Genomic DNA, 284,273 nt, shown 5'->3' with positions numbered 1-284,273 from the left:
ACCCAGTGTATGACCCTGGAAAATGTGAGTCCTAACTGTGGTTCTAACACTCCGCTGACAATGATCCCGGTGGTATAACAGCTGAGTCTGAGCTGTTTCTGAAGGCTATTCGCCTTTCCTCCTCTTCCCCACCACACACACGCGACCCAACAACCTCTTATTCTTCTCTTCATCCTTCCATATTCCTCCTCATCCATTCCTCTCATCCTCCATCCTCATAAAACCTATTTTTATCATTTTCCCTCACCACTTTCAATCACTCTTGACATCATCCCAATCTAATTTTCAGTGTATGCATTATTCATCACGCTATTTCCTACATCCCACCTTCGTCCTAATCACCGTCAAACCTGCTCTTCATCCTTTTATTTCCTCTATGCTTTCTGTTTCTATCTCTAACTATAACATGTCTTCAACTCACCCATCCATTTACTCATCTGCCTGGCCTCCTCCAACCCTCCAGTCTCCCTCCTTTTTGCTCATCGCAGTCCATCTCCTTTTGAGTGATGCTGGCGCATAGGGTATTTCATATTATAAACCATTGAGTGCGTTTTACATGAAAAGGAAAATTACCAATTATATCTTCAAATCTTTCTTTATACCAAGACGCGTGCTATTCCTTCTTATATATATATATATATATATATATATATATATATATATATATATATATATATATATATATATATATATATATATATATATATATATATATATATATATATATATATATATATATATATATATATATATATATATATATATATATATATGACGTATTTGGATTAGAATTATCTCATAGACATCCGGGATCCAGGTTCTTAAAGTTTCTTACAATGAATTTTTTGTCATTACTGTAGACATAAGTGGGTAAATAACTGGTTAGATTAAACTGAAGCATTAAATTAGTTCCCAAGATCCTTCCTGCAGAAAATATTATTGTGATTTTATCTCCAACGTGACACGTTCACTTAGAAACAATGGGTGAGGTGAATTTAATGTGAAAATCGCATTCAAAAGAGATAAATTACGTTTTTCTGATGTTAACCTACATTACGTGCTGAACAATCTTCCTTGTTAACGAGCACTAATGCATTTATCATCAATAACATCCGCTGAGCGACTTAATTTTTTTACTCAGTTTCTTTTTTCGAAAGTGAATTTGACTTGTTGTGGTATTGCTCTAACTGTGGCTAAAATGTGCTTGCTTTCGACACTCAGAATATTTAGTATGCATCCGCCGCGGTATATTTGATATTTTTTTAACGATATGGTTCACAGTGTTGTTTTTTAGTTCAATTTATATTTTATAAATGCGTATTTTCCGCCATATAACAGATATAAAACCACAAAACCTGCAAGCATTGATCTCTTATGGAAAGCAATGATATTGATTGGCCTGAAAGTCAACCAAACCACCAACTTCCTAGAACTTGACGTAAATTGCATTCTACAGTACCGGTAAAAATCAACTTAGAGAACTGGGAAAATAGAAGTTAATGACCAGATACGTGATGCACCTCGACCACAACAACATCGAATATTCACTACTCGATTATCCGAAACTTGAACTGTAACTAACACGGGGAGTTATTTTGACGTAATGAATTAGTGAATCGAGGAGAAACGGCACTCATTAGTGTGTGGACTGGCGATGTATGATGTGAAAAGCCTTCAGAAATCTCACCCGCAGTATGTGGCCTTATACTCGTGTGACTCAACACCATCTCTACGCCCCTGTGTCTTTGGGTAAACGGTGCTACATTCAGCACCAAATTAATATGCTTTCGAAAGCTGGTCGTTGTTACCCTTCTACTTGCCACTTGATTCACAGCCGCTTACTGTCTTTTCTATTCTTCTGTTTACTCACCCGATCCTTCACCACACATAATCAATACATCTATCTATTCTCATGTCTCTTCACTGTTCAACAGCATTATTCATCTTATTTTTCCTCCTCCCACCTACCACCAAGCCACTTTCTCCTATCCACTTTGACTTACCATCCCTTCCACCCCTTCTCCGCCTTCCAGTATTTCTTCTACAGTACACTCCTTTTCCCACCCAATCCGCGGTGATATATCCATCGTCCTTCCACCCACCATCCACCACCGTCCACCTACCATCCACCTACACCGTCACTTTACCATCCTCACACCGTCCTCCCACCATCCATACACCATCCACCCACCATCACACACCGTCCACCTACCATCCACCCACCATCCACACACCAAATCACCTACCATCCTCACACCGTCCTCCCACCATCCACACACCATCCACGCACCGTCCACCTACCATCCACACACCCATTCAACCATTGTCGTCCAACGAGGACGCCATTTTATTTGACTAACGCCTGGTAGTTTGTTAGCACAAAAGAAGTCCCGTAATCAAAAAGTTAATAACTGTCTCCACTAAGGGTTATAATTTATTTCAGTGCGAACAAAACGTTATTTTACATACCGTATACTGACTTTTTCTGTGTATTACAGTTATGTTTTAGGTTTCTCCTGCAAACTTCAGTTATCTATACTCTTATAAAAGATTAGAGCTCAAAACTATATATATAAAAAGGCATTAAAGGTATGGTTCACTCTTTCAGAAAAAGGCTTTTTATGAGCCATGAGTCGAATACTGTCGACATTTGTTTATAAAAAGGACAACAGTTGATATACTAATAAAAAGAAAAAAATGATCCAATATTATTGAAGAAGCAGTAAGTTTGGATGCACGACATGCATTATTAACCAGAAAACATATAGGACTCAATTGAATATATATATATATATTTTTTCATGAAAGTTTATTTGGTTGAAACTTGCAAAAATTACAAAACATGTTACAGACACTGTACAGGAATAATATAGGTGTGGCAAGTCCTTAGGGGTTTTACATCATTCATGGCCAATTTGGTAGCCTCTCTAGACATGATTTTATTGTGGTTCTTAGTCTCCGTAACTGTTATTGGAGGTAATATCTTGGCCGGATTCATAAGGCGTGCCATAGGAGGGTTCAGCCTCACGCTTGTGGATGACATGTCCACTATAGCTGGGGTGGTGTCCGTAATTGTAACCATGTCCGTAAGGCGTGGGTGCATAGCCGTAGCTGCCACAGGAGGTTCAGCCTCACGCTTGTGGATGACATATCCCACCTGGCTGGGGTGGTGTCCGTAATTAACCATGTCCGTAAGGCGTGGGTGCATAGCCGTAACTGCCACCATAGGAGGTTCAGCCTCACGCTTTTGGATGGTGTGTCTACTATAGCTGGGGTGGTGTCATGCATGTAACCCTGTCCGTAGGCGTGGATGCATAGCCGTAGCTGCCATAGGAGGGTTCAGCCTCACGCTTTTTGGATGGTGTGTCTACTATAGCTGGGGTGGTGTCCATAATTGTAATCATGTCCGTAAGGCGTGGGTGCATAGCCGTAGCTGCCATAGGAGGGTTCAGCCTCACGCTTTTGGATGGCGTGTCTACTATAGCTGGGGTGGTGTCCATAATTGTAATCATGTCCGTAAGGCGTGGGTGCATAGCCGTAGCTGCCATAGGGAGGTTCAGCCTCACGCTTTTGGATGGCGTGTCTACTATAGCTGGGGTATCCGTAGCCGTTACCATGTCCGTAAGTCGTGGGTCCATTGCTGTAGTCGCCGTAGGAGGGTTCAGCCTCACGCTTTGGATGGCGATGTCTACTATAGCTGAATTGGTGTCCTGGTGTAATCATGTCCGTAAAGGCGTGGGTGCATAGCCGTAACTGCCATAGGAGGTTCAGCCTCACGCTTTTGGATGGCGTGTCTGCTATAGCTGGGGTATCCGTAGCCGTTACCATGTCCGCTCAAGTCGTGGGTCCGCCTGCTGTAGTCGCCGTAGGAGGGTTCAGCCTCACGCTTATGCTCTGCTGCCACGAAGGCAGCCAACAAGACGATGATCTGAGGAGAAAACGTACATCATTTAGTCTTGCTTAAAACATAGTAAAAAGCCTACAGATATTTGATGCAATAACGAGGTGTACGAATCTTAAATTCTTACTGTGAATCATGGTAACCCACAATACGTGCAAAACGATCTAGCTGGGTTTTTTTATATATATACAGGGAATAACCCACCCGGGCACAGGTCATTGACCCACATCGAGGCCCAGGGGAGGAAAATAAGAATAAAAATAAATAGAAAATAAAAAAGGAAAAGTTTATATTATTCTACACCACGAAGATGCCGGAAAACCATCTTTTTAAAGCAGGACAGATTGTATGAGTATGGAAATACAGAAGATGGCAGAGCATTCCACAATTTGGCTGTGTGAGGAAAGAGAAGAGATGTGCTATAACGGGTTATTCTCGTGTCCGGCATCCTGAGAAATGGTGGGCACCGCGGGCAGGGCGGTAATGTTACAGGCCCACGTCGCCTTGCCGGCAGTACACTGAGATGTAAATCCGCGAACATTCCCCGTTAAAGTACCTATAAAAGAGAGTGAAGCAACATTGCGGCGAAGAAAGGGGAAAAGATTGTCAACTAAAGGAGGAGAGTTAATAAAACGAAATGCCTTTGATTCCACCCTATCTAACAGTTGGACAGAAGAAGAGCCACCCCCAGATATGAGAGCATTTTAACACCAATGCATACGCTGAGTGACTTTTTTTTTTTTACTTTTCATAGTTTCCATTTGTTTTACTTGTTCTTAATTATTACTTTCGTTTTAATTGATCACAATTATGACTTTGTAACTATAGCTAAAATAAATTTTGATCACGACCTTCAGCAAATGCAAATATTTTTAAATACAATCCACTGACATTATTTATAAATACTAATAGACATCACTAGTTAGTAATCAGTTATGTACTCAAAATAGTTTTGCATTGTATATATGGAGTCGTGCTCTCACGATCTGTCGCGTCCACTGCCCAATAGATTATTTACTCTGCATATATTTTTCATAATATTCTGTTGACAGTCCAAGCAGACCAATTAAGGTGTGAAATTAATATAACGTGACATAAATGTCTATTCCCATTTTGATGAAAATGTATAGTGCACTCTACCACAGGAACATCCCTGTTATACACATTGCTTTCTCCTAAGCGAGTTTAACTGATAATTAGAGAGTTAGGGAAGAGACATTCTTTTTGTAAGCCTAGGAGGTGAGAGATTCATCACTCACCAGAGCCCTCATAGCAGTTGGTTGTAGCTCAGCTGGTGGACTAGCGGTGGCTGATGTGTGAACCTTGCAGCCTCCTGTATTTATAGCGCCCTCTCTAGGGCTTCACCACACCCAGTGTATGACCCTGGAAAAGTGTGAGTCAACACCATAGACCTTCCACTCTGCTTACAATGATCCCGGTGGTATCACAGCTGAATCTGAGCTGCTTCTGAAGGCTGGTCGCCATTACCCCCACCACCACACACACGCGACCCAACAACCTCTGATTCTTCTCTTCATCCCTTCCATATTCCTCCTCATCCATCCTTCCCATCCTCCCATCCTCCCATGAAACCTATTTTTATCTTGTTTCCCTCACCACTTTCAATCTCTCACCCAACATCATCCCAATCTAATTTTCAGTCGCCATTATTCATACGCTATTTCCTACATCCCACCTTCGTCCACAATCACCGTCAAACTTGCTCTTCATCCTTTTATTTCCTCTATGCTTTCTGTTTCTGTCTCTAACTATAACGCGTCTTCAACTCACCCATCCCATTACCTCCGCTCCTTACAGCCTCCTCCAACCCTCCAGTCTCCCTCCTTTGCCACTCATCGCAGTCCATCTCCGTTTAAAGGTGATGCTGGGGCGAAAATTGTTTCATTATTGCTCGACCATTGAATGTGTTTTACATGAAAAGAAAAATTACCAATTATATCTTCAAATCATTCTTTGTACCAAGACGTGTGCTATTTCTTCTTATATATATATATATATATATATATATATATATATATATATATATATATATATATATATATATATATATATATATATATACTTGACGTATTTAGTTAAATTATCTCATAGACATCAGGATCCAGGTTCTTAAAGTTTCTTACAATGAATTTTTGTCATTACTGTAGACATAAGTGGGTAAATAACTGGTTGAATTAAACTGAAGCATTAAATTAGTTCCCAAAGATCCTTCAGAAATATTGTGTGATTTTATCTCAACGTGACACGTTCACTTAGAAACAAGTAGGTGGTGAATTTAATGTAGAAAATCGCATTCAAGAGATAAATTACGTTTTCTGATGTTAACCTACATTACGTGCTGAACGATCTTCCTTGTTAACGAGCACTAATGCATTTTATCATCAATAACATCCGCTGAGCGACTTAATTTTTTTACTCAGTTTCTTTTTTCAGTGAATTTGACTTGTTGTGTGTACTCTAACTGTGGCTAAAATGTACTTGCTTTCGACACTCAGAATATTTAAGTATGCATCCGCCGCGGTATATTTGATATTTTTTAACGATATGGTTCACAGTGTTGTTTTTTTAGTTCAATTTATATTTTATAAATACGTAATATTTTCCCGCCATAACAGATATAAAGCCACAAAACCTGCAAGCATTGATCCTATATGGAAAGCAATGATATTGATTGGCCTGAGAAGTCAACCAAACCACCAACTTCCTAGAACTTGACGTAAAAATTGCATTCTACAGTACCGGTAAAATCAACTTAGAGAACTGAAATAGAAGTTAATGACAGATACGTGATGCACCTCGACCACAACAACATCGAATATTCACTACTCGATTATCCGAAACGTGAACTGTAACTAATAATTACGGGAGTTATTTTGACGTAATGAATTAGTGAAATCGAGGAGAAACGGCACTCATTAGTGTGTGGACTGGCGATGTATGATGTGAAGCCTTCAAGTCTCACCCACCCAGTATGTGGCCTTATACTCGTGTGACTCAACACCGTCTCACTGCGCCCCCTGTGTCTTTGAATAAAACGGTGCTACATTAACAATTAATATGCTTTCGAAAGCTGGTCGTTGTTACCGCTTCTAGCATATACACTTGATTCCACAGCCGCTTACTGTCTTTTCTATTCTTCTGTTTACTCACCCGATCCTTCCTACACATAATCCAATACATCTATCTATTCTCATGTCTCTTCACTGTTCAACAGCATTATTCATCTTATTTTTCCTCCTCCACCTACCATAAGCCACTTTCTCCTATCCACTTTGACTTACCATCCCTTCCACCCTTCTCCGCCTTCCAGTGTTTCTTCTACAGTACCTCCTTTTCCCACCCCAATTCATGATATATCCATCGTCCCTTCCACCCTCCATCCACACACCCATTCAACTATTGTCGTCCATCTTTCTTTGAGAATCTTTGAAGCTTTAAATTAAATTGTGTAAATTACTACGTGAGTAATACCCAAGAAGCGTCATTGTTCCTTATTATGTATGCAGGTAGTAGGTAGTAGGCAGCTACCAAACAGGGAGGTACTACCACCTGGGAAGGTATTGGAAGCATAATGTGTTGTCTAATGATAGACCCTGCTGCTATATGGCATCACGAAAATTGTGACCAAGTCCCAGGTTGCTCATCTGACTTTCTGCCTTATTTACACATAATTGCAGGGTCTCAATTGTTTCCCTTACATACTGTATATATCGCTTTTCAATCTTGACTTTTTTTCTTTTTCTGTAATTATTTATGTTTAAATTTATTTTTATTTTTATTGATTCATTTATTTTTTTGCCCCCCTGCTTCGCTGTGAATCGGTGATCCGTGTCCGGGTGGGCTAATTCACATAAGAAAAAACTGCAGTAGTACAACAATATCCATTTCTCTCTTGTTGCCACTCTGGTCACGTGGCCCCGCGTGCCGAAATTATGCAAATGCATTATATATACGATGACGCGGTACTTGTAGATGTTCGACGATACTAGAGTTCGTTAGGGTGACACAGAGAGATGAGTGAGTGACTCGCCTGCCACCAATGCTCTACTCTAGGATTGAATTGTCCTTGTTACAGCCAGAGTAACTGATGACTTAAGATATCAAATAGGTTGTTTGATTTTTGCGACATGACGTGTAGTCTGAGATAATTTATCTATTGCATTCTTGAAACGATTATAACTCAATGAGATATGCATATACTGTACGTTTATAATACAATATTTTGAGTGATCCATAAAGCATGAGAATGGGTTTTCATCTCCAGTGTGTTAGTGAAGTGGAAAAATTAATGAATATGTACGTAAACCTACCCATGCAACCTTAAAGTGATTATTTTTTTTTACATTAATCTTAATAAAAGACCTCCCGGGAACAAAAAAGGGGGTATTAAGATTGACGGAAATTATTTAGTTATGCATGACACACCTCGGCCACGAGATTTTGGCATGAACACTGCTTGGGTATCGTACAGATGAGTACAGAATAGGAAAGTTGCGGAAGCACTGTTGTTGTGACGAAACAATTAACCTGAGAAATCGAGGCACTTACTAGAACCTTCAGCGGTGGATGTTGTTTAGTCTTTAATCTTTTTTTCTTTTTCTTTTTATTTTCGCTCTCACCGCAGGCCTCACTTGACCTGGCTAACAAGATGACCTCCGTGTGACCTTATATGTGACGTTGTGTACAGCCTTACTACACAATAACTGAGGTTAATGAAAACTGATCCACGTCGCCAAAAGGGTGGATGATTTAGTAGTTTGTTAAGCGTCAGTAACCCGCCATAGCCCTAACCATAGCAGGGGTGGCCGTAGCCGTAAGATGTATATCCATGACCATATCCCATAGCCGTATCTATAAACACTATATCCCTAAGTCCTGGGCCCATAGTTGCCAAGAAAACGGTTATCTTAGGAGAAAATAAGAGGGGAGACACAGAATATGTGATACTATTTCCTACAACATTATTTCATCTCTTCAGTGTTGTTATTGTCTGTCTCTCCTACGATAAAGGCTGAGGGAGTCGATATATAATGAGTAGCGCCTCTTACACAACGGCGTCACAGTTGTTTATCATCAGGTCACTCTGCCAACATATTACTGGCCACAATTTTCTCTACGGTACTTCTAAAGAAAAATTGCATAACGTGAAGATTAGGCACCCTAACTTATTTCACCTCATGATTAAACAGACTTGTCTAGTTTAGTTAGGTTAATTTAGTATTAGGGTGTCTAATCACCAGGTGAAATAAGCTGAGTGCCTAATCTTCACGCGATCCATTTTTCTTCCATTTTTTTTCTTGTCTGTGTAACTTGTTCTGTATAGTATATAACTATGACTTAAAATTATCGACGTAGTTATAATCTTACTTTTCACATAAATTCCAGGTCGTCGCAGCATATAAAAACAGAGCAGTCTTGTGGTCACGTAAAAATCACTATTTCACCACAAATTTTTACATAATATGAATTAGATACTAATACAAAAAAATAATGATTCATACTTTTAAAATACAAAACAATACACAGAAGTACATTTAGATGAACACTATGGAGGGGTCAGTACCTGTAATTAGTAGGAAAATCTATATGAAGATTGACGGGGTTGCACAGGTGACACAAGACTGAACGATGAATAATTATCAGATTGAACACTAATGATAGTATAGCAATTAATAGTGATGTGATTAATCATTTGGATGATATACCTTCTTAAATGAGCTCTACTTAGGGTATCGAGTGACGGGTTTTTCATCAGCTGTCTTGTGGATGTGGAAGGTAGAGGAAATATTATTTGGATTTAATGTACAATAAATCCGTTGAGAGAATTAAGTTTACAACTCTAAACCCTAATAAATAACTCAATTAATCACTTTAACCCCATAAGTATACGATGCCAACCACAAGACTACAGGGAACTGGCCCATTGAGTACGATTCTTTCATCTCTTGACTACGATTTTTTAGCCTTTTGATTACACTGGCTTATACCTTGATGACGATAACACCATAACACGAAAGGGAGTTAAGTCATCGTGGTGAATTGGTTAATATTAACAATGAATACATCAATAAGATTACAACCTCCCACTGATGTAATTTCTACAAATCTTAAATTACACTCAGTTGGTCAGAATATTCAGACACAATTAAACAAGTTATGAATCTAATTTTACGAACATAGGTTTTCCAGAGATAAAGTATAACACAGTCGCTTTCTCTCTCAGATTATATATATATATATATATATAAAATATATATATATATATATATATATATATATATATATATATATATATATATATATATATATATATATATATATATATATATATATATATATTCGACTCGTGAGATGTATTTGTATTCAAGTGATCTCTCTCTCTCTCTCTCTCTGTTAATTCTTCTCTCAAGTTAACAATAGCGACACAAGGACATTTAAACATGCACTTCCGTTCACACACTACAAATACTGCACACGCCTCTACCTTGTTGGGTGTGGCTGATGATGGCAGGAAGCTCGTGTGCACATAAAACTATATATATTTTTATTTAATGTTTGAAACCTCGTGAATGAGGTTATCTTCAAGGCGGTCGAAAAGTCTCTGTGCACCTGTATTTGTTGACGATGTAGTTCTTCCTTGTTATACCCATATTTTCATAAGTAGAATAAGGTAAATAACTACATTCCAAAGTATTACAGCTGCACAGGGACTTTTTGATCACCTTGTGTTATCTAGTTTCTTGTGCCTATACAATATCACTTACGTTCTTAAACCATTAACCTCCCACCCCCCACCCCCCACCCCACCCCCACACCCCCAAAAATACGATTATCATTGGTTTCTTTTAATCGTTGTTCAGGTTAATGGTTTCTCCTCGTATAATGTTTGTATAGGTGATTTCCATAGAAGGTAATTGATAAATGGCGACCAGTAACAAGTTTATGGAGAAATTACTTTGAACACTTAACCTTTAGGTGACACTGTTATTAAAGGTCAAAGATCAAGGGTCACTCAATTGAGATTTTAGTGTGTATGATATTTTACATGTTATAAAAAATAAACCTTTTACAGTAGTTGCTGTTATTTTTTTGAAGTTATATTTACTGAATTTGTAGCATAGCAGTTTCACTTCTTGTTGAGAGTTAAACGGCTCAAAGTGTCGACCCTGAGGTGTCATAAGAGCTTTTAAATGACAAGGATTATTATTATTATCATTATTATTATTAGTAGTAGTAGTAGTAGTAGTACAACATCAAGATCAAGTGTCCTAGCTTTGCGATGTATGTTGAAAATTCGTATAGGAATCCTTCAGACCTCTACATAGTAAACAACAAGGCTCTACGAGGTGATACCATCCTACAGTCGACCGAGGGAACAACACAGGGGGACCCCGTTGCAATGGCAATGTATGCAATTGGCCTATCAGTGCTCCAACAAGAAATAAAATTTGAAACAACTGGGGTCAAACAAGTGGCATAAGCTGATGACCTTACAGGAGCAGGAAAAGTGGAGTGCATCAAAAAGTGGAGGGCATCAAAAAGTGGTGGGACCTGGTAACATCGCGAGGTCCTCAAATAGGGTACCTCCCAAACGCCAGCAAGTCCTTCCTCATCGTGAAGCCAGAACATTATGAACGGGCATTGGAGGTTTTTGGCGGAAGTGAGGTCAAAATAACTAAGGACGGCCAAAGACATCTAGGCGCAGTAATTGGCACTACGGACTTCAAGACCGAGTACGTAGCGGGAAAGGTGAATGAGTGGGTTAGCGAAATCCAAGCTCTATCTGAGATTGCTAACACAGAGCCACATGGGGCCTTTGCAGCATTCACCCATGGAGTCAAGCATCGCTGGAACTACCTGATGCGTACCATCCCTGAGATCGGACCCCTCCTCCACCCTCTGGAAGAAGCTATCAGTGTCAAGTTCATTCCCAAACTAGTGAAACACCCTGACTTAACCCCAGCAGAAAGAACACTTCTTGCACTTCCACCAAGACTGGGAGGGATGGGACTAACTAATCCAGAGGAGATTGCTGACACTGAACATCAAAATTCACTTAAGCTCACGGCAGCCCTCACTGACCACATAATAGCCCAGAATGCAACAGGGGAAGTGGACACCAGCGAAGTAAATAAGATCCGTAGGTCCATTACAACAGATCGGCAGCACTGCCAAAATGACATGTTGCAGCAACTATTGCTGCAGGTTCCAGAAAATTTGACAAAAAAAGTAGCTATAGCGCAGGAGGTGGGCGCCTCGAACTGGTTAACTACGTTACCGATAAGGGCAAATGGTTTCAGCCTTAACAAACAAGAATTTACAGATGCCATTGCTCTAAGGTACGGTTGGCCAGTAGATGGTTTGCCCTCCCAATGCGTGTGTGGCTCTTCCTATAATGGCGATCACGCCATGGTCTGCAAGAAGGGGGGCTTCATATGCATGAGGCATGAAGAGGTAAGGGATCTCACAGCAAATATGTTGAAGGAAATCTGCCGGGACGTCATGGTAGAACCGACCCTCCTTCCACTGGATGGCGAGATCTTCCAACACAGACTTCAAACACATCTAACGAAGCCCGTGTGGACGTCAGTGCTCGAGGATTCTGGACGCGGGAACAGCGAGCTTTCTTCGACATCAGGATTTTTGATCCCATGGCCGCTTGTCACCGTAACCTAGCTCTCGATGCTGCACATAGGAGGAACGAGAACGACAAGAGAAGGGCATATGGGGAGAGAATTCAAAACGTTGATCAAGGCAGCTTCACTCCTCTAGTGTTCACAACCTCTGGTGGGATGGGCCCAAGTGCAAGATGTTTCTATGCCAGACTCGCGGAGTTGATCTCCGAACAGAAGCAGCAGCCCAGAAGTTATGTTACAGCCTGGATGAGATGTCGACTGTCCTTCTCTCTCCTTCGGTCGGCTTTGCTCTGCCTCAGGGGAACGAGAGCTTCTGCCCCAACTCCGACAACTGCTGCAGATATTGACTATGAGGCTACAGTCACTGCATGCCGCATAGATCTGCGGCTCAACTAATTTAACACAGATAGGATAGCTTCTTATGTATTAGGATATTTAATATTAAGGTAAATAAATTGTGGCGAAGGTGTGGCTATTGGGGGAGGCTGGAGGCCAAAAAAAAAAAAAAGTAGTAGTAGTAGTAGTACGGCTTTGCTCTGCCTCAGAGGAACAAGAGCATCGGCCCCAAAGCCGACAACAGCTGCAGATATTGACTCTGAGGCTACAGTCACTGAATGCTGCATAGATCTGCGGCTCAACTAACTCAACACAGCTAGGATTGCTACTTATGTATTAGGATATTTAATATTAAGGTCATAAAATGGTGGCGAAGGTATGGTTATTGGGGGAGGCTGGAGGTCATTTAAAAAAAAAAGAGTAGCAGTAGTAATAGTAGTATCTTAAAGATCTACAACTGTACCTAGTTACAGTAAAGGCTTCCAGGACCGTGAGCTGTTTCTGTTAAGTCTGTTATTATGTCAGTTCTGTGATGACAATAACTCGGGCCATTCGTCTCCTCTCAGACAGCAAAAGGTAATAGAACTTTTAAGGTGATTACTTGGAGAATATTATGTGTACCTTATTTACTAAGTGATCAGCTGCCCCTAATCAGTAGTGTGAGAGGTGGAAACTGAAACTCCTACAGGGCCTGAAGTTTGGTCTTCCGTAAAATACGATTATTAAAAGAAATTAATTCTTCCGTTAGTGGAATATATAAATTGATTATATTCTAAATCCCAAGAAATATTTATATCATGAGAACCAAAAAGAAATAAAGAATATGGTTTATGTTGTGTATCGTTATTTTTAGTAAATTCACCTTGTGGGGCAAATGATTCCGACGTGAGTAACATCAATACTTCTCGTGGAATAAAAGAATCGGGGAAAAACTGTTCAGTGGTTCTTAGGCTGGATCGAGACAACTGTTTATCTCCTCGCTATATTTTATGCCCGACTAACAACACAAAAGTTTGTTCAGTCAACCAAAATATTATCTCAATAAATTCCTGATGACAACAAACCAACTTGGATGATAGTTATATATCTGATGCAGTTGACAGCTGTTTGGAGGACATCTGTCAACATGAAGGCCAAAATAAGAGAGTTTCATAACAGCAGTCTTACCATCCGTGGTAGGACCTGGTTGGGTGTGGCTCTATACAAGCAAGTTGTCGTGTGTGTGTGTGTATATATATTTTACTGTAACGGGAGGAGGTGGTGGTAATCAAGGAAAAATACACGTTGAATTTTGTTTGTTGTTTTACATATATCTATAAACGTCAATGTATAGATATTACATTATTATCATTATTTTCCTTCTGTAATAAACAACAACACTTTTTTTTTCCAGTTGGTATTGTTGGCCTTCTACCTGTTCAGTTTCCTTATTTGTTGTGGTGAGTCAATGACCCTCGTGTTCTGTTTTTTTTTTTTTGTTCTCCTTTCTACTTGTAAAAATTTCTCTTCGCCGCTTTAGTTGTTTAAGGTCGGTATTTATTTATTTATTTATTTATTTATTTATTTTATTTTTTTACTTTCCATTTACAGTATATCTTCCCGGGGACGGATTGTGACTACTGATACCGTATTTACAAGAAAATTCGGGCGGTCCTAAGGGTAAAGGAACCTAACTAGTGGTGAAATGAAACACATATTACAGTAGTTCTTTTGAAACTTATTTTCATCAGATCAATATATTGCAATGTTATGTAGGTTACTGTAAGTTAGTAGAAAAAAAATCGAAATATAATACTCCAAATATAATGTATAGTACAACACATACGACGTTCCTTAAACGAATTGGGTGAATTAACGCATTTACGAAAACTGATGGAAATTGTGCATTCATATATACGTGACACATCAAAACAGTTTATCGGATAATACCAACACTAGATTGCAGCAGACATCTCAGACATCATTTACCGAAGAAGAAAAAAAACTTCCACGTTGAAATAAGATCATTTATTAACACCGTAAACCGTAACACTCTCCAAAAATAAAAATAAATGTAATCGGAAATTTCACTAAAAACTTTGTTACGACAAGAACTACAATGTTGGGACACTGTGTGAAGTCTGATACAAACAGAAGAAATTGTCTGAGTACTTAGTAATGTAGAGTACTCATGTTATTTTGTTTTTAGATGTTAAGCCCGTTGGTGTGTGTGTGTGTGTGTGTGTAGATTTTCACAGGTCACACACACACAAGGTGAAAACAAACACACAACCTTCAGGCATGCAGCGTATCTCGTGTAAAAACATTACCGTGATAAGAGTTAGTTGCTTCATACTTAGCGGGAATTACCAAATTTCTCCTCATGTAAAGTATAAATGGGTTTATTTTAGTCACAGCCTCAAGGTTTTTCCTCTTACAGCTGAGTGAATGAAGTGACTTTGTGTTATCGTTAGCTATAGATTATCTTCCAAAGGCTTATTGATAACAGTAATGATGACATCAGTGGCATTGTTACTGGATATAATGATAATAACAGTAGTGGTAGTCGTAGTAGTTGTAGTAGTAATAATAGTCGTAGTAATAGTCTTCATAATACTAACACTCTTATTCTCTTAGGCGAATAATCTCACGTTTCTGAATACAAATACCATTGGAGTATGTTAAAAAAATATAAGGTGATCAAATGTTTATTATTATGATTCCTGGTGATCAAGTCATTCTTTTTCAACTAAACCATTCAAAACTTTATTCCAGCCTCCAATAAAGATATAAAACACATCTTTTAAAAACTTTCCTGCACGTATTCCATAAATCCAAGAGTTTTTAGCGCAAGAACTTTTTATCCCTGCTTGTGTGGACTTGAAGCGTCGTTTGTAAGTCTTTGAATCTTTCTGTGGGTTTATCTTTGTTTGTCTGTGAATATCTGTGTATTATTTTAGTCTGTGAATTTCCCGGTGAGTCTGTCTTTCTGTGAGAGTTTATCTATGAATCTCTCTATATCTCTGTTCATGAGTCTGTGAGTTTTCTGTAAGTAAACTTGTAGATAAAATACTGTAGGCACGACAGGTTATCTAAGTTGAACTCATCTTTTATGTAACTCGATAAAAAAAAACCGCTTGGGTAAGATCTCTGAAGAAATTATACAGGTTTAGGTTAGTCAGTGACATAGCCTGACATACCTAAAGTGATCAGAGCATTACAACAAATAATTCAGATGATGTGAATATTAAGCACCCCCAGTCTTACGATACCTAGGGAGTGTTAGGGTTAGGTTAGGATCGTTTCTGTTAGCATTACGGTGATTATTTTATTTATTTTTTATCAGGTGAATTAAGCTGGGGTGCCTAATCTTCACATTATCCATGATTTAATTCTGATGCTGTCTTGATAATCACCTTCAGGCACAAACACACCAACAGTCTCTAATTTCACTTATTGTTTCAGATATTCTAAATAAGTCACTTCATCTCTCTTGTTTCTCTCTACAGTATATCAATAAACAGCTATCATGTTACAGGTATTCATGAAACACAAATGATGCTGCCAATACTTTAATATTTGATAGGGGACAATATCATGCTTAAGGGGAGTTCTTTACTGTGTCCATGAGGGGGATTGTACTGTTTGGTTGGGTACACATGGTGGTAGTCATGGTTGTCCTAGGATTTACTGCCACTTAGCCGTAAAGACTTTTCCTGTAACCGTAGCTGTAGTAAGGCAGACCGTAACTATAGCTGTAGTAGGGCAGACGGTAGCCATGGCTATAATAAGGGACTCCATAGCCGTAGCCGTACAGAGGTCGGCCATAGCTTAAGCCGCCACCGTAGCCGTAACCATAACCAGGGTCTGCTGCGGGGTCTGGGTCTGCTGCCGGGTCTGGGTCTGCTGCGGGATCTGGGTGTGCTGCGGGGTCTGGGTCTGCTGCGGGGTTTGGCATTGCTGCAACAACATTAAGCAGGACGACGAGGATCTGTCGGTACAAAGAATGATAAGTTAACTCATGTACAGTACATCTCTCTCTCTATATATAACTGTACCATGTGCTCGGGTGTGGGGCCGAATGTGGACATTTTTAATACTAGTTGTGTTATTTTTATGGAAACAGGAACAGGTGGAGACAGTTTTGTAGGTACATTATATATGATTTCAACTTAGCGTAATTTAACCAACCTAATCTGACCTAAACTAAGTCATTACTGCTTCTTTAAAGTACTAAATTACGTCTTAAATTAATCACAATTGATATTATTTCTCAAATAGTCATTCACGTTCTTAGAGTTATAACAATAAAAAAAACCTGCAGTGTTTTTAGGTTTAATGGGAGGGTTTATTTTCGAAAATTCCTTTTTGTGTGTGTGTGTGTGTGTGTGTGTGTGTGTGTGTGTGTGTGTGTGTGTGTGTGTGTGTGTGTGTGTGTGTGTGTGTGTGTGTGTGTGTAATAATAATAATAATAATAATAATAATAATAATAAACGGTTTATTGAAAAAGTTTGCAGCCCGAAGGCTGAAAATATACATTGGACATAAATGACTTATTACATACATTGGTGGTTTAACAAAAGCCTTCATTAGAGAAAGGTGAAGGAACATACAGTGAACATACAGATTAATGTTTACACACGTAGATCATGTGAGCTGAGGTGTTGAACAGCAGACACGTAGTGTAGTAACTCCCTCACAGATGGCGTTATGAGGGGCATCACGTGGAGTACTAGTTCCCTCACAGGTGGTGTTATGAGGGGCTTGACGTGGTGTAGTAATTCCCTCACAGATGGTGTTACGAGGGGCCTGATGATGTAGTAATGTGTGTGTGTGTGTGTGTTGGGGGGGGGATAATTCCACCAAAGGGACTTGTTGTCAGCTAAAACTGTGTTGAGACACAAGAAACTGTTGTGCATAATATAGAAATTCTACACTTGGGACTCACCAAGACCTTCATGGTTACGATGTATCACTCTTCTGGTGAACGAGGAGATGACTGAGTGTGTGTGAAGAGGCCCTCTACTCTTTTATACCCGGCCACTTCACCACCCAGATCACCTGGCTGAGGAACTTGTCACACTCCAGGTATTATGCGTCTCGGTGTGGTGATGGAGCTGAACAAGGCTGCCAGGACAACTGTAGTATGAGTTGGTTCATCTCTCTAACCTTAAGTCCATAAAGAATAAAATATGTCCCCAAATTTTAAAACAAAATATTATAAGTAACGGACAATGGCCACGTGTGTCCCTTAAACGACGCCGTGTGAAGAGACAGACAGCTGATGAGGCTCAAGTTATTGGAGCAGCTAAGTTACCACAGCTGATGATGTTTATTAAAGCCTAATAATTGCATAGTTGTTTTTGCTGTCGTATTTCTTTTCTGCATGATCTATAAGTGACACCTCCGGGACAGTGGCATCCAGCTGCCAGTCGACCCCAGTGAGGGTTCACGAGGACGCCGGGAGCCAGGAGAGGGTGCCGCCGCTCCTTGTTTGTCCTCAGATGAATAATATCCGTTTCCAGTCTGTGAATAATTGTTATTCCTCATTTATTTTGTTGTTTCCCGGAATTTTAAGTAAAAATATTTCATCGGGTAAAAATAATTAATAAATTTATCTGAAAGTTTTCACTGTTATGAAAAATAGATGTATAGTATAATATTTCCCACCTGCCACAGAGGACGAGGTTCTTGACCGCCTCAAACCTGTGGCCACGTGTTGTGTACAGTGTCAGGAGAACTTCACGATAAACAACTTGTGGGTTGATGAAAACTTTTGATAGATGAAACATAAACAAATTTCTCATGTAATATAATAAATACATTAACGTCAGTTTTAGATACAACAGATCTAAAAAATGGAATTCTTAATGCAACAAAAATATTTATAGTACATGTTATAGCTTTTTATAAAATCTGAGCTTGTTAGGCGAAAAATACGACAAAAAACGGAGCTGAACAACTACATGAAACGTGTAGTTATTTTCCTACAATGTAAACTTATCCTGTGACTTAGTTCTTTAACCCGAACAAGAATATATATTGATATGTTTTAAAGAAAGCCGGAACGCCCGTAGCCTGCATTTGTCAGTCTGAGGCCTCTACCCTCAACCTCTCCTGACACGTAACATTACTTGACCTGAGCATTCTACCTCGTATGTGATTACCATTATGACATTACTCTTTGGGTGAGGCGGATAGTATTTTTGCGATAGTTGGAGGCTGCCTTAGGAATCGTTATCTGACAACAAGCACTTTCGGAATTTTATCGTCACGATGAGCTAGCAACCACTTGAAGGACAGTTGTCAACAGCCAAGGTTGTCATGATTATGCTTAGAGAAGGTGTGGCGTCCTGTTGTTATGTATGGATGGAGGTGCCTGGGTGAATGCTTACTTGTGAGTTTTCTGTACAAAAATGTTGCAGAAGTTATAAATAAAATGATGAAGATGATTGTTGATCCTATAAAGTAAATCATAAAATTACAATTACTCGAATCGTCACTTCAACTCAATAGATATGTCATATACTTAGACGACAAAGACACTCAATTCTACGCAGACACATGAAAAAGAAAACACGCACACACGCGAGATCCCTCGTCCGAGAATTGCTGTTCGACACCACAACCGCATCCAGCCCATACGAGCACGAACTGATCGCTAGAAGAACAGCCCAGTCCCAACCATTGTAAAAATTATCAATAACTTGTAATCAATCAGTGTATTCACTCCCAGTCAATCTCACTTTTTGTACTGTCACTGTGTTGAAATGCCCTGCAGTATAACCTTCTCCCCACCTAGTTATTATATATCATATTTGTATCACTTATATTACATGTATATTATTTGTAAATCAAGTGACCCATTCCCCAATTATGTAACTGTATATTTTCAGCCTTCCGGCTGCCATGCTCTTTCAATAAACCGTTAATTATTATTATTATTATTATTATTATTATTATTATTATTATTATTATTATTATTATTATTATTATTATTATTATTTATTACAACGACAAATACACGCAAGTACACTCGCTCATATGCGAACGCAAGCACAAACACACTCACTTATGCATGTTTAACCACACTAAGGAGCAGTAAAGTAACACACACCAACTTATACATATAACAATCAAATTCACTATAAAAACATTTTGAACCTGGGTAAGTCTCGTGGAGGACAGTGATTATACCAGATTGTGTTCTAATAGGCGTCCTTGTCATTGAATCTTGAAGGACTTCCCAAGGCCACACGTCAAGGTGCCTTGAGTGAGAGATATATCAGCTTAAACTGTTGTCACGTCCTTATTCCCCCTTGAATATTTTACAGTTTAAGTCATATCGAACTCCGAGCGTCATTATTGCCTCTCTCTATATACCTGGCCAGCCCATACATGATTCATCTTCCCACATTATAAACTTTATTAAGATTTGTTTTCATCTTTTGGTTTCATCTTGTTGTTTCTCTTATGGTAGTGTTAGACATGTAAACGTAAACATCACTTCACTGCTGTCTTTAGTCCTCACAGTCACATATCTTTTTACACCCACGACCATTAAAGTCTTCCCACACTATAGGCCTAAATATATACACTTGTCTTATTCATTAATTCTTCTTCTTCTCCTTCTCCTTCTCCTTCTCCTTCTCCTTCTTCTCTTCCTTCTCCTCCTCCTCCTCCTCCTCCTCCTCCTCCTCTTTTCATGGTAAAGATTTTGGCCGACATTAACATCCGTGTCTCCCTTTACGGTAAATCCCATCTTGAATCACAAATCAAGGTCTAGTGTGGCACTGTTCATCTTGTGTGTCTACTGCTCACCAAAACATACCATTACTACAGTTCTTTTCACTTTCCCTTCACCAAAAATGATCAGATTTTCACTACTTTCCACCTGAGCGTATCATTAATACATTTCTATTCACTTTTCCTTCACCAGAAATTATTAAAGTTTTCACTACTTTTCAATTTAATAACAATAATTGCTTATTAAATGAATCATCGCTCTCAGTCCCTGGAAAACAGAGGCATCGACTTGATTCATCTTCTAAGTCAAACAGCTAGTGCATTAAACCCTTGTATTTCTTTCCTTCACCAATAGATAGGTGGTCACTGCTCACTACCATTTCCTCACCACGTACTCTGGGCTTCAGTTTTTCTTTGTGTTGGATATCTTATTTACGGCTTTTGTTATTAACGACGACGATTCTGCTTCATTATAAAATCAATGATGATGATGAGTGGTGAACCAGGGATGTTGTCGGCGGTGCCACTGGATGAGGCTGTGGAGTCCGATCCTTGACCCGCAGGCTCTATCGCACATTGGTCAGGACAGCTTGTGGGTTGGGTGGAAGGTCTCTAGGAGCGCGATTGTCTCCTTTCCCTCCGTACACATCTGGCCCTATTACGCTCGTTCTCTTAGATGTTTGACGCCTTGGGTACAATACGAGCGCTATAGACTACGGTCGGATGCATTGGTTTCAAGATCCGTTGGAAGAATGTTTTACTCTCTCTCTCTCTCTCTCTCAGGACACCACACCCTCGCCAAGAATTATCCTCACAACCTTGAGTCTTACTAGTGTCTGGCCTTCACAATAGTAAGGACGCTCGACCACAACAACATTCCATAATACATTATGATTTTTCTTTCAAATATATTTGCATAAAATTTTTTTCTATGAAATTTATTTCTAACGCAAACTCCAACTATAGTATGATATACTACTACTATTTTGCTGTCAGTCGGAATCGAGTATGACGATCATGCAACTATGGTACAATAATATGAGTTATTTGAAATGTCAACTTCGTTGGTTTGCTCTGGGGTGACTCGAGAGGCCAATACGAGACCGGCAGGACCGTCAACAGATATTGCATGTATGGAGGGGTACATCTAGTGCGGGAGGGGCGGCGGCAGCGTCTTTCCAGCGTTGGTGCTTGCCCGCCTCGGTCTGCAGTCGGGCTAACTCGAAAGTATTGACACCTTCTTATGTGGTGCTCCTCCAAGCGTTACGGTGTGGAGTAATCGTCTCCAAGGTAAAGGGGTCGATTTGGCACTTTTTCAGGTTTGTCTAAAGGCTATCCTTATACCTTTTCCGTTGTCCGCCAGCGTTACGTTTACTATTCATTAAGTGACTGAAAAGTAGCTGCTTTGGCAGTCTACTGTTGTCCATGCGGGTAACATGGCCAGTCCAATGTAGTTATCCATGGATAATGGCAGCCTCGATGCTCCTACAGTTGGTGTCAGCGAGAATACTGACATTCGTTCTCTTGTCTTCCCAGCGAACTCGGAGGATGGAACGTAGACTACGATGGTGAAAGTTTTCAAGTGCCTTAAGGTGTCTCCTGTATGTGACCCATGTCTCACTGCCATATAGCAGGGTGAGGAAGACCACATGGATATATGTGCAGCTTGTAGATAATTTCAACTCCCTACAGCTGAAGACTACCATGTTCGCCAATATGGGCTACCTTTTGCCCACAGCCTTGGGTCACTTTCCAATAGCCATCTTTACGGGAGCATCTACAGATAGAAGGAATGGATGTGGATGGTATCGCCTTATTTCGGGCAATTTTCCTCAGACAATAAATGTATTCAGAATGATCCAAGTATGTGATTGTCCTGATCTAACCTTATATACCTACTTGTCTACATAATCACCACTCCATCTATCTATCTCTGCCATAACCCCTGCACACCAACTCTCCAAGAACTTCATGCAAGAACAGACTTAACACGAATTTTTTACTCTAATTAAAATTTGTTCTGGTAAGAGTTTGGACTGATGACATTAGCACTCCATAATGTTAAGTCGTGTCCATGAGTCCTAGAAAGAAACTGACCACTTTTCCTTAAGTTTTGTTTATCTGTCGTAACTTACCGACAGACCCGGCCAATTTCATGAAAAAGTTTAAAAATCTCTCTCTCTCTCTCTCTCTCTCTCTCTCTCTCTCTCTCTCTCTCTCTCTCTCTCTCTCTCTCTCCGGGAATCAAAATACGATAGAAAATAGATAAACTGTAGAGAGGGAAAGAAATGCGCTATAATTTTTATAACCAATTTATAGTTCTATAATTATCAAACTTCATATTTACTTCATCGTGTGTGAGGTTAACTTGTGATGCGTAGGTGTTAAATGTGTGTGTTTCTTAATGTGCTGTAGTATTCCCATGTGTTCTCGTGTTCTTGCTTTTATTGCACGTGAATGAGTTTCTGTGCACTATTAATAATAATAATAATAATAATAATAAACGGTTTATTGAAAGAGCTTGGCAGCCAGAAGGCTGAAAATATACAGTTACATATTTGGGGAATGGGTTACGAGTTACAAATAATATACAAGTAACATAAGTGACACAAATAAGACATATAATAACTAGATGGGGATCAGCTCAAACTACAGTTCATTTCAACATAGTGACAGTGTAAGGAGCAGTGTTTACCGGGAGTGAATACACTGATTTATTACAAGTTATTGATAATTTTTACAATGGTTGGGACTGGGCTGTTCTTATAGCGATCAGTTCGTGCACGTATGGGCTGGATGCGGTTGTGGTGTCGAACAGCAATTCTCGGACAGGGGATGTCAGGTGGTAGTAGGAGCCGGTGTCGGGATGGTGTAGAAGCTTCTTACCAAATTTGCAGATAAGGTCGTGGTGATGGTCAGTGAGAGTCGAAAGGGTCAGTGTGTTGAGCGCTTCTTGATATGTGGAGTAGGAAGAGGAGAGAATAATTTTGCATGCCCTCTTTTGCACTTTTTCTAGGTGTTTACGTTGTGTGGCATTTAGGGAGGAAGACCAGGTATTGTGTGTGTGTGTGTGTGTGTGTGTGTTGCCATAAATGCAGTCTTGGGGTGGCTCGCTGCTAACATCCGGCCCAGGTGAAATAAACTGAGGTGGTGGCTAATCTCCACGTGATCACATGAATTCCAGTTGAAAAAAAAAAAGTCTCACTTAGAAGGAAAAAACATGTCAGGGAAGGCATCTGTTTACGTCTGTTGACCGTCAGTTGGGAGGAAATTACCCCGTGTAACCGGTTGGTAAATGGTTGGGAAGATATTTTGGAGTAATCATCGTGACCGTGAATCCGAGAAAAGAATGTTCAAGGTTCTTATTATTGTGTTGATCTTGTCTCACCCCGACGGAAGTGTGTGTGTGTGTGTATGTGTGTGTGTGTGTGTGTGTGTGTGTGTGTGTGTGTGTGTGTGTGATGAAGATTGGTTTATAAATTGCCCCTTGAATTGATTTTAAAATGTCAAATGACGAATGATGTATTTTGAGTATCAATATAAAAGGGATGTTATATAAAGCAGAGAAGCTGAGAGAGGAGAAGGACAAACACTGGGCATTGAGGTTCACAGACCATCAAAAATTTGCTTCCTCCCTCTTCCCTTCCTGCCTCGTGTTCCCCCCCCCCCTCCTCCACTTCTTCATGTGTGTTTCCTCTTACTTTCCTGTCTCATGTACCCTTCCTCTTCTCTCCCGTTGCCTCCACCTCTACCGCCCACTTCCCCTAGCCTCCATTTCCGCCAACCACTCTTCTACCACCACTCTCCCACTTCCTCCACCTCCGTCACCGACTCTCCCACTTACTCCACCTCCGCCACCCATTCTCCCACCGCCTTCACCCATTCTCTCACCGTCTTCACCTCCGCCACCCATTCTCTCACCGCCCCCACCTCCGCCACCCATTCTCCCACCGCCTCCACCCATTCTCTCACCGCCTTTACCTCCGCCACCCACTCTCCCGTCACCTTCACCTCTGCCACCCACTCTCCCACAGCCTTAACCTCTGCCACCCAAATTTCACCTCCCCATCCTCCTCTTCCTCCTTTTCTTTCCCACAAACCCTTACCCCTCCACCCTACAGCTCCTTCCCCACCACCCATTCTCCAACCACAAACACCCCTGTCTCCTTATCTTACTCCTCCACACTTCCAACCACTTTCAATTCCTACCACAAACACGCGCCCCGCTTATCCCTTAAATACACCCCGACCTCTCACCCTCTCAGCTCTCTCTCCCTTCACCACCCACACCTAGACTCTTCCTCTCACCCCCCCCTCCCCCACCCCCTCACCACTGCCCCACATCAAGCTCTCCACCACCACTTCCCCCACATCTCCTTTGTGTGCTAAGACCGGATATTGTAAGACGTAGAAGCAGCAACAGGTATCCGCTCCAGTTCACCAGGCGTATCAAGGTCTCTCGTCAGATACCCGGGTCCACTCCCATGACACAACCCTGAGCTGTTATTGTCTCCTGGCTGGAATGAGACGTACTGTTGGGTGATATTGGTTGAGTTGCTGGGCGTGGTGTGTGTGTGGGCGTGGGCGTGGTGAAGGCGTCCGGCCCCGCTATCTGGCGCTGTGGCGTATCGTATATGTCCTACTTTGCACAGCAGAGCGTAGAGAAGAGAACGTTGATCGTGGCTCTTAAATAGTGACAGATAGTTGATAATTCTACGAACTTTTTTTTTAACTCGTAATATTTCTCAGAACATCCTTGTCGAAATGTCTATTTGGATTTGGTTGCTTCCTCTGTGTATTTCCGATATATTAATTTTGTGCATGTTCTTATATGTTATTTTCACGCACTAAACTCAGCGTGAACATGTCTATAACTGTGTATGATTATTGGAAGGTTCGTGTTATTTATATGTACAATAAGTCGGTTTCACATAATTCTGTTCCCTTTATAATGTGTACACCTGTTTCAGATACGCACTCATGCACACTCATTGGGGGATAAGATAAACACCTTCAGAGTTTAATCGTGATGTATACGTATCAAGGGTTTGGATTTATCTAAGGTTCATCTTCAGCCATTTACGACTCCTCAAACACTTTTAAGACCTTTTCTTCCTGGTCTTGGATGTTGTAATATAACTTATGAATCCATCTGTTCTGACTGTACAGGCTGACGAGCTCATACATTCCTAACTTTCAACAATCTAGCCTCTGAACTTATTAGTGACTCTCCTCCCACTGTGAGTAAACTGTGTGAGTCCTGCGAGCTTAAATGATAACTCCACCTAATAAGGCAACATTTCAAGATGATAATCAAACATTGTAATGAAACTGATCTTCAGATATTAGGATCACTTCACGCAGAGGAGTCGAGACCAGAGCTAAACTACACTGAGATATATATCTCTTCCTTTTATGAGAATACAGACTTGTTTTATAAGATAAGTTCGTTTCAACTGAGACTTTGAACATCTATTCGAACTTTAATGAATCCTGTTAATATGTTTATTTATATTACATCAAACTGCTTTATTAGTAACAAGTCATAACATTAAAATATAACTCTAGTTCACATTACTTCAAGCGTGTATTTAATTATAAATTACATAATGTATCATGAAAATAATTATTTACCAAGACTGAAAATTGTGTCACAGGACTTGTCGATTTTTTGCTGCATTTTAAACCGGTGTTAGTCAGTAGCGGCCGGAGTTACCGCACTCAGACTTTGTGAAGATTAGTGCCAGGAATACCCTTTGCCCTTAACTACTATTGTGACATCACTACTAATAAGGGAGATATTATTCTTTAGGTTTATACATATAGTATAAATTTGCAATGTGTTTTAAAGTAAGATAATACTTAACTTTACTATTGTTTTGGTCAAATTTCATATTATACAATGTTTTGCCTCCGGTCATCCGTTTTAATTCAAGAAATATTATGGTTTAATGAGATGTTCATAAACTAAACCCGAGACAGTGAGTCCTATAAACAAACTCCCTAACTACTGAATATATCTGTGTTTACATTTACAGCTCTTTAATAAGCAAACTACCACAACACAACCTTCAGCAGTGTCTTCCTTACTCAATGCCGAAAAAAGAAAACTCTAAACCCTTCGACATTAAGTATAGTCTCCTCTCGGCGCTAAGCTAGGACCGGAGTGTTAAACTGAGAGTGAAATGAATATTACGAGGCGCTTGTTCTCCTGTCATAATTCTCACGGGTTTTTGAGACGTTTTACATGTTGTTGCCTAAACGTCGTGTTGATTATGTCATTAAATACATATTTTACAACCCTAAACATATGCATACACACGAGAATATATCTTGTTAGTTTACTATTATAAGACTAAACTCATTATCTCCATTATAAACCTCTATGCATTTTATATCACTTTACATCTGAACATTTAAATAGAATACAGATGAAGTAAAGAGAAAAACTTGAGGTTATTTTAACAGTAGACAAGAGTAATGTTATAATTAATCCCGGGATACATTAACCATTGGTCACAAAATATGGTAAAATATACAGAGCATGTGGTTGGATCAAGGTTTTCCAGCACCATACTAGCAAGGTTCTGTATAATAGTATCAGAAAGGCTTACTGTTTTATGCATATTTTAGGAACCGAGTATTCGTGTGGGTGTGGTAGTGTTTTTTTTGTTTTTTTTTTATTCTCTCTCCCCGGGTTATATTTACCTACCAACCACAAGCCTAACAGTGTAGAAACTACGTGAGAGTTCTACGTAATGATACTCCCACACCACTGAGAAACACGCATCACTTCCACCCACCCAACCACGCCACCACCCAACCCGCCCGAGGTCAGGGTTGCTTTGTACACTTAACTATAATTAGAGGGATTTAATGGAAAAGATAATATATAATATTTACATCAAAATCACATTAAAATATGTTGAAATATTGTAACCAAGATTCTATAATTAGCTTTGTTAAATCGTCGTACTCAAGGGGCGAATTCATAGTGCTCAGGAGCAAGGCATTGTGATCAAGGGGATAACGTAACAACAGTCATTTTTTGGGGCCCATAAATACACTGTTACCATTTCCTATACATAAAACTGCCTCCAGAAACAGTATCGAACCACTCTAAACCTTGAACCAACTCTCCAAATGCATTCCGCTGGTATTACGAACAAAACGTTAAGCTTCACCCTAACAGTGATCCTCTTACAGGTTATTTGTCTACATCCGGTTTCCCTTTCCTCCTAATCTCTGGTGCGTTACTAGTCTAAACCATAACGTAGGCTGCCGCAGTGTCTGATTTGTAACTGCGGCATCGAGGCACTGTCCTTCTATGGCAATATTCAGAATACCACCACAAAAGCGAAAAAAAGACGATTTATTTATTTTATTTTTTTTTTTTTTTTAGGAATTAGCATAAAGGCGATTCAAGAGCTCGTAGATTATTGTACCGGGTGAGGGTGGTGGCGCAGTTTTATTTTATTGTGAAAAAAAAAAAGTTATTTCAGAATTTACGTACAGTGGGTGTGATAGTGGTAAGTCTCTCTCTCTCTCTCTCTCTAATCTCTCTCTCTCTCTCTCTCCGCCCTCAACTCAATACCACCACAGGGCTCACAAGCTTATCGACTTTTGCAGTCCTGTCAATCAATCTCCAAAGTCCTCAAATCCAACCGCTTTCATCTGCCAGCTCTCTCTCTCTCTCTCTCTCTCTCTATACATTAAAGGGTTTACAAAAGCTTATCGACTTACCGGCAACTTTTCCACACTACACACTATGTAAATATATTTCACTAACAAGTATATTTTGTTTTACTACAGTGCACTTAATATACACTCGGCTCACTACACAGCATATTCATCTCACTGCACACTTAAAAAATATATCGGACTTTATACTTAGAAAAACAATATTACTACACACTTAAGGAATAAAATATAATTACATACTTATACACTTTTTAATACACACTTAAAAATTATAATAGCACACTTATTCATTTTACATGTCCTCAAATCCTTTCTGAAATCTTTACTATTTCCCTTTAGAATCGTAAACATATAATTTTTTTTTTAGCGACGATCATAGTTCATTGAGTTTTTATACGCTAAATAATTTGATAATTATTTGGCAATTTTTATTCATTTGTGTATATTACATTTCATTATTCCCGTTGTGTATATTATGTATTATTCATTTAGCACCACATGTTGAGTCGTTAGATGTTTTATTATAAGAATGTAATTATTATTGAAAACTATATCGACGGGAAGTAATGGAAGGACGTTTTGATTTTGTTTTTGTTTTTACGGGAGAATTATATAGTTCTTTTGGTTATCGTGATCTATTTCATAAGTTTAATTATTTCGTATCATTTTTGTTCCTGAATTATGGCACAGCTCGACTCAATAGCTTAGAGGATTTATCTTAATATGGGAAGATAAATAGAAATACAGTTATCATTGGAATAAAATTTACCGGGATAGGGATTTTGTTACTTTTATTAATATTATTTTTATTTTTATTTTTTTTTTTTTACTTTTTTTTACAGAAGAGAATAAGCTTGACTTTAATCACTCACCCCACCAGTCGCTGGATGAAACTCCCCACACCACTATCAATACAGATCCTATCAGTCCCCCCTCAAAAAGAAAAAGAGAACGAAAGAAAACGAGAATTTTTTTGGCTGTCATACTGAGATACTTGGGGTGGTCAAGGGGAGGGAGGGAGGGAGACGGTAGGAGAAAGATTTAGTAGGCAATAAACATAGTTAAAGCAGTGGTTAAGACTTCAGTATACGCGTGTCCCTCCAACTGTGCCATGAAGAATGAGCCGCCCTGATTCTGTGTTCCATGATGCTTAACCGTTCTGGTATTATCGCGAACCATTGCTGTATTAGTGTCGTGTGGGGAGGAATGCTGGTGGTAGTAAAATTAACTCTTGTTGATGATACTCTTGGTGAATATATGTCTAGTTGTTGGAATTCTTGTCTCTCGCTGGTCAAAATAGCTCTTGTAAGTGATACATTGTTTCTGTTGTTGGAAATATATCTTGTTGTTTGTTCACTGTTTTTGCTGATGGATAGTCCTTTTATTGTTAAGTTTCCTCAATCAGTTTGTGCCGTGAAAGGTTGGAATTTCACTTCACCATCACTACACGTTAAATAATTAAATGCAAGTGTAACAGCTTCCTAAATAACCGGGATAGGAATGTTTTCATAAATCAGTAAGGGTTCAGGTAATGGGTTCGAATCACTCTCCTTGCAGGGGTCGTTTATGCAGTGAACCTTTAACCATCTGGAGGTTAAATATTTCAATACAAATCACAGAGTGACGCTTACATGGGATTCATTTACATTCAACTGGAGTAAAATATCAAGCAACACTTTCCTTTAAATTAATCTACATCTTTGCTCGTATGTTTTTAGCAAGGTTTTCCTCAGTCGCTGATGAAGCGACACGGAGCGTGGTAAGTTACTGCTGCAGGCGGCGTGGCTTAACCCGACTTAACTCTGCTAGACTTAATTGTACAGTTGTATGCCTTTAGTGACTGCCTGACTCGCTGCCCCAACCTCATTCCAGGTTAAGTTCTCCTTTATAATATTTACTTCCCGGGTCACATGAAGATAATTCCCCTAGCTTATTACACGTATTCATTAAGCAACCTAACCTAACTCCCAGGTGACCTAAGGAAATTTAACCAAGTGAAGTAAATTATGGGGGGTGGGGGAGGGTTTTGTTCATGTTATTCAATACTTATTATAATCCACATCTTCCAAAACGAATCACAATTTTGTTGAACATCAGTGACTGTTGTTAAAGATTCTTCCATGATCACCCTTAAGTGAACCAAGTGTGTTGAACTCATTCTGACGTCTAAATTAAAAAAAAAGAAGAATGAATGAAATAAAAGAGAGGATCTCCGGTAATACAAACTGAAATAACAAGATCTATTAATAAACATAAGCCATTCATCAGAGGAGGAGAGACGAGGGTAAAAGTAAGGGTGAGTGATGGAGTGGGGGAGAGAGAGAGAGAGAGACAGACAGAGAGAGAGAGAGAGAGTGAGGAGAGCATTGGAAGGGTCAGATACTCATTCTCATGCCACGTTTAGAGAAATATATACACAGAAATTTTGGAATATAAAGAACAAGAACAGATCCACAAAACTAAGGGATAGGGAATTTAAATATATTGTGTTATGGGTGTGTAGAGCCTCAACAAGACCATCAGGTGTGAAGACTAACATTAAAGGTTAAATATATTCAACTAGAGACTATGTATTTACTAAACAAACTTTTTTTTTTTTTTTTTTAAGAATCATTTATACCCCAAGAAGATGAATTTATATGTTTTCTTTGTTAACATCCGTTTTCTGTTGACCAAAAGACATAAAAATATTGACTTACATCTCCAGTGAATCCAGGTATTGTAGGACAGGTGAGGTAAGAGACCAAATTACTTCATGACTTGATTGACTTGGCTGAATATACGGTTCTCAAGAGGGATATCATATGACTGAGGTTCTAGAGAGTTGTTATAGTCATATGTTAGCTGGGTAAATAAACTCTGTGAAGGAAGATCAAAGTTTAGGTTTGGTTAGGTTAGGTTAAGACATATTTTGTTGGGATGGGTTAGGTTATGTTGTGTTTGATCGGGAGAGCTTTGATTGAATTGGGGTATGTTAGCTTAGGTCAGGTTAGGTTAGGTTAGGTTAGATTAGGTTAGATTAGGTTAGGTTAGGTTAGGTTAGATTAGGTTAGGTTAGGTTAGGTTAGGTTAGGTTAGGTTAGGTTAGGTTAGTGTTGCACATCCTCTGGACACGAGAAAAACAGAAATTTTCGCCGCTTGATATATCCAACATCTTAAGTCTTTTCAGAAGAGAATAAGCAGGTTTTTATCATCCCTCCTTATAACTGTTAGCGTTGTGGTTCTTTTTAACATTACTGCATAACATCACCTGAAGAATAGACACCCCACCATAGTGAAAGTTGTTGTTGTCGAAATACTAAAAGTTATTAACAAATGAATCGTAAACAGTCCGGGAAGTGTAGTCTGTTGGTTGCCTTTGATCGTCCCTGCAGTAGCATTTAATCCCATAAATAAACACGAAATACTCAAAGCAAACTCTTCGCCTTTCCACACATTGCTTTTCCAGTTATAGAAAATGGGAATTTTTCTGTTTTCAACATTTCAGCACAGACGACATTACACTATGACGCTTAAGCTCTCTGTGTTGTTGTAACCTTAATCACTATCTTGTACCGAACTCTAAAAATTATACGGGAAGTTTCCAAGAAAATGTTTGACGAATATGTAACCTCTAATTAATGTAACGATTTGAGTCAATTCATTGCTGATTATCGTCTTTGTCATACCTATTTCTCCTTAAATAAGTCTAGACAGCTGTGTGAAAACCTCTAAAAAAAAGTTTATATACAGAGTAATTCCATACAAATTAAGTGTTTTAATGGTATCTGTGTTATACGGGAATGTTCAGGAGTAGCGAAGGACAAATATAGGGAGAATGCCTACAATTCGATGCATATACGGAACACAAGTCCTTCCATATTGTACTGCGGGTATCCGAAATATTTCACATATGCAATTTCCACCAATGTTCACAACGGTGTGCGAATTTTGGGAACGGCGCGCGGTAGTAGAGCAAAAAAAAAAGTTAGTGAAACGTGAGATACAGTGTAGCAATCTTGTATAAATGAACTTGACTGCTGCTTTAATTTAATGTGTTATATGTGTTCAGTGGGAGAGACAACTTGTACTGGTTCTCGGTTTTTTCATTCATTCTCTTTTTCGGTAAAATATTCTCGAATTTAATCTCTTTTTTCATTTAAATACCAATCGTGTTGAAATTTGTAAGGCAGTTGTGTTTATTGAATGGACTGAAAAAAAATGGCATTCATTGTATAGAAACTCCCACTCAATGTGTAGGGTGAAGAGGTGTGATATTATATAAAAAAAAACATAAATTGGTCTGGCTGTTCGTTGGTACCATAATAAACTAGGTTGATTACAGGTGACTCCAGTCGTGTCAAAAGGTAAATATGACGACCTGGAGTATTAATCTATGTTTATTCTCATTTTCTTACTAAATAATAATAAATTTCTGAAAAGGATTATATATTTAGATTCAAAATATGGACGTCGGTGGTGAATGAAAAAATAAATACGTAGGAAAAGGTTTAAAAATTATCATCGAAAAAAATAAATATACATATACAGCGCTCGACAAAGATCTCTGGAAGTCATTTTGTGGTTTATGATCATGGGTTTAAAGGGAACGTGTGTGTGTGTCTGTGTGTGTCTGTCTGTCTGTCTGTTTTAATGGCTGGTGATACTCAAGGTGTTTCTGGGAGAGATGTGTACAGGTGTGTTGTCACGACCCATCTCCCCCTCGTTATCCTTCGTCGCCCTCCCTCCATCACCATTACCCCCTTCATTCTTCACCCACCACCACTTCTCCACTCCTCCTCCCCTCTCCAACACCTCCTCTCCCCAACACCTTCCCTCCATCACCACCCTATCACCACTTCCTCCCCTCCTCCCACCACCATCACCTTTCTTCCTCTCCCCAACACCTCCCCTCCATCACCACCCCATCACCACTTCCTCCCCTCCTCCCACCACCATCACCTTTCTTCCTCTCCCCAACACCTCCCCTCCATCACCACCCCTCCATCATCACACACATCCCTTCCTCCTCGGGATTTACAATAGGCCCTTGCATCATAATTCTGTCCTTCTCTCATGATTGGCAAGGCGTCTCACCAGTGCCATCCTGTCATCCAATCTCCTTTATCTTACCTCCAGCTGGTGATGTGTGTGTCTGGTAGTTCCAGCGGGGCTCTCAATCCTGTCTTGATCACATATCACTAAGTTCATACATATATTATTTACTCTGATACCCTTACATGTTAATGCCTCGGAGAACTTCCATTAGCATTTCTTTCTTTTATGTCTACATTCTTTTAAATACTATGGCTTTGTCTCGCCTCCGGGGTGTGTGTGTGTGTGTGTGTGTGTGTGTGTGTGTGTGTGTGTGTGTGTGTGTGTGTGTGTGTGTGTGTGTGTGTGTGTGTGTGTGTGTGTGTGTGTGTGTGTGTGTGTGTGTGTGTGTGTGTGTGTGTGTGTGTGTGTGTGTGTGTGTGTGTGTGTGTGTGTGTGTGTGTGTGTGTGTGTGTGTGTGTGTGTGTGTGTGTGTGTGTGTTATACCCACAATACTCCACCTTTTTCCTACACAGTTATATAATAAGGTTCACTGCCTTCCTCCTCACCTGGGAAAGAGTCTTCATCACCCCGGAATGACCTGTAGTAATAATACAGTGTGTTGTCTGCTGGGTCTGCCTCCCTTGCCACTATGACACCTTTTTTTCATTATTTTTTCTCTGCTGGACACACACACGTACACACTTTTTTGTGAACGTGGATGATAAGTGATCGGTGAGTCGTGTTCCAGGATAATGGTTAACCAGTGCAATCGGCGAGTTGTTTGGTTATCTTTAGTTATTTCTTGACATGTGGTGATGAACTTATAATCTAGATGTTGTGGTGGTGACAGCTTTTACACCTGAAACAAATTTACGTTTAGGCAACCACGAGAGGCAACCATTATTGACGTTAGTATCACACACACACACACACACACACACACACACACACACATCTTGAAAACACAAGAGGCAAACAACATTACACCTTAAAAGAAAATGATGAAATGTGTGTGAAAGTTGTGGAGGTTGAGTGAAAGAAAACAAGAGCTAGAGGTAAGGACGGGAAGAGAAGAAACTAAAATATTGGTGAAAGGTGAGACTTCACATATTCATTATAGTAAAGCTGCTTTGGCCAGGAGGGAGGAAAGAATGACGAAACACGCAAGAGAGAATATTGAAAATGTATTGGATGTTAGCAATGTTAAAATACACTGAATGTTACCAGAAAAAATAAAGAAAACAGACAGAACTCGGGTAGATAGATAGATAGATAGATAGATAGATGTATGTCAAGAGATGGTACATCCTGATAGACCAAATACATACCGTCAATATAAAATGAAAGAAATGGATGATATGAAGATTAACCCCAAGCTTATTTTACCTTCAGATTAACCACCCAAACGTTAACCTAACCTTACCTACTCAAATTTAACCTAACATAACACACTTAAATTTAACCTAACCTAACCTAACCTAACCCAAACTTCAGGGCAATAGGGAGGGGTAAGACGCAAGAAGAGCCATAGTCAGACACGAATTGTATTGATCCTCTCCAAGGTCGACTAAGTTCTCCTCCCAACAGCACTTTACACTACTAGAGGAGCTGATAACCTCCAGTTGCGTCAGATCACAGCTTCAACTTGTATTAATTAACGTTTGTGAGCCTTTGATCAATCCTTTACCCTGTGCCAGATCTCCGGTTACCGACTCACAGCCCTCGGGAGCTCTTGACTGTCCTGCTCGATCTCATGTGTTTCATTGTCTGCATATGTAGTAACCTGTGTTCTGTCGCACCTGGATTTGTGAGTCACTTCTCTTTATCTGGTTTATTGAATACGCCACTTCTTGTTCGACCATTTAGGTGACCTTTGGGTACAGTGGTACTAATTCTCACGCTGGGAGTCCGGGTTTTCAGCCTTAATGGTGTAGATTGAGTTTCGTGTGTAATAATAATAATAATAATGTGTGTGTGTGTGTGTGTGTGTGTGTGTACCATTATACCTACAGTTGTATTCTTATGTCAACAGTATCTTGAAAAGCCAGTTCTAGTTCACCTGTACGATGTCGTCCGTCCCGATGTGTTATGGTCGTTAACGTTATTGTCGTTGACGATAACAAACCTCAACCACTTAAGTTATAACCTGAAGATTATCTCCCACAGTTTATTTCACCTGATTTTTAAACACCATAACGCTACCTGTGGACAAGGTTAGGTTAGATTAGATTAGGATATTTAATCTGAGGGGGAAATAAGCTCAGAACTAATCTTCGGATGAGCTTATATATATAGAAACACCCAATTGATTTTTCTCTTGCTTTCTCTCTTTTTATTATATTTTGGTCATATATTTTCCCTAATCGCCGCGTCTCCCCACCTGCTCCAGCCTGCCAGCGACGGCCTGCAAATTATGACAACGACAATTTCCACATGCAAATAAGAATACCCACGGGACCAGTAGCGTTTAAACATGTAGGCAAATATTTTATTGTTTGATTTATTGAACGATGAAACTGCAACGAATTGAAAAACGATAATTAGAATACTCTTGAAATAGTGGAATAATCCTTCAATTATATTAATGACGCCAGGTTATTACAATATCTCAGTTGTGGGTCTGTTTTCATTATTGCTCTACACAGTGTTGATGGACTGCGTCGTATTAGTGTTTGTAATTAGATTCCTGGTGTCTAATTTATTATCTTCGTACCTGTACCTGGCCATTAGACATATGAGGTAAAGACGATAATTAAAGAACATTAGTCAAAGTCTCATCACACGGAGCCTCCAACAGGGAACGGGTGGCTGGGTGGGTGGGTAGGGGTTGCCGCTGGTTGAAGATGGATGTGGCGCCATTAATTGATGCTTCCCCAGGCGCGGTACACGCCAGAGTTTGACATGTGATACACGCCTTGGCTCAGCCTCTTCCTCCTTCCTACTATCATTGTTTCCTCTTCTTCTTCCTACATTCTTCCCTTATTTTTGTATTTATCTCATTGCTTTATTCTTTCATTCGTGGCAAGAATATACGTGTGTCTGATATCATTTGTACATGGCCTGCAATTTTAAGCTTGGCAGAGTGAGTTAATCAATATATTCTAAAAGTAATTAAATCAGAGTGGGAGAGTGTGTGTGGTGTTAGTGTGTATGAATGAGTGTGTGAGTTAGTGTGTTTATGTGTGTGTGTGAGCGCGCGTGTGTAGTAGAGTGATTGAATGACTTGAGTGAATAAAATTACCATGTGAATGCGTGAGTTGAATAAGTAAGTGACGTGAGTAAGTGAATGGCTTACTCACTCACTCACTCACTCGCTCGCTCGCTCACTCGCTTGCTCAGTCATTCATTATTAATATTCATGGTACCTATCTGACGCCGGTAAAATTATTAACTAGATTACAACCTCTGGACGACGCGGCAGACGTGATGAGAAGCTGTGGATGGCTGGGATCGATAAAGTCATACCAGGTGTTGGGAGGAAGGTACAAGAGATTGGATGAAAGGAAGAACACTGTTGTGGGTCCTTGGGTGGCAGCTGTAGAGGAACTAGTGAAGATGTGTGGTTATCTGGGAGGCTGTAGTGGTGAGGGAGTGTTGGTGATGGGTGGAGTGGTGTATAGTGGTGAAGGTGATGGAGTAGTATGAGTGAGGGAGTTGTGGTGGTGAGAGTGAAGGAGTGGTGATGGGTGGGAAGTGATGGAGGTGGTGGCGATGAAGAAGTGTTGGAGTCGTAAGAATGAGGAAGTGGTGGAGGGAGGGAGTGAATGGTGGTGACGATGGAGTAGTGGTGATGAGAGTGGGAGTGGTTATAAAGAGGCTTCTCCGTCATTTCATACATATACATCCAATTCATCTTCTCTAATATTCAAGGATTAAAAGAGGGTGGGTGAGTACTACCATCTGTGGGAGAAATAGATAACTAGCGCCAGTGTATTCTACTTTCTCTCCTCATAATCAATGGTCTGGTGCTTCTACGTATACACCAGACTGCTGATTATGTAAAGTGACTTTTATTTTACTCACCCTGACAAATTTTGGTATGATATTTACTTGCCCGATTGTTATAAGAGAAAAAATTAATAAACATTTTAAAACTCCAATTTATTGTGTGTATCGACTCACAGATCACTTGTCTGCCTAAATGTCTTTGACCCCCACCCCTCTCTATCCAGTGGACAATTGCAGCTTGCGGCGGTAACCTTTATCACGTGATGTCGTAACTCCTGTCACCTCACCTCACACCTGCAGGGAGATGGCACCTATGATCACCTACCCTAAATTCCACTCACCCTAAAACCTGGCGCCAATGATGATAACACTAGTCATGTGAGGTCAATTCATGTTTACAGCCTCTCAGCTTGGTGGTTCCTCTGAAATGTTAACAAGTTGACCTCGACTGACTAGAGGCGTGTTGACGGCTTATTGTAGAGATAAATTACATACACCTGACATGGATCACTAATCCCGGTACACTGATGACAAGCGATCCATTGACGGACATCCCTAGTTAAACGTGTGCGGTGAGGTGGTGTCAGCCAGGCACTGCTAATCTACACATCCTGGTATAAACTGATACAGATATTCATACATATTCTTCCTGATCTGTCTTGTCCCTTCAGCCATCATCACCACTAACGTTTAAACTCATCATTACCCAAAAATGTCACCACTACCCCAGTCTCGCCAACACCCGTCCACAGTTGTTCCGCTTACAATTGACGCTGATGGCCGCCACAGTTCTTCGTATCTTATTGTCCACTTTTATCACTTTAATATTTATCCCCTTTACCTCATTTCTTTCTTCCCTTTCCCACATGCCTGGACATTCAATAAGGCAGAACACAAGTATCAATCTGCGTGCCAGACATACTACACCACTCACCACAGATTCTCCTCCTCCTCCTCCTCCTCCCTCCTCCTTCTCCTCACCTCCTCCTCCTCCTCCTCCTCCTCCTCCTCACCCCTCCTCCTCACCCTCCCTAAGCCCTTACTTTCTCTACTCACTTACCACACGAACATTCCCACCGACAAAATCCTTCCATCATTTATCACTGAGTCTTCTTCATCGCCCCTCCCGTTCACCGGTGGCTCTCCATAGTTCCCCAGTCATCCCTTATACTAGATTCCTATCTCGACTTATTGTTCTGGTTGCCTAGAGGCTCTAGCTAGACGATTAAGCGCTATACAGTAATCGCCATTTAAATTCCGTTGTACCAGAAACTCCTTGATGGCAGAGGGAAGGCGAGTTCGTCCGTGTTGGATTTACAATAGCAATCCCGAGCCTTGGTTAAGTACACGTCCCTGGTGATTGGAATGATCAAGTGTGATTAGATTCTGGTGTGTGAGAGTGTGAGAGGATTGGGCGTCGATAAATGTTGCTGTGTTGGCCGCGGGGAAAGTACGGAGAATGAGGTCAATATATTCTGCTGACTGTGAAGACGATGACCTGGAGCGTGCTGCAGTGTAAATCTGGGGGTTATGTGAGAGTGAGTGGAAGTTGATGTTTACAAACTTAATCTCTCTCTCTCTCTCTCTCTCTCTCTCTCTCTCTCTCGTCTTCCACAACACTGGAGACGTCAAAGGCGTTAAAGTTAGCCACAAGGGAGTGAAAGGAAGCATCTTAGCCTGGCCTGGCTGAGTCACAGGAGGGGAAGTGATCACCAACAGAAGTCTGAAGGCGAGAAATGGTGGTGCCTCATCCATCCCCAGCCAAGCGTTGGAAATTGTTGTATTGAGAACTCTTCACAACTGTTTCGAAGAGCGATTTAATTGATAGAAAGCATTTGCAGTTTAATGGATTCAATCGTGTGATAGAGGAGAAAATCTGTTCTCAATTGGGCTTTGCTTAGTTACGAAACTGTTGAATGGTGCAGCAGGTGGAAGAAAGAGCACAGTCGGGAATGTTGGAATCTATTCATCAGTTGCTTGTAATGATTCTCAAAGGCGGAGAAACGAGAACATAAGAGACATAATACTTAAGAAATATAAAGGTACTATTATTGTAGGTTTTTATTAAGCGCATTTAAATCTACTTTGAAGCTTCTATACTATAAAATAATTATAATTAGGATATATTTCCCATTTATATATTATTTGTTCTCTTAGTCTTTCATACCCTACTCTTCCATCCCCCACTCATCCATCCCCCACTCTTCCAACCCCCACTCATCCATCCCCCACTCATCCATCCCCTACTCATCCATCCCCCACTCATCCATCCCCCACTCATCCATCCCCCACCTCCACTCCATCCACTCATCCATCCACTCTTCCATCCCCCACTCATCCATCCCCCACTCATCCATCCCCCAGCGTCCGTGTATTTATTTGTCTTCAATGGATGGGTTTCGACTGGCCATTGGAGTGGGGCGCCTCCTCTACGCGTCCATCACTGTATATAAGTGGACAACCCTGATCTCACTCACACGTCCCCCTCCTTCCCTCTCTCCCTCTCAGTAGCACGATTCCTTCCACCCTCCTCCTCCTCCTCCTCTTCCTCTACCCCTCTCTCGCTCCCACATTCCCTCCCTCCCTCTTTCTCACTCGCTCACACTCTCCCTCTGTCCCCTCTCCTCCACCTCCACACTCTCATTCTCAGTCAACAGTTACGTATCGTACAATTATATTCAGTGCAGGTTAGGTCAGGTTAGGTTAGGTTAGGTTATTGTGAAATAAGCTGGGGGACTAATCTTCATGTGATCCAAACATTTCTATGGAGTTTTTATGCTCACCGCTGATGACGTCATCCTTTCACTCCTTCACTACTTCCCATATCTCCGGTTTACATCATTTACACGGTCTTAACTCTTAAAGAAGGTCACTGAGTCGTAGTTCAGTCCAAGGGTCAAGTAGTGAGTTACTCTTACAACTCAATCACCCAGACCAGAGTCAGTGAAGAATGGTAACAAACAAACTCACTCAGAGAAGCTCGTCGTAGGGAAGATTATCCCCGGAGGAGAGACCCATTTAGACTGAGTAGTCCTTAAGTCGAGGACATCCTACTGGCGATCCCTGACTCCTTTTTTTGTCCTCACCATATCCCACAAGGCCCGCGTACTGGTATAAATCTTCGTCTTATTACCCTCACCACACTCTGCTTCAGTGGATCAACGTCACCCTCATGCTCTCAGTTGTGTGTCTATAGGGGTAATACACATGGCAATATCAAAAGAAGCCTCGCTAGCGCTCATTGTCCAACACAAAGGGAAGTCCAGCTCCTCTGACCTGAGGAGTCGCACAACTGCACTTATGAGGACTCCATGTGGCTCTGGTTGGTTTACAGACGCTTGGTGTGAGATTGGAAGTGTGTTGCCACCCCTCCACCTACACTCTGTTTTCTACAGTGCAGACGAGGGGGGGGTGATAAACTTAGCCTCTAGACGTCTGTTTTTGCTCTAATATGTTCTAATATGGTTTCCAATTAAAACAACATATTCAATATATACATAAAATGTATTAGTGTACACAACGCAAAATTTTTAAAGTGAAACTCAATATTCTATTACATCAATATTCCCCCGTTCCTGTCCCTTGCACTTCTATATTTGAGAATAATAATAATTCTACATGTAGGTTATGTCCTCTGTAGAGAAAAAGTAACACGTATGTGGTTATTGTGTGGTCGGTGAGGGCGGAAAATGTTTATATTTTTCAACAATCTCGACGCTATGAACGCTGCAAGATTGTGTTCACACTTCATGCATACAATATGAACCTCAGTATTTTTTGTCCATTTTCTTTAAGTTTCATGAAAAACGCAATATTCTCTGTATTCATTTGTTTACAAGCTAGCTTTTATCAGATCATTTTCTTCCTATATCTTCCCTTTTCTTTTAAAATAATGTTTATGAAAAGTTGTCCAGTTGGCCAAAAAATGATGACGAGAGAGAGAGAGAGAAAATAGTGGTTGTAGAGGTGAGACGAATAAAAAAGACATACAGAAAAATGATAGATAGCCTGACAGATACACAAACGAATAGAGTGGGATATAGATAGACAGAGAGAGAGACAAAGATGGACCAAAAAAAATGATGACCGGAAGAAAAACGAGAGAGAAAGAGAAGGATTTGGCGCATGTGGAGAGGAATTTACGTTTAGTGAACGTGTGCAGGTTGTGACAGTTGTCTCTCTCTCTCTCTCTCTCTCTCTCTCTCTCTCTTACACCTGGCTGCTGTTGGCTGGGTTAAAACAATCGTCCCGAACACCAGATCGATAGGACCCAGGCGTTAATACGCGTCATTAATCACACACTGACGTAAATGTTGTGTCGTCAGAAATTGTGTTGTTGTTTTAAACTTGTATATGACGTCATTGTACTGAATTTTGAAGAAGGTCTGTTTTTAGATTAATAATTAGACTCGCCAATCACCTGAAAATTTACAAATATTTTTTTTTCGGGGGGGAAGATGTTGCTTTATGTAATGAAAAATATATTCGTTTAAAATTCATTATTAATTTTTTCATGGTTTTTGTTTTTATTTCGAGGTTTTATTTACATTATGGAAAAAATGAATATATCTTAGAATTCAACTCGAGGATTTTCTTTATTTGTTTATTCTGGTTTATTAAGGTGATTGATATTAAACTAAGTGATGGATTTTAAAGGTTTATTTTAACAGCAATGAGTTAAGTTTTAATTAAATTTATGTATTTTTTTTCTCTTTCGTATTTGTTTTAGTGAAGTTTGATTTATTATCGAAAATGACAGACTTGAGACTTTAAATGACTTTGAAATAAACTTTACACTGTTTAGTTTTTTCACTATTATTCAGATCTCAGTTTATCCTCAGCACTCGATATTAACCTAACCTGACCTGACCTGACCTGACCTAACCAGAGCAGAACACCATCTGGACTTCTCTCTTATCATTAATACCTCGGCCCTCAGCACCCTCCAGATTTGTCAACTACGTGATGTACGAATCTTTCCTCCCAGCGGTATAGCCAATTTGGTTATGCGATGATTAATGATGGCTATAGCAGTGAATTTTAGGAGCCCCTCGATGGACAAGCACTGTTGCCAACTCTTACCACCTAAAAATCACCAAAGTGGTCAAACTCACTAAATTTCACACTTTAAATTTACTCGATAAAAATGATCTAAAATCAAACCAGAATTAACTTTTTACCATAGTCTTAGAAATTCTTTATATTTACTAAGTTCAACCATCATAGTTCCTGAAGAGACTCCGAAGTTCGCTAGATTTGGTGTTTTTTTTAGTATTGAGTTGGTAACACTACGGACGGGGAAAGGCACGGTGAAAACAACTGACTCAAAACCCGAGTCTTGAATCACAAAGATCGATTACCTTAATTTTGTCGGATTACCTGAAGAATAGACACTTAAGCTTATTTTGCCTGATGATTAAACACTCTAACCTAACCTAACCTAACTTCCAAAACTTCACTTTAATGTGAATAAAATAATGACATGAAGTGTACCCGTAAAAATCTAGTACTTGTTAACATTTAACAACTGTATTCGCTTCAAAACAAACCTCATATTTTTGTTACATTTACCACATTTTCGTAAGTTTCATTTCGTTTTCGCCTGTGCATAAATTCCAGCATTTTCTGTTATGTTCTCAGGTTTTTCCTCAACGTAGGAGTTGGACAGTACTTTTAATTACCTTCATTTCCAGACCACGTACTGTATGAGTATTATAACTGTCTAGCTATTGTCATCTAAAACCTTTATGATAGAGGTATAGTTTGTGTGCGTTGTTTCGACGGAGAATGTGGCAGGAGAAGGAATGAAGATCAAATGAAGAAAGAGGAAGAAGAGAAGGAAAAGATGAAAAGGGAAAAAGGAAACGAGGAAACGAAAGAGTTTGATTATGGTGAAGAAGAGAAGGACCAAAAAAAAGGAAATACACGGTAAGGAAGAAACAGTTTTGGTTTGTATTATTTTACTTCACATTATCTGCTCAGGACATACACAGCGCTTTGTTTATCTATGACTCAAACACTCATTCAAAAACCTGAAATTACCAAGAGGAAAAAATTACACAGAGATGAATGTTGAGGAAAACTTAGGTAAAGATTCGATCAAGTACAACATCGGAAATCACAAACATAAGTAGTGATTTTTTTTATGTTTTTTATGGTGATTGAAAAGAATATGACCTTTTTATTTTCGGAGCCAGTGAATATTTTCTGAGCAACGACAATATAGTTTTGTGTTCTGTGCTAAACGACTACAGGTGTACGAAGCGACTAGTGTACGAATTGGTTTGAGGGTGAAACGACTAGTACCTATTCGTAATAGTGGTGTAAGTATTCAAGGAATCCCTGTGATAGTTGTCCATACACTAACGGTCGACGAAATGAACAAAGTAAAATGTGTCTGGAAGTCAAACATAATTTCTGCGTCTATATGCAAATATATATCACATATTTTATCATGCGAAATTAATGCATATATTTAAACACACAAATGCATTCAAAAGTAAATGCAAGCGTAAAAGTTACACACATTTCATTTTCCTGAAAGTTGTATCTAAAAATTTCTTTTCGCTTACGCAAACATGAAAGTAATATTCATTTCTGCTCGTGTGCTTTTTTTCAATTATTTGTTTGTCTTTTTTTTCTCCACTGAAGTGGATTCCCTGGAGAGTTAGAATTAATTGGCAAAAAATCTTACACCACGTAAAGATTAGGCACCCCGTGATGGTTAAACACCGTAACGCTAACCTAACCTAAACCCCCTCCTCTAATTAACGTGTGTGGGGGGGAGGGGTTTAATCACCAAGTAAAATAAACTGGGGTGTCTAATCTTCACATGATCTAAAATACCCACCTGTAACACATCACAAATTAAAGGTAACAAAAAAGATTTCAAGTCCCCACTACACATTTTTTTCTAATCCTGTGTGAGCTGACCTGAAGTGATATTAAAGCACACGTAATGATAGATGGTGATTCCCAGCCTCCCTGCATGGCCAATAATGCAGGTGTCACTCAGGTATTTGATTCAATATAAAACTTAACACGTGACTCACCTCCCTCGTGTCTCATTAGTCGTGGTCTGAGTTTTAATGTCTTCGTGTGTATGTTATTGTTTTGAGTCTGAAGGTATTGGATGGTACTTTGTGTCAAATTGTGTCACTGTTTAAAGTATCTACTGAAGTCCTATACATTATTTCTTAATTACGTTTGTCCCCTTGATAAAAAAAAACTGTCTCGAATATAATTTTTATTATCATTGTATTTAATGCTGTCCGTGTTATACCTTACAGAAATATTTTTTAGTACAGTGAGTGGATAATTCTTTATCCTGGTGTGCCGTTTATTCATCATATTCACTGTAAGTACTATACCTTTACACTATCACTATACAGTTCACATATCCATAGAACCTACCTCACCATAGAACCTACCTCACCATAGAACCTACCTCACCATAGAACCTACCTCACCATAATGTATCTTCTCTAGTCCACAATAACAATATACACTGTCACTACACCCTCGTACTTATAACCTCACACAGTACTACACCTTGACACACACGGTACAAAGTCTACACCTCACCCAGCAACCCGGTCTCTGATCCCAGCGTCGCGAGGTTCCTTGCTGAGGCAGTTATAATGTTGTTGAGAAACTGAGGGAATATGATCTTTATTGTCGTCTCACAGGGTAGGGAAGGGGCTTATCTGTCAAGCGTCGTCGACTCCAGTGTTGGCTTAGAAATTGGTTTAAAACGTCATTTCTTGTTGTGTGTTATTGTGTTTTGTTTTATTATTCGGGTCTTTTATTCGTGTTTTATTCTCTCTCTCTCTCTCTCTCTCTCTCTCTCTCTCTCTCTCTCTCTCTCTCTCTCTCTCTCTCTCTCTCTCTCTCTCTCATATCTACCCCAAGAAAAAAAAGTATCCTAAATCCAATGCTACACACCACTTCTTCCAAGAGCTTTAGTGAGGGTCGCTTCATCTGATATTCTGTCTCCCAGCTGAAAGCATCTGGCAGAAACTTCCCTCATTAGCTCCCACAAGTTCCTGCCAATGCCTCCCTCGTTTCTCCCTAATATTTCTTATCGCGAGGCGGGAATTACCATCATTACAATTTATTATTTCCCATGATAAGCTAACAATTTTTCTCAGCTTCGGATTGTCTCAGAACCGTTCGACTCTCCGATTGAGGTAATAATTTCTCTCAGCTCAGTATTGTCTCAGCGCTATTCAACTTTCATTCTTTTGAGATTAGGTGATCCGTTGAGGGATTCATTGGCTATTCATCAGTGTATTCTTGTGGTCTTTGTTTGATTTTCTTAAAGTTTCGGAAAGTTTATTGACTCCTCTTAAAGTTTGCTGAGGATAACTAGTTAAGAGATTCGTAGAGGTTATGGTCGTTTGTGAATTAACATTACTATTCAGTCCTTTTGAGTTCTGTTTGATTCTCATAAGTAAAATTATCGCAAGCTGGAAATTAGTGTTCTGATTAGTGAATAGTCGGATATAATCGTCTCCAAATTAGCTATGTTAAGTGTCTCAGTAATGAAAGTCTTCACACACACACACACACACACACACACATACACACACATACACACACACACACCAGGGAAAATTAACACCTTTAAGACATAAATTCAATTTCCTTTTTTATTTGATTCTAAAAGTTCAAAATATCAATTACAAAATACAAACTACAGTACTATATCCCTTAAGACAGAGCAACACTAACTGATCTTAAACTCAGGTAACAAAATCTACAGTGTAATTAATCCCGAAGTAATAATTGATGTAATTCTGTATAATGGCTCAGGTAATGACTAAATTAACCTGATCAAAAATGTTCCTTTACTTAGACTGTTGTTATTAATCATCCGTGATACTGATTGATTGATTTATTGTTTCTCATGTTATACAAAAATTCCTTTATGAGATTGCTATAAATTCTTTTTATTATATGATGGTTGCGTATTTATGATTTAGCTTTCTAAATACATGTCAAACACACAATAATATCTCAGGAAACTATTACCTTGAAATTAACCTAACCTAAACCCCCCCCCCCCCAGGTTAGTTTCATTAAATTAAATCATCAGGTAAAATAATCTGGTTGGTAGGGGAGCTAATCTTTACGTGATTCCACACAACATATATCATAGACTGTAAACGGAATATATACATTGGTTGTCCTCACACACACTCACGTATACAGAGAGATAAACCAATCTGATAGCGTTCTGTACCGAAGTCAAAGTTATAATCAGACGTATATATTATTACTTCTTCCCAAGGAGACGAGACAAGCATATACTGTACTAGGCGCCGTGGCAACAGTCTCTCTCTCCGTCAGCTGTAGTCACGTTGCTCCGGCATTTGTGGACGAACTATATTCCAGACCGACCCCAAAACCCGGTGCCGGATTCAAAACAAGACCCGGATTCGATCTTTTTATCATGAGGATGTTATGTTATGTTATGAGTAGAAATTAAGACTAATAATAACAGAATTTCATATAGGAAAAGCCACACGAAAACTCAAACTATTATTCAAAATAAAATTCACTTCACATAAGGTCTTTGGTGATTATTTAAATACCAATGAACCATAGTAAGTAATTCATTATTTTTTCTTCATAATATGTATACAAAAAGAGGCACCTGGCAGCTACCATTATCGCGTTGAGGTGGGGGGGGTGATGTTAGGCAGGTATTGGGCAGCTGTCATAGAGGCTACACAAATGAGGTTAAATTATTATTATTCTCTTTTAGATTATTATTTCCAGGTTGTAATGTACTGTTTTAAGTATCAATAGATTTTACGTCGTATAAAGTTGAGACAAAACCTTAAGGACTGGCTATTTGTCGCGTCCGGGTTAGTTTTATTAAGTCCTAGCTCCTATTTTACCGAGTACTAGCTATTCGTTTTAATGAGTACTAAATATTCGTTTAGCTATTCGTTTTACTGAGTACTAAATATTCGTTTTACTGAGTACTAAATATTCGTTTTACCGAGTACTAGATATTCGTTTTACCGAGTCCTAACTATTCATTTTACTGAGTCCTAGCAACTATTTACCGAGTCCTAGCTATTCGTTTTGCGGAATCCTAGTAACTAGTTTTTAGGAGATCGTAGCCCCTAAAATCCGGCGCTTAAATTCAAACCTCTTCCTCCTAGATGCAATGCACAAATGTTGCCTGAACGACTTAATGGAGACGAGAAAAGTTAGTCACAGGTCCGTTTATCAGAGGTATGTGTGTGTTCAATCTGTTCCTTGGTACTACCCTTCCAATTTTTGTTCCTGTTTGTCTGTCTCTAAAATAAGAAAGGATTTACAGATTGGCGCCAAAAGTGACCAAGTATTGCCATGGTAATAAGATTTTTCGGGAATTAGAGAAAACGGCGGAAGGTTTTATAGTGTTAAAGAAAACAAAATGATGAGACAGTCTCCAGCGGTGACTATATTCATTTATATTAGCAGCATCATTATATAGATTTTGCCCTGGTATGGTAAAGGCTAGCGAGAAGTGTTGGCATTCACTCGATTGATTTTTTATTTCAATTCTTTTCTTACAAATCTCTTAGTACTTCACCTTTACAGTCCCCAACACCTTTCAAGTTAACTTAATTCCTTCAGATATAGCGTTAGAGTGGTTAATCACCAGGTGGCATAGAGTGTTTAATCTTCACGTGATCCATTTCGACTTGGAGAGGGAGAATCTACAGTCTTCAAATAAAATTAAACTACAGTCGCAGGTACTACCAAATTAAAATTAACTTTACACATCATTAACATAAACTTTCCCAGGTAAAAAAGGGTTATGTACAGGTTTCTATTACCCTGTGGCCAGTTGGTGCTACTCTGACTAAAATGAATCCTTGTTTCAGTAGCCCAGCGTCCAAGCACAGGAATTCATGAATATATTATGCAAATGAGATAGATTGTTATTGCTTTACCTGAACGTTGATGCGTATTCCACAGATTAGTTCACTTATTATCACCATCGTTGTGTAGGAGGACCACAACCTATCCTAACCTAACAAATGATACCGAGCGGTTTGTGAGTCTATATTACGCTTGATAGTAAAACGTTAGTAAAAAAATAGAAAAACAATTATATATTTTTTTTTCAACTGACGAATGTGCATTTTTTACCTCTTCCGTACACACACACACACACACACACACACACACGGACCACAAGATAAACACCACTGTTATTAAGTGCTCATAAAGAGCCTCGTCCTGCACAGCGTCTTCCCCAGGACGTGTCCAGAATCCACCTCCCACTTGAGACTCTAAACCATTGGCCATAATAAACTGGCTCACAAATCCTGGAGTTTTCTGTGTAGGTGCCGGCAAGCTACGATAAATTACTTACCACCTTTACCACTATATTGGGTACGCTTGTATATTTTACCAAGCTCATAAAATACCCGTATTAAATGTTTCCTTTGCCTATAAACCAAAAGAAGACTAATTAACTTTTGGATTACCTGAAAATTAGACGACACACTGCTTATTTCACCTGATCTATAACGTAATCTAATCTAACCTAACTTGACCTAACCTGACCTAACCTAAGCTAACCTAACCCAACTCAAGCTTATTTCACCTGATCTATAACCTAATCTAACCTACAGTAACCTGACTTGACCTGACTTGACCTGACCTGACCTAACCTAACCAAGCTAGGTACTTAATTGTGTATAAGTAACCTCTGCATAGTGATGATCGTATGAAAAAAAAACATATTAAGTTCTTTCAAAATCAACTTCATGAATAAAACGATAAAACAATACTTATGGATGGGCCAATATCTTAAAAAAAAAACTTGTAAATGGTTAAAGAATGATTGAGTGTCTGTCTTAACTTATCGATTTATCTTAAGTTCCCTGAATTGTTATTATTTTTTTTACACATTTTAAGGAAATATATCAGTTTGTGTTCTCTTTTTTATGTTAACTTTTCTATCTCCCGTTCGTGTTAGTGTTTCCTCTTTCTTCACCTGATGTTCTTTTTATTATTCTCCATTCTTCTAATTTGTACTCTCGTCTCTCCCCCCCCTCTTGGTCTCCTTATCTCTCTCTCTCTTTCGGCTTGTCACTTCCCTCTTTCTCTCTCTCTCTCTATTTGTCTGTATCTCTCGTCTCTTCACATCCCTTCCTCCAATCTCTATATATCTCTCAGCAGCTGTTCACATATCTTCACTCATCCCCCCCTTTCCTCCCTCTCTGTCTCTATCTCCATCTCCATCTCTCTCTCTCCCCTCTCTCCTCATTCTCTTTATCTCATTTTCACATGGGGGTATACAGGTTCCCGAGGGGTCGATAGCCCCGAGGTGGTCCCAACATAAATATCGATAAGCGATACTGTTGGCCACTTCAGTTCCTGCAGTCATATCGTTACTGCTCGCACACTCACCATTCTCATCAGTTTTTTTTTTTTTAACAATTTTATCGCGGTTTTGGTTATGTTTTTGTATATATTTGTATATATTCATTGAGAAGAATTTTTTTAGACTTTAAGCCACTTACACTAATGTGTGTGTGTGTGTGTGTGTGTGTGTGTGTGTGTGTGTGTGTGTGTGTGTGTGTGTGTGACATAAGAACATAAGAAAATAAGGAGTCTGCAATAGGCTGGTTGGCCTGTGCATGGCAGCTCCTGTCGAGAGTTACTACCACTCTCTATCATCCATGAATCTATCTAGCCTCCTTTGAAACTTTCCAGAGTTCCGCACTTACTACAAAGTTGCTAAGCTTGTTCCACTCGTCCACCACCCTATTTGTGAACCAGTTTCTTCCTATCTCCCTCCTAAACCTAAACTTATCCAACTTGAATCCGTTGCTCCGAGTCCTATCCTGCTCGGATATTATAAGAACTTTATCTATATCCCTTTATTGATTCCTTTCACCCACTTAAATACTTCTATCATATCTCCCCGCACTCTTCGTCTTTCTAGGGAATGCAAGTTAAGTTTCTTTAACCTATCCTGATATGGAAGGTTTCTAAGTCCCGGAATCATTTTTGTCATTCTTCGCTGCACCGACTCTAGTGAATTTATATCCATTCTATAATAGGGGCACCAGAACTGAACCGCATAATCGAGGTGCGGCCTGACTAGCGCAAGATATAGTTGCAATAAGACCTCTGCACTCTTGTTACTTACACTTCTAGATATAAAACCCAATACTCTGTTTGCCTTATTTCGAACATTAACGCACTGTTTTCTAGGCCGTAGGTCCGGGCTTACAAGTACCCCTAGGTCTCTTTCACAAGTCGACTTCTCTAGGTTGATGTTGTTAAGGCTGTATACATTATAAGTATTTGTGTGTGTGGTATTCTGCTTAAAGCTCCGTTTACATGTCATGTAGAGGTAGTTCATCTTTTGTGACCACTCCTCCGCCAGTACAAAAAAATCGTGTAAAATACCGTTCCTTTCAATCAACTGTTAAACGTATTTGATCGATGTGAAATTTGGTCTTCTAATTTCATTGGAATTATTATATTTAGACTGAATATACTAAAGGAACGAGAGAGAGAGAGAGAGAGAGAGAGAGAGAGAGAGAGAGAGAGAGAGAGAGAGCAATATCCTCGGTCTTTACATTATCCTGATGATTTAAAGATCGATATACACAAAATCACACTTACACCATACACTTACACCATACACTTACACCATACACTTAACCCATGCACTTACTCCATAGGCACTTGAAATAAAACACACATTTCTTCTCCCGAACATATAAGTAATAAAATGTAAGATCACCTGTAGATTAGCTCCTCCATCTTATTTCACCTGATTATTAAACACCTTAATACTATCTGCAAGGGTTCGGTTAGATTAGGTTAGATTGGATTAGGTTATGTCACATTAATTTAACGTTAGATTAGCGTAAGGGTGATTAATCTCGAGGTGAACTTAAGCTGGGTGATTAGATCTTCAGGTGATATTAAGCTGTGGGGTTAATCTTCGGGTGATATTTAAGCTGTGGAGTTAATTTTCAGGTGATACTTAAGCTGTGGTGTTGATCTTCAGATGATATTAAGCTGTGGAGTTAATCTTCAGGTGATACTAAGCTGTGGGGTTCATCTTCAGGTGATCCAAAGCGTATAAACCCAGGCGTGATTTCAGCAAGATATTGAACCTGGCATTCTCAGTGAGTCATAACAATGTCAAGAATTTGCCGCCCCGTGGAGTAAACGCTCTTGGTCTTTGGGAATCACAGCACTCGGGAAGGCTTGCGTACAGGGTCCAAACCTTCGTAGATTCGTAGCTCAGTTGTCATCTTCCAATCCGGGATAAGAGAATTATTTTAGTTTTGTTATTTATAGCTTTTATTGGCCAGTTATAGGCTTTTGTTTATAGCTTAAGTAGGCTTGTTTATAGTTTAAGTGAGCCAGATGGAGGCTTTTTTTTAGTTTAAAGGAACCAATTAGGTGCTTTTGTTTTGTAGCTTAAGTGAGCCAGTTAGATGCTTCTGTTTGTAGCTTAAGTGAGCCAGTTAGTTGCTTTTGTTTATAGCTTAAGTGAGCCAGTTAGTTCCTTTAATCAATACCTTAAGAGAGCCAGTTGGATAATGACTACGGACCTATTGACAACGAAACTGAAAATACTTAAAAATATATATATATATATATATATATATATATAAATCGAGCAAAACAAATAGATACATTACGCACAAATAACAAGAAAGAAGAACTTGTAAGGTGAAAGGACAAAAGAACACAAACTTAACAATTGGAAAAGAAAGGAAGATGAAGGGAAATATTCTGAGAGCATCATCTGGGATACCATAATTAAGACACAGGTGGTGATGGTTCGTGGTGGTTCATTCACGTGATGAGAAGAATTCACACGCCAAATAAACTTCATTACTTCCATTCAACAAATCTTTTAAATCTTTTTTTTTCTTTCTTTCTTTCATTTCAATCAGTTTTCTTTCTTTTGGTGCTTAATTTGGTGTTATGGTTTATGTGGACGAACGGAATATAGACAGTTTTGAGGCGTTCGCTTGTTTGGTCAGGTACAGACTCCATGGTCGAGACATAAAAAAAAATTACATGAATTATTCTTTTTTTTATCTACTTTTTTGTAGCTTTATCGGGTAATTTTTCTTTTGTGTTTTTGTTTGTTCTTCACACACACACACACACACACACACACACACACACACACACACACACACACACACACACTGCCGCAAATGTTACTCGACACAACAGGGAAGAAAATTATATCGAGCGTTAACACTTAAAACAGGTCACAAATTTGTCAGGCGGATACATTCACAGGAGGTCGCGAGCACTCAGGGAAATTAACTTCTTGAAATAAAAGAAAAGAAATTATGTAACGTCGAAAAGAAGTTAATGATTTACTATGTTAAGACTGTAACTAAGTTTAATGCAGGAGAAAATGGACTTGGGATATTTGTATTATTTACTTTTTTGTTTTGTTTTTACTTTTTCAAGTCGTTTATTTATATTTTATCTCTCTCTCTCTCTCTCTCTCTCTCTCTCATCGGTACTACTCAACAATTCACCAAACAGTATCAAATCCACACGTTTTGGGGGGAACTGTGGCTGTCATATTTCATTTCAACAAACAGTGAGGGAAATATAACTTTCCACATAGACAGATTTCACTTCCAAAACATCGACTTGATATGAATTTTTTTTTTTTGGGGGTTGCAATTGATACTGCAATATCCTGCACCATGGCCAATGTATAAGTGCTCCAGTAGTGTGTAAAGTGACAGTTCAGTAAGAAACAGTGTACAATATAACAATCCTTATAGTTGATAGAACATTAAACAAGAACAGTACAACAGGGAACACTATAGTTATTGTTCATACTTTTTTTTTACGCTTGGTTAGGTTAGGTTTCCACACCCTCCTGATACTGTGCCTCTTACCTCATCGTGTTTGAATCCCTTATTACACCGTATTTGAACCTCTTGTCACACCTCCCAAATAACCTGAGACACTTTACTCAGCCATTTTAATTGCTTAACACGTTCCTCGAAAGGGTTACTTATTTTAAAATTATTTTTTGTATATAATAACAAAATCACGGTTTTTATCAGCCAATTGAAGTAATAACATGAACCTTAAATTCACTTATGGACATTTTTTGAGGTGGCTAAAAGTCATGTTGTCTCCTCGTGAAAATGTTATCAAAGTGTTCTTGATATAATCCTGGAGCCACCATTCACCCCACTTGTACTACGTGTTTTCACTGCATTTTTCTCGCTGTTCTGCCACATCGAACGGACAGTGGGGCTTTTTCTTTCACGGCGTTTTATTTTCATCCTGATTTACATTTTTGCACTGAGTACATCTTCTCTCAGTTATATAAAAAAAATGTAAAAAGGGGACTTGACCTGAAAACGCTAATGTATGTTTTTTAAAGGAATGTTTTCTTGACTGAAATACACAGATTTTGGGGGAATATGATATTTTTTTTCTTATATTTCTCAGTAAAATCTAGATTAGTGAAGTCTTGTTTAATGCACTTTTAGGGGGCGTTTAACTACCATATTTAAGCTTTTGTACCTTAAGTATTTTGTCTTAGTGATAGGCATTTTACCACCAATGGAAATTAATTTATTTTAAAGCATTACCGATGTCTATTTTTAGTAAATATTTTAGTTAATCTTCTATTTTTCCTAATATAATAATCCCGTGTTTGTCCCTTAGTAAAGTAACATGTGTCATATGAAAGTAAATATGACTCGACAAAAAATAAAGAATAGTTTTAAAATTAATGAGAAAAATTTGTGGTCAGTGAGACAGAGAGGTCAAGCGTACCAGCAATTTGTTCGAGACGTGGTGGTATTTTGAGAGTGACCACCACACCGCCCCTCACAAGGCTGCAGGAGGAGGAGGGGTAGGGAGGGAGGGAGGGAGTTACCGAGTTATTGGAACACTTCGTCACGAGAGACAGTGGTAAGGACCCTGTAATAAGAAGAGGCCACTGACCTGACCCCCCCCCCCTCCCCGACCACTAACCCTGAGAAAAGATATTATGACCTATTTACCGGTAGAGGACGGTGACCCCTCTCACCTAGGAATAATTAGATTGTTTTTCCCCAGGTAACACTAATAGAAACCTTTGACCTCCCTACGACTCCACTGACCTCTGACCTGACCTTTCCCATGGTTGAAAATAGAGAGACAGTGATAAATAAGAGTAAATGCTGAGATATAGGACTAAGTAATTATGGTATTGTGGATGTACTGGATAATACCGTGAGAATATAATTAAGCTCACAGGTATATAGAGAAATATTTCATAAGCATTTATTCGAATTCTTTTGACCTCGTTTTTGATCAAATAGAAAATGTACAAGGTTCGTGCGTTTTATTTCACTCATGATACACACACACACACACACACACACACCATTATATCCAAAAGGGCACAAAACTTCTACAACAAGAGTCAAATGCCAATGAAATTATATACCCGACAAACATACATACATACATACATACATACATACATACATACATACATACATACATACATACATGGTTGGCTATAATTCTCCTATTTAGTATTCCCAGGTTTAATGCGCTTGTTAGTGAAAATTGTTGGTCTATGTAACTTTTTGTCATATATTAATGAATTATACGAGTTATTTATGCCTGAGTTTTACATGTAGTTATCTCAATGATTACTAAAATATCAAATTTGCATACCGTCGCAAAGGGTTGGCTTGGTTAGGTTAGGTTTGGCTTGCTTTGGTTAGGCTTGGTTAGGTTAGGTTTGGTTAGGTGAAATTTGGCTCGATTACGTTACGTTACGTTACATTGCGTTAGGTGCGGAAATGAGGGGTAAGATTACGTTACGTTAGAATACGGTACGTTAGGTTAGGTTAGGTTTCATGTACATAAATGACATAATTCTGTACTTCCATCATAATCACATCTTTTCTCAAGTGCATAATATATAAGGAAAGTGATTTATTACAACTCATAAGAATTAAAAGACCGTCAAATACTTACACACAGACACACACACACACACACACACACACACACACACACACACACACTTATTCATCATACAGCATGGTTATTAACTCCTTTATCTTATATATTTACTCTCTACACCTCACATTCATCCTACATTATTTTCAGAGCGTATTTTTACTTGCATTTTATTCATTCTGTGTGTGTGTGGAGGGGGGTGGTGGTATTTGCATATGAATTCTGTATGATTTAGCGTCACTGAGGTCCTTGGTGTGTATACGTAGTGGGAGTGAAGCCAACACGGGAGGACACGGGAAGAAAATTATGGATGCTTATTGTGGAAAGACGAAAACAAGTAAGATTTATTTTATTTTTTTTAATATTTTTGTCCATTTTTTTGTTTTTGTTTGTGATGCATTTGACTGCTTAGTGTTTCTTATTTTGTTTTTGTTATTTTATTATTATTATTATTATTGTGTGTTTGTTTTGCTTTTTTAGTTTTTGTCATTTTTTTATTTCTTTATTTATTATTTTGCTAGTTTGTGTAATTTTTGTGTTTGTGTTGTTATTTTGTTTTTGTCTTAGGTTTTCTTCTTCACTTTCTCCTTTTTTATAAATGTAATTCTCTCTCTCTCTCTCAATAATCATTACTCCTCAATCCTTAAAACTTTATCAATTTAAGAGATATTTCACTCTACAGTTTTTTCATTAATTAAAAGCGAAAATCTATGATAAAAATATTGCCAGGATTTAATCAACACTTAACAAATTATACTCCAAAAAAAAATTACATAATGAGATTTAAGATGTTGTACCGACTGTGATAATTGTATTCAAAATTAACAGCCCAGCATTAATGGCCTCAATTAATGGCTCTAGAATATTAAATTACCCTAATGAACAGTGTGTCTGGTTCTCGGAACTTTTTTAGATCAGCCAAAATCGCATTATGTAAATACTTAGTCCATGTATACAAAGAATATATAAATATATGTGTGTTTTTACAAGATTCTGTAGAGATAGGAGATACATGGTCGTACATACAAGACACATGGTCGTACATACAAGACACATGGTCGTACATACAAGATACATGGTCGTACATACAAGATACATGCACGTGCACTATATAAGACACCTTCACATACATGTAACATGGAACTACGTACACAAATTAAACATGCCCGTACATAAAAGACACATAAAAATAATGGTTGCCCCTCGAGTGTCGAGGATGGCCGGCCCAAGGGCCACCTAGGCGTGAATTTATTTAAAGTGTAGAAGCTGTCGCCAACACAACAACCACACCCTAAGTTAACAAGTTGCATGACCCAGTGTCAGGGAATAGTCCGAGAATACCGGACAACTTGCCAACTGCACTGGCTAACCATTACCCCGGAACACGATCCGCAAATCGATTAACATCATAGTTCCCAATTACTGCTGGGTAGACAGAGGCAAATGGCGTAAAGAAACTTGCTATAGTTTCACCCTGCCCGGGGATCGAACTCGGGTCCGTTGGCTTGCGAGGCGAGCATGCTGACCACAGGTTCCCATACAATTTACACTACAAAGCACACAGGTGTATAAAACATTACTCAAAGATCTGGAACGAAAATGGAAGTTCTATTTTTTTTATTATGGAATGATTTTCTTTTATTTATTGTTATTGACATTATTCATTTGTATTTATGTTTGCATTATTTATTTTAGTGAGAAAGACTAAAAAAAAAAAAAAATCTCTCTCTCTCTCTCTCTCTCTCTCTCTCTCTCTCTCTCTCTCTCTCTCTCTCTCTCTCCAGTTAACACACTCTGCCGTAATCCCTTCTTCAGTGTGTTACGTATCTACCCAACCAATCACCCAGTGCTCTTCACACGACAACACCCAGCTTTTACCACTGAAATAACCCACACCGGTTGCCTATCCTTAAGAGTAAAAACTACCTCCTAATGGTTAATAATTGCTTCCTGCTCTAGCTCTTTGAACAAATTATTAGCCTTTTTAAGAACCAGTCTATGTATACCTCGGGCTCTGATGAGGACTGTGTGAAAGTCATGGAAGCAGTTTTCAGGCGGTGGAAATATAATTAGAATCAAAGGAAGTGCGAGAGTTTGTGTTGCCCCAGACTATAAGAAGAGAGGAAGAGTCGGGGTGGTTTCGGTGTGTGTGTGTGTGTGTGTGTGTGTGTGTGTGTTGCTGGAATAACAGAAGTAAGTTGGGGGGGAGAGGGGGAGGGGAGGGGGGGAGTTTGTGTTGTGAGCAAATAGCCAACATGAAAGGGAAGGGTAGGGTTGGGTTGGGAGTCTTTTACTAGGGGTGAAGGTATAGCCAGCGCTTCAACAATAGCTAGCCAAGGATGGTTACACTGCGGTATATATATATCGAAATGGAACGGCACTCTATGGTGACTTATGGGTAAGCAGATAGTATGGTGTGTTGATAGTGACATTATTGCCAACGTCAGGAAAAATGCGAGTTTTTGTGGTGAAAATATAGGAAAATATAGAAGAAATTTGTCTATATAGTAACAATATAGCCAAATACAAAGGAATATTGTCTAAATATGGATAAAAAAAACGAATATATCAACTATATATTGTCTTCTTGAGCACCAGAGGGTATAGACCTTGTATAGTGTTAAGAAATAGATAGACACCGTAAAATATATTGTCAGGAAAACAGCAATATTTCTTTACAATTCCCTTCAGTAATTCACTATAACCCTGACTATTATTCCTCAACACCATACAATTCCCACACCATCACCGCCAACGCTACCGTCCCCACCACCTCCTTTATCATCACCACCACCACCACCACTACATCACCACCACCACATCACCACCACCACCTCCGCTATTGCCACCACCACCACCACACAAAACAGAGAGAGGACACGAAGCCCCATTCACACACACACACACACACACACAGAGTACTACCGGGTCGTTCTGTGTATTCAAATGAGATCCACTCAACCTTGTTCCCAACCTTCTCCATTATACTCTCCCACTCACTCCATATAACGTCCTTCCCACTCACTCCACATAACGTACTTCCCTCTCACTTCACATAACGTACTTCCCTCTCATTTCACATAACGTACTTCCCTCTCATTCCACATAACGTACTTCCCACTCACTCCACATTACGTACTTCCCTCTCGCTCCGCATAACTTACTTCCCTCTCACTTCACATAACGTACTTCCCTCTCACTCCACATAACGTACTTCCCACTCCTAGCAGTGCCCTTCCCACAAGAATACCACAAACCTTATAAAGTTCAGGTAAGGTAACAGTTTTTGTATAATTTAACCTGTCAAAGTAGAACCTCAGCAGAACACAAAGGTTAAATATTCAGTTCAAAGACGTAACGTGAACACATAAGATGAAAGCTTTTGTTTTATTGTCAAGACGCTTTATGATCTCATTAACCTTAAAACTATCCTTAGACAGATATGCTGAGCAACTTATTTTTTTTTGTTTCAAGATTTTTTGTGCTTGTCGAATTCTTCCAACGCCCTTTTATTTCTTTATTTATAGCGTCTATTTATAACAATTATTCGAAATCAGTTTTGATCTGCTCACATTATCGTTTTCAAGAAATAACATGAAAATATATAAACTCTTGCTTCTCTTCTCACAAAAAAAATCATATTTTTGGTAAACAAACGTGAGATTTTGTTTTCTTTGTGCCTCCTCGTCCTCGTGCCGTCATACACTGAAGACATGTTGAGGTAAACAGCAGCTCTAGCGACGCAGTAAGTGAAGCGTTAAGCCTGGCTCACAGCTCTCCTGGGATCACGATATATTCTGCGACTCCACTCTACTGGGGCCTTTGGAGAGCGCCCAACACCTCCCCTGGGCTAAATATTTCCTGAAATTCTTTTCTGCACCGAAGAGTTTATGTTTATCTTGTGTGCGGGAGTAGATATGTACATAAATTTAACCCGACAAATGGTGAATTATGGGTGGACGACTTTCGCGTGTTGGAATCGGGGTTGTGGAGATCAGGAGAAACCCTGACGCTCGTAAATTTTATTGGCGGTAATACCAGCTGATTGCATGGAGCTGCTGGCGTTTGTTACAACCTCTCTGAAGGAGAAAGTGAGCGTTAGACTGTCCCATCCCTCGTGTACGTCAACAAAAGTACTCAACAACATAAGGAAGAGCATCATGAACTTTGGTGTGTAAGTCATTTTTCAACCAAGAAGAGTAGCATGATTATGTTTAACTTTTTTTTTTGGCTTCAGTTATAAATACATTACGAGATTCGGACTTTTGAGCACCCTGACAATTCCTGCTGCTAATGAAAAATGTACTAAATATAGAAAGGAATTAATTTGTTTACATCAAAAGGCGGTCATCATTACCACAAACTCCCATCTGGCGCAGTACAGTGTAAGAACAGTTAACGTGATTACTGACTTATTTTCCTGGTATTTAAATTCCATAAAGATAATAATAAATGTGACAAGTTTCATCGGGATTACTCATCTCTCGTGTCACACACACACACACACCAAAGACCAACCAATTTGTCCTTGTAAATTTGATAGCTCCTCACGCTAGTTATAAACACATGTGTACACTCAATAAAAACACCATTTAAATGTTCTAATAACTTAACAAACAGACTCACGTTAAAGTCCGTCTTCGAACAAAAAAAAAATATTCAAAAGATAAATTTCAAACCTTATACAGTAAACGGACAGGCAGCCACTTAGCCCGTCTGTGAAAGTCATCCGAGTCTGGAGATTCTACGCGACAATCACGTTCCAATCAAACTGTTGGCTAAGTATTTTCACCTGCCAATATCACAAGTTTTCGGGGAGAGAGACAGTCTGACGAAACCTGTCGCCCGTGCGGAGTTGGTGCAGGACTTGACGACCTGGTCCGTCCGTCTGCCAGCACCAGCCAACCCCCTTGAAAACACACACACACACACACACACACGTACATTGCCATCGTCCACCTCCTACTTGGAACAGTATTATTGGCTAAAAGTACTATGTATATCCTTAGTTGGAATCTGAGTATTCGTGTATTCATAGATTCAAACCAACGATTAACCATGAACGCAGACGCTTGAATACACACACACATACATGTCCACAAACACCCTCTTACACAAAAAAGCATATATGTGTGTGTGTGTGTGTGTGTGTGTGTGTGTGTGTGTGTTCCTGGAACTGTCAGCATATAAGGTGTGAGAGAAAGACAAAAATATATCGACGAAAGGTGAATTGTGGCTAGAATTCAGGGGGAAAAATTATGTAAAAAAAATGAAAATGTCCCCCCTCCCTCCCTCAACTCCACCAAGAACAACATAAAAAATGACACAGTAAAAAAGATGCGCATACGACAGAAGAAAAAAGAAAGAAAAGCGGAGAGAGAGAGAGAGAGAGCAAAAGATGGAAGCAGATTGGACACAGGCGGAATAGAAGCGTCAGGAGTCTATTTTCCTCCTGGGTGACGCTGGATAATACCGGGAGTATAGACTGGACCTTGGTGGCCCCTTGTACACGAGAACACCTCCATCAATAGCAGCACTACCACCATCACCACTCATGTCACCTACCACCACTCACGTCACCTACCACGACCACCACCACCACTCACGCCGCCTACCACCACCACCACCACCACTCATGTCACCTACCACCACTCGCGTCACCTACCACGACCACCACCACTCACGCCGCCTACCACCACCACCCAACTTCAGCAGCGATATAGGCAACTCTTGTTGAAAAAGTGGCGGTAGTGGAGAGACTTTTTAGAAAATGTTGGTAGTGGAGAAGCTTGTTGAAAAGAAAGGCTACAGGCAAAGCTTTTGTTGAGAGTGGCCAGCACGGTGCCTCATTAGTGGCCTCGGTTGAAGATGTGGCCAGGACGGTGCTTTAAAGGTGGCCCTGGTTGTAGATGTAGCTAGGACGGTGCTTTAAAAATGGCCCTGGCTGTAGATGTGGCCAGGACGGTGTTTTATAGGTTAGCTCTGGTGGAATTTGTGGCCAGGATAGTGCTTCGGTTGTGGCCTGGTGGTGAAGGAAGGTATGGCCACTCGGGTCTCTCTCACACTGGGTTTGTGGTTCTTTATCCGAAGGAAGTCCCGACAGAAAATGGTCCTGAAGGAAGTTTATGTTGCCGGGGCTGGCTGGCGCGTGTTGCCTGAGACGGTGCTGCGATATGCATGTGTGTGTGTGTGTGTGTGTTTCTGTGTCTGTCTGTCTGTCTGTCTTTGCTTTTTTCTATATTTATATTAGTGTGTGTATACATATTTTTCTGTGTGTGTGTGTGTGTGTGTGTGTGTGTGTGTGCTTGATTGATTTTCATAGGACTCGTGATTCGGAAAAGAATAGAAACAGCAATAGCAACACCAAGAGAGAGAGAGCAACAGTAACAACAGGGCGGGTACAGCAGGTGACAAACAGCCCCCCACCCCACTGGTCTAGCAGGCCTCCCCACCAGCCAGCACCTCACCTCGCCTGGCAACACCGCCATCAACCAGACACCAGACATAGGATTACTGAACAACTCCTCTGGTCACCTTTACTAAATTATTTACTCTGTGAAACGCAATGGAACTCGACATTTATTCTGGTTTGTAGTGATAATGATTTTATTTACAGGTACATTATTAATTCATTTACGATGCGTTTGGATATATACTGAAGTGGATAATTAAGAAAAACAGAAATAAGAAAGGAGGAAGAGAGAGAGAGAGGGAGGGAAGAGAATGAAATACAGTAGAAAAAAACAAGACAGAAATTACTTTATAGCACTGATTACCTGTTACCAAAATTACCTGTCCGTTAACACCTGTACGACATGACAGCTGTTATTATTATTGTTGTTGTTGTTATTATCTCACAGCGATAGCAATGACAATAACAATAAAGTAAAGTAACAAAAACAAAATTAGCCAGAACACAAGAACCACGAGACGTAGAAACATAAACAGAACAAAGAGTAAGGTAGGCGGGCGGAAACTCTTGACACACGGAGCTATGAATATCACTGCCTCTAGAGATCCAATCCAATAAACGTCTAGAGAATCCAATAAAGGCGGTGGCTGAGGTGAGGATGTATGTACGTATGACCGCACAGCTGACACACACACACACACACACACACACACACACACACACACATACATACATTTGTTAAGATTCGACGGATATGAAAAGACTTAAGTGTGAAGAGGTACACGCGGAATTTCTGAATGAGAAGCTGTGTGTGTGTGTGTGTGTGTGTGTGTGTGTGTGTGTGTGTGTGTGTGTGTGTACCTTGACGACGTTTCCTATGAATATTATTTACCCAGCTGAAGTGATATCCTAGATCTAGAAATATTTTCATCTTTTATTTTATTTAATATGAATATCTCTCTTCAGTGTTGATTAAATTCTTTACTCTTCTGGCCTCATATAAGCTCTTCATGCTAGCTCATTTAATTCATAGTAAATAGAATAATTATACAATTTTGAATATTTCAAGAAAGAACTCTATAAGAATTTATTTTTTCGTATATTACACCAATTCTTCAGTTTGTTTTGGAATATATAATACCTTTCACCAAATGATATGAACAATGCTTTAAGACTTTACCTATTGAAACCCATTAGAACAACGCACACTAATACTCCCACTACATTCACCGCTGAGGTAGATCTGGTCCTCATTATCTATACTGACGAAACAAATGATCTTTACTACTTTCATAAAAAACAAACCACAAAGTTTTTTTTACGTATTATAAATAAGTAAAGTAAGTAAGTAAGTAAGTAAGTACTGTAAGTAAGTGACATTGAGTTCTGTATTTAGGCCCAAAACCGAGAGGCTAAGTAATATTCCCACATACCATCTAAGGAAAGAATAGTATTTCAGTTCATATATGGTGTTTGGGCAGCGGTATTTGAGTGGAGAGTAGAGTGGATGCAGAGCTTGCCTCCTCACTAGCGATTAACTGATATCTAAGCCGTTATCTGGTACCGAATTTTACAGTTGAGTTAATAAAAGAAGTCGAATACAGTGCCGATAAAATTACCTCAATATGTACGAGTACAGGAGGTTTATACTTCAGTGTTGCATCGTCACTACTCCTTAAAAAACTGGTATAGATCTATTGTATGTAGCTTTCTCTTGTCAATGTAGAGTTCAATGTTTACGGTTTAAAAGGCAAAAATAAAAATACCAAAAATACCGTGAGGACTGAGGGGCACGCTGTCTAGGTTCCCCACAAAGTATTTCTTCGGGTAGAAACTGGGACAAGAAAAACGTCTCAAATCCACTTCACGAAATTAACTTTTTACAAGGCGTGTTCATAAGCCCCAGTGAACATCGGCTTATACTGGGGGAAGAGTGAGAGGGGGAATGATGCTGGATAGATAGATAGATAGATAGATGGGCATAGGGATAGATAGATAGGTAGGTATACATACATACATACATACATACATACATGTTACTTGTATGTTATTTGTCAATGAAGTGACCCATTCCCCAATTATGTAACTGTATATTTTCAGCCTTCCGGCTGCCATGGTCTTTCAATAAACCGTTAATAATTATTATTATTATTATTATTATTATTATTATTATTATTATTATTATTATTATTATTATTATTATTATTATTATAATTATACATACATACATACCTGTACATACACACATACATACAGAAAAAATCGTATATGAATTGATAGATGTGGAAATACAAATAAAAAAGTGGACGAGAAATAGTGGTAGAAAGACGAATAAATAGAGATGGAGAGAGAAGAAAAAAGAAAAAAAGAATAGTATGAAGTTGGAGAGAGAGAGAGAGAGAGAGAGAGAGAGAGAGAGAGAGAGAGCACAAGGATTAATTTCACTAGTGGCACCACAGCACCACAGCCTCCAGTATTACCATCCCCACCTGCAATCTTCAGTGTGAGCATTTCCACATTCAGCCTTGAGGATTGACATGAAAAAAAATGCAAGCGATCGTGTTTATGATTGAACTACGATGTAACTAAACACACACACAAACACACACACACACACACCCTGTAGGATTATTTATATCCTTGTGCTTTCCCTAATTTATTGTTGCATATACAGGTGTAATATTTTCCTGTTTATACTAATTACTCAACTGAATACCTGAGAAATAAACTTTATTTTACAACAACTTTTCGCCACATTTATAAAAGACAAATAACAAAACCCTTCACAGCCGCCTGTTAAAACTTCTTACGAAACAAAATAACAATATCTTTCTCAGAACCTCCAGAGCCACATAGCTTGGAAGTTTTAGAAGCTGTTGTTTGAAACCCCGTGAGGGTAGGAGCCAGATGGATATCACGTTCCAACAACGATTCGGGCAGGACGTGATAGCTCGATTTTCCACCCTTGTTCCACCCGATTCTCAAAGTCTCGTTAGGTAACATTATCCCCCAATTACGGTAAAGTCTCAATGTAAATCCAACGCCATTTTGATGTGTCTTATGCCTTAGTTTAAGAGATAATTTAGGGTTGAGATATACTGTGTAGGGGAGGAAAGGGAAGAATCTAGCAGAGGATCCCCTTCAATTTGTTCTGGTTTTCTGTTGTTGTTTATCCTCATGTCCTAGAACCAAAGCTAATTAATTATGCCCAGTTCCCCGTTACTTGTTTCCTGTTTATAAATTTCCAGTTATCAGTTCCTAGTAGAGAGTCTCCTTAAAGAATAATTCAGTTACATTCAGTCTTTAACACTCCCAGTCTTAGGTAAACAGTTACAATATGATAACTAACAACTGTACAGTCAATAGTCCTCTCCAGCAGAAGGTTCCTAGGAAGACATTATTTAATATTCCGTGACCTCGTGTAAGTTTGTTTCTCCTCGTATGTCAGTAACTATAACCCCTAAAATAACACCACAGTCTCTTGGGCCACGATTCTCAAAGGCTCTTACGTTCAAATATTTCCTCAGAACTGAAGGTTTGTGAACGTAATTGACTTGACTGATATGTGACCCTTTAATCGTCTATAATCTATATGGAGTTTCTATATTTGACTAAGGTTCTCAGTAGTGTGTAAATGTGTATAGTATTTTGATGTTTTGGTATTCCTATGTGGTATCAAAATTCAGGAATCCATTAACTAATATCTCATGTAAATAAAGTAGTTTAGAAAGGTAAATATTATATAGAGAATGTAAACATGACCTCCCTCTTCCCCTCTCCTACCTCTCCTTATTCTCTTCCCCTCTTCTTCCTCGTCATCCTCCATCCTCCTCCTCTCCTTCCTCATCCTCTACCCTCCTGCTCTTTCCCCTCCTCCATTCGTACTCTCCTTCCACTTTCCCTTCCCCTCCCCCCTTTCCCTTTCTACCTGCCCCTTTACCTCCACCCTCCTCTTCCCCTTTCCTTACCTCTCACTCTACCCCCACCTTCCCCTCCTTCCCCCTCTTCTTTCTCATTCTCTCCTCCACATTACCTCATTCTCCCCTTCTCCACCCCTCCCCCCACAGTTTTTAGTTCCGGTGGTTCGTTCCTCTGGCAAGCGCAATTCCACTAAGAAGTAAAAACACACAGAAAAAAGACTTGACGTTGCTGCAACTGAAATACAACCAGGAAGAAACTAGAAAAAGGAAAAGATAAGAGAAAATTGAAAGTTAAATAGAAAGTTTAAATGTTGAGAAATATGAAACGCCACTTCTTGAATAAATTGTTTTGAGTGTGACAAGGTGTGACGGACATGATGTTAATTATTGTGTGTGGTTACATACATACATACTTACATACATACATACTTACATACATACATACATACATGAACAGACAAAGACAAACAGGGAGAGAGAGAATCGGACAGAGAGGATATACGTATAGCTTAAGTAATATAGGATAGTAACTCTCCAGAAACACACACACACACACTAACGAGTCATATAGGTACAGTACACGACACCTCAAGAGCCTCGTTAGTTTCTCATGATTGTTTATAAATTCTTGGTTTATCTTGTCAGTAGATTTGAGAGATTAGTTTGTTTTATAAAGTATTGCTTAATGACGTAGGAATTACAAATGGAGGACTGATTAATTAGGGCTTCAGTGGGATTGTGTGGTGATTAGTCCCTACCTAGTTCAATTTACCTAATGATTAAGCATCCAAGCCTAATCAAACGTGGCCTAACGCTAACCTAACCTAACCTAGCCTAGCCTAACCTATTCATCTGCCCCCCTCCCCCACCCCACGTATCATTAATCACCAGGTGAAATAAACATGGGTGCTTATTTTCATGTGAAGTTTAAACAATATGAAAAAATATAAGAGGAGGAATTAAAGTAGTTTAAGTTAAGCCAGCTAGATTAGTGTGTAAAGTGAGGCCATTGAATTAATAAACGTACTGTCTGGAATAAATATACAACAGTTGACAGAAATGACGGCTGAGTAAACGTAGATGGACAGGACATTACACTGAAGCCTTTAAGTCATTCGTAATATAAGTAAAAAATCAATTGTCGAAAAAACACAGACGAACTCAAGAACTATATCACTCAAGTGTCTTCATTATAACACAGCGGGTAGTCATCAGAAATCACCGCTGTGTGTGTGTGTGTGTGTGTGTGTGTGTGTGTGTGTGTGTGTGTGTGTGCAGTTCTCGAAGCAGCAATAGTGTAGAGTAACTCTCGTCCGGGCCGTCAAACGTCCAGCATCTACTGTACCCTGACAGGAGGAATACCATCACCATCCCTTGACCTCCCAGTACTCAAACTCGCCTCTCTGCCCCGGTCGTGTAAGGTTTACTGCCATCCTTCAGTGAATCGCTTCTGAAGTTCCATTTTCGTCGTTCGTAGTTTTGTTGGTGAATCTGCATACAAAGTGTCGGCATTAAAATGGGTTGACGAGACAGGGCAGCGTGCGAGGGAGCTCCGTTGGGATTAGTTTTCCAGTAAATACACCTTGAGGGAGTTAACTTTAAGGGGGGAGGGAGGGTGAGGGAGCTGAACCGAAAATCACTTACTGGTGAGGGTTGACACAGCTCGCTTCTTCTTCCTCTTCCTCCTCTGACTGGTGGAAAAGTGGCTGATGTGAGAGACGAAAATATTGGCTCGACGTCTGGTGTGTGAGAGGAGGAGGTACTGATTAAGATCCACTGGGACAGGACACTTTGATTAAGAATTCTTAGCAACGGAGACTGACAGCTCAAAGGACGACACATCTCTGACTCTTGATCACGTACTCGAGGGAACTAAAAGACGATTTCATTGAGAGTTCTTGTGATTAGAAATCCTTGAATTCAAAACTACTGTGAGGAGAAAAAGATAAATGAAGGATGAATGACCAGATGTAGTTTTTCATTTTAAGACTTGGTGTGGCTAGAAAATATCCAACTGGAGACTTAAGTACATGAAATCATATCAACTGGGGACTAATGTGGGAGCAAATATTAGATCAAAGAAAATATGAAAGAAAACGGTGATATGAATCTTGAGTTAATGTGAAAGTGTGTAAATGTGTAAGCGTTCTTGTCTAATTATTAAAAATATAGTACTGTACATGTTAACTGATCCTTATGAAAGTTAATATGTAAAAGTGTCATAGCTAATTATTTCATCTTCACTTGCTATCTGTTTATGTAATTTACCGTTGTGATGTTTCCTTGTTTAATTAATCACCCTTTTTACTGCTTTATATATCTTTTCTTCATTTATTTTATTACCCGGTAAAATGTATGTAGTAATTATTTTTTTCATCTGTCAATCTCCACACTTAACTATGCTTACCCACCTATTATCCTCCTCACTGATCTATGCTTACCCACCTACCAGGCCTCCTCACTGATCTATGCTTACCCACCTACCAGGCCTCCTCACTGAACTATGCTTACCCACCTACCAGGCCTCCTCACTGAACTATGCCTCCTCACTGAACTATTTACACCTACCATCACTGAACCTTACCCACCTACCAGGCCTCCTCATTGAACTATGCTTACCCACCTACCAGGCACTGAACCTACCCACCTACAGGCCTCCTCACTGACTATGCTTACCCACCTACCCACCTACCCAGGACTCTATGCTTACCCACCTACCAGGCCTCCTCACTGAACTATGCTTACCCACCTAGGCAGCCTCACTGAACTATGAACACCTACCACCTCCTCCTCACTGCTATGCTTACCCACCTACCAGGCCTCCTCACTGAACTATGCTTACCCACCTACCAGGCCTCCTCATTGAACTATGCTTACCCACCTACCAGGCCTCTACACTGAACTATGCTTACCCACCTACAAGGCCTCCTCACTGATCTATGCTTACCCACCTACCAGGCCTCCTCACTGATCTATGCTTACCCACCTACAAGGCCTCCTCACTGAACTATGCTTACCCACCTACCAGGCCTCCTCACTGAACTATGCTTACCCACCTACAAGGCCTCCTCACTGAACTATGCTTACCCACCTACCAGGCTTCCTCACTGATCTATGCTTACCCACCTACACTACTCTACTTCTCTGGCTGACTGCTTGGAAGCCGCGACCTCAGCTCCGCTCTGTAACTGACCATTTCGGAGAATAATGCAGCCATCTGACCACTACGCGTCCTTGCAAAGTTAAATTGAGTTTCCGGCGGCAGGGAGCTATGGAAAGGGCAGCCAGCTGACAGGTGGTGACCGCGTATGGACGGTCACACCAGCTGGTTCATAATATCATTACACCAGCTACCCGATTAGGATTTCAGAAAAGAGTAATAATATATAAGAGTATACTATAGGCCACAATATATTGATCACCGAGCATATTAGACTATAAGCATTACTTGGAATATCTTAAAAAGTATTAAGTTACGGCAACAGTAATTTAGAGTTTGGTCATTAATTCTACGGGATAATGCCAAGGAAAGGATATATAAGTATTGGTTGGGTTATATTATACGACTGTAGAAGACTTGGGAGGAGGCTCATGGGATACCTTAGTGGTCATTACGTCATGTGGGGTCATTCACCTAATCCGGACACTGGCGCTCAACTTACATGCTATTATGGTCGATGTGAAGCAGTGTTGGTGAAATACTGTTATGGCTGCTACTAACTTGTGTGTGTGTGTCTGTGTGTGTGTGTGTGTGTGTGTGTGTGTGTGTGTGTCTATCTGTGTGTCTATTTCTTGTTAAATTATCGTTGTCTGTCTATCGAATTATGTCTGTCTGTCTCACTTTAAGGAGAAAATTCCCCTGTCAGGTTCAAGGAAATCTCTTCATAATTTAAACAAGAATTATTACGGTGACAAGAAGGATAAATGGCGATGTGTATTATTCTATTATCTCTCCCAACACCTCGTCTAGGGATTTAAATAATATGATGATAAATACCACACTGAGTAATTCACCATAACCACTACCATTAACCACTACAATAAGCCACTACCCCAACCACAACCACTACCATTAACCATTACCCCCACCACAACCACTACCCCCACCACTACCACTACCCCCACCACTACCACAACCACTCCCATTAACCACTACCACTATTACCCTCACCACCACCACAAACACTCCCATTACCACTAACCCCACCACCACCACCACTACCACCATCACCATTGAATTTATACCACACAAAACCTCACCATGTTAAAACAGTGTCAAGATCCAGGTGTTATATTAGTTAGCAAGTATCAGTTAATATAGGTAGTGTTAAGTTCTTCGTCAGGCAGGTCATGAGGGTGAAGGTGCTAGGGTAGCCGTGTCCCCCAGCGTGATAGGTAACATTTAGCTGTTTTAAAGGGCAGAGCAACGAGCGCCAGGAGCAACCTTCACCCAAGGAGACTGAGGCAAGCACCTGACCTATTACACTCAAGGTTTAATGTTGTTTGCTTTTAGTTCCCCCTTTATCTTTGAAATATTGAAATTGTTTGCTTATTATTGTCAATTTTACCTCGTGTGTGTGTGTGTGTGTGTGTGTGTGTGTGTGTGTGTGTGTGTGTGTTGTTGTTGTTGTTGTTGATTGACTCATTGTTTTTTTTACTGGTTTAGTTTGTTTTTCTTGGGTTTAATGTTCACTATTGTTTACTTATATTACTGGTTTAGGTTACCATGCATCTCTACTCCCTTTTGTTTATCTATTTGTTTATTTTGTTTTCTCTGTAAACAATAAAAAAACATTCAGTGGAAAAAATTTCAACTGGATTATCTGAAGATTAACCTAACCTAACCACCCTTAACCTAACCCCCCCAGGTATTGTTAGGGAGGTTAATCTTCAGGTAAAATAAGCTAGAATGCCTAATCTTCAGGTGATCTCTACAACTTAAGACATAACTTACCAAATACATATCATTGACCGTAAATCCTGAACGTATGATGTTGCCTACGGGTACAAAACTGTGTGGCAGGAATCTATCTACAAGACAGGAAAAAATTTTTGAGGCACTGGAAACTAGACAAACCAAGACATAAGACAGACACTGCACACGAGACAGAAACAGACACTAGACAGACACAAAGACATTGGACAGACACACAGTCACGAAACAGACACAGGCACTAAATAGACACACAGACATACAGACACTAGACGGACACAAACACACAGACATACACAGACTAGACAAACACACAGATATTAGGCAGACACAGATAACATGGGTAACCTCAATACCTCTCCAGATTACTATGTTAACTGACTACAGACAGAGAACCATTTCTAAATTCAACACTAAACTCGGTACAGTAGTAACTCCAAAGGTAGGGCTTGTGCAGATAAAGGTCACAGGTAAATATTACGATATAAGGTCATACACTAAGGTCACAATGCGATTTAGAGCTTAGGTTAATTATGCTTCGGGTCACGGTGCTGTGGATGAATGGATACAATGCTCACCTCTCGTCCTTAGGGTCACTGGTTCACACCCAGGGAAATAACTCCTAGTTTATTTAGGTTGTGGTTATGTAATGAATTTAATGTTGGGGAAATGAAGGTTAGGTTAAGTTGGGTTGGGTTTATTGGGTTGGGTTATGTTGGGTTGGGTTATGTTGGGTTGGGTTATGTTGGGTTGGGTTATGTTGGGTTGGGTTATATTGGGTTGGGTTATTTTGGGTTCGGTTATGTTGGGTTCGGTTATTTAGAGTTAGGTTTGGCTATGTTTGGTTGGGTTAGGATAGGTTAAGGTAGGTTAGGTTAAGCTAGGTTAGGTTAAGTTCACTCTGGTTCTTTGTGTACGGGAGACTCAAGGCTCGGATTACGTATGCCCTATCTTCACTACTGTAAAACGTCATCAAAAACTCATTAGACGGCTGGAAGGTACAGGTGGAAGGTGCTGTTCATCCTTGACGGTTCTGAGGGAGGAAACCTTCATAAAAGCGACGGTGGAAAAAAGTTTGTATGTCGGCCGTGTTCAGTATGTGTGTCACGATATAGGATTGTGTTACCAGGGATAAATAAATAAGAGTCCTGTAACGAGATGAACACACACACACACACACACACACACACACACACACACACACACACACATAAACACATGCATGTATGGTCTCATTTTAATACGGTGTCTGGTATAAGAAAAAAAAACATACCCTAAAACAAGTAAACCGGCCCAGGAAAAATTTTCAGAATAGCAGAAATGTAAAACGGAGAAGAACAACACTGGAATATATTTGCGTTATCAATTTCACTCGACCAGCGTCACGACAAAACAAACTTTTTCACGTTGGTCAACAATTGTTTTATCCATTGCCGATGAGTTAGAAATATATTTTTGAAAACGTTTCCTATATTCAATTACTACTAATACGAATTCCTACAGGGGGATAAAAATTTAGCTTGGTAGGTCGTGTATATATGAGGTGAGAATTTAAAACCTAGAGAAAAAGTTTAGTGATGTAGGGAAAGAATGAGAATATATCTAGTACACACACGTTACTGAAAATGTATTATACACAAGAAAAAATACAAATATATCATGTATTACTGTAGGATAAATAATATGTGCTTTTTGTAACTTCCTCCATGTATCTGATGGCGTTCTTAATCGCCTGTCAGACAAGGGGGCGATATTGCTGACAGCGCTAAGATGATAACAGATGAGGAACACCGGAAGAAGAACTAGAGGAATGGATTATCGTCCTTCTATGTCAGCTAAATCTTCTTAGATCTGACACAGCAACAATAGTGGGATTAACTTTACCACAACAAGAAGTCTTATCTGAGTGTCGACTATCCTTGTGTGGTCATTTGTTTTTCCTTCTCCTTCATCCCCTCCTTCAGTCGTCCAATCTTCATCCCCTCCTTCAGTCCTCTAATATTCTGTACCTTACCGCATATACGTCACTAAGCTACCATTACAACGTTATATTGACTTATCTGTGCAATCAGTGACTTACGATACACTTTTACTCAACTTAATCTTATCGATGTGCCGTTGCTGAATCTACCCTATGACTTGAGTAAGTTCACACAGTCAGACCATTATCTCACCCTCCCGTCCCCATAAGATCTTCTAAGTATGGTATTCTGATTAAATAACTCTATCTCTCTCTTCTACCTCATAGTAACTTAAAAAGACAAAAGTGAACGATTGATAAGCGTAGACTAATATAAAAACGAACGAGAAATTTTTTAGAATCTTAATAATTGTCACGGGGAGTAAAACTTAAGCCCTGTACTTTGAAGCGGAGCGGCACAAGAGCATCGAGGGCATCATCATAAAAGCAAGGTGAAATAAAAAAAAAATGTGGTCTTCTAACGAGCCGTAGAAAATGGCCCGAAAATTTAAAAGAAAAGGAGGTATAAACTCGTGCCAAAATCAGGTCAGTTAAAACTCTTGGTGAAACGACAGGTAAAGAAGACTGAAACAAAAGTCTATTGTAACACCGTCAACTACTGAAATATTGTTCAGTGACCGAATAGCAGTTATTAAGACGTGATTTATTGAGCAGTGACCGAGGAATAACAAAAGCCAAGACTAAAAGAGGTTATACAATGGAGCGCTTTTAACAACACAAATGGTAAACTGTTGTGTATTACTTAAACCTGTGTCGTGAGATTTTTATTTTGGGATATTTTGTTCCGGGGTTTTAGGATATATTTTTCTGGGATTTCATATTAGAACGTCATTAAATATGGTCAGATTATTAGTTTTATTAGTACCTGGTATTATTTTTATTATTATTATTGTTGTTGTTGTTATTATTATTTTAATATTATTTATATCGTTATTTGATTTTTAATATTATGTATTTATTCTTATCATATTATTATTATTATTTTATTATTAGTTATTATTATTATTATTATTATTCTTAGTATTATCAGTGTAGTTAGTCAGTACTTTACACACCCCCCCAACATAACATCAGACAAGTAGCCTTTCCTCTTAAACGAATTTGTTGAAGCACAATATCATAAAACCAAGACTGAAGTATTATGTACTATCTCCCTTCCTCTTCGCCGCCATTAAGATTTATTGGTTTCCGTTACTGTTTTTATTTTCTTTAGGAAGAAATATTCGGAACACATCAAGAGAAAAGTTTGGGAATTGGCAAGAGACTCGATACTGCAATTCCTTGGAGATAAGAAGCGAGTCTCAACTATGTCCGTAAATGGAATTAGCCAGCCTGAATGAACTCCTCACCAGCGTTTAAGTTAGTACACTGTGTTGAGGCGAGACGAGCTTGTGTTGTAGTAATGGAAAGGGGAAAAATAATTAATTACAGGCCCATCTGACGAAAATTAATATGCTCCAGCCAGTCTATAGGGAAAAAATACATTAACCTTCAAAGATTCTGGGGGAAAAGTCTCTAACACCCAGGAATGAAAAAAGAATATTTTATATTTTTTTGAACAAAGGATCCATTATAAATACCCTGGTAAGAAGCTCAGGTTCCCCCCTCACACCAGGGAGACAGGAACGAGGTGGCGGCCATTAGCCAGGATGGACGGGTCCCTGTAGGGTGAGGGACTGAGGGAAGGTCCTCACTGCGCTACTGTGGCCGTAAACTTCTCTCATATAACCGCCCAAAGTGACGCCAAACTTTTTTCATCTTTGGTGTTGTATCCGATGAAGAATATCTCTCGGCTCTCCTCCCCGCGCCTCGTCTAGTAAGCTGGCCAGATACAAACACGGGAACTTATCTGCCTTTATTAGAAACAGACTACCAGAAGGCTTTCCTCTCTCTGGATGCATATTTATGAGGAACAGTGCATGTGGCTGTAAGGATGCGGTGGCAGAGTGGATACAACGCTCGCCTCCTGTCATGAACGTCACTGACTTGATCCCTCCTGGGGCATTCTCAGTCCACTCAGCTGTTAATAGCTGCCGAAATTTACAAGTTGGGGAAGTGAAGGCGGCCGAGAGTACTACCGACCACTCTGCCTCCTTGAGTACCGGTGTGCTGTATCCACACTGTCCCTCACGGCCAGTCAGGAGTACGGGACCCACACTGTCACTCACGGCCAGTCAGGAGTACGGAACCCACACTGTCACTTTCCACCTGTGAGTATGTCATATTCTCAACCACTCAAAACATTTTTTTTCTCACCATCAAATTAAGAGTCAAATAATATCAACTAACCATCACTATACTAATAAACCTCCCCCCTCCCTCCCCTCCCCTCTCTCTCCCTCCCTCCCTCCCTCCCTCCTCTTACTTTTTCCATACTCATACAAAATGTTTTAAGACTCTCTGTAGCTTCTTGTAGGAGAAATGGTTCAAAATATGACCAATACAGACGGAAAATCAACGTGGTGTCCCCTCCCTCCCTCCCCCCCTTTTTTTTTTACAATTTCTAGTGGGATGTGTCGGGTTTACGAGGCCAGGTTAGTTGGTCTTCCCCGGAGCGAATTTCGGAAAATTCCAGACTCAAGTATTGGATTTGGAGGAACACTCGAATATATTGTCTTTATAAGAGAGAAAGAAAATAAAAAAGTGAGGGAGATACAATAGAAGGATAGAAAGAAACAAAGAGAAAAGGTGAGGAAGTGAGAGAAAAGATAAAAAAATAATAATAAGATAGAGGAATCAAGATAAGGTGGTATTAGTGTTGGAAAGTCTCTCTCTCGGCAGTGACACATACAGTCAACCCTGGGAGCTGCTCTTTTTACTTCCGATGACAACATTCGTAACAGAGACAAACTTTTATTCTAGCATTACACTTCCTCTTTAAGTGATGTTTAAGACAATATTATTATCATTATATTTAATATTTTATTACTATTATTATTATTATTATTATTATTATTATTATTATTATTATTATTATTATTATTATTATTAATTTTATTATTATTATTATTCGTTTTATTTGTATTATTATTATTAAACCTTCGTCAAAATCATAAATGTCCGGGAACACCTGTCAGTGAAACACAACAATACACTATTAGTCAAAAAGAAGACATGACTTAGGAGTGAATTGACACTGCTGAGTGATTCCCCAAGTCTCTCTCTCTCTCTCTCTCTCTCTCTCTCTCTCTCTCTCTCTCTCTCTCACCCCGGCCTCAGTTCCCCCTCCATAGTGTCAGTAACAAGAGAGAGGAGAGAAAACTTTTATACTGTATAGCTAAAAGAGTGTTTTTGTCTCCCTGTAATAGTATTGCTGGGCCTGGGAAGTGACTCAATGGTGTTATACCTTATAGTGAACTTTACTTGTGATGCAACATTGTTTGTTTTCTTTTAATTTGCATATTCCAGTAGATGGATAGATAGATAGATAGATTTTATTCAGTTAAATCGTCTTATAAATTCACAATGAGTCAGTGCACGTATACTATATGCATAAACAATGTAGATATATAAACAATGCTAAACAGTCAATCAAATCAACACCAACCTAACATAACCATTACATACCACCTCAAATACCTGTACACATCACTACACATTAACCTTATCAAAACATACGTATCCTTAAACTTCCTATCAATGGCGAGTATATATTCCACCTTAAGGATATTATTGTATTTCTTCCTTCTTCCCATATTATTGTATTTCTTCCTTCTTCCCATATTATTGTATTTCTTCCTTCTTCCCATATTATTGTATTTCTTCCTTCTTCCCATATTATTGTATTTCTTCCTTCTTCCCATATTATTGTATTTCTTCCTTCTTCCCATATTATTGTATTTCTTCCTTCTTCCCAAACTCCAAAATGCGGGAGACTTGGTGAGAGGAATGACGTCACGGGCTGTATACCATAATTAACACGGCTGATGGAGAAGTCTTGTTCACGTCGATCAACGGAGGTAGATTATGAGGGTTAAGATGGGGAAGGAATCTTATGGGGGCGTGGGGATGGGGGGGTTAGTGTATAGGTGGGGGGGAGCGGGAGGTAGTGGGAGGGGAGGAGGGAGGTGGTGTGTGGTTATGGTGGGGGGAAGAGAAAGGAAGGTATCTGGCTATGTAGGGTGAGGGAACTGACAGACACATCAATTATACTGTATGTCTGTCAGGTATATAATGACAGATCAATGTAGAGAGACAATGAAAACATCTATTTCACGGATTATATGAAAAGGAAAGTCCGCTATATCGAGGGTCCGGTAGATGTGAAACCTCCATGTAACGAACTGTATAGAGATGAAAGTCCGTTATATCGAGGGTCCATTAGATGTGATTAAATGGAGAGAGAAGTTCGTTATATGGAGGTATCACTGTATGAATGACAATGAAAAGCAAAATCAATATAAAATAAATTTGGGAATATAATATAGAAATTTAATTTGATATTGTCGGAAAATATAAATAAATTCGAAAATAAAAGTTAAAACTCAATTTACACAGTTAACGTATGTAAATAAAGAATTAAGGTCAATTTACAGTCAATTTTTGTTACAGTGTATTAGATTTATAGTATCACTTGAATATATTAGCCCCTTCCCCAGATTATTTCACCTGATGATTAAACACTCTAACGCTACCTGAGTGATTTGGTTAAGTTAGGTTAGATTATGTTAAGTTAGCGTTAAGGTGGTTAGGTTAGGTTAGGTTAGGTTAGGTGATTCGGCTTTTCGTATTTCCGTCACTTTTTTAATCTTATTTTGGAGAGAAATTCTGGAGAGGACACGAGCTGAATATGGGAGTCGGCAGGAGATTCAGATCTAGTCCTTGTGGAGCTGAATCACGCTAGAGGCAAATATACCGACGGAGGGAAGAGTCACTCCAGAATATTTATGGACGAGGAACGGTCAAGCCCGAATTCTTGAGGGAGACAGCCAGGGCCCCAGGATTCTCTTTCATTGGTGAGGCAGAGCGAGAGTTATTCTCCCGATACATTTTTTTGCCATGGAGAAAGTTGTGTTTTGAGATTACCTAATTGACAAAAAAAAACATAGTTGAAGAAAAATATCCCAAATAAGAAAATTATCCCCACGTATATTAGATGATCTTTAAGACACATTCTGGTATTTCTTCAGATATTTCTCGTTTATCTCCAGAGAGGAACAGATTTAGACGCAACGCCTCGCTAAAAGAGAGATGCATCAGAAACCGTTTTTCTTGGAAGGGAAAAAAAAACAAGCTGGAACATTTATATAAGATGTAGAGCCATGATGGTGAAGGTCCTCCCCACACTAGGGAGACTGAAACGAGGTGGCCGCCATTGGTCAGCGTGGGCGGGTCCCTGCTGGGTGAAGGAAGGTCTCTGTGCCGCAGCCTCCGTAAACTTCTCTCATATAACTAACCAAAGTGACGCCAAACTTTTCCATCTTTTGTGTTGTATCCACACGGCAAAGATTCTTGGGTCCCTTGCCTGTCTCGCATGGTGACAAAATCGCTGGTGTGAAGTGTGGCGGTATGGCTGGCTGCTCGTCTGTTTTAGGAACCAGAAAGAATAAGACTAGACTTCCAATTCCATTCCGCAAGTTATCATTTTCTATTGTTTTCGCTCTGTCTGTCGGCACCTGGAGATATTAGTCCACCGTATTATACTGTACGACGCTCTCCCTCTTTGAACGCTACAGTAACAACCTTCGTATTATTTGCAGTACATCACATCCTTCCATTGTATAGTTTTAATATTTTCACCGTACGATTCATTTTTATTTCTCTCTTTTTTATATTAAAGTTCATTAATATTTCACTATTGTTAGAAAGTGTTATATATATACTCATGTCGCTTCCATCTGTCCCTACTCCGCCCACCTGCACGAACCTCACTGTCTATAACCACACCCTCAGTGACCTTGAGACAGAGCGTGACTGAGACACTAAGTGGAAGTCTAAGTCACGATATAAGGTGACCTTGAATGATGTCCCTGATTATCTTACGTAACCAAGAACAATGTGTGGCACTCAGAGAAGGATTTAAGAACAATGGTGCTGATTGATTATTACTTTACGATTTTAATGTGGTGTTAAGGTCGCCAATGTGTTAAAAAGGCGATAATGGTCTGATATGGCTGCTTAAACACTAATAACTCCAGGATTTGAAAACCTTAAGGTGTCTCTAATTATTTAATATTTATCCATCAAACTAAACATAGTAAAATAATCATAATTGGTCACACTACAACAAATGTCATATCTATATTTTCGACTGTAATTTATTAACATTTTTAGCGTTTATTACACAGAGACATTGTTATTTGTTTTAACTGACAGTTGTATTAATGAAAAGCTACAGTGTGGAGATACAGTATTCATTGTGTAGTGGAACTCCAGGAAAGCTCTTTACCTAATATATACTTTTTTTGTTAATCAAGAGACGTCCTTCGTTAATGTATTGATGTCTTTCTCACATATGAGGTAAGCTTGTGTAATAATAATAATTAAAGGTTTATTGAAAGAGCATGGCAGCCGGTTGGGTGAAAATATACAGTTACATAATTGGGGAATGGGTCTCTTGATTTGCAAATAATGTACAAGTAACAAAAGTTATACAAATATGATATATAATAACTAGGTGGGGAGAAGGTTATACTGCAGGGCATTTCAACACAGTGACAGTACAAAAAGTGATATTGACTGGGAGTGAATACACTAATTGATTACAAGTTATTGATAATTTTTACAATGGTTGGGACTGGGCTGTTCTTATAGCGATCTGCTCGAGCTCGTATGGGCTAGATGCAGTTATGTGTGAGTGAGTGAGTGTGTGTGTGTGTGTGTGTGTGTGTGTGTGTGTGTGTGTGTGTGTGTGTGTGTGTGTGTGTGTGTGTGTGCGCGCGCGCTTATGTGTTTGTTCTGTTTTTCATAATTTTGTATTATCATCAGCTTCTTTGTGTGTACGTCTGTCCAAAATAGGTTTGAAAAAGGATATGATTTTTAGTTTAATTATTTCAGTAATGGGAATAGTGTTAGGTAACGCAAAACTCTTTTGAAATATATCACCATTATTTATGGAAATATTACAATATATTATTTATACAATTCTACAGTATATTTTCATCCAAAAATATTATGACTGCTATTATGCAGCGTAAATCTCCATTCGTTCTGCATTTATTCAGCTTTCATTAATAATGCTATATTTTTAAAACATATATATATATATATATATATATATATATATATATATATATATATCGAAAACCTCCAATTCATTGGGATTTCGAAGAAAATCGATTTGTGTTGCCCCGAACAATAAGGACACAACCAGAGGTACACTCGGTAAGATAAAAGAAACTATCTTTACAATTCTTGTGCGAAACAAAATAACACCACGATTGATGGTTTTTTGATAAAGGCCCATGAGACATACTGTACCTCACGTTGGTAGCGAGTTAACATGATTGTTCAGTTGGACCTCTCTTGAAAGACACTCTGTACCGAGTGTACAGCACGGGGGAGTGTCACTCTCCCGCCCGGCAAGTTTACCATAATTAATCCCAGACACGTTACAAAATATATCAAAGGACATGTTGTATGGTTTAACGAGTACAATAATGAACAAAGTGCTTCGTTATTCAAAACTGTTTAATAAAAATAATTATTTGTGAATATATATCACCATCAATTACACAATTATACTATATAATGTTTCATTTTTCGAAAATATTGTTCCTGTTATCATGTCGGGCAAACCCAACCTGTTTGCATTCATTAAGCTTTCATTGTTAATTCGGTACATTAAAAATTTAATGGACTTATTTTAATGATACTCACACATACGTTTTATATATATATATATATATATATATATATATATATATATATATATATATATATATATATATATATATATATATATATATATAATGTGTGTAGGCGCGCGTGCGTATGTATGTAGACACTGCTCAGAAATTCAAGCAAAATTGTTTGCTAAGCAACTAATGACCAATATACACATTCAACCCATTTACGACACATTCCAGTTGTGATGCAATATTGAGATCAATATTCATACAACACGCTGTGTAGGTGCATTACCGCCTAAGATATTGTGTGAAAAAAAAAGCTGGATATATTTATATTCTCTCTCTCTCTCTCTCTCTCTCTCTCCACACAACAACAACCACTGCACGACTGGTAACATTTACCCCAGAAGCCATAGTGCTGGGGTGTGGTGTTGAGTGCTGGGGTGTGGGGTGAGTCCTGGGGTATGGGGGTGAGTCCAGTGTGTGTGGGTGAGTTCCAGGGTGTAGGGGTGAGTCCAGTGTGTGTGGGGTGAGTCCAGGGGTGTGGGGTGAGTCGGGGTGTAGGGGTGAGTCCAGGGTGTGTGGGTGAGTCCAGGGTGTAGGGGTGAGTCCAGGTGTGTGAGGGTGAGTCCAGGGTGTAGGGGTGAGTCCAGGTGTGGGGGGTGAGTCCAGGGGTGTGGGGATTGTGCAGGGTGTTGGGATGAGTGCTGGGGTGTGGGGTGAGTCCATGGGTGTGGGGTGAGTGCAGGGGTGTGGGATGAGTCCAGGATGTGTGAGTGTGTGGGGGTGATGCTGTGGGGGAGTCTGGGGGTGTGTGTGGGTGTGGTGGGTGTAGGGGTGTGGGGTGAGGGGTGGGGGTGGTGTAGGGTGTGGGGTGAGTGCAGGGGTGTGGGGGGTGGCAGGTGGGGGTGGGTGGGGTGAGCTGGGGGTGGAGTGGGGGGTGAGTGCAGGGGTATGGTGGTGAGTGTAGGGTCTGGTGGTGAGTGGGGGGTGAATGCAGGGGTGTGGGGTGAGTGGGTGTGGGGGGAGTGCAGGGTGGGGTGGAGTGCAGGAGTGTGGGGGTGAGAGAGCTGGGGTGTAGGGGTGAGTGCAGGGGTATGGTGGTGAGTGTAGGGGTGTGGTGGTGAGTGTGGGGGTGAATGCAGGGGTGTGGGGTGAGTGCAGGGGTGTGGTGGTGAGCCCAGATGTGTGGGGGGGTGAGTGCCATTTTTTGTTTTCGTCCCTCTGCTACCGTTAATCGCATATAAGGCAATTGTTGCCATTTTTTGTTTTCCCCCACTGCTGCCATTAATCCTTTATTCCCTACTTCCATCCTTTCTTGTCTGTTCTTGCCTATCTATCTACGTCTATTTTTAATTTTCCTTCTTCCGGGTCTGTTTTCTCTCTCTCTCTCCCCTTTATCAAACCCTTAATCCTCCTTTTATTCCTTAACCTTTACCTCTTTATTCCTTTCTTCGCTCCTTTCCTGCCACCCATCCTGTCACGCCCGTCACATCACGTAACAGTAGAATGGTAATGGTGTGACGCTCTAGTGGGTTCATCGTAACACCCTCGCGTCACCACCTCCCAAGGCCCTGCTGTTCACTCATGCTGTACACATCTAAAGTTCTCGTGTGTTTGTTCCAGCATAAATCGATTCTGGAATGCTGTTAATATCATCTTTTAGTACTATCACACTCGGGGGTTAGGTTAGATTAGGTTGTAGGTTAGGTTTGATATGGTTAGCGTTAGATTTGGTTAGGTTAGGGTAACGTTAGGTTAGCGTTAGGTTAGGTTCGGCTCGGGTAGCTTAGCGTTATATTTGGTTCGATTCGGGTAGGTTAGGTTAGCGTTATATTTGGTTAGGTCAGGTCAGGTTAGGTTAGGTTAGGTTGGGTTAGCGTTAGATTTGGTTAGGTTAGGTTAGGTTAGGTTAGGTTAGGTTAGTGTTAGAATGTTTGATCATCAGGTGAGATAAGCTATAAGGTACGTAATTTTCACTTGATCTCTTTTCTTCTCTTTCTTTTTCAGTAACTAATAAATAACAAAGACTCCCCTTCAATATATCTCACCCTCCCTTCCTTCCCTCTTCTTCCTATTTATCTTTCCTTCTATCCCTCTTCTCCTTTCTTCCTTATTTCTTTCCAGTCAAAATTCTCCCTTCTCTTTCACCTCTCCTTTCTCCCCTATCCCCACCACACCTCTCCATTCTCCCTCATTTCTCCCCTATCCCCACCACACCTCTCCATTCTCCCTCATTTCTCCCCTATCCCCACCACACCTCTCCATTCTCCCTCATTTCTCCCCTACTTCCCCCTTCACTGTCTATTCTTCCTGTTCTCCACATTGCTCCCCTTCCATTCCTCCTTCCGGCGCCCGTTTCCCCAGACAGATGGAATGAGTGAGTAGGATATCCGGCCCTGGCAGTAGGAGACGCCTTTTAAGTCCTGGAGTCTGTCAACCCTCCGGCAGAATACACAGACAGTCGCTTCCTTCTTCTTTGACTCAGTTTTTCTTGGGGGGGGAAAATTTTGACAACTGGATCTGTCTTTGATTTACGTTAGGCATAGTGTCTCTCTCTCTCTCTCTCTCTCTCTCTCTCTCTCTCTCTCCGCCAGTATGGGATTGATTCAATGTTCGGTACTAGATGGCGCTGAGGTGTGGGTGAAGGGATGTACTGTATGGGTGTGGTGGGGTGATGGGGGAGTTGATGAGGTGATAGGGAAGGGTTGGTGGTGATGGGGCGGGATGGTTGGGTGATAGGTCGAGACATACGTGGCTGTGGATGTGTAAACTGCTATCGGTTAAAACCTTTGAGAACGATGGTTTAAGAAGATGATGTTTTAATCTTTAGAGAATGATGGACTAACCATATATTGACAATGGTTTAACTCTCTAAGGACAATAGTTTAACCTACTTAGGAAGATGTTTTAACTATCTGAAGACGATGATTTAACCCTCAAAGGACGATGTTTTAACCCTCTTACGAACAAGGATTTAACCTACTTACGAGGATAATTCAACCCTTTCAAATTAATAACTCTAAACCAACATCCTCTGCTAAACACTTAAACCAAACGAAGTAAATATAAACCAAATCTAAACCCTAAAAAAAATATATATATATAAAAAATCTTACCTAAATTTCCACATCAACTCGCATGATCTTTTCCTCATAGTAAGTGAACTACCCCGCCATCTCTATATATAACCCTTATAATATCGTGTTCCAAGAGCCAATTTACCATTAACCTCTCACTTTTCGCCGCTTTATCCATGATGGGATATTGAAGTCTTTATCACCCAAGGGTCTTTTTTTTATAACTTGGGAGATTGAAAGACCCTAAGGTGTCCTGGTATTAGTAGTGGTGGTGGTGGTAGAGGGTGTTTATGAAGTGATGCAAGATATAGTATTTGATAATTGGATGACCTAAAGATTAACAACCCTAACGCTAACTTAACCTAACCAAACTTAATCTAAGCTAATCTGACCTGACCTGACCTGATCCCCCAAATTGTGTTATGATGGTTAATCTTTAGGTGAAATAGGTTAGGGTAGAGATTTTTCGTGTGATCCTAATAATTTTAAGCTTATTGATGTAATTGAAAGAGAATTATCAGCTTGATCCATTGTTGTGTATTTTGAGAGATCCGTTACCTATAATTCATCTAGTAATTTGTATCAATAAAAGTAATATCCACAAATAAAAAAAAAGTTAATATTCAGTAGATATATTCAAGAAAGCTTCGGTATTGTTAAGGATATAATATTATCCATTCACCTTTTAATATCAAAATAGTAAATGAAAACTTACGATTTAATCAATCTTTACAAAACCTGTCTTGGGTACAGATTATCCGCTTAATTACCCGGGATAATTGGCAAACTTTTCTTCGAAGACACAAACACGTTATACCTTGAAGATCTTGACCAACATTTTTTTTCCACAGTGATGTAGGTGAAGGAAGTGAGCGTTATTCAGGTAGTACTCGTAGTAGATAATATACGGAACACCTCCATCATCTCACCTTTATGAGTCCAGGTAATGACGACCAAAGGAGAGGGTTCTTTTTCACGTACACTCTTGATCAATGTTGTTTTCATGAGTTAATTATGCTTTTGGGGAGAAAGGAAGATGGCTAATTGGGGTCATAAGTAGGGGGAGTGTTGGGTAGAGGGGGGGAGAAAGAGGAGGCCTTGGGTACATAATTATGAGCTGGGAGAGGGGTATTTATAGCGTCTTTTGTCACCTCATCCTCTCATCGACCTCATTACACCCTGAGGATCCTCCGCCGGTGTATTGACAAGTGTTAATATGGCCACCACCTTCACTAGCGGACTATACCTCTCTTCACCCTGAACCAAGCTGGTCTACTGCCCTCCTTTGTCAAGATGGAGTAATTACTTGTGAACGAGGGATGGAGGAGACTCAGGCGCCATACTTGACTGTGAATGGCAGAGTCTTGATGAGAAGCGAGTGACCCTTCCTCCCCTCTACCTATCGTCATTATATATCAAGGGGTGTCCATCAAGGTGTCGTCTATTTAACATGAAAATAATTTGTTACAGTTCCCCCTTAATGTCTTGATGATCTTGATTTTTATTTTTTTTAATAAATTTAATTTTTAGTTTTTAGGTCTTCATTTACATAGGGACAGCAGTCCTATATGCACAGGGAAACCGGCCGTCAAACTGAATTACACGGACTCTCGCCTCGTAAGGCAGCTGCACCCCAAGTTTTAGTCAAAGTTGACCGCTAGTGGGTGTAGGTAGTAGGTAGGTATCAAAAGGGGAGGTGTTGTCTAATGGTAAACCCTGCTGCCATATGGCATCAGAAAAATTGTGACTTTCTGCTTCATTTACACACAATTGCTGGGTTTCAATTCTCATAATTTGACTTTACAACATACGTATAGTTTCTCACTCTTGATTTGTTTTCCATTTCTGTATTTATTTATGGTTCAATTTTGTTTTGCTCCCCCTCCCCCCCTCAGGTCGAGATGCGAATCCGTGAACTGTGCCCGGGTGGACTGCTCCTCCCCGTAAAAAAAGGAATGAGACGGTGGAGCTCGCACCTCATAGAGTGCGCTAAGACAGGTGCGTAAAGTGGAGGTTTTCTAGAGTAGCATTTTATAAGGAACACAATTTTGGATATAACGGTAAAATAGTGTCCAAGACATTGATAGTTAGGATGAATTTACAGAGTTCGTCAAAGGTTTTGTTAAGTGTCAGCAAGAAGCGAATTAGTCTGCACTCTGAGCTGTAATGCTGAAGGCATTGTTTTCTATTTTCGTCACAAATTCGACACTGAGTAAGTGCACCGGAAGGATTTCTCATCAGTTCCCAACATGGCCTATAGCCAAGTCTGATTCTGCCGGCAACTACATCATTGAGCCGAGTCAGACATTTATTCCGGCCTTATTTATATATTGTCTCACAATGTTTATCATGGTGGCGAACACTAACACCGGCACCTCGATGTTTACTTCTGAAGAGCGGCTTTCTTGAGGAGTGTCTTGACTCGACCAGGAGTTATGGTTGAAGCGTCATCAGTTTGTCTACATAGTCGTGTTTGTGGAGGCCAATATAGGAAGGGCTTCATATAAAGTGAATAAGGAGGGCGTCCGTCTTCGCCCTTATGACGCAATGTTGGATTTGTCTCACTAGATCCTGACAGACGGGACGGGGTGAGGTGATCGACTCTAGTCCATAGCGAGGATCACTGATCACCAGTACACTCCGCTCCTCCTCCAGCAAGCAGTTGATGGCTCCCAGGATGACCAGTAGTCCATACCTTGTTGTGCTCACCCAATCCGGTAGGCGACGCATTGCTTCAGGCGACACACGTCATTCCGGAATAAACCGTATAGGCCTAAGCATAGCCTGCTGCACCCGTGTCCTGTAGTGGGCCGTCGGTGTAGAGTCGACACCGACGGCCCACTACACTGTAGACGATGATTTGAGTCTTCTGGGATGACTTTTGTGACTTCACTGATCTTCTGTAGTGTTGCTTGTCGTATTGGATAGTCATCTGTCTTAGTGCAGTGTAAAAGGACGGCGGAGTGATGGCCCATGGTGCTGGTGTTCGCCCGTCATCTATCTCAGAAATATGGGTGTTAAGATCTAGGAACACATCAGAGAAGGTCTAGAGTCGAATTTTGTTTTAATAAGAAAATTATATTTCTCATATCATATTTATCTAAACATAATTACTCTCAGGATAATTTAGACCAATCAGCTCTCTAATGTCTTAGGCGAAACTTACTGCCAGTAGATTCAGTTTACTCTGCTTATGAATAGTCAGGTCCAAATTTATTGTTTAGTATATTTGGGTTGGTTTAGATTAGGTCCGGTTATGTTAGATTAACTTAGTTTACGTTAGGTCCGATTATGATCAGATACGTTCAGTTAAGTTGAGATTTGTCGTCAAAACAACTTTGACAAGTTTCAGGAATACGTTCACGAATGATTAAATCCAATAACACATGATATTTACAACTACTGCTGTTATCCCTACATTAATAACCTTTTGATTATATAAGACTTCATTACAAGCTGTTATATTATTACTGATTATAAGACTTTAAGATAAGATATTATAATAAAATCTTTGAAACAAACATTTAGATACGAGCTTAATAAATCCAACTGAAATCTTCGTGGCTAATGTAAGGAATCTGTCAGCAACATTCCCTCACCCTGACATTTACATCATCTTTCAACGTGATGTTCCTCGTCTACTCTCTCAACGAATTAAGATAAATTAAAAGAGAAATTAACGGAACGAGGGGAGGAGAACAAAGATAGTTGACTCCCCTCTTCTGCCTCGGGTAAAACCAGAGGAGCTGTGGAAAAATGACAGTGAAGGCATTTAATCTAAGTTGTTGACGTAATACTATGAAATTTGAATGGTGTTGTATGTGGTTATTAGATTCAAGTATAATTTCTCGTAATAACTTCTTCGATTGATGTGTGAATTTGGTTTTGGAGTTTATAAAAGGAAGTGGTTAGTACACTTGCCTAGATGGATTTCCTTTCGTTAAACTTATCATCTAATGCAATTTTTTTGATGGTTTTGATTTTAATTGATCAGTGTGATAAAGTTCCGAGGGATAGTGTTAGTGAGTATGACATAGAGTTATCCTATCAGCCTCGAGTATGATAGAGACTTGACCTATCAGCCTCGAGTATGATAGAGACTTGACCTACCAGCCTCGAGTATGATAAGAGACTTGACCTATCAGCCTCGAGTATGATAGAGACTTGACCTATCAGCCTCGAGTATGATAAGAGACTTGACCTATCAGCCTCGAGTATGATAAGAGACTTGACCTATCAGCCTCGAGTATGATAGAAGATTATACTCGCCTCAATGACTTACATCTATGGTTTTTGTCTTCACTCCAGCATCTATATACCTTAACGACCGGACCCTCTCTATTACAAAGATTAACTTACGTATGTCAACAGAGATTATCACCACTAAAATGGTAATCTCCAGCAAACTTCAAAATTTATGATCATTTAACTCAAAACACCCGATCATTCCTCTCTCTCTCTCTCTCTCTCTCTCTCTCTCTCTCTCTCTCTCTCTCTCTCTCTGTGTCTCCATTATCTCCCGTAACCCCTCCACCTTTCACCATCTCACTAGGACTTTCTACTCACGTCAGGTCATCCCCCTCCCCTGCCTTCACCGGGTAGCTGATGGGTCCTATATTTCATTTAGGTCTCCTCAAAGCCCTCCTAAGCCTCCCCTCCCCAAGTTGCGCCGCCTGACAAAGATTCTCCATAACTCGAGGGTATGGTCCCTGTGTCAGCATCTTGAGGTGGCTGGAAGGTTCCTCGGGGTGGCAGTCTGGGAGGCAAAGTATAGTGAAGCTTTGTCAGCGTACACCCTTTTGGCTGAGTTCCAGGTGGATGCTCTCTCTCTCTCTCTCTCTCTCTCTCTCAGCCATAAGATCAGTGGCTGAATGGATACTATACTCACCTCCAGGCCTAAAGGTCACTGGTTCGCGCAAGGGGTACCCAACTTTAAATGGGTGCCTAACTTTACAGTTGGGAAGTAATGACAGTCAAGTGAAGTGCCGGCCACACACTTCTCGAGAATGTGTCCTGGCTAAGGTGATGTCGATTCTATAAATAGTATCACTCTTTCCCCACCAAGATGCAATTTATAAAGGAAGTTTAAACCAATGACTTGATTAAAGTTTTCTAAAATAAAGAAAAGAGTCTAATAAATCCTTCTATGCACTTAATTATTCTCTGAGTAAACGCTCACACGCTTCCAGAAAGCATTAGGAACTTTGAGTACAGAGACAGACTACAGTTACTGAATTTGTACTCCCTCGAGAGACGTAGAGTGGGGGCGATATGATCGAAGTATATAAACAGAAGTCAGGGTTAAACAAAGGTACTTAAACTATCCAACCAGGAGCGAACTCGTAGCAATGGTTTTAAATTGGACAAATTTAGATTTAGGCGTGAGACAGGTAAATATTGGTTTGGAACAAGAGTAGTGGATGAGTGAAACAAGTTAACAAGAACACATATTTAGGTTGGATGGATATATGAGCGATAGGGGTTGGGTGACTGACTGCCTATGGGTATAGGTCCACTGCAGTTTCCTCCATTCTATGTTTCTATGCTCACATATTTGTACACAAATGAATTCACAAATGCACAAATATCCGTACATATAAACACACACATACATATAAAAAAATACCAAGCCCATGTATAAGTATAACGGTCACACACACACACACACACACACACACACACACACACAAAGTACAGGCATGCATGTACACACTCACTCATACACACGCAAATACACACGAACGTTATTAACTCATTCCAAAACAACTTCTTCACAACAAACCTTTAATAAACCACTACACAGAATTCTCATAATTAATTTCTTACCTTCATATACCATCATATCCTCCACTCACTCAGGTCTGGTTACTTATTACGTAATAGACTCGGAGATTACACACTAATTTAATAACATTCTTTAGTGAACGAGTGGAGAGACTCATACCAGCACTCGATAATGTAATGTTGAATTTGAATCTTGCAACATACAGCGACTAGTTTATTGTGCACCCTATACTCACCTAATGTAGGTAACGAACCTTTTATATATTACTTCATATACAGGAAATGATGTATTGTGTAGATTTTTTTACCATTCCATTATACGAGGATTTTGAGATTAGTGTTTATCTTATTGTCAAATCCAGCATAAAAACTAAACATACTTTTAAAAAAAATTATGATCCATATAGTTTTTTAATTAGTTTCACCGTGAATATAATGCGAAGAGCAATAGTCAATATATAAAGACAAGTTCCATTTTTCATTTATCTAAGGAATTTTCTTCTTAAAATAACACGTAAGTTCTCAGGATCTGTTGAGCCTTAGTTACCGAAAACCCTCAAAAAGTTTATTAAAGTATCTATAATTTTTCATAAAATTTTTCAATGAGTGTTTGGATTTTCAACACCTATTTGGGGGAGTTTTTTGTGTGTAATTGAAGCTGATAAGAGACTGTCGTTCTACCACCATGAGTCTTATCTCTGTATTGACGACGTTTTGGGCGGCCATTTTGATGATGTACCCGTAGTTAAGGACAGACAGTTTAGTGTTTCTTCATATCTATATTTAAGGATTTACTTTTAAGGGTAAACGATACAAGAGCTTGATACCTTAATGAATAGGAGTCGCCTTGACCTTGATGCCTTAGTGAATTATATAAAAAAAAGTAGCTACTTGATTCAACAGCAAAGGAAGAAGATCACTGAGAAAATAATGAATGTGAACTCCATAATAAACATATTCATATTCTTCCTAACCTCGCCTCTTCCTGACATAAACTTCCTTAACCGAAGGAGTGAAGCCCTTGTCGCCTCCTTCCTCTCATCCTCAAAAAATGAAGGGGAAAAAATTGAGAGCATATGAGAGGGTGGAAGAGGGCGAGCATACCAGCATCAAGGGAGAGTAAACACGGGCGTGGAGTCACCCTCAGGCGCTGGGTCCAGAACATGGGGGAAATATATATATATATATATATATCAACTTGCTCAAAGTTTCCCCCCGAAGGAGAGGATCAAAGGCCTAGCCGTCTTTATTTCTATGATATCAAGGAGAGTAAACAAACTAATGTCCATTATGAGGGTCGTTTGATCAAGCTGAGAGGACCCAAGTGTCTTTAAGCTACTTTGGAAGGTAATTTAGGTGTTATTCAGACGACGTTACGTACTATAAGTAATATAAAAAAAAGAACTTTTATGGCAGCTTTACGGAGCTTCGATATCCAGGGGGATTTTTTTTTTTAGCTATTTGAACTTGGTCTTTTTGTGATGGCTGGAGGACGTGGAGTAATGTTAGAAAAGAACACATTTCCCCAGGTATTGCTTCACACGACTGATACAACACATCCCTCACATGGCTAACAAAAGACAGAGACGTCGTATAAATAATTCAAGAACGTATTGTATAAAGTCAATGTATGGGTGTATCTTGAAATAACAAATAGGAAATAATTAGCACGACACTTAAAGTGGTTTGGTGGAAGTCAATAATGTTGACTTTAATTATGAATAATGACTCTATTATTCAGAACTCTTGTCTATTCAATAAAGTCATCTATATTAAATTAGGCTTTCTTGTACATACATACATACATACATACATACATACATACATACATACATACATATGCGCACATTTTCACAAGTATACTATACACACGCAAAGACAAACACGCAAGCACACTCACAATTCTCACACACACATATACAAACATACATACACAGTACTTGCACTCACAGCACAGGGGCTTACACTTACGCCTGTACAAAGAAACATTCACACACAAACACACACAACTAAACATATAAAATAATTATCTATATAAGTCTTAAGGATCACCTGAAGATTAGACACTCCAGGTCATATCACCTTAAGTCATATCACCTTAAGATTAACCAACCTAACCTAATCCAACGCTAACCCTCCCCCGGTAGCGTTAGGGTGTTTAATTAATCATCAAGTGAAATAACCTGGATGGAGTAATCTTCACATGATCCTGTCTTAATAACAAAGAGTTTAGAACTCCTCTATATAAATGGACACTGCCCCCCTCTCTCTCTCTTGCACTCCAGCTGTCTGTGAATATAATTTCTCAACTAAACATCAAACACACGTGGGGTTGGTCTATGTCAGCACCTAATGCCTGTACATAGTCTCCCTAGCGACGGGGGAATGGGATCTTGCCTGAGCTAGACACGTTCGGCTCCCTCATCAAGACATAAGCCAGACGCGGCCTGCACATAATTACTGCCCCCGGTGACTTTCATGAGGCTACCGACCCTTACACTGCCTGTCGGGGTGCTGAGGATGTTCTGTTGGGGTCGGGGCGGGAAGGGACGGGGTGGTTGCTGAGGATGTTCAGTAAGGGTGTTCCTTACACAGGACGGGACGGGGTGGATGCTGAGGATGTTCTGTAGGGTGTTCGGGTGCTGAGGATGTTCTGCAGGGTGTTGTGGGATGCTGAGGATGTTCAGGGTGTTGCAGACAGGGCGGGACGGGGTGGATGCTGAGGATGTCTGTAGGGTGTTCGGGTGCTGAGGATGTTCTGCAGGGTGTTGGGGTCAGGGCGGGGTGGAGCGGAGTTGGGGAAACTGTTATCTCCATTACTTCCTCAGTCTTGTTCTATAATTATTTAGAAATTGACCTTCATTGAATTATATTGTATATTATCCATTTATTGTACATTTGTTCCCACTTTTTCGACTCGTTCAATATTTTTAGTGTTTGATCTGTCCGTAATTCTCTCCCGTTTAGTTTTATCAATTGGTCTCGAGGTAAAACAAGGTTAATTTTTTATCCCAATTTAAAGAATGATATAAGAGAGTTCACCAGATGTGTTATTAGTGTTGCTGCTGCTCCTCAATAGATGGCGTGTTAATCCTTCAGATATATACTTCGACCCACCCAAGCTATCTCGTGTGTGTGTGTAATTTAAGTCACACATACGGGACACATTATGAAAATAGTAAAACCACACTTCCTGTATCTTATTGTACACTATACAGATGGCAGCGGTGTGATCCTCTCGTGAATATTAACTTACTCTCAGGACCTAACCTAACCTAACCTAACCTGAGCAATTCTAGACAACTGACCGAATACAGTATAGTTTTTACCCAGCACCCATACAGTGCAACTGGTGGGTGCTCTTTGTTAACTTCGTCACGGACACCTAAGTTAAAGTCTTTCATGTGCAGCAGATAAAAGGAAAAAAAATAAATAAAAAGAAAAGGGAGAAACACAAACATACAATGGAAGTGAAAGAAGAAAATTGCAAATAGAGGAATAAAAGTGAATAGCACAGCAAATTTAACCATGTTACTTCCCTCGTGTAAATAAGTAACGTCAACAATCTGAGACATGCAAAATGCCTAGACAGTGAAACAAAGGAGAAGTGTAGCGGGCCATGTTACTGCCGCTAGTGTAAACATTCTCAATTGTTACTAACAGTACAGTACAGCAGAAAGAAAAGACAAAATACAGTAAAACGTCAACAAATCTTGGGTATTTTTGTTATTGTACTCTCTCTCTCTCTCTCTCTCTCTCTCTCTCTCTCTCTCTCTTTCATCTAGAAAAAGCATCTACTCCAAGATTTACGAGTTCCATTGTAAGAGTCCCCCCTCACCCCTCTCTCCCTCACCTTGCCTCAGGTGTCCAGTGCCCAGGGGTCACCCAGCACTTGCTACAATATACACAAACGGAGAGAAATTTCCGACACAATGGCCACCAGGGGAACGTGAAGCTATCCTTGTTTTGTTCAATGTTCTCTTCTATTGTTTCACAGACAAAGAAACATTGGGAAGAATTCAGCATATTTGTTAACGTTCTTATACATACATACATACATACATACATACATACATACATACATACATACATACATACATACATACATACATAGATACCTTCTCTTTCATTTCAGAGTTAATTAGCCAATGTAAACACAAGCCATCATGAATAATTAGAGTAGTGGACTTGTATACATTTCTAATCCCGTATTTCCTCAAGTAAAGTTTCTGCTCCCGCTTGTCACCGTCAGGGAGTCGTCTGTGAATGGCGCTCGAGTCATACGCTGGAGTTGAAATATTAATGATGTGGAGGCCGCTGGTGGCGACTTTATATAAAACAGTGTAGTAAGCCTGGAAGATAAATTATCACCAGGAATATGTTACATGTGTGTTCGTTTTAGATGTGTGCATGTAAGTGTGTGTATATATAGGTGAATTCGTGTGTGTGTGCTTCATTGTAGGTATATGTATGCTGTTTATATACTTGTACGTACGTATTTCTGTGTATGTATGCTGTTGTATATGTATCTATTTCTATGTAATCTTTATACATACTCAAGACTGTACAGATAAATGTATCTACTCAGTGGTTGTAATTTTATGTACCTTTATTTTGTTTTGAATCCGCCTCAATTGCTCACGAACGCTTTGTTTACATCCGAGCTTCCTGACCCAGACAAACCAAACATCTGATGTCTTACTTTACTTCTCGATCATACAGCCTCAATGGCATGGTACTGAGAATAAGCGACCCTTTTTTTTGGAACATGCATATGCATTTTTGCCATGAACTAATACCATTACTGAGTTATTTTGATGGTGTTGGAAAATATCACATGGCAAGGAGAACGGCATTTGAGGAATCTTAAGCAAAAGTCGATTCTAGTCCTGAAAATGTGAATAATAACTGTGTAAATTGAAGAATGAATGATGGTGAATAATAACTGTGTCAAGATGGAATTCCCAATAACATTACAACACCTCCTTGATTTACGAGATTAAAAAAAAAGTTGCTTAATATTATAACTATTATCAAATGTCCAATCATCTGTTTTACGTCTTACTGAGGTCGTCTACTTGAAGAATGTTCCAATAACAATATCGTATTCAAGTCGCTTTATATTCGACCATAGTTAGACAGGCTGATATATATATATATATATATATATATATATATATATATATATATATATATATATATATATATATATATATATATATATATATATATATATATATATATATATATATATATATATATATATATATATATATATAATACCTGTCTTTCAGTAACTTTTCTTAGTAAGTTTAATTAGTCGGAAAAAGAAAGATTCCGATTGGGTAAATATTGAATATATGGGTGAAGGTCAAAGTGAGAGGTCTCTCTCTCTCTCTCTCTCTCTCTCTCTCTCTCTCAACGGTCTATTACCTGGCAGGGCTGGGGCAGAAATTCTGTGAGTGCTTTCTCGTTTACTTCATTTTTATCACCCCAATATTTCATAACAAAAATAGATTACCCAACTCGGTCGCACACACACACACACACACACACACACACACACACACACACACACATACGTACTGTTTATACATATTAGATACAAACAATGACCATCAAACACCATTTACTTAGTCTTAATACAGAGTAGATGTGAATATTGATCCAGCGTCCGAAAATAACCAAAGGAGATATAATACTCATAGTCTGAAGTGAAATCATGGTTAGTGAAATTTTAGTTCATGATCCAATATACAGTTTGAATACATCAGACATATATATTACAATGTATTCAAAATTCATATGTGTTATATATCCTATACTTAATAATATACTTAAACCAAATAGCTAATGGACATGTGAAGATATATATGACCTACTTTACACTCGGTTATCTAGTGTTGATGCACGAGAGTACTCTTATGTGGAGAGGGAATCGGTTTTGATCCTCAAGTTACTCGTCGCTACGTTTACTCTATTCTTGCGGTACACCCTCTGCAGTACACATATGCTACAATATACTCTTAGAATACATAGGTTACAATATGCTCTCAGAACATATAGGTTACAATATGCTCTCAAAACATATAGGTTACAATATGCTCTCGGAACACATAGGTTACAATATGCTCTCAAAACATATAGGTTACAATATGCTCTCAAAACATATAGGTTACAATATGCTCTCGGAACACATAGGTTACAATATGCTCTCGGAACACATAGGTTACAATATGCTCTCAAAGCACAAAGGTTACAATATGCTCTCAGAACACAGAGGTTACAATATGCTCTCAAAACACAAAGGTTACAATATGCTCTCAGAACACAGAGGTTACAATATGCTCTCAAAACATATAGGTTACAATATGCTCTCGGAACACATAGGTTACAATATGCTCTCGGAACACATAGGTTACAATATGCTCTCAGAACACATATGCTACAAAACGCTATCAAAACACATACGCTACAATATAGTCTCAGAACACATAGTTTACACACAATACGTCCTCAGAACACATAGGTTACAATGTGCTCTCAAAACACATAGGTTACAATACGTCCTCAGAACACATTCGCTACAATAACATTAATTTTTCATTCACTTCATAACTCCATGAATGATCATTACAAGTACACCTGAAAGTAAACAGAGAAAAAAAAATTCCAGAATAACCATAAATTTTAAACGACGATCTAAATGTAGTTTCCAAGCTTTGAATTTCATGTCATAAACCGCAATTAAGACTCAAACTTCCCCCTTTGCTCTTTGATGTTTAATGCTCAGAGTTTTTTTTTTTTTTTATGTACTCGTACTGCGGTTATACTCATAAAAATTCACAGCAACAAGTGCTTTGGAAATAAAACTTAAATATATTACGATTCTGTCGTTAAATGGGTTGTATATCCACGCTGAGAAAGGTATTAATATTGCGTGGTAGTTTCCTAAATGTGAATCATATATAGCATCGGTGGTTCAGTGGTAGAATATAGGGTCGGTGCTTCAGTTGTGAAATATAGCATCGGTGGTTCAGTGGTAGAATTCTCGCCTGCCACGCGGGAGGCCCGGGTTCGATTCCCGGCCGATGCATCCTTTTAGCTTGGATGGATATATGGCCAATAGGTCCGCTGCAGTTTCCTCTATTCTTTTGTTCTTATATTTGTATTGGAGATTAGGAAGAAAATTCTGGTATATGTTTTGGTTAGGTTAGGTTCTGCAGAATTCTAACCTGCACTTGCGCATGGGGTCAACGGGGTCACCTCTGTGCTGAATAAAATATGGCGTCCCTGTAGTGAAGGTGTTAAAGAACTTGTTATGGTGAGTAACTACTGAAGAGAATATGTTAATAGTGAGGAAATAGAGTAGTTTTAATTAACGTTACAATACTCGATTAAAGATGGGAATTATGCGTAAATATGAGAGTAAGTTAATGAAGGTAAATTATATGTTGGTGAAGATTATTTGGAAACATATGACTGGTGGAATGATGATGATGATGATAATGATGATGATGATGATGATGATGTAGGTGTGTTTAGGTGTGTTTGATGATAATGAAGAATACAAGAGAATATTATTAGTTAAACTTCAGATGAATTACACTATTTTCAGTTTTGAGAACAACACACATAAAAAATTCAACTCAACAATGACTCTTGTACTTAGCTGTTCAACATCATATATACATCAAAACACAACCTAGATTACAGTACATTACAGGTTCTTCCTACTCCTGTAATGCTCCCCCACCACACAAAACTCAATGATCTATATCCTGTAATTATATATCTCTAGGAAATATGTACTTTGTGTCTAAATTGAAGGTGAGCAAAGACTGAGGCACATAGCGATCTTGTTATCTGTCTGCGTGTGAACTTTGTCAATAATGGTGTTTTATTTGTCAGTGATTCTTGTGGTGTGAATTTTAACTCTATCTTGGGATTTTGTTTTTTTTGTTTGTTTTTGTTTCTATCCTACGTATGATTTTTTTTTACTTACCTGTTTGTTCTTCCACGTTATTTCCTTAAGTACATTTAGTGTTTTCAATTCCCTTACTCGTCTCTATATTGAACTAGACTCTACAAGATGTCTCAGAAAAATTTGTATCCAAACTCCACGTTAATGTGTATGGTAGTTTGTATACATTTATTTGAGACGTGTTGTTTATTCCCTTAAGGGTGGTTCCTGGTTCACTCTGTATGGATGGATATTTCACACACGCATCAGTTTCTTCCCACCAAGAGTAAATTTGTTTGGGTGTATCTGCCTGGCTGGCGGTGTGTAGGGGACACTTTTTATTTGGTTTTTATTTTCTCTTTTTTTTTCTTTTTTTATGTTACTTTTTTCCATTGCTTTCCTATAGAAATAAAATGACTCTCCCCCTCTCTCTTTCTTTCTTTCCTGTGTGCATATATGCGTGTGCTTGTTTTGTGTGTGTGTGTGTGTGTGTGTGTGTGTGTGTGTTGGTACGTGTATTTGTAAAGCAAAAGGCTTGATATGTGGGAATAATTCCTTTATAATATAAAAGCTGTGGTTTCCTTGGTAACCTCGCATAATCTAACCTGACTTAACCCAACCTAATCTAACCTCCCCTAATTTAACCCTCTGTGGACGAAAGGGGTAAATTAATCGTCGTCTTCAAAGAATTAAACCATCATCTTCAAAGGGTATATTTCCGTCCTTATGAAGAAAGACTGAAAAGCTTAGGCTTACATTCATTAGAGAGGCGTAGAGTTAGGGGAGATATAATAGAGGTGTACAAGTGGGTAAGTGGGATTAACAAGGGTAAAATGGAAGATGTTCTGAAGCTCAGTAATAACGAAATAACTAGAACAAATGGCTTTAAATTAGATAAATTCCGATTCAGAAAGGATATAGGCAAGCACTGGTTTGGTAATAGAGTTGTGGATATGTGGAATAGACTACCGAGTGCTATAGTAGGATCGGGGACGCTAGGGAGCTTCAAGACGAAGTTGGATAGGCACATGGAAGTGCTGGGATGGGTGTGAAAGGGATCTGCCCTGTATGGGCCAGTCGGCCTCCTGCAGTATCCCACTTTTTTATGTTCTTATGTTAAAAGGTTAACATCGCCTCACCTCACCTCGCCTCACCTCACCTCGCCTCACCTCGCCTCACCTCATCTCACCTCACCTCACCTCACCTCACCTCACCAAACCTAACCTAACCTAACCAAATCGTCCAGGCAGCTTTAAGGTGTTTAATGTATCAGTTGAAGTAAGTTAGGGTGCCTAATTTTCAGGTGGACCAATACTAGACTATAGAACAGAGACGTGTGTTAAGACTTCAATAGTAATAGTTTGTGAAGCACTTCCTGAAATTCCCAAAAAATAAGAGAATATCTGGAACGGTTAAATCATAGGTTAATGTGAACACCGAACTCTGAAATATAATGTTGGAAGGATTTTAGAAATGAGATATAGAGTGAATAGTGAGAGAGAGAGAGAGAGAGAGAGAGAGAGAGAGAGAGAGAGAATACTATATGAGAGAAAATACAGTGTGTGAGGGAGAATGCGGAGAGAGAGAGATAGTGAGAGTGAGAGAAAGAGAATACAGCAAATAGAGAGAAATAAATATAGGCAGAAAATGTATTCAGGTTTGAGTAAATTACAGTTCATATTTCATTGAGTATATTACACACAGGTACATTGTGTGTGTATCGGGTGGGGTGTATATCAATAAACACTACAGAACCAGGGTGTAATAGTGTGTCTTAATATTACAACAACACAAATAACGCCTCGGGGGGTGGGGGGGGGAGGGTTACAGGCACTTAAAATGAATTATTGTTTATGTTGGTGCAGCAGTTGAACCTCTCCTTGTGAATGTTTGTTATTTTTTTTAAGGATTATTTGTTTCTATCTATCTACTGTATCTCTATATATATCTTTATCTATCTATATCTACCTATCTATCTACTTGTCTATCTGTCTCTGTCTATCTGTCTGTCTGTCTGTCTGTAAGCATGAGCCAACTATTGTACGAAAGTAATAACCTGACCTCGTGTTCAATAAATATAGCGTATTATCATTATGACGACCAACAACCGATCCTTTTATAATCAACTATTGTTTTTTTTTTTTACAAGTATTTATAAGTGATGAGATTTGGGTTTTAGAATTACAGTCAGTTACAGGAAAAGAATAATGCATGAAAGAAGGAAAATCTTATGTTACAAACTCCGATCCTTGATGACTTACTCGTGTAGACCTGATCAGAGATAGGAAGTCTTGAGTCATGAAATCTATCCATTTTTTTTTCTCGTTTAAAGATGTATTTTATGAGAGTATGATTATTTCTCTTATTATACCTTACGTTCCACTCATTACCTTCAAGCTTTATGAATTATTGCAGGTTTTTAGATTACGTAAACAACTAACAATCAATAAAAGTTGCTTATATTTACCAAGACATATCATCTATTTCTCTACTCAACATCATATAACACAAGTTGAATATAGTATAAAGATCCTGTCAAGTCTTTGGTAACACATTGTGATTATCCTGTCATAAATTCTTTTCCATCCTTCAGTTATTAAAGGTCGGGCTTCTGGTCTCTCCTACACCTTAGTCATAACATATTGTCACACCTTTACCTAACTGCTTCAGGAGACTTCGTGTTTACCTCAAACCTTCTGTTTATGTAAGTAGAGTAGTTGTTTTTGTTTTGTTTTTGTCATTTTGTAGGGAGACTCTTAAGCCACCTTCCTGCATGTTCCTTGTTTTTCTTGATGTTCATAAATGGGTTTTGTAGTTAGTTGTAGGTTGATATTATTTAAATTACTAAAGTTCAACGTAGAAATGTAACAAGTGTTTCCTGTCCTGAAATTTACGACAATGTTTGGTAATACAAATGTCCACGAATATATAAGACATACGTACACACACACACACACACACACACACAGACACCCATATACACAGTAGAATCTAACACTCTGGACTGTCAAATCTGTCAGAAGTTTTTTGAAATATGAGAAACAATCTGAACCCAACACAGAGGCTGCAGGAAACGTGGGAAACTTCCTAATATTTAATACTTGATGGTATTATTTTACCTTCTTAAAAATATTATATTCCATTTACATTATCACTTCACCACCGTTCATACACAAATTTGGACAGTCTTACAGTTTACACATACACAAGACTGGGTACACACACAACGTACACATACACTCAATAAAACACGCACACATCAACGACTACACAAGTTGAAACATTAACCTTTATATATTAAGACAATGATAATTAGCTGATTAAAAACATACCCAAAAAGAGAGGAGGAAGACCATTGTGTGTGTGTGTGTGTGTGTGTGTGTGTGTGCGCGCTGGTCAACAAAGACTAATTAGTACCCAGAGATCAATATGTACACTGACTTACTGAATACACGAACGAGAACTGGATTTGTGTTGTCTTAATATTAATGACTTGAAGTATAAATACACAGAGGGAGGGACCACGTGTGTAAACTATTATACTGTACGTTCCTCGTATCTATATCATACGAGTCAGTCCATGAATAAGTTTAGTCTCTTGTCGACAGTCTTGGCCGGCTGATGGCAGTATATAAGGCGGGGGAGAGAGAGAGAGGGGAATGTTAACAGTGGCCACGACAGATGTGCCACAATATAAGCATTTAATATATATTCATTGATTTTTGTGTGTGTGTGTGTCTGTGTGTGTGAGTATAGTTTAGTGAATCATGGCGTGTTTTTGTGTACTCATGTAACAGTATAATACATATGCTAAAATTCTGCATTGTAACTTCAAACAGCTTCGCAGAGGATCTGATAAAAATAAATAAAAATAAAACATAAACCCCACTGACCTACAACTAAAGGGGAGGAGGGCAGAAAAAACAGAACTTGAAAATATACCAAACATCAAAACATCATCCACACCTCAAAAAAACTATTCAGATGAGAGAGTGAAGTCCTTCCCCTCACACGTCATCCAAACATCACATACGAGGTGGCAAGTCTCGCAACACAAAGATCAAAGGAACCAGGGTGTGTATAGTAGTGAAGGGTCTTCTATGGGGGCGCGCTCTGCTATGTTGAAAGGAAGTAGCAAATGGAAGTCATAATGTTGGTCCCAGGAAAGATGGGACGTGGAGGATGATGGGAAAGTTCATAGTGTGTTTGAAAGGTTCTTCTTGTTGATGGGAAGGTGAAGGGGTGTATGAAAGGTTGGCGTTGACGTGGAGGTAGTTTAAGTCACGTAGAGGATAAATATTGATAGTAAGATCATTGAAGGTGACTATGGCAGGGTGGTCAGGGCAGGAGTTGTTGTCATCATAACGTCGTCAAAATTATTCGTCTCTTGTGTTATATTGTCACACAACATCGTAAAGATACTTATTGGGGGAGCGATTTTTACCTCTCCCTATCCATCAAGTGATATAAAAAAGAAATAACGATGATTCTACTTTTTTGTCCAATTTCACAAATCCGCGACGATTTAAGGCTTAATTGAACGATTATCCCTAAAACGATTTTCTTTTAGTTTAAAATCCTCTTTATCTTGGAATTGAAAATAAAAATGCTTCCATACTTCAGGACTTCAGTTAAATCCGAGAGCAAAAATCCCAGTATTAAAATCTTACGTCCCCTTCCGACCCTCCCTCCCGACTCCCCCCCCCCGACCTCGTCCCCCCGAACCCCTCCCCTCCTCCCTTCCCGACCTCTCCTCCCGAAACCCCCTCCCGACCCCCCCCCTACCCCTCCCGTAAACTTAACCATAACTAAATAGAAAACTTCCTTCTGTTGATTTTTGTGACCTGAATTATTTTAACCAACCACTACAAAGGATAAACTAATACTTAAAAAATAACTTGAGTACAAAGAGAGCCATAAACCGCTTGATATTAATTAGTTATTGATGCATGAGTATTTTATTGAGTACAGGATATTTGACGATACTTTTCTCTTGTTGTTTACTGTGTTAATACTAGTACAACTTTATCACAAATGAGAGGTCATGAATAATCCTAATTAAAAATAACACTGAGTAGTTTAGCCTCGTACGACACTGGGTAGTTTAACAATTTAGACAGTAATACTTTAAAACAAGAACAATTTATTTTACTAAAGATTCTTCTGTAAATTTCTGACGTAGAAAACAGTAAAACCAAAACAACAGGACGCAACATTGTGTACGCATATCTTATTTTCTTTCTTTATCATCTCATAGTCTTAGATTTTCCTCCCTCCTTCCTTAGTACACTCTGTCTAACCACTCACGATTAACAACAACAACAGCTTTTTGTATACAGCTATCGTCATACTCATTGTGTACATAGCCAAGTACAAGTGTTCCCAGAAGACGATAATTTGTGCTTACCCTCCACCGTCTCCATCACCGATAAGGACTAGGACTCAAACTTGTACTCAGACGTGGAACTCTTTTCTGAGAATCCTTAAAGACATAAATACAGATAACTGGACTCGCTAGCAGCCATCCCAAGCACCTCTAGAAAAATATCCTTGTTTTGTTTTTCTTGGCGTGGGTTTCATAACGTGTGTGACAGTTGCTTTTGTCATTTTTACACTCGACTGAAGTTGGAATTTTTTCGAGTATGAGAAACTTATTGATACAAAATTATTAACTGTATTGTATAACTGCACAAAGACTGTACATTAAATACTTGCAAAACAAACAGAAACACTTACACTCACATACACAAACACATCAAATACACATGTACAACAATGTCCATAATGTATTCAGGTGAAGCGAAGTTTGGTAAATCAGTATATCCACAATAACACTGACACCTGAGATGAATAAGTGGTTGGTGTGAGACATACAGCCAGCTTTATGTCTCTCCTACTACCACACACACACACACACACACACACACACACACACTTACACACACACACACTTACACACACACACACTTCCTCAATACCCCTAAGTGCCTCAACCCAAGTCTCATCTACATACAAATCTTTCTTCGGGAGAAACTTAAGTCGTGTATGCAATTCTACCTGACATTTAGGAGTAGTTACGGTCCAATCTGACTTTGTATAGTGTCTCGTGGTGACTGTACGAGAAACTGACTTATGGCCACAACTTCCGCTGGAATGGTGGATGTTATAGCACTTTCCTGGGAGAAGATCTCTTGTGAAATAGACCGTAAAAGTTTCTTCTTCAGGAGCACAAAGGGACAAAAAATCCAGAAGGTGGAGTGTCCTGCAGGGATGAGAGACTTATGTGTGATTCAAACTCACCAAAGTCTCGAGGGAACAGTTGTGGGTCAGGACAGAAGAAGAAAGTTTCAGACGGACCTTCCCAATTTTGCTGGTGGTAAGGTTAGTAAGGCAGAGATAAAATCTAATTTGAGATGGAACAGAATATGCACAGAACACCTCCTGATTTAATATTGATGGTAATAATAATAATGACGATGATAACAATGATGATAGTAATAATAATGATACCTTACTCCCCACTATCACACATTATCTCTCAATAAAAAATAAATAAATACAAAGACCAACAAGTTAATCAGCTATTTATGTGTAAAAGGATAATCTCTTCTCCCTAGTAAAACATTTCCTCGTAGCAAGAGAGCAAATGCCCTATGGTTTAAGAGCTTTGACGGGATTTACGAGGCAAAGAACCGACAAAACACCGCCAACACAGAATCTAGGAATGGAAGATTAGCGGGATTACACTCTGAAGAAAGATAATTGTTTCAGTCAAGGTTTAGGTAGTTTAGGAGTTTAGTTTATTTACATTGTGTATTCTGTGTGACACTTGCAGGAAGTTTCTGTAGGATATTGAACAGGGAACTGATAAATTTTTATATTCAAAGGCTGTTGTACTTGTTGGTATTACACAGTGGAGGTTGTTACACAGTGAGAGTATATTGTTATTTTCACAGTGATGGTAATACGTTAATGATACTCATGTGTTTGTGATGCTTGACCTCTGTGATTTGGTTTTGGGGTAACTATGAAAAAAAAACTAACTTCATTTTCCCGGGTTTTCGATAATATATTTCTTACTCATTCTACATAAAAAGCATTATTGGTTACATTTTATGATGAATGTTGGTTGTAGTAGTAAATGTGCGTTGGAAATCATGCGTACAACACTATGACAGGTAAATTAGGTGACTACTATATGAAATACACCTGTGATTAATAACGGTGCTGAGTAATTATCGGTATTGAAAAAGGTAAAATAAATCAACAACAGTAACTCGTTGCCTGATTATAAACTTGTTGGAAAATAAATTCGAATATTTCTAATGGACAGTAATTGATACATGTAATTGCATAAGAGACGGAAGCCATGGATGACTTCAGCTGCTCTGTTCTCAATCGTCTCACGTAATCGTCAATATATAGCTGTATATTATCCGTTGACTTTAATAAATATCTCGATTATTATAATTCAGTTCAGAAAAATTCTCGATGTTAGAGAAAAATTTGGATATCTAAAAAAATAAATAAATAAAAGTAAAAATAAATTTAAAAAATCGTGAATATTCTGCCTCTTATTTATGTCGACGTTTGGGGTCCTCAACACAGAAACAGCAACTGGCACCATAAACTAAATGGGTTCTTTTAATAGTGAATTTCTGTGGTGTATTTATCGGGTGGGAACTCCCTTGAGAGAGAGCCACTTAAGAAGTCTGATGATAATGGCACAGGTGTCACTGGTGGGCGGGTCGTGTGTCATGTATACAAACAAGTGTCAACACACACACACACACCCACACACACACACACACACACACACACACTATACACTATTGCGTACTTATTCACTAGTTTAGCTATCTTACTTTGTTACCTTCTTGTCAGCTTACAACCCTTTTGAACGGTCAGTCAGTTGTCTGTAATACACTGTACTTTACGGGCTCTTGAATGTACAGACCCGTTCACAAGTACGTTTACAGGGGCTCCTTAGGTTTTGTGCAGTGTGGCAGTGCTGTGATTGTTTACATTCGAGAGAAGGAAACTAGTACTAGTAAAAATACTTTGGAATCAAATTAAAACATTATTAAAACAAATATCTCAATGATAATCTTTTGTGGAATGTTTATATGACGAGTCCTATAAACACACTAGTGAAGGGGACTGTACCCGAACATGTAATAGTGTTGGTCAGGCCAGAAATCAATCACAACTGGTACTGTCAAAACAACATTTTCTGGTTGAATAGTCCCAGATTGTTTGGATTGTCGTCATGTAGTTGTTTGTTTTTCGTTTTCATCTCGTTAGTTAGTTAGTTCAAAAAGGAAAGTGTTTCTCTACTGTTGATATATTTTGATATTTATGTGTGAAGCTACAGAATATAGAAGCCTTGCATGGTAACTATATATATTACATTTTCTATGAAACTTAAGTCTGATTACATAGAAAACGGTATAATTTTAGGGCAATCTCTCTCTCTCTCTCTCCTATGTAACTATAGATATAAGGCGTTAGCTGAACATAGTAAGCAATGACACTGTAAAGGTAGATAATAATAAACACTCCTAATACTCCACATTTATTATAACAATCCATATGATAATATATTCACTCTATTTTGGTTTTTCTCCTCGTATAAATTAATAGCTTTACTAGCATGACGTTCACAATACTGCAACAGCCAGAAGGTTGCAAATATACAGTTACATAATTGGGGAATGGGTGTCTTGATTTACAAATGATATACAACTAACATAAGTAATACAAATATGATATATAATAACTAGGTGGGGAGAAGCTCAAACTACAGGGCATTTCAACATAGCGACAGTGCAAAAAGTAAGATTGACTGGGAATGAATACACTGGTTGATTACAAGTTATTGATAATTTTTACAATGTTTAGGACTGGGCTGTTCTTATAGCAATCATTTCGTGTTCGTATGGGCTGGATGCGGTTGTGGTGTCGAACAGCGATTCTCGGACGAGGGATCTCGGGTGGTAGTAGGAACCGGTGTCGAGGATGGTGCAGAAGCTTCTCACCAAATTTGCAGATGAGGTCGTGGTGATGGTCAGTGAGAGCCGAGAGGGTCAGTGTGTTGAGCACTTCTTGATAAGTGGAGTAGGAAGGGGAGAGAATAATCTTGCATGCCCTCTTTTGCACGTGTGTGTGTGTGTGTGTGTGTGGGTTTACAGCATCATTCCTCCCTGCATATCAATGTATACTTTTCCTTGCTCGTGTCTCCAGTACCCCAGATTAAGTTAATAACTCAGCCTTTGGTGGATAAATGTTTAGTCTGCTACTGTACTGTCATTTGGCATTTAAAATTAAAATAGCAAACAAACTTAAAGAGGCCTCAGCCCCCCCTCCCCCCTCCCCCCCGTGTGGCCATCCTAGGCAATATCTTGTGTTCTAGGGTTGCATGAATTGGCCCAGTTCCATTCGCACTTTCCATTGGTCGTACGGACATAACACTCGCGGCAGGGCAACACATCTAACAAGCTGACCCAAATTTTCATATCAATGCCGTCTTGGATCCATTGAGGCTGCGAGAAATAGAAAACAACAGGAAATAATTATCATGGGAAGAGATACAGTGTGACTTACTTTGCCTACAATAAAACAACTAATAATCATATCGGCATTAATCTAGCCAATCAATCAATCACAGCACCGTACTCATATCTGAGGGTGGGCGACCACAGTTCTCCACTCTAAACGTTCTCTGGCTGTTTTTACCAATCCTCTAAGGTTTTGTATCTTTTTCGGGACCCAGGTTTTAATTTCATTTATCCACCCCAACCTCTGCCTTTCTATGGCCCTCCTACCCTCAACTTTGCGCAATAATATTTGTTATTATTCCCCTCATCCCTAATTTAGAATTACTTTTACATTTTATTGTTGTTCTCTTAGCCACTGATCGGCTCGTTAATCGCTTGGGGTCGGTCACGACTCTGTTACGCACTGTTGGCAAGAACTGGGCATGCACTGGCTCCTGAATGTATCAAACCTGCTCCAGTGTTGGTCAAGTCTGGTCTTGAAATAGCTCACACTCGGTACCGTCACAACACTCTCTGGCAGGTTGTTCCAAGAGTTCACAACTCTCACTCCGAAAAAGTTTGCCCTCACAATTTTCTGGACTTGTGGCTTCTTCAACCCTGAGCTGTGACCCCTTGTGGGGCGGGCGTCCGCCAGCTCCAGGTATAGATCCTTGATTATTTTATGCAAGATATTTTTTTAGCAAGAAAGATACTTTATCTAAATTGATACTATATATTGTTTCCCTTCTTTGACGAGCAGTAAGTACTTAAAAATAAAATAACACTATATTTTACCACATGAAAGTAATCTATGTTTATACACCTCAATTGGGTCACCCCTTGCCCGTCTGTAGTTTAAGCTAGGCAGTTACAGACACTATAATCTCTGGATATTTAAAGTATTTCTCTTGAAGTTTTTGATAATCTTAGTTCTTCTTCATTTGCTTTCCTGTCAGTGTAGCTTATTCTTAGCATTCGCCGATAACGCCACATTCCAAAGGCCTCCAACCTCTTTCTGGTATGTATGTATGTAAGTATGTATGTATGTATGTATGTATGTATGTATGTATATATGTATGTATGTATGTATGTATGTATGTATGTATGTATGTATGTATGTATATGTATTTGTGTACGTGTGTGTATGTATGTATATGTATTTGTGTACGTGTGTGTATGTATGTATGTATACCTTTCCTTGCTCGTGTCTCCGCCGTCATCACACACCGTCTTCAATGGTCTCTGACAGTAGTGCTCTTGACGACTAACCTCCAGTACCCCAGATTAAGTTAATAACTCAGCCTTTGAGGGATAAATGTTTAGTCTAGTACTTTACTGCCATTTGTCCCTTAAAGTAAAACCGTAAACAAACTAAGAATACTTTCAAGTGGTGAAATATGGTGGTCATTTAAATGTACAAGTCCTGTATTGAAGAGTCAAAGAAGAAAAGAAACAATGTATAATATTAATTTAGATATCCTTCTTGCTAAAGAAAATAATCTCCCTTTAATACAATAAAATAATCAACGTAATGTGTGGGTTAAATAAAGTAAGGTTCTTCAATATTCCAGTTTTATTCTCTCTTGATCATAAGATACAAAAATTGCTGAGTCTTATAAGTCTTAATAGAGTGAGCCTCTACCCTTGCTTGAATGCTCTTAACGAAGCCTCAGCCCTTCCTGCGTGGCCATCCTAAACGTGCTGTACTACTGGTCTTTTAGGGTTGCATCGCTTGGACCAGTTCCGCACACACTTGCCATTGGTCAAACGGGTGTAACACTCGCGGCAGGGCATCTCGACAAATAGTCTGGCAATGGTGTATCTGTTGAAATCTTCGAACGGTTGACGCTGCGAGGGACGCAAAAGAACAGGAAATAATTATCATGGTAAGAGATACAGTGTGACTTACTTTGCCTACCATAAAGCAACTAATAATCATATCGGCATTAATCTAGCCAATCAATCAATCACAGCACCGTACTCATATCTGAGGGTGGGCGACCACAGTTCTCCACTCTAAACGTTCTCTGGCTGTTTTTACCAATCCTCTAAGGTTTTGTATCTTTTTCGGGACCCAACGTTTTAATTTCATTTATCCACCCCAACCTCTGCCTTTCCATGGCCATCCTACGCCTCAACTTTGCGCAATAATATTTGTTATTATTCCCCTCATCCCTAATTTAGAATTACTTTTACATTTTATTGTTGTTCTCTTAGCCACTGATCGGCTCGTTAATCGCTTGGGGTCGGTCACGACTCTGTTACGCACTGTTGGCAAGAACTGGGCATGCACTGGCTCCTGAATGTATCTAAACCTGCTCCAGTGTTGGTCAAGTCTGGTCTTGAAATAGCTCACACTCGGTACCGTCACAACACTCTCTGGCAGATTGTTCCAAGAGTTCACAACTCTCACTCCGAAAAGTTTGCCCTCACAGTTTTCTGGACTTGTGGCTTCTTCAACCCTGAGCTGTGACCCCTTGTGGGGCGGGCGTCCGCCAGCTCCAGGTATAGATCCTTGATTATTTTATGCAAGATATTTTCTTAGCAAGAAAGATACTTTATCTAAATTGATACTATGCATTGTATCCCTTCTTCTTTGACGAGCAGTAAGTACTTAAAAATAAAATAACACTATATTTTACCACATGAAAGTAATCTATGTCTATACACCTCAATTGGGTCACCCCTTGCCCGTCTGTAGTTTAAGCTAGGCAGTTACAGGCGCTATAATCTCTGGATATTTCAAGTATTTCTTGGAGTTTTTGATGATCTTAGTTCTTCATTTGCTTTCCTGTCAGTGTAGCTTATTCTTAGCATTCGCCGATAACGCCACATTCCAAAGGCCTCCAACCTCTTTCTGGTATGTATGTATGTATGTATGTATATATGTATGTATGTATGTATGTATGTATGTATGTATGTATGTATGTATATGTGTGTGTACGTGTGTATGTATGTATGTATGTACTGTATATATGTATGTTTGTATGTATGTACTGTATGTATGTATGTATGTATGTATGTATGTATGTATGTATGTATGTATGTATGTATGTGTGTGTGTGTGTGTGTACGTGTGTGTATGTATGTATGTATGTACTGTATGTACTGTATGTATGTGCTGTATGTATGTATGTATGTATGTATGTATGTAATATGTATGTATGTATACCTTTCCTTGCTCGTGTCTCCGCCGTCATCACACACCGTCTTCAATGGTCTCTGACAGTAGTGCTCTTGACGACTACCCTCCAGTACCCCAGATTAAGTTAATAACTCAACCTTTGAGGGATAAATGTTTAGTCTAGTACTTTACTGCCATTTGTCCCTTTAAGTAAAACCGTAAACAAACTAAGAATACTTTTAAGTGGTGAAATATGGTGGTCATTTTAATGTATAAGTCCTGTATTGAAGAGTCAAAGAAGAAAGAAACAATTTATAATATTAATTTAGATATCATTCTTGCTAAAAAAAATAATCTCCCTTTAATACATTAAATAATCAACGTAATGTGTGGGTTAAATAAAGTAAGGTTCTTCAATATTCCAGTTTTATTCTCTCTTGATCATAAGATACAAAAATTGTTGAGTCCTATAAGGCTTAATAGAGTGAGCCTCTACCCTTGCTTGAATGCTCTTAACGAAGCCTCAGCACTTCCTGTACTACTGGTGTTTTAGGGTTGCATCGCTTGGCCAAGTTCCGCACACACTTGCCATTGGTCAAAAGGATGTAACACTCGCGGCAGGGCATCTCGACTAATAGTCCGCTAATGCTTGGGACAATTGCGAACGGTTGAGGCTGCGAGGGATGCAAACCAACAGGAAATAATTATCATGGTAAGAGATACAGTTCGACTTACGGTACCTACCTCAACACAACTAATAATCACATCAGCATTAATTTAGTAGCTACCACTTTGTTAATACTATGAAAGGAATCAAAAACAAAAGTATATTGTCAAATGTAAAGTAAAAATAGTGAAATTACTCAAAAAGAACACCATTTTTTTTTCTTTGTATAAGGATGTGTAATGAGAATGTTTGGTTCATGTTGTGTGTGTGGGTGATGGGTGGGACCCGGTGTTGAGTTAGCTAGCCAGGCAGGGAGACAGAGAGGCACAGTGTACCAGGAGTGCGACATTTACAACTAACTGACGTACGTAGCATCTGGTTTTTCCGTACGTGAATATTAAATCGATTCTTTCCTTTTGGGTTATTTTTCTCTGGAATATTTTCGTTGATTTGTTTTGATTCACTTACCTGAAGAAGACGAAAACAAAACAAAATGGCATCATCAATTGTTCCTACGATGCTCGACCTATGAGATACCCTATACCTACACAAACTTACTGATTCTGATATAAATTAAACCTTTAATTCTGTTGGTAAGGAACATCAAGTGTATATATCGCTAAGCTCCGTATTGTGACGTAAATAAAAGAAAATGTTAGGGAATTACCGCCTCTATTGCTAAGGAGGAAATAGCACGATATGAGAAAAACAATAGCTGAAATTTACATTGTTATTTTCTTTTCACTCAGTAGGATGGGTGGTAAGGGATGTTTCCTGCCCCGTGTGTGCAGCCGATGTTTATGGTAATAAGGTCATGTTTACATCAGACTTTCAAATACAAATCCATATTGATAAGAGTTTAATACATCACCTGAAGATTAGACACCTTAGTTTATTTCATCTAAAGCTACCTGGAGGGGTGGCAGAGGATAGTGAGGGTTAGGTTAGGTTAAGGCAGGAGGATAATATTAATTACCCTATTCCTTATATTACACAGTAGGAACATAAGACAATAGGGAGGAGTAAGTTAAGGTAGCATTTTATTCTTCCTAGTGATGAAAAATAAGCAGTAATTTAACTATGTGTGTGACATGTTCTGTGTGAGCAATAATTCTTGAATATTGCATTATAACACACACACACACACATTTGTATCACTTATGTTACTTGTATATTATTTATCAATCAAGTGACCCATTCCCCAATTATGGAACTGTATATTTTCAGCCTTCCGGATGCCATGCTCTTTAAATAAACCGTTAATTATTATTATTATTATTATACATACATACAAACATACACTTACATACATACATACATACATACATACATACATACTGTACATACATACATACATACTGTACATACATACATACATACTGTACATACATACATACATACTGTACATACATACATACATACATACATACATACATCAACCTAGAGAAGTCGACTTGTGAAAGAGACCTAGGGGTACTTGTAAGCCCGGACCTACGGCCTAGAAAAAGTGCGTTAATGTTCGAAATAAGGCAAACAGAGTATTAAGTCTTATATCTAGAAGTGTAAGTAATAAGAGTGCAGAGGTCTTATTGCAACTATATCTTGCGCTAGTCAGGCCGCACCTCGATTATGCGGTTCAGTTCTGGTGCCCCTATTATAGAATGGATATAAATTCACTAGAGTCGGTGCAGCGAAGAATGACAAAAATGATTCCGGGACTTAGAAACCGTCCATATCAGGATAGGTTAAAGAAACTTAACTTGCATTCCCTAGAAAGACGAAGAGTGCAGGGAGATATGATAGAAGTATTTAAGTGGGTGAAAGGAATCAATAAAGGGGATATAGATAAAGTTCTTATAATATCCGAGCAGGATAGGACTCGGAACAACGGATTCAAGTTAGATAAGTTTAGGTTTAGGAGGGAGATAGGAAGAAACTGGTTCACAAATAGGGTGGTGGACGAGTGGAACAAGCTTAGCTACTTTGTAGTAAGTGCGGGAACTCTGGAAAGTTTCAAAAGGAGGCTAGATAGATTCATGGATGATAGAGAGTGGTAGTAACTCGACAGGAACTGCCAAGCACAGGCCAACCGGCCTATTGCAGACTCCTTATTTTCTTATGTTCTTATGTTCTTATACATACATCCTTGACCACTGAAGGGCCAAGACGGCGGCCAGGTCAGCTGTTATGTTGACACACACCCCAACTCCCCGCCAGAATATCACCAAGTTCTCGCCAGACGTTACTATTTCATTTCGTTAAGGAATAGAACCAGTGTTGAACAGTGGTGAACAGTGCTTAAGCCAGTGAAAGCAACACAACAGTAACAGCTGAGAGTCGTACCCAAGTTAAACTTCACAGAGTGATGTCCCAGGTACCCAGTGATAACTGCCCGTGACACCCAACAACAAGCAGCGATGTGTTTATCCGTCCATGATAGGGAGGCCTGGGACTGCACCTGACTGTACACCACTTGAGTGAGTGAGGTCCTGTGACACCAGACCACGAGGTGTCCCCATGGCAGTACGATGCCACGTAGTGAATGAGTTGCTACAGCATCATGTCAGGTCCCTCATAACACCATATGTGAGGGAACTGTTACACCAAGCCAGGTCCCCCACAATACCTTCTTTGAAGGAATTACTACACCACGTAGGCCCCTCTTAATACCATCTGTGAGTGAAATATTACACCACGTGAGTTCCCCCATAACACCATCTGTGAAGGAATTACTACACCATGTTAGGTCCCTCATCGCACCATCTGTGAGGGAATTACTATACCACGTGAGGTCCCTCATAACACCATCTGTGAGGGACTTACTACACTACGTGTTTGCTGTTCAACACCTCAGCGCACATGATCTACGTGACCTCCACTGTAAACAATAATCTGTATGTTCACTGTATGTTCCTTTTCCTTTCTCTTATGAAAGCTTTTGTTAACCCCCCCGCCCCCCATGTCTTTGTATGTAATAAGTCATTTATGTTCACTATATATTTTCAGTCTTCGGGCTGCCGAACTTTTTCAATAACCCTTTAATTATCATTATTATTATTATTATATATTATTACATACACAGTTTCACATACTGCCACATATACGTATACACACTTAAATAAGCACGAACATATATAAGTAAACACAGACACGTACAGTACATTCCATAAACAGTATCATATCTTGAAAAATAACTCAGTAGCCAACTCACCTTGGCTGCCACAGTGAGGGCGAGGCACACCACAACCACAAACACTAAACTCTTCTTCATCATGGTCGAGTTGTGGGGAGATGTTAGCCACGTATATACAGTTACTAGGAGAGACGGTGTTACCGAGACTGTGGCCTGACACTTGTGCTTCACGCCACGGTCTGATGGTATTATACATCACTATATCCGCTGGTTGTGCCTAAAACGTATTCTCAGGTGTTTAAGTTATCAGTTACGATTTTATTTCCTGTAAAGATTTTGTCTTTATGTAGATAATTTCTCGCCAGCGCCAAGAACAATTTATTTTAGTTTATTCTCAATTAATATTTTTAATTTGATAGAAATACAATTGACGGGATAAATAACAAACAATATAATCGTGAAAGCAGTCGGCAGTTCTGTCCTTTCCCATACTAACCGGATTTGTTGACCTTCAAACGTTCATCATTTACACTGACCACCCCCCTCCCCCTTCCCCTACTTACATTTCCTTTCCTAGAGTGAATATGTTTCAGCTTTGTTACTATTTTGTGTTGTTCTTGATGTATTTCCTTTCTGTATTGAAGTTATGTTGTTAATGAAACTCGTCTGTCATTAGAAAGGAATTTAGAGGAGGGAGAGATGAACCTAACTTGTAGATTTACGTATTTTGTGGTACTGTAGTGAAATGTTTACAGAGTCTAGTGCTGTTTGGGTTTACCGAGTCCATTGTTGTTTGTGTTTTCCCAGTTCTTTGTTGTTTGTATTTACAGTCGCCTTTCATGTTTGTGTTCACAGAGTTCCCTTCGCTGTTACACCATCTTTACTCAGTCCTTTGTGTCATACTCCACCATCCACCCTTCCTTAAAGATCTGATTCTGGTAATAATACACTAGAAGAATGCATACGTCACTCAAGCTGTGATGAACTGTTTATTATTTTTTATAACGTTATTAAGTATGTAAAGGTTAAATTAGTATTGGAGTGTCTAATCTAGTGAAATAAGCTGGGGGGGGCGTGGGGGGGTAATCTTCACACGATCAGAGAAGCTGTAGTGAGTCACATCTTCCTAGCAAAGGTTAACTCTCCGAGGAACATGAGAGCTGATAATAAGTAGCTGAAGAGAAGGACGTAGAAGATACTCTGGGTGTGGTCGAGGCTGAGGGGTACTAAGCCACCCTGACCCATGTCACTGGTAATGATCGCTTCCATCGTGTCAGACTCACTGGCTCCATCTCCCTTCAACTCCTTCTTGTTCTGTGAGAATAGACGATGATGTGAGAAATACACACACACACACACACACACCGTAAGTATATGATCTAAAGAGTCATCAGCTTCTGGTCCCATCGTGGGCTTTCATCTGCGTAAATCTGTAAGTACTGTACTGTTGAATAAACGTAAGTCTTCAAACTACAACGAAAAATCGGTCATAATCGTAAATGGTCCTGTCTCGCTGCTCTGCTACAGGGTCAACTTAAATGAACTGCAATATTATATTCACCTTTTTCTTAAGACTGTAAGACTCTTGTTTCCAGAGTCTCACCAAACCACTCTCGAATATCCATCTTATAACTCGGTCTAAGCTGGATTTGAGAGGCGAGTTAGTTGGGAGGCCGACGGCGACGTTGAAGAAGGCGTAACACTCCTGCAGGTAGTGGTGGTGGTTAGTTTATTATTGCAAAGGTAGAATTAAAAAGTAAGTTAATAAAAACGTTGATATTTTTATATAGATTTTTTCAATTTCTCAACAAGTGGAATAGCGGTATATATCCATTCTACACATCCACATATCATCCACACACTAATTAAACGCTATGAGACCATTTACCTGACCGACGCACCTCACACACACACACACACACACACACACACACACACACACACACACACACACGCACACACAGTCACTCAAATATGTCATTAAAAACAGTTGGCAAAGAGATACACATTGACACTTCGACTTGCCTAAGAATGTTTTTATCATAACTAACTTTACATGTGCCAGCTCATAGACCAGAGTGCTTGGTGGCGGAAATACTAAAACAAGCCATTCAAATCAATCGTGTAAAAGGTCCGGCTCAGAGACACCTTGTTGTTTAATTTCACTCACCGGGAACTAACATGACTCACTAAATATATAACGAAACAGGAACAGGAAGTTCTTAGCATAGGAAGTGACTCTATCAAGGACTATCAAGTATGATATCAAGATGCTGTGTGCCTGCATTGTCTCTTCTGTAAAGTCAAAAAAAATTCAGGGAAGACTTGTCATTATGTTACTTACCTTGACCATACGTACACCTACGGCTCTGCTGGAAGAAGCTAGGAGAGTATTGGTGAGGAATTCCATGGCGCTGCGGTTCTGGATGAACACGCCTCGCCCCTTAATAATTTCACGGATAATGTCGGTCATGTCTCTGACCACAACATGTCTCTCTGCCAGACCCTGCGAAAATGAAGAGAGATTTTAGCGCTTCATTATAATCATGGTTGGTCGTAAGTACATTCCAAATACACGTTATTACTGTGTCCTGGCAATGGGAACTAAATGTTACTGTGTTGAGTTGCATGTTACATTTTTTTTTACATGAAAAATAAAATCCTTTGTTAAAAGAGAAAGGAGGAAATAATAAATAATACATATATACATCTCACTTCTCAATATTCACAACAGGAAGATTCAGACTCACCCTGAGATAAGGATTGGGTGACTGCAACAAACTGTCCTTTAGAAAGGTTGAGGCTTCAAATAGGAGGAGTGGAGATTCATAAAGCTGTTTCAGTGTCTGTATTCCCGCGGGTCGCCTCGTGACGGTGAGGAAGGCCGTCAGGTTAGAGGAGTAAGCGATGCGGAGGATGATGGCGTAGATCAGCAGGAAGCCAAGTAGGAGTCGAAGGCTGTGGCGGCGAGGCAGGCGAGGCTGGCTCTCCTGGAAATGAATTCTCAAGGCGTCCGAATAGGCGACCGTCAGGGATACCATCGACTCATTACCCGCCGCCTCCGTGCTGCCGGGGAAAGAGAATGTGTTCTGATTGGCTCTTTTTGTGCTCTAACCTCGATACTGCAGAGTCACAAGGATCCTCAGGAAGACGATGACAAAACTAAAAACAAAAACTTAAATCTTTTAGACGTTAGAACGCTGACAAAGGCAAATAGATATCATCAATATCTATATAACTTTCGCAATTTTATATCCATCTGGAACTACGGAGACGGGTCCCTCATAAAACTTACCACCTGAAAATTCAGTGTGTAAATGGTTAGGATTCAATATTATTACAGTATTATTTTTGTATCACTTAATATTGGATTCTGCAACATCAAATTGCCTGATTTCTACAATTTGTTGTAATCATTGTTATCTTGTGAAGAGAAAACTGATCAAGATCACTTAACGAATTTCATACAACTCCCCACTGACACTGTAGCCACACACACAATGATCATGTCTGTTTTGGCTCAGGACTGTCGCTACCTCCGTACTCTACACCCGCATGCCCAAGACTCCCTTACGGAAAACAACAGTCTCAAAGTGTCAGGAAATTGTTTTTTTGGTGTTATCGTCCAAGACAGACTCACCTGGCCACAGCTGCCCTGGCCAGGAGGCAGAGGACGGGGCCACTGAGGATAAGACCCACCAAGAGGGCGAGCCACGTCTCCAGGGTGTAGGGCAGACTAGGTGACTGCCATTGTGGCAGTGGCGGCTCAGTCCTGATCATCAGACAACTTTGCTGGTGGTGAGACACAGGTGGTTGAACAGTATTTCATAAAAAAATATAACATTAGTGAACATAAGGAGGGAAGAGAACAAAACTAAAGACTATACATGATAAATAAGTTAAAACGAACTTCCATGAGTGTGTGTGTGTGTGTGTATTATGGCGCCACGTGAAGTCGGGAATAAATGATAGACACTTGTGCTTACGTCAGTGTCAAAGGCGGTGCTGTAGGCCTGGAACTGGTCTCGGCCCAGCAGGGTATTGATGAACAAGTTTGCGATGGCCATGTCTGCCTCGCCTCTACCCAGCAGCCCGACTATGCCACCCCAAGATCCGTTCTCTTGACGCATCCCCCAGCGCTCACCTGCACAGTGCCCTGACTCAGTTACCGGTCTCAAAAAACAGTTCTCATGGAAGGTTTTTTTCAGGGTAACTACATATGAGTAAGCACATTGTCATAATCCTAGCTAAGGAGATACATTAATCTACAAGTTTTGAAAACCTGGACACTGATCTGGTTCTTCAAAGGCAAGTGAGACGTTTAAGTTTGTTGCGTGTGAAAAGTAAATTAGTCCACAGATTTAGGTTATAAACAATAGCTTCTTCACTAAGTTGCTAGTACAATATAGCATTATATCTCTACACATTACTTCAGACTCAGGTCTCTCATGCCAGTAAGCACTTACTGGCTCTTGAGAGTGTGAACCACATAGTGAAGTTGTTAATGACATTTGGTGATTCTTTACACTATAGTATGAAGACGTACAGTACTTACCGTTCGGTGGCTCTATGAACTGTATAGTGAAGTTGAAGATGGGAGCCAGGGCACGCACCACCTCCACGTCCCGCCCATACAGGTGATGCACCGAGCCGTTCCTCTGCCGATAGTATAAGGTACTCGGCTCCCACTCGAACGTCACCACCTGCAGGAGAACGAGTGTGTTGCCAGTTATGGGAACGCCTCAGCTTTTACAGCATTCCGTTAAATATAATTATTAGCCAAATGCACTAAAACGACACGGGGAGGGGGGGGGGGTTGTTACTGCTTGAGGATAAACGTCGACGGTGATACAGGAGAGGTTAACGTTACTTCCTGTAGGAAAATTCATTATGAACATTTCCAGTAGACGGTAGACTTAACCCCTGGTACCACTAACCTTAAGCACAGCGCCACGGAGGTCAGAGGTCTTGTCCGGGAAGGGTGAACGGCGAGTGGTGAAGTTGTCTCTCTTCCAGGAGGTGACCAAGCCCATACCTGTCCCCCAGTACAGCTGATTCATGTATACCAGCCACTCCCCTTCCCTACCAGACTGACCACACACACACAGAGGAAAAGTTATTATGAGAGTTGTAACATAACTTATATATTGTTTTATTATTATTATTATTATTATTATTATTATTATTATTATTGTTATTGTTATTAATACCGTTGTTGGTGCTGTTATCTTGGTCCTCTCACTGAACTATTTACCACGTACTTTCATACAGGGAAGTGCCTAGTACTTCCTCGTTACTGGCAGTGAAGTACTTACCTGGATGACTCCCACGATGTGTTCAGTCTTCCTGCCCTTCGCGGTACGGGTGAGGTCCTCCAGCTGCTCAAGGGTCGCCCCCACCACAACATACCTGGCAGGGAGGGCGGGAAGCTAGTACGAGGAACATGTCGCTAGAGGAATGATAAAAAAGAGCTTGCTAGTGAGAAGCGTGATGGAACACGTGGAATAAAGTCAGGTATGGAGGGAACACAAAGTAAAAGAGTGGGTAGGTGGAGGATAAGGTCGTGGAGGAGTAGAAACAAGTGCTTTACGGTATTATCTCTACTAGACATCCTGTTCTGTTGTAGAAAACTGCGTCCCAGAGTTTGATGGATTCACAGTTCCATATTTCTTCATTAATAGAGTTCATATTCCTAGTTAAGTTCTAAACCTGCCATCAAATATACCTGTAATATCCATCATAGTATTGATTGATTCTCTTGTGTATAAAGATTAATGCTGGGAAACGGGACGTAGTACCCACCTGCCTTGGTAGTCCCAGAGGGAGAGTGAGGTGACTGCAAATGATAGGAGAGGCACTGGATCATGTAGGAGGAAGACGTAGCCACGACACCCGGGAACTTCCCACACGACACCACGCAAGTCCTCCTCCTTCCTCAAGTGTACGACCTGCAGTGATTTACTTGCATATATATATATATATATATATATATATATATATATATATATATATATATATATATATATATATATATATATATATATATATATATATATATATATATATATATATCTCGTTTGACAAGATTTGGGGAATAAACTGTACAGTATATGTTTTAATTTATTACTGTTATCGAACTGAGGTTAAATTAACTATACACTGACCTGTTTGGCGTGAGGTAGATGGACAAGATCATACACGGCAGAAGAGTTAATGTAACCCCCGTCAGCGACTATCACCAGAGAACAGTTTACAAACTCTGTGTTAACGAAGGTCATCAACATAGTTGCCAGGGTCTCCTCCTTCTCAAGGGGCGTCAAGTACTGACCAACAGTCACCAGGTTTGTCTCTCGCTCTCTGGCGCCAACAGTGAGCAAGAGCGAGGCTGGAAACTTCCTGGTAGATAATGCGCTTTGCATAGTTCTTGTAGGTGAGGTAGTGTTGATCAGATGATTAGGAGGACTGATATGGAAATGAGTCACTTTGAAGCTGACGTCATCTATTGCCGAGGTAACATCAGAGTGGTCAGTTGGCAGGACAACAGGACCGGCAGTGGTAGAGGGCTGGGGGCGTGAGGCTGCCAGGACCACCACCACCAGCCCACCACACCCGTCTAGTCTCCACATTGCTGGCGGCTCCTCACCCACACCACGTAAAACTGGATGAACTGTAGTAATGAAACTTTTGAATTAAAAAAGAGAGAGATTGCTGGATTTGCTTACAAATAGTGATGCAACATTCTCTCCCTCATACTCACAAGGAAGTGTCTCTCTGATGACCTGTGAGTTGGGGTATTCATAAAAAAATGCAAAATATAATAAGAAAAAATATCAACCTTCAATAACACAGATTATAATAAATATTACAATAAAAACAAAATAACCAGCAACTGAATGTTTCTGGCACTGATAAAACCATCACATCTGGTAATATATAACCTGCTACAGTCTACCTCTAATGCCCCTTGCTAAGATACATTTTGTGTACAATTGTAGTTTTGTTCTTAGAGTTGATGACAATAAACACACACTGTACTACCGAGAAACAGTAACTAAATCCTAATTATGTTTTTTTCTTTACCCTTATGGTGTGTTATGTGACTATAATTATCTCCCACACCCCGCTACTCACGCTCAGGTGCCGTGTTAGGTGCTCAAGCTCCCCGGGTTGGTTATTGATTCGTGTCTTTTGTCATTTTTTGAACATCTTGGAAGTAGCATGAAAAACTCGGCGCGGATTTCGGCTGCTGGGTGATTGTGACCGTGTGCACCAGGAACGGCTTTATAAATGTTTTTTTTTTAACGCCATAAATCGCCTCTCACTTATTCATATCAAGATTCTGAATTACTGAAATATAATTCTAAAAATGCTATAAATGCGTCATTTTGTGGGACTATGGCAATCCAAACAACATTAATATTAAACTTTATATTAAAAATATATATTCAAATTAAGGATAAGAGGCAAACTTTGTCAAATATACATGGTAATATTTCCCCTCTGTTGCCGTGTGAGGTGAGACTTAGATAGATTACCTGCATATTACAATTACGGAAAGATGAAATTACTCGAGTGGGATTTTCTGTTAGACGAGAGATACAATACTAAGTATTTTCATCTCTTAATGATACAGTTGCAATAGAAATATTTCACACCTTTGTAATGCACATAAGACTAGTTGACCATATCACATGTTCCTCGGAATTATGTCATCTTTGTTGGTTTTAAAGAAAAAATATCTAGCAGTTCATACTTTAGTGAAGGTAGGTGGTGCACTTATTAGTAAACTGGAAATACTGCCGTTGCTTTCTCCTTACAAGTACAATTTTCGTCATAAGTTAGAGTTCAATAAAGAACATTGTAAATCACCCGACTGTAAATTTCATAAATACAATAATGACTCAGTGGTTAATACATATTCTTATTTTATGATTCTGTATAAGTTTATGTTGTGTATGAACACTTACCTGAGGCGAAGCTTAAGTGATAATCTCATGTCCTGCAGAGGTATATATAACACCTGTGGGTGGAGCTTATTGGTGGGCGTGGACGAAAGAACTCGATCCTTCAAGATGATTGGCTGTTGCACAAGTCTACCTGGACAAAGACTATAATCATTGGTGAATATTATTTACAGGTAGATGACATCCAGCACTCGATAACCACAGCCCGCCAGAGAGGAGACAGGTAAATCTTGGTGTCCATATACCTGTCTCCCGTAGGTTAAAACTCTCCTTCTGAATCATCTTGTCACTCTGTATATCTTAATGACTATCCCAGCGCTGGCCACGTCATTTACATATAACTAAATGCTCTTGTTTTTACGTACTGACATAAATAATATAATACGTTGGCTACATAAAAAGAGAAAGGAAGTTAAATTGTGTTTGTCTGTTGTAATGCTAGACGACTATACAGTAGAGACATTATACACGTTCTGTTTATCATTAAAACTGTGTAGCGTCGTGTAAGAGCTCTGAGGGCAGATGTGTGTAAGCCAGGGCGCGACATACCTTCGTGACCACTGTAGACGTAGAATTCAACCTAGTCAACTCACGACGTAAACCAAATACTAATACCTTGAGAAATATTGCTGACTTATAACAAGCAATTTCAGTTTTTCCTATCTGTAGAAAGTAAGAGCTGCTATAGTCCTACGACGTAATATATTTATGAGGACTACAGATGATATATAGAACTGTATACATATCTAGGTTGAAGTTGTAGATGGAAAAATAAGAAAGGTTGTACCGTGACGTAAGACCAAGTACCCGACAAACTGTTATACGCTTATTGACGACAGGTTGAGTTATGGGCATAAATAACTAATGTAAATGACGTATCACCACAACTCGCCTTAGAAGGACACTTAACAACGAGACTGAGACACACAAAGTCGATATTAATGTTGGAGACGACGAAGCAAATCATTTTCCTTTAGCTTAGCGGCGTGGATTTTTTTTTTTTTACACAATATATAACTCCTTGGTGCATACACACACACACACACCTACACACACACACACACACACACACACACCTACACACACACACCTCCGTTTCTACGACCCTAAGCTGCTAGTCACACCAATACTATTACCTATATTTAATTCTTGTTTCTAATATCAAGGATGACATTAAATTTACCATTGTAATGAAAGCAAAGATGCATATGAGAATAATCCACATTGACAAGCGACTGATATATGGTGGTGGAAGAATACAGGCTAGTAAGCTGGAGTTTCATTCTGTAACAATTCAGCGCGAAGCTTACTGTAACCAAAGCTTCATACCCAAATACTACAAAATATGGCTCCAGCTCCAGCCTGTGTTATATTTTGTTTTGTTTTTTCATGACCATTAACCTCTCATGGATGCCTATACCGTGTTGATATCTTCACAACATCAGCAACGGGTACAAGGATCTATCTGGGTCATAACATAGCCTGTTTTCGAGTATTTTCATCTACGTGATTTACAGAATACTGACTTGTTGCCAGCTTTAGACTGTTCCCTCCCAAAAGAACCTCATAAGCTAGTGATCCTCTTGGTGATGTTTCTCAGTACACAACACAGAGGAAGTCTTGCCTGGCGGAGGGAAAGTACTGTACTTACAAAACAAAATTTATGTTTCCCCGAAGAAATCAACGTATATATTTTCACCTGTTGTATAGAAATGAGAGACTGCATTTCAGAGTTAATTTGATCAGTGACGTCATAGTAAACAAAACGAGAACGGAAAGTTGGTTATATGGAAAGGAAGATGAAAATAAGTACAAAGTTATGGTAATATTTATAGTTTGGCGTTTGTGAAGGCGAGTAGATCTAATTAACCGGGTCACCTGACGATTTTATACCCTAGCTTAAAGTCTTTCTATAATAGCCTCTCTTCATTACTATCGTCTCCAAACAGATGTCATGTAAACGTATCCATTTTTTTTTTATATTCAGTTCAGCGGCGGAGATATTCACCTGACATTTATCTGACATATTGACAAACAAATACTTAACGTAATTAAATGTCAAAAAAAGAAAAAAGTTTGGAAGGTAAGATCAAAACTGTGAAGCTGTGACTCCTCAACCACAGTGATAATGTCTCAGTTTGTCTTTATTTTCCTCTATTGTGTTTCTCTTCTCTATTTTAACATCATGACATTAATAAATCTAAATAGGCAATGTTTTGAGTGTCAGTTCTTGGTAATACTGACTGAGGTGTTTGTATGTAGTGATGGGGAAATAGGTGATGTAGTCTTGGTTGCTGAAACCTTTACCCAAATTATATAATAATTTAAATAATGACATTAATGATGATCGCTTTTGGTAATAATTACGTGTGGTTAATTTTTTATTATTACAGTTAGTAGTAGTAATGTTGTTATTATTATTTTTATTATTATTATTATTGTGGTTGTTGTTATTGATATTATAATTTTAGTTATTGCTATTTCTATTATTATTATTATTATTATTATTATTATTATTATTATTATTATTATTATTATTATTACGTCAACACTTGAATTTGGACAAAGCCTACATGAGATTCACTCTAATAAGGTATCGGCCTACACAAAGTCTGGGGAGGCCTGAGGGAGCGGAACACGACAATCAATACCCGAGCCTAAAACATCTTGGTGGCTGGGGTTAATACCGGCTGGGGATCATTAGGGCCGGCTGGTATGTGTTCGTGAGGTATTATGGAGGCATTGGTTCTGGTTTGTGATGTGTTATGGGCGTTGGCATTCCTTTGTGATGTGTTAAGAGCGTTGGTGCTTGTTGAGGATATTGTAAGGAGTGTTATTGGTATTTGGTAATGTTTTATTAGGCGTTGATACATAATAGTGATACTTGAGAGACGTTGTTACTTGCTACTTGTTGGTTATTAAAAATTAGGACGTTAATACCTGTCCTTGATCCAGGAGTAATGATTCCAAACGGTACATAGTTAGTCTTTCAAATAGAACGAACACCTGTACCATATTTAACAGAACATAAGCGTAAATATTATATGAACAAATATAAATCCTGCCTGCAAACATTTAGTCTATCAGGGTAAAGATATAAAAGGAGTGAGCTCTTTCAAGACCAGACTTGACCAACACTGGAGCAGGTTTAGGTTTATTCAGGAGCCGGTACATGACCAGTACTTGCCAACAGTGCGTAACAGAGACGTAACCGATCGCCCAAGCGGCTAACGAGCCGATCAGTGGTGAAGGGGATAAAGGTAAAAGTATTGACGCAGGTTCTGTAGATTAGTATAGTTACTCCTAGAAATTATTATAGTGTCGTTTTCTTTAACACTCAAAAAACCTCATCGTTTTCTTTAACACCTGCCTTTGTTATTGTGCCAATCTATACCAACAATAGGTCAGTTTTCCGCGATTTGCACCTATGTGAATCTTGTCATTTGTTCATTAACCAACTAATTTTGGTTAGACGGTTAAGGACGCACAGATGAACAGACAGGACGGAAGACATTACCCAACTCAGCAGTGAAATAACTAATTAAATGACCAAATTGGTTGTTATCAGGTAAAACGCTTCTCTGCGGTCGTTGGGTAGTTAAGCCTTGGTTCCTTGCTTGCAGGCAGTGGAGGGTGTCTGGTGGTAGAAAAGGTTAGTACCGTGATATCCTTGTGTGAGAACGAATGCTCCTCCTCCAGTGAGTGGTTATAGACGGTAGAAACTGACGCAGGATTTTGAGAGAAACATATTCTCCACAGGTGATGTGTTGTAATATTTTTGTGAGTGGTTTTCTAGGAAATTAATACGATTTAGTGGACAAAACTTGGAAAACTGAGCCGGTGAAACACGTAAACAAGAGAACAACAACACTGTAACTCGAACAAGTATAAACATGAACTATATATAGTATCGAAGTTCGTGATTACTGGATAAATGAACCTGTGGTGATGTGGTGAGTTTAGAAACACCTTTGAAAATAATTTACGGCAAAGCAGCTATCATACTTGGGTTATGTCTGCATGGTGAAGCCTATAGCTATCCCAGGTAAGGGGATTAATATTTGTTAAATATCTAGGTATATACAAAACAATAGGAAGGTCGTGTCTGAGTGTGTGTGGAACCTATTTAGCGACAATACACAATACGAACCGAACCATTTGCTTGATGTTGCGTGAAATTTGATTGAGTTTACAGTCTAGTTTAACGATACTTAAAAAGCGTCTGCCATTTTGATTTCAAACTTATGTGGTCATCAAAAATATTCAACACCTTAACGTTATCCATAACTTTCTAAGGTGAACATTTCTTTAACTATTGAATTGAACTTAAGTCATAACTCATGAAAATTTCTAAACTTAAGACAAAAACACTTATTTGTCCTTTTAAAATTATCTTGTAAATTATAGTCGCAAGAATATAAACATAAACAGATCATATCTATAATTTTGAGTCAATTTATCTTAAAATAACCTCGAAAAATTTTGGAACTTACGATCATAGACGAGTTATAGCTCCGAGCCCTCGACATCATTATTATAGGAATTATCGATAAGTAATACGATGAATAACAAACTTTCGCTTTCCAGGGATCAGACTTTAAAATTTACTAAGGGAGAGATTTAACTTCCCCTCGTTTAAATTCTTCCCTTGTAGTTTACAGTAATTTCATAATTAATATAAAAATTCCTTCTTTGTTATTTAAAATCTCTCTACCTGCTGGTGTTATGCTTTCTCCAGTAATCAATATTGTTATGAGCGAACTAGTAACAAAGGGTAGGGTTAGTGTGTGACTTGTGGCTGAGTAGTCTGTGGAGGGGTGAGGGGGGCCAGCGTTGACTAGTGAGAGGGGAGCAGCGTTGACTAGTGAGAGGGGCCAGCGTTGACTAGTGAGAGGGGCCAGCGTTGACTAGTGAGAGGGGAGCAGCGTTGACTAGTGAGAGGGGCCAGCGTTGACTAGTGAGCTAGTGAGAGGGGCCAGCGTTGACTAGTGAGAGGGGCTAGTGAGAGGGGAGCAGCGTTGACTAGTGAGAGGGGCCAGCGTTGACTAGTGAGAGGGGCCAGCGTTGACTAGTGAGAGGGAGCAGCGTTGACTGGTAGCGTTGTGAGAGGGAGCCAGCAGCGACTTGACTAGTGAGCAGACTAGTTGACTAGTGACTAGTAGCGTTGACTAGTGAGAGGAGAGCAGCGTTGACTACTGAGAGGATCCAGCGTTGACTAATGGTTGACTTTTTCCGGATTGAGTTTAACAAAATAGTTTGGAGTACATGTATATATTCATCTACCTGGAGTAAATCAATAGACAACGGGGTATAATTACGGTCTCTCTATTATCTCCTACCTGTGTCTTTGGACTATAGGATTGTACTTTGTGTGTTTGTCTGTCTGTCTGTCTTTTTGTTCTCCGTTCTGATAATTGAAGAGAAACCACAAACTATTCTTTAATCAACAACTTTAACGTGGGTCTTTTTTTTTTTACGAATTTAGAGGGTAATAAAAATGTAATGCGTGGTAATTATTTTGTTTTTCTATCAGATCAAAAATAGCCGACTGAGACACATTAATAGTGTTGTAAATAAAAAAACACTCAGTACAACATATTCATTCCTAGGATAATTTTTGGATCACGTGAAGATTAAAGTCACTCCAGTTTATTTCACTTGATGATTAAACACCCTTAGGTAGGATTGGTTTGGTTATTATAATCTTAAGTGTTAGCGCTACGAGGGACTAAAAACTGTAGGTGTTGCATGCTCCAGCCCGTGTGACGGCGTTGGTGAGCCAGGGGGTGGAGGCGTTGTGTACGATCATGGTGCAGCTGACGAACTCACTCACTGTATTTATATCCTCGAGCTGCCAGATATGTGACAGTTGAATCTGTTTTTGACCCAGATACTTGTGGCTTGTATATCTGTCGTTATAGTTGGCTATAAGGACCTTCAACCTGAGACGTCGAGGGTCGCCTTTGTTCTGGTCAATGACAACCTCACTTGTAGATCCATCGTCAAGCTTTAGTACTTTTCGAATGCTTGGGAACTCACCTTCAACCTTCCTTTCTTCCATCTCATCATCACTAGTATCAAGTACCACCGGATCAGATCTACTGGTTTCTGAATTCAAGAGCGTTAAATCATCATCTGATTTACTTCTGTTCTCAATCTCCTCCTGGTAAACCATTGCAGGCTCTTCCTCTTGGTAAACCATTTCAGGCTCTTCCTCTTGGTAATCCATTTCAGACTCTTCCTCTTGGTCTATCAGGCTTAGAATGTCAGGGAAACTAACATGGGAACTCAATAGATTAAATACATAAACTACATTAAAATTTTCAAAGATGTCGAAGTATTGATACAGTGGGTTGAGGAAATCTAATGAGACAGTGTTGGCGGCACTAGGCGGACGCTCAGCATGGCATTTATAAGGGCGTGAAGTCTCCTTGGTCCTTGACACCTGGTCTTTGTCATATTTGCTGTCTACATTTATCGGGTAGTGCTGATGGACGTAGGCAGAGAGGAACATCATCCCCACTATTACGAGTACTGCGCACAGTGATATCAGCAACACCGACATTAGCGTCCTGAGCCACAACCCCGTCCTCAGTAGTCGCCTCTGTATCAGAAAGAGAGGAAACACAGGTCAGGTTCACTGCTATGAGGAATGACAATCGTCCATACACAGATAAAAATAAACAAGAATTCTCTACGTCTTTCAGGCAGGGGTTGATGACTGACAACACACACACACACACCTGCTCAAGGGTCAGATGCCTCCGTATGACTCTTCGTCGCACACCAACAGGAGATAACATCATCCTCGTGGTATTATCTGCCATGTTCTTCAGCTCTGAATTACATATACGGCGGCCCATGTTGACTCTGTAAGGAATATAACAAGATAGTTTTAGTTAGTGCCAGAGTGTATTAAGACAGTGCCAGGGTGTAATAAGACAGTGGCAGAGTGCCAGGGTGTATTATGAGTGCCAGGGCGTATTAAGACAGTACCAGGGTGTATTAAGACAGTGCCAGAGTGTATTATGAGTGCCAGGGTGTATTATGAGTGCCAGGGCGTATTATGAGTGCCAGGGCGTATTAAGACAGTACCAGGGTGTATTAAGACAGTGCCAGAGTGTATTATGAGTGCCAGGGTGTATTAAGATAGTGCCAGAGTGTATTAAGATAATGCTAGAGTGTATTATGAGTTTCAGGGTGTATTATGAGTGCCAGGGTGTATTAAGGCAGTGCCAGCGTTTAAAATAGTGCCTTTGTCCGCTTACGGGTAATATTACAGTACATAACAGTTGCTGGTAATCTCTGGTAGCCTTCCGGTGTCGCCACAGGATGAGACTAAGAAAAGCAGTAGAGGAACATTGCGATAACAGCTTAATGAGTGAGGACAGGAAGGATAGATTTTGGTGTTGACTGACGAGTACTGATAGGCGGAGAGACAGAAGACAGACAGATAGACAGACACAGATACAGACAGACACATAGATTAACAGACACGCACAGACAGATAGGGACATACCGACAGACAAACAGACAGACAGGAACTCGTAATAACCCACTTAATACGAACTCGAAACTATCCTTCGCCCAAGATGTCTAAACCAACAGAATAAGTTCAATCCATTAATAAATAAGAAACATAAGGCAGACTTTACGGCAGCATACAGCATGATGGGAAAAGCATTTACCCTGAGTGTTTTACATTTACACGGGCAGCTTATAATGTCATTGCTGTGTTTGTGTGATTGCAATGTCAGCTTTAAATTACGGATGCAAATGGTGACAGGGGTTTGATATCGGCCATACACCTCCACAGAAACACTTCATCAGTATATATGAAGGTATATATATTTTTTTTATTGTTAATATGTACATAATGACAGATCTAGATAATCTTTATATTACACGATGTGTCACTAAATCTGAAATAATAAAAAAAAAAAGTTCAAAGCGACCACAAACTGCGTCAGCATAATCTGAAGGCCGGTAAACACTGATCGCTTTAGTTACTATATACACTGTGACTTACGTGTTTCATTGGTCATTTCTTCCTACTCACTATACTGCTTTGTGGAATAATGGGCCACTTGTTGTCCCCACACTGTTACATAGGGATACTCACTATATCACTTGTCGCCCCCACACTAGGCGCCGCACGTTATCGCTCTCATTATACTGAAAATGCCGTAGTGTGCGCAGTGGGAGGAAAGCGTGAAGTGATTAGTGCTTCCCTTAACGCGTGACGTTCCTTCCTGCTTCGAATGTGGCCTTTTGACTTTAACTGACGTGTTTTATCTGTGTGAATCCAAGGGTGGTTCTGTTAATTCTGTGTACCATTATTTAGCGTGTAATATTTCCTTCCGATTGTTTCGCAACTTGTTTTAGATTATTCTTGTAAGTGTATATATTTTATGGTTGGTGGAAACATTTATTATTAGGAGTGAGCTGTGATTTCTTGCCTCCTTCAATCTATTTGCCTAGAATGGGAAAAAGATGTCGTATTAGGTAATAACTATAATAAAATAGTTACCCGCTTAAATTACGTTTTCTTCTATGACATCATCGAAGAGTATGAATGAAATGGGTGGCTCAAAGTGTTTGGAACATTAATTTTAAGTTCGTGTATATCTGTATATACCGGTTTAATTAATTTAATTTAAAGTAATCTTGTATTTAATGGGAGTAAATTCACTGTTTACAGTCGGTGTGTTTGGGAACTTTACCAGATACTGCTGCATCATATTTATCGTTCATGAAATAACCAGACTAACTCCCCTAACCTAACTTAACCCACCAAACTTCAGACCTGTTGGTCTGCTGTGAATCTACCAAAATATTCTGTCGACAGCACAGTGGGGTAACGCACCACTTATCTTGTTTTCCTTCTTCCTTTTCTTTATCCTCTTCGCCACTGATCGGCCTGTTGGTCGCTTGGGCGGTCGGTCACAGCTCACGCACTGTTGGCAAGTACTGGCCATATAAACCTGGGCCAGTGTTGGTCAAGTCTGGTCTTGAATGAGCTCACACTCGGTACCGTCACAACGCTCTCTGGCAGATTGTCCCAAGAGTTCACAATTCTCACTCCGAAAATTTTTTATCCTAACAATTTTCTGAACTTGTGGCCTCTTCAACATGAGGCAGTGACCTCTAGTGGGGCGGACATCCACTAGTTCCAGGTATGAACCCTCGACTAAGTCCTCTGGAGTGCTTGTAAATGACGGGAAAATGAATACGGGGATAGATTTGCAGAAATTTATTCAATTAATGAAAATATCACTAAAAAGCTAAAGCATTTTACAATACAAATTACACATCCATTACAATGTGATTATTATTAAAACTAAGTTGCCAATAATATCAGTATAGTAAAAATTCCCAGAAAAAAAGTCAACCTCATTTATAAAACATACCCACTATTTTTTTTTCATGTATTCCGTCCTGAGTCAAGAAACATACTTACGATTCAGTTAATTCGACATACTGTACAGGTGATAGATGTTAAATATCAAAGCAAAATGGTAAATTTATAGGCATTTAAACACAGCCATACAGTATGAAGCTGATTTATAAAGATATTATTATTATTATTATTATTATTATTATTATTATTATTATTATTATTATTATTATTATTATTATTATTATTATTATTATTATTATTATGATGTTAGGTTAGGTTTGGCCGAGATTTCGAGTCCCGTAGTTTGTATATCCTGGTTTTGCTGTAAGAAACTACTCCGATGACCCAAATGAGGAAGAGACTAGAGAAGAAACCTCATTCTAGTTAACGACCACCCGATGTACACAACCCTGGGTAGTTACTGGACTTTCCGGAGGTACACAGACTGCTGCTATATCCTTTCGTGTAAACCGGAGAGCCGCGGAAGTTGCCCGCTGGACCATAGTTACATACCATGACCTTAGATTCCGGATATGTAGTTCCACTCAAGTCAACCGTGTGAGAGATGATCCCACAACCCACCTCGAACGTTCTCCCCCAGACCACCTGTGGGTGTAGTTGATGTTTTGATCGTGTGCCTTGATAATATGGGCAACGTGAAGATTAGTCCCCTAGCTTATTTCATTGGATTATTAAATACCCTAACCTAACCTAGCCCAGCCTAACCTAACCTAGCCCAGCCTAACCATCCCTCCACAGGTACCGTTGAGGTGTCTAACCATCAGGTAAAATAAACTAGGGGGCTCATCTTCAGGTGGTTCTAAATATACATAGATCATAAAAAAAACAAAGCGACTCTGTTTTACCTGGGTATAATGGCCAATGGCTTTGCCTGAGGGTACACTGCTGGTAAATGACTCGACCACAGTGTTGGGCATATCAGCAACCTCGTCGTACCACGCTTGTATTGCCTTCTCCCAGTCCTGCAGAGAGACCAAGAGTGTCATTCCTTACCACTAATTCCTCCCCGCCTTCTCATCCATCTGATTTATAACACCCAAGTGTATGCAAGATGATCGAAAAGTCTCTGTGCACCTAGAATAATCAACAATGTATTTATAACAAAGAACAGCTTTATTAATAATTATTGAAGGTGCACAGGAACTTTTCAATCACCATGTACAGTATGTATATTGTAAGATCCACACATTCTTCTTTCGATTTTTTTTTATTTTGTGATGGACTTCAGTAACCAATATGGATGAAATGTTCCTTCCATTCATTTTAAACTGATTATGCAAGCTGGAGTCTGTTTTATACATTTGTGGGTAGTGGTGTATAGTGTGTGTTGTGGTGTATAGTGTTTGCTGTAGTGTATAATGTGTGTTGCAGTGTATAATGTGTGCCGTGGTTTGTAGTGTGTGTGTGTGTGTGTGTGTGTTGTAGTGTATAATGTATGCTGTAATGTTTAATGTGTGCCGTGGTGTATAGTGTACCGTGGTGTATAGCATGTGGTGTATAGTGTATGCTATGGTGTGTCAAGTTTTCAAATGAACTGTGCCCTCCCTCACTGAAGAGCACTTACAATGGCAGAGTTAAAAGAATATTCCCAATATAAGTTCTGACCAACTTGATAGTCCGCGGAGCAGATCCTCCTCTCGGCATAGTTATCGTGACCACTGGGACACTGCTCAGCCCATTTCTGTAATCAGTAGATAATGAAGAATCAGTAAGGTAATATGTAGTTCATTTTGTATTCCTAATGTTAACGTAACCTGATCCAACTGACTTACCTGGTCCACCTCACCCACCTCACTTACCTGGGCTACCTGGGCTAGTTCGTCATTCCACACCATCTCTTTCATATCGGCGGCAGAAGGCTGGGGCCCTGGGTCACCCGTGATCTCCCCACCTGTCGCTACCTGGTAATAAACACACATTAGAACCATCGACGCACCGTAAACACACCTCCTGTACACAAACAAACTCTTAAGAACAGTATCGTGTCAACAATGAACCTCTAAACTCACAAGAAACAGAAGAATATCAACAGTGGTGTAACGGGTGACTTGTGGGGAGTCAAAATACATCACGTGTAAATAAAACCAACCTCAATAGACCGAAACTTCAATGCCAATATAACTTCGGTACTTATTGTCATTCTCTTGGGTGTATAGCAGGTAAGACCGAGACTCACTCTTTAACAACCCTTGAAGATAATGTCAAGGGGGACCGAATTTATGCTGAAGTAAAGGTCTATCTCTTACTGTGGCTTTTATATATATATGAATTTAATCATCTCGGGTCTTTTTCATATTGATATTAATAGAAGAATTTGTTTTAAATGGCAGAAGTAATACATTCTAATAGTCTAGATTCTCTTTTCCCGATCGCTACTTAATACTGAGTAACCGGTAGTGAAAGCGCGCGTTCATACACACACATTCTCCCTTCGTTCATTACCATTCACACATTCTTACCTACTAAAAGACTCTTAAAATATCAGAATATCTATAAAGTTTAGCTTCGTGTACTTTCATAATAAGGACCACTAAACCTACTTGCTCTCTTAACGTGTTGTGCTTCCGTAAGATCTGGTCTTTCTGCTCCTCCGTCACCCCACTGTAGTGATAGTTACAGGCAGCGTTGGCAGGCAAGAGCATAGTGTGCGTAGGGCTGAGGACGGTGTAGTCACAAGAGGTGCCACCCGGAGTTTGTGTGGTGAGCGGCGTTTGTGCGGTGGGCGGAGTTTGTGTGGTGGGCGGAGTTTGTGTGGTGGGCGGCGTTTGTGTGGTGGGCGTAGTTTGTGTGGGCGGTTTGTGTGGTGGGCGGCGTTTGTGTGGTGGGCAGTGGTGAGCAGCGTTTGTGTGGTGAGCGGCGTTTGTGTGGTGGGCGGAGTTTGTGTGGTGGGCGGCGTTTGTGTGGTGGGCGTAGTTTGTGTGGTGGGTGGTGCTGTTGTTGTTGACGTCACTCCTGCAGGTGAAGAAAGTGGTTCTGTGATTTCTGTAACTAAAAATTAAAAAAATCCCCATAGTTAAATTTTAAGTTAGGTTGTGGGTGTGGCCCAAAAAAAAATCTTGATGGTATAAATTATCATATAGACGCATTACATCATGGTATAAACAGTCCATCATGGTAGACTCAAACTTCATAGTAAACAAACATCATGGTAGACAGGATACACCAAGGAAGATAGACAAGACATTACCATAAGCACACACAATTCCACTGTAGATACACAGTAGATGATAGTAAACACAGTATATACCACGATAGCCATATTACACCATGATAAATATACCACGCAACAAGAAAGACATCACACACACTACAATACTGGAGGAGACGTCGCACTCACTGTATGAACACGTCTTATTGTATTCGGGTTTCAGAAACACTCTTCTATAACTCTTGCTACAGACCAGAGTGAGACATCTACTCGTCAGCACCGCAACCACTTCACCAAACCTCGCCTTCCAGTTGTTGAATCTGCACATACGCCGATGTCCTCTGCGTCTGACTTCGGGTGAGGAGGAGGAGGCTCTCTTAACGCCGCTGGGGTTCATGGAAGCGCATTTCGAGGGAGTCATGGCCACTAAAGCCGCCTTCACTGAATCGCCGTCAGTTAGGCACACTAGCTCAGCACACGCTTCTGCTATCATCATGATCACCTGTGAGGGAAGATTTCTTGGAGTGAGTCATGTTGAGATTAGAAGAGAGGCAGAGAATCCAATACCTGGATTAGAACAACATTTACCTGGTCCTAAGTTCTCTTGTCCAGGTCTAGAACCGGTACTGTATCCTTCTGATCTACTCAACCCACCAAACTTAACTTACCTCACCAGCTCTGTAGGAACGCTTCAACACTCTACACTTCTTGCGGGAACGATTTTGTGAACCTCTTTGTGAGACGCCTAAGGGGAACCTCTCTTCTTTGTCTAAATCTTTCCTTACATGGTTGATTGCAACGTTTGTGTCCTTCAGATCAACTTTCACAACGTTTTCCTTCGCCGTAAGATCTTCCACGGCCTTCGTCTCCGTCGCTGTAAGTCCTGCGGGATAAATATAGTGACATCAGCGCGGGTTGGTCAGTTCTGGCTGCTGTCTTCTCATCGTTTCATCGTCTCGCTAAGCTTCAAGTGATCGTACTGGGCAATAAGTCCCTTTACCTGCAGTGTTAACGATGATATGATTAAAACTCAAGAATGGAGGAACTGCAGCAGGTCTATTGGTCCATACTAGGCAGCCCCGTTTACACCCTACCCCTATCGCTCATATATCCGTCCAACCTATATTTGAAGCTACCCAGCGTGTTCCAGTTAACGATGAAGTTCGGTAACTTGTTCCACTCGTCCAATACTTTATTTCCAAATCAGTGTTTACCTATCTCGCGCCTCAATCTAAATTTGTCATATTTAAAACCATTGCTACGAGTTCGCTCCTGGTTGGATAGTTTGAGTACCTTTGTTATATCACCTTTGTTTAACCCTGACTTCGATCATATCGCCCCTCACTTTACGTCTCTCGAGGGGGTGCAGATTACGATGCTTTAGTCTCTCTCTGTACTCAAGGTTCCTAATGGCTTGGATTAGTCTTGGTATATCCTTAACTCTACCTGGTGGGGTGGGTTTGGGTTAGGCGTGTTTAATCATCAAATGAAATAAGTTAGTGTGTCTACTCTTCACGTGATACAAACTCAATTATATTACAAAATTATTCTCTCTAGAGATAGCAACAATAATCGTACACTTGGCAGCGGACCCCACCCCACCCCTCCCTTGTGTTGGTACACTTAACAAGACTCTCAATGATTCAGGATTAGAATTCATGAAGCTGGTTGTTGTAACTAAAAACTTTTAATGTATACGGTGTGTGAGCTGTGTGTGTTATTAATCCTATCATCTAAAGTTACTCTTAAAGTTCTAAACACGCCTGGTCCCCGTAAACTGAGTTAAGAGTTAAATAATTTTTTCTCCGTCTTGTATAGTTGCTTCCAACATGGTCTAGCGAGACTCAACTGACAGAAACAAGTGAACTGAACTGGATCCTGTTTTGTTATTATTTTTTTTTTACAAGGCGACGAGTTTCCATATATGAAGATGATGTTCTGTACAATAACAACTCGATAGCTTCAGATGATTTTTTTGGTTACATGTTTATCATTTCCATTACTTGTGACTTTACTAGTCGTTCGAGCGGTTTGTTTATCCTTACGACCTGTGATGTTTGGAAGGGTCTCACTACAGGATAACGCCCATCTCACACCCAACACCGGGATATAAGCCGTCGACCGCATTAATTTCGACATAGAGGAGAGAGTATTTTAGATATGGAGACGTCAGTGAATTTCTTAGACATGTTGAAATCAACGGTTTGGACAGGGAGAAGTCGATAGTTTGCAGTGCATTACGAGGAGTCAAAAAATCATACGAGGATGAAGTTTGAGGCAAGGAAAGTATACATACTTTCCTTGGTTTGGGGTGTTGGTCTTACCGGAGGCGACGAGGACAAGCTGGAGGAGAAGGAGGAGGTGGTGATGATGGTGCAAGAGTGGACGAGCCATGAGGAGGAACGGCATTGACGAAGGGGAAGAGTGTGGCCGGAGCACTAGACCAGCCAGCCTTATAACATCCACCACCGTCATTCCCACACCTGTGCCTCCTGACCTTACAAACACCTCGGATGATTCAAGTATAACTACCGGGTAATTTATCTCTAGCATGAAAAGAAAAATTATTGAGAATCTAAAAAAAAAAAAGATATTTACCAAACGCTGATAAATAAGTACCTTAATTCTACCTGGGGGTTAAGTTAGGTTAACATTAGGTTAGATTAGGTTAGTGTTAGTTAGCTTGGGGTTGTTTAATCAGCAGGTGAGGTAATCTAGGGTGTCCAATATCTATCTCTTTTTCTTCTCCGTCTCTTTCACCGTCTATTTCCAAGCCAACCCAAACAGAATATCATTAAACAACTAAATTATAACAAACAGGAAGAGTATAGAAGAGAACCTGAATTAATTACTATGTACAAGTCACGGAACTGTAGAATTAGCCATCATGCACGGTACTTTACTCCTTTGATATCTAATTGCTTGTACTGTACAGGTGAGGCGTGAATAGGTAACTATTACAGTGAAAATAACTTCCCGGGTCCAAGAGTTCACCCACACATCACTTTACTGCTGGAATATGAGTCGTTTTTAACCCAGGTGGTGAACTCTTGCTTTTTCCTGATTTACCTGTCTCGGAACCTAACCTAACCTAACCTATGCTAAATTAACTTTATTTAACTGATCTTTGACCTGGCCTGACCTGACCTAACCTAACCTATGCTAATTCAACTTTATTGAACTGGTCTTTAACGTGATTTGACGTAACCTAATTTAACCTGAGACGAATGTACCTTTATTTAACTGACCTTTCACCTCATCTAACATGACCTGACCTAACCTAACAACTTAACCTAACCTAACTTATCCCTAACATGACTCAACTAACCTAATAAAGAATTAAGTTAAAGGCTGAGTGGGTGAGCCTGATTGATAACAAAGATTGAACCATAAAAAAAAACAAGCTAACGACGAAACATCAATTAGGACATAATGGTAGGTCATCCATCACTCACACACAATTCCTGTCAGACTCCTAAAAGTTACAACGATGAATATTCCTCGTAAGTGAAGATTTAAAAACGCACTTAACTGTTTCATAAAGGATACAGCGCCAAAAGAAAAAAAATATATAATCCAAAAATAGTATCAAAATTGCATTACGACTTAACTAGAGACGCTCACTTAATATCAGACAGAATTTGCGGTACAGAATCCTCACCTAACATAACCTTAAAGTGTGTCCTAATTTTGATGCTTTTTTTTTACGTTAGTTATGAATTTTTTAATTTAAGTCAGCCAATTGCATCAGTACCTCTTCAGCTCTCCAAAATAGTCATCTTAAGTCACTTTGAGCATAGGGACTGAGGGACGTGTACCTGAAATTGCTCGGGTTGTTTTGTTGTTGTGTGTACTGTCTCTCGAGGGCACTAACACTGTATGGAGGTGAGGCGGCCAGGCAAGGCTTACAGCATAAGTTCAAGGGTGAGAGTCAAGGGGTGGGTGTGTGTGTGTGTGTATGTATAGTTCCACGTGCGCATTTATTAGTATTCAAGCACCTATGAATCAGATTCCTGAGTGTGTATTTGAGTTTCTGAGCGTGAAAGTGTGCTTGTGTACGGATCAATGTTTGTGTGTGTGATTCATCCGTTGTAAGTGTTTCATCACACACACACACACACACACACACACACTACACCCACCGCATACACCCAGCCTACGCCCTACATCCTCCCACACTACACTCACTACACCCTCCCACACTACACCCTCCTCACACAGCACACTACACTCACTACACCCCCCACACTACACCCTCCCTACACAACACCCCCTCCCCCCCCACACTACACTCACCCCACCCTCCCACACTACACCCTCACTACACACACCCACCATCACCACTTGAGCTGAACGACCCCTCGCTAATTAACCCCGGTAATAAACCATGTCAGCACAATCTCCTCCCCAAGACCCCCTTCTGCACCACCAACATCCCTAAACCAGTGAAGTCGTGTGGATTTGGCGACGTTGTGTGGATTTGGCGACGTTGTGTGGATTTGGCGACGTTGTGTGGATTTGGCGACGTCGTATGGATTTGGCGACGTCGTGTGGATTTGGCGACTTCGTGTGGATTTAGCGACGTCGTGTGGATTTCGCGACGTCGTGTGGATTTCGCGACGTCGTGTGGATTTGGTGACGTCGTGTGGATTTCGCGACGTCGTGTGGATTTCGCGACGTCGTGTGGATTTCGCGACGTCGTGTGGATTTCGCGACGTCGTGTGGATTTCGCGACGTCGTGTGGATTTGGTGACGTCGTATAAGTCGTATTGAACTTTTGTTGTGCGTCTCTCATGTTGAGACCATAACCTTCTGAACCAGTGACCTTGTGTGGTGTTGTGGTGGTATGGTGTATCCCAGGTGACATGATGTGGTAGTGTAGCCCCCTCTGTGACGTATAGTATGGTGTTGTGGTAGTGGTGTGGTGTCGTGATGAGCTGTGGCGATGTAGTATTGTGATAGTAGTGAGGCGGTGTAGTGTACGCCAAATGTCATAAAGTCATGGTATGGTGATGTAGTAGTAGTGACTGTGTAGTGATGTGGCTGTGTAATGGTGTTGTAGTGTGGTGGTGTGAATTATGGTGATATGGGTTTTTAGTGTACGCCAGATGGTATGGTGATGTAGTAGTAGTGTGGCTGTGTAATGATGTGATAGTGCGACTTTGTAGTAGTGTGGTGTGCGCCAGGTGTGACAATGTAGTGGCAAAGTGGCAGTGTGGTGTGTGCCAGGTGTGACAATGTGGTGGCAAAGTGGCAGTGTGGTGTACTTCTCTCCTAGTAACGCTTGATGACGTACTTGACTACCAGGGAACACTATCTGTGTTTACCTGACGACTCTCACCTCAGTTTACCTGTGACTCGTTCTCTTACCTGGTCCTCCTCCCCATTCTTGTCTGGTAGGTACTGTAGGTGTTGGTTGCCATTACCTGACAGATATTGTGTTTTGGTAGGTATTGTTTTGGGTAGGTACACTATTTGGTAGGTATTACATCATGTAGGTACTCTATTTGGTAGGTATTGTTCGTATTGTATTTAATAGGTACAAAGTATGGTGTAAAGATTGTTTTAATAGTACTTGTGGATTGTGATAGTTTTCAATGGTTGATATAGGTGGTGGTAGTAGTGGTGGTGGTGGTGGTAGTACTGGTTGTGGTGGTAGTAGTAAGAGTGGTGGTGGTAGTACTGGTTGTGGTGGTAGTAGTGCTAGTAGTAATAGTAGTAGGAGTGTAGCTAAAATTACCATACATACATACAGACATACAGTACATACATACACATCTGACCACTCCTTGATCATACATACATACATACATACATACATACATACATACATACATACATACATACATACATACATACATACGGATAGGCATGTACACGACCATATTTCAGTACAGTGAGAGCAGGACAAATAGACTCTGCATATTCAAAACAATACAACAAATAAAGGCACAGATTTAAATATAAAGGCACAGATTTAAATATAAAGGCACAGATTTAAATATAAAGGCACAGATTTAAGTATAAAGGCACAGATTTAGATGTAATGGCGCAGATTTGGGTATAAAGTACAGGCTCAGATTTAAAGATAAAGTACAGACAGATTTAGGTTCAAGTATAGACACATTTTCAGCCATAAATCTGGTTTAGAATATACAGATTTCGAGCATTTCTACACTGTTTAGGAAATCAGATCCTAAACTAAAACGACTGCAAACATGTACAAATTATTCTACACATCAACACACATAATATGCAAATAGGAAAACTTATTCTCTCGATTTAAATAATACATAAACGCAATTAGCCTCAGGTGTAGGGTTAAGTCAGTTAAGTTATTTGCAACATATATAAGACAGGCTACTTCAGGTGGTGGTTGCAGGAATGTTGCACAGAATGTTGCCTCTCTATGACCACCGTTCTCAGTTGCACCACCCTTGTGTGAGCGTGTCTGTTAGTGCCTCAATATGTAGGACGACCTTCGCTTGTGTGTGTGTGTGTGTGTGTGTGTGTGTGTGTGTGTGTGTGTCTGTCTGTCTGTCTGTCTGTCTGTCTTGACTTCCCCAAAATTAAAAATATAACCTAATTTGAATTTTATCGCAACAAGACAATAACAATAATTGTTTTACTTAGATTCCTACATATGAAGATTTTTTTTTTAACTATTTCAGTATTTTGGTGACCTTCCCACTCCCTCCCCCACCCCCCATGACATGTTAACTAGGATAATAAACAGCTCTAATTAGGACCCTTCATAGCTCCCTAACGACCATTACCCGCGCTGGTTGTGTTGTACAGTGAGTATTGATCTTGTACATTCCTCTCTCCCCACAACACCTCCCTATACCTCCTCCCTCCTTCCCTCCCGCTTCCTCCACACTCCTAACACCCACCTCCACTACCACCACCCATCCCATATCCTACCCTCACGCCTGCCTGATTACTGCTACTTGCCAAATACTCTCTCTCTCTCTCTCTCTCTCTCTCTCTCATGTATAATCTGTCTTTGGTAAATTTATCGATTAGTGTTTTCATCTATTTTATGCTCTTCATTTTAATAATTGTTCAGAGTACGACAGTTAGCCACGACCTTATTAACCTCGTGTAATTAATAGCAATTCATCTACATAATTTTACCTTAGTATTTAGATTATCAATAAAATAGTCATCACTACTTGGATTAAATGACAGTATTATTTGCAGCATCCAGAGGCTAGTAAAACTTCCTCTCTCTCTCTATATATATAATAATACGATAAAAAATGGCTTGTTAAAACGATCATTAGGTAAGAACCAATCAGGGAATTTATACCATCATTATAAACACTCGGCAACGGACACATGATAATTATCCAAAATCTGTTTATCGTAAATTATTATTATTATTATTATTAAACTCAAACTAAACAACATGAACGAGAGGACTAATGTAAGAATATTATTAGTTTATTATTTTAAAAACCCAACGAAATGATTATGAAATTTTTTTTTCTTTGTAATCTGAGTTATTGAAATTTGGGGAAAATCTGGCAACTCCTCAGATTATTTTATTCACTGTCAATAATTATATCATATAACAGAAGACATAAAGGAAGACGATATATCCTATTTTATAAAAGATTGTGATGTATATTGTACATCTGCGTCACACTTAATTATTAATGACATTACAGGGTTATTTACGAGCTACGTATGTATTTAATTACAGGTCCAGCGGTTATTTAGAGACCCAGCTGTGTTATTAAACTAGGGTGAACGTTATCTATTGTTATTATAAAGGGGACTTGATTATTATCTCTCTCTCTCTCTCTCTCTCTCTCTCTCTCTCTCTCTCTCTCTCTCCTAATTGATAATCCTCCCTGACGGTTCACGTAATCTACTTATTCACCAGCCAGTACTAAAAACCGAACCCATGACGTCACAACCACGTCGTAAAACTCCACCAATCACAGCTCCGATTCGTATCTCATTCACCCACTCAGCACTCTGGAAAAATCCATTATTAATGACGACGGGATATTTTTGCGTGTGCCAAATGCGGTGTTTTAAAATTTCTGATTATTACATCAACATGAGAATTGGGCGTGACTGGTGTATATAAAAGGACATTAGACGCCACATAGAGTATAACTTACGGTTGTTTTGAGAGTAACGGCGTCTTTCATAAACAGTGACACAGCTGAACCGCTTCGTTTTTGCTTTCGTGTCTGGACAGGATGTTGAGGGACTCTTTTTATCTTTTATGGGGCGTTGATGGCTTCTAATGGAGGACTGGCTGGATTTATTACACATTAAAATCATCTTGGACACAAAGGATAAAGTACCTGTACCTCCTAAGTGTGATACAACAGCTTCCGTGATTGGTGGATGAGAAGATATAAACCCCGCGTATCACTGGAGGTCTCTTTAGTCAGTGAGGAGGAGTCAACAGAGACACACACAACTCTCCCGAAATGCTTAGACAAAGGAGCACTATACTTCACTTTCGACAAGACTCTTCCATTAGTTATTCGAATGGGATAAAGTGAAGCTGTCGTTGAAGGGTGGTGGTAGCGCCTCGAGTTCCGTGTGTGAGATGAAAGGCTGTCTGTCTTGTGGCAACCCAATCCATACACACACACACACCCCAATCCATACACACACACACACACACACACACACGTTGGGTTACTCTCCAGAACACCTGAACATCTTATTTCACCTGATGATTAAACACCCAAATACTACCTGGGGAGATGATGCTAGGTTAGGTCAGGTCACGTTGTTTTTTGTTAGGTTATGTTAGGTTAGGTTAGTATTGCGATGATTAATCTTAAGGTGATCCAGCTCCTTGTACACCTTACCAACACGACTCACTAGCCTGTCATACACCCCACTACCACCACCACAATCCCCACTACCACAACCCCACTACCACCACCACAATCCCCACTACCACCACCACAATCCCCACTACCACAACCCCACTACCACCACCACAATCCCCACTACCACCACCACAATCCCCACTACCACAACCCCACTACCACCACCACAACCCCACAACCACAACCCCACTACCCCCACCAATCCCTACCACCACTACTATCCCTACTACCACAACCCCACTACCACCACCACAATCCCCACAACCACCACCACAATCCCACTACCACAACCCCACTACCACCACCACAATCCCCACCACAACCACAATCCCCACTACCACAACCCCACTACCACCACCACCCCACACCACCACCACAACCCCACACCACCACCACAACCCCCACAACAACCCCCTCCCCCTACAAGTACCCCCCATCACACTGGTTGCCATGTGCCATCGACCCACAACAAACGGAACACCACCAACGTCCTTGAGAAAACACCAGCTATCCCTATTCTCTTATTCTCTCTATTATCTCTATCCTTCATATTCTCAACCTTCCTTGTGTCTACTAGTTTATCTCCTTCTCTATTATTCTTGCTTTTTTATCTTTTCCTTTCTGTGTATCTACGTTTTACAACCTTATACAATTTCCTCAGTACTAAAAATAGAGAGAGAGAGAGAGAGAGAGAGAGAGAGAGAGAGCTAATACTTAACTCTATGACGTGATAGGAGAAGGAAAACTGGGAGATTAATACTGATGTTCCTATTGGCTGTGACGTGTGTCTATTAATGGCAACTTGACCGAGTAAATATTCCCCCCAAATGTCAAGGCACAGATACATACACTCGCCTTGGTTACTTGCCAGGTATAGCAGCGTGGTTGTTGTCACGTTGTTTATAAAGTTTAAGACGTGTGTTTGTTTTCGTAAAGGGATCCGATGCCACGTGTAGTAAAAAAAAAAACCTCTATTTAGCGGACTACTGTATATAGAGGGGAAAGTCTGTTATATCGAGGGTGCATCTGATGTGAAATACTTCCATCTAACTATTTATATTTAGAGATAATTCCGTTATATTGGAGATTGAAACATCTTAGTACGTCAAATAACAAAAAGTGACGTAATATTCTTGGAGTCTGATCGTCTAAGAGTCGTGACGTATAATTCTAATCGCATTATATTATATCATGTTTATTGTGACGTCACCGGATGTGTTGCCAGATACTTCCAGACAGCTATAAATAAAACACGCGGATCACGTGTAGATTAGCCCCCCCGCCCCACCCCCCAGCGTATACCACTTTAAGATTTACCATGCTAATCAGACTTAACCTAATCTAACGTATCGTAACCTAAATCCCCAGGTAGCGTTAGAGTGTTTAATCATCAGTTAAGAATCGATCTATAGTTTAAAGTGAATATATCATCAGCTGTCGATGTTCGTGTCTACAAAGGAATTCTCATACGGTTTACACACTTAGAGGTGTTAATAATAAAATTTAATAAAATGGTTTGATGTAGGTTTTGGGTAAGAGGTGATAACAGTTAAGAGCCGACACCCATCAGCCTTTAGTCTTCTCCCTCACACACCGTAAACCGCTCAAGAGTCGAGACCAAAGTTTATAACACTCCGCCCACTACACTCACCTGTACCAAGTGTGTCAGGTAGCTGGACACACACACACACACACACACTCACACACACACACACACACACTCACACACACACACACACACACACACACACACACACACACACACACACACTCACACACACACACTCCTTATCCAGCCAAGTAGCGAAATTGAGGGAGATGTAAAGATTCTTCGGAAAGAAAAGAAAAAAACCTTCCCCATAATGGAGGGAAGATGAAGTTTGTAAACTGGCAGGAGAGTGACCCAGGCCGGGTGAGTTACACGTTTGAACTCAGGTTGAAGAGAAAAGTTTCCAAGTTGACGAAAGTTCAAGTCCGCTGAGTGAGAGGTGGAGGAGGAGGAGGTGGTGAGGGTGGAGGTTGTGAAGGAAGAGGAGGAGGTGGTGGTGGTGGTGTGGAGGAGGAGGAGGAGGTGGTGGTGGAGGTGGTGGTGGTGGAGGAGGAGGAGGGAGGAGGAGGAGGGAGGAGGTGGTGGTGGTGGTGAGGAGGTGGTGGTGGGAGGAGGATGTGGAGGAGGTGGTGGAGGAGGAAGAGGTGGTGAGGAGGTGGTGGTGAAGGAGGAGGTGGTGGTGAAGGAGGAGGTGGTGGTGGAGGAGGAGGTGGTGGTGGTGGGGAGGTGGTGGTGGTGGTGGAGGTGGGAGGAGGTGGTGGTGGAGGAGGAGGAGGTGGTGGTGGTGGTGGTGGAGGAGGAGGAGGTGGTGGTGGTGGTGGTGGTGGAGGAGGAGGAGGAGGAGGGAGGTGGTGGTGGTGGAGGAGGAGGAGGAGGTGGTGGTGGTGGTGGTGGTGGTGGAGGAGGAGGAGGAGGAGGAGGAGGTGGAAGAGGAGGAGGAGGAGGTGGAAGAGGAGGAGGTACTCTGGATAGGGAGTTTTGAAGAATATAAACAAAGGTAAAATTCTCAGGTGTGATGAGTAAAATCACTTTGTGTTTGGGAAAAATAGACGAAAGTTGATAAAAAATTCATTACTAACTGCATTGAAACACCATTGAATAAATTATCCTCACACTGAAAAACATCCATTAGTCAGGTCAGGTGATTTACATACTGAACTAAACTCCAATATTCTAAAAAAAAAAAAAAAAGTTACGGAAAATATGCTATTCTCGACGCAAAAAAAGTGATTAAAATTTTATCCTAGTCAGTTGATCAGTAAGTCAGGATTAGCGTTTATAGAGCTGATTGGCTCAGACAGGTGTATCGTTAAATTACAATAAAATGATACCACGTTTTAAAAGTGTTGTGGATGACGTCACACACACACAAACACTCTCTCTCTCCACCCTCGGTTCTTTATTCCTCATTCCCTTTCCTTTCCTCCCCCTTGCTATCTCCCCTCACCCTTCCCCAAGCCCTCTGTCTCTTTCCCCTCTTTCCTCTCACCCTTCCTCCCCTCAATTCAAGTTCCTCATCCCTGCATCCATTTCTCCTTATCCGCCTCCCTCTCACTCTCTCCCTTCCTCCAACTCCCTCTCTCTCCTCCTCTCTCTCTCTCACCTCCAACAGTGCCCCTCCCCAGCTCACTCTCTCTCCCTCCTCTAGCTCCTCCCTCTCTCTCTCATTCTCCTCCAGAACCCTCCCTCAGCTCTCCCCTCTCCCCAGCCCCTCACCCCTCCTCACTTCCTCTCCCCAGAAGAGCCACAAAGTTTGGGTGTCCTAATAGACTTATCTTTTGCAGTCGTCATCCTCAACCCTCAGAAAATGGTGTTTGTGACCTGTTCCAGTCCTATGTGTGTGTGTGTGTGTGTGTGTGCTGGATATGAGCTACGTGTATGTGTTGTATCAAGCCTAAAACACACACACACACACACACACACACACCTACTACTACTCCTCCTCCTCCTCCTCCTCCTCCTCCGCCTCCTCCGCCTCTTCCTCCTCGTTCCTCACACCCTCTGCACCACCACCATTACCCTCCCTCCCCTCCATGCATTCCCCCTCTCCAACTTGCACCAACTTTTGATTGAGCGACTTTTGAAACTAAAACTCTCGTCCCTGTAAACCTTGGCAATCTTATCAGATTCTCGAGAGGAAATGTAGGAAATCTGTGGAGCCACCACGTCGGAAACTGATCATATTCCATTAAGATATTCCCGTATCTTGTGGGACCAAGGCGGGATCCGACAAGGGGAGTGTGTGTGCATGTGGCGCCATTCTTGTGTGGTGGCCGCGGGACGAACTACAACTAGATGTTATTTTCCAAGATTTTTTTGAAAGTCCTTATAATGAATATTCCGCGTAAGTGAAGATGAAAAAATATAATTAGGGCTCTTTTAATGAACTCGTATATATAATGTATCGATATATAACCCGTAAAATTGACTAGGTAATTGCTATTCGTTCTTTTATCTGCAGAAAATTTTTAATACCAAATTCATCCAAGAATACCTAACAAAATCTAAAAAATACCTTAAATTACCCGTATTTACCCAAACCCAACCTATCAGTGACAACAAATCTCTCGCCTCAAACAAACTCTTCCTAATCTAACGTACCCAAATCTATCACCCAGCCAATCTAACTGTGGGGAGTTAAAAGTACTGAGGAGAACTGAAAGGTTAAGGTCTCTTCCCTGGTGTGTGTGTGTGTGTGTGTGTGTGTGTGTGTGTGTGTATCAGCTCGCTTTAAAAAAAAACTCCGGTTCATTGCTCATAAATACAAGCGCGGCATTTGAGGTGAAGCCGGGAAATGTGTGTTGCGTGTGAGGTAAGGTTACGTGTTTGTCAGTGTGGGATGACTGGTTATTGTGGCCATGATGGAGGTTATTGGTAGTGGTGGTAGGAGTGTGAGTAGTAGTAGTAGTAGTAGTAGTAATAGTAGGGGTAAGGGTAGTGGTTTGTGGGGAGGAATAGTCATAGCAGTAGTAGTGGAGGAAGAATATTGTGTTAAGGGTTATTTTTGTTCATTAACCTTATAATTTAATAATAATGCCTTGATTATATTTACATTATTATTTCTGGACGTTATGAATTACCTTTAACTCGAATCAGCCGGTTAGATATACATTTTCACATTATTAATAACGTCTGTGTGTGTGTGTGTGTGTGTGTGTGTGTGTGTGAGCCAGGGCACTGAGAAGGTAGCTAGCCAGGGTTGAGTGTCTTGCATTACCCGTTAGCATTCTTCTCGTTCAGGAAACGGGACAATGAACGCTGATGTACCTATAAGCGTCACATGTAACAGGATATCTCCAGTGTTTGTGTCTTCGGGGGCGTTATTGAGCAATGAATTATCTTAGTATATACAGTAGAGAAGTGATTTTTTTCTTCTTATTCACAAACGCATGAGATTTGGTTTATTTTATATTGTCAAAATTTTTTGTTTTATTATTATTATTATTATTATTATTATTATTATTATTATTATTATTATTATTATAAACATTTAATCCTAGTACAGACTACGATACTAAAAATATTCCAAATAAGTACAACAAAATAAAAAAATACGAAAGTAAAATTCACTAGTATAACTTCAATAACATTCACACAAACACTTCACTGAGAGAGGTGTTCACAATTTTATAAACGCACAAGGTAAGATTGTCACAAGAGGTTCGTGTTTACAGTGAGGACCTGGGCAAGACCAGAGCTTAAGGGGGTAGTGCTGTTAAATCCCTATGTGTAATCTCCTCTTGCACGTTCCTCAAGGCTCCGGCACCAAGCTTGGGATTTGTTGTCGCAAATCCCCCTAAGAGTTGAGGCTTGTTAGAAATATATTCCACATCTTTCACGATAAAACTGACACACTAGCCAGCAGCACGAGCCGTCAAGCACGCCAGCCATAACAACCCGCACCAGGGACGGTGTTTTTTGAAGTTTTTCTCACTTTGGGTTTATTGTGCAGCGCTAATTGGAAACACGCGTCTAGAGAACGCCCATCAGCCAGGTTGTAATTGGATGGAGCGCCTAACATTTTTAAAAACCAGATTACACGAACCAACCAAATCTAACTATCCTAACCTCGCCAAACTAATCTGACTTGACTAATTTTAATCTAGGCTGGTAAGGTAAAGAAAGGTAGGTTGGTTCATCTTGGAAGTGCTGCTTTATTTTTAGAAACAAACTACGCGCCCCCAACCACACGTAGCCTGGCTGACACGCTCTGGAGCCTGTTGTGTTCTTCTCAGTGTGTCTGGTAATGATCGTGAAATATTTTGCTTGGGGGGGGGGGGCGGACGGGGGGGCGGACAAGTCATCAAAAAATAATACTTGGATAATAATAACGGAAATAGCTGTTTATTTATACTTTTTCTTGTATCTCTTTTTATAGTGAAGAAAAGAGTAACTGCCAACTGTATATCAACAAACTAGTGTTGTTTCGCAATATTGACAGTACTGTACTGACAGCTATAAAAAACTGACCCGGTTTCTACTGTAAACAAAATATAATAAACAAGGAACAACGTAGTCTTTAAAATACTCTTTAACATGGAGTTGTTTGTGACCAATTGTAAACATCATCCCTTATCAATAGTAATGTATAATAATTCGTTAGTTATATTCATTAACGAAAATAAATTAATAATTTTATCAATGTCTGTACGAGAAAGAAAAAAATGAACACCTGTATCTAGAAAATTTCCTGTTGCGTTAGTCCGGCAACCGAGCCATGACGCGCGCCAATACACGTCAACAATTTACAGTCGCGTTCTATGACGACCACCAGCCACCATTGTACTTCTTTATGGTGTAGTGTGCTCACATGCTCTCTCATCCTTCATTACTCATGCATGGCTCTCCTAGTAATGCTGGCTGTTGTACTCAAGAAAAGTTTATTTACACCATGATGATGTTTTTTTGTTACTATAAAATAAATAAATACGCTGCAGTCGTCTAAAAAAATTATTAAACCTTATATATTACCTTCATGGATTAGAGATTTTCGTCAAGATGATATAGGACTTCCCATTAACATAGCATGAGAGCCATTTGTTATTGTACTGAATGGAGATACCAATTTCGCTTATCGAATTAAACCTTGCGTGTTGATTGCTATTGTACAAGATCACAGTAAGAATGTTGTAGAAGAGTAAATCAACCTTTCATTGGCTTATATTACTATTTGTAGTCGTGTTAGTATTACAATCATGACAAGTGTATTGTAGTTTATTGAGATTGTTACTATTGTTAATACGCCTGTTGTTATTATTATTGTTTGAATTTATTGTTCATGATGTGTATTGTTATTGTGATTTTTGCTTGTCATTAGTGGGTGTTCTTGTTGTTATTGACAGTTATCGTTAATTATTCTTATCATCATCATTGCTTCCTCGCTTAGCTCCAGTAATACATGTTTTTCTTTTTTTTAATTAACGGACGAGGAACAAGAGGCCCTTCTCAAAACAAGTACATCTAAACTTTTTTAATGAAATCCTCACATAGCTGGTCAAGATAATAAATTCTTCACCTACCGGTAGCATACAGGACGCGGCGCCAGTGTTGCTCTCTCTCTTACAGTACAAAAAAAATCACGTTTCTATTATATATATTAACATAGATCTCGAAGAATCTCACTAATGGAAACGGATTTTTTCTTTTTATTTTTTATTAGTTTTATTAAAGCAGATATTTAACCTAACATGTTATCTTTAAACGTGAAGGTAGGTTAGGTTAGGTTAGGTTAGGTATGCGTCTTTTGAAATAATAAAGGGTTTTGTGGTTCTATTGGTAATACGCAACCAACCATGAGCCTTCTGTTTAGTGTGATGTCTGGGAAGAAGAATGTTTCACTAGCAAGATAACAAACTGACATTGTTTTTTTGTTCATGGTGAAAATGATGAAGCGTAGTGAGAGAGATGCGTATATTGCGTCTTTGCGTCTTGTGTGTTGTGGCGAAACGTTCCTAGTGCTCACAATAAAATGCGTAATACCCTCCTTACTACTCTGGTTTCCATGACGAGATGCAGGTACTTTGACACAATATTTGAATAGTTTTTTATACCAGGGAGGGTCAGTTACGAGATATTTATTTCTTTATTATTCTGTTCATAAGAAAGAAAGATTTACCTTTAGATAGCGTCAGGATCGTTAATCTTCAGGTGAACCAAAACTCCAGAATCTGTGGACTAAAGAAGTATTGACTGATGGGATAAACAAACTAAATATCCTACCTGATCGTAAACACTTTCTACCTTCATTTTAATAGCCCCACCTACCTACCTCCCTCCCTCTCTCCTCCCCATTCTCATACAAGGCTGTCTTTCTCCTCCCCCTGCCCCTCCCTCACCCCAGTCCCTTTCACTGTCTGCTGGTGGAACACAATAGGACGCAATACAACGCGGGCAGCACTCTTTTTTTTTCTCTCTCTCGCATAAACTGAGGGGAAGAGCTTGAGTAACGTTCTTGGGTACTCGACTCGGATCCTACGGCTGGTGGTGCCCCCTTAACAGGCCTCACTCCTACAACCTTCCTGTTTTTGTGTTGTCTCGCTGTTGTTGCTGTTGACGGTTCCTTGATGCTAAGACGTTCGTGGATTAATTGATATCGATTAATGGTACTGTTTATCCTAATGGTGTGGGGAACTTTACGATTGTCTTTTGCTTAAGCCAACTGGTTTTTTGTGTATATGAACGTATACTACCGATGTGTGGGGTTGATACTAGTAGTTGTGTTGAAGCGATAAGGACGAAACACATAGATAACTTGGGGCTTTGTTATGGAAGGGGGGGGGGGAAACACTATACCAGGCCTTCGCTCTCACAACAACTGGAGTGGTGAAGGCATGATAGTGAATGAAGGGGGAGAATGTGTTTACTCTTGGTTCCGGCCACAAAATGCCATACAGTAGGAAGACACATTTACGAGTGGCAATGTTTGTATCTTTTAGTTCCTCCTTCCTGTGTTTATTGATATCAGTTGCTGGTATTAGTGTGCGTTATTTTTTTTTTTTATTTATACATATTGTGTTTATTGCGGATTTTATTGATAATTTACTCCTTAATTTTTTTTTGTGTGTGCCTTTTATCCCATTTTTTTATCTTGGTTGATATATTTATTTTTATTCTTCGCAGAGTAGACAAGCGCGATGGAGAGAGCGGCAGTGACCAGTTATGACCATGGACGGGGTAAGTGCTCACTACTACCACACATTGGTCTTAACACTTAATGCCTTGATGTTTTAACTTGCTTTCAGTAGGTTTCAGTCAGGTAAGATCATTTTATACCCTTAACTATTATATTTTCTTGGAGGTGAATATAATTGTAATCTAATTCAATTTATTCATTGTTGGCCAACTTACTGCATTTAAGATTTTTTTTTTATATATCATTAGTACATTCGACTTGATTCCATTATTCATACGTATATTTTCTTCTTCCAATATTAGGTTTTTCTTGTCATCCCATAAGATCGTTAGTTAGTACCAGTCTGTCATACGAGTGTGATAGGAGCGTTGTCGCATGTCGTAAGGTGTTAGTAATAATGATCAGTGTAGCGGATAACTCAATACTGGCGTGACGTGATCGTATCCTCTTTATACTCCACGAAAGGCTCAGAAGACGCACACTAGAGTTATGCCAAGAATTCTGTCTCGCGAAAAAGGCAAGTAATCTTTTCTTTTTTTTTTCTTTTTTTTATTGTTTTCGCGTCTCCTTCCGACCGAATATAGAAAATCACTAAATCTTTACGCATGAACAAACATACTATTGGTATTTTCCCTTGGCTGAGAACAACAGGCATCGGCAGGAGTGTGTGTTTGCAACCAAAGGAAATCGATACTAGTATCAAGAGTCGGTGGGCTGTGAAGGTCGCGCGTCGAGCCCCGCCATTATGGTAAGTGGAGGGGATGACTTATCTCCCAGGATGGGGCGCCCACCTCCTGACGACGCTCCCTGGGGCCTCATAACTCTCTAGTATCGTCTACGAAACTCCAAGTCAAACGAATGGAAACAATGGACCAAAATGTTATAAAAAGTTGTACGGCGTAACTTGAGGAGTTTTGAAGATATGGAGTGTGAAAAATTTTCTAAGTTTGTAGAGACAAATGAATGATACTTAATATTGTAGAGAATAAAGTTTAACTCTAAAGTTTTAAAGTATCACGTGAAAGCTTTTTAAACTCGCAGGGTTCGGATGAATGGACCACATTATAAAAAGGTTCCACAATATAGCCTCAGAGTTTTAAAGGCTCTTTTGAAGACATTTTAAGTTTTAGAGGCGAATGAAAGACTTTTAAAGAAACAAACACTACAGGACAACTTCAGGGTCTTAAAATCTAGTATGGAAACTTATTGTGTTTTAGGGTCAAAGGGATGAGAGTGAATTTAAAGACATTATAGCTCAAGACATTCAAGAAACTTCGCCGACAACATTTAAAATTCCTAAAAGAGTCAAGGGAAAGGAATTAAATTTGTATATTAAAAGAAACTTGTACAACTTATATCCCGAGTTTGAGAGGTTCTTGTGAATTGAATTTTAAGTTTTAGTGTTAAGTGAATGGAATTGAATATTACAGATTATACAGCTTAATTTCAACTGTTTTACAAAGGAGTCTGGGAGTATTTGCAGAAGTATTGGGAGTTTCTGGAATGGTATTGAATATTAAACTTAACCGAACCTGAAAAAATAAAATAACCTAACCTAACCTAACTTAACCACACCAATTCAATCTATATAACTCAGAAACATAGAACCGCGCTTCGAAATACACGGCAGCAGCAGCATTTACCTTTCCCATTATAAGAACTATAATGTAAAGACTCTCTCTACTTCTCGACTCTCTGAAACATCGACTTTAGGTTTTGAAGATCTTTACGAAGTGCGGACATAGAATCTGATTACTTTAATGTGTCTTGTGAGAGCTTTCAAGTCTTTTAAAGGAATTGAATTGAATGTGGATTTATTTGAAGCCATTTCCTAGATGTGATACTTAGAGTTCTTTTGTTTTCCTCTTTCCTTTAGAATATTAAGTGTTTATTTTTCGTATAAACACCAATATTGATGAAAGGTTAATTTATGTTTATGTCGTGGATGTTTTTTGTTAATTGTGGCGTCATGAATGTGTTTTTATATACAGACAAACACATACAACAAATTGGTATATTTTAATCTCGTCTATGATAACAATATTAATATTTTAACAAGGAGGAAATAAAAATAGTTAACATATACTTAACATATCACTAAACATTTCACTAACAACTGAGTGGGTATTAATTTAACATTTTAGTAGTCACAATGTCACTATGTTAACTCACCCCTGGATGATAATATTAACACTACATCAAGTTAATATTATTTTTAACCAGAATTGAAGAGAGAGGAACTAGCTTGAAAAGTCGTAACTAATGTCAGGACTCACTGTCAAATAAACTGAAGTTAAATTTTAAACGTAAGTGATAATGTGTTTAGATAATTTAACAAAAAACTCGGGCGTTACAATGGCATCAAATTTAGCTTAAGACTCTACCATGATACGATTATAAGATTGTAATTACATTTAGGGATTGTAATTGCATTTAAATGATTGGTATTACATTGAGAATATAATAATTACCATTATTTTTGTTACCTGTGTTCTCCTGAGTATAGTTGAGAGAGAGAGAGAGAGAGAGAGAGAGAGAGAGAGAGAGAGAGAGAGAGAGGTATTGACTTTAGAGTTCCTGGGATTATGACCTGATTTTTTTCCCAATTACCTAATGCTAATAGTTGAATCAAAGCTTAGACTCGTGCCGCATGGTATACTGATAATAACTTGATATACTGTTAATGTAGTATATTGTTAACTTGGTATATCTAAATCATGGTATATACGAATTGTGGTATATCTGATGTATATGTTTGTTAGTATACTATGATTGTTGGTATATATGAAGGCTGGTATATTTTCATACAATCTCTCTCGTCGGTTTTTTTTTATATATAATTTAATTAGTCTATTGTTCGCTTGGTGTCTGTAATCACTTCACTCAACCAGTGATAATTTTGAATGTTGTTGTAATAGATTTAATTAAGCTTTTGTTATGTTTGGCTTTTGTAACAATGATGTTTTTATCATCATTTTGTATAGTGTAGCTTTTGTTTAATCTGTTTTATTCCTGGAATTTATATGGGGGAGTAATTTTAGTTTTTGTGTTTTTTTTTATGTGGTGTTTGTATTTGTTTGATATTATTGTTATTATTCTATGTGTTTATTTTATTCTCTATTGCGTATTAATTATTTGTTTATTTTTTGTTATCCCAAAATGTTTAATCTCCTTGATAACTCCCCATTAATCTGTTCTTTTCATAATTCTTCGTATTTATTCTTAATCAAATGGAGGGAAATATTATCACTATAGTCACCTGTAGGTAAAGGATGATACTTGTTCACACTGAGGCCGGAACCAGACTTATTCTGACGCAAATTGTCCAGAGACTGACGGACGATATGTGACGCTGCGGTTGGTGCTATGGTTTCACACCTTAGCTAATACCTGTTGCACGACTCACTGTCATTCTAGGGAGAGGGAAACTGTCTTCCCTCTAGGATAAATGTTGAAAGATTTGAATTTGATGTGATTTGAATATAGTGTAAGATATGTGTTGTTAATTTGAGTCACTGTTTCGGACAATTGGCGTCATATTATGTTCGTTCTGGCTTTGGTGTGAAATTGAATGTTAATTAGTTTCTGAAGTAAATTTGAAGCATTTCGAAACTGAACCCAAGCTCGAATGAAACACATACAGCACCACCTATGGTAAGGTGAACAGCTCGGAGGTTCGTTTCAGTGGTTCTGATTTTCATGAGAGTTAAGGTGATAAATAAGGTATATATCCGGGTTTTGTTCAGCGGTGTGGCTGGTCACACTTATCCTATCCTTACCTTATCTAATCTACTTTTTTTGGTCTTGTTTTCGTCAGTGTGGACATTGGTTACGGTGCTGGCCATGGTGGTGGGCGCCGGAGTAGAAGGCCAATTCTACCATCGCAACTGGTGTCACTGTGACCTTGACGCGTGCCTGGAGAAGGTTCTTGACGCTGTCCTCAACGATAAAGCTGTACCAAACTGCCTCCCAGGTGAGTCCTGAGAACTTTGAGAAGTTCCTAAACCTCCTCCTACTCTGCCTTTTAATTATGAAGTCACGCTATTTTGACTATGACGTCATAATCCAGGGGGTAGGCAGTGGATCATCTGTTCTCACTGGAAATTTTATGCTATGACAAAGTGTATCCCTGTTAATTATAGCATATTTATTAGTGTTTGTATAGTATGGGATTCAAAAGGTCATTTTATGGGTTCACTTGCCTTATCACCTCCTACAGGTCCCCAGCCGTCACCAACACCTCGTCCCTCCCTGACCAAATATCCCTCCTCCTTGAGACAGGGCTGGCACTTTTATTTTAACCTGCCACACTTTACAGATGAACCGTATTTGGAATTCACCCTCCACACACCCACCCTGTCGTCACTATACGCACCTTGCCGACATAACCCATGGCCCCTCAGGTACTTGTGTCCTTAATCGCATGAGTCAAAGAAGGCGAGCAAGAACACCGTGTGCTTCCCTGTTGGCCGCTGTAAATGTTTTTGGCGTGTTGCCTTGTACAGGATGCAAGGGGGGTGCCCAATACACTAGGCCCCTCTCGGAGCCTAATGTTTTCAGGGCAGTATGAGTACAAGTGGCGTTATTAGTGAGTGTGGTACCAAGGAATACTCAGTGAGATATATATGGAAGATGTTAACTAGAAATTCCTCTCGTGAACAAATTCGTGTGTTACCAGTGAATTTAAGCCTCAGAAAAGTAATAGTTATTTGCTTGTAATTAATCTTGATACTATATACAAATTACAACAACTGGATAAAGTCGATAGACCGAGTCAGGACAACACGTCAGTACTACACTACGCCAGGTATAGACAAATGCATAAGGACTTAAAGCGGTAAATGGCAACAACAGACACAAGAATTTTGAACACTGTGATGGTCCCACATAATGGCGCTCAACACACTACGTCAGGATCTCGGACCTGGCATTACTAGTAAGTGTAGCTTAATGGTAAAGGTTCACTGGCAAGAGCACCTTAGTCACATAATAAGTACATTAGTAACAACTCAGTTACATATAATTATCAAAGTATCATTTAGGTTAAAAAGGTCACTTAGCCTTAAGATAGCTGATACTGTACTAGGTTAAGGTTTGCGCTGGAGAAGTCTGGGCTCACACACACACACACACACACACACACACACACACTCAGAATGCAGGTTGTTGGAGGGAGAGGGATGCGAGAGAGAGTCTCACTTGCGGGAAAACTTACGGGACTGTGACGTCACATTTTTTTATATACTTGGCCCATAGGTGACGTGAGGTAAGGTTAACTGTGAAACTCCAAAATGTGGATGAACCTCACCACTGGTAGTCTTGCTTCAAGGTGGGTGACGGAGTGATGCTGGTGCTTCACTCTATTGAAATATTTAAAAAATAAACCAAAGATTAACTGATGGATGATGAGTTAAGTCGCTCTAGGAAAAATATCTTTTACTTGGGAACAAAAATTCACCAGACAGGTTAGAAAAGGCGGGCGTTTGGCTGCCCCTCAAAGAAATAAAAGGGCGTGAGACAAATAATCACTTAACAACACATATTAATAATTAATATTAATTGGTGACTTGTTAGACTTTTTTCATTTAAAAACACTGTACAGAACATAGATTTTTTCAGTGTCTAGTAAATTTCATTAATGTGTTATTTTGCAGAACCATCGAAATTCAAGGATGAAGAAGAGTCTGGTGGGGCCACGAATAATGCTGCTGAGAACGGCACTAACGCTGCAGATAGTAATAGTAACGACACGACCACGGCCAACAGCGGCACTAACGCTGCAGGTAGTGATGCCACCCCTGCAGGTAGTGATACCACTCCTGCAGGTAGTGATGCCACCCCTGCAGGTAGTGATACCACTCCTGCAGGTAGTGATGCCACCCCTGCAGGTAGTGATACCACTCCTGCAGGTAGTGATGCCACCCCTGCAGGTAGTGTTACCACCCCTGCATGTAGTGTTACCACCCCTGCAGGTAGTGTTACCACCCCTGCAGGCAGTGATACCACTCCTGCAGGTAGTGTTACCACCATTGCAGGTAGTGATACCACCCCTGCAGGCAGTGATGCCACTCCTGCAGGCAGTGATACCACCCCTGCAGGCAGTGATGCCACCACTGCAGGCAGTGATGCCATAACCACTGAGCCGACCACCACAACCACTGAGCCGATCATCACCACCACTGAGCCAACCACCACCACCGTCTTGGTTCTTCAAGGTAAGATAGTATTATCCCTCACGGATCAGAATCAGAATGGGTGAAGCTTTTAACAGGCAAACACCCACCTAATAAACAAACCACCAAAGCATTGAGTATTTTTCCAGATCATTGATCTTTATAACTCAATACACAAGATATTATTTTCAAAATTTCATCCGATTAGGACTCAATTCATTTCATCCCACTTCGACTTTGTACCATTCGTCATCTTGCTTGTAAACAAACCTCTGTAAATCACTTAGTCTACAGTATAGTTGGCGGGTTTCATAAGTCGTAGATCAGTGGTTCTGAACCTTTTAAGGTCGGCGTACAGTTGAAAGATCCGAGCGCTACACTCTCCTACAAATGTGAACCCCGTCAGTGAGACCAGTGAATCGGAAACCACCTGGTAGAGTCCATCTGGTAACTACACCACCACTACCCCTAGCCGTCCACCTCCCATCCCTCTCCCCTTACAGTGTTACCAAAATAGCGGAACTCTACCAGCTGCTTCAAGCTCATTGGTATACCATATGAAGTGTTCGAATTCGCCTGGTGGGTTTAGCACTCGGAAATTTCCTCAGCTGTCCATCTTAGTTTCAGTGTGAGATGTCACGTTTCCCCTCTCAGTGGTTCTGTCATTTTTTTCTTTAATGAACTATGTATATGAACAATACAGTGATACATATGGCACATTCTATTTACACTCAATATACCTTTGGCTCCTCGAAATATATCTTGGGTACAGTCGCCGACAAAAGTCCAGTCGCCTCTCCTCCTGAACCACGAACCCCGAGATTCAGACTCGTGAATCCGAATCATTTATGAAAAAAATATTGAATCAATATCTACTGCTTCGGGTTCACTAGTCTGAATCTCGGGGTTCATGGAGCAGCAGAAGAAGCGACGGGACTTTTGTTTGCGGCTGTACCTCCAGGGGATCCATGTATCCCCTCCCCCCCCCCCTCCCTCCCAGTTCAGACTCCCTGCTGAGGATGATGATAATGCTATCTTACGAGTATTACTATTGATTTTGTGGACGTACTTAGCACAATGGGTGTGTGTGTGTGTGTGTGTGAGAATCCTGGACCTGGCGTGAAGTATAGAGTCACTCAGGTGAAGTCAGTCAATCACGAAGAGTCAGTCCTGTCACGTCAATATTTGATAGAGGGATTTAGCACGCCAGGTCTGTGGAAAAACACAGAAGTTGCATCATGTATGTAAAATGAATTGACCAGTTTATGTATGTTCTGTCCAATGTATTCTATGTTGTAAATTATCCAAGGTGTAGTCCATGTGTATTGTCCAGTCCAATTCATGTATAATGTCCAAAGTAATCTGGTGTGTGATTTTCTTTTCATTTGTCTTTTGTCCAATTCACTTCTTGTGTATTGTCCAGTTTAGTCAAAGTGATGCATAGATTTTGTCCAGTGTAATTATATGTATATATATATATATGTCATGTCCCAAGCATTTTGTGTATTGTCCACTTTTGTGAATATTATGTCTGTATTATGTCCAGTGAAGCCCTTATGTGATTTGTCCATTTTAGTCAATATATGTGTATTTTCTACATTGCAGTTCACATCCATTGCATTAGTCATCCTATTTGTCCACATTTTGTCCCAAGATATATATTGTACTTGTGTATAAAATAACTTCATACATATTTATACAATGTCCAGTGAAGCCTTTCCTCTGTGAGTTGTCTATTAGATTCCATGTGTGTGTGTGTGTGTGTGTGTGTGTGTGTGTGTGTGTGTGTGTGTGTTGGGGCCTATTAAGACTGGAGCCCACTTAACCAGGTAGGCATTTGTGTTGTCTGCTAAGAATCTGTGTTGATAACTGTCACTCACACCCGCTACACGTACACTGAACAACACTGTATTGCTTAAATGAAAGAGGTATCTATTTTACCGTGTGTCCTTGCCTGTTTGGAAGTGTGTATAAAGGTGACATGACTCTCCCTTACACAGGCAGTACAGCTAAGTGTGTGTAGCATGACAGATCACACCTTGCTCTTTCCTTTTCTGTGTGTGTTTGTTTGTTTGTCTGTGTGTGTGTGTGTGTTTGTTTTGGTTGTTGGTAAGTAGAGTGTAATTATATATTTAGTTTTAGCGGTTGTGTAGTTTTAATGTGTTTTGGCATGTACGTTTTTTTATGTGTGTGTGTGTGTGTATGTGTGTAGTTTGTTTTGTATGTCGCTTGAATTTTATTGTGCCTTGTAAGTGCGTTCTGATATGTTATAAGTATGCATGTCTTGTTTTATGTGTGTGTGTGTGTGTGTGTGTGTGTGTGTCATCTTTGATCTCTGATGCTGCCAGGTATAATAAACATGTGACGTCACTGAGGTATCAAGAATGACAACCATTACATTATTGAAATGTCAAGAGCAGCCATGACGTCACTGAAATAACAAAAACGGCAGCCATGACGTCACTGAAATAACAAAAACGGCAGACATGACGTCACTGAAGTATAAAATATATCCCAGGCGCACAGAGGTCACTTGGAGACGCCAGGAATGTCAACTTGCGTGACGTCACAGACACCTGAAACGCATTTAATGACGGCAGCGTAACTCAAGAACGATGACTCAACTTAATCCGGATTACAAAAAATAAATGTTATCCAGTCAGAGAAGAAAAATTTTATGTTTTAACTTTTATAATTATGTTAAATAGAGTGCATAAACAGGATATTCATTAAATTATAGATGTGTCAAATGAATATTATGAATATTATGTGTACGAATGGGATATTTAATATACAGAGAGCTTTTAATTATCAAAATTTACCATAAAACTCTGACACAAATTATATTTAACAAAGGAAAATATTTTAACTCTGAAAATATTATATATAAATTTAATTCAATATTTTACGATTACTATAAAATATACATTTTTCTTCTAGACTTTAGATTTAATATGACTTTATATTACATGTATTTTGATTATATATAGAACAATGATACTCTTTAGTTAATTTAAGTAAAGTGTTATATAGAGTTTTAATTATAAGTACAGTGTAGTATATTTTTCAAATTTTGTAGAATATTCGAAAAATACAACAAAAATATTACAAATTACTATATAACTATTCTCAATACTTCCAATATATGGGAATAATATATATATATATACTGTATACAATATTTCATCGAATATATAATTTGTTTAAGTTAGTATAGAAAAGACAATTTATAATTAATGACGTGGTTATATATGTTAATAAGGGTATTTACATGTTAATTACCTTCTGTTGTTATTGTAGGGAGTTACCTTAAGTCTATTTGTCTGAATATTGAAAGAAACTAATTGGTGTTTTTTCCTCCCATCTCTTTCTCTCTTTTTTGATCTTTCTTTATCTTTCCTGTTTCTCTGCTGTATTCTCCTCCTCTTCTTTCTCTCCTTTCTCCTCTCCTTCTCTTATTTCGTCTCCTCCCACTCTTCATTCTCTTTCTCCTCTTCCTCTTCTTCCTCCTCTGAACAATCGACCCTAAAAAACCAGCACGTCGCAGGTGAGTGAGAGAGAGAGAGAGAGAGAGAGTGAGTGGGAAAGGTGGGAGGGCTGGAGTGGGAATGGGGGAAGTGGACATTGGAAGAGGGGGAGGTCGGTGTAGGAAAAGGAGAGGGGGGGAGGTTGATTGGATAGAATGGAGAAATGGAAATTGACGGCTAAAAGGGGAGGTGCAGACAACAAGGAAGAAGGGAGAATAATGGGAACAAAGAGAGGATGATAGTGAGAAGAGGAAGGATGAGGGAAAGATAGGAAGGAAAAAAAGAGAGGAAAGGATAGGGAGATGGGAGGATGGTGGGAAGGAAAAGGAAGGATGGGGGTGGGAAATAGAAGAAGTAAAGGGAGAGAGCATAATTAATGATAATATTTCATCTCCCTTCTACAGGAAACGTGAGGTAACTGAACCACCTCTCCACGACATTCCTCCTCGTCCTGCCATCCTAGACAGGTGAGTCTTCTCTCTCTCTCTCTCTCTCTCTCTCTCTCTCAACAATTGTCAGGCTTTCACCATGTTTATTCATCATTCCCTTCCTCCCTCCTTCCTTCCTTACACCTTCCTTACACCCATCCTTACGCCTTTCGTTCTTTCCTTATGCTCTCTAACTTAATTCACTCCTTCCCTTTCCCTCCCTCCTTCCTTCTTTCAAATATAATATGTCTTCTTCCGTTCTTCATTATCCATCCTTCTATCTCTCTTTCTCTTCCTTCTCCTGTTTTCATTTCTTATTGTTGTTATGATGTTATTACTGTGCGTAGTAAAGGTGGGTAATCCACAAGTCAATAATTATAAAGAAAACGAGAGGAAGACCTGTGTAATAAACCCTTTATTTTGTGTTTCTTTCAACTGATTCATATTTTCAGAACTTTTATATATGAAGTACTTTTTGTTATCTGTACTTCTATATCGAGAGTATATTTGTTATCTTTAGTTTTATATATGGAGTGCTTTTGTTATCTTTACTTTTATATATGGATTACTTGTGTTATCTTTACTTTTATATATGGAGTACTTTTATGTTTATTTTTTATATATGGAGTACTTTTGTTATCTTTACTTTTATATGTACGAGTGAATCAGTTCCACTTTATGTACGTCTCCCCATGAATCCTCTCCGTTTTCTATAAGATTCATTCCATTTTCTCCAGGAGGAGCCGTTCTGTAGCTGTCGAAGTTGACGAAAGTAAGTTCCTCCGCCAAGGTTTTGCTGGTGAGAAAGACGACAACTTAATGCAGCCTGACTACGTTGAGGAAGTAGCAGAAGATCCCGACGAAGCTCCTGAAGGTGATGAAGATAGTGGTGTTCCCTCAAGACGCAGGTGAGAAGAATTTTTTAATCAATGGTCCTTTTTTTTAAGCCATAGTAGAGTACTTTTTATTTGGATTTTTATTTTATTTTTGTTACATTATTTCGCTCTATTATGAACTTGGTTTACAAACTAACGGCTAATTTATTCATGAATTATGCATAATCACTTTATATGCTGGCTCAATTTACACCCATTTCTGTAAATTGTTTTCAGAATTTACAATCACACGCTAATATATACTGAATTTACAGTCAGTTCTGTAAGTCAATTTCAGGATTTAGGGGGTCTAGAAAGCATGGTATATAATACTCTATCACGCACTCAATTTACAGTCAATTTACAGTAAAACAGTAAATCAGTTTCAGAATTTACAGTCAAAGAAGCGAGACGATAAAATATCTTTGGTTCACTGACAGCGTGGTATAGTTGGTTAGGTTAGGTTAGGTGACGAAGCGATGTCTCAAAACACGACCCCTCTCTTTGTAAACATTACCTGAGGCCTGCAGTACACAGACGATCATTCATTTCTTTGCCTCAGTATTGTAAATATCACCTCAGACATACAGTACAGACACAGACATTTCTTTACTTCCCTGTTTAGGAAAATATACTGTTTAATACCCACCTCAGTGTTATTAAAATGTTTACGTTATTTAAAATGTTTGCGTAATTTGATTGGACGTCTGGTAGAAGAGATTGATGTTTAGTTACTGAATACTGTATCAACTAAACATTCAAGATTGAGTAACTATATTTCCACCCAGAGTTGACTATATACTCTATTATTAATATAAATTTGTGTTATATTTACCTTAATTGGAATGTTTATCGTGTATCTTTAAAGTCAATTGTCTGCTATAGAAATTGGACTCGTTTCGGATAGGGTGTTAACATTTGTAGTTATTTATCTAGAATGGTATGTATGTTAATTCGGTGTTCTGTAAGTAGTTTAATGTGTAACTGAGGCTTAAGAGCATTTTACGACAGTCTTCGATATTATGGAACCACAAAGAACCATTTCCTTTCTCTGTAATGATAGTTTTTTTTTCGTCTTATTATGCCTTTTTTTCTCATTTTTCTTATTTTTCTCTCTTGTAGACGTAAATATAACAAAAATACAACTTTGTAAAATCTCAGGAAAAAAATGAGTTGGAAAAGGTCTCTCAAGAACGCTAGCACTGAGGAGTTTCCCCTTTGTTAATGTTTTTTACTGTGTGTCTTAAGTTAAATGCTCCAGTGAGTCTTCTAAAGGGATGATTCAGTTGTTGGTATAATATTTTGTTACACACTTTTGTTATCTTTACTTTTATATCGAGAGTACTTTTGTTATCTTTACTTTTATATTATGGAGTACTTTTGTTATCTTTACTTTTATATATGGTTGTTGCTACTTGTGTGTGGAGGGTCACTTTTGAGTTATTTTATTCTCATGATCAAACTTCAGGGACCTTATCATCGTTCGTACATTTTGTGTCTTTTTTTTTAGCTGTGTGTAGTGTTGAAATTAACCATTATCTGGGTCACCTGAAGATTACCCCCCATACCATATTTTACCTGGTTTTAATTAACTAATTTAACGCTATCTGTGGGGGGGGGAGGTAGGTTAGGTAAGGTAATATTAGGTTAATTAAGGTTAGTGTATGTTAAGGTTAGGTTACGTAAAGTTATATTCGATTAATTAACGTTAGTGTATGTTAACGTTAGGTTAGGTCAGGTTATATTCGGCTAATTGAGGTTAGTGTATGTTAGGTTAGGTTTGGTTAGGTAAGGTTAGGTTAGGTTAGGTTAGGTTAGGTTAGGTTAGGTAAAATTAATTATGGTTAGAGTAGGTTAGGTTAGGTTTAAAAGGTACACAGACAGTACAGATACATGCAAATTATATAAATAACCCAAGAAAACCATCGTATGTATATTTCCTGTCCTGACGTGGTGATTTTTTTTTTCTTCTCATCTCCAGGAAGCGGGAGACTGAATACCACGAACACAAGTACCTAGAGGTGGTAATGGAGCCTTTTAGAACCGTCAGTAAGGTGGTCACGGACAAGGGCGTGATGTATGACATTAGCTACAACGCTTCATTGTGTCCCTGTGAAGAAGGTCAGTCATTATACCTGATTCCTTGGTTTAACATTATACGCTTTATGCATCACGTCATCTTAACTAACATTATATAATTTGGATGTTGAGTCTAGTTTGGGACCATGTGAAGATAACTACACCTGATGATTAAACACCCTTACGTTAGCCTAACCTTACCTAACCACCTTATCCTAACCTAACCTAACCACCCTATCCTATTCTAACCTAACCTAACCAACCTATCCTATCCTAACCTAACCTAACCACCGTATCCTATCCTAACCTAACCTAACCTAACCACCCTATCCTATCCTAACCTAACCACCCTATCCTATCCTAACCTAACCTAACCACCCTATCCTATCCTAACCTAACGTAATTTTCATGTGATCGCAAATATGCCTTTTTGATCGCTGATTGGTTAGTTTTTATTTATGTTTACATGGCTTTATTGAAGGGAAAGCAATCTGATTGGTTAATTTCCATGACGTCTTAATCATGGAACGCTGTTATTGGTTTTATCACATGTTGTTATTACCAGGGAATACTCTGATTGGTTGAATTTCATTACGTCATATTCATAGAACACTCTTATTGGTTTATCGATGTTTATGTCGCCTATATATATTTTTTTTCTGAATCTTTTTAGAAAATGAAGAATGCAAATGTTTATCGTCATGGCTTACTGTGTGTGAGAGAGAGAGAGAGAGAGAGAGAGAGAGAGAGAGAGAGAGAGAGAGAGAGAGAGAGAGAGTATCATGGGGTTCAGACAAGAGGATCACTTTCCAGGGCACGACCTCTGACACACACACACACAGCCTCATTATCCACAGATTCCTCTTACCTCAACATTTTATCTGTGTGAGTCAGGTTGAGGGCCGTTGTCAATAGCAATTTTGGTGATTTTTTCCAGATAATTGCTTCATTATTTATTCTTGGGGATTGTTTTAATATGCTTCACTAAAACCAGTAATTTTTTTTTAAAGTGCCAAGGATGTCCTCGTAAAGTTCAGTGACGTTCTTCATTTTCGTATATACAGATGCGAGTTATGTTTACATTTTGAGTTCACGCATGCGCAGTAGACCGTAAGGCAAACCTCGGAGTGCAGCGAACGTGAGCAGATTTAAGATACTGGTAGAGCTTTGTGTAAATCTTTATTCTCGTACTTGGGTTAAGAGAACACAACACATCATCCAGTAACGGTGTAGTGTCGGTGTAGTGTTTCGGTGTAGTGTCTTCGTGTCGTCGCGTGAGTAGTTATTATATAAGCACTCAGGTCTAGTCAAGAGGGGGTGGGGAAGGCGAGGATTTAACCTACAAATCTCTATAAATCCAATCCAGTGGCTGTAATGCGAAGACCGAGAGAAATGTTTATTTCTTTTAGCAGTATGAGTGGTCCCATTTGGCAAGGTAAGCTAATTAAGCAGGTAGAGAGCCTAATTACCCGCTGACGAGAGCTGCTAAGGAGGAAAATTCTTCAGATAAATGCAAGTGTTGTTTTTGTTTACCTTTCCAGAGCCAACACTGAACCCAGATTGTTAGAGGTTTGTGTGTTATGTTCCTCCCCTCCGCCCCTCCCTCTCTACTTGCCGCTGTCCCCTCCCCTCTAGCTCCCCTTACCCCCCTCCTTACACCCTACCCTTACCCCCTACCTTTACCCCCTACCCTTTCCCCTACCTTTACCCCCTACCCCTACCTCCCCTTCACCTCCCCATACTCCCCTTCCCCCTCCTCCCCTTCCTCCTCCCCCTTCCCTCCTCCCCCTTTGAGACTACGACTCCAGCTGACGAGAAATTTTTATTACGTATGAATCTTTAAGAATCCGAGTCCAGCTGATCGAGATTTGTAAGAGTTCGACGCCCTTTTTCACCTCCTTCAACTGCTCCTCCTCCTCTAGAAATCTATACAACAAACTGGAGGCTCTTGACTGTCTTTTGTGTGAGGCTCAGCCGAGGGTCACCCACGTATCTGCCTTTGTAAGTTTTAACAAGAAACCCGAGAAAATCAATGATGGATGCGGTTTTATGGTCAGCTGTAGTAGTAGTGGTGTAGGTGAACTGTCTCTGTGTCTCCTGTGTACTGTGTCTCCTGTGTACTGTGTCTCCTGTGTACTGTGTCTCCTGTGTGTCCTGTGTCTTGTGCCCGCCTGTGTCCTGCATCATGTGTTGTGTCTTGTCTGTCTTTGTCTTACGATTTACAAAAACTCATTTCTCGCCCTGCCTGTCGGTCCTAATGTCCGCCTTCCTGACTTGACTGATAGATGTAATTTTTCGCTCTCCAGGGATGATTAATTATTTTTACGCTTCGATAATAATAATAATAATAATAATAATAATAATGTCCCTAATGATTGGGTTTTCCTCCATCTTAAGATAAGTTTCATCTCTTCTTAACTCTCCCTTCCTTCATCACATATATCCCCTCTTCCTGTAATTAACGTGATCCCCCTCTCCTTCCCACTTTCCTTCCTCTCCTTCCGACTTCCCCTCACCACTTTGGATCATCCTAAAGGGGAAATCTGCTCCTCATATCCTGGTTAAGTGGGGGATATAATTTAAGTTTTCAGGCCTGAGCTTATTGGGTAGTAAGTGGTGGTCACTCATTGGCTAGCTAGATGATAGGATACGTTCATTGGTTGGTTTTTGGTAAGTGCATATTGGTTAACTGATGGTGTCCGCTTATTGGCTAGCTAGATGATGGGGTACATTCATTGGTTGGTTATTAGGGTACGTTCATTGGTTGGTTTTTGGCATCGGTGATTGGCTAGTTAATGACGAATCTTGATTGGCTGGTTCATAGAGGTCGCTCATTGGTATTGGCGTGCGCTAATTGGGTAGTAAGTGGCGTGTGTTGAATGGCTGGTTGGTAGAGGTCGCTCATTGGTTGGGGCTGAGGGTGTAAGTAATTACATTGACGACGTTGCCGAGTTTATTGAGGGTAGTGAAGCGTGAGTTGATTATCCTGAGTGATGGATAATGAGAAGGTGGCGGAGAGTGAGGAAAAGGAAGGAAGGATAGAAAGAGAGGAGAAGGACAGAGAGAGGAAGGAAGGAATAAGGAAGAGGGCGAAAAAAGGGAGAAGAGGGGAAAAATACAGGAAGGAGAAAGATAGCGATGAGAAGAGAAAAATGCAGGAAGGGAAGAAAGAGAGATAGAGAGAATAATGATACGAGGAGAGAAGAGAGCCAAACAGCAGTAAACGAGGGGAAAGTGGGAACCAGATTAAAGCAGGAGGGAAGGGTAGGGAAGGGTAGGATAGGGCAGGGCAGGGTAGGGTAGGGCAGGGAAGGGTAGAGCAGGGTAGGGCAGGGAAAGGTAGGGTAGGGTAGGGCGGAGACACAACACCCTCATCTGTCATCCTGTAGGGGCGTGGACTTGTGCCTTACAGCTCCTCCCACCTCCAGACAGCTGTACAAGTATGGTGTGGGGGAGGGGGGGAGTGGTTTTGTTATGGGTGGTAGTGTGAGGGGAGAGCGGCTTTGTTGTGGGAAGGAGTGGGTGGGTGGAAGTGTGGGGAGGCTGGGACGAATTTTGGTGTTGTGGAAGGGAAGTCAGTGGATGGATTTGTTGATTTAATCTCTCTCTCTCTCTCTCTCTCTCTCCTTTTTTATTTTCTTCCCTCCCTCCGTTTGTTCCCTCAAACTTTACTTCGTTTACAGAGTGTTCAGGAAGAAGCACCAGAGTGTGTCAGTTCCCTCACTTAATCACATTTCTCAGCACGACCCCTTACTCTATGCCTCAATAAACTCTGGATCCTACCATTATAAAAGTGCCAGTAAGCGTAATCAACAACCTAACATATCCTACCACCTTAAAATGACACAACGTTTTATGCATAGCCAGACGAGCTTTTACCCGTCTCCCAGCCTTCACTAGCACGCTTTTACGGTACGGGTGTCATTCTCAAGCTGTCAGCATTTATGTCAGGGTAACTTGCTAGCGCACCAGATATAGATCAGAGAGAAACCAAGATACAAAACCGTGGGAAGAAACCATTTCGAACCTCCATAGTCGCTGTTCTTGCTAAAATGTATTCCAGTTGCAGTCCCTTTTCTCACCTTTCAATTCCAGTCTCCCTCTTCAGTTTATAGTTTCAGTTCCTTTATCATATTTCCAGTTCTTGTCGTCTCTAACCTTTAACCGTTCCAGTTTCTTTATTATATTTTCCAGTTCTTGACCTCTTTTGTAACCCTTAACCTCTTATAGTTCCAGTTTTCATTTCCAGTTCCTTCAAATAAATCTTCCAGTTCTTTGTCGTCTTTCCTAACCTTTCCAATTCTTTTATCAGATTTTTTTCTTCCTGGGCCATTTTCCTCACCTTTTAACCTTTTATTTCCAATCTTTCTTCTCGTGTTCCTGTTTCCAGCATCCTCTCTACCTCCACCTTTTCCCTTTCTGTTTTTTACATTTCGAATCTCTTCCCAATACTCTGGTTTATTTTTTATTTTCCAGTAACAAGTTTTGAACTCTTTCAATATCCGCTTCCAGCCTCTTTTTTCATTCCAGTTCAAGCCTTTAGTTTTTAGCTGCTAAGTGTAATCCCTTTTTTCAGTCTCCATTTCAAGGCCACTTTTCCAGTTTCCAGTTAAAGCTCATCGTTTTTTTGCGTTCATTTCATGTGTTTTTTTTTTTAATCTCCCATTCGTTGTTATTCTTCCTACCATCTATCGGTTATTCCCCATTCGTTCCAGACCTTATTTTATCCTCCAGTTTCCAGTTAGTCTCCCTTCCATTTTCCAGCTACTCTACCTTCCAGTTTACAGTTATCAGTTAGTCCCCCCAATTTGTTCCAGGCCCCACTCCATCTTCCAGTTTCCAGTCCTCCCTCGCCAGTTTGTCTCGCCCCTGATGATGTATGCGGAGTTGGGATAATTGATTGCCTCTTGTTTTGTCGAGCTCAGGGGCGTGCTGGTCCTCTCCTCCTTTCACCCTCTCCACCCGTCCGTCCGTCTTCTTGTCAACACTTCCTTGCACCTACCCCATCACCTCCTCCTCCTCCTCCTGCCTGTCCCTTCCCCACCATTCTCTCCTTCTCCTCTTCCCCCATCCTCTCTATCCCACAATTTACGACTCCTCACTTCCCCCTCCTCCAGGTACTTCATCCCAGTGTCATTCTCACCTGCGCCCTTCTGTCCTTCCCCACTTCCTCACACCTTCCCCCTCCTACACCATCCCTCCCCAACCTTTAGACCCTCGCAGCTCTCCAACCCCACATCTTCCCCACCATAAATGTACTCTCTTGTACCAGACTCCACACATCTCCATCACCACCACACCCTCCTTCCCAACACCACACCCCCCTTTACGGCTACTACACCCTCTCCCCTTCCCACCCACACAACCCCCCTTCCCCACACCCACCTCCTTCCACCACACACCCCCCCCCCACCACACCACACCCATCTCTCCCTTCCCACCAGCACACCTCCCCTCCCACCACCACACCCTCCCTCCCACCACCACACCCCTCCTCCCACCACCACCACACCCTCCCCTTACCACCACCACACCTCCCCCTTACCACCACTAACCCCCCCCCCCCTTACCACCACCACACCTCTCGCCATATTGCCTCGTCTCATATGCAAGGAGGTCCCAGGGTTGACGGAAACTGATTTTCTTGCTTTCACGGTTTCTTCGGGTCTTGAAGCTCTCCGACACGCTGAGACTTCCAGATTAATTATGTCCTGACACTAGTGAATATTGTAGCACCTGGCCACACACACACACACTCTCTTCTCTCTAAACTCTCCAACTTGTCATACATATTCACCTAATCCATTTTATTTTTACTTTAACTTATTCTTACATTTAATACATTTTCAACTGTTGTTTTAGTTATGGCATAAATTAAATTTTCAATAATTACATTTGTTACAGACGTAATAAATAGAGCCTTTTGTAGCTCCGACACATACATATTTAATAGCTCCACTTGTTACATATATAATTAAAAGACTCTCTTGTCTCATTAGCATAACACTTGTCTTGTACATTGTAAATAGACCCACTTACTACATACATTTATAATAACCTTATATGACATGTACAGTGCCTCCCTTGCTCATGTGGCACCGTGGCACTACTCATGTGGCACCGTGGCACTACTCATGTGGCACCGTGGCACTGCTCATGTGGCACCGTGGCACTGCTCATGTGGCACCGTGGCACTACTCACGTGGCACCGTGGCGCTGCGTGGCATGTGGCACCGTGGCACTACACGTGGCACCGTGGCGCTGCTCATGTGGCACCGTGGTACTGCTCGTGTGGCACTGGCACTACCGTGGCATGCTCGTATGGCACCGTGGCACTGCTCATGTGGCACCGTGGCACTACTCACGTGGCACCGTGGCGCTGCTCATGTGGCACCGTGGCACTCACGTGGCACCGTGGCGCTGCTCATGTGGCACCGTGGCGCTGCTCATGTGGCACCGTGGCACTACTCACGTGGCACCGTGGCGCTGCTCATGGCACCGTGGCACTGCCATGTGGCACCGTGGGTACTGGCACCTGGCACTACTCACGTGGCACCGTGGCGCTGCTCATGTGGCACCGTGGCACTACTCATGTGGCACCGTGGCACTACTCATGTGGTACTGCTCGTGTGGCTAGTATAGGGAACTGGTTGGTAACGCTGTTTCCTTGTGCTTGTTGTGGCCAGTATTTGTATACATGTATAAATATTCGAAAAAACAATCAACAGAAATAAAAGATATTTTGGTTTCTGTAATATGATATATGATGTGGAAAGGAAGGGAAAGGAAAGGAATGGAAAGGAAAGGAAAGGAAAGGAAAGGAAAGGGCAGGCGGCGGAAGCAGGCAAATGACCTCTTTTCCAGTGATTATTGCTATTATTTGTTGTAAAAGTGTTATTATGATTTACTTTAATATCAGTCTTGTAATTCGTATTGTTTATATAAATTCTTGTCGATTTTTTTATATTTACCCATTTTATTTAAGCATTACAAGTTTTATAGTTTATTCTTGAATATATGAAACTATTTAGATGTAGAGGGATAAAAGAAATAATGGTTGGATACAATATTTATTACAAAAAAAAATTCCTCACTAACATAATGAATAAATTTAATTACATAAGGCCAAAATATATCTGTGGATGGTGAGTGGCTCCAACTGTACTGTAAATAATTTTCTTATGTTTACCCCCGTACATATTTTGAGTTGACGTCATCACAAAATTGAATTGTACTTGAAATGTAAAAAAAAAAAAAAATTATATTGAGACTAAAAAAAATTACATAAATCAGTGGTAAAAATAATTGTGAAAAAATATCAAAAGTATTGAAAAAAATATAAAATAAAGTAAGTGAATAAGATTTGATTTTTCTCTTATTTTTTCCGTGTATATTTTGTCCGATATTTCTCCTTTATCAGTCTAGTTGCTATTCCATCATTTATCCAAAGGTATTGCTTTCGGATGTTCCCTCTATTCGCTGTAGTTATTAGTCCTTTGCTTTCCCTTTTTGTTATTCCAATTTCCTTCCTTGGAATTGAGAAAGATAATTAATTTCTGTCCTTGTAATTATGAAAAGTAATTGATAATTCATTGTCTTTTTTTAATGTGAATATTAGTAAATAATTTTCACTAATTAACTATCATAAATAATAAATAACTTTCTCTTTTTAAATTGTAAAAAATATTGAATAACTTTCTCAATTATATTCTAATAAACTAGTAAATCTTGGTCTGTGTACTTTCAATAGTTTTAATTAATGTAACTTTCACCAATATCCTAATCGTCAGAAAGAATTAAGCTTTCTCTCTCTCTTAGCTTTCCAAATATGAAATAATATGAAACTAATGTTAATGTTTTTAGTAACGAAAAGAAAACGCGAATTTCCTTCTTGGCGTCGTGGGGGAAAAAAGTGTTGAATATAATTTTATTTTTATTGTTTATTACGTAAATTTATCACTCAGCTGTGAACGATGGTAATTGTCTTTTTCTCTGTCATTCAACTTAGAATAGAAAATTAATGACTATATATTTTACTGGGAAAAAAATATTATTGACTATCTTTCTTCCTGGGAAAAATATTATTGTGTACCTTACTGGAGGAAAAAAATATTATTTATCGTACTGGGGAAAAATATTACTACTTATCTTTCTAACTGGGAAAAAAAGGCTGAATGGCTATCATACTAGGAAAAAAATCACATTGTTAATAAGAAAAACTAAAGCTGCATTATGTCAGTCTTCATTACACCCCCCTACCAGTTAATCTATATCGAGAGAAAGAGAAAGAGGGAGGGAAAGAGAGAGAGGGTGAGAGAAAGTGTGAGAATAACAGAGAGAGAGAGAGAGATTTTTCTTATAGTTTTTTGGCTTTTGTATACTGGAGTGTCTCATTAGGACTGGAGCGGTGAAGAGCCTCACTGAAGCACTGGTGGAGCCTCTTGACTCTTATTGGGAAAGATCTTCTTGAGAGGCTTCAAGGTCTTAACTCTTTTTGTTAGTTCGGATATGTCCCCCCTCCCCTACCGACGTGACCTGACCCCTCCTAGTGATTTGACCCCCCTAATGACCTGAACTCCCTTAGTGACCTGACCCCCCCTAGTGACCTGACCCCACCTAATTAACCTAAAACCTTCCTCCCAGTGACTTGACCCCTCTAGTGACCTAAATTCCCCTAATTGACCTGACCCACTATCCAACAATCCTCTTTTGCCCTGAGCTATCCTACCCCCCCCTCAGTGACCTACTCCTGCCCCCTCCTCCCTTCCTCTCCTTGTAAAAAAAATAGCTCTGTTAAATCTGGGTGCTAGACTGTGCTGTTATAATTGTTGATGTTTGTTAATCTGTTTGTTGTCTGTTATTATTTGTTTGGGTGGTTTTTTTTTTAATTTGTTTGTGAATTTGTTTATTTTCTTCATTTTCTTTAATTGTCATTCTTTACTTGATTATTTTTAAAACGCTTTGGATGCCTATGAAATATTACCGAATATTTTTTTTTCACACTGTAAAGGCCCTTGAAGTCTGTCAACCCCTCGAACAAGACACTTTATGACCCAATCACACGGGCTGGTCTGTGTCACATGTAACTCGTTGGTCAGGTGAGGATGAAAGGTTCTCATTCTCTGTATAAGACATAAAGTGCGTCTGTACGAGTTTTACGACAGATGTGGTTGTGTGTGTGTGTGTGTGTGTGTGTGCTTGTGCTTGTGTGTGTGTGTGTGTGGTTGCGGTTGTGTGTGTGTATGGGTGTGTGTGTGTGTGTCTGGGTGTGTGTGTGTGTGTGTCTGGGTAGTGTGGATGTTGTGTGGTTGAAGGTGTGTTGTGGTTTGGGTGTCTTTTTCTTCTTCTTTATCCTTGTCTTCCTCTTCCTAACCATTTTTGTTTTACAGCAAGTAAAGTGAAACTGGAACTCTGTCTCCTAGACCTTGTGTACAGCGACGACCTGAACGACAAGCAGTCTTCCTTATACAGGAACAGCTCTATACCTGTCCTCGGCTATGTGAGTACCTGTACCTATTATCATCATCATCATCATCGTCATCATCATCATCATCATCATCATCATCATCATCATCATCATCATCATCATCATCACTACTACTACTACTACTACTACTACTTTTTCTTTTTTTTTTTTTTTTTTTTTAAACGTGGCCTCCAGCCTCCCCCAATAGCCACACCTTCGCCACCATTTATTTACCTTAATATTAAATATCCTAATACATAAGCAACTATCCTATCTGTGTTAAATTAGTTGAGCCGCAGATCGATGCGGCATTCGGTGACTGTAGCCTCATAGTCGATATCTGCAGCAGTTGACGGAGTAGGGGCAGAAGCTCTCGTTCCCCTGAGGCAGAGCAAAGCCGACCGAAGGAGAGAGAAGGACAGTCGACATCTCATCCAGGCTGTGACATAACTTCTGGGCTGCTGCTTCTGTTCGGAGATCAGCTCCGCGAGTCTGGCGTAGAAACATCTTGCGCTTGGGCCCATCCCACCAGAGGTTGTGAACACTAGCGGAGTGAAGCTGCCTTGATCGACACTTTGAATTCTCTCCCCATATGCCCTTCTCTTGTCGTTCTCGTTCCTCCTATGTGCAGCATCGAGAGCTAGGTTACGGTGACAAACGGCCATGGGATCAAAAATCCTGATGTCGAAGAAGGCTCGCTGTCCCCGCGTCCAGAATCCTCGAGCACTGACGTCCACACGGGCTTCGTTAGATGTGTTTGAAGTCCTGTGTTGGAGGATCTCGCCATCCAGTGGAAGGAGGGTCGGTTCTACCATGACGTCCCGGCAGGTTTCCTTCAACATATTTGCTGTGAGATCCCTTACCTCGTCATGCCTCATGCATATGAAGCCCCCCTTCTTGCAAACCATGGCGTGATCGCCATCATAGGAATAGCCACACACGCATTGGGAGGGCAAACCATCTACTGGCCAACCGTACCTTAGAGCAATGGCATCTGTAAATTCTTGTTTGTTAAGGCTGAAACCATTTGCCCTTATCGGTAACGTAGTTAACCAGTTCGAGGCGCCCACCTCCTGCGCTATAGCTACTTTTTTTGTCAGATTTTCTGGAACCTGCAGCGATAGTTGCTGCAACATGTCATTTTGGCAGTGCTGCCGATCTGTTGTAATGGATCTACGGATCTTATTAACTTCGCTGGTGTCCACTTCCCCTGTTGCATTCTGGGCTATTATGTGGTCAGTGAGGGCTGCCGTGAGCTTAAGTGAATTTTGATGTTCAGAGTCAGCAATCTCCTCTGGATTAGTTAGTCCCATCCCTCCCAGTCTTGGTGGAAGTGCAAGAAGTGTTCTTTCTACTGGGGTTAAGTCGTGGTGTTTCACTAGTTTGGGAATGAACTTGACACTGATTGCTTCTTCCAAAGGGTGGAGGAGGGGTCGGATCTCAGGGATGGTACGCATCAGGTAGTTCCAACGATGCTTGACTCCATGTGTGAATGCTGCAAAGGCCGCATGTGGCTCTGTGTTAGCAATCTCCGATAGAGCATGGATTTCGCTAACCCACTCATTCACCTTTCCCCCTACGTACTGGGTCTTGAAGTCCGTAGTGCCAATTACTGCGCCTAGATGTCTTTGGCCGTCCTTAGTTATTTTGACCTCACTTTCGCCGAAAACCTCCACAGCCCGATCATAATGATCTGGCTTCACGATGAGGAAGGATTTGCTGGCGTTTGGGTGGTACCCTATTTGTGGACCTCGCGATGTTACCAGGTCCCACCACTTTTTGATGTCCTCCACTTTTCCTGCTCCTGTGAGGTCATCAGCATATGCCACTTGTTTGACCCCAGTTGTTTCATACTTTATTTCTTGTTGGAGCACTGATAGGCCTATTGCATACATTGCCATTGCAACGGGGTCTCCCTGTGTTGTTCCCTCGGTCGACTGTAGGATGGTATCACCTCGTAGAGCCTTGTTGTTTACTACGTAGAGGTCTGAAGGATTCCTATACGAATTTTCAACATACATCGCAAAGCTAGGACACTTGATCTTGATGTTGTGCAGTGCCGCCTTGCGGTTAAGTATGTTGAATGCGTTTGAAGCATCCACCAGGAGAACGGCCTCACAATCACGCTGCTCAAATATCAATCTCATGGCGTGAATGGCCGCCTCCCCACCAGCCTGGTGGCCAGCACACACTTGTAGGTTCCCTGCTGCTGCCCTGACATCATCCTTTACCACCTCCATTATACACTTTCCGATGATCCGCCTCAGCACTTCCCCCACCCTACTACTACTACTACTACTACTACTAATGCTATCAACATCACCATCACTAATACTAATACTATTACTGCCGTCATCATCATCATCACCATCATCAATCCCATAGTATCACCATCACCTTATTCATCACAATCACCTCATCCTTTTCCCCCATATTTTAGGTATCACCCCCCGCCCCTTCCTCCCTCCTGCTCTCCTCCCTTTATATCTTACCTCTCCTCTCTCCCCCCCTCAGGTGATCAAGTACCTGTCTCAACTGAAGGATTCTGATGGGTTACACGCCCTCAGGAGGATCTCAGACGTCAAGTACAATGAACGTGATGACGGATACACCAAACTGGAGGCCATGGTTGAGCTGTCCACGAGGCTCTATTCTCCCGAGTACTGGGTCAAGACTACCATCGAAATCAGTACCCGAGCGACTTGTAAGATCTACGTCTTCAAGACTAATCCCAACACATGTCTTGAAGCTATAGGTAAGTCACTACTACTACCTACCTTAATCTGTCGAGGAATCATCGCACTACGTAAGTAAGTCATACATATTTTATATCCGTGTTAAAATGATTATCATGTTGCCGAAGTGGGGAGGGATGTTACTGTTACCTCAGCTAGTAGAGACAAGTGATCGTGGGCCCTTCGTGCCCGGTTCACCGTCCGACTGACAGCTTACAACTACATCGTTTTCCAGCGTAAATAAAATAGTTAATTAATGCCTTCCTAAAGAAACCATCGACATGTGACCAGGATTGTTCCACTCTACGAAGTTTTTGCGATTTTTCCACCAAGTTTGATGAAAAACGATTGTGCCGTTTCGGCTGCCCAGAACAGACACACACACAGACACACGGCTATTCCTATAGTATATTAGATGAATCAACTCCTAGTTACTTTCAAAATCGAGGCTTCAATATTAACATTTCACTGCATTTGGTAAGTCACTATTACCTGTGAACATGGAGTGATTATCTCACCTGTGGAGGGATGTCACCGTGTGGTCTTAAGTTACCTCTGCCGTGTATGATACTACGTTTACCTCAACACACACACACACACACACACACACACACTTTACAGCTCATACGGTAGTGTAAAGTGTCAAGAAATTGTCTATTTTTTTATTAGATAACCGAAGGGGAGATATGAAGGTCCCTTTTCCAGTCCATATCACAGGTTAGTTGATGGGATTTGTCCTACAACCTTCCATTAGAGTTATGGTATTGACTGCCAGCACACACCAGCCAACACTCCTCCATCCATTATTCTTCGACGGCCGTAAACACACATTGCTTTGAGTCACTGGTGCGGATATTATAACTTTTTGGTGGAGTTTTATAGCAAGCTGTTACCTAGTTGTGAAACATGGTTGGTTGTGTCCCCAGACTGTCGGACACACACACACACACACACAGTCTGTTTGTCCGCCTCATCTTCAACATCGTCGTCGTCATTATCATCATCATCATCATCATCATCATCATCATCATCATCATCATCATCATCATCATCATCATCATCATCATCATCATCCCCTTTCCTTTCATATGGACTCTTTCCCTTTCCTTATCCCCTCTTACCTTACATATCTCCAGCACTCCATCCCATTCTTCCCCTCTAGTTCTTCATTATCGTTTCCTCTCACGTCTTTCCCTCCCTTCATTCATACTCCCCCTCTTCATTACTGCCCTTTTCAATCAAGTATCCATTTTCTTCTCTTCTATTTTCTCTGTTTCCTTTTCTTCTCATTCGTTCCATTTGACATTCACCCTTGCTTGTCTCCTCTCCCATCTCTCCCTTCTTTCATCTTCTCTTCCTTGTCCTGTCTGGTCCATGCATTTTTTTTCCTGTTCCACTTTTCCTACCGCATCACCTTTCTCTCCCACCTCCCCTTTTTCCTCCACCTATCCCCCTCCCCACCTCTTCCCCCTCCCTCCCAATCCCACCCCTTCCCCCACCCTCCCACCCCTTCCCCTACCCTCCACCTTTTCCTCCCACCTCTCCCTCCCCACCCTCCTCCCACTCCTTCCACTCCCCACCCTACCCCCCACCCTCCCCACCCCTCCCCAACTCCCTACCCTCCACACATCCCCTCATGTCAGTTTTAGTGTTGGATCCACTTAGCGAAAGATGAAGGGTTGTGGGAAGGAAAGTGTTCTGGGGGGGATTTTGCACTGCAGGTACAGTATATATATGCACTGCCCACCTTATTATGCAGGTATATATGTACTGCTTCCATATTCATCACCCCTCACCACTCCCACCACCCTCCACCAATTCTGCACCACCCTCCCTCCCTCCACCACTCCCTCACCACCTCCCTCCACCACTCCCCACCACCCTCCCCCTCCACCACCCCCACCACTCCCCCCTCCACCACCCCCTCCACCCTCCCCCTCCACCCATCCCCCACCACCCCCCTCTCCACCACCCCCCCTCCACCCTCCACCACCCCTCCACCTCCCCCCTCCACCACCCCCCTCCACTCCTCCCCACCACCCTCCTCCACCACCCTGCTCACTCCTCCCCTCCACCACCCCACCACCTCCTCACCAATGCACCCCCACCACCCTATCCACTACACCATGTCCCCTGTCCATTACCCAGGAGGCCTCGCGGTACCACAGACACGAAGATAAATGTCACAGTATTGACGTGTGGCATTTACCCCTGGCTAAAACCTTCCTCCTCCTCCTCCTCCCACCACAACTATTTTGGTCTCCACACACACACACACACACTGTACACACACATACTGTACACACACACACACACTATACACACACACCTGCACTAACCCACACACACACACACAACCATTACCACTACCACCACCTCCACTCCCCCGCTCATTACCGATATAGATATTCTCCCCACCAACCACCATCGATTGCCAGCCTACCAGATGACTATGACCCTTAAATCACAAGTCTTCAAGGTCTCTAATTGCTTACCTGCCCTCCCTCGACCCCCCTTCCTCGACCCCCACACACGGTACTATGACTCTTACTGGCCTCTTGTCTTAGGGTCGAAAGTGCCATGTTTTTTTAAGGATCACATTATTTAGTCCACATGGTAGCCAAACAAGGTTAACAACAATGATTCCTGTCTTCCTATTGGCTAAATATTGTGTAATGAGGGAGTCGTAAATTGGTTGTTGGAGATTTTTCTTGTCTTGGTAATAGTATAGTTGGGTGATATACTTAGTTGTGTATAAAAGATGTTTGTATTTCTCTTTTGTTTTTAGTTGTTTAATAATTGTGTTTGTGAACTGTAATTGAAGTTTGTGTTTGTTACAGAATGGTTATCTTTCAGTTTACGGGTCATTATTGTTTATTTGTTTATGAAGTATATTATTGAGAAAAATATTTTGTTTCGTAATATCAACCACTTAATTTGTTTATGAAATATATCTGAAGTATTTAAGTATTTATTTATGGTTTAATGACTGCTGTTAAGTATTATATTTATTACTTAATTATATCAGATTCATTTAAGTTATATTAGACATTACTTATCGTTATTTATTATTTATCATTATTGTTCCTCGATATATAAGTAGAAAGGGAAACAGGATTAATGGTCGTCTGCATATGCGTGTGTATGTGTGTGATCGATATTTTCAACACGAGAACTCAAACTAATCCCATAATATTGACAAAACTTAACGTAACTAATTGTATCAGAAGTTGTCACAAGCTTTCAATCCGTCGTTGCTGTAAAGGTGTGATAATGGAAGGGTACAATTAGTTATGCCAAAAGGTGTCTTGTAAAATCCATATGTATTTTAAAATTTAATATCTTTGCTAATACTTGTAATAGGTGGAATATAAAAAACAAATTTAGTGAGTTTTTAGCATAATTACAGGTTATATGTCTAGCTTTCCAAAATAATCACCATCTTTTCTAATATATTGCCAAACGAGTTAGTTAAACATGGCAAGATAAGACCGTAGACTTTTTTATCAAGTTACAATACTCTATTTTTGTTAATCATTTATTGTTCCTTTCTATTTGGTTATTATTTTTTCAACTCTTTATTTATAATTTAAGCAACTAATATATCTCTACCCTGAAATAAGGTCGAGTCAATATATCAAACTGCTTATATAACCTGTTCCAATATGTCTAATGAGGGAGGTTTGGTATGTTGACTGATTGATATGTAAAGTAACTGTGCTTATAACCTTACATTAGGCTATCATATATCACCTATAGATTGTGTCATACCAGGTTATAAAAAATTCAAAGTGGAGATGGATTTTATAAACACCTGTATATCGTGTATGGTTTTTCGCGTTAGTCATATGTTTTTTTTACATCATATATGACTCGAATTATATATGACATTGATAAGTAGTAATGGTTAATGACATATATATATTAATTATACACTTAACCTACATAAAAGACTTCATGTTTAATTTAGTAATAGAAATCTTATAGAAATATATAATGAGTAACGTTAATAATCCTATTTCAAGATTTACCACTAGTAATTAAAGGCCCTAATTGGTGTAAATGTTTTTTTTTTGCGTTGCAGAGGTCAATAATAAGATTGTATTACGCTTGTTAGTGTTAATTATGGCCAGGTGGTGTTGGTCATGTTATGGTTTGTTATGTGGGCAGGTAATTACAGGTGTTTGAATAGTACTTTTTTTATCGTTTTGTCATGTGGGAGATGTGTTTTTTTCATTGTTGTAAGTGTGTGTGTGTCTGTCTGTCTGTCTGTCTCTGTCTGTCTGTCTGTCTGTCTGTCTGTCTGTCTGTCTGTCTGTCTGTCTGTTTTAGTCCTTTCTCGGTGTGTCTGCTATCTCATCACCATAACACCTCCTCTACCACACCACACCCCTCTACCACACCACACCCCTCTACCACACCACACCCCTCTACCACACCACACCCCTCTACCACACCACCACAACACCCCTCTACCACACCCCTCTACCACACCGCCACACAATCTGTGTGCGTCTCAGCGGGCCGGAAAAGATAAGTGATCATTGGCTTATTTATTCCCGCACATTTTCTGGAAGGTAAGGTCCTACCAAGTGTATGTAAATAGCGTGGTAAATAACACCACCCGCGCCTCGCCCCGCCACCCCCGCCTCGCCCCGCCATCTGCCTCGCCCCGCCATCCCCACCTCGCCTCCCCACTTCCGCCTCGCCCCTACCGCCTTCGCTCCTGCCCCTCCGCCACCCCCTCCGCCTCGCCGCCTTCCCCGTCTTACCTGCCTCGCCCCGCACCCCTGCCTCGCCCCGCCACCCCCTGCCTCGCCCCACCCCCCCCCCGCTTCGCCCTGTGACGCTTGTAAGCCACGATAGTGAGGGTGAACGGTAAACTACCTCTCTTTGCGTGGTTAGCTGGGTGTGAGGTGGGTGTTTGGGTGGTTGTGTGAGGCGGTAATGGGTGGTGGTGTGGTTATAGGTGAGTGGTGCGGTGTGGGTGTGAGGTGGGTGGTGGTGGGATTGTAAGTGAGTAATAGTGAGGCTGTGGTGATGTAGGTGGTGAGAAAGGTGTGGTAAAATGCCAACGGTGGTGATAAAGTAGTGGTAAAAGTACATCCAGTCACTCAAAAAACTATCTGTACTCGGGGTGATCGATGAATTTCAAAATGAACACTATGACTCCTGTTGTCTCGGTTGGGTTGTCAGAATTCTTCGTCCGTTGTGTCATATTTTCTCAACACAATTTGGTACAGATAATTTTTAAGTACATATAGAAGGTTAGTGGAGTAGAGGTTTGATATGACTCTGTAACCGAGTATAGATGTGAGTTGATAGAACACTTCACAGCCATAATACGTGTCCTCTCTCACAGGCCATGAAGGATATTGGTCAGCGTTAAGGGGATGTTGTGCGAATTCACTAAAGTTTTCTGGGATCACCTGAAGATTAGACACCCCTAGCTTATTTCACCTGAAGATTAATTTCCCTAATTTTAACCTTACTTAACCTAACCTGCCTTAACCTAATCAAATCTAAGCTTTCCAAGGTAGAGTTAAAGTCCAAAGTCTGCAGGTGAAATAAGCTGGGGTGTCTAATATTAAAGGGAAATAAGCTGGGGTGTCTAATATTAAAGGGAAATAAGCTGGTGTATCTAATATTAAAGGGAAATAAGCTGGGGTGCAATGTTGGGTGTCTAATATTAAAGGAATAAGCTGGGGTGTCTAATATTAAACGGAAATAAGCTGGGTGTTCCATTATTAAAGGAAATAAGCTGTGTCTAATATTAAAACGGAAATAAGCTGGGGTGTCTAATATTAAAGGGAAATAAGCTGGGGTGTCTAATATTAAAGGGAAATAAGCTGGTGTATCTAATATTAAAGGGAAATAAGCTGGGGTGTCTAATCTTCACGTGATCTTCCTTATAACTCCAATTACGAGGAAATATCAGTTTACGAACCTTAGAGAATTTCGTCCCAAGTATGTTAGCAAGTAGAGAGTTGGAAAGTTTAAAAGTCTTGATACATACGAGCAGAGTGGAAGGTTTAAAAGGTTCTTCAACACGAGGTGAGGGAAGAGTGTGTTGGGTACCTGCAATATATATATATATATATATATATATATATATATATATATATATATATATATATATATATATATATATATATATATATATATATATATTAGGTTAAAGTTATGTCTCGTAAATAAAAGACTTTTGGGGTAATTTTTGTAGTTTTGTTTGGGAATAAAAGCCTCTAGCTATTTTTATTAAGGATATCGTTTATTAATATGTAAATACCAACTTGTGTCTATTTCATTGTGGCTATTTGCTATTTTTTTAGTTATTTTACTTTCTTTTTCGGGCCTTCATAAAGTCAAGAAATTTTGTTTTATTCAAACAAGATTTTTTTTCCTATTGATCAAAGTAAACACTTTTTTCTCCCATTGAACAACGATTTATTTTCCTCGTTGTTTATAAAAAAAATATCAAACCTGCCTTAGTGTGTTGAGGTGATTCCCTGTGACCAACATATATAGAGAGACAAATATAAATAAAAACACTGATGTCAGGAAAAAATACGATCAGAATGTCAGTTAGGAAAGGTGATGTTTACCATAGAGGAGGAGAAGAAAGGTTGTAATTATTAGAAGGAGAAATGAGAAGGAGGACAATTAGAAGAAGGAAAATAAGAAAGAAAAAAAGAAGAGGAAGGAGAAGAAAATGAGGAGTGGAAGACTAAAACCGAGCGGAAGAAGAAATAGGAGGAGGAGGAGGAGGAATGAGTAAGAAAAAGAAGAGCAGCAGGAGGAAAAATTAGTAAGAAGAAGAAGAAGAAGAAGAGGAGGAGGAAAAATGAGTTTGGAGAAAATAAAGAAGAAAGAATGAATGAAAACTTGAAAAGAAAAGCAGGAAGAAGGATAAAGGAAAGAAATTAAAAAAGAAAAAAGAAAAAATGAAATAAAAATGAAACAATTGAAAGTATGGTGGTGATCTGGGAGTATTATGAGGCGTCCATTACTTATCGGGAATATATAGCCAATCGTTTGGGCAATTTGGTCTCAATATAAATTTTCTCTCGGGTATAATGACCCCTTCCCCACCACTCCCCCACCACCACCCCACCAACCCCACCACCATCCCACCAACCCCTACCACCCCCACACCCCATCCTCTTACTTTTTTGTTTTTTAGTCAAAGTTGTAGTTGTTTTTCTTTCTCTGATTTTCTTTGGTTCTTTCTGTATCTATTAACTATATTATCTCTCTCTCTCTCTCTCTCTCTCTCTCTCTCTCGACCTCCCCCTCCTCCACCTCTTTTCTTCTTCATTTCCTTCGTTTATCACTTTTCATCACTTCCCTCCCTCCTTACCCTTCCCTCCCTCCCTTCCTTCCCCCCTTCCTTCCTCTCCCTCCTTTCCTCTTCCGATCATTCCTAGCGGTGAATAATGCTGTATAGAAAATGTGTCTGTGATGGTTGTTATTGTGGTTGTGGTGATTGTTGTGGTGGTTGTGGTTGTGGTGGTTTTTGTGGTTGTTGTGGTTGTGGTGGTTGATGGGTGAGAATATGGGTGTGATGGTGGTAGTGGTGGTTGTAGTTGATGGATGGTGGTATTGGTGATGGTGGTTGATGGGTGGGGGTAATGGTGGTAGGGGGAGAGGGTGGGGGGTGTGGGGGAGAGGAGAAAATAGAGGTGGTAGTGGTGGAACCATTTTGCCTACCTCTACCACTACTTTTACTACTACTACTACTTTTAATATTAATAGTAATAATAGTAAACAAAACACACAAGCATCATCGTTCTTAAACTTGGTCTGTAGTTATGAAAGTTTAATAACGAAATAGTTCTGTCAAGTTGGTAATACTGCGATCCTGGCCAGAGATTCTCAGAGTCTCTTAAGTTCATTTTTCTTCTTAAGTTTAGATAGAAGACGGATTTAACTGGTACATGTTGGTTATAATGTAAAGATGGCCGCCAAAAGAGCGTCAAAATTGGCCTGAGACTTGAGTGTATTCCGTGTATTGGGAAAGGAAATTATTATCGTAGGAAGGTTTTGAGAATGTGAACTTAACCTGATTGATATCTTAGAGGAAACTTGAGTGGAAAATAGAGATTGATTAAGTTCAGTGTTTCCTAGTGAATAAGCATACAAGGCACGCACATACATACAGACACGCACACGTATACATATCACACACACACACACACACACACACACACACACACACACACACACTTAACGTATACTATCACGAGAAAAAACAACATCTTTCTTACCATATATATCTAATAACCTTTAAAACCTAGGGCCAAAAGTCCCTCTCCAATTAATCAGAAATTAAATGAAAATCGAGGGGAAAAAAACAGTTTTATTGACATCATTAAGTAAACTTCACCTGATCACGTCTCGGGTATTTTTTCAGTCGTGTAGAAAAAACAAGAAAAAAATCCCTTGACGATTTATCAGAAGGAAAAAAAAACATATGGGGCACAAAACAAGCTATATATTTTACCCCTAATAAGATCTAGGCTTCATTCAGGGCCCTAAAGGAGGGTCCAGGATAACTAAGGTCGGGAGAGAGGGGCCTTATAGGTTGATGAGGCGTGGAGGGCTTTAGAGATCCCTGGACCTGTAAAATTAATGTTTGTTTATGTGTGTGTGTGTGTGTGTGTGTGTATGTGTGTGTGTGTGTGTGTGTGTGTGTGTGTGTGTGTGTGTGTTAGCCATGGCGGAGGTTCCTGGGATGTTATGGGGGGGAGAGGAGTAGATTGTTTATTATTATTATTATTATTATTATTATTATTATTATTATTATTATTATTATTATTTTTATTTTTATTTTTATTTTTATTTTTATTTTTACTTTTACTTTTACTTTTATTTTTATTATTATTTTGTTTTTGTTTTTGTTGTTCAATTTGCCCTTCGAGTCCAACGTAACAACACTACACAAAGATCATTTCTTAGATAATACAACCCCCTCCAAAAATACAATACTGTATAGGTAACTACAACAACAACCTCGCTTACCTACCTACAACTTTCTCCAAACTCAAATTTCCTTCCTCACATTTGTAACTCAGATGTATAGGGATAATCACCGCTAAAAGCCTTAATAGCTAATGCACCATAAAGCCTGAACAGTAAGTAACTAACTAACTAACTCCCTCCCCCAAAAAGGCGAATTTCCCTCATTACTTAAGAACCATCTGGCAAATTCTCAAATAGTATGCACTTTAATCAGATTACTTGGAGATATTTAGGTTTCGTATATAGGTCGAGTCTGTGTTATTTTTTATCGCTATTATTGGGATTGTTTTTGGTGGCTTGGGTTAAGTAAGTTAGTTAGATGGATGTTTTCTGGGTTTTTCTTTGAGGGATTAGTTGAAGATCTGACGTTCAAGTTTATATCACCTGATGGTTAACCACCGTAATGTTAATCTAACTTAATCTAACCTGACCTGACTTAACCTGTCGTGACCTGACCCAATCAACCCATCCCAACCCAACACAGGTAGCGTTAGGGTGTTTAATTATAAGGTAAAATATGGTGGGGTGGCTAATCTTCACCTGAGCTCCTTAGTTTAATCAGACCCATATTTATAACACCTGAGTATGGCAGATGTTTTAGGCTTTTTTTATTTTGTTAACCTTTAAGAATTCCGAAGTAGGGGGAGGAAAATTTGCTTGTCCCTCTCGTTAAATAAAGGGAGGTGGAAAATAGTCCTCGTTCTGCCGATTAAATGGAGGAAAAAATGTTATCTTCCTGTGTAGAAGGATAAAGCTTTGTTCTCTTCCTCTTTGCTGAATAAAATGGGGGGAAAATAATCTTCTTCTTGTTGATTAAAACGAGGAAAAAATTGTCCTCACTCCACTGTTCAACATAGAGGTACATTACACTTAAAATGAGACAGAATCCATGAAATCCAGAGGTGGTAAAATACCCGTTTACATCTTGTAGTGTTGAAGGTGTTTTAACCCGGTTAGAAGCCATTACCCTAATTCCTGGAGGTGGGAAATAAAACTCATGCTAATGTACTATATGACCTTAAACCCTCGGTGTTTTATGTACAGGTGATAAGATCTGTTTTAATGTTTTATTTTACCTGTGGGATTTTATCTTGAGAGGGGTAATAAGCTTCTTGCAAAATTAAATTGTTTTTGTTATTAATTTTTTTTTTTTCTGAATGTTGGAAAAAATCGTATTTGAATGATTCGTATTAATGTTGTTTTGATTTTTGAGTTTTTAATTATACGCTGACAAAATATTCATCCTTAAAAATCAGTTATATGGTTTTTGTTTTCATTAATGAGTTTGTATTTATATGAAGAAATAAAATGTCTGTGAAATCATCATCAGTGTTGTTGGATAAAATTCTAGAATCCCATTTAGACAAGAGAGAAAAAGAAAATCCCCTTTTTTAGTATATTATCCCAACTCCTGGATTTTATAGGAGTGATACAAATTCTTGAATCCCATCAGAAAGAGTTGAAGTCCTTGTTTGCATATATTATCCCAATTGCTGGATTTTAATACGTACGAGAGACAGAATTTATGTATGTATGATATGTTAAAGTCTCTCTCTCTCTCTCTCTCTGCAAACTTGCTTGTAAATGAAACCTGTAAATAAAACGGTAACCCTTTGTTGTAAATAAAACAAAGATTCTCACCAGTAAATAAAACATCGAAATTTAACATCAGACATAATTTCGTGTAACCATGAATTGTAAATGAGAAATACGTTGTAAATAAAACTCTGATATTTACCGTGTCAGAAAAGGTAAAATTGGAATGTATTTGCATATCATCATTTACATCACCCATGTCCATTTTTCCATCCTTATTTTTCCTATCGTAAGTTTCTGCATAAAGTTATCGTGTATCGTAACTTTGGCGGGAGTTGAGTAGTAATAGGCGTCATTCTAATCAAAACCCGGTGTGTGAGGATGATGGGAGGGATGGAGAGAGGGGAGAGGGAGAGAGGGGGAGAGAGGAGAGGGAGAGAGGAGGCTTCTGGGAATACGAGGATACGGGGAAGAGAACTATAGCGGTGTAGACAGAACCCATCTCTCTCACACAATGCAATACAGTAACTCCACCAACACATTATTTTTTCACAGATTTTCGTCCCATTTCACTCATCCCTGTGCTCTAATTTCCTTCCTTAAAACACCCGCCAGCGCTCACTAATCTCACACCACTGTCGTAAGGGAGGTGAAACAACTTCTCCCAGCGCACGATGTATTGGCAGTGCTAAGAAGGCTTAATTGAATCCCCTAGTACCACTTTTCATTATATCTGTATGTGTTTTTGGGTTCACCTGAGGATTAAGTGTTAGCACCTTCAGTTTATTTCACCTTGGGATTAGTTAATGTAATGTTAATTTAACCTTACTTTACCTTACCTTTACCTACCTAACCTTACCACCTACCTTACCTTACCTTACCTCACCTTACCTCACCTCACTGCCTCGCTCGCCTGCCTTGCCTTGCCTTGCATTGCCCTTACCTTACCTTACCTTACCCCTCTGTTAAGCATTAGGGAAAGTAATCATCAGGTGAAATAAACTAGGGCGCCTAATATTCAGGAGATCCAATCCTCTTTACCATTCGTGTATTGGAAGCAGCAATGAGTGACCTTGAAGCAAGATGGTGAAGCGGTGAAGAGAAATAAGGGAGGAGAAATGACGCAGTTTAATCAGGAATTGCGTCATAATTATCCGTATTAAGGGAGATTTACACGGTGAGATGAGAAGCACTTGCGTAAATAGACGTGTGTGTGTGTGTGTGTGTGTGTGTGTGTGTGTGTGTGTTAGCCTACATGTATGACAAATAAACCATAACAGCCAGGATTATTATCACTGTAGGAGAGGGAAGAGGACCATTTGACCACTAGGGAGGGCGTAGCTAGACCGGGCTTATACACACACACACACACACACACACACACACACACACACACACACACACACACACACACACACACCCATAGGGGAGAAAATACGACACACATACCTTATGAATATTACACCAATTACCTAGTTAAGCTTCACATGACCACTCTCGGCTGCTACATCGTTATGGCCTATGGTTGTATTAGGGGATGCCTGGCGAGGGTACGTGTATAACAGTATTTTTGAGGGTACGTATGTAATAGCGTTGTAGGGGGGTGCATCTGTAACAGTATTTTTTTGGGGGGTACTTATGTAATAGCTTTGTTGGGGTTACTTATGTAATAGCCTTGTTGGGGGTACTTGTGTAATAGCCTTGTGGGGGGTATAAATATAACAGCCTTATATAGGAAGATGTTGCCAGGAAGGAAAATAACAAGAGATCACGTAACTAAGGAAGCAGCCAGGAAGAAAGTAAGAGAAAATCGCCTAGTTATGGAAGGAGCATAAGCCAGTGGAAAGTGCCCAGAAAGAAAGTACAGGAAGGAAGTAGAAGAGACAGTTGAGAGGAAAGTAGCCGGGGCAGAAAGTAAGGGATGAAAGTAGAAAAGACATTTGAGAGAGGAAAGTAGCCAGGGCAGAAAGTAAAAACGAAGTCACCATAACTGACGGCCTAGAGTATAGTGATCGGGAAGAAAGTAGCAGAAGAGACAGTGGGAAGAGGAGGAAAAGGAGGAGGAGGAGCATGAGAAAGGTGGTGGAAGAGGAGGGGGAGGAAGAAGGAGGAGGAGAGGAAGACGGAGGAAGAATGAGGTAGGAGTAGGAGTTAGAAGGCCTGTAGGAGTAGCTGCAGGTGCTGGTGGTGGTGGTGGTGGTGAACTATATATACCTCTTACGACTGAATATTGCATCACTTGAAACGACGTCTCTCTCTCTCTCTCTCTCTCTCTCTCTCTCAGTCGTTACTTTGGATGAGAGAAAAGGGAGCATGTGAGGGAGAAATGGTTCGGAAAAAGGAGAACGGAGATATCGTCCATGAAAAGGGAGAAAATAAGGGAGATTATGTTCAAGGAAAGGGGAAAAATAAGGGAGACTTTAATAGGGAAGAAATGAAAAGTATAAAAGGGAGAAAGGGATATTTGGGCAGGGAAAGGAAGAAAGGGGGTATATTTGATTAAGGAAGAGGCATTACACATTACCCTTTGTCTATACCTAAGGCGTTTAATGTTGCGCTTAGCGGGTTTGTGCGGTTGACTTGGTGAAAATAAAAAGAAAATAAGATAAATGAGAGACAAAGAGACGTAATAAAAAGAGGAGGATATGGAGACGAAATAATGAATATGCAACAGGAAGAGGAAAATGTATTAAGAAAGGGTGTGAGAATAAAAAAATAAAAATGAGACCACGACGTGACACAAAGTAACACAACACAACGTAACGCAACACAACACAACGCAACACAACACAAAGTAACACAACACAACACAACACAAAAGTAACACAACACAACAACGCAACACATAACACCAGTTCTTCTTTCAGGCGCCCAGTGTTGCGTGTTCCCACAGATTCACAGGACCTTGAGTTTAAATTGATAAAAGAAGGAAATTGAAGAAGGTAATAAGAAAGAATGTATGGAGATGAAAAGATGATGAAATATACCACAACACAATCCTCACACCTGCTTCTAAATGTTGCGTGTGTTGCATGAGTTGTTGCAAGATCTTGATGATGATTTGATTAAAATGAGAAGAGGGAAGATGAGAAGAGAGGGGGGGTTGCCGTGATAAATGAAATGAAAACACTGCAAAGAGATGATGAAATTAAAATGCAACATCCTGTCACACAATAGCAACTCTTGCCTCTCAGTTGCTCATTGTTGCATACATTCCCATCTTGTTGCGCGTTCTTGTGGGATGATTTGATTTAAATGAGGAAAGGGAAGTTATGAGGAAAAATGAGGAGGAGAAGGAGTTTGGAGATCAGAGAACGTGGAGATTGAGGAGTGAAGATACAACACCTAACCTAACCTAACCTAACCTAACCTAACCTTAACCCAGACCAGGAGGATGAGAAGAAGAAGAGGAAGAGAAGAAAGAAGAAGAAGAGGAAGAGGAAGAGGTGTAAAAGAAGAGAAAGAGAAGGAAGAGGTTACGAACTACGAAACCAGAAAATATTATGATAAAGGAATGGAGGAAAAACGGAAAATACAGCATCACCACACACACACACACACACACACACATCTTCCTCCGCCTCTCAGACACCTCACGCTGTGCTCCTCAACTTGTCTGAGTCTAGTTAAAGAGAAAGTTTAAGAAGATAAATTACGATGAAGAGGATGTGGAAATACACTTGAAACGGCAGAAGAAAAACACCGCTAAAATAAAAACAAAACACCGAATAAAAACAAATAAAACTCGTGTGTGTGTGTGTGTGTGTGTGTGTGTGTGGGTGTGAGGTGTGTGAGAGAGAATAGAAACCTGGTGAGCTGATGATAGTGGCAACGTGAGCTTCTATTTAATCAAACATCGCGGATGCTGGAAAGTCATCACCAGTCAAGCAAGGGAACACGCCAGAGTTGGCCGGAGTAAGAGCATCCAAAAATAGAAATGTAATATTGTTGATGCTGAAGTTACAATGGGAAATGGACGGGGGATTACCTGGGGATTCGATACTTCCCAGCTTAGTTCACCTGGGGATCTGATACTTCCCAGCTTAGTTCACCTGGGGATTCGATACCTCCCAGCTTAGTTCACCGGGATTCGATTCCCAGCTAGTTCACCTGGGGATCGATGCTTCCCAGCTTAGTTCACCTGGGATTCGATACTTCCCAGCTTAGTTCACCTGGGGATTCGATACCCCAGCTAGTTCACCTTGGGGATTCGACACCTCCCAGCTTAGTTCACCTGGGGATCCGATGCTTCCCAGCTTAGTTCACCCGGGGATTCGACACCTAGCTTAGTTCACCTGGGATTACACCTCCCAGCTTAGTTCACCGGGATTCGATACCTCCCAGCTTAGTTCACCTGGGGATTCGATACCCCAGCTTAGTTCACCTGGGGATTCGATACTTCCCAGCTTAGTTCACCTGGGGATTCGATACCTCCCAGCTTAGTTCACCTGGGGATTCGATACCTCCCAGCTTAGTTCACATTCGACACCTCCCAGCTTAGTTCACCTGGAGATTATATATATATATATATCCTAACCCAACCCATCTCACCCTAATCTAACCGAACTCTACTGAGGTAACGTTCAGGTGGTTAATCTCCAGGTGCAATAAGCTGGGAGGCGCCTAATCTTCAGGTGATCCTAAACGAGGACTTCAACCCCATTTACGGGGGAAAACAAGAGAAACAAAATGGCAATAAGATCCATTTTGAAGTTGAAGACTCTATAAATATCGTCAGTATCGGGTGAAACTTAGACTCAAATTTAGGTGAGTAATCTAGGTGCTTAGCTCAAAACACCCGACCCGAGAGACTGCGCCCGGGGAACTCAGGGCTGCAAATGTTAGTGTTTATATCTCTCTTTATTCATCCTGGGTTCAGTTCCCCGATGTAATTTATTTAAGAGCAGGGAGAGCCAGTGTTGCCAACTCTTGCATGATGTGGGAAGTGATTTTTCTATTATTCCTCATCATAATCTATTCCATGACCTGACTGTACTGGGTAAATCATTGACTCATACTCAGGGTTGTATGACTCACCGTGAGTTAATAGTTAGTAGAGAAACAAGTACAGTATGTCTGCTTGGTAGGTGTCAACACTGTGAGTGCGTCTGCTGTACTACCATCGGCCAATCATCATCGAGCTTCCATTCAAATTTTTATAGACGATATGTTTTTGTTTTTTTTCTCTACAAGGACATCTTAACCCCATGAGTACTACGATTTAACCTCTTGATTAGTGACTTGATCCCTTGAGTATGCTCCTTTAACCATCTAACTTAACATAACCCCCCCATGTAGGGTTATGTGTATAATTATCAGGTAAAATAAGCTAGGGGACCTAATCATCACCTGGAACTGTGTCTCTTCTCTGCACGTACGTAAATCAACTCGCGCGAATCATTGAAAAATATGAATTCAATGTAATGGGTGAAGGTATATTTCACTCTCTAAATAAATTACTTATTTAAAATGTAACTTGACACTTAAATGTGATAAGTTATTGCAGGTTATTGTTACTACGAGTTAATTTATCCATTAATGGGAGGTTATAAAGCATATTTTAGGGAATTACTTCATTTAAGGGAGGTAGTACATTTAAGGGTAATTATTACATATCAGGGAGTTAGTACAAATAAGGGAACTAATATGTCTTAAAAGATAGTACAAAACACACACACACACACACACACACACACACACACACACACACACACACACACACGTGAAAAGCATTTGTCAGTCAGATCAAGATTGGCAGAATGACGACACACAAGAATGGAGACCTTGCAGTAGAGGTAGAGAGGGAGGGGAGAAAGAGGAAGAGAGAACGTGGAAAAGAGAGAGATAGTAAAGGTGATTGAAAGAGACAGGGAAGAAAGAGGAAAAAATAAATAGAGAGGTGGGAAGAGAGAGAGAGAGAAGGATAGGAGAGATAGGGAGAGGGGAAGATAAACAAGAGAGATGGGGAAGAGAGATACAGATGGGAGAGAGATAGAGAGGTGGTAGAGAAAAAAGAGATAAGGAGGAAAGAAGGAAAGGGAGAGGATGAAATAGCGAGAGAATCATAATATAGAATAAACAAAAGGGGAAAGAAATTAAGAGAGAGAAACAGAGAGAGGCAGAAACAGAAAGGGAGTCATAAAAAGAGAGAATAAACACAGAAAGACAGACACAGGGAGAGAGAAACAGAGACGCAGATAAACAGAGAGAGAGAGAGAGAGAGAGAGAGAGAGAGAGAGAGAAGAGAGAGAGAGAGAGGAGAGCAAGCTAAGCTTACGTCATTTATTAAAGCAAATGATAAAGATAATGGGAAAACTTTTAAGGTATTATTGGGCCTTATGGTGTGCCCTGAGGCTCTTCAATGATGTCGGGGTTGGAGTGGGAGGATGTAGGGTGGGAGAGGATAGGGTAGGGGAGGAAAAGGGGAGGTTTATAATGGAGGGTATCCTTACTTTCCCACTCCACAAAATTCCACAAGACACTTTCCCACTCCACAAAATCCCATTGGATACTTCCACTCCACAAAATCCCATTGGACACTTTCTCCCCACTCCACAAAACCTATCAGGACACTTTCCCCACTCCGCAAAAACCTATCAGGACACCTTTCCCACTCCACAAAACCTATCAGGACACTCTTCCCATTCCATAAAACTTATCAGAACACTTTCCCATTCCATAAAAACTATCAGAACACCTTCCCCACTCCACAAAAACCTATCAGGACACTTTCACTCCACAAAACCTATCAGGACACTTTCCCACTCCACAAAAACCTATCAGGACACTTTCCCACTCCACAAAAACCTATCAGGACACTTTCCCACTCCACAAAAACCAATCAGGACACTTTCCCACTCCACAAATCCCCATTGGACACCTTCCCACTCCATTGAATAAAACCTGACAGTGGGATTAGACATTGGAAGGTACGGTAAGCCTCGACATGATTGGAGAGAAGAGGAGGAAGAGGGGAAGAGGAGAGGGAGGAGGAAGAGGAGAGGGGAGGAGGAAGAGGAGAGGGGAGGAGGAAGGGGAGAGGAGGAAGGAGAGGGAAGAAATAAACTATATAATGAGAGAGAGAGAGAGAGAAAGAGAGGGGAGGGGGGTACAAGTGAAAGAAGAACAGGAGGAAAGAGAGAAGAGAGGATCGAGGAAGAGGAGAAGAAGAGTTAAAGTAGAGAATAGAGGAAGAAGTGAAAAGACGAGAGGAGAAGAAGATGGAAAAGAGGAAGGAGGAAAGGAAATAAGGAAGAGAAGGAGATGAAGGGAAGGAAGAGAGAAGAGGTGAGAGAGAGAAGAAGAAGAGAAGTAGGAAGAAATATTAGGTGAAGTCCCTCCTCCTAAATCCTCCTCCTCCTTTTTTTCACCTCTTTATATATATATATATATATATATATATATATATATATATATATATATATATATATATATATATATATATATATATATATATATATATATATATATATATATATATATATATATATATATCCCTTTCTTCTTAACTCTCTCGGTGTTTCTCCCTTGCTTTCCTTCCGCCCTCTCTCCACTCCCTTGTGTACCATCATTCTTCTCCCTCCCCACTCCCTTCAACTAAATAGATTTGTCGGGTAATAAACACAGTGCTTCCGATGTTATGCCCGGAGTGCTTTCTTTCTCTCTCCCATTCTTTTCTCCCACTTCCTCGAAACCCTTCTACTCTCTCCAACTCTCTCCCACCCGCCCATTCATTCTTCTCCCACTCTTCCTCCCTCCCACTTTCTCCCTCTCTCCCTCCTTCCCTCCCTCCCATTCTTCACTCCTCCCTCCTCCCATTATTCTCCCCAGCCTCTCACTCACGTCACATAAAAATCTCCTGGTCAGATACTCTCACTCAAGAAGCAACACAGCCACACTGGCGACTGGCCGGAACGTCCCACACAGACTGATCTAAATTAGTGCCGACGAAACGAACCAATTAGACTCGTATAGTATCATCCGTGGGCAATAATCATCCATATAAACATCTATTTTATTGTGTGTGTTTTTTTAATCAAGTATGGACCGCTGTTGTAAAAGTCGTCCTTCCGGGGTTTTGGTATTTGGGTGGGTTTTGCATGACGCGATGGACGATGGGGTGAATTTTGTCGTCTGGAGACCAAATATTTCTAAAAGACGTAAATAAGGAGCTTGGGGAGTCTCTGGCGGGATCGTATGACAGTTTCAATTACGTGAGAGTGACGTTGATGGCAGGGCAAGACGACTCACAATGTAAACAAAGGGTTCACAGGAACGCGTTTCTCGTTTCGTTCGCCCTCTTCGCTTTTGGCTGAGCCGCTCCTTGCTACGGCGCCGAGCTTGTCATCATCAGTTGTCGTGCCGTCGTCGTTAGCGTCCACCTTGTGTACGCTCTACACATCCAGACGGTGCAGTATTGCTTCGCCAAATTTATCTCAAATTATCTCTGAGTAAAGTTTAAGAATTTGGTTGGTATTGATTTTGGTGATGCTGGAATTAAAAACAATTTGCGGCCATCTTGAATTGTCCATGTCTCATTAACTTCCATTGATTTTTTTTATTACTTTTACTCGGCACGTTGATTGCCATTTCTGACTTAACTGATGGATTTTTCCTTTTTGGGCACGAGATTTATTTTTTAATTCGAATAATTTAACATAACTAATAACCAATTTATCGTTTATCACTATTGCACTTGACTATCTTACTGGTCTCATATTACCGTAACGAGTGTCAAGTAGTATAGGGATGACCTGAAGATTAGGCATCCCAGTTTATTTTACCTGATGATTAAACGCCTAAACGTTAACCTAGCATAATACAACACTATCTAACCTAATCTAACTTTTCTTTTGTTAATTCATGCTGGTGTGTTAATTCGTGTTAGTGTGTTAACTTTGGATTTAATTTACAATTTTTTGGGCACAAGTTTAAAGTACTGTTGTTCGCTTATGTTTCGTCAAACATATTTTTTCCCTCTGGTGCAAAATATAGGTGTGTGTGTGTGTGTGTGTGTGTGTGTGTGTGTGTGTGTGTGTGTGTGTGTGTGTGTCCTCGAGTTTATTTACCGAGAGAGAGAGAGAGAGACAGAAAGACAGACAGACAGACAGACAGACAGACAGACAGAGAAACAGACAGACAGACAGACAGAGAAATTATTACCCTCTTTCACTTTTCTAAACAGCGAGAGAAAGGAAAAAGAGAGAACTCAATTTCCTATTCAAAGACAGAACACACACACACACACACACACACACACACACACACACACACACACACACACACACACACACACAGAGGATACAATAACAGGGGGTCATCTGCTTCAGGAACTAACTCTTAAATAGTTGTGTTGTGAGGGGGGAGAGGGGAAGGAAGAGGGGGAGGAGGGAGTAGAGAGGAAGAGGGAAAAGGAAGAGGAAGGAGGGAGAGAGAGGAAGAGGAGAGGGAAAGATAAGAAGAGAAGGCAGAGGGAACAGGAAGGTGAAAGGAGGGGAAAGGATGGGAGAAAGGAAAAGGGAGGAACAGGAGAGTGAGGGAAGGGAAAGAAAGGAGAGACAGGGTGGGGGGCGGTAGTAGAAGGAGGTCACCAACGTCGTGAGGCAATTCCATCCAATTGACCTTAACGATATTTACAATTTATCGGGAGGAGACTGTTTCTGTGTTTCCTTCGTAATTGTTAATTTCGGCGTGGACCAGACAAAGTTTATATCATTAACTCCCCCCACCCACCGGCCCAGTAACCCCCTCCTACCTACTATCATGACCCCCCACGTACTACCACCCCCCTCCCCGCCCACTAACAACACTCCTTCCTGTTACCTACAACCACCATTACTACCTATCACCACCCACTCTTCCCACCTATAAGTACCACCATCCCCCACTCACTACCACCATCTTCCACTCACTACTACTACTATCACCACTACCACTCCAACCACCACCCCCAACCACCACCCCAACCACCCTTAGCCAAGAAATTAGGTACACCTTGAACGAAATGGAAGGCGGGCGGGGGGGGGATTATTTCCAGTCACCGCTGCAAATTTCTGAAATAATTTTGGTTCCTTAAGTTTTAACACCGGAGGAAAAATCACGAGAGAAAAAAAACATGAATATATTACAAAAATAAACAGATATAATGGTGTGTGTGTGTGTGTGTGTGTGTGTGTGTGTGTGTGTGTGTGTGTGGAGGAGGATGCGGTTGGCAGCAAGGCGGAGTTACAAATATTGGATCATCAGTAACATGTTAACAGGAAATTAAACTGTAACATGCTACTGACTGGTACTGACTGTTCCTCTGACCCGGTAAATCCACGGACTCTTCGCCGGAAACTGACTGCACCTAACCTAACCTAACCAACCCAAACCAAAACCTAACCTAACCTAACCTAACCAAACGTAACGTAACCTAAACTTAACAAAAACCTAACCTAACCAAACGTAATGTAACCTAACTTAACAAAAACCTAACCTAACCAAACGTAACGCAACCTAACTTAACAAAACCTAACCTAAACTTAACAAAAACCTCACCGTTCTGATTCTCGTTTAGTTTTGACTCTGACGTTCAACACACACACACACACACACACACACACACACACACACACACACACACACGAGACGAGAATATAATCCGAATTCCAGTCTTCTCTCACCCAATCTCCGAATCGTACCCAACCTTCTCCCACCAATATCCTGATTTTCTCTCTTCCAGCATCCCAATCTTCTCTCTTCCTGCCATCCCAATCTTCTCTTTCGAATCCCACCCGAATCCGAATCCCTTGTGATATTGGGAAGCGTTGTGCGTGATTGGGTGAGGCTTTGATGGCGTGGGTAACAATAATCATGTGGTCTCTCTCTCTCTCTCTCTCTCTCTCTCTCTCTCTCTCTCTCTCACAAAACTAATTTAAGTAAATGATCAAAATGATTTGGATAAGAGTGTCCACAAAGCTTAACTATTTGTGTTAAGCTAAACATCAAAGCTTAGCCATCTGTAATAAGCTAAACAAAAGCTTAAGCCGTATGTGATAAGCTAAACAAAAGCTTAAGCCATCTGTGATAAACTAAACACAAAAGTCAACCACATGAGAAAAAAAAGATCTTTCCACTCAAACAAAAATCCGTCAGTCATAACAAAATTCAACAAAAGTAAATAGAAAAGTAAAAAGATAATCCAGATAATATGAATAAAAAATAGAAGGGAATAAGAAGAAAATGGATCTGAAATATGCGACGATTGACGAAATGAGTCGAATAAGGAGACTTTCAGGGGGTCGAATAAGGAGACTCTCAGGGGGTCAAATAAGGAGACTCTCAGGGGGGTCGAATAAGGAGACTCTCAGGGGGTCGAATATGAGACCCAGGGGGTCAAATTAAGGAATCTATGGAGTCGAATAAGGAGAATTCGCGGAGTCGATTAAAGATAATCTCAGAGGGTCGAATATGAGACCAGGGGTCGAATCATCATCTGCTGACTTGGAGAACCTTGCCGCCATGGGAAAACACAGGTCGGGGAATATTACTGGAGGTTATTTGGCGCCTGCTACCCAGACCACCGATTGACTTATTTGGGACGTTCTTATTTTGATGAGAGGGTGATGTAGAAGTGTCTCTGTGTGTGTGTGTGTGTGTGTGTGTGTGTTCAGGGTGTGTGTGTGTGTGTGTGTGTGTGTGTGTGTGTGTGTGTTTCCATTTTCTATTTTTCTCAATCTGTTGTTTTTATATTGTTAATCTCTCTCTCTCTCTCTCTCTCTCTCTGTGTTCATGTCTCTCTCTCTCTCTCTCTCTCTCTCTCTCTCTCTACCTCACTACTTACCATCCAGTTTCCTGTCTCACTACGACCACCATCTAACATCATCAGTACCACCAACCAACCACCTTTCTCACTACCTACCACCATCCCCACCAAGCAAACTTTATGCAAAACTAAACGCGCTAATTAACCTAAATGCAAGGTGGGTCAATTTTGCTCTCCGATACACCCAAGGCAACTAAATGAACTTTGGCTCGCTAAACGTGTGTATGAAACGTCAAATCTTCGAACTCGTGTATTTGTTTGGCGAAGTGAGACCCCCACTAATTTTGTGCCAACGAAAAACAAACAAACAAAGCAAAAACTGAACACGAAACTTGGTCGTTCTTAAGTTCGAAGTTTGGTGTAATAATTTAAACTTTGGTAGAGGCTTGGAGTTGGTGTGGGAGAGGTAAGGGAGAGGGAGGGAGGAAGGGGAGAGGGAGGGGTGAAGGAGAGACGGAGAGGGAAGAAGGGGTGAAGTAGAGGGAGGATGGGAGGGGGAGGAGTGAAGGAGAGACGGAGAGGGAAGAAGGGGTGAAGGAGAGGGAGTGGGTGAGAAGTAGGGAGGGAGGAAGGGTGAGGGAGAAGGATAGAGGAGAGCGAAGGATAAGGATGTGGGAGAGGGTGAGGTCCAACGCACCCAACAGTTATCCATCACACACAACAGATGTCCAAGGAACCTCACAGCTGGTTACTCGAGAAAAATAAATGCATCTCGAGTAAAGAGAATTGCTCCATTGGGAACATTTTTAAACGTACTAACACACCTTCCTGATGGGGTGTAGTGAGTGTGTTGGGGGAAACAAGGGCGGCGGAGGCACATAGGCCGGGGGAGGGGGTGAGGGGTGGGAGGAGAGGGGGGAGGGGGCCATAAGCAGGACTTTGAGAACACAGCTTGAGTTGTTGAGTCTGAAGACGGGGAGGGGGGAGGGGGGGATGGAGAGAGATGGGGGGGGTTTGAAGAGGTGGGGATGTAGAGGGGGATAAGGAAAAGGAAGGGGAGGAGGAAGAGGGGGAGGGAAGAAGGAAGAAGAGATGGATGAAGATGAAAAGGAGGAAGAATAAGAAAACGAGAAGGAGGAAGAAGAGGAGTAGTAGTAGTAGTAGTAGTAATAAGAAGAGAAAGAGTAAGAAGAGGAGGAGCAGCAGGGAAGAAGAGGAGGAGGAGCAGCAGCAGGGAAGAGGAGGAGGAGGAAGAGGAGGAGGAAGGGGAAGAAGTTGATGATGATGGGTAGCCTGTTATGGCGGTAGTGGTGTTAGTGTTAAGTCTTGAGGTGATGGGAAAGGGAATATTTTACACTCCAGGTTATTACTTGGGACACACACATCAAGAAAGACAGTAGTAGAGAGAGACAGAGACAGACAGACAGACAGAAAGAGACAGACATAGAGACAGATGCACATAGAGATACAGATGAAATTACAGACAAGATAGACAAATAATGTGAAAACTAATGGAAAATACAATAAATTATCAGAGAAGTTGATTAGTCTCTCATTTGACCATTAAGTCTCTTTAGTGAATCCTAATTTTCATTTCTATTCATGTTATTTTCTTCTTTCTACTTCTGCTTCCTCCTCCTCGTCCTTTTCCTCTTCCTCTTCTTCTTCCTCCTCCTCCTCCTCCTCTGCCCATTCCTCATCTTTTTCCTGTTCTTCCTCCTCTTCCTCCTTCCTCTTCCCCTTCCTCTTCCCCCTCCTCTTCCTCGTATATGCCTCTTGACACGCCCCCCTTTTCATGACAGTAGTATTGTCACTAGCCCGATATGTTGGGGGGTTTTTTAGTTGTCGTTTTTGTTATTGTTGTTATTGTCGTTAGGTTGGGTTAGGTTAGTTTGGGTTGGGTTAGGTTAGGTTAGGTTAGGTTGGGTTGGGTTGGGTAAGGTTGGGTTAGGTTAGGTTAGTTTGGGTTGGGTTAGGTTAGGTTGGGTTAGATTGGTTAGGTTAGGTTATTGTGGTCTCTTCTCTGGGGATTATTGAGTGCCACATTGTCGTCTCTGTAAGTGCCACGAGAACTGTGTGTGCCGCTACACCGTAATAGACCCACCACTCACCTGCACAGTCCTTGAAAACTTTTTATACCTCGACGATTTTCAGGGGAGGAGAAGGAATGCAGTGTTAACCTCAGCTGTCTGTCTGTCTGTCTGTCTGTCTGTCTGTCTATTTTTATATGCTATCGTCGATAACTAGAAATTATTAGCGAGGTGTTTGATATTTTGTGTATACAGTTTCCTGCCATGAACAATAAGGACGAGTTTGATAATTAATCATTATTTTCAGTTTTAATTATCAGACAGGGCACACACACACACACACACACACACACACACACACACACACACACACACACACACACACACACACACACAGACACACACACAGACACACACACACACACACACACACACACACACACACACACACACACACACACACACACTTCAATAATTTTTTAATTTTTGTAGGAGTGTTATGAAGAAACTTTACATTTCCTAAGATAAAACTATATTATCTACAAGAAAACTTACATTTTTTAGGTGAAGGCTGTTATTGGCCAGGAAAGCCTACACAACGCCAGAAAGAAGTTTGTGTGCAGTAAAAGGAACTGAGGTATAAATTTACCCCCTCTCCCTTCCCCCTCTTCCTCCCACTCCCTCCTTTCCCCCACCACCTTCCACCCCTCCCTCTCCCCAGGAAAAAAATAATAGTATCTGGAGAATGGGGAGGGGTAAATCCTGGAGAAGTAGAGGCCCAGGATACAGGAGGGTGCTGAAACGTGCTGAAGGAAGGGTACAGGAGGGTGCTAGGAGGTACTGAAGGAAGAGGAGAGGTCTAGGGTACAGGAGGGTGCTGAAAGGTACTGAAGGAAGGGTACAGGAGGGTGCTAGGAGGTAGTGAAGGAAGAGGAGAGGTCTAGGGTACAGGAGGGTGCTGAAAGGTACTGAAGGAAGGGTACAGGAGGGTGCTAGGAGGTACTGAAGGAAGAGGAGAGGTCTAGGGTACAGGAGGGTGCTGAAAGATACTGAAGGAAGGGTACAGGAGGGGTGCTAGGAGGTAGTGAAGGAAGAGGAGAGGTCTAGGGTACAGGAGGGTGCTGAAATGCTGAAGGAAGGGTACAGGAGGGTGCTAGGGAGGTACTGAAGGAAGAGGAGAGGTCTAGGGTACAGGAGGGTGCTGAAACGTGCTGAAGGAAGGGTACAGGAGGGTGCTAGGAGGTAGTGAAGGAAGAGGAGAGGTCTAGGGTACAGGAGGGTGCTGAAACGTGCTGAAGGAAGGGTACAGGAGGGTGTTAGAAGGTACTGAAGGAAGAGGAGAGGTCTAGGGTACAGAAGGCTATTGGGAGGTGCTGAAGGAGGGTACAGGAGGCTGTTTAGAGGTCACTGTGGTCCTTGGTAATAATCTTTAAGAGGGAAGAGGGTGATTTTGGGGGATGATCTTTGTGGGTTTCCTAGGAGTCCCAGGTGTATCATAGGACCTTCTAAGGACGACTTGGGGGATCCTTGATGTCCTCTAGGGGGTCACAGGGGGTGGGGTTAGGGGGGGGTGAGGGAGATCTCTCTTCGTCCCCCAGATCTCGGTAATAAGAACGGGATTTTGCCTGTAGCGGGGATCGACACTTCCTCTAGGCCACAATTTGCCCTCCGTAATAGCCCACCTCCCTGCTTCCTTTACCGGATGCATGACTCTCTCTCTCTCTCTCCCCCTCTCTCTCTCTTTATCTCGTTTTCCTTCTCTGCTTATTGCGTTTCTCTCTCTCTCTCTCACTCTCTCTCTCGTTTTCCTTCGCTCTGTTTCTCGTTTTTCTTTCTCTCTCACTCTCTCCCTCTCTCAATAATGGCTTCTCCGTCTACTCTTCTTTCCTCCATTGGCAATATTTCCTCCTGCCCGCTTCCACTGGCTCTACCACAGGAGAAACCCAGACCAAAGCCACATGTCTTAATCGAACTGGAGAGGAGCGGCCGAATGTAATAACAAAGAAAGTAGAAGATAAAGATGACGACGACGAGGAAGAAGAAGACAACGAACAAGAATAGAAGAATAAGACGAACAAAAAAAAGAAAAATAGAACAAGAATAAGAAGAATAGAACAAGAACAAGAACAAGAAAAAGAAGATGAACAAGTCTTCAGACCAAAGCTACATACATTATCTTGCTCGGATTGGCAGCGAGAGGAGACGGGTTGCAATAGCTACTTACCACCAGCACTAATGGCGCATGTTGCTTTTTTTTTTGCATCTGAGGGAAAAATGCGCTCGTGAAGGCAAGCCAACACGGAACTGCTCTACACCGTCGGCAAGAAACACGACCCAGGGACCCCCACCACTGATAGTATTTTTCCATAATATACACGACCCGGTGAAAATGCTTACACAGCCCGTCTGATCTTACATTCTGCTTAACATTCTTTCATAGGGAATTTTTTATTTTTCGTTTTTTTTTTTTTCGTAAGGATAAAACGGCAACTGATATTCATTAAAACGATCGTATGGTTTAAGATATCGTGAGAGTCGTTGGTTAATTTTTTTTCCTCGTTATTTGATATGATGGAACGTAATGCTATCTATGCTAAGTTTTATTCAATACTCCATCTCGTTACTGGATACATCAAAGCGCATTAATTTATGATAACTTCTCCGGTGTTATCTTTCATCGTAACTCGGAACATATGAACGCATCAGGTGTCACTTGCTTAAAATATTCTTGCTAAGATAACACATCATATCCAACTCGTCTTTATGTTACGGTTTGGTTGTTTTTCGTCAAGAGTACGATATTCAGTACCGCCCTTCCTGACTTGTGTGATGGATGTATTTCGGTAGTGAGTTTTTTCTCTCTCTCTCTCTCTCTCTCTCTCTCTCTCTCTCTCAATATAAAGAAAGCGTCATTAACCTAACCTAACCTAACCTAACCTAACCTAACCTAACTACATATTTTTTTGTATAATTTGTATAGTGTATTTCTTGTATTCTATATCAGGTGTATATTATTGTATATACGTTGTTGTACTGAGGTGGAAAGACAAGGTGTAGTTAAATTACTCCTTAATGAAAGATACAACTGCAATGACGTCAATGTTTTTAAATGCTATTAGAACGAGCAGCTGTGTTCGTCCTCCTCCTCCTCCTCCTCCTCCTCTTCCTCCTCCTCCTCTTCTTCTTCCTCCTCTTCTTCTTCCTCCTTCTCTTCCTCTTCCTCCTTCTCTTCCCTCCCTTAGTCCTCTAGTGGATCAAGTATAGCAATAATGAAGTTAGGTAGACTCTCTCTCTCTCTCTCGAAGCCAAGCCTCTGGTGACCTGGTTTGAATTAAGTCACCCCCAATTAAAGGGAATCACTCCATCAACACAGGTAAAGGGCTCTTAGTGAATCGCCCCTTAGCTGCTCCTCTCTTAATTAATGGGTCCCGATTTCAAGACCCCCGATTTCAAGACCTTGATCTCAAGACCCTCGATTTCAAGACCCCGATTTCAAGACCTTGATCTCAAGACCCTCGATTTCAAGACCATGATTTCAAGACCCCCGACTTCAAGACCACGATTTCAAGACCCCTGATTTCAAGACCCTAATTTCAAAACCCCCGATTTCAAGACCCCCGATTTCAAGACCCCGGATTTCAAGACTCCAACTTCAAGAGCCTAAATTCTCTATGGGATTTTTTACCGCTTACGCGTTTGATTTCTGAAGGCATCCGAGTTGAAGTGTAGGGAAGTGAACGGGAGGGAGCGCTTCAATGCTAACTTATAATGAGGGTGAAGTATGTTTTGTAAGTAGATTAATCATTACTTATAAGAGGTACTTGGGGATGTAATGAGTTTAAATTGGGACTGCTTTTGATTATAAGTAAGAGGTTTTATGGTTTAATTATGAATGTTTATGAATATTTTTTTTTTGTAAGTAGAATGTTGATTATATTTGGTATTTATGATCGACATTCATTTTATTATTAACTGTATTTACTCATTTCACAATCTCCACCTTTACTGACTTAACTAATGAACGTTTTCGACCCATGAGAGAGTTTTAGTTGTCTTAATAAATTCTTAATGCGACCGATAAGTAATTCTGGATCATTCTTGTTATTCCTCTCCCCGTCGTCAGTTAAAATTCATTCCTGTTTGTTTGTTGAAAAACGCTAACTCGAATAACTAAAACGAAATTTCTATAAAACTTGGAGTGTAAACATAACTCAACATTAAATCGGTATCGTTGTGTTAATTCAGGGTTTTTTTTTATTTATTATTTGTTCGAGTTTGTCAATTTTCAGTGGTGTGGGGCGCTTGTCTGAGGTTATTTCTTCTGTGAGAGCCTGGTCCCACTGAATCTCGTGTTAATGGATTGTTTACAAGTAAGAAAGGTTTAATTACCTACTTACCCACCTGTAATAAATCCTATGTTATTCGTGTTGTTATTTTGTAAGTTTAAATTAATTGTTTACGAATGAAAATAATATATTAATTTTTAGTTTTTATTAGTGAGATGATAGATTAATTTTTTTGAATTAGGTTTAAGTGAGGTTTTACTGTTTGCTTGTTTTTGTAATGAATATATTGGCGTAATTAATTTTTTATTTGTTAAGTAATTATGATAGGTAAAATAGGGTATAAATTCTGACTTTTTGAGAATTAAGTTTTTGAAGCAATTTTTTTATATAATTATAAGTAGATTAATTCTGCATATATAAAGTGAACCACGTTATATATTTAAAGATTATAAGTATAAATATAAGTGAGATAGTACTACTACCTGACTTTACTTACTTATAACCTCTTATCTTCCGAACTAGAGTTACTTATACTTACACATAATGAGGTCTAATTGTACCCAAAATATCTTTAGACGTTGTTTCATAATTACGGGTCCTGTAATTACCTAGAATGAGCTAAGATCGTTACTTACTTTTAATGGTCTGACGGGAACAAATTACTTAAAATTACTTATAAGGAGACAAGGAAATTTAACCAGCCTTGTATTATTATTATTATTATTATTATTATTATTGTTGTTGTTTTTGTTGTTGTTGTTGTTGTTGTTGTTGTTGTTGTTGTTGTTGTTGTTGTTGTATACTTTTCAGTTGTATATTTACATTAATTCACTTTTAGATTAATTAATTTTTGTGTGATGCATTTAATTTGTATTTTACTTTTCTTGATTATTTATTATCACGTTTATTTCCCTCTTATTTATTTCTTTATCGGTAGTTTTTTGGGTGATAATTATTAAGGATTTTACCGCCTTATTGGTAGCTTTGTGTTTTGTAGTAATTGATTCTCTCTTTCTCTTTAATTCTTTTTCTCTTGCTTTCTCTTTACTCTTTCTCTTTTTCTCTCTCGCTTTCTCTTTATTTATCTTTTCCTCCCTCTTTCTTTTCTCTTTTGTTCTATCTTTTTCTTTCTCTCTTTTCTTTTTCTCTTCGTCACCTTTCTCTATCTCTTTTTTTATCTCCTTCCTCTCTTTTTCTCTCTCTGCCATCCGCTAATCGTCCATTTTCTATGACGGCCACAGGAACGGTCAATAATTCTCGCCGTCTCCCACAGGCTGTCACCTCCTTAAATAGACTCGCTCTGATACTCGAACTCGGAACCTAACCTGACCTGACCTGACCTGACCTGACCTAACCTAACCTAACCTGACCTGACCTGACCTGACCTAACCTTACCTTACCTTACCTTACCGCTGACCACCTGTAGATATAAAGGGTACTCTCTCTCTGAAAAATTAAGCCCTGACCTCTGACCTTTCACCACAAGACTTCACTGCTGTAGATAAAACTCGACAACTAATGGACACTTTCGTAATCCGGATAACGTTAAAAACAAAATAACATTACAGGACACACACACACACACACACACACGTACGCATAACGTACGCCAAAACCCTGACAGCACGATATCTGACGTGTTTTTGGTGACATCAAACGTAGCCACCTGTCAGCACACCGCGGTGGATGGCTGGTCGTACCCTGTCCAATATCATATTCGCTTCAAAATCATGACGTGTGTTTAGATGTTTATATTTATTTATTTATTTTTTCATTATTCACCCTGTATCGAAAAACACTCGTACGCTCTCGGTAAAGTTCCCAATTATTGGAAAAATGAGGTCAGGGTATTATTATTATTATTATTATTATTATTATTATTATTATTATTATTATTATTATTATTATTATTGTTATTATTATTATTGTTGTTGTTGTTGTTGTTGTTGTTGTTGTTGTTGTTGTTTTATTTCCCGTATCATCATCGTCATTGTTATTATTAGTAAGGCGGGCGGGGGGGGAGGGGGTATGGTAACGATTATGTTATTAGCCAATCACCAAATAGGGACAATCAAATATGGGTTGCCAACTCATGTGTTTTCCGGGATTTTCTTTTTCATTCATTGTCCCCTTTTGTCTCCTCTGTTATTATGACGGTCTCTCTTCCTATTCTCCTTTTTTATTCTCAAATTTTCCTTTCATTCTTTTGTCTTTCGTGTTGACTCTTAAATTTTCCTCTCCTCTTCGTTTTCCTCTCTTCATTTTCCTCTCTTCATTTTCTCTCCTTTTCATTTCGTCTCCTTCATTTTCCTCTTATGTTCCTTTGCTCACTTCTATCTTCATCTTCCTCTTCACTTCTCAGTTATCCTTTTCTTTCTCTTTATTCTCTAAGTCTCCATTAACTCGGGTTATTGGACTTGCATTAACTCGGAGTGGTTAAGGCGTCGTATTCAAGGGGTTATCATAGGCAAGAGGATGTTGTACTCAAGAGGTTGTTATCGTTCTCAAGGGATTGTTTTCGTAATCAAGGGGTTGTTATCGTACTCAAGGGATTGTTATCGTTCTCAAGAGGTTGTTATCGTAATCAAGGGATTGTTATCGTAATCAAAGGGCTGTTTTCGTTCTCAAGGGATTGTTGTCATTCTCAAGGGGTTGTTATCGTACTCAATGGGTTGTTATAGTACTCAGAAGATTGTTATCGTGCTCCAGGGATTCTTATCGTACTCAAGCAGTAAACGTACTCCAGCAGTTGCCGTACTCCAGCAGGTACCGTACTCAACGGGGTTCATCAGTTTTAGCCCTGGGTAAACGACATACAAACCTTGTAATGAGTATGGTTGCCATGGTAGCAGGTCTACGCCTCTCCCATGTGTGTATTGCATTGCCAATTTGGACAGTGTAGGGAAATGGGCTGGGAATTAACGATAAAGCGTGACGGGGGGAGGGGCGCTTTTGTTTTGTTTGTTTGTTTGTTTGTTTGTTTGTTTGTTCGTTTGTTTGTTTGTACATATAGGGGATGAGATGTATCGGTGAGGGCTGATGCTATGTGTAGATTAACTTGTCACATTTGCCATAAAGATATTGACTTGTGAGCCATCCCAAAAAGATATTAACGTGTGGCCTCTTATCATTCAGACATTAACGTGTGGCCTCTTATCATTCAGACATTAACGTGTGGCCTCTTATCATTCAGACATTAACGTGTGGCCTCTTATCATTCAGACATTAACGTGTGGCCTCTTATCATTCAGTCATTAACGTGTGGCCTCTTATCATTCAGACATTAACGTGTGGCCTCTTATCACCCAGACTTTAACCTTTGACCTCTTACCATTCAGACATTGGCTTACCACTATTGTCTTCTAGCCATTCAGACATTAACCTGTGGCCTCTTACCATTCAGACATTGGTTTACCACCATTGTGTAGTAGCCATTCAGACTGGTAAGACTCGTCCCATTAAGACAGTGGGCAGTTGAGAATGCTTGGTCGATAACCCATTCTACCTTAGATCTTTACTAATTCAAGGGCCACTATCTCCTAACCCCCTCCTCCCCATACCCTCAGGGCTCTCTCATCTCTCCCTCTCTTCCCTCTCCCCTGCCCCTCCCTCTCTCCTTCCTTTCCCCCTCTCCTTCCTGCCCTCTCTCTCTCCTTTCCCGCCCCCCCCCTCCCTCCCACCCTCCCTCTCTCCCCTTCCTTCTCTCTCCTTCCCTCTCTCTCCTCCTGCCTCCTTCTCTTCTGTCCTTCCCTCCTTCTTTCCTCCTGTCCTTCCTTCCTTCCTGCCCTCTCCTCTCCTTCCCATCTCATCTCACTTCCTTCCTCCCTCCTTCCCCCTTCCTTCCCACCCTCCTTCCTCCTGGCCTCCTCCCCTCCCCCACACATTCTCTCTCTTCTTCGTTCCCACCCCTCCCTCCTGTTGTCCTCCTCTCCTCCACTCCCTCTCCTCTCCCTCAGTCCCTAAAAGTGATGCTGCGCCTGGTGAACGCCCTCCTCACCCCCCCTGACCTTACCTTCACCCTCACTTGTTTAACCCTATTCCTCCCCCCCCCTCACTCCCCTCACCCTTATCTCGGGCCCTTATCTTGCCCCTATCTTACCCTTTTTATCTCGTCTTATCTCTCACATTTCTCTCCGCTACCCTCCCTATTTCTCACCCCCAATTTCTCACGGGTTGAGGAGGTCATGAGGCTGAGTCAGGTTGAGGTTGAGGAGGTTATGAGGTTGAGGAGGTCATGAGGTTGAGGAGGTCATGAGGTTGAGGAGGTCATGAGGCTGAGGAGGTCTTGAGGTTGAGGAGGTCATGAGGTTGAGGAGGTCATGAGAGAAGAAGGAGGTCACGAAAGATGAGGGATGTTATGATGGGAGAGTGAGATCATGAGTGGTGAGGAAGAGTATGGAGGGTGAGTGGTGAGGGAGAGTATGGAATGGTGAGAGGTGAGGGAGAGTATGGAGGGTGAGAGGTGAGGGAGAGTATGGAGGGTGAGAGGTGAGGGAGAGTATGGAGGGTGAGAGGTGAGGGAGAGTATGGAGGGTGAGAGGTGAGGGAGAGCATGGGGGGTAGAAGGTCATGAGGAATCAGTCAGGTCATGAGGATTCAGATAAGTCACAGTAGGTCACATGTAGGTAGGTAGGCAGGCAGGCAGGTAGGTTGGATAGGTAGTTAATGTGTTATGACGTAAGCAGTTGAGAAGTAGTTAGTGGAGGAGCATCAGTTGTAGGTGCTGCTACAGACAAAGACTCGCCTATTGTTCCCTTTGAAAATCTTGAGATAGACTTTAAAATCGTAGAAGACAGGGATAAAGACATACTAGTGATAATGTCTTGATTATATGGGTGAAGGGAACGTTTGATGTCTTGTTATAGGTGAAGGGAACGTTTGATGTCTTGTTATAGGTGAAGGGAACGTTTGATGTCTTGTTATAGGTGAAGGGAACGTTTGATGTCTTGTTATAGGTGAAGGGAACGTTTGATGTCTTGATATATGGGTGAAGGGAACCTCTGATAATATGTTGATAATATAAGTGAAGGGAACATTAGAGTAAAGCCTCGTCAAACAGGTAAAGGCAACATGGTAAAACGGTCTTTCTTAACAGGAGAAGGGGACATAACAACGGTATCTCAGAAACAGTGACAACCAACAGTGCTAGATGAACCAACATACTTACTTACACACACACACAACACACACACACAACACACACACACACACACAACACACACACACACACACACACACACACACACACACACACACTTGTACACACCTAATCGTGACTCAGCAGATCAGTATTAATCTGTCGTCTATCCAAGTTGTGGTTTATTTATGAGGTTTTGTCCAATGGAGGAGCGTTTAGTGGGATTTTGTTCAATGGAGGAGCGTTTGGTGGGATTTTGTCCAGTGGAGGAGCGTTTGGTGGGGTTTTGTCCCGTGGAGGAGCGTTTGGTGGGATTTTGTTTGTGGAGGAGCGTTTAGTGGGATTTTGTCCAGTGGAGGAGTGTTTAGTGGGATTTTGTCCAGTGGAGGAGTGTTTAGTGGGGTTTTGTCCCGTGGAGGAGCGTTTAGTGGGATTTTGTCCAGTGGAAGAGTGTTTAGTGGGATTTTGTCCAGTGGAGGAGCATTTTGTGAGATTTTGTCCACTGGGAAATTGTTTGATGTTTTTTGTCCGATCACCGTTGGACATGACGCCACACACTCACGCCACCAGCATCAATCTTGGTTTATCTGATGAGTATTATCCCAGCTGGTTCTCTCCTGTCCCAGCTGGCACTCTAACGTTCCTGCTGGCTGTCTTCTTGTTCAGGTGGCTATTCTAGTCCAGGTGGCTCTCTTCCCTCCCAGGTGGCTCTCTTCTTGTTCAGGTGGCTCTCTTCCCTTCCAGGTGGCTCTTCTTGTTCAGGTGGTTCTCCTTTCAGCTGGCTCTCTTCTTGTCCAGGTGGCTATTCTAGTCCAGGTGGCTCTCTTTGTCCAGGTGGCTATTCTAGATCCAGGTGGCTCTCTTCCTTATTTGGCTCTCTTCTTGTCCAGGTGGCTATTCTAGTCCAGATTGGCTCTCTTCCCTTCAGCTGGCTCTCTTCGTGTCAGTGGCTATTTAGTCCAGGTGGCTCTCTTCTTCATTCAGGTGGTGACTAGTCCAGGTGGCTCTCTTTAACATTCCAGGTGGTTATTCTGGTCAGGTGGCTCTCTTCTTGTTCAGTGGTTATTCTAGTCCGTTGGCTCTCTTCTTGTCGGGTGGTTATTCTGGTCAGCTGGCTCTCTTCGTGTCCAGGTGGCTATTCTAGTCCAGGTGGCTCTCTTCTTGTTCAGGTGGTTATTCTAGTCCAGGTGGCTCTCTTCCCTCCCAGGTGACTCTCCTTTCAGCTGGCTCTCTTCGTGTCCAGGTGGCTATTCTAGTCCAGGTGGCTCTCTTCTTGTCCAGGTGGCTATTCTAGTCCAGGTGGCTCTCTTCCCTTCCAGCTGGCTCTCTTCGTGTCCAGGTGGCTATTCTAGTCCAGGTGGCTCTCTTCTTGTCCAGGGGTTCGAGCGAGCGGTCAGACGGGCCACCAACACACCAAGCCGTTTCTTAAGTCTTGGCATTACCATTTTGGCGTCGTCAGCAAATGGAGTCTACAATGTTTTGACGTAAAGGAAAAACTACGATCGCTATTTTCTTCTCAAAAATAGTTAGCTGAAAGTATTGCTATTTTCACTTGTTGCTGTTCTCCAAACTCTAGTAAGTGTTTTGAACTATTTTAAAACAAAAACAGTAAAAAGCAAATGTTTCGGAGGCAGTTTCTCTTTCCTTGTTACAGTGACCTACCAGCGGCTAATGAGTACCTGGAATAGGTGTTTACAGGCAATGATTGGTCTTTTGTCCCGCTAAACGAGTGTGTTTATTGCGTGGTTGTTCGTGAACGAGTGTATGTGTGTAACCAGCTAGTTGTCCCGCTAAATGAGTGTGTTTATTACCTGATTGTTTGCAGAACGACTTTATGTTGTGGCTGTTTGCTAAACGAGTTTATCATCTGATGGTTCTGTTAAACGACTGTAGTTATAAAGTGGTTACCATTCTTGAAGTCGATCACACAAATAATATAATTTTCCTTAGCAACTCATGATTAGTGGGCGCTACCAAGGATGTTAGGTTAGGTTAGGTTAGGTTAGGTTAGGTTAGGTTAGGTTAGGTTATGTTATGTTAGGTTAGGTTAGGTTAGGTTAGGTTAGGTTAGGTTAGATTAGATTATGTTAGATTAGTTTAACATTAAGGTAGTTTAACATTAAGGATAAACACTTCTTCCTTCGAGGGCTGTATTAGGAATCTGTTGGAATCACTAATCATCTTCCCCAACGATCGTTTTACAGTTGGTACAGTACACACACACAACACACACACAACACACACACACAACACACACAACACACACACAACACACACACAACACACACACACACACACACACACACACACAACACACACACACACAACACACACACAACACACACACACAACACACACACACACACACACAACACACACACACACACACAACACACACACACACACACAACACACACAACTGTCTTCAGAGATATTAGGTGTGGTGGAGGGTCAGTGTACCTGCCGTGTGGGGGGACCTATAAACCAGTGATGTTTGTTCCTCTCCTACGGTCGTGACGCTCACTGATCCGTGGATAAGGACCCTCCCTCACCTATCAGCTCCCTACCTATACCCTATCCCCAGTTTTTCCCATTCCTCCTGTCCCCTGCCTTCACTCTACCCTCAGCCCTCATCTCACCCTGCCACCCTGCCCCCCCCCTCTGGCCTCACTTCCTCCTGCCCTCCTTACCAGTCCCACGTCTCCCTGCTTCTTCACCCCCAACCATCACCTTTCTCTGCCTCCAACTTGTAGCCTCACTTCCCTTCCCTGCCTCCCCTGCCTCCCATGCCTCCCCTGCCCTTGCCTGCCACCGCCTCCTGTTACTGTCCAGATTCCTATAAATGCCATACCGTGATTGTATTGACTCTTATTTATTATTGGTGGTATTTTAGACGATATCAGTCTCTGTGTGTGTGTGTGTGTGTGTGTGTGTGTGTGTGTGTGTGGCTGTGTGTGTGTGTGTGTGTGTGTGTGTGTTTTATTAGACCATATCATTCTCGGTTAAAGAGTGGGTGTTGTGGACGATATCAGTCTCAGACAGTGGTCATTAAAAGCGATACCAGTCTCGGACGTTTTTGGTCATTGACAATTGTGGGTGATATCAGTCTGGGACAGAGAAGGAGGCAACACTCTACCATTGTTTATCTACCTCACATCACCGCCAGAAATAAAGAGGAAGAGGAAGGTTGTACTCTTACCTCAGCCCCACCGTGTGCTCTTTCACCCTACTACTACTACTACTACTACACACACACACACACACACACACACACACACACACACACACACACACACACACACACACACACACACACACACACACACCCTCTCTCTCTCTCATCCGTCTTTCATCTTGGTCATCTGTCACTTGGTTTCATTTCATTATGTTCTCATCCTCTTTGTCTAATGTATATTTCTATTTACCTTTTCTCATTTCCTCTCCTTCTTTCTCCTTCCCTCCTTCATTTTCCCCGTCTCCTTGTCTTCTCTTCTTCTCTTTTTACGCCCTTTCTACCCACTCATCCACTTATTATCCTCTCTCTCTCCCCACACCCCCTTCCTATCCTACCCCCCCACCTTCCCACACTCCCAACCACTCCACCACACCACCACCCACTACCACTACCCTACCCCACTCCATCCCATCCCATACCCACCACCCACCCCTACCCCACCCCCCACTCCCCACCACCTACCCACTACCCACTACCCCACCCCACCCATCCCCCCACCCACCTACACACCACCCCAGCACTCCCACACCCCACCCACCACACCACCCATCCCACCACCACAACTCCACCCATCCCATCTCATCCATCCATCACCCTACTCACCCCCACCACCCACCACCCCCCACACCCACCCCAAACATTGAGACATGTAGACATATTATTCAACGGCGCTAGTGTTTAAATATAGCTGTTATTGTCACCAGAGCCAAGAAAAGAAGAAGAATGGTCCTCTTTAAGTTCAATTTCTCTTTTCTCCTCAAACTCTCATATTATTTTTATTTTCACTGATTATATGTTTTTACGTGGGTGTCACAATGGCCTTTTATGTAAATGGCAAGTGGGTGGAGGTGTTCGCTACCCTAAGATATTAGAGGCGGGATCTGAGAACATTTTCTCCCGGAGTGGGGGAGAATATATTGTTTTGTCGATTTTCTTGTTTTTATTGTTTTTGTTGTTTTTGTTTGTGTGATTGTTTTTGGTGTTTTTTTTGTAGAGACATGAGTATTATTGATTTTGTTGTTATTTATTTGTTATTCTTATTGTTGTTGTTATTATTATTATTTTATTATTATTATTATTATTATTATTATTATTATTATTATTATTATTATTATTATTATTATTATTAACATCCGCCTCCTGCTTTATCCTCCCCCTCCTCCCCTTTTTATCTTTCCTTCTCCTGCTAATAAATATTCCCTCTCTCCTTCTCTTTCTTCTCCCCCCTTCCACGCCCACGTCCTCCTCCCCTTCTTCCCTTCTCTCCTTATAATCCCCCTTCTGTTTCTCTTATTCTTTGTGTTATATTATTCCTTCTTTTTCTTCTCTCTATCTTGATTTCCCTACCATCACCCTCCTCTTCCTCCTCCTTTCTTCAATTATCCTCCACCCTTCCCTCTTTCAGCCTCCTCCTCCTCCTCCTCAGATATCCCCCTTTCCCCTCCTCGTGTTCCATGATACTCGAGCCTCTCAGCCACTCCTTCTCATTTCCCTCTTCTGTGAATAATTTCCTCTCCCCTCTCTCCCCCAGTCATCCTCCTGTGTTCCTGGTTCTCCCTCCCTCACCCATCTTATCCCTCCCTCCCCTCACTCCATCTAACCCCTCCCTCCCTCCCATCACTCCATCTCATCCCTTCCCCCTCCTCCCCCCCCTCACCTCACTCTTTCCATCACTCACAACAACCACATCGACACCTCCTCCGCCGCCTTAACACTCCGCCAAATAACCTTTATCTTATCTCCTCCCCATCCCTCTTTTCATCAAGCCTTGTCAGCCTTCCTCAGGCCCTATCAGTCCTCTACCCGGCCCTATCAGCCTTCTATCCGGCCCTGTCAGCCTTCTATCCGGCTCTGTCAGCCCTCACCCAGCTCCGTCAGCCCACTCTCCTCCCTGTCAGTCTTCTACCCGGCCCCATCATGCTCTCTCCCGACCATGTCAGCTCTCCATCCAGCTCTATCAGCTTTTCTCCGGTCCTGCCAACCCTCCCCCACCCTGCCAGCCGCCTGTGTGGATATATCAACTCTCTGTCGGGTTCTTCCATCTTTCTCTGGGGAATTTCTAATCTTCAGTCGGGCCCTGGCTGGGGTCATGCTACAGCCCTCGTCTCAGATCACTTTGGGGGCCCAATACGCTGTGCCCACTGTAAAGGGTTCCTCACTCCGCCAGGTGTTTACCGCATAGCCGGATCATGTTGTTGAGGGCGAAGCAAGATTTATATGAACGGCGTCGAGGTAAACCTTAGATACGGACGCCACATTAGTGCTCCCATTCGTCACTCTGAGGATGAATGGCGCAATACTGATGGTGGAGAGGTGGCCACGGCTAGTTAGTTGTACCTAGACTAAGAGAACCATATTAAACCACCACAAATCATGATTAAAGGCCACCGTGATTATCTTACCAGTAGGATTTATCATTGACCCAAAGGTTCACATTAACTCAGGGAAGCACTGAAGATTAACTTTACTTAGAGTGTATAAAGGGTTCCGAACCTTTTTTTATTTGTTGGAAAAATTAATTGAATCATATCTAAGACAAGGTGGGATTTACATGGAGAGAGTAGTGAGGATAATTGAGGAGAAAGAAGTTGATATTGATGGTGTAAAATAAAAAAAAGTTCCTACAGCAGTTAATTGTTTCGATAATAGATAGACTTGAGTTATGTGTGGCGTCGAGAGGTTAACTGGCAAGAGAAGACGCCACATTAGCACCAACATTCGTCACTATAAAAGGAGTAGAATGGCGTGATAGTGATGGTGTTGTGGATGGTGATTCAGGCACTTTTCCACACCGGTTATTGATGGTTTACCAGACGCCATTGGCAGGTTTCGGCTAGTTCCTTTTTTTTTTTTTGGTGAGGGGGATCTTTTTCCCGGGAGTTTTGAAGGCTCGTGTAGAGGCACAGACGGTCTCTTGAACCTGACTTACGACACTACGTTGGCTGTGTTATGACTTGGGGTCCTAATTCTCAGAAGTATTTACGTTAAGACTTCCCTAGCATCAGCTGAATATTAGACACCCCATGTTTATTTTACTGAATATTAACCGCCCTAGCATTAACCTAACCTAACCTAACCTAACTCTCTTAATCTCAATCACGAGGAGAAAATTTTACAGATAAAGCTTAGAAAATCGTGGCGGGCTGTGGACGATGGCGTTGAGTTGGAGGCGTCAGACTGGGATCTCGTGCGGAAAAAAAGTGTAAACATTGATCATTCGAGTACTAGAACCCTCAAAATATCGTACGTTAATTTTGTTTTTTCTCTTAAAGTTACGATAGATTATTAGTTAATTTTTTCGTTTCTTTTAGAGTAAGACTAGTAGAGACAGTTTTTTTTTCTCTCTACTCTAATATTTATTTTTCGTTTTTCTTCTTCGTTTCTGAGTAAGTTTTTTTTCCTATACGATAACATGACTCGGCAGGATGGAACGAAGAATAAGGCATGATATCTTGGTTGTTTTTACTAAGCTAAAGGTGTGTTGTTCTATGCCTCCTTGTGTGTTGTTCTATGCCTTTAATGAAGACGGATTCGGTGTGTGTGTGTGTGTGTGTGTGTGTGTGTGTGTGTGTGTGTGTGTGTGTGTGTGTGTGTGTACGCCACTATTATGGGAGGTAAAAGCACATATCCAGAAGTGCTTTCATCAATCAATAGGGCGACGGGGCAGGACTTAGCTTACCACTGATTTGTGCGTTTTGATGGTGGTGCTTCTTCTTTTCTTACGAAACCGTGTCATTAAATAAACGAGACAAGTACAGTTGAAAATACGGCGCTTATAACACGGTGATATAATAGGCCCATCCCTTATAACACGGTGATATAATAGGCCCGTCCCTTATAACACGGTGATATAATAGGCCCATCCCTTATAACACGGTGATATAATAGGCCCGTCCCTTATAACACGGTGATATAATAGACCCGTCCCTTATAACACGGTGATATAATAGGCCCGTCCCTTGTAAGAACTGTGATATAAAAGACACATCCACATTGACTAACGGCGCGGTAATGGAGGTCATCTCAATAAGCGGAGTCATTTAAAGTAGATAGGAGAGTTCGTCCCAGTTAAACGTGCCGTGTCAGTAAAGCAGATAGGGTGTGAGTTTAAATGAGGCGGTGCCGATTAAAGAACTACTTTGTCGTTTAACTAACAATGCCTTTATGATAGATATAATGCCCGTATAGGGAGATCGTATCAGTGTGCCAGTAAATTAGCAGTGCCAATAAAGTGAATAGAACGCCAATATAAAGTAAAGGTCGTTATGGTTAGGATATAGTGTGCCATTAAACAGACAGTGCCAGTTAAGTGGATAGGAAAGAGGGATCGTGCCAATTAGGAAATAGCGTACCAAAAAAGGCATAAACAAACAGTACCGATAAACGACAGGAAAGTGAGGCCTTCCCGATTAGTAAATAACATACTATTAAAAATGCAGTGCCGATAAAGAGGGAAGGACATTATTAAAGGCATAATACAACGAAGGTGGTGCCGTCCCGATTAGGAAATATCTCTCTCCATTAAACAGACAGTGCCGATAAGTCGTACAAGACATTAGTGAGAGGCCGTCCCGATTAGGATATAACGTACCATTAACCAAAAGAATGCCGATAAAGTGGACAAGACGTTATTGAATACAATAGAAGGAAGGCGAGGCCGTCCCAATTAGGAAATAGCTCTCGCCATTGAAGAGAGAGAGAGAGGTGAGCTGTATAAAGGAGATAGCCTGTCGCCATAAAAAAGCAGAGAATAGAGACATCCCAATAAAGTCAAGTCTCTCTCTCTCTCTTTGTTTTCTCCTCCTACCTCTTACTCCTCTTCTCCCTCCTCCATCATCATCCTTTTCCATTTCTTTACCTCTATTCCGTCACAGTGCTTGATTCATACTACCGACTACTACTACTTCTACTACATATATCTACTACTACTACTACTACTATCGCCACTTCCTCCTCCTCCTCCTCCTGCCCCTTCCTCACCATCAGCAGCCCCGTGCACCACCATTATCATCACACACCATCTTCCCCTTCTCCTTCATCATTATTATCATTTTCACCTTCTCCACCACCACCACCACCACCTCACCACTCACCTCACCACCACCACCATTACCAGCCATCACTACCAGCCATCATCATCCTCCCCTTCCACCATCACCACCAGCTATCATCATCCTCCTCCTCCACCATCACCACCAGCCATCATCATCCTCCTCCCCTTCCACCATCACCACCCATCACCAGCCATCATCATCTCCTCCCCCTCCACCACATCACCACCAGCTATCACTAACTCCTCCCTCCACCATCACCACCAGCTATCATCATCCTCCACCATTACCAGCCATCACTATCAGCCATCATCATCCTCCTCCCCTTCCACCATCACCACCATCACCACCAGCTATCATCATCCTCCTCCCCTTCCACCATCACCACCATCACCACCAGCTATCATCATCCTCCCCCTCCACCATCACCACCAGCTATCATCATCCTCCTCCCCCTCCACCATCACCACCAGCTATCATCCTCCTCCTCCCATCTTACACCAACATAAACTATTCAGAGAGTGGTTGAGGCAGCCAGTTGAAGCCCAGGTTGACGTCCCAACTTGGCCCTACAGCAACAACAACACCTCCCCCCACCAAGATTGTCTCCCACTCAACCACTCTCTAGGGGTGAAGGGGGGAGGAAGGGGGGTGTGAAAGGGTGAGATCAATGGAAGAAATTGAGAGATTATGCGTGTGTTTTTTCCCCTGGCTTCATCTATAAGGGTCGTTTGACATTCGTGGTTTACGTGTGTGTGTGTGTGTGTGTGTGTGTGTGTGTGTGTGTGGAACCATTGTTATTTTCTGCTTTAAAAGTCTTGTTTATTTTGGCTCTACAACGCACCGTAATACTTTAACCCGTGTTTAAGGAAGACATCTTTATTAGCATATTGTTTAGAAGAAAAAAATAAATAAAGGCTGGTGTGATATTAATGTGAGAGATTTAAAAACAAGAAAAAAAAAGAATAAGGAAGAGAAAAAGAGATTATTTATTTCATCACACTTTAAGACCCAGCGAACGTCAGATGCTCTTTTGTTTACATGTGAGACGGGTTCGTTCATTTATGACTTTCTCAAAACGTTTATACTTCACGGAACTCACTACCTACCTACCTATACCTACCTACCTACCTACCTACCTTCTCCTTGTCGCAGATTCTCCGGTCTTTACCAGCGAGATATTCCGGGGTTAAGATCTGTGTCATTTACTCCTATGGCTGTGTCTTGGATGTCATATTGCATTATATATCTTACTGTATAATATCTTATACGGGGATATGTTTAGAGTTCTCTGGTTGCCACTATTGAATACTGTGTGTGTGTGTGTGTGTGTGTGTGTGTGTGTGTGTGTGTGTGTGTGTGTGTACGTGTGTGACTGTGTGTGTATGTACTCTATGTGTGTATGTGGGTACGAGCCTCTGAATCTCGTCCTTGGTGTAGACTCTTGACATAGGCTAGATATAGGTGAGTACAGAGGCTAGGGCTAGGCCTATCACCCGGAGGAAAATATTGACCTAAGACTCCTTGTGTGACGTCATCTCTATGGTTTGTAAACAGTGGTCAGGTGAGACTCATTAAGAAGACGGACTCTAACCCCTATATAACGAACTCCTCTCTTCTTGCAATCAGTTAGGGGTTTCACATCTAACGAACCTTTGATATAACGAACTTTCATCTCTATAGTTCGTTAGATGGAAGTTTTACATATAACGGACCCTCTATATAACGGACTCTTCTACATATAGTCGGTTATATCGAGGTTTCAGTATACTCTAACCTCATTCATTCTTGTGGTGGAGGAGAAGAGAGGGAGGTAGGAACAATAGGTGAGAGAGGGAGAGTGAGAGACATTGTGTGAGAAAGGAGAGACAATGTAAGAGGGAGGAGAGGGAGCGAGTTAGTTTAAAGAGAGAAAGAGAGAGAGAGAGAATGTGTGTGGGAGGGAAGAGAGGGTTAGTGAAGGAGTCAGAAAGAGAGCAAAAGAGAGAAAGTAAATTAGAGAAAAAAAAGCAAGAGATAGCGAATGAGAAAGAAGAGAGAAAGCAAGAGAGAAAGAGAGAGAGAGAGAGAGAGAGAGAGAGAAAGCTTAAAGAATTCCAACAAAGAAAGCCCGACAATATAGAACATAATTAAGAAACAGAAGTTGCCTCAAGACGGTGAACGTGAAGAGGAAAGAGAGAGTGAGAACGTGAGAAGAATGATGAACGTGAGGAAAATATTTAACGTAAAGAGGAGAGAAGTGAATGTAAAGAGGAAAAAGTGACCGTAAAGAAGAATAAGTGACCGTAAAGAGGAAAAAGGTGACCGTAAAGAGGAAAAAAGTGACCGTAAAGAGGAAAACGTGACCGTAATGAGGAAAAAAAATGATCGTAAAGAGGAAAAAATTTTCGTAAAGAGGAAAAAGTGATCGTAAAGAGGACAAAAGTGATCGTAAAGAGGAAAAAAGTGAACGCTGAGGGGAAAAAAGTGATCATAAAGAGGAAAAAATGAACGTAACTGGAAAAGAAATAAACGTAGGCTTGAGTGAGGGAGTCGTTCTACGCCTCGAGATCGGAAAGAGGACAGATATTATGACAAGAGATTTTCCTGAATAGTCGAGACATTTTGTAATGGGTGTGTGGGTAGAGGTAAATGGCCTTTGGAACAGCAAATTACAGCACAATCATTCACACGAGACTGTTCCGTAGATATCCGCAGCAGTTGGGTAGATATCCACAGCTGTTCCGTAGATATCCACAGCAGTTGGGTAGATAGACACTGCTGTTCGGTAGATATCCACAGCAGTTGGGTAGATATCCACAGCTGTTCCGTAGATATCCGCAGCAGTTGGGTAGATAGACACTGCTGTTCGGTAGATATCTACAGCTGTTCGGTAGATATCCGTAACTGTTTGTTAGATATCCATAGTTGTTCGGCAGATATCCACACCAGTTCGGTAGATATCCACACCAGTTCGGTAGATATCCACACCAGTTCGGTAGATATCCATAGTTGTTCGGTAGATATCCACACCAGTTCGGTAGATATCCACACCAGTTCGGTAGATATCCACATCACTGACTGACTTACTCGGATAATCCTGCACACATAAGAAACAACAATTAAATAAAGATTAATAAAGACGAATAAAGGAGAAGAGAAGAACACAGAACAAAACACAAGATAAATAAGTTGGAATAAGATAGACCGTAATAAATGTCAATAAAAATGAAATAACAGTAAAATACACAAACTAAATAAAATAAGGACAGATGATGATGATGATGAGAGAGAGAGAGAGAGAGAGAGAGAGATAAAAAAAGATAGAGGGAGAAAGATATAGAGAGAGAGGGGGAGAAATTCAGAGTGAGATATGATGAAGAAAAAAGAGAGAGAGAGAGAGAGAGAGAGAGAGAGAGAGAGAGAGAGAGGTCTATTAGTGAATGAGAAAGTTGCAAGAAAGTGTCGCAAAAATATGATTTAAAGAAAAGTATACCTGATGGATACTAAAAAAACGGAGAGGTGGATGGACCCGATGGAGAGATGGATGGATGGATGGATGGATGGAGAGGCGGATGGATAGATGAATGGACAGAAATACAGAGAAACAACGGACAGAAAAATGGTTGGACGGATAGACTTTAAATAGATGAAAGAATAGACAGACATACAAAGATAGAGCTAAATACACCCACACGTCACTCGTATGTGTGTACCTTTCTGTGTGTACCTGTCTATGTGTGTGTGTGTACCTGTGTCTGTACGGAAAAAACCCGAAAAAAATGTCAAATAATAGATAGAAATAGATCAAAGGAGAGAGGAAGAAAGTGAAGAGGAAGGTAGTACTCTTAGCAGGAGAGGGAGGAGTGGTGAGGAGGAGAGGGGGCAGGGCAGGGCAGGGCAGGGAGCGGGCGGGGGCAGGGCAGGGGGAGGGACTGGAAGAGGGAAGAAATGAAAGATAAGAGTGGAGAAGTGGGCAGGAGGGAGGAGGAAGTGTTGAGAGAAAGGAGAGGAGAAAGAGATTAGGTTGGCAGGGGAGGAGGAAGAGGAGATGGGGGAAAGTAGGAAGCAAAAAAAAAAAGATAGAATATGAGGAGAAAAGAAAGGAAGTCAGAAAAACAAGGAATAGACAGAGGAAGACAAAAAAACAGAGAAGAGAGAGAAGACACACACACACACACACACACACACACACACACACACACACACACAAGTTGTTGATACACCCATCGACCAAACATATTTCTTGCCTCTTGATCTGTCTCATACATAGGCAGGAACGTGACACCCTGAAAAGCCTTGCCGGATCCTCAACACACTAAAACTATTAAAAAAACCTCTTTGCCAATTAAGGATTATTGATTCTTCTTTGTAATTACCTGTGCTCATTTTTTCTTTCATGTTATTCATAAGTTATCTTTTATTTATCTATTTGGATATCATACCCACCCAACCTTACCCTACCACCACCACCTCCATCCTTTTCCACCCACCCCCACCACCATTCCCACCCTACCTCACCCTACTTCCACCCACCCCACCCCATTCCCACCCTACCTCACCCTACTAGCATCCATCCCCACCCCACACTTCCACCTATCCCCACCTCCACCAACCTCCACCCATCCCCACCTCCACCCCATGGTTAAATAGTGAAGAGGAAACTGGTTGAAGATGGTTGAATGGTTGAAATAAGTTCATGAATGGTCGTTAAGTTTTCGTTATGGTACAGAAATATGTCGTCATTAATTGGAATTTTGTCGACAGTATGTAGAGGTTAATTAATCAATATTTGTTAAAATCTTTTTGACGAAGGTTATCTGCCATGTTAAAGAGGTTACAATCTCGTCGACAGCAGCTAGGACCACGTCGACAGCAACTAGGACCACGTCGACAGTAGCTAGGACCACGTCAACAGTAGCTAGGACCTCGTCGACAGCAGCTAGGACCACGTCGACAGTAGCTAGGACCACCTCAACAGTAGCTAGGACCACGTCGACAGTAGCTAGGACCACGTCGACAGTAGCTAGTACCACGTCGACAGTAGCTAGGACCACGTAGATAATAGCAAGGACCACGTAGACAGTAGCTAGGATCTCGTCGTCTGTACTGGGCGGGAGTGACATCGTGCTGTGGAATAATTACCAGACAACGTGCAGCCACAGAGTAAACAGTGACAGTGCACGGTATCACTTGTTACACACGGCCGAGGGGTTGGGAGGACCTCACCCACAGCACCACTATCAGCAGGAACAGCAGGGATACTAGCAGCAGAGTCAGCAGGAAGCAGCTTAGCAGTAGGTAGTGGTGTAGAATAGGGGTCCCTCTACCTGCCGTGACAACCTCTCTCCCACACCTTCCATACATAAGTAATGAATCCCCACAATTAATCAGGCAATCGAATCGACCGAGAGCGTCTGAGGAGGGAGAGTAGGCTGGGAGAGGGGGGAGGGGAGTGGTGGGGTGGAGGGCGTGGGGCGCGTGTGCGACTCCCACTTGCTGGCGGGGGACCTCGACACGGGCAGGACCCCGTCAGCTGCCGCCTGGGACGCGCTCCCGACGCACACGCCGCGCCTCGCTCCGCCTCTTCAGCCCTCACTACACCACCCACGGTGACCCAACAGCACCCTGCCTGCCTGGCTCATGTGCAGTGTGCCACCTGCTTTCCCCCGTGACGCGTCGCGCTCGCATAACCATATGTGAGAGGCAACAGCGAACGAAATTGTTTATTGGTGTGATTTTGCCAGTGCGAAAAAAGATGAAGTGTCAGGGAGGTTTGATAAGCTGGAGTATTATATGAGGAGAGGAAGTGTGTTATTAGTGTTTATTTTGGCGACTATATCAACAGTTACGCTGGCAACAGCTGTCACAATCTCCCCCTGTCTATCGTTCAGTGTAAATTGAACGAGGGGGAAGCAAAGTGTTGAAAAAACAGAGTGCACCAGACCCGGTTTAGTGGACAGTTCTGTTCACGTCAGGGTTGAGCTCAGCGATTTTCTGTTGCACAGTGTAGAAGCAACACCTCTACCACCCCAGCCTCCGCCCACACCTCGTCTGCTTCTACCCTCGAGTCTGTCGGAGTTGACTGATCGTTACCTGGAAAAATAAGGAGGAAAAACAGTTGGGACTGAGAAGCTTACGGTGGTGGTCCCTTTAATACCGGGTCACGATATAGAGAACATATTCGGTGACAGGAACTAACTCGCCTGACGACAACACCATAAAACTGCCGTAATAGAAACAAGTGAATGTGGGCGGCTGTGATCAAGGGAGCTGCTGTAGCTCTCAACCTAAACTTTTAGGTCCCTGCGCTGTCCTTGGCTCCCCCGCTTTGGTAAATAATTAATAACAAGTGAACAAGTGTGTGTTTGGCGGGGGGAGGAGCCTCGGGTCTATGTATCCGGTTCTTCCATCTCTAATTTACTACACGCTGGCGTTATTTATGGCCTCGTGACAAACTGCACCAAGATAATTGCTCGTGTGTCGTCGTAATTATGATGAATGCAGACGTTGCAGTGATATAAGAAAGCAATTTGATAACATCTGTTTGTCTGCAAGTCAACACATTGATCTTCCTCGACACAAAGCTGATGGTATATTTTTATAACGAGAGCAACAGTCGTACCCATGTTGCGTATCCTTTAATGGAGGTTCTTCCAGGAAACTGTTGCTCCACATCGAGGTACATATGTGCTGCTTTACTAGCTGCCGCGACTCTCATTTAGTGTGAGCAACAGTTTGGCAGCTGAACACTCAACCTAGAAAGTTGTTCTTATTGTTACGTCCTCACCACCCTGTTCAACCTCGAGTGAGTGTCATTAGGAGTGTAAGTGAGGTGCGCCCTTGGGCTGTCTTAGAACAAAAAGGCCAGTAAGTCATCATTTATAGCGTGTTTATTGAGGGTCGTTCTCCTGGTCATAATATCGTTACAGTGCCGCGAGGGGACAGCCTACGGCGGTGGTCGCCAGGGAGGTAATCCCCTCTAGTGGTGACTCACTGCCTACCTCCTCCACCTGCCATGAGGCTGTGCTCTAGTGATATTACTTTTCTCAGGATTCGTGAATAATTAGTCGTAGATAATGAACAGCTGTGAAATGTTGACAGAAACAGAGGCTCTGTGGACTAGGACTATAAACAGTGTAATGATCACAGTTCACAATGCTGATGAACTGAACCAAAGGAGACAGTTTACTTAATACCAGATTCTGTAAAAGAAGTGTCGCGGGGAAAAGAGTTTGGTGTAGGTAAGAGAAACAAGAGGAGATCTTTAAAGGCCAACACCGCCGCCGCTACCATGGACTCGTGCTCCCGCGCCCCCTCCCCCCTGACACCTGCGGAGCACCTCAGTCTGGGTGACTTCCTCCCGTTCGATCGTGACGCGAGGATGGACGACACTGTCGAGTTCCTAGAGTGCTGTTCACTGGACTATGCCAAACCTAACAAAATCACAGTGGTGTCTGGCCAGCCCCTCGGTGTCTCAGAGTGCTCAGAGGAGTGTGAGTTAGACGGGAGTTATACGGAGTACGTCGAGACGCAATGGGTCAAAGGTAGCGGCAGCGAGGGGGACCAGGAGAGTCCGTGTAAACACGACAGTGTGGAGGATGTTGGTCACGATATAGGCAGTGACACAGAGAGTGTGGTGGTGAGTGCCCCCCTCCACGGCCCCACCACCGTCAGGTGTGTGTGCGTGTGTAAAAAACGTGGCTGCAAGTTTGTCGACAAGCCCTTTGATGCTCACAGCGTCCGAGAGTCGCCCACTACCAAGATGTCAATGAGGTATAGGATGGTGACCTGGCTGACGGCGCTTAAACCACAAAGAGGAGCCGACAGCCCAGTAGCGGACCAAGTGGATGTCGGCTCAAAGGTCCATCCAGAAAAGAAGTCCAAAATCATCCAGATGTTCAGGTCCAGGAGATTTCGGAGCAGTGCGAAAACAAGTGAACCCGAAATCCCAGGTTCAGTGGAGACAGTGAGGAAACGTTTCTCGGATTTGAGTGGGATGAAGAAGCCCGCGCTGCCTGGAGAGATGCGACGGTTCAAGAGGTGTACACAGGTGTCCGTACCAAGGTCTATTGCTGTGCTGTTTGGCTTCACGCTCATCTTACTCGGGGTGACTTACGACCATGGGGTCAAACACGGAGTGGACAACCTTTTGCAGAGTTGTTGGTCGTGGCTCAGGACTAGCTACATGAATTTCGGTGACGAGTTCGTGTCTTATAACAGTTTGTTCTTCCGAATGAGCAACAACGAGGCCTTATATGGTGAGCCGTACCCAAAGTTCGGGCAAAACAGCACCAAGAAAGGCACCCCCAATATTACACGGTTCAAGGACGCCATCAACAATGTCGACCCTAAATTTCTGTTTGTGTTGGAAGGGTTGAAACTCTCCGTCCAGGTACACTTCTTCAGTATCGACGAAACCTCCGACATATCGAGTGCCCAGGTGATGGTGCAAGACCAAGGTCCTCTCTTCTTCAGAATATCCTTCAGGAGAGCTGCTGGCCTCCACGTGGAGTATATACCCGACAGATCCAACATGTCGCTCTCCACGCCGTTCCAAATTTACGACTTAATGAAAATGATAATGTTAAGTAATGAGTTTCCTTATTTTGGGATGCATATGCACGATTATATGGCAACTACTCCGTCTGCTCTCTTCACTATGATAATCGATAATCTCAATAAATTCAACGTGGACACAACCTTCCTCGCCAGTATACAGAAACAGATACAGAAAGGAAGGATCAAAAGAGAGACAGAAGAACAGGAGAATCCAAAGGTTCTGGATCAGGTCGAGTCCACTCCAGAAACATCAAAACAAACGACGACAGAGGCGGCCACACCAGGTACGATCTCTCCTGTTATACTGACCTCGGAGAGAACGACAACGGAAAGGTTAACTGAACGTCATATAAACGTCAGTAACAGAACGCCAGCCATCACTATATTCGAGAGAATAAGAAGATCTACAGAGGAGCCAACAAGGAGAAAATCCGCGTGGAAATCCCTGGCCGAGATATCCAGCAAAATATTTTTACCTCTTCCCTTAGACACAAGAAAAACGGTGCTGCTGCCGGTGCCATTTATAGAGAAGAACCTGACGCTGAGGTACCGGCACTCCATCAATGTGCTGGGTCTTCCCGGCTACCAGTTTGTGCTGGGGAACGATATCACCAAGGGAGGCACTTGGGACAACCCCCACCCAGACCTGTACCCCTCCCTTAGCTATTCCAGGGTGAAGGATGGCGAGAAGGCTGACGACCCCTCCAACCCGCACCTTCAGCGACATAGATACAATGATAAAAAAAAACATCACCGACATCCTAAGCATCAAAATTCTTTAGAAGGTGATAGTTATAAAAAAAGTTTCAATGAAGTGCTCGGAGTTGTTGACTTAGAGCCTTTGCTTGTAGAGACCATAGGGCGGTTGTCTATAATGGGACGTCCCCTAGAACACTATCCATTCTGGCTATCCCCTCCACATTTTTTATCATTAACAGATAGTATAGAAAACTTAAATAAGTCGAAGTTTACTCAAGACTCCTTGAACATTTCTGGGTCAAAATTGTCTTTATTTCACTCGAATCCAAATAATAAAAATATCCTCGTGGGTGTGGATGGCGTGTCGGCTAACGAGTCCATCCACGGGTCCTTCATCTACTACCACCCGATCCTCGGGGTGCCCATTAACGCCTCCCTCGCCGTCCAGGTGGGCATCCGACCCCCGGAGGGGATGCTGCACGCCCACAAGCTCGTGCCCATCATGTGGACGCGCGTGCAAGTGGAGGAGATCCCGTTAACGCTGTGGTACATCCTGTGGGCGGCCTGCCACCTGCGGGAGACAATCATGGCCTCCTTCATCTGCACCGGGGTCCTCGTCATCACCTGCGCCCTCACCTGTAAGAGGAAGAGGAGGCCGGTGGAACGTCCAGGTAGTGCCTAAGTTAATTGTGAAGTTGGCGTCGAGGTGTATCATCCAGAAGACGGGTTTCCAGACTTAACGAAGTACAGGAAGTGGAAACCGTTCTTTTGTTTATGCTGGTGCAGACAGCAGCCCACCACAGACTTTCTCAAGCTATCGTGGGAGAGAAAAACCTCTGTGAGAATGCTCAATGTCTTCCTTGTATAGATATATCTTCCACATAAATAAAAGTTGTAAGATAAAAACAGAAAGGTGAGACCCAACCGGTTGACTCACCATCATCAATGGCGGCAAAGGTGCGCCCCGGGAAGAGTGATCTAGACAAGCCCACTCTTACCGACCTCTAAATTTGCGGGAGTTGGCTCGTACACGACACTGGAAGAAGGCCAGCCACTCACCGGAACACGACGCACCCGCAAACACTGGCCCCCACACGCCTAATACCATCTGCGCTCCTCAAACGACGTCCACACAACCTTGGCCCAAAGTTGTGAGCCAATTGATGAACGTCTCAAGATCACTGGCAACCACCTGGACTAACTGACGAACACCGGATCTACATGGGCCAGCTGGTGGAGGTTTTAACCCGCATTAGCAACCATCTGGACCACAGTTGGTAGAGGTGGACTATGCCTTACTGCTGGAATACCTCAGCCAGTGGTAGACATGGAAACCACTTGTCACTGCCACCTGGGGCCTCCTGATAGGTCGTCCAGAACCAATGTTGTGGATCCTCTACCGACACACTGCGGCCCAGATCAACCACCGAGCCCCCACGACCACCGGACACCCGCCGACGTCTGTGGGAACAAACCATAAATTTGGGTGAGTTACCCCTTCCTCTCGTAGTTGATGACAGAAATTACCTGCAACCCTTTTGATTATCGTGAGGAAGGTTAGGGGGTGAGGGAAAGGGGAGGGGAGAAGGGATAATGGAAAAGGGAGGATAGTGGGGAGGGGGGAGGAGAAGGGATGGTTGTAGGGGTTGTGAGTAGCGTATAGAGGAGTGTACGGAGGCATTTAGAGAAATACAAGAGAAGGAAGTGAGGGGGGAAATAAATAAAAGGGATGGTGGAGTAAATAGAAAAGGCAAATCTCTCCAAGGAATAACATCCACGTGAGCTGTTCATTATAACAGAGCTGTCACACGTCAACCAAATAACGCAACACGTCCGTACAACACCAAACCAGCAACCAAAACCACAAAAAATCCTCTACTTCAATATTTTGCTAATATTTTCCTCCTTAAGGGTACAGTCTCAGTCGAGTTTTGATGCCATAATTTTTATCTTATTTCTGTATGTAAATCAACTTTTCAGATACATTTTTTTTTCGATGGTTTGTGAATCTCTATAAAGGTTTGTTCTGGTAGTGGTAGCCGCACCTTTTGACCACGCTATAGCTAAGTCTTATATATAAAACCCCGTTAATAATAGCTGTAAACACGCGAGTGGCTCCTTTAAGCGGATAAACGGCCTCATGAAACACGCTGGGGGTCCCTATAACGCCTGCTTAATCTTTGAAATACACGAGCGGTTCCATTAAAGTCAGTAAGGGTTCTTTTTAGCGGTTCCTTTAAACTCTATTGCGGTTCCTATAAACAGACTAGCGGTTCTCGTAAATATGTTCGTTATCGATCATTTTAGACTCACTAGCGGTCCCTTTAAACAGGTTTTTGACCTCGGAAATCACGCTATCGGTCCCTTTAAGCGCACTGTCAACCCCTTTAGGCACGCTAGCGATTTCGATAACCACTCACAGAATTACGTAATATTGACCCTGTACAAACGCCTCTGCCCACTGTTCATCAGGTTAGGTTAGGATAGGGTAGAATAGGATAGGATAGGTTAGGTTAGTTAAGATAGGCTAGGTTAGGTTAGCGTTAGGTTAGGTTAGATTAGGTTTAGGATGGTCAATCTTCAGGTGAAATAAACTAGGGTGTATAATCTTCAGGTGAAATAAACTAGGGTGTATAATCTTCAGGTGAAATAAACTAGGGTGTACAATCTTCAGGTGAAATAAACTAGGGTGTATAATCTTCAGGTGAAATAAACTAGGGTGTATAATCTTCAGGTGAAATAAACTAGGGTGTACAATCTTCAGGTGAAATAAACTAGGGTGTATAATCTTCAGGTGAAATAAACTAGGGTGTACAATCTTCAGGTGAAATAAACTAGGGTGTACAATCTTCAGGTGAAATAAACTAGGGTGTACAATCTTCAGGTGAAATAAACTAGGGTGTATAATCTTCAGGTGATCATTTACTCTCACCGTTCTCGTCCCTCTATTGAGACATTCTACACCCAGGTCATGACGTAGTGCTCGTCTTTGTTTACTTACTGTCACCACCGTCTGAGATAATGCAAGTGTTCTTACTATTTACCTAAGTCAAATAGCGTTTCTGTTACATTCTCTCACCATCCTTGTCACCATTAGTATCACCATTACATTCTCTTCACCATCCTCGTTATCATTATTTTCACCATCATCGTCACCATCCTCGTCACCATTATCTTCACCATCATCGTCACCATTATCTTCACCATTCTCTTCACCATCCTTGTCTCCAACCATTACATTATCTTCACCATCTTCTCCATTACCTTCACCATTTCCTTCACCATCATCGTCACCATTATCTTCACCATTACATTCCCTTCACCATCCTCGTCACCGGCCCTTCACCATCATCGTCACCACCATCGTCACCATTCTCTTCACCATCCTTGTCTCCAACCACATTATCTTCACCGCCTCCATTCCTTCACCATCCTCGTCACCATAAGAGTTTCTTTACGATGGCTTTATAAGATCTCTATTGATGATTGACTTTTCTTAATGTTTGATTTTTTTTTGTAATGTTTTTGTAATTTCCTGTAATTTTTATGTTATTATTTATTTGTTTGTTTGTTGTTATTATGATTATTGTTAGTAGTAGGAGTTGTTGTTGTTATTTTTTTTATTGTTGCTGTTATTATTATTATTATTATTATTATTATTATTATTATTATCATTATTATTATCATTATTATAACACTCCCGTTGTCTGTCTGTGCACCACTAGGGTTCACTTTAACGCCATTAATTCCTCCACTTAACCTCCTTCGCTCCTATAAACTAGTCCATGATTCATCTTAACTCAATATCCATCCGATTATAGCAACCATCCACTTGTTATACCCCATCCACCTATAACAGCCATCCACCCATAATAAACATCTATCTATAACATACATCCAACCTGTTCTAGCAACCACTCACCTTCTATAACAACCATCGACTTGATTATACCAACCATCAACGTCATTATACCAGTTATAGACTTTGTTATACCCGTTGTTTCCCTTATCGTTATGATTATACCTTGTCATCAACATCATATACCATTATAGGGCACGAAACCTTGTCATTGTAGAGCCATTATAGAGGAATAAACCTAAACATTATATACCATTATAGAGCAAGAAAACCTAAACATTATAGAGTCATTATACCTTAAGTTTCTTTGCACGAGTTTCGGTTCGTTCTGACGCATTGGCGACAAATTGCTGTGTGGGAGAGGAGGGAGGGAGGGAGTGACGTGGAGAAGGAGGGAGGGAAGGGAGGGTAAGAGTGGGGGTGAGTAGGAGGGAGAGGGTGTCGATTGATGGACTCAATTTGACAGCCAGAAGGAGGGAGGAAGGGATGGTTAGAGTGAGGGGAGGAGGGAGGGTGAAAATGAGGAAGGGGGAAGGTGTAGGGGAGAGAAAAAGAAATAGAGGGGGGAGGTAATCAGTGTTTAGGGTAGGGTACAGTCGGTTAGGTCAGGTCAGGTCAGGTCAGGTCAGGTCATTCTTGGTTTGGTTTATATCAGATCGGGTTAGGTTTGGCTAAGTGAGGTATAGCTGTTTGGCTAGGTCAGGTTAGGATAGGTCAGGTTTGGCTATGTCAGATTTGGCTAGATCAGATAAGGTTAGGTTAGGTCAGGTCAGGTCATATTTGGCTAGACCAGATCATATTAGGTTAGGTCAGGTTTGGCTACATCTGATCAAGTTAGTTTAGGCCAGGTTTCGTTAGGTTAGGTTAGGTTGGGTTGGGTTTGGTTTGGTTTGGTTTGGTCAGGTATGGTCAGGTAAGGTTTGCTTAAGATTGGAATCGTGGTCCACAAATGAGAGAGAGAGAGAGAGAGAGAGAGTCACAAGGAAATTGACCAAGTTCTTTCAACAAACAAGTACCTTAAGGTTCATCGTGGTATTGGGGAAAGTACACAACACGGGTGCCTGGCGACCTCACGAAACCTAACCATAAATAATCATCCTTGTGTGTGTGTGTGTGTGTGTGTGTGTGTGTGTGTGTGTGTCATTCGTAAATTATGTATGATACGGTTATAAATAGTTGCCCCTGTTAATAGTTTATGTATATTTCTTCGTTTTAGCTCTCTCTCTCTCTCTCTCTCTCTCTCTCTCTCTCTCTCTCTCTCTCTCTCTCTCTCTCTCTCTCTCTCTCTCTCTCTCTCTCTCTCTCTCTCTCTCTCTCTCTCTCTCTCTCTACGTAAATATCTAACATCAACATGAATAATCAATAAAGACATAAATACCAACTACATAAACAACTATTCAACACATTAATAACTCAACCTTGATATATGTAACGAGCTAAAAAAAAAACATAACTCCAGTATTACCCAAGATGGTCAGTGGCTATACAGTAGGCCTAAAATATTATGCCTATATGTATAATTTGTCAGTATGGTGAGCTTCTGATAGGGGTCAGAAGAAGTATCGTGTTAGGGGAGGAGTAATGGGGGGAGGAGGAAGGAAAGGGGAGAGGAGGGGGAGGAGAGGGAGGGAGGTGATGTGGGTGAGAGGAGGTGGGAGAGAGGTGATGGGAGAGGAAAGAGAGTGGTGGGAGGAGAAGGTGGGAGGTAGAGGTGGTGAGGAAGAGGGAGGAAGGGGTACAGGTGGTGAGGGAAGAGGAAGTGGTAAAGGTGCTGCAGGGGAAGAGGAGGGAGGGGTGATGGGTGGGGTAGGTGATGGGGGAGTAAGAGTTATCTGATGGAAGTTAATGGTGAGGAGAGAAAATAAAATTAAAGGAAAGGAGATGGAGGAGAAAGGAGAGAGGAGGGATGAGGAAGGGTGAGGAGGGAGGAAATGGAGGAGGAGGTAGACAGGAGAGAGGAAGGAAGGGAAGAAGGAAGGAAGGGAAGGAAGGGAGGACAGAACAACAGCAGCAAGCAAAGCCAGGGGCAGTGGATAGTGTGTGTGTGTGTGTGTGTGTGTGTGTGTGCGCGCCTCGTGTGTGTGTGTGTGTGTGTGTGTGTGTGTGTGTGTGTGTGTGTGTGTGTGTGTGTGTGTGAAGATGTATATACAGTATATATCTGAGTGGACTAAGTCGCGTGACTAGACATGTCTGAATACGTTGCCACGGCCAGGCTGTTGTGTGTTGTGTAGTGTAGAGAGAGAGAGTTAGATACAGCTTGTGAGAGAGAGAGAGAGAGAGAGAGAGCTAACTTCACCTCCCCTCATAGTTAAGTTGGTTAAGACTTAGGTTAGACTATTTTCGGAACCAATTAGGACTAAGACTTTGATGGATTTCCAAAAGGCATTACCCTCCCCCTAGCAAATCCCTGAACGATAATACAACTCAGCCGTGACAGATGATGATGCCACACCTACGATAATCACCTCAATTACGACGAGAGAGAAAAAAACATCTGAATAGTGTTAATAAATAAAGACATGATAAAATATAAATATAAATTACTCAAATATAAAAAAAAAACATTAAAGATAAAGGTAATAAAAATAGTAATGGCTGGATCTCGCGTGTTGATGTGTCGTAAAGTCGAACACCCGCTACATCTGCGACACTACGACCAGCGCAGTTGTATAATGTCCTCCCAACGCTTACACGGTGATACAATGATAATGATGAAACTAATAATAATGAGAATGATGAAACTAATAATATATGATAATGATGAAACTAATAATAATGATAATGATGAAACTAATAATATATGATAATGATGAAACTAATAATAATGATAAATAACAGTAATAATAACAATACTGGCGAACTAATAATAATGTTAATGATGATAAATAACAGTAATAATAACAATACTGGCGAACTAATAATAATGTTAATGATGATAAATAACAGTAATAATAACAATACTGGCGAACTAATAATAATGTTAATGATGATAAATAACAGTAATAATAAAAATACTGGCGAACTAATAATAATGTTAATAATGATAAATAACAATAACAATAACAATAATTTAGAGCCATAATTTGCTATACATTTTACTCAATACTTTTAAATAACATAATAGGTTTCTGTGTTGTTTATAAATTTAATAGCATATACCTGTACATCATAGGCAATAAATAGCTCAAATAGACGACAATAATAACTGTGCAAATTACTTTCATTAACGTTTATTAAATTCATCAATTTTTTTATCGTTTTAGTATGAATATTTATACATGGAGTTATGTGTGTGTACGTGTAGGAAAGAGATATACATTATGAATAAAGAGGAATGTTGTTATGTGGTAAAGGCAGTGTATGACGCCAATTATCGAGTTTTTAAGGTGGATTAGTGGAAAGTGGTCAGGGGAGTGAAGTTCTCAGTCAGTCATTCAGTCAGACACAAGGTTCATAGGAGTTAACTGGCGCAGCAAAAATGTCAAAACAGTTAACGTAGGGAATATCTCATTGAATCATATGACGACTTGGTGATAAGGAGGTAAGAGAGTGAATATATATAGTGTGTGTGTGTGTGTGTGTGTGTGTGTGTGTGTAATTTGGAGATGTAATATGAGATAGTCTTTAATGATTTATTGACGTCCTGCCTCTCTGATTAATGTGAAATAATAAGGAAAGTAATTCTCTCTCGTCGCTACAGAAAGGCAAATTGTATTTAATGAAATAATGAGATAACAACTCTGGTAGTTATAGTGTGTGTGTGTGTGTGTAAATTAAAACCACACTACTCCGTCTTCAATATGGTCAACTTTTAATTTGGTTGTCCGCTGATGTCACTGTTTGACCTTTTTTCCTTATCACGTCACGTTTAAAGCTGTACTTTCTCTTATGACGCCGCGTCTAACCTGTAGAATCTATTGTTGACAGTCGACCGCCTTTTGTTTCTTGTTGCGACATTTGATTTTCATTTGTCTTATGACGTCATATCTGAATCATCTATTTTATGACGTCATATCTCTTGGTGGGTGTTTACGACGTCACAGATATTTCGTTTTTGTATTGGGTCGTCTCATTTGAGTGACGTCACATCGCTTTGTTTACATCCAGTAGTCGTTCTGTTATCATCGAATCGTCGCGTTTGTTGTCGATTTTAAGTTGTTTTTTGTTGTTTGTAGATGTTTATGTCGTTTATGGTTGTTTTCGTCGTAGTTATTCTTGGTCGTTGAGTGGTGATGTCGTGAGGCGGTGATCTTTATTCCTCTCGTGTCGTGTTGTTGAGGTGAGAGGTTCGTCGTCCTTAAGTCTAACTGACGTGAGTGTAATTAACTTGGGAGAAGGTGGGAGGTAAGGAAAGGTGTGTGTGTGTGTGTGTGTGTGTGTGTGTGTGTGTGTGTGTGTGTGTGTGTGTGTGTGTGTGTGTGTCCGTACAGGATCATTCTTCCGTGTACAAGTTTGGTAATTAAATGTACACATCTGTCCCAACACCCACACGCCACACTCACCACACCTGTATACCACACCTGTACACCACACCTGTACACTACACTCTACAACATTACATTACATGGACGCCAAACTCTCATCGCGGCACTACACCACTATACCACCACCTCACCACATCACACCACACAACACCACCACACCATCACCACCACACACCACCACACCACACACCACCACACAACCACACACCACCACACACCACCACACCATCACCACACCACCACACCATTACCACACCATCACCACACCACCACATCACCATCACCAGGAACAAGGTATATTTACGTATGTCTTCTCAACGTCACAAACAGAAAAAAATACGAGTGTTTCTTTTTTTCTTTCCTTCCAACAGGTAATTAAATCATTGTCTAAGATGTCAACACGTCGAAAAATGACTTTACACGATTATTGTAGTCTCTCTCTCTCTCTCCTAGTTAATTCTTAAACAATTCAATGATATTTTTCTACCCATGTCAAAATTAATATTAATCAATGAAGAGACTTAGAAATGGATTCACTTTGTTTCTGTTCAGTTTATTTTGGGTGAAATTTTTATCTCATAGTTGATATTAACGCTGAATTATTTTACGTAGTTAGGAAGTTCTATGTATGTGTGTGTGTTAGGCGACAGTGATAGTAGTAATAGTAGTAGTAATAGTAGTAGTAGTAGTAGTAAAATTAATAATGCCGAAACACATTGCCTTAGTGCCAGTAGTAATAACAAAAAACAATAATAAAAATATAAATAGTATAAAAAAAAAAAATTACAAAGAATATCAACTACAAAAACTCATTAAAAAAAGTAAATTGTTAGTTGTTAAAATTATACAGCATCACGATGACCAAGCAATGAAGCGGTTGAAGAGATAATTATAATGATTGTTAATATAAGCCTCCAGTCCCCAACCTTACCTGGTGAAATGGGTCACATTGTACTCAAAGGGTTAACATATGTACTCAAAGGGTTAATATATCATTCATAGGGCCCCAGGGAGTGTTGTTATACTCAAAAGTTAAGAAATTGTACTCAGGGGATGAAGCTATTTTATTTAAGGGGGGTTAATTAGAGGGTTAAGGCATCGAACTCGTGGGATTGTTATTGTACTCAAGGGGTTAATTATTGTACTTTTAAGGGGTTAAAACACGAAATTGTAATTGTAGTTTTCAGAGTGAAGTGTTTTTCATTTTTTTCCTGTAGTAAATTGACTACGAATATATTTTAATTTTTTCGTCTGTTTCTTTTTGTATATCTTTACTGTCTGTCTGTCTGTCTGTCTCTGTCTGTCTGTCAGTCTGTCTGTCCGTTTGTCTGTCTGTCTGTCTGTCTGTCTGTCTGTCCGTCTGTCTGTCTGTCTGTCTGTCTGTCTGTCTGTTCGTCCGTTTGTCTGTCTGTTCGTCCGTTTGTCTGTTCGCTGTCCGTTCGGTTCGGTCTGGTTCGTCCGTTTGTCTGTTCGTCTGTCCGTCTGTCTGTCTGTCTGTTCGTCTGTTCGTCTGTCTGGTTCCACCGTCCGTTTGTTCGTCTGTTCGTCCGTCTGTTCGGTTCGTCTGGTTCGTTCGTCTGTCTGTCTGGTTCGTCTGTCCGTTTGTCTGTCTTCGTCTGCTTGTTCGTTCAATCTGTTCGTCTGCCTGTCTGTCTGTTCGCTCCCGGTTCGTCTGTTCGTCTCGTTTGTTTTGCCCGTTCGTCTGCTCGGTTCGTCTGTCTTCGTCTGCTCCGTCTTCGTCTGTTCGCCCGTCCGTTTGTTCGTTCGTTCGTCCGTTTTGTTCGTCTGTCTGTCTCGTCTTCGTCTGTCTTGTCTGTCTGTCTGTTCGTCCGTTTGTTCCTCATCTGTTCGTCCGTCTGTCTGTCTCGTCTGTTCGTCTGTTCGTCTGTTCGTTCGTTCGTTCGTCTGTCGGTTCGTTCGTTCGTCTGTCCGTCTTCGTCTGGTTCAGTTCGCCCCGCTCGGTTCGTCCGTTTGTTCGTCTGTTCGTTTGTTCGTCTGTCTGGTTCGTCTGTCTGTCCGCTCGGTTCGTCTGTTTGTCTGTTCGTTCGTCTGTTTGTTCGTTCGTTCAATCCGCCTGTCTGTCTTCGTCTGTCTGTCTGTCTGTCCGTTTGTCTGTCTGTCTGTCTGTCTGTCTGTCTGTCTGTCTCTGTCTGTCTGTCTGTCTGTCTGTCTGTCTGTCTGTCTGTCTGTCTTTTATGATCGACTTACAAGTATTTTGCCCAGTGGGAAATTGTCCGATGGAATTTTGTCCGTGTGTTGTGTTGTTATTAGGGTCACATTCTGGACTCTGTTCTTGTTGTTTGGCCTCGGTCAATACTCTACGGGGAGGTCACCAGGTAATTACCCTTGGACCTACCTGTCACCTGTGTAGAGTACCTTTATTAACTGTGTGGAGTACTTTGTCACCTGTATGGAGTACCTTTATTACCTGTGTGTGAAGCACCTTTGTCACCTGTCTGTGAGGATTAGTGACAACTTAACCTATATATCGTCTATTTTTTTACAAACTTCTTCACTTATTAACACTTTACACTTCCCCATAAAATAAACTTTTCTACTTTAAAACTTCATATTTCTTTACAATTGACTTCACACGATTGTAAGTACCATTATTGTGACCTCCCAGACTTCACCGCGACCCCCTCCCCCCACCGCGACCCCCTCCCCCCACCCTGACCATGACCTCTGACCCCCTGACCTCCCGACCCCACCTGATCAAAACATCGGGAAGCAAAGTTGAGGTGAGAATGAAGGCGTGTCCTGGGTCACTCTTTCACATTTAAGGTCATAAATATTGTTGACCTCGCGTGACCTCTCTCTCTCCTTGCTTAAAAGGGTGGGGGTCAAATTATTGGAAAATAATCCCTTCTGCTGTTAATGGTTTGTGTTGGGAATTCCCCGTAAGAGATCTTATTCACTTTGGGTTTCTTGGTAGTTATTAGGTTCGGTTAGGTTAAGTTAGAAGACGTGTTGAGGAATATATTGTCTTTCGTTGGTGTGTGTGTGTGCGTGTGTGTGGGTGCGCGCGCGCGCGCGCGCGTGTGTGTGTGTGTGTGTGTGTGTGTGTGTGTGTGTGTGTGTGTTGTGCGGTCTTTACTATTTTTTCTTTATTTCAACCGCCAATCTTTTTTTTCTTCTTTTCGTTCCTTTTTTACATCCTACCTTCTTTTCTTCCTTCCTTCCTTCCTTCCTTCCTTCCTTCCTTCCTTCCTTCCTTTTACCCTTTCTTTTTTTCCTTCATCCCATTCTTTCTTCCTTCTATTCTGTATTTCATGTCAATCCTTTCTTTATCAATTTTTTCTTCCCTTTCCTTTTTTTGCAATATATGGTTCTACTGTCAATCCTCTATGGTAGTACTGCGGCATTTAATTATGGTAGTGACGGTGTTTTATGGTAATACTGTGTCAGAATTCTATGGTAATACTATGGCAAGATTTCTGTGGTGGTACTATGTCAGTGTTCTATGGTAATGGTGCTGTATGGTGAGTTATGGTAGTAGTAGTAGTAATAGTAGTAGTAGTAGTAGTAGTAGTGAAAGAGACGTAAGAACCTGTGCGTGTCCCTCGTCAGGAGAAATGTATTTGGCACCACAATCCAATTTTTATTACCTTTAATGATATGCGTCACACCCTTGGGTACTGGCCACCGCTTGGATGAGAGCCTTGGGAGGACGCCACCCCTGCCTCTTAACTCTTGCTCCTTGTTCACTAGACAAAGGAGAGATGATTCTTAAGATAACGCCAGTACGAGCAGTTAACATAGCCTGGCGTAATAAATTAATCTCGACACGAACAGTTAACATCGTCTAACCTGATGTACCGCTTCAATGTTAGTAACAACAGTTAACATATAGCCTGCGTATCCAAACATAGGTTAAACTAACTTAACCAAACCTCACCTTAAGTTTATCCACCAGGACTATAACACACCGTCATCGTAATATTAACCACTTCGTATATAACGTGACACTTTACTACTCTGGCGGAGGAAGCAATAGATGGCGTTGATTCGATGCTTCATTGAATATTCTGCACAGTGAGTTGCAACCAGAGACTCCACCCCCCCGCGGCTCTTGCAACACATCATTGAGGCTGCCGGGTGATCCATATTCCAGCGGATCAACACATGAGATTCAGATTTGCGCAAAAACAAAAAACAAAATCGGATATATGATTTCTTTGAAGATTAAGTACACCTAACCTAACCAAACAAGGGAGGTTAGGTTAGGTTAGGTTAGGATAGCATTAAGGTGTTTAATCATCAGGTGAAACAAGCAGGAGTGTCTAATCTTCAAGAGGTCCCAGAAATATCTCTTAAAAAGTACTTAATTAGAATGACAATAACAGATACAGGATTATTTGGTTTCTCTTTGATCACAATATCGATTTTATTTCCCATATTTCAGCATACAGTATACAGGTACAGGCTTAGATTACAATATTACAGAATACTTATGACTGTACTTATACTGAACTTTGTGAATCAGAATCTTTATTGTGACTACAGGAAAACTAATATACTGTATCTATTTACATTAAACCGCAATATGATCCCATCTTGATATCAAACACAACAGGTGAGATGCTTAATTGCAACCTCACCTGTCCTTGTAATTACCCCGTAAATATCAGCGTTTAAGAATATATTTTAAACCTAGGAAGACATACAAGTAAATATAGACAAACACTAGAAAAAAAAAGACTCGCATTAAGCCATTTTATACCCATGTTGATATCTCAGGTTGTTGACTCATTTTTTAGGACCATCGTTTACCTGTTAATGACCCTCTTCATTGATCAGGTCAACGAATATCAAGGTACTGGTGGTAAAGTAGGTGAATAAACTATGGGAGTATGAGATGGGAAAGAATAATAAATAATAGACTAGGGAAGAATAAAATATGAAGGGATAAATGATGGAAGTATGAAATATGAAAGAATAAACGATGGAAGTATGAAATATGAAAGAATAAACGATGGAAGTATGAATTATGAAAGAATAAACGATGGAAGTGTAAAATATGAAAGAAAATACCATGGAAGTGTGAAATATACAAAAAAAACGAAAGAATGAAATCTAAACGAATAACGGAAAAATTAACCCACGGAATAAGAAACATGAAAGAGTTTAACAAAGGGAGAGAATTACCGAACGACGACGCAAAATCAAGAAAGAGACTTGAACTGAAGAACTGAGTCGTTGATAAGGTGTACAGTAGGAGTGTGGACTATGTCAGGCGAAGAGAACTGTCGCAGAGGTCGGTGGGAGGGGGTGGGGGAGGGAGGCAGTGATAAGGTGTGTGGGGAGTGGGGGAGGGAGGGTGGTGGTAGGGGAGTGGAGGGGTGATAGGGGAGGGGGGTGGTAGGGAGTGGGGCCGGGTGGTAGGGAGTGGAAGGGGTGATAGGGGAGTGGGGCCGGATGGTAGGGAAGTGGTGGGGGTATACCTCTTATCACACACCCTTCTGCTACACCTCGATGGTACAGAGGAGAAGAAATACAGCGTTACAGGGAAGGATTGGTGCTGAGAGTTACAGGGGGAGAGGAGATACAGTGTTACAGGTAAGGTATGATACAGTGTTACAGGAAGGAAAGATATGGTGTTACAGGAAATGAAGATACAGTGTTACAGGGGAATAAATGAGTGTTACTGAAAACAAAAGGACACGTTCCTCAGATACATTTTGCATTTGAAAGTGTGCCTGTTCGTGACTTTGCAAGCTCACTTAAAACTTGTCGTGTTAAAGGAGTTTTAGCTGGGCACACTTCCCGCTAAGTCAGCTGAGTGTATTATTGACGCGCTTGGTGAGGAGGGGGAGGAGGAGGCGAAGGTGTTGTGGTTCTCCAGAATACTCCCGTTGGTAATTGTGGAGGAGGCGAGTGTGTTGTGGTTTCCCAGAACACTCCCGCTGCTGATCGTGACAGTTCGGCGGAAGAATAGACCCCCTCTGTTTTCATTGTCCTATTAATATTTACTAACAGGACAATCATACGTAAAGTTCTTGGAAGGAATAGTGTTTAATAGCCACGTTATTGCTAGTATTTTACATAATAGATAAAAAGGAATATTTACAACGCTAATGTTAAAATTGTTTTTGTTTTTTTAGACATTAATAAAAAAAAGTCATACGTAGGTGGAAGTTCCTTGTTAATCCTTTATGTTCGGTGTTGTATTAATCTGCAGGTAAACAAAATATAATCACCTGTGGAAGGGTGTTGATTAGTATTTTTCTCAGGTGTTCAGCTTGATGTGTTTACCTACTTAAGGCTTTTATCTTACACACACACACGCGCACTCACACCCCCTCCCACACCCCCTCACACCCCTCCTACACCCCCCACACATAATAGAGTTCCACTTCTTGTCAAATACACGCTCACACACACCTCTCCCCCCACACTCACACACACCCACACCTCTCTCCCTCACCCCCCTCCTCCCCCCCACACACACACACACATCTCCCCCACCCACACTTCTCTCCCACACATATCCACCCTCCTCCCCCCATCCCCCCACACACCCACCACATAATAAGTTTCCTCCTGCCTGGTTTATACAGTGTCTTTTCCCAAACCAACAAAACCCACAATCCAACACACACACACACACACACACACACACACACACACACACACACACACACACACACACACACACACACACACACACACACACACACACACAGGGAGAGTTTCTTTTAAACTGTATTTTCACTGACACTGCCTCAACCCTAAATGCTGGTGAAGACGGGAAGCTCCTCACTGTCTGCACACAATGCACCGTCCTCATTACTGCATCCTGTCTCATTGTCACACCCCCTCCCTCTATGACCCCCCCCCCTTCTTTCTCTCCTTTTCTCCTCCCTTTGCATCTATCAAAGAGAGAGAGAGAGGAGAGAGAGAAGGTTAAAGAGACAGAGACAGATAGAGAAGGGAAGAAATGTAAGAAGAAAAGGAAAGAGAGACACAAAGAGTGAAACAAAAGGGAGAGAGAGAGAGAGAGAGATAATTTCTTGCCTTTGTTTCTGTTAAGGTTCAGAAGCGAGATTTTCAAAGATTCTTGGCTTATTTTTCCCCTCTTAAATGAAAGAAAGGGGAAGAGAGATTTGAAGACACCGACATACAGACAAGCAGACAGACATAAATAGAGAAATAGACAGTCATAGAAAGATAGACAGAGATAGATTTTTATCATTTCCTTTAACGTAAAAGACAGGATAAGAAAAATATGAAACAGATAAACGGATACATATATAAACCTGTCTCGTCTCACCATAAGATTACGTTTTAGGGACTTGATTCACAATGGGTCGTACGATGTTTATTTCTTTCCCCAAATGAGAGAGGAATGAAGACAGATAGTAATTGTTTTTTGTTGGGTTTTTTTTCGCCATCGGTAATGTTCAGATTTAGGACATCGATTCACAGAGATACGTAAGTTGTTTTTTTTTTTTCGTCGTAACTATAGCTGGGAGAGGTGAATTACATTGGTAGAGTCTTAGTGTAAATTTAACTATTTTTTTTTTTTTACATACATACATACATACATACATACATACATACATACATACATACATACATACATACACACATACATACATGCTGTACATACATCTTTCTTTGGTACAGCCAGGTAATTATCTTCTCTTTACCATGTTCCCCCGACCCGATTCGACCTGACTTGACCTATTCTACCCTCCCCCGACCCGACCTGACCTGACCTGACTTGACCTATTCTACCCTCCCTCTACTCGACCCATCCTAACCTGACGTCCATTAACCTAATCTGACTCACCCTCGAGCCAATCTAACTCTTCCTCGACTCAAGACTGACCCCTCTCTTAACAAAACTTGACCTTAACTCTTTCAATTCAATTTGACCCCATCTGACCCGACCTAACTTCGACCCTTCCTCAAGTCAACATGATCTCTTCCTTCTTCTCCTCCTCCCAAATCCCCTACTACTTTTCCTTCTCCCCCCCCTTCCTTTTCCTTTCTCCTCTTCCTTCTTCTCTCTCCTCCCCGGTTCTAGTCTTACTAGGAGGAGGAAACTTACTTCACTGCTTGGTAAATACATTAGCCGACCTCTGCCAAGTTTTCTCTTACTTGTTATCCACCTCCCTCGTCTTCCTCTTCTCCCCCTCCTCTTCTCCCCCTCCTCCACCTCCTACTCCTCCATATCCTCCCTCTCCTCCTCCTCCTCCTCCCCCCTTTCTGTTCTGTCTTCTTCCTTTCCATCTCTTTCCCCCGTTCACCATCTCCTTCGTCTTCCATCGCTTCCCCCTCCCATCTCTTCCTCCTCCTCCTCCTCCTCCTCCTCCTCTTCTTCTTCTTCCAGTGCCTCCCCTTTCTCCTCTTCCATCTTCTCCTCCTCCTCCTTTCGTATTCTATTTCCGATTTTATTTCTACATTTTTCCTGTAAACTGTTTATTTACACTTTTATTTACCCTTTAATAAACAAAATCCTCTCCTCTATACCTGAGAGATTTTGTGTCATAAGGGATGTTTATTTATTTATTTGTTTATTTGTTTTAATCGTATGAGGAGACAAGAGACAAAAGCGGCTTCAGATGCGTTTATTAAATCATCATATTTATTTTTTCGCAATTTTCTTAACTTTAACTAAGCTCTATCTGTTGTTGTTGTTTTGTTTTCATTTCTTTCAACTGCAGCGTCTTGTTTACTTGTTGCTTTTTTCATTCTTCTCCTATTTATTTTCCTTTGAAGTTGATGCTCTTTTTTTTTCTTCTTTCAGTTTTTTTATTACTTTTATTTTGTTTATGATTTACGTTCTTATAATCATGACACTTATATTTTTTTATTATTATTCCCTTTTGCCATGGTATTGGGGATTTAGCTATTACGTGTCTGTCTGTGTGTTTGTAATAAGAAAGTGTTTGTATCTGCGTATGTCCGTAATGAAAACGCGTGTGTTTATTTGTCTGTAATAAAAAAGATATTTGTCTAAAAGTTTGTAATGAAAAATGCTGTCTGTCTGTCTGTCCGGTGTAAATATCCACTCGTTCGCTGGGGGTACAGGAGGAACTTCACAACACTTGGTATGGAAGATTGGCGTGGACAGGTGACGAGCAGGTGTCAAGATGATGATGATTCTTCTCCAATGAACTTTTGGATAGAATTATGGCCCTCTGTATAACAACCCGCCTTTCTTTCCTTCTTTCTTTCTTTCTTTCTTTCTTTCCTTCTTTCTTTCTTTCTTCTCTGTTATTATCACGATGTATATTTCTTTCTTTCCTTTCCTTTTAGCTTGCATACCCATCTTCATTATACTCTCTCTCGTTTGGTTTATTGATGGTATCGCCTTGACTCCACCAGAGAGTATTGACATTATGAAATATTAACACAGAAAGTTGTACTGGATGATATACGAGCAAAGACTTGAGCCCACGTGAGCGTAAATCAGAGTGCGTTGGACAAGTTCTCATTGGACAATATATCACTGGACATTATACCATTGGATATTTTACCACTGGACAATTTACCACTGGACTGTATACTGCTGGACATTATACTACAGGACATAATGCTAATAGACAATATACTACTGGATTATATATATATTACTGGACCACTGGATTATTTCACCATTAAGTATCACTATCTCCACCACTACTAGCACCATCATTACCTGTCATCTCCAACACCAACCATCACCACTAATTGCCGCCATCACCTCTACTAGCCATACCACTTCCACCACCACCACCAATCACATCACCACCACCACCCACACCACCCTCACCACCACCACCACCCACACCACCCTCACCACCACCAACCACATCACCCTCACCACACAAACACCATATTCATATGGTACTATCGATCATTTTCAGTCATAAAATAGTCTCTTTCGTTAAAGTGCTTTTCACGGAGACGTATCACAGGATGGTGGCCCTTATGGTTAACCTTGTGCTTGTGTTGGATGGCAAGTTATTGCCTCCGCTGAGTTATGGCCGCGTTTACCATAAAAGATTAACTGCCCTTGACTGAGTAAGTGTCTACCTATATAACCTAGAGTACTGTTATTATCTGAGTGTTATTGGTACACGATTCATTGGTTAGGTTAGGTTATGAAGTGTGTGTGTGTGTGTGTGTGTGTGTGTGTGTGTGTGTCCTCTTCTCCCTCCTACTTTGGTTTATTTTCTTTTGTTTCTTTCGTCCATTTTTCTTCCTCCTCTGTCTCTTTCTCTTCCTCCTCCCTTTCTTTCTTTTCTACCTAATTTTCTCTTCTTCCCTTCTTCCTCTTTCTTTTCCTTTTCTTCTCCCTCCTTTTCTCTCTATACTCCCTCCCTCCCTCCCTCCCTTCCTTCTTTAGTCTTCCACCCTCCCTCCTTTTTTCTCCTCTCTCCCTCTCTTTCCCTCCCTCCCTCCCTCTCTTTTCCTCCCCTTCCTATCTCTCTTCCCCCCTTTCTATCTCTCTTTTCCTCTCTCCCTATCTTCCTTCATTCGTCGTCTTCTCTCTTCCCCGCCATCAACTCCAGTAGTGTCCCACTAGGCCAGCCAAGCCACGGCAGGGCCAGCGGAGGTCAGGACGGCGCCGGCAGCGTGTACCAGCAAGCCAGTGTGAGAAAATCTACGGCTTGTCCCCGCCAGATTTCACTATCTCGTCTCTCCCGTCGCAAAAACTTGAAATTGGCTAAATCTGGCTGATATATACGACCAACACACGCTGCCAGCCATTCCGTGTGGTTGAAATTGGCTCGGTGCAGTGACTTCATGGCCATTACTGCTTTCACAATGACACACACACACACACACACACACACACACACACACACGAGACAGCGAGAGAGAGTTCCGATTTAGAAAGGATTTGTTGGTGTAAATAAAGCTTGATGTAGGTGATAAATTTTAATTGCTATGGTATACACCTGCACAAACACATGCGTACACACACACACACACACACACACACACACACACACATACACACACTCTCTCTCTCTCTCTCTCTCTCTCTCTCTCTCTCTCTCTCTCTCTCTCTCTCTCTCTCTCTCTCTCTCCTCCCCCATTTTAGATAATTTTTAACCTGAATTGTAAAAGACAACCAATATTTAGTATGGAGAGCTATTTGTATTCAGTCATTGTAAATAAATATTGGAATGACTATTTTTTCTTCACACACACACACACACACACACACACACACACACACACACACACACACACACACACACACACACACACGCAAGAGAAATAGATATGTGAGGGAGGTTGTGTCTGTGTGTGTGTGTTGTTCTGTGTGTGTGTGTGTGTGTGTGTGTGTGTGTGTGTGTGTGTGTGTTCTAGACTTGCCCAGTTTCAAGAAGAGATAAAGGAGTGGGACCCATGTCTTACTCCTCACTGCAGAAGACAATCGGTATTTACTGGAAAAGACAGTCGCTACATCCTGGACACACACACACACACACACACACACACACACACACACACACACACACACACACACACACACACACACTACCAGTCTTGTATATATAAATCTTTCTCTTCAGTTTAAAAGTAAAAGGGTTTTACTTCTCGGGTCGTTGGGAACACTTGGTATTTAAGTTAGAGGACACTCAGTATGAAGACATCTGGAGGTGGCCGTGTTAAATCTTCTCAAGCAACTCTCTTAAATTTTTTGCTGATGCCTTTGAGGGTTAAAAGTTAGCCATGATTTTTTTTTTTTTTTAGTATTTGGTTGTTTGGTCAAAACGTTGTTTTTTGTGAAAGTGTTTGGTAATTTAAGTAGTTTTTATGGAAGTATTTGGTCATTTAAGTAGTGTTTATGAAAGTATTTGGTCACTTGGTCTTAAGAGGAATTTATATCAGAAATTTTAATGGTTCTTACGTTAACGATTTCCTATTAAATAAAAATACAATAATACATTCAACTAACTCACTTTATCAATACACAAAGATGGTGGACAAAAAATAACATCGATAGTAAACTGGTGAATAACATTAACTAAAACGTGTTCTTTCATCTCTATATACGATACAAGAAGATAGGAATGTCTTAAGAAACCTCCTTATGTCATCCTGTTAACTCTGAACTCTGTCGGCATTTAGGTGTAATTTCTCTACGGGATTATCATTTTATAGTTACGAATATGTAGTTAGTATAGGTCAAAGGTCAAAGGTCAATTGTTGTTAAAACCCGGATTTATTTAGTATCTGAAACCACAACTCGACTTTATAATGTCACAGCGGGTGTATCGTACGTCAGTGCCGATACTTTAGGAATGGTAATTACAGGTTAATGACAGGTGTAATGTTACCTGCCAGAAGGTGACTATCGACCCACATCTAAGTTTGAATTTTAGTTTTGTAATTATTATTGTATGTAAAAATGTCTAACGATAAACGCTGGAGGGAGATGGGAGGTGTAAGGATAGGGGAGAAGAGGAGGGGAAACGAGGAAGTTGGGTAGGAGGTAGATGTGGGGAGGTGAGGTGGGGGACAAAGGGGGGGGTAGAGGTAGGAAGGAGGAGAGGGACAAAGGAGGGGGGGTGAGGCAGAAGGAAGGGAGCAGGAGGGACAAGGGGGGGATGGGAGGGGGTAGAAGGGTGGTGAGGGGACAGGGGGGATGAGGGTAGAAGGGGAGGTGAGGGACAAAGGAGGGGGGGTGGAGGTAGGGAGGGGGAGGGACAAGGTGTTTAGTAGAAGGAGGTGAGGGACAAAGGGGGGATGGAGAGAAGGATGAGAGGGGGGTGAGGTAGGAAGGAGAGAGGTGAGGGACAAAGGAGGCTTGTTAACGAATAAGCCAAAATGTATCACCAGTTTAAGACAATAGTGAACCTCAATGATCTACACAATATAACCTGCCTCATACGTATAACAACACCACCAACCAAAAAAAAATCTTGACGTGACAGTTTTTTCAGGCGAGATTAAATTTCTGTGTGTGTGTGTGCGTGTGTGTGTGTGTGTGTGTGTGTGAGGTAATGAGGTTGTTTGTCACAGTTAATGAGTGGCTTTATGAGGCCTCTACCATCATAAAGTTACTTACCTCATATATTAAACACCGCCTCTACTTTATTTACATGTCAAATAGTGTTAATTGACAATTAGTACTCGCATGTGTAAACTAGAATTACTATATATGTATATATATATATATATATTCTGGTTTACACACACACACACACACACCTCCGCCTCTTCATAGTAAGATTCGAACCTTAGGACCACTGAATTACCCCCACCAGTGCTATAACCACTCAGCCACACGGCCGGTTAACACTACACATGAGGATGTTGTGTGGGTGTCTGGCTCTACCATAAGTGTCACTTGCCAGTCCCGCCACCAAGTGTCTCACGAGGACTTTAACTCTAGTGACGTCACAGGAAGCAGTCTCCCTTATTGGTGGAATAGTTACAATAACATTAAATGTGGATTCCCAAAGATTCCTACGTCTGTCCTTCCCTCCCTCCCCCTTCCACCCCTTCTATCCCCTTCCGCTGCCCCTCCTGCCCTCTCCCTCTCCCCCTCCTGCCCCCTCACGCTCTCCCTCCTGCCCCCTCACGCTCCCCCTCCTGCCCTCTCCCTTCCTACACCACCTCACACCCTTAATTAGGGAGGAGGAATCGACAGCACGAGCAACACATCACTCATAAATATAATAATCTCCCTTAAATGTTATATATGATTTTTCAGTTGAATTTTAAGGCTATTTTAGTTGCCATCTTTGTGTCGTGGTTGAAGTAAGTCACTCACTCACGTTCTCACATCTTCAGTTATTTGAACATTTTAACATAAGAGCCCTTAAGGATTCGTCCCTAAGCACTTGTGTGTGTGTGTGTGTGCGTCTGTCTCTCAGTGCAGCTTCATATTTAATAGAGGGGAGGGGAGGGAGAGGGGTGAAGGAAGGAAGAACTTAAACAATTATATGACACCCATATCAATACCACAGTAGCATCACAAGCTATACCCTTCACCTTACGTCAGTCACCCCTTCAAACAATAACACCTTCACCGATCATCCCCCCCCTGGCTTAAACCACCAATCATAACAAACTCCCATTCCCTTTAATAACTTCTTAAATGCCATTACTCTCAATTACATGTGTGATCTTATTAATAACAGAATCATTTATCAGTGTTACCGGATGATTTAGCACCGCGAAGATTAAACACCCGCGAATGTTTCTTCTATCTGGTGTTTTTTGTTTGTGTGTCAAAATAAACAGCCGCTAATTTTTCGGTTGGAGCGTCAAATGAGGTCGGACGTGGCCCCATTAGTAAATGTCAAGGGAAAGTGGGTCTTGTTGTGTAGTGTGATAAAGCCGCTGTTCCCGCTGCTCTAACGAGGGAGGGAGGGAGGGGGGGTGGGGTGGGTGGGTGGGGGATAGGGGTAATGGTCTCATTCATGACCAATTAAATAAGACCCTTAACAGGTAATTTTCTGCCAGGATTATTATTTTGACTCGAGTGAAGGAGAAGAAATATTCCACTAAGATAATTATTTTTTTTCCTTATATTTTTTTTACGTGATTTGTTTTATTTTCGTTTTTATCTTCTGTTTATTGTCTAGTGTTTTTTTTTATTATTATTTAAATATTTGTTTCTTCTTCATCTTCTTATGTGGTTTCGTATATTTCTTCCTTCTTATATTTTTCTTCTGTTTCCCTCGTCCTTCTCCTTCTTCTCACCTCCTCCTTCCTTCTCCCCTCCTCCTCCTTCTTCTCCCCTCCCCCTCCTCCTCCTTCTCCTCCCCTTCCCCTATCCTCTCTCTCTCTTCTACTTAATTTGGTTCACTATCTTGCTGCTCTTTGTTTACCTACGTCCTTCTTGCCATCCCATAATCCGGATTCTTAAACTCGTTCGTGGAATTCCTTTGTTGTTTTTTTCTTCTGTGGATTTATGAGAACGCGTTTGTTTGGCTTATTCAATCTACAGCATAAAGACAGTATCCATTTTCTATCCCTAGAATTACACCGAATATAATGAACGCATATCTAGTTAACGTAGAGAGTTCGTTATATAATTTTCTACGTTATATTTGGTCGTTGGTTTTTGTGTTTTGGATCCATGAGAAACAATTGGGGGTCATTTCTTTTAAAATATATTCATTATACGATTATTTCAGAATGTTGAAATGTTACTTTGTTATCAGTTTATGGATAGGAACGGGTTTTCGCCTGCTGTTCTTCCCCTCTTGGCCCCGTAGGTAAAATTTACGTTAAAATCAGAAGGTGTAGCGTTGAGGAAGATTCTGGCGCCATGGTTTGAACGGCCTCTTAATATTAGGAGGATTTGCGTGGCTCAATAAAACCAGAATAACTGCTTTCAAAAGTTCTACTGCTTCATTCTTTTTCCTTACTGGTTTTTCTCTCGGGGTTATAACCAAGAGATATATTGGACGAATATAACCAGTAAAGATTTAAGTAAAATGACTCACAGCTGAAGTGATACACATTGTCACGGTTTCAAAGTTAAGTTGGGTTAGGTTAGGTTAAGTGAGATTAGGTCAAGTTAGGGTAATGGGCATCTTGACTTCTATACATATCACCTGCTCTGATCTCTAACAATCCATGATCCAGGAGTGACATTTAACTTCCTTATGACCTTTCATGCTCCAGGTAGGCAGGTATGACATTTAACCTCCCATGACCTCTGACATTCCATGATCCAGAAGTGAGATTTAACTTCCGCGTGATCTCTAACCTCCCGTGACCTCTTCACCATAAGACATTCAATTATCCAATACCTTTGATATTACATAATCCCCACTTAATCTAGCATATTTTCTTCTTCTTGACATTTTCAGCCCCTTCCTCACCTGACCTCTGACCTCTGACCTCTGGAGCAGGTATACGTGTCATTCATCGTCCCGTCAGGAGGGTCGTCCACCTGCACTCACCTGATTACTTGAGCAGATGAAAGAGAGTTAAAAGCCAAGCTATAGAATAAAATGGAATACAGAACTGATGTAAAAATGTGTGTGTGTGGATGTGCGCGCGTTTTGGACGTCTGTGTATGTATGTATGTATGGATGTATGTATGTCCGCGTACACCTCCTCCCTCCCCCTGTCCCCTCCCCATCACCTCACCTAACGTGGCCTAAGAGACAGGGTCATCAGTTCACCTCTGGTCATGATAAAAGAGTGAAATATACCCGGCTAGGCCATCCCCCCTGCCTCACCCTGCCAGCACGTCCCCTGCCAGCACGTCCCCCTGCCTCACCTTGCCAGCACGTCCCCCTACCTCACCCTGCCAGCCAGTCTCCCTGTCTCATCTCACCTCTGGGAAACACACATATATATCACCCACACACCTGCCTGTACCGGTATGCCTCGCCCCTTCTCCCAGACACCCATTGTCCTCACACGCGACCACACCTCCTGCAACGTCTACCTGCAATATTTTATCTGCGCAACTTACCTGCAACATTCGTGTGCAGTATCTATCTCTAATATATATCTGTAATACTTATTTACGACATCTGCCTGTAGCACTTTCCTGCAACATCTATCTTTAACACTTGTCTTCAGGTTAGGTTAGTTTGGTTTGGTTTGGTTTGGTTTGGTTTGGTTCGGTTCGGTTCGGTTTGGTTCGGTTCGGTTCGGTTCGGGTTAGGTTCATTTGGGTTAGGTTAGGTTTAGTTGGGTTAGGTTAGACTATCAAAGGCGCTGTATTGATTTTCTCTATTATAATTGGTCAGGCAAGGGGATATGGGAGGGTTGTATGTCCATTTCCTGGCTTCTAATTGGTCAGATAAGAAGTAATGGTTGGGCGGTACATTCAGTAGACTAACGGGAAGGCAGGACATTCATTTCCTAAGTTTTAATTGGTCGGGCGAGAATCATTGGGAAAGTGGTAGTTGATTCCTTGAGTTCTACAGTAAATGATCAAGCTGAGAACCAATAGGAGGGCGGTATATTCATTTAACTAGTTGGAGGTCAGAACGTTCATATCCTTGGTTCTAATTGGTCAGGCGAGTACCGTTGAGAAATTCATAAAACCATTCCATAAGCTCCAATTGGTCAGGCAAAGGACCAATAGGAGAGCATTAAATGAATTCCTTGAGTCCTATTTAGTCAAGTGAGGCACCAATGGTAAAGTGATAGATAAAGTCCTCGAGTCCTAATTGGTCAGGAAAGGCACACCAATGGGAAAAAGTGATAATGAATTCCTTGAGTCCTATTTAGTCAAGTGAGGCACCAATGGTAAAGTGATAGATAAAGTCCTCGAGTCCTAATTGGTCAGGAAAGGTCCAATGGGAAAGCACTATTGAATCTGTAAGGCGAGAACCAATGAGCTAGCAGTAAAGCCGCCACGAGTGCAAGATTTTGTCAGAGTTTGAGTTAGATCCGCCCAGTAATCACTATGTAGATCAACACGAGTGAAAAAGACATCCTGGCGAGATATGTGAGTCTGGGGGGATGAGGCAGGAGGAGAAGAAGAGAGAAAATAGAATAAATGATGTGAGAGTAGTGGAAAAGATCGATGAAATAAACGACAAGAGATGAATAAAGAGAAGGTAGAGAGAGAGATGAGACGAGGAGGAGGAATAAATGAAGGATAGCGACAAGAGAAGAGGGAAAAAATGCTAATAATAAACGACGTGAAAGGAATGTAAATGGTGGGAAAATGAAACGTAAAGATGACTGAAGAGGATGTAAGAAAGATGAGGAAGAGGAGGAGGAGAAAGAGAAGGAAATGATAGAAGTTAAGGAGGCGAGGAGGAGATGATGATGATGTCGATTTGAGGTTAAATTTTACATCCCTCTGTGTGTGTGTGTGTGTGTGGATGGGGTGGGGGAAGGGTGGCGGACAGACAGACAGAAGACAGATGAGAAAGAGAAGGAAATAATAGAAGTTAAGGAGGCGAGGAGGAGATGGTGATGCCTCTAACCTTCTAACTCGTTCCCACTAAATTGCAATATGATGTTACTCACCCAATATAGTCAAGGTACCATAAGTTATATTGTTTTTTTCTTGTAATATGTCTTCAATGGACGAAAGAATTTATGTTTTAGTGCCCTATCTATACAACACTAGCATCAATATGGCCCATTTTGGTTATCCTTCTAGAATATATCATTTTACTTGAGACAATAATATGTTCTGGGGTTACAGCTATAATAATATTTGTATTAGTAACCCCACACACTAGCTACCAGAACTAAAGTGTTAGAATGTATATTATGGTTCGATCTACAATAGTACCAGTATCTAATATAGCTCCCAATATGGCTCACCATCAATAGGAGGGTATTGATCAACGCCATATTGCCACCACATCTAGAATTTTAGTGCTCCTGCCTAAAATGTTTTTCGACATATCTTTTAACAGTCGATGCCCTCATATAAAACTTGCCATAGATGAAATATTCGTGGCTGCCATAACTGAGGAGTGATATTGGACTGGTCTCCTCTTTGGACGGTAAACAGGGAACAGACGGAAGGGATTTACCTCACCACGAAATACGACGCCGAACCAAATACCTGACAGAATAATCCTTTCCTTTTGGAGATTTTTTTTTATTAAATCCTGTCAGACTGGTGGGATAAAGTCTTTTTGAAAGGGTTACTCCTCTCTATTCTCTCTCTCTCTCTCTCTCTCTCTCTCTCTCTCTCTCTCTCTCTCCTCAGCCTTGTGCTTTCTGTGTTTCCTCCCCTTCCTTCCTCTCCCTCCCTCCTCTCAAAGTTTCACAAAAACTTTTTTCTTCTCGTGTTTCCTCCCTCCTTCCTCTCCCTGTGTTTCCTCCCTCCTCCTTAAACACTCTCTCTCTGTTTCCCTCCTCCCTTCCTTCCTCTCCCCTCCCTCCAAGCACTTTTCTCTCTCTGTTCCTCCCTCCTTCCTTCCTCTCCCTCCTCCAAACACTTTTCTCTCGTGTTTCCTCCTCCCTTCCCTTCCTCTCCCCCAAACACTTTTCTCTCTCGTGTTTCCTCCTCCCCTCCTTCCCTCTCCTCCCTCCAAACACTTTTTCTCTCTCGTGTTTCCTCCTCTCCTTCCACCCTCCCCATTATACACGCCTTTAAAGCCATGTTTCTAATCCCACTTTTTTCCTTACGCCTCTCATTCCCTTCAGTTACCTGCGTCTACCATCTTTCCCATCCTCGTCCCCCTTCACTCTCCCCAAACCTCCCACTCCCACCCCACCACCTCCTTCACCCCACCATCACCCCCACCCCACCATCCCCCCACCCCTACCACCTCACCCCCACCATCTCCACCACCCCACCATCTCCACCACCCCACCATCTCCACCACCCCCCACCATCTCCACCACCCCACCACCTCCTTCACCCCTGACCACCTCTCCCCACCCCACCACCACCCCACCATCTCCCCACCACCATCCCTCACCCCCCACCATCTCCCCCCCACTCTGGGTCAATATTAGCCTTCCTGGGCGTGTTGTTAAAGCGATAATTTCTTATATTTGTGTAAGAGACCGACCTTACTGCCTAACCTCACCACTCCATCCTAACACCCCGAACCCCATAACAAGACATCCGGAACCTGAGCCCCGGAACCTGAACCCCGGAACCTGAACTGAACCTGACCGGAACCTGACCCCCGAACCTGAGCCTGAGCCCCGGAACCTGAGCCCCGGAACCTGAACCCCCCTGGAACCTGAACCCCCCCGGGAACCTGAACCCCCGGAACCTGAACCCCCGGAACCTGAACCCGGAACTTGGACCCCACAACACCGACCTTCTTGCACAGCCCGACCCCGGAGTCCAACTTAACGCTACCCGACTGTCTGTAGTTAGGTTAAGTTAAGTTAAGTTAAGTTAGGATAGGATAGGATAGGATAGGATAGGTTAGGTTCGGGTCCCAGCATTACAAAATTCCCCCCTTAAACATCATCTTAACACAGGGACCATTTTCTTAACCTCCGTCTCATTAAAGTTTACAATTGGAATTATAATGAACAGCCCAGAGTGGAGAGGAATTTTAGTTCTTATACTTGTGTCATTGCCTGTGGCCTGTGAGCTGGAGAGATTAGTTAACACAGTAAGGTTAGTTAACTGTAAGATTAGTTAACACAGTAAGATTAGTTAACAGTAAGATTAGTTAACACAGTAAGATTAGTTAACTGTAAGATTAGTTAACACAGTAAGATTAGTTAACTGTAAGATTAATTAACTGTAAGATTAGTTAACACAGTAAGATTAGTTAACTGTGAGATTAGTTAGAACTTGGTTAATACGTTGGGATATAGAGATGAGTTACGATTGAAGGATTAGTTGGTATGGAAAAGTTAGTTAGACAGAGATGTGAGTTATTGGTTTCTCCGACCTTTCCCTCTTCTCTCCCTTCTCTCACCCCTCTCACTACTTCCCCTCACCCCCTTACTAGTGCCCCCTCACCCCTTACTACTCCCCTTCACCTCTTATTACTTCCCCTTCCCCTCCCTTCACCCCTCACTACTCTCCCTCCCTCTCGCGAGGTTCCAAACTTCCACCACCCCCCCACCTCCATTTTCTTCCTCTGCCTCTCCTCACGCTCCTCCTTACTCATCACTCCTCCTGCCTTCCTCCCCATCATCACCCCACCCTCCTACCTACCCCCTCCTCTCCCTCACACCACCCCTCGCCTCCCACCACCCCACCTCCCTCCCTATACCACCCCACCCCTCGCCTGCACTCACTCCCACCCTTCTCCTACTCACTCCCACCCTCTTCCCTACAATTCTGCACCTTCCTCACTCACCACCCCACCTCCCACCCCACCTCACCACCACCCCTCTTCCCTTCTACCCACCCCTCCTCCTACTTCCACTCCCACCTCCTCCCTCACTACTCCCACCTCCCACCCTCCCCATCACCCCAATTCCCACCCTATAACACCTCTACCCTCCTCCCAAACGCCCTCACCACCACTGCTCTTCACAACACACAATAAAATGTCTGATTTGTATGTATATATTTTTCCGCCACTGACAATATATCATTACGTGACCTGGAAAAATTCTCACTTTTTTTTATTATTATTATTGGCGGAGGCAGAAAGTAAGAGAGGGATATTGCCTTACAGAATGTCGAGTCCTTCCCCCTCACCCCCACTCCACCCCCACTCCACCACCCACTCCATCCCTTCCTCAACTCCATTCTATATGCCAATGAAAAGCATTTAATGGTATGTTACTTTTTGTTTGTGTCTGTCTGTCTGTCTGTCTGTCTGTCTGTGTATCTGTCTGTCTGTCTGTCTGTCTGTCTGTCTGTGTATCTGTCTGTCTCTCTGTCTGTCACCTTATCTGTCTGTTGATGTTTTAGTATCGGAATCGCCACACTAGTTTGACATAATACTTAAGAAGGCAACATGACGGGAAATCTTTATTTAACGGACTGTATGAGAGAGGTTAGTCCGTTATTTCGAAATCCGCTATAGGGAGGTTTTTATTGTATATACGAATTAAAAGTTCAAGGTCTTTGTAGCTAAAATTATGTATAATCTTAACTTCTAGTCTAACTTAACCTAACCTAACCTAACCTTGCTCATTTTATGATAGTATGTGTGAGGTCTTAAATGAAACGGAACTAATTTTACCAGATGTGAACTAATTTCCTCTGAAGTTACAACAATAAAAACGATTTGTTATTTATATTTAGCTCAAACATTAATTGTGTTTTTGAAGCTTAATAGAACGCTTATCCGTAATTAGTGTGACGTTATGTTTATTAATAACATTGTTTATTAATTATGAGAACTTTTTTAGTTTATATTATAATTGGTTTTAGAGTCAACAGCTTAGGCTAAAATAAATATGGTTAGGTTAGGTTATGTTTGGTTAGGTTTGGTTAGGTTTGGGCAAAGGTTAGGTTAGGTTAAAGGTTACAGCTTTGAAAGACATAACCCGGCATGACTCACCTCCCTCGAGTCCTGTACAGGTGTGTTAATTAATTGGTTACCTCTTCGTCAGCACCGCAACACCTTAATCAATAGCGATGATTCAGAAAAATAAAACACGTGTTATTTTAATCAATCTTACAACCATTTGTTTCCGTATGTAAAGAGCTAGGAGCTATTTATTACCGAGGTAGCGTTACTAGACAGGCTAGCTAGCTATTTATCACCGAGGCAACGTTACTAGACAGGCTATTCTCCCTCAGTCGTCTGTGCGTACAATTAATCATTCCATGTTCTGTATAAAAAAAATGGGGGGAATTTTTACATGGTAGGAAAAGACAAAAAGAGTATTAGAAGTATTTCATGTAGTGTAAAAGACCCATTGGATATTCTACTGAACAGATTTACAGCGGACATAATCCCTATTCTACTGGACAGATTGACAGTGGACATAATCCCTATTCTACTGGACAGATTGACAGTGGACATAATCCCATGACAGATATGACAAATTTCATCTCTTTCTCCTCACTGGGACTATAAAAAACACATTGAAATACATCACAAGTACTTCTGAAAGCAGCGTGGAAATGACACTGTTCACTAGAGACTAAATGCTGATGGATACCTGTTGTTTATAATGTACGTATAACAACAGGGGACCAGCTTAGACGATGCCAACTCACCACAACACCATCTGATGAGTGAACACGGAACTAATGCCCGCGTCACGTTGTATCTTTTCACCATTAATCACTGTGTCATCCTGTGTAAGGGGTGTGGGAGCTAAGGGGGTGATGGATAAGGGGAGATAGTAAAGGGTGAGAGAAGGATTATGGGAGAGAGAGAGAGAGAAAGAGAGTTTAAGAGCGAGAGAGAGAGCGCAGAAACTTAACCCTCCATATTCTTAAAGATTCGTTGGATATAATTTTTTTCTCCGGAAGTGTTGATAAAGGGAACATATCCAGTTGAGGTTAGGTTAGGGTAGGTGAGGTGAGGTGAGGTGAGGAAGGGGTGGCTCAAGACCATCTGGCCAACGTCAAAACAACTCCATATGAGAGAGGGATGGTACGTCTCCTATCCGGTCAGTTAGAGGGAAAGATAGATACCGTCTTCTATCCGGTTATATTAGAGAGAGATTATTCCCTATCCGGCTTGAGAGAGAGAGAGAGAGAGAGAGAGAGAGAGAGAGACTGTGCCTTATAAACTGCCTGTTAGAGAGACAGAAAGAGCTCGTCCCCTTCCCTCCCCCATCCGGCCTATGAGAGGTGGCCGAGACACTATTGAGGGGGAGGGAGGGGGGGGTGAGGGGTGAGGGAGGGGGGTGAGGGGTGAGGAAGTTCAGGAAGTTCGCGCCCACGGGGATTCTCTGCCTCTCCCCCCCCCTCACTTCCCCAATCCCTCCTCACCCCTCACCACAGAAGCTTCCTCTTCCTTCCCTTACCCCTATAATCCATCCCTAATCCTCTTTTACCGCTTTCACTTTCCCTCCTTTCCCACCTTCCTCTTCTCTTATTCCTCTATGCTTCTTCTTTATTCTGTCCCCCTTCTTCTCTTCGCCATTTCTCACCTGTTCCTTCACCTTCCTTTCATATCATAGTTTCTTCTCTGTTCTCTCACCTTTAATCTTATTCCTCCCTTATTTCCTTCTTTTTACCTATCACCCTTTTGTCCTCCTCCTCCTCCTCCTCCTCCTCCTCCTCCTCCTCCTCCTCCTCCTCCTCCTCCTCCTCCTCCTCCTCCTCCCTCCTCTTTCTCCTCCTCCTCCCTTTTTCTCCTTCCCTTGCTTCTCTTTCTCTCATCCCTTCTTCTTCTCTCTCACCCCTCTTCTCCCTCACACTATTTCTCTCTCTCTCTCTCGTTCTTCCCTCTGTTACCCCCCTGCTTCCCTGCCTTCCTCTCTTTCCTCTCCTCCTTCTCTCCCTTTTTCTCCTGTGTTCCCTTTCCTTCTTCCTTCCTTCCTTCCTTCCTTCCTCCCTTCCTTTCTTCTTTATTCTTCTTTCTCCATTCTCCTCTCCCTCTTTCTCTTCGTTATTTCCTACCCTTCCATACTTCTTCTTCTTTCCTTCTTCCTCTCCATTCTTCCTCCCTCTCCCTCCCACTTTCTTCTATTATTTTCCTTATCCATCCTTTGTCTCCTCTCCTCCCTCTTTCTTCTTCATTTTATTTCCCTCCTCCTCCCCCTCTCTCCTTCCTCCCCCCCTGACATCCTGGTTGATCTCATACAGATTTTTCCAGGTCGAGTTGACTTAATAATAAAAAATAAAAAATAATCCCGTTGACAGCACCAAGTTCGGGTAGCGTTTTGTGTTTCGGTTACCAGTCAGCACAACCGGACCCAGAAGAAAGTGGTGGTAGTGGTGGTGGTGGTGGTGGGTGGTGATGGTGGTAATGGTGGTAGGTAGTGGTTATTGGTAAGAAAGTGGTAGTAGATGGTGATAGGGGATGATGGGGAGGTGGATGTTGGTAGATGGTGGTTGTGATGGGGGAGATGGTTGGTAAGTGGTGGTAGGTGAGGGGGTAAGGGGTGGTAGGTGATGATAGTAATAGGTGGTGGTGGTTGTGGTGGTGCAGAAGACTCCCCCCACCTGGCCCGTACACAAACCTACCCAAACAAAACAACTAACTCCACCGCATTCTGGCCAGAGCTGCAGAGGCCACATGACTTCCCTCGAGGGTCTGAGAAACTCTTACGAGAACTTTCACTCTTAACGAAATTTACTGCAGTCAGGTTAGGTTAGGTCTCGAATTTTGAAGGATTTAAAGGAGGATCCAAATACTCAAAGATCCCGATTTTTATGGATTCAGGCACAGGATCACATTCATAAAGACCGCCGTGTTAAATTTTCTTCTGAGCTGAAGATTTGCTGACACCCGACTTGGGATTTTCAAAAGGGATAAAACTTGACTCCGACATCTCAAATATTTGTACATGAAATTTACGCCATCATTCGACTTTTCTCTGAGGTCTTGGATTTGTCTTTTAAGATTCCTCGTTCGTTTAATTGTCTCTCCTAACTTAAGAGTTTTGAGAACGCATCTAACTGGCTCAGTGCCACGACACCGATGGGGACCAAAACGGTGCCAATATTAAAGTGACATTGTACCTGAACTAGACGCGTTCTCTTTATCATAACTACACACGCTCTCTTTAAAATAACTCTACGCGTTCTCTTCCCTCTCTCTCATCTACGAATAAAAGAGAACTCTGGCGGCTTGGAGTTCTTTAACACAGCCCGGTGCAGGAAACACCTCGCTTGGCCATCCGGAATATAAGGAACATTGTATAGTTTCTTGTGATCTTTATCCAGGAGTTGTGTGTGTGTGTGTGTGTGTGTGTGTGTGTGTGTGTGTGTGTGTGTGTGTGTGTGTGTGTGTGTGTGTTCGTAGTCTTCATGTTTCCAGTTTTAATCTTATTCTTTGTCTTTATCTTTTCTTTATCATATTATCTTTGTAACTTTATCCATGTATTAATATCTCTCTCTATCTTATTAGCTTTATCAAGGTTTATATTCTGGTCTTTTCCTTTATTTAACTTTATCCAGGTTTACGTTATTATCTTTCAACTTTATCCAGATGTTTATTCTTTTATAATTTTATCCTCATGTATCGTACTCTATAGGCCTATTTTGTTGTAACTTTATCCCACTGAATTATAAGCCGAGTTACAGGCGTCTCTTTGGTAACTTTATCCCACTGAATTATAAGCCGAGTCACAGGCGTCTCTTTGGTAACTTTATCCCACTGAATTATAAACCGAGTCACAGGCGTCTCTTTGGTAACTTTATCCCACTGAATTATAAACCACATCTCCCAGGCGTCCACACATCTCCCCTCAGCCGCCAGACGATCCACAGCTCGTATACCTCGCCAGATAAACATAAAATATAGACAACCGAGCCAATATTACAGGCCCACCTACATTATTGGCCTCGTTTAAGATATTTTAGATAGTAATCAAGATTGAGAGTGCTGGGCGAGGCTCTACTACTGATAGGTTGCACCGGAGTTAGGATTCTCGGAAGTGTGTATGTTATATTTGTTCATTAATAGCTATTTAAAATCTGGCGCGACACGCTGTTATAATCTACGATACAAAGATGGACTCCCATAGATCCATATGTTGAGGTTGTCTTCTTAACCTTCAACACAAACATGAATCCCAAGATGTCCCTCGTTGAGTTTCCAGCTAATTGAAGTAAAGCACCTGACTCGTCCTCTTCAGCTGGAGGACAAAGATGGCGGGAGAAATGGAGATGAAATTCGAGTATTACTCGACTATACCTGAAGGCGTTATGAGGCAGGAGGAACACTTCTCAAACAAGAAACTTTCTATGTAGGAGCGAGCAGGTTTGTGATGACCCGCCGGAGAACACAAACACAGGATCCTCCTCGCACGCTCACGGTGAATTTAAAAGACATTTTCAGGAATATATATACTGTATATAGGGCAGCGCGCGGCCTTGGCTGGCTCCACCAGCTTACTGACAGAAAAAGACTCGGAAATGTAAGGGGATTTAATTTCGCTGTTAAATTTCCTCCGCACCAACATTTCTTGACATGAATTCTTAAAGGATCATACGTGAAAATATTTCCCTGCCTTGAGGACGTATGACTATCTCACTGACTCACCTGCAACACAATACGATTATATCAAAGGTTCTTATGTAAGAATATTCTCTTGGCGATTTTTGTAATATGCATTTAATTAGTTCCTATAAGCTACGATACAAAGATGAATTCCCAAAGTTTTATAGGTTAATACGTTAAATGTTTCCACCAATTGTAAGCGAAAGAAGTTCTCCAACACACAGATGAGTCAGTTATGGTGTCGTAACTATAATTTATACACAATAGTGTTACCAGAAGCGCTGTCTTATTCGGAGTTTGAAAATAAAATTTAACTTACGGGTTCCTAAGAATCTGAATCTTGGACTAAATGTTAGGAAGTTCCGAACGTGGTCACAAATTGGACGCTTCCGGACCAGCTGCTGGCTTGGCCACTTTAACACCCCGAAGTGAAAGGGAAGAGAAACCTTCCTTTCTGTCGCCAGCCGTCGTAATTATATGATTGGGAAGGTGTGTCGGCAGTCTGTGGGTGTTAATGTCCAATATATTCTACTTTATTACCTGCTGCGATTTTCCGACCGTCTTTTGTTATTTTCATGCTCTTTATGACAGCTGACAGGGGTCGTTGGTATAAATGTTTTCGTGTCCTGTCCATTACTGTTTGTTTTCAGTCTTTGCTTTTCTCCTTCATTGTTTCTTTTATCCTTTGTAGTGATTTATATTTCTACTGTTCCGCACTATGATGGTTATTTTCCGTATGAATACTTTCTGCTGTCTTTCCACACTTTAAACACACCAGGGATCGTTAGTATAAATGTTTTTTTTTTCTTTTTTCTCTATTTTTTTTTACTAACATCAACATCCTCACGTATGCTCTGTTCAATCTCATTATTTATTTATATTTTTCTCGTATTTTCATCTCTTTCGATCATATAAAAATATTTAATACCTTGTGAAATAATTCTTAAATATCTCTTCTCCAGGTATTGCCATCACCCCCTATAACCCCGTCACCCCAGATACTATGGTAAATGGACTAACCCCTTATCTCTCTCCCTCTCTCTCCCCACAGATAAGACAGTCGCGATCCCCATAGAGAAACACCCATTAGATTTTCTACGGTACATTTGCATCCCCGTAGCCCTAGGTAAGTACCTGATACCTTAATGGTGTGTGTGTGTGTGTGTGTGTGTGTGTGTGTGTGTGTGTGTGTGTGTGTGTGTGTGTGTGTGTGTGTGTGTGTGTGTGTGTGTGTGTGTGTGTGTGTGTGTGTGTGTGTGTGTGTGTGTGTGTGTGTGTGTAGTTGTGTGGCTGTATAGAATTGTATCATTACGTGTATACATACAGTATATGTGTGTGTGGTTGTCACAATATTTCACCTGACGTAAAGTCTCGCTGTCTGGCTGCTATACACGACAAACCCTGATAATGTCTACCAGAAAACTGTATACTAAATGACACTATACATATCAGTGTATAGCATCTCTCTCTGTCTCTATGCTTCCCCTACATAGCCAGTCCCTCCCCTTAGTAATGCAGAGCAGGGAGGAGCCGTAACGTAGAGCCCCAGTATAGCACGGGAGCGGACACCGTAAAGTAAGTTTCGGTGTATTAACTAGAATTATCGAGGACAGAGGAAGTGTTCTGTCCAGGGCTCCGGATTCTCAAAGATTCTTAGCTTAATTTATTCTCGTAACTGGAGATAAGTGGAGGTATCTAGTTGTACTGGAGTCTTATAGTGCAATGTCGACACTTTATATAAAGTCGCCATCTTTATTTCGTAGTTTCGTAGTCTCTTCTCCAACTCCCACCTACAGTGTCTTCTCCAACACCCACCAACAGTGTCTTCTCCAACACCCACCAACAGTGTCTTCTCCAACACCCACCAACAGTGTCTTCTCCAACACCCACCAACAGTGTCTTCTCCAACACCCACCAACAGTGTCTTCTCCAACACCCACCAACAGTGTCTTCTCCAACACCCATTGTTCATCAACGTCTCTCACGACCTTCTGAATATCTTTTGGCCGCCCTCCCACCCTATCTCATTCTGCTGACCTCCACTAATTTTATCCTCCCCCTCCTCCTCCTCTTCTTCCTTCTTCTGTTCCTCCTCCTCCTCTTTCTTCTTTTTCTTCTTTTCCTCATCCTCCTTCTCCTCTTCCTCCTCCTCCTCCTCCACTCTTCCTCTTCCTCCTCCACCTCCATCTCCTCCTCCCTATCACGTACACACTCAAAACTTCCCCCACCTTTTATGCTAGAAATAACTTGTCCAATGTCCTCCTTTATGCTGACTTGTTTGTTCCCGTAAAGTCTCTTGCTCTGGGAGATTTCCGATAAGTGGTTAGGAAAAGGAACTGTCTAAGACGCCTCCTTCAGCGTCCACCTACGTCGGGTTTTCCTTCGGTTTCAGTACGACGCTCTTCCTTCGACTATACACAACATCGCTTCTTCTTCAGGTAGGTCATACGATGGTGGCAATTGACTTCGAGGACTCTTTGTTTTTACTACTGGTGACTATAACATGGTGTAACTTGGTGCTTCTCCTTCAGTCCCTCCTTCAGGCAGGTACTGTGGTGCTGAAAATGATTACGATCGTCCCTCTTTCAGACCATTTATGACACCAGGAACTCGGTCGATGTAGGGAGGCTAAAAGAGGAGCAGTATATCACTCTCTCCTGATACCTCACCTTCATCCCCTCCCTCAGGCGGGTTCTCTGGTGGTGATAATGACTCAGACCAGCCCAGCTTGCATCACCTGCCACCATCTCCAGGCATTTTCCTCACACTCTCACCTTTTGCATTGAGACCGTATAAGTTTTACTGACCCTTGTGTTGGGGAGGGGTGGGAAGAGGGGAGGAGGGAATCGAGGTGAGGGGGGGGCGGGGGGTGGGAGGAAGATGATGGGAGAAGGGAAGTGTAGAATTAGTGAGGAAATGGGAAAGACACATTGATGGTTTAGGGAAAAGAGGGATGTGAGGGAGATTGTGATAGGTAAGGTAAGGTAAGGTAAGGTAAGGTAAGGTAAACCAGATGAAGGTAGATGACGATCAGTGTGTTGGGGAAGGGTGGAAACAACAATAACAACATGACAACAACAAACAAACAAACAAATCAGAACAACGACAGCAAAACAAACAAACAAAAACAGAACACAGAACCAATACACAAAGACAACAACAATGACGAGAAGAAAATCCACCCACCGAATAACGTGACCCTCCTCCAGAATTGACTTAACCTCCCTTCCTCCTCCCTCTCCCCTTCCCCTTGGTTCCCCTCCCTCTCCCCTTCCTCCTCTCTCTCCCCTTCCTCTCCCTCCCTCTCCCATTCCTCCCCCTCCTCTCATTCCTCCTCCCTATCCCTTTCTCCCCCTTGCTTCCTCCTCCTTCCTCCTCCCTCCCTCCTTCTCCTCCCCTTCCTCCTTCCTCCTCCCTCCCTCCTTCTCCTCCCCTTTCCTCCTTTCCTCCTTCCTCCCTCCTCCTCCTTCCCTCCTCTGTTCTTCCTCTCCCTCCTCCCTCCTCCCCCTCCCTTTCCACCTCCTCCCTTCCCCCAACTAGATATCTATTGAAACGTGGCAACACTGTAAAGAGGAGGAAAAGGAGGAGGAGAAGAGGAGGTGGGCGAGAGAAAAATGTAGGCAACCCTCGCACGCCGCCATTACTTCCCTTTACAACAACAAAGTGAATTATCTTACCTCTGGCTTCCCATCTTCTATTGTCTCAACCAATTTATTATCGTTTTCTTTGATTTATTTTATTATTAGAACATTAATTAGGGGATTTATTTTATATAGATATTAATTTATTTGTTTATTTATTTTTATTTATTTATTTATTGTTATTGAGATATTAATTTATTCGTTTATTTTTATTTATTTATTTTTTCTTCTTCAGTTATGGGAAGTCTTATAGATGCAAGGAAATAAAACATTATTGTTAGCAAAGATAAAAGTGTCAGTCAGTCAGTCAGTCACCCAATCAATCAGTTATTCTTCAGTCAATCGCCCAATCACCCACACCCACCCAGTCACCCACCACACCCACCCACCCACCCACCACCACACCCCACCCACCCACCCAGTCAAATCGAATTATATAAGGCACACTTGAAGTTGACTGACGTAGCCCCAAAATAGCAACAACAAGAGACACAAACACACACGTAAAGGGGAAAAAAAAGGGGGAGGGAGGAAAGAAAATGGCCATTGAGCATTTTCCTTACGGTGACTCGAGTCATTGTCCTCTAGAGAAGCACTGCAGCATATTTTCCTCCACCTGACGGCCTCCATTGGTTACTGGGAGGAGGAAAGAGAATGTGTTATTTCATTTTCGTATTGGTGATGGCTAAGGGGAAAGAGAGAGAGAGAGAGAGAGAGAGAGAGAGAGAGAGAGATTTACACTGATAGCAATAAAATTAGGGATTATTTATTCTGAGTTAAATGTTGTTATTATTATTTTTTTTATTATTATTATTATTATTATTATTGTTATTACCATCATGACTATCAACACCATCAGTCATCATTATTATTACCTTGCGTCATCATCATTATCACGTAATACCATCATTACCATCAATCATCATTACCATCATCATTACCATCAGTCATTATCATTATCATTTATTACCATCATCATCGTTGTCATCAGTCATTATCATCATCATCATCATCATCATGGCCACTATCAGCTGTCGTCCACTAATGAGTCAAGGTTCATGTACTTTATCACATCTCTCTCTCTCTCTCTCTCTCTCTCTCTCTCTCTCTCTCTCTCTCTCTCTCTCTCTCTCTCTCTCTCTCTCTCTCTCTCTCTCTTCCCTTCCTCATATATCCTCTTCCCTTTCTCTACTTCAATATATCTTCTTTTCTTCCCTATTTCCTCCTTCTCTTCTCCTCAATTACCTCTCCCTCCCCCTCTTCCTTCTGTCCTTCAGCACCAATACTCCCTCCCTCCCTCCGCACTTCCTCTTTGATTCTCATCCTACCTCTCTCTCTCTCTCTCTCTCTCTCTCTCTCTCTCTCTCTCTCTCTCTCTCTCTCTCTCTCTCTCTCTCTCTCTCTCTCTCTCCTTTCCTCCTCCGATTTTGTCCCTCCTCCTCCTTTGAATCTGATCAGCCTTCCTTCCTTCCTTCCTACAATCCAGATTTAGCTCACTCTCTCTCTCCTATTCCCTCCTCCTCCTCCTCCTCCTCTCCTCCTCCTCCTCCTCTCTCTCTCCTCCTCATGTCATCATTATCACTCTTCCCGAAATCAAATTTTCCGACATCGACCTCGTCGTCTTATCCCTCCCCTCCTCCTCCCCCTCCTCCCACCCCTCCACCCCTCACCTCCCCCCTCCACCCCCTCCTCCTCCCCCCTCCACCCCCCCTCCACCCTCCCTGTCTCTCATCCTCCATTCTCAGTATGACGTCATGGGGCAAATCACGTGATCTTTGCGTCATACTGAGGTCGAGACGTAGATGGTTTGGGGGGGGTGAGGAGGTGCGGTGAGGGAAAAGAGGGGCAAAGGGGTGAGGAGAGGGGGAGGGTAAAGGGGGGGTGATGAAAGTCAAGAGTTGCCGGACCTTTTAAAACATATTGTTGTTGTTGTTATTGTTGTCTTTCGCTTCATCTCCAGTATTTTAATCTTTTAACTTTCCACTAAAAAGAATAATAATAATAATATCCCCTTCGTTATTTTCTATCAGTTCTCTTTTATTTATGTATTTATTTATTTATTTTACTTTAATCTAACTTCTCATCAATTCGGACGTTTACATGCAGTTAACCACTCTGTCTTTGGTCTCCTGGGCATTGTGAGTAAAAAAGAAGCCTCGCCCCCCGCTTACTCTTAATCTCTAATACTCTTGAAGAATCTTTATCACTTTACTTCTGTGACAGTCTAGCCATACCCCTGCTCCTCCCGTCAGTCTCTTGTTTGTTGTTTATTGGAGGGCATTGTGGGTAATGTTATATATACTCTAAATAACTACTTTCTTGGGGGAATACTATACTGATTATGGTCACTTTCATGATGGGGCGGGAAGTGTCTCAGGGGCGTGTGAGAATACCTGTATCGTCTGCTACCAGGTAGATAGATTGATAGATGGATGGATGGATGGATGGATGGATGGATGGAATCTATAACTAATACTTGAACCGTGACTTTTCGCTTATCGTTCGAATTTTGTTTGCTGTGTGGGGGATTATGGGTAATGGAGGATGCAGGTGAGGTGTCATCAGCTGGAGATCAGGTTAGGTGTGATGTATGGAGGTTCTCTGAGGCCTTCCGCTCCTGGTTTTGAGTTAAGACTTGTGATTTACCCCGTCAGCACCTCCACTACCTCCCCCTCCAACCCGTCAACTGATCCTCCACTACCTCCTCCTCCAACCCGTCAACTGATCCTCCACTACCTCCCCCTCCAACCCTCCCCTCACCTACACCACCTCCCCTCCACCACCTCCCCCTCAACCACCTCCCCCTCCACCACCACCTCCCCTCCACCACCTCCCCCTCCACCACCTCCCCCTCCACCACCTCCCCTCCACCACCTCCCCTCCACCACCTCCCCTCCACCACCTCCCCCTCACCTCCCACCACCTCCCCCCTCCACCACCTCCCCTCCACCACCACCTCCCCCTCCACCACCTCCCCTCCACCCTCCCCTCCACCACCTCCTCCTCAATACCTCCACCACCTCCCCCTCCATACCTCCACCACCTCCCCTCCACCACCTCCCCCTCATCCACCTCCCCTCCACCACCACCTCCCCTCCACCACCCCTCCCCCCTCCACCACCTCCCCTTCCACCACCTCCCCTCCACCACCTCCCCCTCAACCACCTCCCCCTCCCACCACCACCTCCCCTCCACCACCTCCCCTCCACCACCTCCCCCTCCACCTCCCCCTCCATCGACCTCGTCCTCCTCCATGGTGAGCGCTTGTGTAGATTCTTCTGTTATTTTTCACTGTGACGTATCATTTTTCGATATTTTTTTACTCTTTATAAATTGTCTTTCTATATCGCCTCTATATCTTCCGTAAACCTGTTTCTTCCTTTATCACCAATACTTATTTTCCACCTTTTTTTTTTCTTTACGTTTTCTATTTAATCATTATCTGTCTAATAAAATCTAAATGCGTCTGCAGCTCTATACGTGTCTTGGTTACTCACAGACGCTCACACTGACGAAAAATATATTTATGATCGTCTAATATAACTTGTATAATAACGTTCATAATTCAAAGTTAATTAAATTCTACTAGGTTTAAATATAGTTGCGCCGGCAGCTCTATACGTGACTTTACCTACTGCTGGAGATTTTCCCTCTTGGCAGAAAAATCAGTTTCTGCTTTGTTTCTTGACTGCCTCTCCAGACTGACCAAATGATAGTGTTTTTCCAAGTGAGGGAAGCTCTTGAATACGTTGAACCCGTTGAGTACGATGACATAATCTCCCCTGAATACAATGACTTAAATCCTTGACATTTTAACCCTTTGAATACGAGGACCTATTCTTTGAAGTACAATGACAGTGTACTCAAGGTGTTAAAACTTATACAAATTTTATATAATTTTTCAATGGTTTATTTGAGCATCTTCCCTTCGCTTATTGTGTGTTGGTTATTATTATTATTATAATCACTATCATTATTATTATCATCATCATTATTATTGTTATCATAATCCCTTTTCCCCTCTAGATGATAAAATATTGCCAGGTTTACTTTTAATGTAATTTATCACCAATATAACTCAGAACACAATGCCACTATCACCATCCTGCCTCTGTGTGTGTTATTGTCTGCCCCCATTACCTCTACTGTATGTGTGTCATCTCCTGTTTCTCATGTTTGCTTCCTCTGTCGTTCGTACTAATTGCTTTGCTTGCTTGCCTCTCTCTCTCTCTCTCTCTCTCTCTCTCTCTCTCTCTCTCTCTCTCTCTCTCTCTCTCTCTCTCTCTCTCTCTCTCTCTCAAGTCAATTTTCTTTCTTGACTCACGCTGTTATTATTCGCAACATTATTCATGCCTTAGTATACCTGGATAATCTGAATAAGTCTGCCTCCAGCTTTAGGTCTTTAAAGCTGACCTCTCTGACGCGTATACAAGGAACGTGAGAGCTGAACGGCCGACCTCTGGGAACGTATAGAGGTTAGAGCTCACTGCTACCTCGTGACAAGGAACGTGAATATTGTATGGCCGACCTATGGGAATGTATTAGAGAGGTTTAGAGTTCGTTCTTCTCTTAACATTGTGTTGAACGTCGAGGTGAACGGCCATGTTACGTGGTATAGGATTTAGAATGGCCTTTCCTTCCTTTCACTTCTCCCTTCTCTCTTCTCTCTTCCTCTCCCTCTCTCCCTCCTTCTTACCTTTTCATACTCCCGCGACATAAAAATAAGGAAGGCCATTATTTTCTGATGTGACGTCATTGCAATTGCATATATCCGTTACCAGTTGTAATTTGTTATTTAATTATTGTACTCTCTCTCTCTCTCTCTCTCTCTCTCTCTCTCTCTCTCTCTCTCTCTCTCTCTCTCTCCCCCTCTCTCTCTCCTCTTTTCCGTTCCCCTTCCCTATATGCAATCTATCTGTGTTTACCTCACCCTTCCTCCCTCCCTCCTTCCTTCCTTCCTTCCTTCCTTCCTTCCTTCCTTCTCCTCCTTCCTTCCTTCCTTCCTTCCTTCCTCCTTCTTCCTTCCTTCCTTCCTTCCTTCCTTCCTTCTTCCCCCTTTTCTCCTCCTTCTTCTTCTCTTCTCTGTTTCATCTCCATCTCCTCTCCTTACTGCAAGTCTCCTCTAACCCTCCTTCTCCTTCACCTTCTTCCCTTTCATTCCTTCATATCTCTTCTTCCTCCCTCCATCATCTCTCACCTCTTCGCCTTCTTAGATTTTTCTCTCTCTCTCCCTCCCCCCTCCATCTGTATATTTTTACCTCCCACCCCTCCTCCTACCCTCTTCCCTTCTCCCTCCTCCTCTTCCTCCTCCTCCTCCTCTTCCCTCCTCCTCCTCCTCCTCCTCCTGGGTATGGAGGAGGAGGAGGCATGTTCGTTAGGTGATTGTCAAACTTTTGACTGTCTGCTGAGGTTGAGGGAGGTGCGGAGTCTCCTCTCCTCCTCCTCCTCCCTCCTCCTCCTCCTCCTCCTCCTCCTCCTCCTCCTCCCTCCTCCTCCTCCTCTTCCTTCTTCTTTTCCCCCTCCTCTTCATTGGTCTCAAATATCTCTTATGATTTTGGAAGACTCTCTCTCTCTCTCTCTCTCTCTCTCTCTCTCTCTCTCTCTCTCTCTCCCCCCCCTCCTCTCCTCCTCTCCTCCTCTCTCTCTCCTCCTCCTCTCTCCTTCCTCCCTCCCTCCCCCCTTCCCTCCTTCTCCTTCCTCCCTCCCTCTCCTCCCTCCTTCCCTCCTCCTCCCTCCTTCTCCCCCTCCCTCCCTCCTCCCTCCCTCCCTCCCTCCCTCCTCCCTCCTCCTCCTCCCTCCCTCCTTCCTTCGCTCCCTCCTCCCTCCCTCCTCCCTCCCTCCTCCTCCCTCCCTCCTCCCCTTCCCTCCTCCCTCCCTCATTAATCATCCATCTGAAATGAAATAATCTGAGCTAACAGGCATTACTTGTCAGGCTCATTTGCATATTCATAACACTGTGATGGTTAGGTCGTTAATACTCATGTCCGGCAACTCTGAGAATTTGTGTCACAGCTGTTATTAAGTCGGTCTGTTGTCTGTCTGTCTGTCTGTCTGTGTCTGTCTGTCTGTCTATCTGTGTCTGTGTCTGTCTGTCTATCTGTCTGTGTCGGTTTGTCTGGTTTCCTTACTATATTTTTCTATGTCTATCTATTTTTGTATATTTTTTTTTTAGTTCTTTGTTAGTTTTTTTTCCCTTTCAGTTTATTTACTTTGTTTATTCCTCTTTTTTATTTGTTTATCTGTATGTCTTCTCTTTATTTTTTTGTCTATATCTGTTTGTCTGTCTGTTTATATGTCTGACTATTTATCTATCTGTCTATTATCTTTATTCCTTTGGCATTTTTTTTATCTATCAATTTACTCTCTCTCTCTCTCTCTCTCTCTCTCTCTCTCTCAAACGCGACAACAAGGTAATAGAGATGGAAGGGATCCTCACCTGTCCACCTGTAACACTTTAATTATCGACCGTCACACCTGGGAAAACACCTCTTCTACCACCCAGAGTTGTGGTAATGGTGGTAGTGGTGGTTGTGGGTGTACAGAATGGTGGTTGTTGCGGTTGTAGGTGTACATAATGGTGGTTGTTGTGGTTGTGGGTGTACATAATGGTGGTTGTTGTGGTTGTAGGTGTACATAATGGTGGTTGTTGTGGTTGTTGGTTCCAGAATAGTGGTAGTTGTCGGTGTTCAAAGTTATGGATAGTGGTGGTTGTATGTGTTTTGTAGTTGTGGTAGTAGTCGTTGTGGGTGTAAAGAATAGTGGTTGTGGGTTCCAGAGTTGTGGTAGTGGTGGTAGGTGGTGTCCAAAGTCGTGGTAGTGGTTGTTGTGGTGGTAGGTGTCCATAAATTATGATAGTCGCTGTGATGTTGGTGAAAGTCAAGAATTGTGGTGGTGGTAATGGTGGTGGTGGTGGTGATGGTGGTGGTGGTGATGGTAGTAGTGCTGGTGGTGGTGGTGGTAGTGGTGGTGATGGTAGTAGTGCTGGTGGTGGTGGTAGTGGTGGTGATGGTGGTGATGGTATTAGTGCTGGTGGTGGTGGTGGTAGTAGTGCTGGTGGTGGTGGTGGTAGTGGGTGGTGATGGTACTAGTGCTGGTGGTGGTGGTGGTGGTGGGTGATGGTAGTAGTGCTGGTGTGGTGGTGGTAGTGGTGGGTGAGGGTGGTGTTGATGGTAGTAGTGCTGGTGGTGGTGGTGGTGGTAGTGGTGGTGATGGTGGTGGTGGTGGTATTATTGGGCTGCAATTGGTGGTGTGGTGATGGTAGTAGTGCTGAGTGGTGGTGGTGGTAGTAGTGCTGGTGGTGGTGGTGGTGGTAGTGGTGGTGAGGGTGGTGGTGGTGATGGTAGTAGTGCTGGTGGTGGTGGTGGTAAGTGTTAAAGTGAAGAGCTAATGGTGTTGGCGTGTGTCATTAAAGGAACACATTGGCCTGGGAAAGGAGTGGAAGGGAGAGTAGGGAAGGGAAGGTAGGAGGGAGGGAGGAGGGGGGGAAGGGGGGAGGGAGATGTCCTTTAGAGAAATATTGGGCGTCCTTTACCTAGACATAAGAGCTGAGGGCCTCCAGGAAGGAAGTACATCAGTAGCAGAGGACGTCTTGGAAGAAGCAACACGGAATCCTTAAGTGAACCTGACAGGAGAGATGGGATCCTTGAGAAAACCCGAGAGAACTGAAGGGATCCTTGACAGAACCCGAGAGAATAGACGGGATCATTGAGAGAACCTGGGAGAATAGACGGGATCCTTAAGAGAACCCGAGAGAATAGACGGGATCCTTGAGAGAACCTGGGAGAAGAGACGGGATCCTTGAGAGAACCCGAGATAACAGACGGGATCCTTGAGAGAACCTGAGAGAACAGACGGGATCCTTGAAAGAGCCTGAGAGAACAGACGGGATCCTTGAGAGAACCCGAGAGAACACAGACGGGATCCTTGAGAGAACCTGAGAGAACAAACGAGATCCTTGAGAGAACAGACGGGATCCTTAAGAGAACCAGCTGACAAGAAGGACGAGATCCTTTTTAAGAACCTGACGGGACAGACAGGAATCCATAAGAGAGACTGGCAGGACATACAGGAACCGTGAAGGCACTTTATAAAGGTAGATGGTTCCCGTACGAGTGTTTTTGCCTTCAACATAAATACAGAGCACAGCCAACGGGGCGACACCCACCACCCGTAATTGTGTTTGGGGCTGCTCCTCGGGGCGTAAATCTGCCTCCTGAATGGTCCAATTACATACGAGTTACAGCACCTGCAGCAGCCCCTTGTCCTCTTCCTCTTCCTCCTCCGCCTCCTCAAAAACATCCTCTATAAATATTCTCTCATCTATATCCTTCCTTCCCCTCCCGGTACTCGTAAGGAAGCTGTCACAAAGACTTATTGACAAAAGAACTACTTAAAGGGAAAGTAAACACAAAGGCTTACTGACGAGGTAGTATTTATAAGAAAGTACATACATAGAGGTACTGACGAGGAAGTACTGGCAAGGAAGAGGTGACTACGGCCTCCAGGTATGGCTGAGGAAGATGTTAAATACTTGGTAGGTATTTGTCATTGTTGTCCCCATAAGACTGATTTTTAGTCATATTTTCCTTATAAAATAACTACCTATGTCACACCTCAAGTATGTGAGTCACGTATTGTTTAGTAATGTGTAACAAGATTTACCTTTTACTGAACCGTGTATGACTGGCTGACTGACTTACTTACTTAGGAGAATATTATTGACTCATCCATTTACATACTGACGGAGAAATCCTCTTTTTTTTTTACGCTGTACGAATCAATCCTTTGTTTACATTTAGCGTTGTGCTCAGTGTCGGGGGAAGGTCATAAGAGAGTAGCATCACGTGTTTCACCATAATAACAAACTGTGGAACTCGAGTCTAGTGTAGCCTTTTCTTGCCTCCTCACGATTAGTATAGCTTTATCTTACGCCTCAGTACCTAGAAAAAAAAATGGTGATATAATACATATTTTTGTCGCCTACAAGTGGTATAGCACTGTTTTATCCCTCTCTAGTGGCAAAGCTCTTTCTTGGGCCTATAATTCCCTGGAACACACCTGCGTGGACTAACTATCTTTGGTCCCTGAGACACGGTATAGATCTTTCTTACCTCCCTGCCAGAAAAAGAAACAGCTCTCTCTCCTTAGCTGGAAAAGACAGGGTGGTATGGCTCTTCACACACACACACACACACACACACACACACACACACACACACACACACACACACACACACACACACACACACACACACACACACACACATATCACCTCCTTCCCTCTCTGTATGAGTGGGAACACACACAGGTGTAGTATGGCACTGTCTTGTCTCAGAGGCCATTTGCATGATGACGAGGAGGGACCAGGGAGAGGGAGAGTCCAGGTGGCTGTAGTCTACTAATGAACCATCTGAGAGCTTTACAAGCTGTCATGATGCTTCCTCTTCCTCCACCCCCTACTAGTAACGCTCCAACCATCTGCTACACTACTTAACCCTTCCTCCCTCACCCCCCCTCCCTCCCTTATCTACCTCCCTCTTTCTTCTTCTTCTTCTTTCTTCTTCTTTCTTCTTCTCCCTCTTCTTCTTCTGTGTTAACCAAACGTACACATATTTATAAACACAAAGACAACAGTACGCAAAACCAAGCAAACAAACACAGTCACACCCCAACAGAGAAACACACAGAGACATATTAATACGTTAACATAATCATTGTCACACACACACACACACACACACACACACACACACACACACACACACACACACACACACACACACACACACACAAAAAGTAAGCACAAAACAGAAACACAAAAAAGATAAAGGTAGTCAATCCTTACACAAAAACATGTAAAAAACATTCACACACAAGAAAAACAAACAAACACAGACACACTAACCCCAGCCTTTATTGACGGGGAGGAGGGAGGGCAGGGGGCAGGGAGCAGAGACAATGAATAAAGATTTCGTCCGCGTGTTTTAAAACTCTCATTAAACTTTTAAGACAAAAGTTATGAGATTTGCTACGACCTCCTCTTGTGTGTATGTTGGTCAGTGGGGGGAGGGGGGGTGGTAATAACACACACACACACACACACACACACACACACACACACCAATGCATTTGAACACATACACACCAATGCATTTGAACACACACACACACACATACACCTATGTATTTGAACACACACATATACACATATATTTGTTATTATGGTACTATTTCACACCAACATGTATACAGATAAAGGTACATGTACAGGCAGTTATATATGTGTACATGTGCACGTACATGTACATACACAGACATGATGGTTCGTATGGAGACAAAGTTTTACATGAAATTTGCATTAAGATGTGAAAGTTTGAAAGTAATTGAAGCCGACCACATCGCCTTGTCTCCACCAACACAAAATCTTCAACAATGATGTCTCCAACTCTCCAACAACACAGTCACCAACAGCAATCATCAACACTCCAACAACACAAACACCCCGGGAAAGGTTGTTTCTTAAGTAAAAATAAATAAATAAATAAATAAAAATCCAAGAGAAAATTTTTGAATCCAGTGACGTGAAGACTACCAAAAATAACCTTCGATTCCCTGATCCAGACGAACCTCTTGGGGGGATGAACCTAAAAAAAATGTAACGTAAAATTTTGAAAACATTTGTTGTATTTGTCTTTTAAAGTAGAGTATTAAAGTGACGTCCATAGTGAAGAATTATTTTTTTAGGTAGTTATGATATTTGACCAATCGAATTGGGTCCATATTTGTATTTTTATTTACTGATTATATTCAAACTCGGTACGGTTAATTATTATTATTATTTAAAGTAGGTTAATTTAACTTAGATTAGATTATATTCGAGGTAGGTTAGGTTATATTGGGTTAGATTTGGTTAAGTGACTAATCCGGATACGGGAAATTAGCGAATCCTAGTCACTTGAAAAAATAGGCCAAGATTTTCGACCTTGGGGATGTATCTTAGGTCTCTCCTCTTCCCTATCCTCCCTTTTTTTCTCTTGCCTTTCCTTCACATTTGTTATACTTTTCTTCGTTATCTCTTCCCCCTTTTGCTTCTATTCTCTTCACTTCCCCTCCCTTGCGCTTCTAACCCTCTTCTCCTGTTTCACACCTTTTATCGTCTCTCTCCCTCTCTCACCTTTACGCTAAGCTCCTCCCCTACCTTCCAGTAAAGCTGATGTGTGTGTGTGTGTGTGTGTGTGTGTGTGTGTGTGTGCAGAGGTTCAAAATTAACATGACACCTATTTTGAGAAAGTCACAGATTCACTATAAATTTTTTCTTTACACACACACACACACACACACACACACACACACACACACACACACACACACACACACACACACACACACACACACACACACGTTCCAAAATACATTATCATACTAGCATGCTACCCTTAATGTAACCCCTTAACATACTAGTGCCAGTAAATGGAATTATTGAAAAGATCAACTCCCTCTACCTAGCCCGAAGTCCCACACCCCCCTCTCCCTTCCCCTATCCCCCCTCCCCCTTCCCCCCTTCCTCCACAAGACGTAAATAAAAATACCACGTCCTGTTGGGAATCGATTCTGCACTTTAACTTGACACTTGGACAGCATCACAATACTCGTTCATTCACAAATAAAAAGAAATTATATACTGAAGTTTTTTTTATTATTGTTATTAGATGCCAGATGGTGTTGAATTTATTTGTATTTGAATTTGAGTTCATCACCTTGAAGATGACGAGGTGAAGCTAACCTAACCCGACCCCAGTAGACCCGACCCCACCCCACTCCACCCCACCCCACCCCACCCCACCTCTACCTCTCTTGTCTTCCAATAACTTTCCCGAATCTGTTAGTTTAGCTTGGTGATTTGTCTCCGTCACTGATGAATATTTAAAACTCGCAGGACGAATTCGAAAACCCGTCAAAAAAAATCTTCAAGGGGTGAGTGGTCGATTGGTGGAAGCTTCCGTGTTTCGTGTGATTTTTCGTAGTTTGTTGTGTAAAAAAAATTGACGCCGTGTACGTTAGTGTCATGTGTGGCCTTATGAGGAGTGTGATAGATTGAGAGAGAGGGAGTGGGGTAAGAGAGAGAGTGAGGGAAAATAGAGGGGAAGGGAGAAAAAGAAGAATGAAACGGATTGAGAAAGAAGAAAATATGGGAAAGAGGAGAATATAAAGAAAAAGTGAGGAGGGGGGAAGAGGAAGATGTTGAGAGAGAGAGAGAGAGAGAGAGAGAATAGTATGCTCTTGTATTTGTGTGCGTGTGTTGGAGGTCTCTCTCTCTCTCTCTCTCTCTCTCTCTCTCTCTCTCTCTCTCTCTCTCTCTCTCTCTCTCCATCATCAAACCCTACTACTAAAATAAAAATTAATTATTCTTGCCTCTACATAAAAACCTAATCACGTTTCACACATCTTAAAACCTGAAAACCAAACCAAATTGTAAAAAAAAATTACCGAGTTTTATTATTATTATTATTTTTCTCTCTCTCTTTCTATCATTTGTGCAAAGTTCAGCTACGACCAATCGATTCCTGGTTCGTGTGTGGGGAGGAGAGAAACTGGCTATTAATATGTGTAGTGTAGTGTAGTGTAGTGTAGTGTAGTGTATAGTGTAGTCTAGTGTACAGTGTAGTGTAGTAGGGAGGTAGAGAGAGGTGGAGGTGAGTGATGGTGAGGCAGGGACGGAGAGGTGAAGGATAAAGGAAGAGATGGAGGTAAACGAGAGATGGGGAAACAGAGGACAGGTAGAGAAGGAGAAAAATCGATAACAAAACCAATCTAAATAAATAAATAATAAAAGATAAACAACGTGAGCATTCGAGTCTAAAGTTAATTATATTTTAAACAACAAAAATAATAAATTAAGAAAAAATTAACATCTTCATAAACTAAACCATTAATTAACATATTCGAAAATACTTAGGTGAGATTTCCCGTAAACTTGGAGAATTTTTAATTAAAGTTTTTAATATTGTCGAGTCAATTTACCCTTGATGCTCTGGTGTTTTGGTTTTGTTTTTCGTATTAATTTATTGAAAAGTTTTAGGTCTTTAATTTCTCTTTCTTACGATTTTATCTTCTTCCTTCACTCTTTTCCTCTAATTTTTGTCCTCCTCGTTCCCTCCTCCTCCTCCTCTTCCTGCTCTTCCCCTTCTCTACCCCTTTACTTCCCATCTTCCTCTCTTTCTCCTTTCCTTTCCCCTCTTTTTTCCTCTAATTTCCATCATCTCCTCTCCTCTACCCCACCCTCTTCATCCCCTCTTCCTCCTCCCCCCCCTCCTTCTCCCACCCCTCTTCCTCCTTTCTCCCCCCTCCTCCTCCCCCTCTCCTCCCCTACCCTTCGTCTTCCACCCCCCCCCACTATAGTAGTGTAGTGTCTCATCACGTACAGGCATGAAGGGGGGGCTCAGGCTACGAAGGGGAGGGAGTAAGTCAGGCTGCGAAGGGGAGGGAGTGAGTCAGGTTAGGAGAGAGAGGGGGGAGGGAGTAAGTCAGGCTGCGAAGGGGAGGGAGTGAGTCAGGCTGCGAAGGGGAGGGAGTGAGTCAGGCTAGGAGAGAGAGGGGGGAGGGAGGTTGTAGGAAAGGAACTCATAAACGTGCCAGGTTCGACTAGCTCTTTAACTCACTCAAGTGATTTTGATATCTTCCTTCCTCCCCCTATAACTGTGAATCGTCTTTATCATCTTAATCACCTTATTCAACCTTGAATTACATCATATATTCTGTCATTAACGTTGGTATCTGGTGACCTGTAGTTAACGAGGGTGTTTTTATTCTTGTGGTTTGTGTAATTATCGACGATTTGTATTTTTTTTTCTTTTGACTGTGGATGGGGATTTGTTATCGTCTGATGGCTTGAAAATAATGTATTATTCTGGCGACTTTAGGAGGGCGTTTATTCTCCACATGGCTTAAGAAGGATTTATCTCCTAGTGGCTTGAGGAGAAATAAGTCTCCTAGTGGCTTGAGGAGAACGTTATCTCCGAGTGGCTTGAGGAGAACGTTATCTCCGAGTGGCTTGAGAAGAACGTTATCTAGTGGCTTGAGGAGAACGTTATCTCCTAGTGGCTTAAGGAGAGCGTTATCTCCTAGTTGCTTGAGAAGAACGTTATCTCCTAGTGGTTTGAGAAAAACGTAAATTACTCCTTGTGGCTTTTGAGGAGAGCATATACAGTCGCCTGCACTTCTACCTGGTACAATGGCTGATACGTGTTGTGAGATGTGGCAACTCTTTGGAATATTTATCTAGCATTCTAAGTCTGGCTACTATTGCCAGGTTCTTTAGGGCCATTCCGCGAGTTTTAATATGACGTAAACAAACACAGAGTTGCCACATCTCACAAAAAGCGCCAGTCACTGTACCAGGTATAAGTGCAGGCGAGTGTACATCCTCTTAGTCGCTTTGAAGAGAACGTATATTCTTTGGGTGGTTCAGAAAAAAAAATCACGTACGAATCTCGTAAGTTGGGCCTCTAACAGCTCGTCCGTGGACTTAAGTTAAAAAAAATAACGTGCTTTTCAATTTCTCGTCCGTGGTCTTAAGATAACACAGAAAAACTTATGTGTCTTTGATAATTAATTTAGTCGTGTGAGATATATTTGTTATGATGCCCTGAGGGAGACCAGAGCGCCTCACCACACCCAAGTGACATTTCTCTCTCTCTCTCTCTTGTAATTATGGAACTATGAATTATTATTTTCCTTTTTGCTTCTGTTTCCCCGCGTAATGGAGTCTCAACTCATTTGTTCCTTTATTTCTCCTTTCTATTTTTTTTAAGTCTTGATATCCCAGATTTATCAGAGGGTGGCGCAGCTCACTACCAACTTTCACTTGTGTTTCTCTAAGCGTCACTGTTTTTTTTATTTCATCCACATGCATATTATTACGTTTGCCCGCATTAACTCAGATCTTATCACCATGTTTATATTTATCCCCGCTTTAATCTCGTGTCTCGCTATCGTCCGTATCTTTGTCGCATGTGAAAAAGGATTTTGGAAAAAGCAATGAATTTTATACTCCGTTCCCTAGTGGTGCGGCAGAATTCACGGAATGTGTTGTTTTTAACGTCGTCATTGTTGTTATTCTGTTCTAGTTAATCTATCTATTGGATTACATATATTTCCCATTTTATTCCAGTATTTTATTATCCCTATTTGCATTTATTCACCTTCTTATCACATTCTCTTTAATCTATTTCTTATTTGCAGTTTTTTTCCTCGGTCTTTTGTGCTGGTCGGGCATTCAGTCTGGCGTTTAATCTTACTTAACCCTGGGTTCTTTTTTACTCTTTTTCATTATAGATAAAATCGTTGCTATTATGTTTTTAGTGATGATTGCTCGTGTTCCGTGTGAAGGCTTTTTTTTTTAGATTTTTTTCAGTTCTCTTTTATTTTTTTATGGATTATTCTTACGATTACGAATGATAACTTTCCGGCTTGCAGATATTTTATTAACGAAACGATAATTCTAACGATTATGGATGATAATTTTCTGTCATTTAGTGTATTTTATTATTAACCTTATTATTGATCTCTCTCTCTCTCTCTCTCTCTCTCTCTCTCTCTCTCTCTCTCTCTTAGTGGTATACAGAATAAGTCTTAGTTGGTATACATGACGTGAGATAACTGGTATACATGGTGTGTATTAGCTGGTATACATGATGTGTGTTAACTGGTATACATGGCGCTATTACCTGGTATGAGGATGGTATACATAATGTGCTCGATAAATATATTCAATAATGATATCCATAGATGTATGTCACTTCCCATAAACACCTGTACCTCCATTAACAACACCTGTACGCCTCTTAACACCTGTACGCCTCTTAACACATGTACACCGTAGCACTTGTACACCTAACACCTGTACGCCCACTAATACCTGTACCCACTAATACCTGTATCCACTAATGCCTGTACCAACTAACACCTGTACGCCCACTAACACCTTTACGCCCACTAACACCTGTACGCCCACTAACACCTGCCCTCTCCACAGGTATTCTGGCTTTGGTGATTTTCTGCATCTGCGTGGGCAAGAAAGACTCCTGCAAGGTCTGCTTCTGGTAACCATGGCAACCACCAGATGCTGAGGGGACGAGGGGAAGGAGACGAGGGGAGCACCTACCTGTGTGGAGGAGAGAAGAGAAGTGAGGGAGACGGAGATGATAACTGTTGGAGATGAAGAAGAGAAAGAGAAATGGAAGACGAATGAAGGAGTCGAAGATGAGAAGTAAAGGTATTGGAGATGAAAAGGAGGAGGGAAGGAGAACAAGGAAGAGGAGAAAGATAAATGAAGAACAAGTTGATGATGGGTGGCGACTCAGAGGATAAAATAAACCGTTGAATAAGAACAGTGACGTACTTATATACGGACACGTAGGGACACGGAAGACTGGACATGGAGTAAACTAGAATAAAGGTATAAATTGATACGTTGGTAAATAAGAGAAATCGGGTAAAGGGAACAAAGAAAGACTTAGGACTAGGAGAGATAGAGATAGAGGAAGAATAGGCAGTAAAGTAAAAAGTCTGATGATTAATAAGAACGAAGATCAAATTGGTAGGTAAGAGAAGTGATAAATATGACGATAAAGATGAGATATAAAGAAAATAAATTATGGAATCAAACTTGCTACGGAGAATTTATTATTATTTTTTATATTAGGATCAATTTATAGTTATTAGGACAGTATTATTATTATTTTCATCATTATTATTATTATTATTATTATTATTATTATTATTATTATTATTATTATTATTATCATCATCATTATTACTAAGTATCAATGGAACGGACTCGAAAATCTTCAGAAACTCATTAAATTTTATCTTTCTCTTGGAAATTTATTGAAAAAATATATATAAATAGCTATTTTTTCATAGGATCGCTTACATAAACCTTAGCGTGTAATTATGGGATAAATAAAGTACTGGGAAATGGATAAAAGAAAGTGGCTTAGGAGGAAAGAGGGGGTGACTTCGGTGGCTGGTAGGGTGATGGAGGGAGGCAGGAATATGTCTCCCTAATAGACTGTCTAAAAACACACTAACTACCACTGGGAGGAGAGCCAGCCAATGTTACTCTCCGGTAGCGAGTGAAGGAAAAAAGTAAATGTATAAGGGATTGTGGGAATAGGGAAATGGCGATCAGTAGCGAATGAAGGAAGTAGATGTATTATGGATAGCGGAAATGTGGGAATGGCGATCAGTAGAAGGGAGGATAATGAAGGAAATTTATGTAGAAAAAAGAGTAGAATAAGGAAGTAGTGATCAGTAGATAGTATGTGTATGAAAGTCGTAATTGCATAATAAGAAGATAAATGAGGAAAAGAACTAGAATACACGAATGCAGTTGCCCAATAAAAGTGAAATATAGAAAATGAAATCAATAATAGTTTTAGCAGTGTTAAAGATTGGGAGGTAGAAGAAATGACTGGAAATATTTGACAAGGCGATAAATGAAGTTAGAATCAGTGGAAAGGTTTTGTTTTTGTTGGAGGGGATACGAAGCTAATGCGGTATATAAGGAGGTAAAAAATTATAAAAACATAACATTAATAATTTTTTTATGTCGTGTATTTAAGTTTATAG

At 41.1% G+C, this 284,273-nt stretch overlaps 6 protein-coding genes and 1 non-coding gene across 8 annotated transcripts; 3 read left to right on the top strand and 4 right to left on the bottom strand.

Moving 5' to 3' along the window:
* Positions 1-16,429: 16,429 nt before the first annotated feature.
* On the bottom strand, positions 16,430-17,926 carry LOC121876715 (shematrin-like protein 1). The gene is made up of 2 exons (XM_042382073.1): positions 17,822-17,926; positions 16,430-16,864 (listed from the first exon to the last, which is right to left on the bottom strand). The coding sequence occupies exons 1-2, from the start codon at positions 17,831-17,833 to the stop codon at positions 16,571-16,573; spliced, it is 306 nt and encodes a 101-aa protein (XP_042238007.1). The 5' UTR covers positions 17,834-17,926; the 3' UTR covers positions 16,430-16,570.
* Positions 17,927-96,209: 78,283 nt separating this feature from the next.
* On the top strand, positions 96,210-96,280 carry Trnag-gcc. Its single transcript has one exon. It is a non-coding gene; the product is annotated as a tRNA-Gly (tRNA).
* An 11,961-nt stretch (positions 96,281-108,241) lies between these two features.
* Positions 108,242-120,271, bottom strand: LOC121876714 (glutamate receptor ionotropic, kainate 2-like). The gene is made up of 12 exons (XM_042382072.1): positions 119,772-120,271; positions 119,410-119,555; positions 118,923-119,016; positions 118,545-118,697; positions 118,163-118,310; positions 117,594-117,751; positions 117,248-117,399; positions 116,358-116,673; positions 115,952-116,113; positions 115,169-115,312; positions 113,686-114,921; positions 108,242-108,531 (listed from the first exon to the last, which is right to left on the bottom strand). The coding sequence occupies exons 1-11, from the start codon at positions 120,231-120,233 to the stop codon at positions 114,724-114,726; spliced, it is 2,133 nt and encodes a 710-aa protein (XP_042238006.1). The 5' UTR covers positions 120,234-120,271; the 3' UTR covers positions 108,242-108,531; positions 113,686-114,723.
* Positions 120,272-127,081: 6,810 nt separating this feature from the next.
* On the bottom strand, positions 127,082-128,430 carry LOC121876718. Its single transcript, XM_042382074.1, has 2 exons — positions 128,315-128,430; positions 127,082-128,175 (listed from the first exon to the last, which is right to left on the bottom strand). The coding sequence occupies exons 1-2, from the start codon at positions 128,396-128,398 to the stop codon at positions 127,300-127,302; spliced, it is 960 nt and encodes a 319-aa protein (XP_042238008.1). The 5' UTR covers positions 128,399-128,430; the 3' UTR covers positions 127,082-127,299.
* A 2,379-nt stretch (positions 128,431-130,809) lies between these two features.
* LOC121876711 (scoloptoxin SSD976-like) lies at positions 130,810-133,772 on the bottom strand. The gene is made up of 5 exons (XM_042382069.1): positions 133,533-133,772; positions 132,792-132,893; positions 132,557-132,673; positions 131,838-131,954; positions 130,810-131,577 (listed from the first exon to the last, which is right to left on the bottom strand). Exons 1-5 carry the CDS (start codon positions 133,632-133,634, stop codon positions 131,356-131,358), a joined length of 660 nt encoding a protein of 219 aa, XP_042238003.1. The 5' UTR covers positions 133,635-133,772; the 3' UTR covers positions 130,810-131,355.
* A 17,894-nt stretch (positions 133,773-151,666) lies between these two features.
* On the top strand, positions 151,667-158,102 carry LOC121876721 (autotransporter adhesin BpaC-like). Its single transcript, XM_042382080.1, has 3 exons — positions 151,667-151,729; positions 155,506-155,661; positions 157,343-158,102. The coding sequence occupies exons 1-3, from the start codon at positions 151,690-151,692 to the stop codon at positions 157,945-157,947; spliced, it is 801 nt and encodes a 266-aa protein (XP_042238014.1). The 5' UTR covers positions 151,667-151,689; the 3' UTR covers positions 157,948-158,102.
* A 3,245-nt stretch (positions 158,103-161,347) lies between these two features.
* Positions 161,348-283,362, top strand: LOC121876713. 2 transcript variants are annotated; one of them, XM_042382071.1, is made up of 8 exons: positions 161,348-161,408; positions 161,793-161,855; positions 162,554-162,724; positions 164,673-164,812; positions 174,160-174,269; positions 176,751-176,991; positions 264,053-264,127; positions 282,676-283,362. In XM_042382071.1, exons 3-8 carry the CDS (start codon positions 162,636-162,638, stop codon positions 282,744-282,746), a joined length of 726 nt encoding a protein of 241 aa, XP_042238005.1. In that variant the 5' UTR covers positions 161,348-161,408; positions 161,793-161,855; positions 162,554-162,635; the 3' UTR covers positions 282,747-283,362. The 2 variants fall into 2 exon arrangements, 1 of the variants encoding a protein (XP_042238005.1); XR_006090803.1 differs by lacking the exons at positions 161,348-161,408; positions 161,793-161,855; positions 162,554-162,724; ... (1 more) ...; positions 174,160-174,269; positions 176,751-176,991 and adding an exon at positions 224,542-229,739 and having other exon boundaries at positions 282,676-282,723.
* The last annotated feature ends 911 nt before the right edge of the window (positions 283,363-284,273 follow it).

Source organism: Homarus americanus, unplaced genomic scaffold (genome assembly GCF_018991925.1).
Source record: "Homarus americanus isolate GMGI-L3 unplaced genomic scaffold, GMGI_Hamer_2.0 scaffold53604, whole genome shotgun sequence".
Taxonomy (NCBI): Eukaryota; Metazoa; Arthropoda; class Malacostraca; order Decapoda; family Nephropidae; genus Homarus; species Homarus americanus.
This window is presented reverse-complemented; position numbering and strand designations above follow the sequence as displayed.

What these genes read in the sequence shown, in the direction of transcription:
- LOC121876714 (XM_042382072.1), bottom strand. Translation starts at nt 120,233, where the DNA reads ATGTGGAGACTAGACGGGTGTGGTGGGCTGGTGGTGGTGGTCCTGGCA. An exon ending in ACATCGTGGGAGTCATCCAG is followed by an intron (nt 118,698 to 118,922) that starts GTAAGTACTTCA and finishes GTGTGTGGTCAG; the next exon opens with TCTGGTAGGGAAGGGGAGTG. An exon ending in TCCGTGGCGCTGTGCTTAAG is followed by an intron (nt 118,311 to 118,544) that starts GTTAGTGGTACC and finishes GTTCTCCTGCAG; the next exon opens with GTGGTGACGTTCGAGTGGGA.
- LOC121876718 (XM_042382074.1), bottom strand. Translation starts at nt 128,398, where the DNA reads ATGGCAGATAATACCACGAGGATGATGTTATCTCCTGTTGGTGTGCGA. An exon ending in GGCATCTGACCCTTGAGCAG is followed by an intron (nt 128,176 to 128,314) that starts GTGTGTGTGTGT and finishes TTTCTGATACAG; the next exon opens with AGGCGACTACTGAGGACGGG.
- LOC121876711 (XM_042382069.1), bottom strand. Translation starts at nt 133,634, where the DNA reads ATGCTCTTGCCTGCCAACGCTGCCTGTAACTATCACTACAGTGGGGTG. An exon ending in AACTAGCCCAGGTAGCCCAG is followed by an intron (nt 132,674 to 132,791) that starts GTAAGTGAGGTG and finishes TACTGATTACAG; the next exon opens with AAATGGGCTGAGCAGTGTCC. An exon ending in CCATTGGCCATTATACCCAG is followed by an intron (nt 131,578 to 131,837) that starts GTAAAACAGAGT and finishes CTACACCCACAG; the next exon opens with GTGGTCTGGGGGAGAACGTT.
- LOC121876721 (XM_042382080.1), top strand. Translation starts at nt 151,690, where the DNA reads ATGGAGAGAGCGGCAGTGACCAGTTATGACCATGGACGGG. An exon ending in CAGTTATGACCATGGACGGG is followed by an intron (nt 151,730 to 155,505) that starts GTAAGTGCTCAC and finishes TGTTTTCGTCAG; the next exon opens with TGTGGACATTGGTTACGGTG. An exon ending in TGTACCAAACTGCCTCCCAG is followed by an intron (nt 155,662 to 157,342) that starts GTGAGTCCTGAG and finishes GTTATTTTGCAG; the next exon opens with AACCATCGAAATTCAAGGAT.
- LOC121876713 (XM_042382071.1), top strand. Translation starts at nt 162,636, where the DNA reads ATGCAGCCTGACTACGTTGAGGAAGTAGCAGAAGATCCCGACGAAGCT. An exon ending in ATTGTGTCCCTGTGAAGAAG is followed by an intron (nt 164,813 to 174,159) that starts GTCAGTCATTAT and finishes TTTGTTTTACAG; the next exon opens with CAAGTAAAGTGAAACTGGAA. An exon ending in CACATGTCTTGAAGCTATAG is followed by an intron (nt 176,992 to 264,052) that starts GTAAGTCACTAC and finishes CTCTCCCCACAG; the next exon opens with ATAAGACAGTCGCGATCCCC.